Source organism: Carcharhinus amblyrhynchos, chromosome 26 (assembly GCF_965287045.1).
Source record: "Carcharhinus amblyrhynchos chromosome 26, sCarAmb.v2.hapA, whole genome shotgun sequence".
NCBI lineage: Eukaryota > Metazoa > Chordata > Chondrichthyes > Carcharhiniformes > Carcharhinidae > Carcharhinus > Carcharhinus amblyrhynchos.
This window is the reverse complement of record NC_137349.1, coordinates 16698715-16977162: the sequence shown is the minus strand read 5'-3', so window position 1 is coordinate 16977162 and position 278448 is coordinate 16698715. Positions and strand designations below refer to the sequence as shown.

Genomic DNA, 278448 nt, shown 5'->3' with positions numbered 1-278448 from the left:
ACCTTAGTGATTTAGCCTACCAACCTCTGAGAGGCCGAAGTGTATCCCGGATCCCTCACTTGCTCTGCCTGCTTAATCCTGTTGACCTGTTTTTTCAGGTGTTGTGAAAATCACGCCAGGAGTTCAAGCTGTTACAGGGTGTTGATATACTGTTGCCATTACAGTGCATTGTAACATGGCCCTACAGGTACTCCCCATTCTCAGAGTCTTGAGACAATGTGGATTTCTCAAAGCCATACCTGTTCTACCTTGAGGCTCCCACCTAACCACTGTATCAAGATTTCCTTTTATTATTGGGAGTATTGGCAGCTGTGAGTGGGAGTAATGTGATTCCACTGCACTGCTGCACATAAAGTCAACACCTGCCTGCCTCATCTCCTTTCCTGCTGCAAAGCAGACCATATTATTGCTTATTTCAAATTTGCTAAAACAATTGGCCCTCAGTTTAAAAGGATGGGGGGATTGTATGCAAGTCTCAGAGTAAGCGACACTCCCAGAGCTTTAAGGTGCCTGGATTTTATAGAACTGGACTAATTTATTTATTTATTAGTGTCACAAGTAGGTTGACATTAACACTGCAATTAAGTTAATGTGAAAATCCCCTAGTTGCCACACTCCGACACCTGTTCGGGTACAGTAAGGGAGAATTTAGCATGGCCAATCCACCCTAACCAGCACGTTCGGACTGTGGGAAGAAGCTGGAGCACGCAGAGGAAACCCGCATGGGCATGGGGAGAATGTGCAGACTCCACACAGACAGTAACCCAAGCCGGGAATCGAACTCAGGTCCTTGGTGCTGTGGGGCAACAGTGCTAACCACTGTGCCACCATGGTCCTCATTTTAAAGGGATGATGGCATTATGTTCAAATCTCAAGCAGCATTCCCAGAGCCTTAACGTGCCTGGATATTATACGACTGGATTCATTTGAAGGTTTCCATTCAGGCCTGTCTGAATCATCCCCTGCTGCTCTGACTAATTTGTGTGGACAATGGCATTCATCTCCAAAGAGAAAGGAAATGATAATAAATAGCTTCAGAGAAAATCGTGCCAAAAAATAAAAAAGGAAACCTGACCCCAACTGTCCACTTCCAATTTTAACAGAAGCCAGTGGAGAAACAATCTGCTCTCAGCAGGCGCCTCACTCATTAACACAGTTTTAAGATGTCTGCATGTCCCCATTTTAACTAAAACCATAAGACATAGAAGCAGAATTAGGCCACTTGGCCCATCGAGTCTGCTCCACTATTCAATCATGGCTGATTTTTCTCTCATCCCCATTCTCTTGCCTTTTCCCCATAATCTCTCATCACCTCCACAGCCTTCTGCGGCAAAGAGTTCCACAGGTTCACCACTCTCTGACTGAAGAATTTCCTCCTCATCTCTGTTTTAAAGTATCGTCCCTTTAGCCCGAGGTTGTGCCCTCTGGTTCTAGGTTTTCCTACGAGTGGAAACATCCTCTCCATATCCACTCTATCCAGGCCTCACAGTATCCTGGAAGTTTCAATAAGATCCCCCCTCATCCTTCTAAACTTCAGTGAGTACAGACCCAGAGTCCTCAACCGTTCCTCAAATGACAAGTTCTTCATTCCAAGAAACATTCTTGTGAAGCTCCTCTCGAACCTTTCCAAGACCAGCACATCCTTCCTTAGATATGGGGCCCAAAACTGCTCAATACTCCAAATGGGGTCTGACCAGAGTCTTATACAGCCTCAGAAGTACAGCCTTGCTCTTGTATTCTAGCCTCTCAACATTTATGTTAATATTGCATTTACCTTCCTAATTGCCGACTAAACCTGCACGTTAACCTTAAGAGAATTTGAACAATGACTCCTAAGTCCCTTTTTGATTTCCTAAGCATTTTCCCATTTAGAAAATAGTCTTTGCCTCCATTCCCCCTTCCAAAGTGCATAACCTCACATTTTTCCACATTGTATTCCATCTGCTATTTCTTTACCCACTCTCCTAACCTGTCCAAGTCCTTCCACAGCCTCCCTGCTTCCTCAATACAATCTGTTCATCTACATATCTTTGTATCACCTGCAAACTTAGCAACAGTTCCTTCCTCCGAATTATTAATATACATTGTGAAAAGTTGTGGCCTCAGCACTGACTCCTGAGGCACACCATTTGTCACCGACTGCCATTCTGAAAAAGACCCCTTTATCCCCATTCTCTTCCCTCTGCCAGTCAGCCAATCCTCTATCCATGCCAGGATCTTACTCTTAACACTATGGGCACTTAAATTATTTAACAGTCTCCTGTGCAGCACCTTGTCAAAGGCTTTCTGGAAATCTAAATAAATCATGTCCACTGGCTCTCCTTTATCTAACTTCCTTGTTACATCCTCAAAGAACTCTAACAGATAAACTAAGGTTTTATTTTGAACACCTGCAGACTTCACCAACCTTGGGAATCCCAGCAGCTCAAAGGAGATGAGAAGAGCTCGATCTGTGAAGTGTGTTTATTGTATTGATGGTGAGCCAGGACTGGCTGGAGTGCTTCTCCATCAGCCGACCAAGCCTAGTTATCAAACACCATGCAACCAGAATGCTGTGATCAACTAACATTGGCAGGACCTGCAGAGAATCTATTACTCCAGGTTCTCTGGGCGACATGGTGGCACAGCTCCAGGGACCATGGATTGATTCCCGGCTGGGTCTATACGTTCTCCCTGTGTCTGTGTGGGTTTCCTCTGGTTTCCTCCCACAGGCTCAAGGTGTGCTGGTTAGGTGCATTGGCCATGCTAAATTCTCCCTCAGTGTACCCAAACAGGTGCCAGAGTATGGCGGCTGGGGGATTGTCACAGTAACTTCATTGCAGTGTTGATGCAAACCTACTTGTGACACTAATAAATAAACTTTACTTTGATTTACTTTACTCTGTCCAGTTTGGAGTTATTATTGGATCATTTGTATTAAAAACTGTTGCAGTTTGATAAAGGGTTGGGTGATGGTCAAGGAACAAATGGATTTGTATTAATGAGTATTTCTCAGTTTTGATAAAGTTTGGATGTACAGTGTTCATGACTTATGCTGCCTTAGCTTCATCTTGATAGTCACCTTAACCAGGCAACTCTTGTTAACTCATCGCTGCCATCATAGGTGGAAATTTTGTAAGCACGCCAACCATTTTGTGTCATTCAAGCAGCTGTTCCAGGGTGATGGAAGATCCATCATCTTCAATTTTCCCTTGTGGACTTTCTGTTATTATAATTGTTTCAACCCTAACCCTGATGCAAAACCAACCAGACTGTATTATGCTCCAGCCCCATGCAGCTCTCCACAGTTGGGCATTTGGCTTGTTTCCCAACTTCTCCCTGTCACAGGCTGCTGGTCATTTCACATTTTGGCCATTGCCATGGTGTGAGTAAATGGAGCCAGAGCACAAGGGCAGAGCAGGAAGTGAGATGCAGTGGATGAAGATTCTTCTGTGCTGTTTGGAAATTTGTTGGTTGCACCAACCTTCTTGCAGTCAAGTTGCAGTAACATCAACGTGTCCAATGGAAACAGCGGGGACTTCAGTATATCGCAGAGATCAGTGCTGTCTGTACTTTTACTTTCAATGAATAGGTAATGTACTATAGAGATTTGTCAAGTGCAAAAACCTATTTGGAAGACTGTGGTGCACTGTAAATAATCTTCGAACGAAAACACCAGGTTAGTCGAATGTGTAGATATATAACATAGTAACAAAGAACAAAGAAAAGTACATCACAGGAACAGGCCCTTCGGCCCACCAAGACCATGCTGATCATGATGCTTAAACTAAATTAAATAAAAACATTTTGCCTTACTTGGTCTATATCCCTCCACTCCCCCTCTATTCACGTACCCATCCAGATACTTGTTAAATGTTGCTAATGTGCTTGTTTCCACTACCTCCCCCCTGGCAGCGCATTCTAGGTACCCACCACTCTCTGCATGAAGAACTTCTCTTGCATATCTCCTTTAAAATTTCCACCTCTTACCCCTTAAACCTGTGCCTCCTTGTAATTAATACTTCCACCCTCGAAAAAAGCCTCTGACTATCTACCCTGTCCATGCCTTTCTTAATTATGTAGACTCTTATCGGCCTCCATCTTTCCAATGAAAACAATCCTAGTTTGTTCAACCTCTTCTCGTAGTCAACACCCTTGAGACCAGGGCAACATTCTGGTGAAACTTCCTGCACTTTCTCCAAAGTTTCCACATCCTCCTGGTAGTGTGGTGACCAGAACTGCATGTAATACTCGAAATGCAGCCTAAACATACATAGCTGCAACATGATTTCCCAATCTTGTCCTCAGTGTCCTGGCATGCCTGGCTATCAGTGTTGCCAATTTCAGAGAACTATGGACTTACATGTTTACATCTCTGGAATTCTCTGCCCGTTGAAGTGGTGGAGGCTGCCTCGCTAAATATTTTTAAGACGCGGGTTGATGGGTTTTTGATAAGAGAGGGGATTAAGGGTTATGGGGAGAAAGCGGGAAAGTGGAACTGAGCAGCGACAGATCAGCCATGATCTTATTGAATGGCGGGGCAGGCTCGAGGGGCTGGATGGCCTACTCCTGCTCCTATTTCTTATGTTCTTATGTTTAGATTCCTTGTATGTTAATATAAGAACATAAGAACATAAGAAATAGGAGCAGGAGTAGGCCATCTAGCCCTTCGAGCCTGCCCCGCCATTCAATAAGATCATGGCTGATCTGTTGTGGCTCAGTTCCACTTTCCCGCCCTCTCCCCATAACCCTTAATCCCCTCTCTTATCAAGAACCCATCAACCCGCTTCTTAAAAATATTTAGCGAGGCAGCCTCCACCACTTCAACGGGCAGAGAATTCCAGAGATTCACCACCCTATGAGTGAAGAAGTTCCTCCTCAACTCCGTTCTAAACCGCCTCCCCTTTATCTTGAGGCTGTGCCCCCTAGTCCTACTGTCTTTTTTGAGCGGGAAGAGTCTCTCCACCTCTATCCTATCCATCCCATTCATCATCTTATACGTCTCAATGAGATCTCCCCTCATTCTTCTTCCTCAGGGTTCTGCCATTTACTGTGTAATTCACACCTAATATATGGAAAATTGTGAAATTATACATTTGGGAAGGAAAATATAAAATGTAAGTCCACATTCAATAGAAAGACACTGAAAGATGTGAAGGATCAGAGAGACTAAGAACCTTAAATACATGATTTCTTGAAACTGCGAGTAAAGGTGAATGAACCCACAAATAATACCAATAGCATTTGGAACTTTATAAATTTGAGAATGGAATACAAGAGCGAAGTGGTGTTGCTAAATTTGTGCATATTGATATTTATCCCATAGTTGGAGATCTGTGTACAGTTTTGGGGTGATCCATTAGAGAGAAAACTTCAAGAACATAGATCATTGACTCGCCTGGATGAAGCCAGGGATGGAGGTACGTAAGGTAGTGGCCCATTGGAGCCAAGAGGAGATTTAGTAGAAGATTATCCGTGATAAGGAGCCACCAATTTTAACTCTCATTCAGAAAATAAGGGGAGAGGTTAGTCAAATTTCTTTTAACATAACTATGTGAGTATGGGTTGCTTTTCTGCAGAGACTAGCTGAGGCAAAGAAAATTGCATCTTTTACAGAAGAAGTGTATAACACTTTAATTAGAGGTACTCAAGTCTAATGAAAGAAAGTGGGATTAGTTCTGAATTCTTTTGGTAAGGAGCTGGAATAGATATAGTGGGCCATTTGGCCTTCTTCATTTCAACACATTTCTATAATGCTACAATTGAACAAAAGTCAGATTATCTAATGTTATATTAATTAAAGGACATTATAAATGACACATTAACTAATGTTGGTATGTTGATTAAAGGAAATAGTGATTGCATTTTCTACTTGTATATTTGAACATAGAATTTATGAGTAACACCCACTCTGAAATAACATTCTGAAATTCAATTAAAATAAACAAACAAATTTGCATGTTGTGTAACATCTTACAGATGTCTCAAAGTGCTTCATAGGCAGTGAATTACATTTTGAAATATTTTGTCATTGTTGTTCTGTGGGCAAACACACCAATCAATTTGTGCACAAGATCTCAACACTTGAAAATGAGATTAATCTGTTTTGGTGTTGATTAAGGTCTGAATGCTGGCTAGGAGTAGATATATGGATATATCTATATCTAGATACATATTATAGACCTCTGCAGAGATTTCAAGAAGACAAAGATAGCAAAGAGACATAGACTGCCTTTACGGTAACCAGTGTAAGCAATAATTCAATTTAAAGTGATAATTCAATGTATTAGAGCACATGTTAATTGTTACAAAGCGATTTAGCCTAGATAAGTCAGCTGTTACCTTATTATCCCATTGGATATGTGAATTAACACATTTGTATAGCAACATAATGCATCTTTCATGATGTATCACAAAATAATTAAGTTAATTTATTAGTGTCACAATTAAGTTTACATGAACACCTGAATGAGGTTACTGTAAAAATCCCCTAGTCGCCACACTCTGATGCCTGTTCGGGTACACTGAAGGAGAATTTAGCATGCCTAATGCATTTAACCAGCATATCTTTCAGATTGTGGGACGAAATCGCAGCACCCAGAGGAAACCCACGCAGACATGGGGAGAATGTGCAGGCTCTGCATAGACAGTGACCCAAGCTGGGAATCAAACTCGGCTCCTTGGTAGCAGTGAGGCAGCAGTGCTAACCACTGTGCTACTGTGCCATTACAGAATGCTTTTCGAATCACTATTGCCACTTAGGCATTGGCAGCAGTTATTTTGCGTATAGAAAATGCCATGGGCGGCTGAGAGAGTAAAATTTAACAGTTAAAATTACGTATTATTATTAAGGATGGTCAATGTCTAAGATTTGCTAATATTGAAAGTTCTGGCTGGCCACGTTGGGTAAACCATGCATAACCTTTACCTGCAATCCAATTGATGCATTAAAATGAAAATGAATCATGAAGAACTGCAAGTAAATAATTAACAGAGGTGTCAGAGTGCACACAAGCAAAATTACTTTGTGAATGAGGAGGCTGTTAATATTTTACCACCATCAGTTTATAAGATAGTCATTCCAAAGACGTTTTCCTTTGTTCACCACAGGTACTGCTGATTGCTTAATTTGAATGTGGACACTGGCTGCATTTTGATAATGCATCATGGCTTTTAAATTGGCTTACTTGTTAAATGATTATAATGACTATTTATCTTTCTGCACTGGGGGTGGGATTGTCATGGCTCCAGAATTAAAACATTTACTTACTGAAGGTTCTATTATTTGCATCTTTTTTCAAAGTAAATTCATACTTTCTAACATCGTTTCCTATCAGGTCCCAAGTTCCTCTGCAGGCTTTGAGTGTATACTTAGGCAGACACACAGTAAAGGTTGTGTTATCTGAGACATTTAACACATATATGTGTTGTAAGATTATGAAGGGAATAGATAAGACAGAAGCAGGGAAGTTGTTTCCAGTGGCAGTGAAAGTAGAGCTAGGGGGCATGGCCTCAAAATAAGGGGGAGCAGATTTGGGACTAAGTTGAGGAGGAACTTCTTCACACAAAGGGTTGAGAATCTGTGGAATCCCCCTGCCCAGTGAAGCAGTTGAGGCTACCTCATTGAATGTTTTTAAGGCAAGGATAGATAAATTTTTGAACAGTAAAGCAATTAAGGGTTATGGTGAGCATGTGGGTAAGTGGAGCTGAGTCCACGAAAAGATCAGCCATGATCTTATTGAATGACGGAGCAGGCTCGAGGGGGTCAGATGGCCCACTCTTGCTTCATGTTCTTATGTTCTTTTCCAACTCAAGCCAATGAACTGTTGTAATGTAGGAATCTGTCACTGCCAGTTTTCTACAGCAACATCTCACAGGCATCAATGTGATTGTAACAGTTCAACTGTTCATTGAGAAATCAATGCTGGCCTGGACAGAATCTTTTGGATGAGGTATTTAACAGAAGCCCCTTTTGCTTGTTCAAGTGTAAAGTGTAAATTGAAGCATTGGAAGACCTGGGAATTCTCCTGTTGACCAGGATAACATTCATCCCTGAACTGCCATTGCCTAAACGATTGTCTTCTTGTGAAACCTCACCATGAACTATTGGTTACTCCCACCTCTGTCTATGTAACATCAGCAACTCCAGAAATAATGTAAGGGACAACTTTTTCATGCAGAGGATGGTGCGTATATGGAATGAGCTCCCAGAGCAGGTAGTGGAGACAGGTACAATTACAACATTTAAAAGATATTTAGACAGGTACATGGAGAGAGAAAAGATTTAGAGGGATATAGACCAAATGCAGGCAAATGGGTTTAGGAAACGGGACTAACAGGATAAATATGTGGGGTTACGGGAATAGGGCCTGGGTGGGATTGTGGTCAGTGCAGGCTCGATGGGCCAAATGGCCTCCTTTGCACTCTATTTGGATTCTATGAAGCCTGGTCAACATGTAAGAGTTGGGCCAAAGGGCCTGTTTCCCTGCTGTATATCTTTATGACTTTGACTGTAATTCATTGACTATGAAACATTCTAGACAACTCGAGATGAAAGATATGATATAACTGCAAGGTCCTTCTCTTTCTAATTATGTTATATTATGGTGAACTTTGGTACATTTTTCAATTGACATTCAGCTGTGCTAATTAACATCTGGGACTCGTAGCATGACATTAATTTTGTGGGATAGACAGAGGGCGTCTCGCCCACCGGCCAGAGAATAGGCAGAAATCACTCTCAGTTCTGTGGAAGAGGCCCAATGGAATCAAATGTCCTTCAGACGCTGTCAACCTGTGCCATAACCGAGGTCCTTTGTGGTGGAAGCCCCACCCAACCAGAGGCTGGCAGCAATTTATTGCCACCAGCATTGGCAGCTGGCTACATTGCACCCATCGGAGATGTAAGAATACCCCAGATCTCACATTTATCTACATTATACTGCATCTGCCGTGCACATGCCCACACACTCAGCCTGTCCAAATCATGCTAAGCATCTCTGCATCCTCCTCACAGCTCACCCTCCCTCCCAACTTTGTATCATCTGCAAATTTGGAGATAATACATTCAGTTCCTTCTTCCAAATCATTAATATTTAATGTGAACAGCTAGGGTCCTAACACAGATCCCTGTGAAGCCTCACTTGTCTGCCTGCCAATCAGAAAAGACCCATTTATGCCAACTCTTTGCTTCCTATCTGCTAACCAGCTTTCTATCCCTCTCAAGACATTAACTGCAATCATGCACTTTAACTTTATACAGTAGTATGTTACGTGAAATCTTATCAAACGCCTTTCGAAAGTCTAAATAAACCACATCCACTGGTTCTCCTCAGCCATCTCCATTAATTACATCCTCAAAAAATTCCAATAGATTCGTCAATCACGATTTCCCTTTTGTAAATCCATGCTGTCTTTGCCTGATTGTACCACTGCATTCCAAATGCTGAGTTATGAAAACCTTGATAATAGATTGTATCAAATTCCGCAGTACCAACATTAGGCTCACTGCCCTATAGTTCCCCTTTTCTCTCTACCTCCCTTTTTGAATAGCAGGCTTAGATTAGCTATCCTCCAATCTAAAGGAGCCATTTCAGAGTCCAAAGAATTTTGGAAGATAACCACCAATGGATCTACTATTTCCAGGGCCACTTCCTTAAGTACTTTGGGATGTAGGTTATCAGGACCTGAAGATTTATCCACCTTCAATCCCATCAATTTCCCCAAAACCATTTCTCCACTAATGCTGATTTCTTTTAGCTCCTTGTTAAAACATGTTTCTTTCTGCACTTCTGGTACATTATTCATGTCTTCCTTTGTGAAGGCTGACGCAAAGTACGAATTTAATTCCTCAGCCATTTCTTTATTCCCCATTATGAATTCTCCTGTAAGGAGCCTCCGTTCATTTTTGTCAATCTTTTTCTGTTTACATACTGTGGTCATTAGCAGAGAATTGAACATGATAAGGAAAAATAAGATACCTGGAGAGACCAGAGTGATGAGTTTAGAATAGATATTGATTGCGGCTAGCAATGTTGGAGGCACGATTTGCTGAATGACCTGCTTTGCTGAAATGTCTATCGCTCTATGGATGTAATTGAACTTGCATTTATATAACACCTTTCACACTCTCAGGGCAACTCAAAGTGCTTCACAGTCAATGGAATAATTGCAACACATCTTAGTACTCCAGAATAGTTAAAACATCCAATCCAATAGCACAGAAAACAGTGATGACAAAGGGATGGATTGACAAGCACAAAGGTCTTCTTGCATTCATTGAAGTAAATTAAAGGGCAAGTTTGATGGCTGTTAGAAAGAGAACTTAATAGACAAGAGAGATAAAGCAAGAGATGACATTTCTCAAACATTATGTTCATGCAGACTAATCATAATGGTTTATTGTTTTGCACATTCCTAAGTTCTTACATACATATTACACTTAAAAATATATGTGTTCAACTTCACACAAGACTTCTCAAAACTGTCCAACTACTAATACACCTAAGGTTTCAATACTCAATAATATGTAAAATATTAATAATTGATTATTTAGAAGATAGAAAATAATACTGATCCAAAGGTTTTACTGCTCAATGGAATGTAGATTCATAAAGAATTATAAATTATTGATTTAAATATTTACCAGAATGCAGCCAGACGAAAAAGTCTCCTGTGAATCATAGAATCGTACAGTGCAGAAGGAGGCCATTCAGCCTATCGAGTCTCAACTGACTACAATCTCACCCAGGCTCTATCCCCATAACCCCATGCATTTACCATAGCTAGTCCCCCTGACACTAAGGAGCAATTTAACATGGCTAATCCACCTAACCCAGCATGTCTTTGGACTGTGCGGGGAATCTGGAGTACACGAGGAAACCCATACAGACATGGGAGAGAATGAACAAATTCCACACAGACAGCAAGCCAAGCTGGGAATCGAATCCGGGTCCCTGGTGCTATGAAGCAACAGTGCTATCCGCTGTGTCACCTGTGACGAAGGTCATGGGTGAGGGCCAAACCCAAAGCGAAAACAGCAAAATCTCAGAAATCGGCGTCGGAAAGAAGTGAAACAACCCGAGCAAATTGCAAACCTCTGAACCCAAAGGTTCTTCTCAGGGCCATCCACATCTTGGAGGAAAGAGCCAATCCCTCAATCAATAAATTCCTGTTCTGGCGTTGGGAGCAGATTTCGGATAGAAATGATTGATGTGAAATTGAAAAATGCGGCAGGGTGGCACTGTGTTAATCACTGCTGCTTCACAGCGCCAGGGACCCAGGTTCAGCCTTGGGTCACTGTCTGTGTGGAGTCTGCACGTTCTCCTTGTGTCTATGTGAGTTTCCTCCTGCTGCTCTGGTTTCCTCCTAGAGTCCAAAGGTGTGACTGGGCATGCTAAATTACTCCTTAGTGCCCCAATATGTGTAGGTCAGGCTGGTTTCCAGGGTAAATACATGGGGTTATGGTGATTGCGGTGGGGGGCTTGGGTAAGTTACTCTTTCAGAGAGCCAATGTGGACTCAATGGGCTGAATGGCCTCCTTCAGCACTGGAGGGATTCTATGGTTCTATGTTGTACCCACATGATGAGCTTTCAATTTTACACAATACTGATTTCAATTGGATGATTTCTTACACATGCCATCATTTTAACACCTATTAAAAGTGTGTACACTCTGTTCCTTGTTTTGGTATTATTTGCAACATTCCGGTCAAACATTTTTGAGATTAAATGCCTTCACCATCTTTATTTTTCTCCTAAAGGAGTTCTAGGGCTCTTTAAAATGAAAACTATGGGCAGAATTTTCTGGCCCTTCCTGTTGGTGGGATTTTCCGGTCTCGCCAACGGTGACCCCCAATGGTGGAGGATGCAGGCCAAACCAAACCCCACAAGCATCGGCAGGACCGGAAGATCCCACATCCACCACTGGAAAACTGGAAGGGAGCTGGAAAATTCTGCCCTATATTTTCTCTGTTGGAAGACTGTGGATTTGGTCAGACTTATAATGATTCATTTCTATCAGGCAAAAAGGATGGCAAAAGCATTTAAAATGCCTTGAGTGTATTATCCAGTCACTTGTTTTCTGTTTCACACTGGTTCCCATTTTTACTTGACTGAGGAGGCAGTAAAGGCTTCTCTTATAAATACACAGTTAAGAGTCTGGTGACATCCAGTCCAATTGTATATTAGTTATGTTTAATTTGTTACATGTGTGAGATTTTGTAAGATGATTATGTTTTGAACTGTCTCTTTAATTTAAGGTAAAATGTTAGATTCATGATAGATTCATGATAGATGTTAGAAATGATAGATTCATGCTAAACAAAGGTGGTTGCATGTATGAGTGTTTTGGGTTTCACTTCAAACTGTGCCTCATTGTGATTAAAGTGTTTAAGGTGTAAAAACTGTTAAAGAAAGACTAGGCTTTTGCCTAGCAAGCAGGGCCACTTTAAGCTAGAAAGACATTTTGAGTTTAGTTTTAAAGTGGGACCCAGTAGCAATTGGAATGAGGTGGCTGGTTAGGAATATCTCACAGAGATTGGGAGAAGCAGAGATTAGAACAATGGAGTAAAATACAAAAAGCAAGTCCCAGAAATTAGAGAACAGATAGTCCCAGAAACCAAGGAATGAAAAGAGAAGTCCCAGGAAGACTGAAGTCAAAAGGACAAAAGGAATTAGAAATTGAATAAGGTACTGTTCACTGAAGTTAAAGGAAGAAGCAGAGAGAGAGAGGCTCCCAGTTAAAGATAGGGCTGAAAGGTTCAGACTTGGTAAAGTTGATTAGCAAGAAGCCAGACATCTGAAATAATTAAGGTTGGTGGCCTTAGTCCAGCTTGTGAAGCAGTAGTGTTTTGTTGGCCTGAGAGGCTGTGTAGAAGCTTGAATGAATGTGGTAATCCAGGGCAGATGAATATTGAAAGGATAGATTAAAATCCTGGAAGTGGATCCTTGGTGAAGAATCTGAAACAAAGCATTATATGGGAGAAGATTCTAAGACGTGTTTAGTTAAGAGGGGAGATTGGAATTAATCATGTGGAAGTGAGAGTTTCAATGAGGCCACTTGGCTCATAATGTGAGAAGCACCTGGAGTGGTGGTGGGGTGGGGGGGGGGGGCAGGGGATGGTGGGGGGAGTGGAATTTGATGAGAAATCCAATAAATTGTATTGAGTGGTGTCTGCCACTTGGTTTCAGAATGTGTCTGACCACATTTGGCCTGTTGGTTTACAGGGAGTGTGTACTTACCAAGACCATTATAACACAAGATATGCATTGTGATCTATGTTATCCTTAGAACTTGTGTATGTTTGTGAATATATAGGTGGAATGAATGAGTATTGTATTATCGTCAAATTTTTCATGCTCAATAAATGTGTTTATTCTTTTGTTAAAAGCTAACTTGCAGTCCTGGGACTCTGTTCACCCATGATTTTACAAAATGCAAACATTGTGGTCTTTTGCGCTAGGGTGCCATTGTGGGACCTTCCTGTCCAGTAGTAACATCAGCTGGGATCATAACAGCTCCTCCCTTCACCCTTTGTTCTAACACCTTCGTTGCCAACTCACTCAGTATCTAGCATGGGTAGACCCTTGGAGCTGGAATGAGATAAAATAAAGTTCTAAGTGTCCATTGCAAACTTCTTTATATTTAAAAGAAACACTCATTCAAGTATTTAATCAGTATATGAAAACAAACATTTTTATATTTGTAGCCACACATAAAAGACTTTATAACCACTTGGAGCTGTCAATCAAACTGTGAATTTCCAGTCTCCTGACTGTGATAAAGACAAGTTGTGGAATCAGACATGCAGCATTAATCCTATCAAAAAGTGACACAGTGGTTAGCACTGCTGCCTCACAGCACAGGAACCCAGATTCAATTTCTGGGTTTGGGTCTGTGTGAAGTCTGCACATTCTCCCTGTGTCTGCGAGGGTTTCCTCTGGGTGCTCCAGTTTCCTCCTGCAATCCGAAAGACATGCTGGTTAGGTGCATTGGCCATGCTAAATTCTTCCTCTGTGTACCCAAACAAGTGCTGGAGTGTGGCAAATAGAGGATTTTCACACTAACTTTATTGCAGTGTTAATGTAAGCTTACTTTTGACACTAATAAATGAACTTAAATTTAAACCCTCAGGCTAGTGTCAGCAGACAGCTAGTGAAATTGAAAGCAGCAACAACAGGCAATTTATTTATTTTAAAATGTCTCGGAGATTCAAGTGACTTGACAGCTTGACAGTTCCACTGAGCTTATCCACATTATTCAGACATTAACAATTCCAAAGGGCACCTTGCCTCTCCCAACAAACTTTATCTTGCCAAAAGAGGCACCTGATCTCTCCAAAAGGGCACCCTCTACCTCTCCAAATAATCTTGGCAGCTTTAGACATTTCCCCCCTAGATGCTTAGAGCCAATGAATTGTGCTTTGGATATCTCAGTTACAAAAATTGTATCTGTTTGAAAGCAGCTGCACTTTCTCTAACCTGCAGCCTTTCACTAACACCCCACAATGGGCTGGGCAAAAATAGTGTGTACTGACCAAGAGCATTATAGCACAAGCTTTATATTGTGATCGATGTCATCCTTAAAACTTGTGTACATTTGTGAATATATAGGTGGAGTGAATGAGTATTGTATTATCGTCAAATTTTTCATGCACAATAAATGTGTTTATTCTTTTGTTAAAAGCTAACTCGCAGTCCTGGGACTCTGTTCACCCATGATTTTACAAAATGTAAACATTGTGGTCTTTTGCGCTAGGGTACCATTGTGGGACCTTCCTGTCCAGTAGTAACATCAGCTGGGATCATAACAGCTCCTCCCAGCACCCTTTGTCCTAACACCATCCTTGCCAACTCACTCAGTATCTAGCATGGGCAGACCCTTGGAGCCAGGATGAGATAAAATAAAGTTCTAAGTGTCCAATGCAAACTTCTTTATATTTAAAAGAAACACTCATTCAAGTGTTTAAGCAATATATGAAAACAAACATTTTATATTTGTAGCCACACATAAAAGACTTTATAACCACTTGGAGCTGTCAATCAAACTGTGAATTTCCTTGAGACAGAACTTTCAGAATCAGGGCTCTTGCATGATTTCCCATAAATTGTGGAGCTCTTCCAGCTTTGCAAAAAATTCAGTCTGTCTCCAGGAAAATTATAAGTTTCTTCCTAGTTAGATTCACAATTTTGTGACACATGAATGCACAGGCTTCTAGTGACAGTGCAAGTGGTTAAGATGATCAAGACGTTTGAGTTATAAGGAGAGACTTGATAGACTGGGACTTTTTTCTCTGGAGCGTAGGAGGCTGAGAGGTGATCTTATAGAATAATGCTGGGCACAGCTGAGCTAGATAGTCAACATCTTTTCCCAATGGTAGGGGAGACTAGAACTAGAGGGCATAGATTTAATTTGAGAGGGGAGAGGTACAAAAGAGTCCAGCGGGGCAATTTTTTTTCACACAGAGAACATAAGAAAATAAGAAATAGGAACAGAAGTAGGCCATCTAGCCCCTCGAGCCTGCCCCGCCATTCAATAAGATCATGGCTGATCTGATAGTGGTTCAGTTCCACTTGCCCGCCTGCTCCCCATAACCCTTAATTCCCTTATTGGTCAGAAATCTATCTACCTGTGACTTAAACACATTTAATGAGGTAGCCTCCACTGCTTCAATGGGCAGAGAATTCCAAAGATTCACTACCCTCTGGGAGAAGAAGTTCCTCCTCAACTCTGTTCTAAATTGACTCCCCCTTACTTTGAGGTTGAGCCCTCTAGTCCTTGTTTCCTTTCTAAGTGGAAATAATCTCTCTGCTTCTACCCTGTCTAGCCCCTTCATTATCTTATATGACTCTATAAGATCTCCCCTCAGCCTTCTAAACTCCAACGAGAACAGGCCCAATCTACTCAATCTCTCCTCATAAGCTAACTCCCTCATCTCTGGAATCAATGTGGTGAACCTTCTCTGTACTCCCTCCAAAGCCAATATATCCTTTCGCAAATAAGGGGACCAAAATTGCACACAGTACTCTAGTTGCGGCCTCACCAGTACCTTGTACAATTGCAGCAAGACCTCCCTGCTTTTATACTCCATCCCCCTCGCGATAAAGGCCAACATTCCATTTGCAGAGGGAGGCGAGTGTCTGGAACAAGCTGCCAGAGATAATAGTAGAGGCAGGTACAATTCTGTTTTTTTAAAAGTGTTTAGACACTTACATGGATAAGATGGCGATAGAGGGATAAGGGCCAAATACAGCAATTGGGACCAACTTAGTAGTTAAAAAAAGGGGTGGCATGAACTAGTTGGACTGAAAGGCCTGTTTCCCTGCTGTAAACCTCTATGACTTTTTGACACTATAAAGGCACACAGCATGATTGCATTCATCAGGTGGGGCATCGAAAATAAAAGTAGACAAGTTATGTTACAGCTGCATATAACTTCAGTTAGGCTGCATTAGTTCTGGTCACCACACTACCAGGAGGATGTGGACGCTTTGGACAGGATGCAAAGAAGGTTTACCAGGATGTTGCCTGATCTGGAGGTTTCAGCTAGGAGGAGAGGTTGGATAAATCAAGATTGTTTTCACTGGAAAGAGGGAGGCCGAGGGGCAACCTGATAGAGGTCTACAAAATTATGAGAGGGATAGATAGGGTTGATAGATGCTTTTTCGCAGGGTGGAAAGGTTGACTACAAGAGGGCACAGGAGGTTCAAGGTGAGAGATGGTAAGTTTAAAGGAGACGTGCGGGGGAAGTTTTACACTTAGAGGGTGGTGAGTGCCTGGAATGCACTGCCAGTGGAGGTAGTGGAAGCAGGCATGTTAGCAACATTCAAGGTGTATCTAACTAGACACATGAACAGAAGATGTACAGAGGGATAGAAACCATGTATCGGTGCAGGCTTAGTGAGCCGATGGACCTGTTCTTGTACTGTATTGTTTGTTCTTTGACTTTTACATTTCAATTGGCTGGGTGTAAGACCTTGATGTTGGATGGTGGCAAACTGGTACGGATATGGGAGAGGGAAGAAATTTGATGATATGAAGATTACAACAATTTGCCTCCATTTGAGACCATGTAACTTCCTCGCAAAAAGGCTTTGTGCGTCAAACTGTCCTTTGCAATTACAAGAACTCTTTGTTGAAATGACTTTCAACTGTTAGAGATACACTTGCTAGTGCACGTCATGATTAACAATGTAAATATTTTAAAAGGTTTCCTACAGAAAGCTTTCAGAGGGCAATGGTTTTTAGGCAGATGCAGATCTGACCAGCATGAGTCAGCTTGTTATTATTTAATTGCGCACATAAAGGCCATCAAAAAATTAATCTTGACTGGTGCGATGAGTATTTCACCATCTTCAATAACATGTAAGTTTCTTCAGCAGAGTTTTGAAGATGTTCAGAAAGGAAATATACTTCATGCAGGCATAGCTGGCAAGGGACAGTGCTATCATCTCAACGTTTAATTGTATCTTCCCCTAACTGAACTTTCAGGAGCTGTTCAGCAGTGTAATTCATAGAAAGGGCTCAATGTAGAAATGACAACTAAACATTGTACTAAGTATGCAATATAAAGCAGTGCTTCAACCTGACCACCATCTAATATGACTCCACAAATCAGCTAATGCTCTGAAATATAATTGATCCAAATAAGGTGTTCCTATATTGAACTGGAATGAAAATCTAATTTGTATCCAGTCACTGCATATTGCCACTGAGATATTGGCCAGAATTTTACCGCCCCGCCCACCATAGGAATCAGAGCAGGCGAGGGACGAACCATGGAAAGGTTAATTGACCTTGAGTGGGATCTTGTGGTTTCTGGACAAGTGAGACTGTAAAATCCCACCCATGATACCTTGCATGAGGTGGCATGGCTCCACATTGGTTAACTCTGCTGTCTCACAGCGTCAGGGACAATGGTTTTATTTCAGGCTTGGATGGTTGTGTGGAGTCTGCATATTATTCCCAGGTCCGCATAGGTTTCCTCTGGGTGCTCTGGCTTCCTCCCACAGTCCAAAAGACATGCTGGTTAGGTATATTAGCCATGCTAAATTCTCCCTCAGTGTACCCAAACAGGATTACTTCACATGGTGTGTAGCACACATAACAGCAAAAAAATTCAAGGTCACAATGTCTGTTTGAATGTAAACAACTTCCCTTGTTTAGTCAACACAGGAAGCTTCAGACACAGCTCCCAGTCCTGATACCTGAGTCAGAGCAACTTTATAACCTGCATCTTGTTTTAATTATAAGTTGACCAAACTTATAATTTTATAACTTATGCTTTACTCTCAGCCAGAATAGCCATTTTAAAGCCACTATTGACATTATTGTTATTAAATCATTGTTATAGCCATTCTTTCTCCATCCACACCTCCAATAGTACAAAGATGTTCACATTAGGTGGCTTGATCATGCTAAATTGCCCTTTAGTGTCCTAAGATATGTAGGTTAGGTGGATTAGCCATAATAAATGCATAGGTTTACAGGGATAGGGTGGAGTGATGGCCCGAATGGAATGCTCTTTCAGAGAGACAGTGCAGACTTGATGGGCCAGATGATCTCTTTCCGCAGTGGGTCTCTACTCTATGGTTCTATGGTACTTGAATGAAGATAAATTTCAGGGCACAGGGGAGTGAATGTTACCTTGCCACATTTTTCCCTCTCATAAAGATGAAACTCAGGCCTGGGAATTATAGGTGACCATCTGCCTTCCCATTGAGAACACAATTAGAGCCAGTGGAAGAGAAGGTTCCTATTTATTCCTGCTGTAGCCTGGTTCTCCTTACTGCTCCTGACCGATGGATAGTCACCAGCTCCAGATTAGAAACATCCAACATTAAGGCTCCTTTTCTCTTAAAGCAAGATCTGTTTGCAATAAAAACCAAACATGCTGGGTAAAGCCAGCAGGCCTCGCAGCATCTGTGGAGAGAGATACAGAATTAACCTTTTGAGTCCGTAAACTTCTTCAGAGCTGACAGAGGGTAGAGATGGAATGGATTTTATTCTGTGAAAAAGGGGATGAAGCTACTGGAGAAGAATAGAAGGTCAGTGATTAGTGGGAGCTGGGGGAGATTGAAACAAAGATTTGTAGATCATGAGACAGAGGAAGGGTTAATGGCAGTGGGGACGACTATAGAAGGTATTAAGATAAGATGACAGAATGTGTTCATGGGAGAACAGGGTTCAGTGCTCAGCGAAAGCAAAACTTAAGAACGGATGACAGATGGATCATTTAGCACAAACATTTGGATTAAAAAAGGGTTAAAATGGAAGAAAAAGGTCACAGCCTAAAGTTGAGTCCCAAAAGCTGTAATCGGAAGATTAGGCACCTCTGCTCCTTCAGTCTGTATTTAGCTTCATTGCAGCATTACCACAAGCCAAGGACAGATATGTGGACATCAGAGCTAGATGTTGAGTTGAAAGGGCAAGTGACAGGAACGTTGGGATCATGCTTGCAGACTGAGCAAAGGTGTTCTGCAAAGCAGTCACCCGGCCTGTGTTGAGTGTCTCCGATATAGAAGAGACCGCATTGGGAGCAGTGAATACAATAGACCAAGTTGAAGGAAGTGTGTGTGAAATGCGGCTTCACTTGAAAGGAGTGTTTGGGGCTTGGGTAGTTAGGAGTTAAAGGGGCAGGTGTCGCACCTTCTGCGTGGGATGGTGCTGTGGGAAAGGGGAGGTGAGGATTTGAGCATGATGGAAGAGTGGACCAGAATGTCACAGAGAGAACAGTGCCTGCAGAATGCTTATGGTGTTTGCATTTGGAGCAAGAGAAATAATCTTTATTATATATGCTGTGCCACTCCTGACACAATTTAAGATGGCAATGCGGACGAGTGTAACACATTGGGGATTGCAATCACTATTTCCCCCTCACCTAATTATTTCAGATCAAGCTGGGGAAAGCCCAAACTGACAAAAATTGAATTGAAATACAGTTTGGATAAAGTATTTTCTTCAGGTAGATTGTTATTATTGTTGGCCTTTAACATTTAGTGTTTGTTCCTTGAATGTTACACGTGAAATCACTGCCTCCTATTGAACGACGCAACTGCAGCATATTAGTAGGAAAATTGATCTTGAGCTGTTAGCATTGTGGTGGTGTAATTGCACAGTAGATATTTTTTGCCTTTCATATCAAATTTGCAAAATGGCATTTCCCTTTTAATTCATCATTATTGATAAAGGGTTCACACAGAGAATTACAACATTGGTTCTTTTCTTCAAGGCTCGAGGTGTAGCGGCATACCGCCAATGATCCAAATGGACGAAAGAACACAATCCATATTGAGCCTTGATATTGGCACAGCTGGAAACAACACTGAAGTGGAATCTCATGTCAATGAAGTTTAAAGGTTCAGCATCATCAGGAGCTTGTTGTGCACAAAGATCTACACATTCTGCCCCAGATCTAAACCCCAAGTGAATTTACAGAACTTGCTTAATAATGCAATTCACAGAATAGACACAACTTGGGCCACTGTCTGTATGGAGCCTGCACATTTTTTCTCCCACAGTCCAAAGATGTGCGGGTTTGGTTGATTGACCATGATAAATTGATCATATTTTTAGGGGGATTAGCAGGGTAAAAATGTGGGGTTACAGGGATAGGGTGGGATTGTTGTCATTGCCAGCTCGAAGGGCTGAATGGCTTCCTTCTAGATAATAGGGGTTCTATGATTCTATTAACTTGGAAATGAGCTCTGCTCTCTTTACCAATTTCAGCCACTGTGCGGTAAATGGGTTCAGCCTTGCTCACTCACCCTCTCACCTTTTTCGCCTTTGCTTCCAGTGGGAAGTGCCACCTTTCTGCAAAGATGGCTCTTGTTTTCAAATACGCCTGAGGAGAACAATCATTTCTTGTGCATGGAACTTGGAACAGGAACAAATCCTTGCTGATTTGCTTTTTTTTTTGTTGTTTGCTAGGACTAGTAAATAAGAAAGCTATTGTCTTGCACTAACTGTCTTTTTGAACCAATGTGTCAGTATTAATCAAATGTATTAGCTACAAGTCAGCAATAATGATTGAATAATTAGTGAGCCTTTCTTGAGTTACTTTTAATGAATCAATAAGCCATCAGTAGTTACATTAGAAAGAATGAGATTTTGTTTGCTCTGAAGGGTAAAAGTTTAATTGCATTAGACCAATCTTCTTGACCAGATTTTCTGGTCATCGCTCCTCAGATCCTGGCTGCGATTCTCTCGGAAAGATTCTAAGTTCCCAATGCACTGGAAAATGGTAGTAAATCCCGCCTTTGTTTAGTGTGATTTCAAGAATGAATCTCCCACACCCTGTGCATCACAGAGCGTCCCTAGTGGGATTCACTCTGGAACTCAGGGGATGAAGCCTATTCCTGCCTGAGAAGCCAGCAACAAAGTGCTGAGTGGGCTGCTCTGCATCTGTCAGCACTGAGATTGGCACCTGAGCAATGTTGCTCCCCCCGCCCTCCGACTACCCCCCCCAAAATGCCAGCCTTCAGCTTGCTGGCCAGTCCAATCATAGACCTCGCGACCTCTACTGCTGGCCTTCCAAACCCTCCACCCCCCATAATGTTGGCCTCCCAGACCTCTGCGGGCCAGCCTCCATGTTCCCTGCCCCCCACCCCAACCAGTAGAGCATGTTGGGAGCCATGCACAACTATTCATTGGCTTATTGCCATAGAGAGAGAGAGGGACACAATTCTGGGTCAGTATTGAAAAGGACTTGGAAATCCAAAATTCTATCAATGATACTTAAAGGATTAAGTTAACACTGTCACCATCACCCTTCTCATGCAATCTGTTGGGCCCATACACATAACAGACCAACCAGATTCAGAAAATCAGGAACTGGATTCAATCTGTGCCAAATAAAGCTCTACTGAAGCACCATAAAACATAAAGGATGGGTTTTCCAACTGCGCTCGCCCCAAGGCCGGAAAATCCCACCCTAGGTCAGCGGCCCTTTGCATGGCTCATGAGCCGCCAGCTATGATTCCTGTGGTGGGCAGGAAGGGAAAATTCCACCCAAAAAGTTTGGGAAAGAAACTGAGTCTAATGATTCTTTTCTTACGAAGTGACTCTAGTAGAACTTCTAAAGCATTTAAACAGAGAGAATTCAGGTGAAACTACAGCCCTCTTGGGGGAAAAACATAGGCATGGCCTAGATTTTGTGACCTGTCGTATTATTGCAGCCATTAAAATAACAACAATCAAAATATCTAGGCCAAAGTTAGATATTTTTGCAGTTTTTGCTGAGTTGCTGTCTTTAGTTACTTTCTGTGCTACTTAGGAAATGAAGTAGAGGAAATTACTGGGAAAGGGGGGAGATGGACATTCTTCTGGGTAGAGGATGTGGACTCTGGCAGATCTTACTACATCTGTAAAAAATATTTTTTATTTTTCAGAGTGGTTTGCTTTTCTCTCCTCAATTCTGCCAGTCTGCAAAAGGAGCTTGGTGTTGCTGTGAGTATTGTACCTAAAGTAATGGAAAGTTTATTATTTGTATTAGTCACAAGTAAGGCTAGCATTCACACTGCAATGAAATTACTGTGAAAATACCCTAGTGGCCACACTCCAGCAGCTGTTCAAGTACACTGAGGGAGAATTTAGCATGGCAAATGCACCTAACCAACACATCTTTCAGATTGTGGGAGGAAACCAGAACATTCAAAGGAAACCCATACAGACACAGGGAGAATATGCAAACTCCAAACAGGCAGTGACCCAAGCCAGGAATCGAACCCAGGTCCCTGGCACTGTGAAGCAGCAGTGCTAACCACTGTGTCACCATGGCACCAAGCCTTTATGGATATCTTACCGGGAACAACAATTGCAATAGGAGTAGATACTTAGACCACTCAAAACCTGTTCTATTATCTCATTAGATCATCATTGACTTGTACTGTATCTCAACTCCATTTCATCCCTTTTGTTCTATAACATGCAAAGCTGGCATGTGGCACAGTGGTTAGCACTACTGCATCACAGTGCCAGGGACCCAGATTCGATTTTTGGCTTGGGTCACTGTTTGTGCGAATTCCTCCTCCCCGTATTTGCATGGGTTTCCGTCGGGTGCTCCGGCTTTCTCTCACAATCCAAAAGACATACTGGTTATGTGCATTGGCTGTGCTAAATTTTCCCTTCATGTACCCGAACAGGCGTCAGAGTGTGGCCACTAGGGGATTTTCACAGTAACTTCTTTGCAATGTTAATGTAAGCCTACTTGTGACACTAATAAATAAACTTTAAACTCATGTTGCAACTGTACACAACTCTGGTGCGGCCGCACTTGGAGTACTGTGTGCAGTTCTGGTCCCCACATTACAGGAAGGATGTGGAGGCTTTGGAGAGGGTGCAGAGGAGGTTTACCAGGATGTTGCCTGGTATGGAGGGGAGGTCCTATGAGGAGAGACTGAGGGATTTGGGGTTGTTTTCGCTGGAAAGAAGACGGCTAAGAGGGGATCTTATTGAAACATATAAGATGATTAGAGGTTTAGATAGGGTGGACAGTGATAGCCTTTTTCCTCGGATGGAGAAAGCTAGCACGAGGGGGCATGGCTTTAAATTAAGGGGGGGTAGTTATAGGACGGATGTCAGGGGTAGGTTCTTTACCCAGAGGGTGGTGAGGGATTGGAATGCCCTGCCTGCTGCGGTTGTAAATGCGCCTAGTTTGGGGGCATTTAAGAGATCCGTGGATAGGTTTATGGACGTAAAGGGGTTGGTTTAGGTTAGTGGGTCATTGTTTTTTAACTGGTCGGCGCAACATCGTGGGCCGAAGGGCCTGTTCTGCGCTGTAATGTTCTATGTTCTATGTTCTATGTTCTTGATATATTCGCCTACTGAACTCAATCTTGAAAATATTAATTAATCTGACCTTCCTAAACCTTATGGAGGAACAGGTTTCAAATTGTCACTACTTTTTGTGTGAACCAAAATGCTTCTTCTTTTCACTTTTAAATAGCCTAGATCTCATTTTAAGATATTGTCGAGATCTCATTTTAAGATCATGTCTTTTGGTTATGTACCTTCCCACCAGAGGAAATAATTTCCCCTTATCTCCCTTAATCATTTTAAATACCTTTATAAATCTCCTCTTTGTCTCTAGGGAATTAAAACCAAGTCTTATTTTACCCTTTATGGTGTGGTGACTCTGTCCTGATCTCCATCCAATGCAAGTATGGGCGGAATTCTATGGCCCTCATTGGGGCAGGACAGACCTGGAAAGTACGGTGGATTTTTCAAAATTGCATTGGCTTCGGCAGGACCGGAAGGTTCTGTCGGCGGAAGAGATCCACAAAATTCCACCTTTCCCTTAGTTCGGCGCCTAAAACCAAATGCAGCACCTTCTGATGGGGTATGACCCAGGTTCTGTATAACTGAGCATCACTTCTTAACTTTTCAATTGCGATCTTCACAAGATTAACTGCACAATTTAGGCCGTCACTGACATTTTTCGACAGAGAAGCTAAAAGTGAGGTTGACAGGAAGGGATTACGGGGTTAGTGGCACAGTGGTTAGCACTGCTGCTTCACAGAGTCGGGTTCAATTCCGGTCTTGGCTCACTGTCTGTGTGGAGTTTGCACCGTCTCCCCGTGTCTGTGTAGGTTTCCTCCACATGCTCTGGTTCCCTCCCACACTCCAAAGATGTACAGATTAAACTGATTAGGCTATATCAAATTGCCACTTAGTGTCAGGGGTACCAGCAGGGTAAACACATGAGGTTACGGGGTTAGGGCTTGGGTGGGATTGTGGTCAGTGCAACTTCTCACTGTAGGATTCTATGATTCTATGAAATCGACAATTTTCAGTTCCTCTGTCAGTTTCAAAATTGAGATAAAGTTCTGATGCAGGTTTTAATCCTTAACAATTGTCATATACTGTTTTCGTTCAGGCCATAAGTGTTTTAGTTGAAATAAATACTGCTTTATATCTGATGCTTTACACAGTATTTTAAAAACGCTACATTTTTCTCTTACTGAGAATCTGTTTTATTTTACCTTCTTTTTATTCATTCGTAGGACATGGGGGAGTAATGTGGTGTTTGCACATTCTTTTCGTGTCTCTGTGGGTTTCCTCCGGGTTCTCCAGTTTCCTCCCACAGTTTAAAGATGTGTAGGCCATACTAAATTCTCTCTCAGTGAACCCGAACAGGCACTGGAGTGTAACAATTTGAGGATTTTCACAATAACTTCATTGCAGTGTGAATGTAAGCCTACATGTGACTAATAAATGAATAAGCTTTTAATAAAAAACATTTTATAAAGTCCTGCAAAACAAACTCCAGATGGTGCACATCTGCACAATTGCAGCTTTAGAATTCACTTCTCAATTTTCCTTCTCTTCCTCTATCTCTTTAGATTTGTACACCTTCAAAGATTCAGGGGAAAGTGAATGTGGAAATTGCAGAGGCACTGGCCATAATTTTTCAGTCAGCCCCTGACTTAGGGTTGGTACCAGAAGACTGGAGGATTGCAAATGTCGCACCCTTGTTGTACCCAGAGTGCGCACCGAGTTATGTGGAGAAAAAGTAAAGCTTATTTATTAGTCACAAGTAGGTTTAAATTAACACTGCAATGAAGTTACTGTGAAAATCCCCAAGTTGCCACACTCTGGCACCTTTTGGGTCCACAGGTAGAATTTAGCCCAGCCAATTCACCTAACCTGCAAATATTTGGACTGTGGGAGGAAACCCGAGCACCCAGAGGAAACCCACATTGACACAGGGAAAATGTGCAAACTCTACTCAGACCATGACCTAAGCTGGGAATCGAACCCGGGTCCCTGGTGTTGTGAAGCAGCGGTGCTAATGACTGTGCCACCATGCCACCCTAGGCAAGGGAATAGTACTAGGTTAGCTGTTCATTCAGAGAGCTGGTGCAGACATGATGGGCCAAATGTCCTCCATCTGCTCTGTAACATTCTGTGACACAGCTGTGCTCAGAAATTTCACTGATGGGATTGTAACACTTCTTTAAAATCACATTTTCACTGTATCAGGTCCCTGTTGCTAACTGTCCAAAAAGCAAGGAGGAGTCATGTATTGCCCCAGAGAATGTCTGTCCCTTTAAAATCAATCCACACTGGGCTGATGCAGCTAACAGCTCGGTGATATCTAATTCCACCAAGCTCTCTGCAATCATAAAGATCTCCTGGCTTAGGTCGAGGGAAGTCACTTATTGAGGGTGAAAATTTCAAATATCATTTAAGATCGTGATTTTAAAACTCAACAGAGTCACACAATTTAATTGCCCTTAGCTTTGAAAAATAGTTAGCTTATCATCAGAGATCCTTGAGCTTGATTTCCTCAAAGTTGTCGCTATAAGTTCTCTTTGGCAGGCTCTCACTGGGCTTAAATCTTTCCTTGACTTGTCTGAGGAAGTAGGGATGCTGACTGGAGGGAAATCTCAGTCACAGACCCAGCCCTTACTTGGGGAATTGGAGAGTCTGCCCCAGGCAAACAGCATTGAAAGATCTGGGGAAAGTTTGGAATTTGGTTTTGTGAAGGGGAAATCATGTCTCAAGAATTTGATTGAGTTTTTTTGAGGAAGTAACAAAGATAATTGATGTATGTAGGGCAGTGGATGTTGTCTACATGGACTTCAGTAAGGCCTTTGACAAGGTCCCTCATGGCAGATTGGTGCAGATGACAAAGTCACATGGGATCAGAGGTGAGCTGGCAAGGTGGATACAAAACTGGCTGGGTCAAAGGGGACAAGGGGTAGCAGTGGAAGGGTGCATTTCTGACTAGAGGGCTGTGACAAGTGGTGTTCCTCAGAGTTTAGGGATCTTTGCTGTTTGTAATACATATAAATGATTTGGAGAGAAATGTAACTGGTTTGATTAGTGAGTTTGTGGATGGCGCAAAGGTTGGTGGATTTGTGGATAGCGATGAGGACCATCAGACGATACAGCAGGATATATAGATCAATTGGAGACTTGAGTAGAGAGATGGCAGATGGAGTTTAATCCAGACAAATGTGAGGTAATTCCATTTGGAAGGTCTAATACAGATAGGAAATATACAGTAAAATGGAAGAATACTTAAGAGTATTGATAGGCTGAGGGATCTGGGTGTAGAGGTACACAGGTCACAGAAAGTGGCAATGCAGATGGAGAAAGTAGTCAAGAAGGCATACGGCATGCCTGCCTTCATCGTTCAGGGTATTGAGGTTAAAAATTGGCAAGTCATGTTGCAGCTTTATAGAACCTTAGTTAGGCCGCAATTGGAATATAGTGTTCAATTCTGATCACCATACTACCAGAAGGATGTGGAGGCTTTGGAGAGGGTACAGAAAAGATTTACCAGAATGTTGCCTGGTTTGGAGGGCATTGGCTATGAGCAGAGGTTGGAGAAACTTGGTTTGTTCTAACTGGGGCGACCTAAACAAGTCTACAAGATTATGAGCGGCATGGACAGAGTGGATAGTCAGAAGCTTTTTCCCAGGGTGGAAGAGTCGATTACTAGGGGGCATAGGTTTAAAGTGTGAGGGGCAAGGTTTAAAGGAGATGTATGAGGCAAGTTTTTTACCCAGAGGGTGTTGGGTGACAGAACTTGCTGCCGAGGGAGGTAGTGGAACAGATATGATTGTGAATTTTAAGGGGCATCGGGACAAGTACATGAATAGGATGGGAGTTAAGGGTTTAGGTCCCCGGAAGGGTAGGAGATTTTAGTTCAGTCGGGCAGTCTTCCTTTTTTTTTCAGATCGCTTAGCAGTAAATAGTTAACAAACATACAAATAAGTTTATGTTATATTCATTGTCATAGCACCCAATCAAATCCAATAACAATGACTTCTGATGGAGTTGTCCCATATTAACTATGAAGTACTCACTGACTATTTCAAAAGTAGGTACAACAAAATTCCTGACTGTAGCTCCTGCTTAATTAGTTAAATATTCCTTACCATAAGACCATAAGACATAGGAGTAGAATTAGTCCACTCGGCCCATCGAGTCTGCTCCACCACTCAATCATGGCTGATACTTTTCTCATCCCCATTCTTCTGCCTTTTCCCCATAACACCTGATCCTCTTATTAATCAAGAACTTTTCTATCTCTGTCTTAAAGACACTCAATGACCTGGCCTCCACAGCCTTTTGCGGCAAAGAGTTCTACAGATTCACCACTCTCTGGCTGGATGCCATGCTTTGCGAATTTATAGACTTCCACATGAAGATTAATATTTCTTTACATATAAGGAATGCTAAAATGCTGCATAAAAATTAGTTCCATTTTTGCTTCAAGTCCTCTTCTTGTGCTTTTTGCAATATCACTAAAGAATCAAGCATTGAAATGTGCAAGAACAGAACAAGAACAAGAATAGTAAATAGCAGTGTCCTTCTAGATGATGGAGGTTGCAAGTTTGGAAGATGCTGTCAAAGGAGACTTGATGAGTTGCTGCACTGCATTCACTGTAGTTCTCTCACAACGTCATGAAGAGTGGGGTGGCATGGTGGCACAGTGGTTAGCACTGCTGTTTCACAGCACCAGGGATCCAGGTTCTATTCCTGGCTTGGGTCACCATCTGTGTGGAGTTTGCACGTTCTTTCTGTATCTGCGTGGGTTTCCTCCAGGCTACTCCGATTTCCTCCCACATTCTGAAAGACGTGCTGGTTAGGTGCATTGACCCAAACAGGGCACTGAAGTGTGGCAGCTAGGGGAATTTCACAGTAACTTCATCGCAGTGTTAATGTAAGCCTTACTTGTGACTAATGAATAAACTTTACATTATTTACCCAATCTGCCAATCAGAACCTCTCTGTCTTTATTCTATACCGTGCTTTGATCCATTCCAGATTTTGACAAAACAGCCTCGCTAATATTGCAGATGGGCAGCAAACATCTGTATCCGTGGTCAATGTTATAGAATGTTGTCTCAGCTGAAACCCACGTTATGAAATGCACAACAATTTCTCATTTCCAAACCGATCAGTGCAGTGTAAAGCTCCTTTCTTATTTCTAGTATGTCGCTGGTTCATTTAATGAATTGCTCTGACTCATATGCCAGAGAAGGCAAGAAAACGTTACTTTCCCCAGCCATCACAATCGGTACAGTCAATCCTTAGTTATGAGTCACCTTAAAGTTAGCAATAAAGGGAAAAGAAAAATGTGATTTCCTCCTGTTAGTTTAGTCACTCTAGGTAGATGGTCTGACTCATAGATGTGGAGGAACTTTATTCCCTCAATCATTATTTGCAGGTTACCTCCCAGAATGTCTTTCATGTAAAATTACTCACAAAGGAACTTGTGGGTTGAAGTGTGTAAGCTAAGATAACAAGTTTTCAATTTTAATTAGAATATAGTAGCTAATTTTCATAAAATTTGTATTGCATTCAGTGTACTAACATGAAATAAATAGAATGAATTCTAAGAACATGCTTTTTTGAAGGTCAAAATGGAATATGACCATTCTGAATAAGATATTTGCATTAATATAGAGCTGTTAATGTAATAATGTGGTGGCGTAGTGGTACTGTCACTGGACCAGTAATCCAAAGGCCCAGAGGACATAGGTTCAAATCCCACCAAGGCACTTGGTGGAATTTCAGTTCAATTAATAAATCTGGAATTGAAAGCAAGTCTAAATGAATCCGTTGCTTGATCTACATGTGACTCCAGACCCACAACAACATGGCTGCCTCTTAACTGCCCTCTGAAATGGCCTAGCAAACCACTCAATTGTATGAAATTGCTACAAAGTCAGTAAGGAATGAAACTGGATGGATCACCCGGCATCGACCCAGACACTGGAAATGTCAATGGCAAACCCAGACCAGACAATCCTGCAAAATCCTCCTTACCAACAACTGGGGCCGTGTGCCAAAACTGTGAGAGGTGTTTCACAAACCAGTCAGGCAACAGCCTGACGTAGTCATACTCACCAAAACATATCTTTCAGACTATGTCCCAGACATCCCATTACCTACCCTGGGTCTTCTGTGAACCACTCATAGGATTGACCCACTAGAAGGAACAATACAGTGGTGTACAATAAGGAATGAATTGCCTGGAAGCCCTAAACATCAACACTGGACCCCATGAAGTCTCATATGATTTCAGATCAAACATGAGCAAGGAAACCTCTTGTTGACTACCACCTACTGCACCCACCCAGGAATGTGCTGGACACAAAGTAGAACAAATTTAACCCAGCCAATTATGGCTCCATCTGTCTACTCTCAGTTATCAGTGAAGTGATGGAAGGTATTGTCGACAGTGCGATCGAGCAGCACTGACTCAGCAATGACCAGCTCACTGACATGCAGTTTGGGTTCCGTCAGGGCAGTTCAGGTCCTGATCTCATTACAGCTTTGACTCAAACATAGACAGAAAAGCTGAATGCCAGAGGTAAGGCGAGAGTGGATGCCCTTGACATTAAGGCTGCATTTGACAAAGTGTGCCATCTAACAGCCCTAGCAAAACAGGAGTCAATGGGGATCAGGGATAAAAGTATGCACTGTTTGGGTCATAACTCACACAAAGGAAGATGGTTGTGGTTGATGGAGGTCAGTAATCTCAGACTGAGGACATCACTACAAGTTCCTCAAAGTAGTATCTTAGGTCCAATCATCTCCAACTGATTCATGAATTACCTCCCTTCCATTGTAAGGTTAGAAGTGAGGATGTTCGCTGATGATTGCACAATGTTCAGCACCATTCACAACTCCTCAAATACTGAAGCTGTCCGTATCCATATGCAGCAAGAACTGGACAACTTAGACTGATAAGAGGTAAGTAACAACTGTGTCACACAAGTGCCAGGCAATGACCTCAACAAGAGAAATCTGACCATCTCAGCTTGACATTCGATAGCATTACCATTGCTGATTCGCCCACTATCCACACCCTGGGGATTACCATTGACCAGGAACTGAATTGGAATAGCCAAATAAATACTCTGGCTATGAGAGCAAGTCAAAGGTTATGAATCTTGCAGTAACTCATCTCCTGACTCCCCAAAGTCTGTCCACCATCAACAAGGCACAAGTCAGTGTGGTGGAAGATTGCCTTGCCTGGGTGAATGCAGCTCTAACAACACTCAAGAAACTTGACACCATCTAGGATAAAGCAGCCCGCTTAACTGAGCATCCCATGTACCCCTTTTAACATTCACTCCCTCCACCACCAACCCACAGTGGCAGCAGTGCATGCCAATCACAAAATGCAGTGCAGCAACTCATCAAGGTTCCTTTGACAGCATCTTCCAAACTTGCAACCACTTCCAGCTAGCAGGACAAGGGCATTAGATGTATGACAACACCACCCCTGCAAGTTCCCTTCCAGGCTACACACCGTTCTGACTTGGAAATATATTACCGCTCCTTCTTTGCTGCTGGCTCAAAATCATGGAACCACCTCCATAACAGCACTGTGGTTGTCTCTACACCACATGGCCTGCAGCAGTTCAAGAAGGCAGCCCATCACCACCTTCTCAAGAGCAATTATGGATGGGCAATATATACTGGCCTAGCCAGTAAAACCCATATTCCATGAATGAATAAATTTTAAAAAAACCCAAGGAAAGTAACAAAAATGTTGGTCATAAATGTGGGCTTTAATAGCATCTTAAGGAGGAGAAATAGGTGGAGAAGTTTGGAGAGGGAATTCCAGAGTTTACAGGCTAAGCTGAATGCATGATCACCAGTGGTGGGGCAACGAGAGTGCAAGAGGCCAAAACTGGACAATTTGAGAGATCTGAGGGGAATGCTGGAGGATGTCACAGAGGTAAGGAAGGATAAGGAAGGATGTGACCGTGGCAGAATTTGAAAACAAGTAGGAGATTTAAAACTGTGGCATTGCCAAACAGGGGTTAGAGCGCACAGGCAAACAGGAATTGGTACACATTAAGATATGAGTTTTGGATGAGCTCAACCTTATGAAGGGAGGAAGGTTGGAGGCTGATATTACTTTCAAAGTATTTACACTTGAGTACACTGTTACTGTGTAACTATTATTCTTCTAAATAAATTTTTTTTTACCTTTAACCTCTCCTGTTGATCTGGCGTTGTGTTTCTTTCCCCCTTAGAGGGGACACAGATACACTATCAACAGCTATTTTAGTCTCCAGTGCGGAATATCACACTGGTTCATCCACTCATGGTGTACATAAAATTGAAAGGTTCAGATCACATGGGTGGGATTTTCTAGCCCTGAAATCAGAAAATTCCGCCCGAGGTCAATGGACCTTCTTGTGGCCCACCCCTCATCCGCTACGATCCCTATGGCGGGCAGAAGGAGAAAATTCGACAGTTGTATTTCGCCAGAAAAAAGAACAAAGATAGGCAGAAGGGAATCTGAATTATAACAAGAAACATGGAATGGGAAAAGGCCGGTTAATCTACCTAGCTTATTCCTTCAAAAAATCATATGTACAATCGATCATACTATAGATTTCCACTCCAATTTAAGTTCCTATGGGTGAATATTTTAAAAGCACTGCATGAATCCTTAAAAGCAATTGTATTACAGTCTTTCTTACCACACAATTTTGTTTTGGTACAGAGTTCAATAACAATTTGTTTTAGTATTTTCTGTGCACAGATTCACTGAGCACTAGATCTCAAAATTACATCCATCGTTCCCTAAGTGGACTTCAAGGGAATGCTAGCGTCATTGATCATTTGATGCTGATGAATCTTTTTAGTGGTTACTATTCAATGTTCATTGCGTGTGCTAAATATTGTGTACAGATTTCAAGAACCCTAGAGTTTAGATAATGTGTACTAACCAAGTAATTTATTGACAGAATTTAGCAATTTTTACTCGTGAACTAAAGGCTTAAAATTTCTAATGAATTGTTTGGTGTGTAGCTATCTTGCAAGTACAGCAACTTCATGCCATGCCTTGTGTTTCGATGTGAGTCTGTCAGCCAGCTTATGCAATGTTAGCATTCATTTCGAGAATACAAGAGCGTGGATGTACTGCTGAGGCTTTATAAGGTTCTGGTCAGACCACATTTGGAATATTGTGAGCAATTTTGCATCCTGTATCTAAGGAAGGGTGTGATAGATAGAGTCCAGAGGAGGTTCACAAGACTGATTCCAGGACTGAAAGGCTTGATGTATAAGAAGCATTTGAGGTCTGTGGCTCAGTACTCAAAGGAATTTAGAAGGATGAGGGGGGATGTCATTGAAGCTTATAAGCTACTGAAAGACCATAGAGTGGATGTGGAGAAGATGTTTCCATTAGTTGGAAGTTTTGATTTGATTCAATTTGATTTATTATTGTCACATGTATTTATATACAGTTTAAAGTATTGTTTCTTGTGCACGATGCAGACAAAGCATACTGTTCATAGATAAGGAAAGGAGAGAATGCAGAATGTAGTGTTAGAGTCATGGCTGGGTGTAGAGAAAGATCAACTTAATGCGAGGTTGGCCCATTCAAAAGTCTAATGGCAGCAGGGAAGAAGCTGTCCTTGAGTTGGTCAGTATGTGTCTTTTTCCCGATGGAAGAAGGCGGAAGTGAGTATGATCGGGGTGGTTGGGATCCTTCATTATGCTGGCTGCTTTTCCGAGGCATCAGGAAGTATAGACAGTGTCAATGGGTGGGAGGCTGGTTTGAGTGATGGACTGGGCTTTTTCATGACCCTTTGTAGTTTCTTACAGTCTTGGACAGAGTGAGAGACATCCAAGCTGTGGTACAACCAGAAAGAATGCTTTCGATGGTGCATCTATAAAAGTTGTTTATATAAAAGTATAAAAGAGAGTCATAGTGGACATACTAGGATCTGAGGGCATAGCCTCAGATTGAAAGGATGGCCCTTTAGAATTGAGATGAGGAGGACTTTCTTTAGTCAGAGTTTGGTGAATCTATGGAATTCATTGCAAAGAAGGCTGTGGAGACCAAGTCATTGAGTGCAATTAAAACAAGGATTGATAGATTCTTGATTGGTAAGGAGATCAAAGGTTACAGGGAAAAGGCAGGAGAATGGGGTTGAGAAACGTATCAGCCAAGATCGAATGGCGAAGCAGACTCAATGGGCCGACTGGCGCAATTCTGCTCCTATATTTTATGGTCTTATAGTGGTATGTTGCAGCTCCTGGAGGAACAGAGGAATTTGGCCAACAACTTTCTGATTTTCATACTTAGTCACTCTGCACTGAGTGGAAGCGACTGCTCAGTTTAGCCTCACCATTATTTCTGCAACAAAATCTAGGCGATAGTGTGAATTCTCAGCCTCATTATTTCCCTCATGGTATATCTCTATGTTTATTTCACTCTCGTTTCTTCTTGTGCGTGGAGTATGTTAGAACTTTGCTCTGGAAGTTCTCATCAATACACACATTCTATCTGAACAACAAATAGCTACCATTGATCAATAGCCTTTCACTTGTTTCTGATTTTGCTGGCTTTTGATAAACAGTTTTGATTAAACACTAAACGTTAATGGACAGTCCTGATGCCAGGTGTTGTGGGAATTGGCTAGGAATCATTACCGAGACTGTCAGCCTGATGCACATTAATTAACAATGGAGTTGTAGTCATTAACCAGATGTACCTCAGCTTCAACATTGCCTGTTCAATTAGCTCTCACATAGGGGCAGGGAATGAACTGATTGTCTGACCCACACCCCCAAGCTGTGGATCGCTTGCTTGGTGTGATCCACAAGTGAATCACAGACCTTTAGGTGAACTACAAGATAAGTAGGATGTCTACAATGGCAGTAAATTATCAAATTGACAATTAAATATCTGATTTCCTGATCAGAATTTTTAAAAAGCCAAATTTTGTCTCAGAATACTAATTAACAGAGGTTGTAAAATAGCTGTGCTTCTCATAGAACCTTACAGTGCAGAAGGAGGCCTTTCAGCCCACCGAGTCTGCACCGACCACAATCCCACCCAGCCCTCTCCCCATAACCCCATGCATTTACCCGAGCTCATCCCCCTGATACTAAAGGTCAATTTAGCATGGCCAATCCACCAAACCTGAACATCTTTGGACTGCAGGAGGAAACTGGAGCATCCAGAGGAAACCCACACAGACACAGGGAGAATGTGCAAACTCCACACAGACAGTGACCCAAGCTGGGAATCAAACCTGGGTTCCTGGAGCTGTGAGGCAGCAGTGCTAACCACTGTGCCACCGTGCCATCCCTTTACAGAAAGATGACTTAGTTCCACAGATAGAAATTTAATCAGTTATTTCTTATCTTAAACCACAAGTCAGAGCACAAACAAGATGTCTAGGGTGATAAAAGGTATTATGGTTGGTTATAAGTTATTTTCATTGTCATCCCTCACCCTTCCACCCCCCCCAACAAACTTTTCCCAGGAGTTGCTTCACACAACTTCTCATTCCCAAATTCCATACCCTTTCACATTCACTCTCAATACGCTACTCCAAAATATCGCGATCACCAAATTTTCCAATAATCACATTCCCATAAATATTCTTTATTAGTTATCTTGAATATAAATGCTACCATAGCACAAAGGTCTGGCACATAATGGGTTAATAAGGAGCTGAGCATAGTACCATCCACATAGTGACGTAGGAGAACACATGACACACACAGAGGGGTCAGTGTAGTTTTGGATAGAGCCATGTGTAAAAACAAGCATGGAGACAACTCCAGCTTGGACCTTTACTGTACCCATGTACATAGCTTCTGGTAGTTAATAAAGACTTACTTTGGGACTACCTAAGACTAGGGATATCTTAATAAGACTCATCCATCTAGGATCAACACTGTACAGCAAGTGCACATTTCAAAACCTCTCAGAAACTGCAAAACAAAATTAAAATCCTGAAAAACTGAGGGAATAATCAAATAAAGTTTTAAAAATTTATTAGTTACAAATATGCTTACATTCACAAAGCAATAAAGTTTCTGTGAAAATCCCCTAGTCACCACATTCTAGCACCTGTTTGGCTACACTGAGAGTGAATTTACCATGGCCAATGAACCTAACCTGCGCATCTTAGACAATGGGAAGAAACCAGACCAAACCCACACAGACACAGGGAGAATGTGCAAACTCCACACAGACAGTGACCCAAGCTGGGAATTAAACCCAGGTCCCTGGCACTGTGAGGCAGCAGTGATAAAAACCATGCTCCCATGCCACCAGCATTCTGGCCTGATAAAAAGCTCAAGAAATGAAGGCACAGAAGGAACCTGGATCCCTCATGCTGTGAGGCAGCAGTGCGAACCACTCTGCTACCGTACTGCCCCAAATATTGAGGTACTCATTCATCCTTCTAGATTTCGATTCCTTCTAAACCGATGCAGGAATTGTAGATTCAGGTGTCAAGCAAGAAAATATGCCCAGGCAACTGAAAAATGCCTCTATTTAGTCTTAATCTCTGCCTGAGAGCAATGGCTTGGAATTGTTCAATGTGTAACCCATCCACTTTAACTATCTGAGGGCTCTTCCAATGCTGGACTTTTAACAACAATCATGCTTGCCCTTATCAAGGGAAACATCCCAGCTGCTAGCTAAATGGTTAAAATTTGAAATAAATTCTTAAAGATTAAAGATTAAAAAATTAAGATTAAAGATTAAAAAAATCAACATCCCTTCCAGGAATATTGCTACCATTTTCAGGAGCTCCTCACAGCACCAGGGACCCAGGTTCAATTCTGGCCTTGGATCACTGTCTGGTGGAGTTTGCACGTTCTCCCTGTGTCTGCATGGGTTTCCTTCGAGTGCTCTGGTTTCCTCTCGCATCAAAACCAGTTTACTCCCAAAAATATGTAATGTTGCTGGTTGGAGTGGGCCGCTGATGGCTTAGTGGCAGAAGGCAATGTGAATTTTCATGATGCACCTTTTGTCTGGGGCTGTTTCTTTTTGCAAATATATATATTTTTAAGATTCAGGGATGTGCTTGATAGCATGTATGACATGATTGCAAGTGATGCCCTGTCAGAACACACAATACAGTACGCACTTGGTTCTACTCATGAGGAAAAAGTACATGACTTATCCATTACCTCAGCACTCAAGCTATATTAGACTCTGTGCTATAAAAAAAATCCAGAAAGGGCCAAAAAATGCTTTTTGCAATGTGCCCTCCCATACCTCCAAACTTGGTAGTGCCAAGTATAAGGAGACAGATCCTGTTGTGAAGATAACAATGAGGATAGCTGCCCTCACCATTATGCATACAGGAACAGCAAGCAATAGGAAGGCAAATGGATGCTGGCCATTATTACAAAGGGACTGGAGTACAAGAATAAGGAAGTCTTGCCACAATTGTATAGGGCTTTGGTGAGATCATATCTGGTGTATTGTGCAGAGTTTTGGGCTCCGAATCTAGGGAAGAGAGGCTCACCAGAAAGTTTACTAGACTGGTTCCTATGATGAGAGGCTGAGTAAATTTGTCCCAGGCTCTCTGAAGTTTTGAAGAACGTGAGGTGATCTTATTGAAACATCCAAGACTTTGAAGGGATTTGACAGGCCGAGAGGTTATTTCCCCTGCCTGGGAATCTAAAACATGAGGATAGTCTCAGGATTAGGAATTCTACATGCAAGAACAAAGAACAAAAAAAGTTACAGCACAGGAACAGACCCTTCAGCCCTCTAAGCCTACATCAACTATGCTGCCCGACTGAACTAAAGCCCCCTACCCTTCCAGGGGCCTTATCATTCTATTCCATCCTATTCAGATATTTGTTCAGATGGTCCTTAAAACTCACTATCATATCTGCTTCCACTACCTCCCCCGGTAGCGAGTTCCAGGCACCCTTCACCCTCTGTGTAAAAAACTTGCCTCGTACATCTCCTTTAAACCTTACTCCTCACACCTTAAACCTGTGCCCCTAGTAATTGATTCTTCCACCCTGGGAAAAAGCTTCTAACTATCCACTCTGTCCATGCCCCTCATAATATTGTAAACTTCTATCAGGTCGCCTCTCAATCTCCGTCGTTCCAGTGAGAACAAACCAGGTTTCTCCAATCTTTCCGCGTAGCTAATGCCCTCCATACCAGGCAACATCCTGGTAAATCTTTTCTGTACCCTCTCCAAAGCCTCCACATCTTTTTGGCAGTGTGGCGACCAGAATTGAACACTATATTCCAAGTGGAGCCTAACTAAGGTTCTATAAAGCTGGAACTTTAGGACTGAGAGTCTTCACTCAGAGAATTGTGAAATTTTGCAAAGCTCCACCACAGAGGGCTGTTGGATATATTCAAGGCTGAGATGTTTGGTCTTCTGAGGAACATGGAGAGCAGGTGGCAACATAGAGTTGAGGCAGAAGGTCACGTTTAGAGTGGTGGAACAGGCTCAAGAGGCCAAATAGTCTACTCCTCCACCTATTTCCTATGTTCTATAAATAGCCCAGATCTTCAATTGTGGGAAAACATTTTAATACCACTGGTGTACATACTATTTTCTGGTTCTTCACCACCAGAAGCACAAACAGGTTGATTGAAGATAGTGTGAAAATCATAGAGTATGCTATGCTATTTATCATCAATCCTCATAGCTATTACCAGTTCCAATTTTAAATTTTGGAACAAATTTGTAACAGCTTTCTCATAAGAACTTAACCGTGTTGTGTGTAGGAGTGTACCACCAAATCCATGGTGTCAGCAATAATCAGATATAAGCTAGTCTAAGGTGACCAGATTTCCACATTGGGCGTTGGGACTCCTTGATGATGCATATGTTGGTTGACCAATGGCAAGAGTCTTGGGGGTTAGGGGGAAGGGGGGGGTGATGTGGTGGGAGATTATGCTAGGGAAACAGTTGAAGCTAGTAGGAAGTTGTGGGATGACATCTTCTGGAGTATGTCCAGCCAGAGTTAAAAGCATAGAATGTTACAGTGAAGAAGGAAGCCATTTGGCCCATTGAGTCTGCGCTGACCACAATCCCACCTAGGTCCTATCCCCACAACCCCATATATTTACCCTACCCAGTCCTGCTAACACAAAGGGGCAATTTAGCATGGCCAATCCACCTAACCCACACATCTTTGGACTGAGTTAGCAAACCAGTTAGGAGACCCAATCATTGAAAACAGAACAGACCAAAGATTTTTGTTTCCATGACATTTCTGCTTCACCTCTTAAAAAACTGAACCAAGTCTTCATTTGTCACACGATCCCTAGTAGAGACTTCTATTCCACACTAACTTTACGGAGTTATGCACATTGGTGAGACCAAACTCAATTTAAAAGCCTTTTTTATTTTCATTTGCAAACTGGGTTCGAACAACAGACGTTTTTCAGTCAGAAGCTGGATTCCAAATTGGCAAACATACTTCGGGTGTGGGAGATTCTGTTTGCACCCACTGCTATTCCCAGAAAAGCAACTGATCTATCAATTTGAAGTTTGGTTGAATGTGCCATGGCTCATCCAACCTTGATTTGATTTATTATTGTCACATGTATGGGGATAGAGGGTGAAGTAATGTTTCTTGCCCACTATACAGGCAAAAATATTTTGTTCATAAAGTATGTAAGGGAGAATAAAAGGAGAGGGTGCAGAATGTAGTGTTGCAGTTACAGATCGGGAGAAGAGAAAGATCAGCTTAATATATACAAAAGTCTGATGGCATCAGGGAAGAAGCTGTTCTTGAGTCGGTTGGTACATGTTCTCAGGTTTTTGTTTTTTTTCCCGACAGAAGAAGGTGGAAGAGAGTATACCCAGGGTGCGGGGAGTCCTTGATTATGCTGGCTGCTTTTCTGAGGATGGGAGGCTGGATTGTGTGATGGATTTACCCCGTCACCTTCCTCTTTGGTGGTTAACCAATGGGCACTGTCCTTCTTCAAATGCAGCTTATGGTTGGCAGACACCAGTGTCACTCTCCTTTATCAGCCAGAGACTGATTGTCTCAAGGCCCTGGATGTTGGGGAGAAAGATTTCTGTGCGTGCGAGAACATGTTGGTGAGTGGGCAGCATTCTGCTTCCCAGGTGCAGTGCAGCTCAGAGCAATAGGGTTTTTGTTTCGAGGGGGGGGGTGGTGGGGGTTTGCAGATAGAATCATAGAATCCCTACAGTGCAGAAGGAGGCCACTCGGCCCATTGAGCCTACACTGACAATAATCCCAACCAGGCCCTAGCCTTGTAACCCCATTTATTTACCCTGAGTGTCAGGGTAAATTTACCCTGACACTCAGGGGCGATTTATCAAAGCCAATTAACCTAACACCCACATCTTTAGGCTGTGGGAGGAAGCTGCAGCACCCGGAGGAAGCCCACGCAGACATGGGGAGAATGTGCAAACTCCACACAGCCGAAATTGAACCTGGGTCCCTGGCGCTGTGAGGCAGCAATGCTAACCATTGTGCCACTGGGTCATGGAATGCGAGGAGCAGGTTTAAGGGGAGGGGACTTAGGGGAGCTGAAAAACAGAACGTTTGAGATATTTGGAGAACTGTACACCAGAACATTTAATGAAAAACCAGGACAGTCCCAGCAAAACCAAGATATCTGATCAGCTAATTAATAAACATAAGAATAGTGGATGCTTAGGGTCTGATTTTAACTCTGTACAAGTGAATGTGTTTTGAATGAGTTTAAATCTTGGAGGTTTGGTCCATGGAAATTCTTTCATGATGGACAGCTTTGTTGTCTCTGTGGGGTGTAGAATATGATTTGCATATCTCATAAACATCCACTTCCGATGCCCAACTTGCTGTACCCTTAACAATCCGTCCTGTGTCACTTTCGATGTCTTTTTCTTTGCATTTATCTCAGAATGACAACTTTCCTTCATAACCATGTGGGTTCTACATTCATACTGCACACTCCGATTCACACTTTATTTTTGGTCTCCTTTTGAAGTAATGAAACATCTTCTTACTCTCTATTAGGCTCCCTGAGCCTCTGGAAACATGAACCCTATGATTTCCTGCCATAATTGCACTATTACGAGACATCCCTTTCCACCTGTAGCTGAGAAGCAATGATGTGCAGTGCCCCTAGAGTCTGAAAAAGGGACTTTTAAGCAGTCTTTGATTGATTTTGTCATGTTACATGGTGGTACAATGGTTAGCACTGCTGCCTCACAGCTCCAGGGTCTCAGGTTCAATTCTGACCATGGGTAACTGTCTGTGTGGAGTTTGCACATTCTCCCCGTGTCTGTGTGGGTTTCCTCTGAGTGCTCTGGTTTCCTCTCACAGTCCAAAGATGAGCATGTTAGGTAAATTGGCCATGTTAAATTGTTCCTTAGTGTCCCAGGATGTGCAGGTTAGATGAACTGGCCATGGTAACTTTCCCCTTAGTGTCCCAAGATGTGTAGGTTAGGTGAATTGGCCATGATAACTTGCCCATTGGTGTCCCAAGATTAGTGGGGTAAACACATGGGGTTACAGGAAAAGGGCCTTGACGAGATGCTGTTTTGAAGAGATAACGAGTGCGCGATGGGCTGAATGACCTCCTTCTTCACTATAGACATTTTATGATTTTGCACAATTAATGGCTGAAGAAATGATATTTTTGACATTCCTTCATATTAAATGTTGCTGTGGTTGCCTGGGAAATCTCAAAGCTTCATGAGAGTCTTTCAGAAAAAATACTTCCAACGTAATTATATCTTGATGAATGGCACATCCTGTAATTGTGTGATCTAATGATTCTGACTGCAAATCATACACTTTGATGAGATACAGATATTTCTCTTTATTGGGGAAGAATATAGCCTAAGGCCTTGTGTCCACTGTTTAAGTTTGAATTGTAGGTTGAATTTACTGAGACAATCGAAGAGATTTAATTTCTTGAGTTAATCAAAAGCTCTGTTGTTTTGGAGGTGAAAGAATGCTCATTGTATAAAGTCATACAATGGAACGCATCAGTGCAGATGTGGAAGGGACAATGTCTCTGTTATTTTAGTGACATTGGCCAGCCTGTGCTTCATCATGCTGGAAAATCTCGGCAGGTCTGACAGTATCCGTAGAGGGATGATTAGATCCAAAGGGCAGGATTTTCCAGCTGCACTCACCCCAAGGATAGAAATTCCCATCTGAGGTCAACAGCTCTTTGCATGGTCCACCCCCATGGCGGGTGGGATGGAAAAATTTCACCCTCTGTTTCAAGTCTGGATGAGTCGTTGTTAAAGCATGAATTGTGAATATGTAAGCACATTAAGTTTGTCGGAGAAACTCTTTATCAAAGGCTTAGACAACTGTATTGGCTTTCACATCTAAATGGTGGGGCCAACTAGGCAAAATTTTAAAGTAAAATAGGATGCAATAATCTATCTACTGGATTTAAAGCCATAGTGTTCCAAATAACTAGATTGTCTTTAAATGGCACAGACCAAGGTAACTTGAAGGTGAAAAGCCACATCCTTTATCCGATCTTCATAAGATTTGTAGAAGTGCAAAAGGAAAATTGTGAAATAGGACAACAAGCCAACCGCCTTTTATACTTACGTGTGTTGGCTTTGACATGAGTGGTTAAACGCAGGCTCTAAAAACAGCACTGTGATTCTTTCAAAAAGAAATTGCATCGACCATACCGGTAATCTTGGAGATAGACTGCGGAATTTTCCAGCAACAGAGGTACCTTGTCTTGGCCACTAGTAGGATCTTCCAGTCCCGCTGATGTCTGTAGCTGTTTGTGCAATTTGCCTGTCTGGCTGCTGGTGAAACCAATGTGAGCAGTCGTCTTCCAGTGGGAAGGACTGGAAAATTCAGCCTCTTATTTGAAGATTGGAGTGGCGATATAATGGAAGAGGTACAGTGAATATTTGTCAGAACTATACCAGGGCTTAAATGGTTAAATCAGAAAATTGCGTAAATCTGACTTGCATTTCTTTGAGTGTGTTTTTTTTGTTGGGGAGGGGGGTGGTGCAGGTGGAGGAGTAGTGGTGATCTAATTGAGACATTTAAAATGACTAAGGGATTTGAATAAAGAGAAACTATTTAGGCAGTTGGGGCAAAATCTTCAATTAACAGCTACGCATTTTTTAATGTTTTTTTAAGAATTATTTATCAGTCACAAGTAGGCTTACATTAACACTGCAATGAAGTTACTGTGAAAATCCCTGAGGTGCCTGTGCAGGTACACCGAGGGAGAATTTACCATGGCCAATCCACCTAACCAGCATGTCTTTCAGACTGTGGGAGGAAAAATGGGGCAGCTGGAGGAAACCCATGCAGATATGGGGAAAACATGCAGACTCCACACAGACCCAAGTCGTGAATCAAACCTGGATTGCTGGCACTGTGAGGCAGCAGTACCAACCACTGTGCCACCATGCTGCCAGTTTAGGAGTGACATCAGGAAGCAATGTTACCGCACAAAGGCAATAAATAATGCATAAATACTTCTTTAGCTTTAGGATGTTTTGAAGACTTGGAAGGGGATGTTTAGATCCTACTTCTATTTTGTGGATTTTCCTTTTGCACTAGAAGTGATGTTATGACAGTTGTTTGCAAGAAGGATTTCCATTTCCAAGTTACTTTTGGTCTGTGCCATTCAAAGGCAATTTGGCAATTGTAGAACGGTACTGCTTTGAATCCAATGAGTAGATTATTGTAACAGAGTTAATAGTGAATTTCTTTATTAATCACTTTGCAACATGCATATAAGCATAAGAATAGTGGGCCATTCAGCCCCTTTGCTCCTGTTTCGTTGTATAATTAGATCGCAGCTGATCTGAACCTCAACACCATTTTTGTACCTTTTATTCCATTTTGCTTTATACCTATACATAATCAAAATGAATTGGACTAAAGATATTGAGTGAACCAGAATTCACAACCTTTTTGAGGACTGAGTCCCAGATTCTCATTAACCTTTGTGAGGTAAAAGTGCTTCCCGAAAACTGCTTCCTAAATTGTCTAGCTCTTACTTGAAGGTTTTGCCATCATTTTCTGGGTTACCCCACTTGCGTGGATAGTTTCTCTACATCTATTAAACATTTAAAATCTCTCAATTAGTTCACCATTACATCTCCCTCACACCCCAAAAAAACTTCCTACTTTCCTATAAATACAAACCAGGTTTATTCAACTTTCTGATTTAACCACTGGTGTCATTCTGAATTCACTGTACCTCTTCCAGTATCTGTAGGAGAGGTTTACCAGGATGTTGCCTGGATTAGATGGTATGAGCTATAAGGAGAAGCTGGACAAACTACGGTTGCTTTTTCTTCAGTGCCAGAGGCTGAGGGGAGACCTGACAGAAGTCTATAAAATTATGAGTGGCATGGATAGGGTTGACAATCAAAATCTTTTTCCCAGAGTTGAAATGTCTAATACAATGGGACGGCACAGTGGCACAGTGGTTAGCACCGCTGCCTCACAACGCCAGGGACTTGGGTTCAATTCTGGCCTTAGATCATTGCCTGTGTAGAATTTGTACATTCTCCCTGCGTCTGCTTGTGTTTCCTTCGGGTACTCCGGTTTCCTCCCATGGTCCAAAGATGCGTGCGTTAGATTCTTTGGCCATGCTAAATTAACTTTAGTGTCAGGGAGATTAGTAGGATATATATGTGGGGTTATGGGAATAGGGCCTGAGTGGAATTGTGGTCAGTCCAGACTTGATGGGTCCTTCTGCACTGTCAGGATTCTATTACAAGAGGGCATGCACTTAAGATGAGAGGGGGAAAGTTCAAAGGAGATGTGAGGGGCAAGTTTTTACACAGAGAGTGGTAGATGTCTGGAACTTGCTGCCAGGGTAGTGGTGGAGGCAGATACGATAGGGGCGGTTAAGGAGCTTTTATGTTGCCCATGATTATGCAAGGAATAGAGAGATATGGGCCGAGGGCAGGCAGAAGGGATTAGTTTAATTTGGTATCATGTTTGGCACAACATTGTAGGCTAAAGGGCCTGTGTTACTATGCTGCAGTGTTCTATGTTCAATATGTCAGAGGCTAGTATATCTTTTGTGAAATTTAATGCCTAAAGCAGTGATCTTGTTGCAGCCTGCCAAAGCCTCAATACAACCGAGGCATCACTTCTTGACTTATGAATTTCAATCCCCTTAAGAAAAGCCACATAATTTACATTGTCAGTGACATGTTTTGACAGAACGACTGTGAGTAATATTGGCAGATATGGATGGTATGAATCTACATGGGTCAGTTTCTATCATCATTGTAATAGTTGGGATCAGGATTCACTGCATTCTTTAAACCGTAGAGATGAGCAGGTATTGGTTTGATGTCAGGATGTAGCTGAAATAAATGCTGTTTTGGATCAGATTTTACTTTTAAAAAGAATCTTCCGACTGCATCATTTCTCTTACTGAGAGATGAAGTCTTGCAATTACGATTGCGTCAATTGCAGCTCCCCTTAGATCCTTCCTTCCTTCCTATCCTGCCTTTGATCTGCACGCCAGCTGTGATCACCAACTCCACTTGCGGGATTATAGCAGTTATTGGAATTTTAATTTCTGTGCATCGGGACCGACTGTTACTGTCCACATTTTCTAACCTGTAATTGAAATTACAAGTTTAAAATTCTCACTCTTGTGTTCAAAAGCTTTCATAGTCTTCTCCCTCCCTATCTTATTTTTTATTTCTTTCTTTTGTGGCATGTGGGCATTGCTGGAAATGCCAGTATTTAATTGCCCATCCGTAATTGCTCCTGAACAGAGTGGCTTGCCAGGCTAGTTCAGAGGGTATTTTACGAGTCAACCACATTGCTGTGAGTCTGCTAGGCCAGACCAGGTGAGGAAGGCAGATTTCCTTCCTTAAGTGTTATTTGGATGGGTTTTTACAACAATTGTTTCACAGTCATCATTTTCAATTTCAGATTGTTTTTACTGAATTCCAATTTTGCCATCTGCTGTGGTAGGACTTAAACCTGAGTCCCCAGATTGTTCCCCTGGGTCTTTGGATTATTAGTCCAGTGACAATGTCACTATGCCAATGCATCCCCAATATTTTTTACTGTTCTCCAACCCTACAACTCTCAGTGAATGCAATGTTCTTTCAAATCTGGCCATTTGTGCACCTAGATTCCCTGCACTGTATCATTGATGGCCATACCTATAGCTTGTTAAAGCTTGCAGTTCTATTCACTTCCTAAGCCTTGCTGTCCCTCCCTCTCATTCTCCTTCTTCAAGAATCTCCTTAAAATCACCACTATGACTAAGGGGGGGATTTTCCAACCCTTCCTGCCAACAGGATCTTCCAGTCCTGCTGAAGATGACTTTCCAAGTTGGGCTCCATGATGGTGGGGGAGGCGAGCCATATAAAACACCATCAGTCTTGGGGGGACCAGAATACCCTGCTGGAAAACACGCCGCGGAAGGCCAGGAAAATTTTACTCGCCCATTCCAAAGTCTCCTCAGGATTGATTACTGTCTGTTTACATCCGTGCAAAGCACTTTTGGATGTTTTTTCCTGCACGGTGGTGCAGTGGTTAGTACTGCTGCCTCACAGCGCCAGGGACCTTGGTTCGATTCCCAGCTTGGGTCACTGCCTGTGTGGAGTCTGCACGTTCTCCCTGTGTCCAGGTGGATTTCCTCTGGGTCGTAGAGTAATAGAATCATAGAGGTTTACTGCATGGAAACAGGCCCTTCGGCCCAACTTGTCCATGATGTCCTTTTCTTCAAACCCCAAAGCTAGTCCCAATTGCCCTCATTTGGGCCCATATCCCTCTATACCCATCTTACCTATGTAATTGTTGAAATGCTTTTTAAAAGATAAAATTGTACCTGCCTCTACTACTACTTCTGGCAGCTTGTTCACCACCCTCTGTGTGAAAAAACTGCCCTTCATAGGGGTGTGCTGGTTTCCTCCCACAATCCAATGATGAGTGGGTTAGATTGATTGGCCATGCTAAATTGACCCTAGTGTCAGTGGGATTAGCAGGGCAAATGTGTGGTGTTACAGGAACAGGACCTGGGTGGGATTGTGGTCAGTACAGACTTGATGGACCGAATGGCCTCCTTCTGCACTGTAGGGATCCTATGATTCTATGTTTTTGTGCTCCTGAATTGATGTTGTTCCAACATCAGGGAGTGGGATAGCTTGATCTTGGGTTCGGACATAGCTCGGCACAATATCGAGGGCCGAAGGGCCTGTACTGTGCTGTTCTGTTCTATGTTCTACGTAACCAGTCTGTGAGGTTAAAGTATAGCCAAATGACACATAGAATGAAAACAGCATTTATTGATTTTCAAGATAAAAACAGTGGCTTTCTCGCCACCCCTCAACGCACAGCATGCCTGTATCTGAACAAAACAATTAGAAAGGGCTATAAGAATTGGAGACAAAAGGGACACACAGAGGATACTGTAATGCTCCAAACTGAAAGAGGAGCATCAGTTTGGAGGAAATCCAAAAGCACAACAATTTCTGACTGAAAAGAAAAACACAACAGCTTCAACCTGGAGCTACATTTATCAACAAGGAAACATCTGCTGAGCACAACTAGGCCAACCTCAACTTGTCATCGGTATGTGGGAGACGTTGTCCATGGTGGTTCAGTTCAATGACAAGCGTTGCCTTTGCTCATGCTTCGAATGACCATCAATGGACTAAATGCGGTTTGCAGGAAAGTTCTGACGATACCATCTACAATCTGAAACAATATGGCGGACAACACAACATTACACGATCCAGCATTTGCTTAATTTTGTTACATGGCGACCACGGGACAGCAGCAGCAGCCACAAACTCAAGTTTACAAATGCCACGATTATTGTACAATTACTGCCTGAAGGTAACGAGCAAGGCTACTGGCTTACGGTGGCTGGATGAGTCGAATCCCATTTTGATTGAAGAGAGATGAAGGATTCGCGGCAGTTTGGGAGTGGTGCTCTCCCCGGTTCAGTCAGTTTTCTCCTGAAAGTTGATATCCCAGTGACCTGGGTGATGAGGCACGCTGCACAACGTTGCTTGTGAGTTCCTCGTGCGATTCACACCTTTGAGCCTTTGCTTCCTCTTCTCCTGCAGAGACGCTAACCATTCAGATTGAGAAGGCTGTGTACGAACACTGAAAAAGCGCACATGTTTCACTGTGCAGGTCTTCAGAACTATTTCCATTCATTTCCTTCAAAACTCAGCTTAAACTCAGGGACCTGAAGGGAGGGGAAACAAGAGAATCAGATAACTGTCAGTTCTGCAGCAAAATACAATTGAAATTATTGCCATTTTCTGATTATTACAGATTTAATGGGTCAAACTCAAAGTATACAAAAATATCTGCCCAAATTTTGAAACCTTACCCCTATCACACATGTAGCAGTTTAAAACTATTTCATTTGAATGCATGTCACAATCAGCATCCTTAAAAGACTCCAAGAGTTGAGGTAAAAATAAATCATTTAATTCCAATGGAAATGTTTGCATTAAATAGCAGCTTATAATGTAATTGGGATGTCGCAAAATGCTTCTCCAATTAATTACTGAAAAAAGTAAAAAAGTTTATTTATTAGTCTTATATTAACACTGCAATGAAATTCTCCTAGTCACCACAGTCCAGTGCCTGTTCAGGTCAATGTACCTAACCAGCATGTCCTTCAGAATGTGGGAGGAAACAGGAGCAAACCCACACAGACATGGGAAGAATGTGCAAACTTCACACAATGACCCAAGCCAGGAATCAAACCTGGGTTCCTGGCGCTGTGAGACAGCAGTGTTAACCACTGTGCTACCATGCCGTCCAATTGAAGGAAATACTTTGTTATGAAGGCAAGGATATTGGGCAAAGAAGGGGGTTAAGTGATGGTTATGTTGCAGATTTAATACGAGCATTCATGTAATTGCGCAGACACCCTATGGCTATTCCTTTCCTATTCCTGTCTTTAGTTTTCTCCAGACAGAATATCATCCTGATCTGATGCTGTCAGATTCGTTACAAGGTGTTTTACAGTTTGCAGTTCCCACTGATACTCACATTGATATGCAAATTGACCATCTGGTCCCAACCAACAGTGTTTGCGACCAAAGAGTGAATAAAAATAACTATGTACGTGGTGGCATTTCAAAAATAATAATTCACTTCCGAACACGAGAATATTTTACTTTGAAGATGTGGTGAATGTAAAATTGAATCGTTTGAGGGTTTGCATGCAAATCTCCAGCTTGTCCATTTTCTCATTATAAAATACCTCAGGTTTTTAAGCTATTTTTTGATCAGCCCCCACTATCACTTTAAGAATGATTGCTCACTGCCCTATGATGCCAGTTGGAATCTTGCCTAATGTTTGTAGGTTGGGCCTCCGCATTTCTAAACTGGTCCTTGTTGCATCCATTTTTCATGCATGTAACAATCTCTGCGCCCTGTAGTCAACAAATCCCCGGATCATTAATCATATTCACCTTATCTTGAAATTAAGGGTGCAATCTTACCAGCCATTCATGCCAGGCTCCTGCTGCAGTGAAGTTGGAGAATTTGGTGGCCAGCCAAGTCCCCGTTCACTGTGGTGGGATGGGGGAAATCTCACCGGCATGAACAGTGGTAAGATTCCGGCCTAAGGGTGGGATTCTCTGGCTGCACTCGCCCCAAAGCTGCCTGGTCTGCATCCCGCAACCTGCCCCCCCTTACCCATCCCCCCCCCCGCCCCCCCAAACAAACCCGCTACAATTCCCATGGCGGGCGGGACAGGAAAATTCTCTCCTAAATCTTTCCATCGGCAGTGACCCAATTTCCAAACTTTGATTATCTATATAGGCCGAATATCCTTCATCCATAAATCTGAAACCAAAGACATTCAGAAGTTGTACTTTTTTATAAAACCTCATTGACCTCTAGTCTGTGGCCCAAGCCGACGCAAACCTCACCCAATGCACCCGGCCTTTGTTATTCAGCAGTACATGTTACTTTTCTGGCCATTTTGTTTGACTGTAAGCTACAGCTTTCCTAGGCTTCAACCATTGTAATGTAAACTTGCCTAGGCTTATATGCAGTATACAGAATTATCTGGAATCCAAAATGCAATTAAGCCCCGAGAATTTCGGATAAAGGATACTCGGCTTATATTAATGAAGACCTTTCCCTCTCCGCTGATAGATTATGAAAGTTGGCCTTCAAATCTTCCATCAATATGAATTGCGAGTGAACTATTTAGTTTAAGCATTCTGAAAGTATTAAACCGCTGGTTTCCAGATGTGAGACACACACCTGAAGCGAAAGGCCCGATACAGAATCAAGAACGCAAACAGTATGAGAATGATTAATTAAGATTCCACCATTGCAATTTATACCATTTTTTTCTCCCAAATCATTCTTTGTCTGCAAAGATTGGTGTCAATTACACTGATAATTTTTGTATATAAGTGTAAATATTAACAATGAGGAGTACAAAAGCAGAAACGTAAGTTTAGAAATGACTATTGACTGTATTCATTGGTCAACCTGAAACACATTCACACATTATTTTCCCTGTTTAGAAAGAACATAAGAACAACATAAGAACATAAGAAATAGGAGCAGGAGTAGGCCATCTAGCCCTTCGAGCCTGTCCCGCCATTCAATAAGATCATGGCTGATCTGTCGTGGCTCAGTTCCACTTTCCCGCCCTCTCCCCATAACCCTTAATCCCCTTGCTTATCAAAAACCCACTATTTATTTTAAATGGCTAATGTCTCTGTTTTATAAATGATACAAATTGATTGATATAAATTAAAAAGAAAGCAATTGGGATATGAAGTATTGGAAAGAAAAAAAAATTAGCGTGTTTAAATGACATCATTTTACAACAAAAGACAAAATAAATAGTGCCAGATAGGGTGGGATTTTACAGCCTCGCTGGTCCCGAAACGGTTAAAGCCTGCCTGAGGTTAATGGACTTTCCCTTGCTGTGCCCACCACCCACTCTGATTCTCGTGCTGGACGAGGCAGTAAAATTCTAGCCATAGTATCATTATAATCCTCCAATGCCAATGAATTTTACACCTCATTGGATGGACTGACACGACTCTTTGTTTTCTGAGTGTTTACTAATCATTCAAGCACCGGTTCTTAAAGTTAGAGTGAGATTTAATGAAGGATAGTAGTAGGAGTGTAGCTTGACCATTCTAATAGTGGGCCATGGTTGAGAGCCATGTAGCGCGGGATTAGCACTGGAAGAATCACATGGTAATTGCAGATGGGTGTACTTTCCAAGAGAGAGACCATCGTCTTCACTATGGTGATGAATCAATGAAAGGCCTCATAATAAAGTCCTGGTAAACAGTCTGCGTTGTGACAAAATCTGTTCGGTAATGAATGGCTGGTCGAAGAATGCTAGCTGATATCAATTGGACCAGAATATATCTTCTGATATTTTGGACTTTGAAATGGTGAATAAGATTGGATCAGGCTGTCTGGGAAATTATCGAGATTGCAAACACTGCAGGAAAGGGCACAATGCACAAATCCAGTGAGGTGACATTCTTGCCCAGCTAGTTACAGGGGGAGAGGGAGGGTCTTCTAGATTAAAAAGCGTTATGGCCAGACTGGCAGTACAAAATCTGACTCATCACATGCCATTGAATGACTTTTGTCAGGGTGTTTGTTACAGGGGTAGCCATTTCATTGGAACAACTGGAGTTAGATTCCCTGCATTACCCCAACTGTGCTTCTTCTGAAAGTGAGTTACAATCAAGTCACACCAAAAAAGTCTTTGTTTTGAATGAGAAAAGAATTTATTTATATTAACATGGAAAGCAGAAGAAACCCAATGGGACAGTTGTTCAGGGCTGTTTTTACAGTTCAGATACACAAAAATAAAAACAGGAAAAATGTCTTTGTAAGAAGTTCTTTGTGAGTCATATAATAACACATACATATTTTATAAAACTATTTTTATATAATTAGTAATTGTGAACATAGCCTAAAGACATAACATAGATACCTAGTTCCTGGCATATGTAGTAGCCACCTTGTTTGAATGTTGAGTGCAAAGTGATTGGTGTGAGCCAATCTAGTAAAAGCCTTTGGAAATAAGATTTCTATAAGAATTAAATTGAAATCAGAAACAAAAAAAGTTGTCAATTTATTGCGCCTAGCCCATAGTTAAATACAAAATAGCACTGTTTGTGTTCAAAGATAAAATTACAGCAGACACTTTTACATTTGAGGAAATGTGCACATCTTGTTTAATGCTTTTAGGAATTTGCTCTCTAATTCACAAACTAGGACACAGAACGATGATTACAGCTCAACTCCACTGAAATCCAAAGTCTAGGGGAGAAAATCATATTTTATAAAAAGTCTGAAAAGGCTTCAAAAAATCTAAGTTACTTGCACCGATAATGATATTGTAATATAGAACTGCAATTGTAGAGGCATCGTTTCTGTAACGCTATTCTTAAGAATGAAAAGTATGCATGCAGATCTAGCAATGCAGCCCACTCTCAGAACAGGAAGCTTCTGGTGTACAAGGCTATTCATCTAGGGTTGATTTGATTTTCTTTTCAAATACTAAAAACATTGAAGGGTATTTTCGGAAGTACAGAAACAAAATAACAGCCAAAACGATTCATGTCTAAAGCTTCCCCAAGTCATTCATTCATTCTTTAAAAGAAAGCAAGCTATTTTTTTCTCTAATAAAACATTTATATGTACTAGGGATTAAAGTTCCACAGACATCTAAAACATTCTTCGATGGAAAGAAACATGAAGCATGTCGTGTTTATAGCAGCAAACATTCTTTGTGTGGTTGTCCAGAGTGTCCCATAGTAAAGACTGGTGGGAATTTTACAAAATAAAAACACAAAAATTGTGAGTAACCCTTCTTCCATGTCAAAACAAAAGGCTAAACAGGGCTGTGGTCCGGTGAAGCATGTGTGACAGCTACTATATAATCAACATTTTCTTTTGATTTCTTAAGGTTGGTATACAGCCTGTCTTCAATGCTAGTAGTTAATTTGTCTATGGGGTCTGCCCCTATCATCTGAGGCCCATATGCAAAGTTTGTGGAGCTATGTGTCTCTGTGAAGCCACTGATTTGACCTAAGGACTGCGGGATGTCTGTTTGGTCTGGTTGTTCAGTTTGGTCAATGGCGTTTCCTTGCTCGGTCGCCTCTTCCTCGATTATTTGGATTCTTTCCTCAAGGCCGGTGTGTTCTGAGCCTGAGGGGTCTGCCTCTGAGTGTTTGGACGTTGGTGATTTGATGGGTTCCTGGCCACTCTCGCTTGGTTCTTCATCAGTGGCGCTGACAATGCGTGGCAGGGTGCTCTGGTATCGATGGTCAAGTGGATAGTTCACGCTGTCGCCTCTGCGAAGAGGCGTTCGGTGCCGTTCCAGTGCGGGGGGATAACGGATTCCTGGATCACTGTATTGCTTGGTTCTCTGCCATTGCTTGCGTAGATGGATACGAGACCGGTGCTTAGACTTCAGTGGCGAATCATCAAACTGAGGGTCATGCCGGAGAAATTCATTGAATAAGGCATCTGTTTTCTCATCAATACTGTAATCCCGTCTATGTAAATAGTCTCTGGTTACAAACATTTGGCCATATGGTGACCACCCAATGGGGCTGTCTAGTTCACCACCTACTGCTCCTTCCTCCTCTACCTCTTCACTCAAGGTTTTTGCATCATAACTTTCAAAGACAGTCCCTTTGCGCCCAGAGCTTGTGAAGAACCTTCTTTTCTCTGAAGCAGTTTTGTCCTTTGTTCCACTTTCGCTTCTTTCTTCAAGCGTTCTGCTGGGAGCCTCTATGGATGCATAGCCGCTGTCCATCTGGAGCAGCTTCCTCGTGTTGGCCTCGCTGTCGCTACCACGCTCCGACTCCACGCTATCCTGCTTGGCCCGCTTGCTTACGGATTTCTCTTCGAGATCCTCGGCTTCGTCGGCTGTGTCCTGGGAGAGGGTACTGGGCAGGCCGCCCGTCGAGCACACACTCTCCGCATCGCTTCTGACCGAATCCTTATCGTTGCTGCTCTGGTCCGATGATATGTAAAGCTCGAGGGAAGCTCGAAGGTTCCAGATATCCCGGTAGATCCTCTGTTGATCTGAACTCTCCCTCCTCTCAGCACTTTCACTCCCGTTTGGCAGATTCTCTGCCGCATCTAACCTGAAAAAAAACCAAGCTGATCTCAGGAAAATGTGGCACACAGCAGCACAGCATTTATAAAACTTAACTTCAACACAGCTTGGTTTTTCACAATACCACTGTTATCTTCCTACCCATAGGAGATAGATTGATTTGGCTGACATGCTGGCTCACCCTGCCAACTCAAACTCAGTTCTGAGCTGTCAAAAGTAATTAGTTCTTTCCTGCCTCCTAATTCCCAACCAGTGATTTGTAATAAAACCGTCTTCCCAAATGACGAGGTCTCTTTTCATAGCCCCGACACTCTGATGTCCGTCCGCGTATAAGAACACGCCAGCTTCGTTTGAGAGAGAAAAAAATGACAATAAGCCGGGGAAGATGGACTGTGACTCAACTCCGCTCCATCTTTCACTAATAGAAGGGTGTGTTCTGCAGTTGATGCAACGTCAGGTGAAATGATCCATTAGCAACAAGATGTCCAGCTGAGAACTGGAAAGAAAATCTTACAACGCTTGTCTGCTTGAATTAAAAGGATTTAAACCTTTGCCATGGGGATGGGAAGTGGTACCTAAACTGCCCTGCTGCCAGCCATCATATGTTTTAAACAATTGCTCTGGCTGTTTACACGTCCTTTTCTGATGATAATGTCACCCCTTTCCCCCCATCAAATCGATTCTGCTCTGCACTGGAATTGAGCAGCGAATTTGCACTGGCAACGAGGATAAAATTAACTAAATGTGCGCTGTCAGCAAAGAGCATCATGGGAATTGGTTTGCCCTACACGAACGAGTCAGTGGGGAGGGAAGTTAATTGTTTGTTTGTATTCTGCCGCCTGCACATGCTCAGTGGGAATTTGCACAAATCTCACCAGGAAAACTGTGGGAAGGCATTCGAGCTTGAGCACACCCATTCATAGAATCCCTACAGTGAAGAAGGAGGCCATTCAGCCCATCAACTCTGCACCGACAACAATCCCACCCAGGCTCTATGCGCCTAAGCCCAGGCTCGCCTCCACCGACACTAAGAGGCAATTTAGCATGGCCAATTCACCTAACCTGCACATCTTTGGAGTATGGGAGGAAACTGGAGGTCCTGGAGGAAACCCACACAGACACAGGGAGAACGTGCAAACTCCACACATGATGTGGAGATGCCGGTGTTGGGCTGGGTTAGGTGCAGTAAGAAGTCTCACAACACTGGGTTAAAGTCCAACAGGTACCAAATAAACCTGTTGGACTTTAACCTGGTGTTGAGACTTCTTACTGTGCAAACTTCACACAGACAGTGACCCGAGGCTGGAACTGAACCCGGGTCGCTGGAGCCGTGAGTCAGCAGTGCTAACTACTGTGCTGCCCTCATTCATTATTCACTATTTTCAGATCAGCAATAATCCATGCACATCATGCTAATGCAGCCCAGTTCTGGAAAGAGGCACTCAACGTATAATTTTACCTTTGAATGCCAAAACTCTTTAGCTTCAGGTGGCAATGGTTAGTTTTCAACTTAAAGTTAAAATCCGGACAAGCTACAGGTCAAGGTTTAGAAACACTGATGTCGGTCTGGATTTAATGGTTGTGGCAATGGGCCTGTCCACCAGCTGGAAAGCCTGTGGCAACCTCATGGTCATTGCTGGGATCCCCGGTGTGATTTAAATTGTAATCGGGCAGTTTGCTGTCCGCCATCAAGTTGCCGGGGCCTTCAAGAGGAGGATTCGAGTGCTGCCGGCCAATCAGATACTTTGCAGACTCAGACCTCACTGGGGAGGTGACAGGCTCTCTACCCTGTGCTGTCCCATCCATTAAGCCACTCCCCCCCCCCCCCCCCCCCCCACTACCTGCGATCCCACACTCTCCTTGGCATCCCAGGGGAAGCTTTAAATTCCACCCGCTTTCAAAACTGAATCAAGTTTCAGAGATTATGGTCAAGCTAACATAAAATTCCAGCTAAAATGTTTCCTCAAGTTTGGTTCCGAGCTGAGGTTAGGAGTGGCCAAGACAGTGAAACAATGGAATGTAAAGAGGTCGATGGATTAACGAAATGATGGCTCTTGGAATAGGAGGTTCAGTGTCAGTTTGGTTCAAACCGTGCTTTAAAGGTCAGAAAGCAGTGAGTCTTGGTAAATGGTTATTTTTCAGACTGGAGAATGGAAGCTAGTAGTGTTCTCCAAGTGTCAATTCTAGGATCGCGACTTTTTTCCTAAGTATAAATGATTTGAGGATTGGAATACGGAATAAAATTTCAAAATTTACCATCTTGAAGACAGTGACGATGATATTAACTAACAACAAGAAGAAGTTAGTAGAATGGGCTGATTCACGGCAAATGGAATTTAACGGACAGAAGTACAAGTTGATGTATTTTGGCAAGAAAGATAGAAAGGTGCAAGATAGACTGAATAGGACAGTTCTAAAGGGTGTGCAGGGATAGAGGGATTTGGGGCTACATGTGCATTGATCTTTCAAGGGAGCAGGACATATTGAGAGGGTGTTTAGCAAAGCATATGGGATCTTGGCTTTCACATGTCATTGAATAGAAAAGCGGAGAAATTATGCTGAATCTTTGTAAGGGTTTGGTTAGGCCATGGACAGAATTTTAATACAGGAGCGATCTGTGCCACTCCAATGGGCATGCACTGGACTGTAATACACCCATGCTCAGTCACTTTTTTTGATGGTGAGTTGCAGATTGGCACTGGAGGGAATGGGGCATAAACAGACAGTTGGCCAGCTGAATAGCACTCAAGCGCCATTTGCAAAGGAGCCCCAATTTCACCGTGCACTGGGAGACCCCTCCCTCCCTCACAGACTTCAGGGCCCCCCCCCGCTTCATTGGCAGCACGTTCCCCCACTTCCTCCCCAACCCGGCATTGGGGCACTTCCAAAGGATCCCCCTGCCTGACACCTGACGTGCTCTCCCAAGGTGACCCCTAACACACCCCCAATTATTACCCCCTTCATGCACGACCCTTGCATGACCCCCTCCATATAGCCTGCCCCCCTTTGCATAGCCTCCTCTGCGTATCACCCCCCCCACCACCCCAGGCATAGCTCCCATTCAGTCCCTACACCCCACTCAGGCCCACCCCTTTGACACTGCCTTGACACACTGGCAGTGCCCAACTGGAAATGCCAGGGTGCCTGGTGGGCACTACCAGGGTGCTAGGTGAGCATAGCCAGATAGTCACTGCCAAATGGGCACTGCCCAGTCATACTGCTGATTACCAGGTGGTTTCAAAGGCCTTTGAGCCAGCTGGCATGGCCATCGCCCTGGTCTCCACTAGTGGGGACCAGTCGTGATTGTTCCTGTTCTCGCACCATGCCCAAAGATCAGCTGATCCTGGAAGCTGGGAGAATTTGGTGTCAAACTGGCTATGCAAATTTAAACGCTACTTTAAATATGCTAATCGGCTTCACGCCCTTTCTGGTTTGTGCCATTAGAAAGGGACCGGGATGATTGCAAACTGCTTGGCAATGGGCGCAAAGCCAATTTTTAGGCTTGCATGCTATTGCTCGATCTGTGTCCCCCACAAGTAGAACGTTGCATCCAGTTCTGGTTGTCACGCTGGAAGAAAGATGTGAGGATGCCTGAAGGGATGCAGAGAAGTGTTTAGCCAGAACGTTAGGTTGGATTGATCTCCTTGGAACATTGGGGACCGTGGGGAGATTTGATAGAGGTGTACGAGTGTGAGTCGGGTTTGGATAAGGTAGAGAAGGAAAAGGCTGTTCCCATTAGCTAACGGTACAAGAACCAATTGAGATAGAGTTAAAGTTTTAGGAAGAAATGCAGAGGGGACGTGAGCGAGACATTTTCACACAGTGAGTGGTGAGTCCTCAGAGCTCACAGCTGGAAACTGAAATGATCAATGATTTTTGAAAGGAAATTGGATCGATACACGAAGGAAAACCCTGCAGAATAATGGGGATAGAGCACAAGGCTGACTGGTTTGCTCCACATAGAGCCACCATGGAAATGTTAGGTGGTCCAATGACTTCAAGAGTGCGATCTCACTGGCTGTTCACACCCTGCCAGTGCAGCAGCAAGGACAAGAGAATTTGGCGCCCAGCCAAATCTCCATCCATCGCAGTGGGACTGGATAATCCCGCCGGTGTGAATGGCCATAAGATTCCACCTTCAGACTTTGTGTAGTGAATGATTAAATTCCTTTTCTCTACTTATATTTGCTATTGAAGATCAGGTCACTGTTTGCGATATCATTCCTCACTTGTGTTACAGGTAGAACTAGTAGTTTGGTTTGGGGGGGGTGTCACAGACCACCTTGGAGTAAAGGAAAGTTATCTGTTATTCTACCTGCACATCACAACTGAGATTAGGCAACCCACATCTCACACATTTTAAGCCTTCATAAGGAACCTGTGCCAAATCCAATTTGAGTGTTGTAATAATTCTTAAAAAATAGCAGGTCTTGCAGTCAGCTCCTGGATGACTCTGCATACAAAAACCTATACTACATAAGAACATAAGAACATAAGAACATAAGAAATAGGAGCAGGAGTAGGCCATCTAGCCCTTCGAGCCTGCCCCGCCATTCAATAAGATCATGGCTGATCTGTTGTGGCTCAGTTCCACTTTCCCGCCCTCTCCCCATAACCCTTAATCCCCTCTCTTATCAAGAACCCATCAACCCGCGTCTTAAAAATATTTAGCGAGGCAGCCTCCACCACTTCAACGGGCAGAGAATTCCAGAGATTCACCACCCTTTGAGTGAAGAAGTTCCTCCTCAACTCCGTTCTAAACCGCCCCGTGGTAACCTCCTCATCCTGCTCCCGGATTGGTTCCCCATTTGACCCATACTCACCCGACTGATCCTTAAAGGGACAATCACCACAATTATAAAAGTTGCTTGAGGAACAGAGTGCCTATTTGGCAGTTTGCCTCAAAACTGGTTCTACTAGAATTGCTTCTCCACTGCCTGAGGCTCCCATGGGCCCTAAAATCTGCCCTGTTTGCATAGAATTGGCTTCAAAATTAAAAAAAAAGATCTTTTTGTGTGTAAGCTTGGACACATGTTATTCCTTGTTCAATTTTTTATTGGTTCATTCAGGTGAGAGTCCCCACAGATCAGCAAAGCTCGCCCCAAGCTGTGATCAAAATCACTGTGCAGCAATGTTCCACATAGCAAAGTGCGATTTTAGTGTACCTTTAAAATTATTTTATTAGTTCATGCGCACAACCTTAGGTGATGTCATTGTTGGGAGCAGAACAAACTTTGGGCAGCTCAGGTGAACAGCAATTTCATTTTTAATTTCAGTTTGGAGCTGCAGGTTTGAGTTTTTAGTTTTAGAAGAGACAGCACGTTAAGAAGAAATGTTTTCCCTCTCTCCCTCCTGTTCTGGAAATTGTGTTGCTTGGCTGAAAACAAATTCTTGTTTCCCTGAAGGGTGAAAATCTGCTGTTGTTGGGGGCCGGACCAGAATCTCTCTGGTGTTTTGGGAAAATGTCTTGTCTTCAAACTGCTTTGAGTCTCAGGACTGCAGAATTCGTCTAATGGTCTCGATCCCAGTATCACATGAACATTATTCTGTGCCGTGTTAAAGCTGTGAAAAAGGTATTATGTCTACGGGGGTTGGCTTTGATTGGAAAAGCTTATATATATTCATTAAGGAGTACACATTATCATGATTGTTTCTTGTTTGTAACTGATAAAAATTATTTCTTATTTTCTTACCATATATATTAACTATATTAATAAGTAAACATTGTTAGATAAAAGCTCCTGAGTGGGTCACTTGAATCATACCTGAAGTGAAACATCTCATACTTATCCTGGCCAAATTCAAAATGCAAAAATTATGATTCGGTGAGCTTCATAAAACACTTTGGAGTTTCTAACCTGAACCACAACAATAGGGAAAAGGCATCAACAAACCTGCATTATCTCACTCCCCGCCTCCTGCCCCCCCTTCCCTGCCATATGCTATCTTATATATTTTATAGACATCCTCCAATTCATTTTAAAACTGCACTTTCATCATCATCAGATCAATCTTTTCCTCATCCATGGTTTGTGGGCATCTGGGCCAGCATTTATTTCCCCTCCCCTTTAATGGCCCTTAAACTGAATGGTTTCATTGGCCATTAGGGAAGTAGTGGCACAGTGGTATTGTAACTGGACTAATAATCCTGAGGCCTAAGATAATGCCCTAGGAACCCCACATTTGAATCCCACCATGGCAGATGGTGAAATTTGAATGCAATAAAAACTTGGAATTAGAAAGTCTAATGAAGATCAGAAAACTATTGTCGATTGTCGTAAAAACCCCTCTGGATAACTAATGTCCTTTTGGAAAGGAAATCTGCTGCCCTTATCTGGGCTGGCCTACACGTGACTCCAAATCCACAGCAATATGGTTGACTCTGAACTGCCCTTGGAAATGGTCTAGCCACTGAGTTCAAGGGCAATTATGGATGGGCAACAAATGCTAGCCTTGCTGATGATGCCCACATCTCAAGAATGAATAAAATAAAATTGCTGTAGATCTGGAGTCTAGTCTTACCAGACCAGGTAACAATGGCAGATTTCCTTCCCTAAAGGACATTTTGTTTACTGGGTGCCACAATGGCTACATGGTTAGCCCTGCTGCCTCACAGCACCAGGGACACAGAGTCCGCACGTTTTTCCCTGTGTCTGCGTGGGTTTCCTCTGGGTGCTTCAGTTTCCTCCCACAGTCCGAAAGATGTGTTGGATAGGTACATTGGCCATGCTGAATTCTCCCTCGGTGTACCCAAACAGGTGCCAGGGTGTGACACCTAGAGGATTTTCACAGTAACTTCATTGCAGTGTTAATGTCAGCCTACTAATGTCAGCTGACACTAATAGATAAACTTAAAACATTACTGAACTTGACAGGTTTTTTAAAACAACGATCAGCAATGATCTCACGGTCATCAGTTGACTTTTTAAGTCCAGATTTTTAGAATCGAATTCAAATTTCAACATCTGCTATGTTGGGATTTGATCCCAGAACCCAAGCATTATCTTGGGTTTCTGGATGACTAGCCCAGGGACAATACCATTGTATCAGTGCCTCCCCAGTTATGGGGAAGTGAGTGCTCGATTAGAACCTACCCCCACAATTTCTAAGAGCAATTTGCCAACCAAAACATCAGCCTTAAGTGGAGCAGAGTGGACTGTGAAAGTGGAGAAGCTGAGTGTAAGAAGATTGAAGTAGAACTATTTTAAGTTGTGTAAGCTTTTACTTGTTCAAGCAACTCAAAAATTTAATGAAGAATTTACACAGAATCATGGCACAGGAATGGTTAATTTGGTCCCACTAATCAATATTGGCCAGAATTCTCCATTGTTCACGCCCCTCCATCGCTGTCAGAGAAGATGGAAAATTTGGCGCTCAGCCAAATTTCCATTCCCTGCAGGGGGACAGGAGAATACCGCAGGTGTAGACGGCTGGAGACTTCCGTCCGGTGTCTTTTCTGCTACAAATGTGTCTGTTCCCACTGTACTCATATGACTGTGTATTAGTTAAAGTTTATTTATTAGTGTCACAAGTAGACTTACATTAACACTGCAACAAAGTTACTGTGAAAATTGCCACACTCCGACGCCCATTTGGGTACACTGAGGGAGAATTTAGCATGGCCAATGCGCCTAAGCAGTGCATCCTTCGGACTGTGGGAGGAAACCAGAGCACCTGGAGGAAACCCACTCAGACATGGGGAGAATGTGCAGACGCTGCAGTCACCCAGGCTGGGAATTGAACCTGGGTCCCTGGCGCTGTGAGGCAGCAGTGCTAACCACTGTGCCATTGTGCCGCCCCATTACAATGTAAATTACAAAACAAAAGCCTGGAAAGTCTCCAGTGGCAGCTGAGAACTAATTCTAAATGGATGATCAGCACAACATAGCACACAATGATGGTGAGTCGGACAGCCTTAGTAGTAATCTGTAATATGCTACTATTATTCATGAATCGAGTTTAAGCCTGGACAATGTGACTGGAAATCAGAGAAAGAGTACAGGACAGTGGCAACGAAGTGTGAACAAGTTATAAGGGAAGAATGTGTGGAACTCAAATTGCATTGAGGCGAGACAGAAGAATTTGCAGGGACAATTCTCACTACAGCTCCAGTCCAACCCGCTAACATTGCTTTTTGCTGACAGGTTTCTCACTTCGTTTCCCCACTGGACTTTCATAGAAACAAAGAATCCCTACAGTGTAGATGCAGGCCATTTGGCCCATCATACCTGCACTAACAACAATCCCACACAGGCCCTATCCCCATAACCCCACACTTTATCCTGCTAATCCCCCTGACACTACATCCGGAATCTTACCGTCCTGCCCACCACAGGAATCAGAGTGGGTAAGGGGCAGAGCATGGAACGTTCCGTTGACCTCGAGTAGGATTTTATGGTTGCGAGACAAGCGAGTCCGTAAAATCCCAACCTAAAGGGGCAATTCAGCGTAGCCAGTCAACCCAACCTGCACATCTTTGGACTGTGGGAGGAAACCGGAACACCCGGAGGAAACCCACACAGACACGGGGAGTAGGTGCAAACTCCACACAGACTGCGACCAAAGCCGGGAATCAAACCTGGGTCTTCGGCGCTGTGAGGCAGCAATGCTAACCGTTGTGCCACCCGCAGCTACTTGCCATTAGGACGGTGGAAGGCTGGAATGTTATCGTTGTCATAACAATCAGCGGTATCATCGACAGAAAATGCTGGAAAATCTCAGCAGGTCTGACAGGATCTGTGGAGAGAGAATAGAGTCGGTGTGCCTTCCAGACTCGAAACGTTGGTTCTATTCTCTCTCCACAGATCCTGTCAGACCTGCTGAGATTTTCCAGCATTTTTTGTTTTTGTTTCACATTCCAGCATCTGCAGTATTTTGCCTGGTATCATCAATGCTGCTAACAAGAGGCACTTCCACAGCAAATCCAGTGCTGTTATATTTCTCTGCTTTGTAAGGTCATGGATTAGAATGTTATCGATCCAGCTAAGAATGAATGAAGTTTGCTCCAAATAGGAAGCTCATGCACCTGAACATCTGGTTGGAAAGCAGCCATTTCCATTGTCTGACATGTTGCGATATTTGCATTTTAATATATAATTTTAAAATATTTTACATTATATATACATTCACATATTCAGCTTGTATACACATGTTCAATTAACCTTATCGTCATTATGTAGAAAGCGCCTATTAAAAGTAAATGAAGAGCAGAATCCTTTGCAAATAGTCTAGTTATTAATTAAAGGAAAATGTTACAGTGCAAAAGTATTTTCAACTGTATGGCTGGAGTTTTCCATCTGTTCACACTCCGCCTCCATTGCAAGCAAGGATGGAGAATTTGGCACTCAGCCAAATCTTCATTCTCTGCAGCAGGACCAGAAAATCCCGCCGGTGTGAATGGCTGGAAAATTCCAATCTTTGTTTTTCCTTTGAATTGTGTTTACAGGAACAAATGTGGAGGAGATTTGCACGTATAATTTATGTTTTAAAATTTCAGTCCCCTTTTAGATTTTAATTATAACTCCCACTTGGTTCCAGTAGTTGATTAAAGAAAAACATAAATGAAGCCATAAAATTTTCAACAGTCTCCAGTGTCAGAATGCAAAAACATCTTGTCTGCTGTCTACTTGCCATAAGATTCCTCCCTATCTCGAGTTTTACATTCACAAAATCTGACAGGCGTTGAATGTGCATTTGCAGTACAGTGTGCTTACTCTTGCTTTTTTTTTAAGGACTTGGCTAATTTAACTCTTGGCCACGCAGACAGAATGGGATTTCTGTTCATTACTCCATAAAATAATTAATCCATACATTTTACCCCAAAATAAATAAACCCCAAAGCAATACTGACAGATGTTTCATCCTGGCAGTATGGTAAATTGGGAAAAATCACATGAGCTGCCACTTCCATTCCCCACAAACGTATTCACAGAATATCACAGAATCCCTACAGTGCAGAAAAAGGTCATTCGGCTCATTCAGCCTGCACCAACAATAATCGCACCCATACCCTATAACCCCATACATTTCCTCTGCTAATCTTCCTGACGCTAATAGATAACTTATCATGGTCAATCCACCTAATTTGCAAATCTTTAGACTATGAGAGGAAACCGGAGCACACCCACACAGACACGAGGAGAACGTGCAGACTCTGCAAAGAACCAAGTTGGGAACCGAACCTGGGTCCTGGGCACTGTGAGGCAGCAGTGCTAACCACTGTACCACCATGCCTATTTCAGTTGCATTGAAGCCAGATAGGACAGAGGGGCACTTCTACCCCAATATGTCCTTAGGAAGTTTTAATTAGTTACTTAAATAGTTGCTACATGAGATATATGCTACCTGTCTTTATCCAATTGCCATCTACCAAATTGGCACTTAGAATCATAGAATCCTACAATGCAGGAGAAGGCCATTCAGCCCACTGAGTCTGCACCAACTATAAACCCACCCAGGCCCTATCCCATAAACCCATCCATTTGCCCCAGCTAGTTCCCCTGATACAAAGGGGCAATTTAGCATGGCTAATCCACCTAACCCACACATCTTTGGACTGTGGGAGGAAACCAGAGCGCCCAGAGGAAACCCATGCAAAGAGCATACGAACTCCACACAGACAGTGACCCAAGCCGGGAATTGAACCTGTGTCCCTAGCAAGGTGAAGCAGCAGTGGCGACCACTATGCCACCGTGCCACCCTTTGGGAGTGCAATCAAGCAAGGAGATTTTAGCAACGTTCATTTGAGGCTACATTGGGTATAAAATAGAAAATGCTTCTCCTTTGCAACTGCATGTCATCACTCGTTCCTTTTAACAAGACATTCAGAAAGATGAGGGCGGTTCACTGATTGTGGTACACCTACTTCTGAACTCCATCGACCTTAAGGCATGCCATGCACTCATGTTTATGAAGTGATTACTTGAGCTCAGTCTGAGCGGTTACAAATTTTAGTGAGCCTCAGAGGACATGGTCAAAATGTGCCATTCAAAATATTTGATAATAGATTGAGGGGTAGTTAATATCTACCTTGTTCCTTGGACAATTTGTCATGTTGGAGAGGCAATATGGAAAAATGAGATGAAACTAAAGGGGATAGTTTAGATGTGTGCAGGGATTAAAGAGGAAAAATATGTACCCAGGTATTGGACACTCGATCTGCATCCTTTTACCTCTGGATTTCAATTGCAGGTGAGGGCAGGTTGGTCAGCAAATTAAATATGCAAAAATGCAATTGTTTGATGATTTAGTTCTGCATTTTGTCATTGCATGGGTTTGCTGGGCTGTCTGAAACTGGTCGTCATGATGTGGAGATGCTGGCGTTGGACTGGGGTAAAAACAGAAAGAAGTCTCACACCAGCTTAAAGATGATATTGTGAGACTTCTTTCCGTCTGAAACTGAGCAGGGTGAAGGTTGGAAAATGCGGCAACGTTTTGAGCAACATCTTCACTTCCATGTGCAACTTTCACCATCTTCTGTCTGATGGTTGACCTGCAGTTTCCTGCAAAATAAGCACTGGAGAGCACTGAATGGCTAATCTGAGACTTCCCTCCAAACTATTTAAACTGAGGACTGAGGGTGCAGGTCATTGGTGGGCGCCAACATGTACTCAGTTGCCTGCTGTGCCAGCTAGTCACTCTTTACAGGAAGGCGAGCATTAATGCAAAGACTCCAGACTTGGTCCATCCAGAAGCCCCTATCCTATCTGGCTTCAATGCAATTGAATAGGCATGGTGGCACTACTGCCTCACAACGCCTGGGACTCGGGTTCAATTCCCAACTTGGGTCACTGTCTTTGTGGAGTCTGCATGTTCTCCTCGTGTCTGCGTGAGTATGCTCTGATTTTTTCTTATAGTCCAAAGATTTGCGAATTAGGTGGATTGATCAAGATGCCAAGACCAGACTCCACTCAAGCTGGAGGCAAACTCCTCCCATCTTTCTCCATTCGTGCATAGATCCCTGGAAATGTTGCCAGAGTGTCACCAATTCTCCGCTGTGGCTCCAGTCGGGGGCATTCCGGACGCAAGCACCTGCCTCCAGTTGAGCAGAGCTCGGGAGGGGTGGGTGAACACTGCCCGATGTGTGTTCTCCACTGCTGTCCTTGTCTTCTACACCTGCTCCTGCTCACTTGTGGCTCACCATGTGAGAAACTGGCTACCTGCCTGAAAGGCATCACTGTGTTGTGTGTATCTGAGCTTGTGGAGAGTGGGCAGGAATGGTGTGACGGTGTTTCCTCAGAGTGTGCGACCTGGCCTGAGGACTCCTTGGCCTATTCCTGCACCATCTTCTGCGTTACCTGTGAAGGACCTGTGGGAGATGAAAGATGTGAATTAGAACTGACAGTAGGAAAGCGTACAAAGTAATCACTGTGCAGATGATCGTATTTCAGTTGCAGGTGACACTGCATCAATGCGAGTGAGTGTTTCATTTGGATGTGTGATATTTAATTGTGGTTGCCAGGTAGCTGTGAGACCATCATCTCTCCATCTCCGATGGCCATGTTCTCCGTCACTCCGCGAATATTTTAGTGTGTGGTTCTCCAGAGCGTAGGTCCCTGCCTCTCCCTGGAACTCTGTAAGAATACAAAGCAGAGTTGTGTGTGAGAGAGGTGGATTGTGATGAGAGGATGGAGGGACAGCATTTGTGGAGGGTGACAGGGAGACTGCAAGGGTTGGAAATAAGCTGGGGAGGAGTGGGAATGTCAGTGGTGGTTGTTCAGATGAGGATGTAAGGAAATGCCTCGATCATGAGGGGTGAAGAGTGTAGGAGCACCTTGTGTTGAGGAATGATGTGCTGGGCAAGCTTGATGTGGTCAGAGTGAGGGGAGAATGTAGCATGGCACTCACCTTTCCCGTCCTGATGCATCCATGAGTGAGGGACCCGCAGCCCCCTTCTTCAACCACTTCCAGCAATGCCCGCTTTGTTTCAGAGGCAGGGCACATCCTCCCATCCAGTGGGTGAAGTATCTTTATTCTGGCCCAATAAAGTCCACAGTGTGACCACCAGGAATGCCTCAGAGAATTGGGGTGCAGTGGCCAGGGTTATGGCGGTGAGGGAGGGGTGTAACCCTCCCACATTGTGGCTCCATCACTGCTGCCTGACAATTGTAACCCGCAGTCATCATCTGGCAGGATCTATTTACCCTACTAATCCCCCTGACACTAATCTTCAATTTAGTGGCCAATCCACCTAACCTGCATACCTTTGGATTGTGGGTGGAAACCAGAGTGCCCGGAGGAAACCCACACAGACACGGGGAGAATGTGCAAACTCTGCGCAGACAGTAACTCAAGCTGGAAATTGAACCCAGGTCCCTGGCACTGAGAGGCAGTAGTGCTAACCACTGTGCCTCTGTGCTACTCATATTTAAATAGTGAAGCTGGAAGACTCAGGAACAGGTAGTGATCACCTGCTCAGATTGGCTGAGAAGCTAGACAGTGGGATGCGAAAGCCATGACCAAGTTAAAAAGCTACAGCAAAGCTGGCGCCACTAACCTTTGCATCCCTTCCCCACAGGTGTCAGGTCCATCATAGAATCATAGAACCCTACAGTGCAGAAAAAGGCCATTCGGCCCATCGTGTCTGCACCGAACATAATCCCTCCCAGGCCCTACCCCCATATCATACCCACTAATCCCTCTAATTTACGCATCCCTGGACACTAAGGGGCAATTTCTTTGCATGGCCAATAAACCTAACCTGCACACCTTTGGACTGTGGGAGGAATCCGGACTACCCGGAGGAAACCCACGCAGACACGAGGAGAACATGCAAACTCCACACAGACAGTGACCCGAGCTGGGAATCGAACCCAGGACCCTGGAGCTGTGAAGCAGCAGTGCTAACCACTTTGCTACCATGCTGCCCACTGGGCAGCAGTGGAATCAGTTAAAATTTTGCCCAGAATTTCAAACAACACTTTCAATTGTACACGTTTCTTATATTTTTATATGAATGGCACGTGGATTGTTGCAGGATACAATTAGATGCGTTAATAAAGTAGGTGGCATGGTTAGCACTGCTGCTCACAGTGCTAGAGACACAGATTCAATTCCTGGCTTGGGTCATTGTCTGTGTGGAGTTTGCAGTTTCTCCCCGTGTCTGCGTGGGTTTCCTCCAGGTGCTCCTGGTTCCTCCCACAGTCTGAAAGACATGCTGGTTAGATGCATTGACCTGAACAGGTGCCAAAATTTGGCGACTAGGGGAATTTCACACTAAGTTTATTGCAGTACTAATGTAAGCCTTACTTGTGACATTTTTAAATAAACTTTAACTTTAAAGTTATCAATTTGGAATTATTCATTTCTGCTTTTTCCTGCGCGACAGTGAGGTGAGACAAAGCAGTGAGAAGAACTGCATCTTCAGTGGGTGTAATGATAAGTCTAAGAAACATCTACTTCCCACCACAGCAGCTGGTGAAATTTGAATTCAGTTCATAAATCTGGGATTATAAAGCTTGTCTCAGCCGTGGACAGGATTTTCTAGTCACGCCTGTCCCAGGACCAGAAGTTCCCGCCTGAGATCAATGAAAAGGGTCTGTCAGATTGTCTGTCCCGACCACAATGATTCCCGCAGCCGTCAGGATTGGAAAATCTACCCCCATGAAGCTATCACTGAGGGTCATAGAAGCCCAAGGATCACTAATAGGAAAGGAAGTTTGGCATCTTTTCTTAGCCTGGCCTGCATGTGACTCCAAACCCACAACAATGTGGTTGACTTTTAATTGCCCTCCGCAATGGCCGAGCAAGCCATTCAGTTCAAGGACAATTCAGGATCTGCAACAAACGCTGGCCCAGCCAGCGACACCCACATTCCATGAAAGAATAAAAAAAACTTCAATATGATATTTTAAATTCCTTTGTGTTTCTGAGAGCCGGATTTAAATATAAGGCTCACCAGCCAGGTTTCTCAGGAAACCCAACAGTTAAGTGGAGATGGGAACATCCCAGATCATCCCACAGTCCAAAAATGTCCAGATTAGTATCCCGGGATTTATAGGCTACGTAGGTTAGCCATGGTAAATATTTGGGGTTACAGAGATGGGGAGGGTCTAGATGGCATGCTCTTTCGACGAGTCAATGCAGACTCAATGGGCCAAATGGCCTCTTTCAGCACTGTAGGGATTCTATGATTCTATGCTTGTGGACCAGGAAGAACATTTATGTTCCCCTTTGACCCTCAAGCAAACCAACAAATGTAGTCTCTGCCATAATTGGTCAATTTACCCCACTGGCCCCATTGAACCCATGACATGTCTAGGAAACCTGATTGGATTTCTATTGCAGAGGGTGTTACTTATATGACAAAATTCACGTTATTGTGCCACAACCATCTTCCCGTAGATTGAGGCTTGCATCGTTGCCTGTAGATCTGGTCCATGCCAGGCACAAAGCTGATTTAAAAATGATAAGAAGGTCCTGCTATTAAATTTGTCAAGTTCTACCTGTTCCCAGAACTTTCAGGTTTTCAATCACAACTGTGCTCGCTAACTCCGTCCCTAAAAATATCAGGGCGAATGAGTCAGAGGAAGCGATTGTGTGATGGAGGAGGAAGAACTTATTGGATGACACACTTGGAGATTAATGAGGAATTGGAGGCTGAATGTGAGAAAAGATCAATAATCACCCAGATTTTTCCTTGTTTCAATGATGCAAGGGAAGCAATAAAAAAAAGCTTCCTGCAAACATGGAGAAATATAACAAAGTCTCAGTGAGATTTTTGTGCTCTAATGAGATTGGAGAGTTATTGTGGGTAAAAATATCTGGTATGAAAGAGGAAATTGGGTTTTTTGTAGTTATTTTTAGCAACGGAGGATATAAGTTTGTTCTATTCGAGTTCAGGTGCAATATGTGGAAAAGGAAAGGCTAAAGGTGAAGTCTTCAAAGACTAAAGTTAACTGCAGATGGACTTGCGAGACATGAATGAACTCTGGGCCAAATTTCTGTGGAGTTAGGGAGACTCTGCGGACTACTGAAAATGGTGGGCTTGATCCGGATGTGGAAGACTCCTCCCCATTTCCAAAATCCCAAATTTTCTTTGACAGAGGAAGGAGGCAAGGTGTGACTCATGCAAGAAAGAAACCCAAGCTCAAGGGGGCTGTTTGGACCTTTACTGAGTTCAAACAGACCACATTTTGACTGTTGTAAGGGCCTTGACTTGTAGTGTGGAAGGCACAAATTGATGGAGTTGACACAAATGCACTTGGAGAGTGGGTAAGGTCTGTGGAATTGTCATGATCTGAACGTTTTTAAATGCTTTACTTCTTTAAACTTAAAAAAAACAGACAGTAGCTGTCAGTGAGAATTAAAATAAATTATCTTATGATTGACAAGTATAGGTAGGACAAAATAGTCGCATCTGTGCAGTTTCAACAGATCTCATTTTCCAAAGGGCTATCATTGTGTCATTATGAATGCTTGGGTGCATTTGAAAAGCTTAAATTATCTCATTGGGAATAATGAATACTTCATAGCTTGATTGTTAGTTTAAACAGTCTATTCAAGGATTCGCTGTCTTTAATGTGGGTCTGAAGAGAAATGTGTTTGTTTTTGTAAGAAATTATTCACTTGAAGAGATTTAAGTGCTTTTATGGGAGGTTTTTTTCATTATCAAGTGTGTAGTATTAAATTATAGAACTGTATTAAATTGTAAGAAGTTTATTTTTTTCATCTCCACATGGCTCCTAAGATCTGCCCATAGTCAATGGGGAGGTAGCTCTGAATATGGTATTAAGGGTGTGAGGGGCAATGGGGATGGATGGGGAGCATGAGGTGGCATTCAGTGGGCATGGAGGATATGAGGGGCCACGGGGTTGGGGGTGAGGTGATGGGATGTCAGGGGTGAGGACAAGAGGGCCAGTGACTTTTGAAGCAACTGGGATGATGTCCCAGAGCACTGAAGTGGGCCTGCTACCCTGCCTGCCTTGGCACTCCACATGCTGTTTCTGGATCAACAAGTCCAACTCCACCCAGTACACTCACCCTTCCCCGGGGACAAAATCACGCGTTTCGGGGTTCTTTTTATCATGGCTGGTCCGGCGAGTCAGCTAATTTCCCAACTTGAGCAACCCACCCTGACAGCCAAAATCTGGCCCTCTGTCCCTGAGCTGCCAAAGGAGATTCTTCGATTCAATATTGTACCATTCAACATGGAGGAAACCTACGCCAATGTCAAGTGAGGTAGATTTAATTTAAAGGCCCCAACGATTGCTTTCAATTTGCTTCTCAGACAGTCCCATTCATGCTGATTTCATATCAGGACAAATCTTGTTTCGTATAAACTTTGGGAACTAAGTGGCAGTATATCCCTCCCTTATACTTGTCTCAGAATGGTACGGAAATCCACCCACCAGTCACAAGTGGTTTTAATAATAGGATGCTGTTAATTATGGCAGTTTAGGTGGGAGTTTAGCCTCGGGCTGTGTGGAGTTTTTGATCTAATTGTATCTCCAGTCAGGATATGACGCTGATATAGTGACACCCGACATTCTTGCCCAACTGAAAACTGGATAAGAAATGCCTAATTCTCTCTCCAAGCCTGGGTTGCTCTCTAGAAAGGATTTGTCATCACTCGAAGTGCAAATAAGTGCAAGGGCAGCATGGTGACAAAGTGATTAACACTGCTGCCTCACGACGCCAGGGACTCCGGTTCAATTCCTGGTTTGGGTTACTGTCTGTGCAGAATCTGCACATTCTCCCTGTGTCTGCATCGGTTTCTTCGAGATGCTCTGGTTTCCTCCCACAGTCTGAACAATGTGCTGGTTAGATGCACTGGCCATGCTAAAATTCTCCCTCAGTGTACCCAAAGAGGGGCCACAGTTTGGCGACCAGGGAATTTTCACAGTAACTTCATTACAGTGTTAATGCAAAGCCTACTTGTGACACTAATTGATAAACTTAAAATCGGAATTCAGGATTTGTCTGGTTAGAAAAGAGACATCGAGATCACTACTTCCTTTTCTGTTATGAACCAAGCCACCTTCCCTTAATACCTTAGAATGAATCAACCATTGTTGCTCCAGTTTGAGTTCAAGTGTGAATAAGCCACGTTGATACTGCCAAGTTACATCAAACTCAAAAGACTTCCGAGCATTTACATTCCTTTGTGCACCAAGTCATGTTTTCAGGAGGCTAGCACTAGATTACTCAACCTAACACACATATGGAGGCCAAACTTGAGACAGAACAATGCAAAGATGTCCTTCTTTGTGGTTTTATCCTACAGCACATCTCAAGAGAGGTATAACTGTGTACTCCACTTACCAATTGGAGTATGGACGCTACATCATTTACATTCAAATTATCCATTGAATTAGCTGCAAAATGTACAACAAAATCTAAGCAATAAGTGAACAATACAGAGTAACAGTAAAGTTTCCCAAGATGATTTGGGGAGAGGCAGTGGGTCAGATAATTTGCTCTTGTCATATATAGCAACGCCAAATGTATTCAACGCAAGTATTCAACAATGCCATGGCATGAAGTAACCAAAGACAGTCTGCTCGCCAACCCATCCCCCACAGCCACCCCTGTGGAATTACTGTTTGTCCACTTTGTGTGATACAGATCTCTGGAAGAATAAATGTCAAATAATGCACTGAATAATATACTGAACTCCTGTGCTCAGGGAAGAATCGAAAATTCCTAAATTTGCCATAAAGCATAAAAAGTGAATGGAAATAAATTAACAGCATCAGATGAACAGCAAGATTTAATTATGGACTTTAAAGCTCTTAGCGGTATCTGCTATATTCTATATTGTAGTCAGTTTTGAAAAATATCCACAAAGTCACTTGGGTAAAGTGTCACCTGCAGTGTAGCAAGTAAAACCTGGCAGGGAAGTTTGCCCTAACAGAGCCTCCAGGATTGAACTTCCATTTATATTTCAAGATGACCCTGTTACTGGCCTGTGATTCACTCCTCCAGATTTTCCTTTCCACACATCGGGCAGGTGTTGTGTAATTTTTTTTATTCCTTCGTGGGACATGGGTGTCACTGGCTGACCAGCATTTATTGCCCATTGCTTAGTTACCATTGAGAAGGTTGTGGTGAACATGCCCATCATAGTTTCAGTATTTAATTGTCTTTCCTGCAGTGCAGGAGAGATTATTTGATGGTTGCTCAGTCTTTGGTGTCAGTTCAGGATAATTCAGATTCCGCACCATTAAAAGTAAGCCCAACTTATTGCCTTTAATTTTGACTCTCTGAGGGAGTGAAAAATGGGCATGAGAGAGTCAGTGGCTCACTTTAATTTCCCTTGAAACCAATCAAAATTAAAGTCAAGGGATATTTAAAATAAGCTGCTGATCCACTGTTACCCATTGTACACTGCCGTGCAATGTCAAAATGACCCTCATTGTGACATGATCAGTGCAAGAGAACATTAACCCACACAGAAAATCAGTCAGTTACCATTCAGTACTTAGAAATATGTTATTCTTTTCTCAATAAGTTTGGCAAGGTTGTGAGTGTACGCACTCATGCATGTGCATGTTACACACACACACACACACACACACACACACACACACACACACACACACACACACACACACACACACACACACACACACACACTCTTGTATGTGCACACTCATACACATACATTTGTGTACACAGGATCATTTATTCTTGTAGTATACAGGTACACGTATATACATGCACACACACTTGTAACTGTACACGCACACTCCTATATGCATACATTTATGCACACAGAATCATACATATTTGTACCATATGAACCTGCCCACTCACACTTGTATATGCACTCTCATATGCATACACTTGTGCACACACAGAACGATTTACACTTCTACTGTACACAAACACACATAAATGCACATTCACATATTTATATATGTACACTGGTACTGTGCACGCAGAATCATACACACTTGTATCATACACACACACATATCTCTTATAATTAATGATTTACATTCACATTGCAAATGCAAGAGAAATTGTTCTGATTCATGAATCATAACAGATTGAACAATACCTGCCAGTTGACGGAGGTGGACTAGACGGAGGTTGTGCAAATGGAGTTGAAGGGGTGCAAAAGGTGACGTCATCTGTGTGGGCAATGTACTGGATGATATCAGTCTGGTGAGGATCCAGGTCTTCATGTTCCATGCTTTCACTGGCAGCACGCTGTCGATGGAACTGGTGCCTCTTTGGAGACCCTTACAAGTACAAATAATTCCAATAGTAAATGCAAAAGAATAAATGAACACTGAATGCCTTTCAGACTGCAGTTATACTGCTCGCGGATGGACATAAATAGGACACCCTGCTTCAAAAGAGACATTGAAAACTATTTGTCTTCACATTCTTCCTTGAGGTACATTTGCTTGCATTGCTATCTCCATTTAACCCATTGTAACCATAACGTGCAATTTATTGATATTATTATGCAGCAATATAATTTTTATCTTTTCACTTTCTCTCACTTGTGTCATCGGTAAGGATATTTCAAAATTCCTACGATGTAAGCTTGTAGTTATATACAGTCACCCAAGCGAGCTCTCTTATTCATGGATATTTGACCATGCTGTCACTGGAATTTGAATCCTCCTTCAATTCCCTAATTACTCAACATTGCCTGGCTTCATTTCAAAGAGTCTGAATTCCTCTGCACTAGTTTTAGCACACTAATTAACATAGTGCCAGATTTACAAAGCCATCTGTTTTAAACAGTTTCAAAATTTGGTTAAAACGGAGAATGTCTAACGCATGTCCATTAATCAGCACATTGGTAACATGGCTGAAGAATTTTACTGTAAAGACCATTCAAAGGAAATCTTTATCTCGATCCACCTATCTCTAGATTACATTCAGCACAATTCCCCTTATGAGACAAGACCATTGCCCATATATGGGGCGATTATCCACAGACTGGGCTATTTCCTGTTGAAAGGGATTACAGAAACCTCTAGGATTTTGAAGACTATTAAAACAAAGTAGACTAATTTAGAATAGGGATCACAGTGTGCCTTATATATACAAATAAGGAATCACAAAGTGTCTCATATTTTGTATATATATATATATAATATGAGGCGTTTTGTGATTCCTTATTGTGTGTGTATATATACATATGTATATATATATATACACATATATGTCATGTGAAGGTATAGGCTAGTGTTTTATGACCTCGCATGTGTGAGGCTCGTAAAATCCCATCCAAGGCCACAGAAGAATTCTTTTCTGTCAGCCTCGTCTGCCCTAGAAGGCGTGCCAGTAAAATTCTAGCCTTTGTCTACGTAATGATTGATAGAGAATTTTGAATAAATATTGTAGATTTAAAATGTACTTTCAAATGTCTTGTAAGCTTTAACCAAGATGGAGCCTGCCCCAAAGCATAATGGGAAACCAGCAGTATTTGTCAGCCTGCATTCAACACTAAGGTATAGAATATATTCAGTGTTATCAGTAAGAGACTCTGCAGCTGCAAACTACTAATGTTTTAAAATGAATAGAGGCATTTAGCTTCTGGTTGTAGTGAATAGACGTATTCAGCTTTTACTGATAAGAAGGTAGCTCGCAGACAGGATGAAATGACTCCCTCGCCATTCCCATGGTTTGCAGGTGGTGAGGGCGATCCCTAGAATCCACCAGATATGCACAGGTAAGGTTGCCAGGCAATGGGGGGGAAGAACTTCCGGGTCCAGCTGACCAATGAATTCCCAATTCTGTTAGAAGGTAGAATGTTATTGGCCAAGGTAAATAATATGCATTAATGTAATTGGACCATCCAGTTAGGATGACAGGTTGGGCAAGAGAAACAAACCGTTGAAAACGTATATCTGTTTTATACACGTACTGTAATATCACAGAGAAGTTGGAATCCTCTGGCTCTCTCCTAAAGCATATTGGTCAAATAAAGAATGTCTTTTAACTGTTTTTTGCGAGTCGTTGTATTAGCTGACTTCAGCTAAATACATAAAAGCAGTTGGAGGCCCTCTGGAAAACTCTCTAACATTTCCCACAGACAGAACCATTACCCACAGACAGGGCCGTTTCCCACAGACAGGGTGATTACCCACAGACAGAGCCATTACCCACAGACAGGGCCGTTTCCCACAGACAGGGTGATTACCCACAGACAGGGCCGTTTCCCACAGACAGGGTGATTACCCACAGACAGAGCCATTTCCCACAGACAGGGCCATTACCCACAGACAGAGCCATTTCCCACAGACAGGGCCATTACCCACAGACAGAGCCATTTCCCACAGACAGGGCCATTTCCCACAGACAGAGCCATTTCCCACAGACAGGGTCATTTCCCACAGACAGGGCCATTTCCCACAGACAGGGTCATTTCCCACAGACAGGGCCATTACCCACAGACAGGGCCATTACCCACAGACAGGGTGATTACCCACAGACAGAGCCATTACCCACAGACAGGGCCATTTCCCACAGACAGAGCCATTTCCCACAGACAGGGTCATTTCCCACAGACAGGGCCATTTCCCACAGACAGGGTCATTTCCCACAGACAGGGTGATTACCCACAGACAGGGCCATTTCCCACAGACAGGGCCATTACCCACAGACAGGGCCATTTCCCACAGACAGGGCCATTACCCACAGACAGGGCCATTTCCCACAGACAGGGCCATTTCCCACAGACAGAGCCATTACCCACAGACAGGGCCATTACTCACAGACAGGGCCATTACCGCCAGACAGGGCCGTTTCCCACAGACAGAGCCATTACCCACAGACAGGGCCATTACCCACAGACGGGGCCATTACCCACAGACGGGGCCATTACCCACAGACAGAGCCATTACCCACAGACGGGGCCATTACCCACAGATGGGGCCATTACCCACAGACAGAGCCATTACCCACAGACGGGTCCATTACCCACAGACGGGGCCATTACCCACAGACAGAGCCATTACCCACAGACAGGGCCATTTCCCACAGACAGGGCCATTACCCACAGACAGGGCCATTTCCCACAGACAGGGCCATTACCCACAGACGGGGCCATTTCCCACAGACAGAGCCATTACCCACAGACGGGGCCATTTCCCACAGACAGAGCCATTTCCCACAGACAGAGCCATTTCCCACAGACAGGGCCATTTCCCACAGACAGATTCATTTCCCACAGACAGAGTCATTACCCACAGACAGGGCCATTACCCACGGACTGAACCATTTCCCACAGACAGGGCCATTACCCACAGACAGAGCCATTACCCACGGACTGAACCATTTCCCACAGACAGGGCCATTACCCACAGACAGGGCCATTTCCCACAGACAGGGCCATTACTCACAGACAGGGCCATTACCCACGGACTGAACCATTTCCCACAGACAGGGCCATTACCCACAGACAGGGCCATTTCCCACAGACAGGGCCATTACCCACAGACAGGGCCATTTCCCACAGACAGAGCCATTTCCCACAGACAGATTCATTTCCCACAGACAGGGCCATTTCCCACAGACAGAGTCATTACCCACAGACAGGGCCATTTCCCACAGAGCCATTACCCACAGACAGGGCCATTACCCACAGACAGGGCCATTACCCACAGACAGAGCCATTTCCCACAGACAGAGCCATTTCCCACAGACAGATTCATTTCCCACAGACAGGGCCATTTCCCACAGACAGAGCCATTTCCCACAGACAGAGCCATTACCCACAGACAGAGCCATTACCCACGGACTGAACCATTTCCCACAGACAGGGCCATTACCCACAGACAGGGCCATTTCCCACAGACAGGGCCATTACCCACAGACAGGGCCATTTCCCACAGACAGAGTCATTACCCACAGACAGAACCCTTGGCGATAAACAGGAACATTTCCCATAGAACGTACCATTTCCTGTTATATATTAACGTTAACAAAGACACCAAACATTGAATTGAAACAGTCAAAGTTATATAGAAAAGCCATTGAGGTTGCAAATATAATGGAGGGAGAACATACTTTAATGTAAATAAGTAGACAGTGTTTGGGCCTTGCAGAGTCACCTGCCAATAGATTGAGAAGCTGGGTGTATGTGGTCAAATTCAGGCAAATGTAGACTTGATCAAAAAGGAATTTCAATTGAAGGTCAGAACCGATTTACTCCTATTATTCTGAATTCTACTGACTGTGAAGTGTTTTGGATGATTGGAGGCTGTGAAAGATGAAAGTATTGATGAAGATTTACAAATATAAACTTCCTAATATTTAAATCCAAATTCTTGCTGTTTAGATCTGTTTTAAGTGCTCAAGATTATTTGGAATTTAGTAAGTGCTCATTGGAAACTTATGATAACTTCTATCTATTTCCAGACTGTTTTGAGATATGGACCTCTGTGTTGGATGTCTAATCACTTTTATATTGTTTTTCTGTTGGCTTTTGTTGGGGTTTGCACTGAATCTCAAAACAAATGACCAATTGTTCTGTAGTTCAAAGGTTTTTATTTTGTGTCTTTCTCTGCAACTTTAAAGACAGACTCATTTATTATCTTGGTACAGGCAAAAGTGCTCAGCAAACTAATCATATACTTATCAGGTGGGTGGTGTGTATAAAAAGGAAGTTTAATAATTATTATGGAAATTGAAGGGCAGTTTAAGAAAAAGAGGCAGAAGCGAGAAATGGAAAAAGAAAAGTGGTTTCATGAGAAAAGAAAAGAAACTTTTGGGACAGAGTTTATTTTGTTCATTCAGAGAATGTGGGAATCACTGGGTGGCACACTGGTTAGCACTGCTGCCTCACAGCGCCAGGGATCTGGGTTCAATTCCTGATTTGGGTCACTGTCTATGTGGAGTTTGCATGTTCTCCATGTGTCTGTGTGGGTTTCCTCTGGGTGCTCTGGTTTCCTCCATAGTCCAAAGATGTGCAGGTTAGATGGATTGGCCATGCGTACTTGCCCCTTAGAGTCAGGGGGACTAGCAGGGTAAATGCATGGGGTTATGAGGATAGGGCCTGTGTGGGATTGTGGCCAGTACAGACTCAATGGGCCGAATGGCCTCCTTCTGCACTGTAGGGATTCTATGGATTTTATGAACCACAGGATTTATTGCCATTGAGTTCTGAAGAAGAGTCAAACTAGGTGGAATTTTCCAACAGCAATATGTTTCATTCCTGCCAAAGTCAATGGACTTTTGAATGGCTCGCCACATTTTCCATCCCCACCCTGTACATGATGGGGCCATAAAATTCAACCTGAGGACTTAAAACGTTAACTCTGGGCAGGATTATTCAGCCTCCCTCCTCCCACCTGTCCCCTCAACCCCACATTGTGGTATATTTTTCAGCAGCAAAGACTGCCCGCCATTGGCCTGTGGTGGAACCTTCCAGTCCTGCCGATTGCAATGGCCCACGCGCTCTGCCCACTGCGGGATGCACCACGGCAAAATCACACTGATGGGAAGAGCTAGAAAATTTCAGCCTCTGTTTTTCTCTCTCCACAGACACTGCCGGACCTGTAGAGTCTTTCCAGCACTTTCTGTTTTCATTTCAGATATCCAGCATTCACAGAATTTATTCATCAAATAACTTGCTAGATTATTTCCGAGGGCAGTTAAGGGTCATAGATTCATAGAATCGCTGCAGTGTAGAAGGAGGCCATTCCGCCATTGCATCTGCACCGACAATCCCATCCATGTCCTATCCTCATAACCCCATGTATTTGTCCTGCTAATCCCCCTGACTGGCATGGCCAATCTACCTGACCTGCACATCTTTGGATTGTTGGAGGAAACTGGAGCACCCGGGGGAAACTCGCGCAGACATGGGAAGAACATCCAAACTCCACGCAGACAGCGACCCGAGGTCGGAATTGAACCTAGGCCCCTGGAGCTGTAAGGCAGCAGTGTTAACCACTGTACCATCATGCTGCCCATCAATCACATTGCTGTGGGTCTCGAGTCATGATTAAGGCAGACCAAGTAAGGATGGCAGATTTCACATCCTAAAGGACACAAGTGAACAGATGGGAATTTACAACAGTCTGGTAGTTTTGTAATCATCATTACTGAGACAGGCTGTTTAATTTCAGATTTATTTAATTAACTAAATTTAAATTACCATGCCAGGATTTGAACTTGAGTCCCTGGATCATTAGTCTAAGCCTCTAGATTACATAACCACCTTTCTTGCCTATCCATATTTTAAAAGTATACAAAACCAGAGGTAAGTCAACTGAGGTAGAGTTGATTAACAAGTTTAATTTTTATTTCTTCCGTGCATTTTTTTTAATGCTCTGCTAATGTATTCAACTTAAACGCTGCACTAACTCCTCCATTAATATAGCAGAGAGATAAATCTAAGGGAAGGTGTCAGCTACTGTGATAAAAACAAAATTGCCGAGGTAGCTAATACACTGAAATGTTTTTCTTTCCTTCACTGACTCCATATTTCAAATCAGACCTTGAGTGGAAATCAGATCTTCCTGCCTGCCCTGATGTTTGAGGAGAATATGGCTGTTCCTGCTGGTGCCAGCCCACAACTCAGCATGTTTATTGAATTCAATTTCTCAATTTACCATAGTAGGCTTTTAACCTCTGTGTTACTGGCCAAATAACCCAATTGATTTGGTCATTAGGAAGGCAAATGCAATGTTGGCATTCATTTCGAGATGGCAAGAGTACAAAAACAAGGATGTACTGCTGAGGCTTTATAAGGCTCTGGTCACACCACATTTGAAGCATTGTGAGCAATTTTGGGCCCCTTATCTAAGGAAGGATGTGTTGGCCTTGGAGAGGGTCCAGAGAACATTCATGAGAATGATCCCAGGAACGAAAGGCTTGATGTATGAGGAGTGATGAGGACTCTAAATCTGCATTCGATGGAGTTTAGAAGGATAAGGGAGGGAATCTCATTGAAACACACAGAATACTGAAAGGTCTGGATAGAGTGGACAAGGGGAAGATGTTTCCATTAGTAGGAGAGAGTAGGATCTGAGGGCACAGCCTCCGAGTAAAGAGATGACCCTTTAGAATGGAGATGAGGGGGACTTTCTTCAGCCAGAGAGTGGTGAATCTATGGAATTCATTGCCGCAGAAGGCTGTGGAGGCCATGTCATTGAGTGCATTTAAGACAGAGATAAATAGGTTCTTGATTGGTAAGGGGATCAAAGGTTATGGGGAAAAGGCATGACAATGGGGTTGAGAAATTTATCAGCCATGACTGAACGGTGGAACAGACTCGAGGGGCCAAATGGCCTTATGCTGCTCCTATATCTTATGGTCTTATGGTCTAATTGTTAGACTACCACAGTCCATGTGGAGTTGTGAGACAATTATTTGTTAGATTTAACTTCTGCCTTTTCATAATCAAATTATACGATATTTTCTCTTTCAGCAAGTCTGTTTCCCGGTAATAAAGAAGCTGCAGAAAGTTGTCTTGACCAGCAAGGCAAAATAGATGGAATCGTACAAGGTTGCCTGTCAAATAGCCAGCCTGGTATAAATGGTGAGATATTGTTGTTTCCCACACCCAGGAAAATAATGCAATAGCATATCTTGTGGAAACAACAGCTTCTTTCAAGTCAGTGTCACAGTGACTGTGCTGATAGTCACTGTGCTGTAAACACAGCCTCCTATTACCAACAACTGCCAACATTACTGTCCTGTCTTACTTCGAGTCTAGCTGTCTCAATAGCTCTTACTTAGCCAAGAACCATACTCAATCGCTCCAGTAATGTCAATTGTAAGTAGACACCAGTCAATATTGAAAGATAGTGTGTGGCAGGGCTGTGACATAATGAAATTGCAATACATTTGTGCCACTTACACCTCCAGGGCTGACTTGAATCCAAGTTTGCTGAGACTCTGCACTAGATAAATTCCCCAGAACAGTCATGTAATCTGAAACACCTTCTGTCCAAACAAATCTCCATTCTTCTGATTTCTGTCCATGGCATGATGACACGGTGGCTAGCACTGCTGCCTCACAGTGTCAGGGAGCTGGGTTCGATTTCCAGCTTGGGTCTCTGTCTGTGTGGAGTCTGCACACTCTCCCCGTGTCTGTGTGGGTTTCCTCCGGGTGCTCCAATTTCTTCCCACAGTCAGAAAGACGTGCTAGTTAGATGTGTTGGTCGTGCTAAATTCTCCCTCGTGTACCCGAACATGCACTGAAGTGTGGCGACTAGGGTCCAAAGATCCACAGGGTTAGGTAAATTGGCACATTGTGCCCTTAGCGTCCCAAGATGTGTAGGTTGGTGGAGTAAATACTTGAGGTTACAGGGAACCAGTCTGGGTTGGATTTCCCCTTAGTGTCAGGGGGATTATGTTGGGTTACAAGGATGGGAACTGGGTGGGATTGTTGTTGGAGCAGACTCAATGGGCCAAATGGCCTTCTTCTGTACTATAGCGATTCTATGAAAAAGGATTTTCACAGTAACTTCTCTGCAGTGTTAATATAAGCCTACTTATGACAACAATAAATAAAATTTTAAACAAATGTCTGTTTTCTATTCCAACACGAAATCAACTTTTTCCTTCGTGCAAAGCGGGCACCCACACCTCATTTTCTTGCTCTAATCTTTCACCGGTGTTTGTAAGTTGGCAGTGCAGCACTAATATGGAGTGAGATACACAGGTCCTCAAAGGCTCTGAAAAGGGAAGGGATTCCTTGGTTTCTTCAATGGCAGGACCCATTGTGAGCGAACAGAGAGTTTGGCATTCCTGACCGAACTCCATTCAATCTTCCACCCTCGTTTGCGGCTGGGATTTTTCTGTCACCAGAAAAATCCCAGCCGCAAACGAGGGTGGAAGATTTTGGCAGAAGACTGAGCACTGCAAAGCATTGTGGGTGGGATTTTCCACTCCCGCCAGTAGTGGGCATCGTCATGGGTGGGCGGATATGAAATTCTGCTCTCCCAAACTTTCCTAGTCTCACCCGTAACAATGCCCCCTGTTGGCAGGATTAGAGAATCCCAACTTCTGGAAAGATGGAAAATGAAAAACAGGAAGGGATGCCGTGACAGCATTGAGGAAAAACATTAGAAAACACTGCTTTGTGATGATGTCATGAGGGTTCAAAGACAGAAACTATTTGGTTTACAAGTACGAAGCAGTAGAGGTGAATTATTAGTCAAGTTTGTTGAGATGGACTTTATCATCCTACTCTTGGAGAAGATTACATAGAATTATGGAGTCCTAACAGAAGGAGGCCATTCAGCCCATTGAGCCTACACCGAAAACAATCCCACCCAGACCCTATCCCTGTAACCCCAGGCATATACCTTACTAATCCCTCTAATTTACACATCTTGGGGGACTAAGGGGTAATTTAGCATGGCCAATCAACCTAACCTGCACATCTTTGAACTGTGGGAGGTAACCGCAGCACCTGGAGGAAACCCACGCAGACATGGGGAGAATGTGCAAACTCCACACACACTGACCTGAGGCCAGAACTGAACCTGAGGCAGCAGTGCTAGTCACTGTGCCACCCTAACATAATCCACCTATGTGAATGTTTCTGCGAGTTCTTCTTTGCAGCAGATGACATAAAGGCTGATAGGCTCTTCTGAATTTTCAGTGAAAGATATGCCCGTATTCACGTTGTGTGGGCTTCCTCCGAGTGCTCTGGTTTCCTCCCACAGTCTGAAAGACATGCTGGTTGGGTGCATTGGCTGTACTAAATTCTCCCTCAGTGTACTTGAACAGGCATCACAGTGTGATGCCATAAGTAATTTCATTGCAGTGTTAATGTAAGCCTATTTGTGACACAAATGAATAAAAATAATAGTGTTGCTGTTGCAATGGAGGATATTCTTGGCCTTCCCTTAAGATCAGTAAAGGGCAAGTAATGTACGGAGGTTCTCGTCTTGTCTGTACAATCTATAAAGATTTAATGCCAGAACTCTCCAGAGTCTGACCATCAAGTGCTAGTGATTGAATTGTAAAGGCTGCACTCTTCTTCAGTTTGGGAGGCTCAAAATGTTGAAGGTGTACTGGTGCTTTCTTGTCAGCCCATAGGTATCTGCAGAAGAGCAGATCAAGATTTGGGAAGTATTTGGGATGGGATTCTGCAAGTCAGTGTCTGAAAAAGTCAGAGAAGGTGACAAAGTACACAATCTTTAACTCTTTATCCCCCCAGGAGGGCTGTGGGCAAGGCTGTCCTATTAGCCATGTCACCAATGGGCTATCAGAATGGTGTTGTGAAGCCAGTCTGTTCAGGAGTTAGCATTTTACTGATGTATCAGAAGCCAGATCCTGACTATATCAGAGTGTTTGACCTGGGAATTGGTGTGGAGTTGTCTTGAGTGAAGGGCATTTCTCTGTTCGGAAACAGTTGAGAATTCATCAAATTCCTTAATGTTTTTTGATAGGTTCTGGAGTAGAAAAGTTAAAAGCACGTTACTGCGGATGCTGGAGTCAGAAACAAAAACAGAAGGCGCTAGAAAATCTCAGCAGGTCGGTCAGTATCTGTGGAGAGAAAACAGAGCCAACGTTTTGAGTCAGGATGACCCTTCGTCAGAGCTGAAGACAACAGAAAATGGGATGAGATTTATCCTGTTAGGGCAAGGGAGTAGGGTGAATTGACAAAGATGTCATAGACAAAAAGATAAAGGGAATGTAAATGGTGGGGATCATGGTTAAGAAGGGTGCTGATAGCGGCCATTAAGATATCAGAATGTGTAAATGGCAGAACAAAATAGAGTGTCAAAGGATAACCTGAAACATGTAACAAATGGCCCTAGTAGGGTGGGAGGAAGGGAGATCCTGGTAGGCAAAAAAAGATGGATAGTGAGATTTACAAAAAGGGGAGAAATGAAATGATGGAAGAAATAAAAATTTTTTAAAGTGAAATAAAATAAAATAAATGGAAATGGGATGAAGGTGGAGGAGAAGGTTCGTGCTCTGAAATTGTTGAACTCAATGTTCAGTCTAGAAGGCTGTAAAGTGCCTAACCGAAAAATGAGGTGCTGTTCCTCCAATTTGTATTGGGTTCCACTGGAATATTGCAATATAGTAGGCCAAGGACAGATGTGTGGACAGAAGAACAGGATGGTGTGTTGAAATGGCTAGCGATATGAAGATCTGAGTCCTGCTTGCAGATGGACTGGAGATGTTCCGCAAAGCGGTCACCCAGTCTGCGTTTGGTCTCTCTGAAGTAGACTAGATCATGTTGGGAGCAGCGAGTGCAGTAGACCAGATTAAAGGAGGCACATGTGAAGTGCTGCTTTACTTGAAAAGATTGTTTGGGCTCTGGGATGGTGAACAGGGAGGAGATAAGTGAGCAGTGTTGCCCCTGGAAAAGTTAGTTCCCTAAAGGAAGATGTCATTGGCATACATGTATATTTAAGTTCAGGTTTTCCTGTTGGTGTTCAATTTGACTCTAATGCATGCCGCTAGGGGCATTTTGCCAGGTGGTCTAGGACCTGGGAAAGGAAGAGTGACAACAGAGGACATCCTTAACATGTGAGGAAACAATCCATTGTTTTTTTTGAATTCAAGGTGGGGAACCTCACTTGGGTCTGATGTTAGTTTCTAAAGTAAAGTTACATTCCCAAAGCTTGCTAATAAAGAGGTGGGTGCTGGGTATTCAGCTCAGAATATTGTGCCTGCTAATCCTTCCTAACAATGGGTGAAATTTCCCAGGCAACCCGCAGTGTGTTTTGCAACAGTGAAGGTGCCCCCTTCCCCATTGCCTGATGGTGGGAATGGCTGGTCTCGCCATTGTCAATGGGGTGTTATGTTGAATGCCCCTGTCACCATTGAGAAAAGTGTGACAGGGTGTGCTATCGGCAGGACCAGAAGATCCTACCAGTGTCAACGGCTGGCAAATTATGGCCAATAATTTACCTTGCTTTATTGGAAGGAGCCTTTCTGTTCCTTTTGCTCTCTCAGGCTGTTTAGTTCACTTCTGACTCAAAGTAGAGCTAGTCATAGTGAGGGGAATTGAATATAAAAGTAGGGAGGTCTTGCTGCGGCTGTATAGGGCATTGGTGAGGCCGCAGCTGGAGTACTGTGTGCAGTTTTGGTCGCCGCACTTACGCAAGGATATTTTGGCCTTGGAGGGAGCGCAGAGGAGGTTTACTAGGCTGATACCGGAGTTGAGGGGGTTGAGCTATGAGGAGAGGCTGAATAAGCTAGGCTTGTACTCGTTGGAGTTTAGAAGAATGAGGGGAGATCTCATTGAGACGTATAAGATGATGAATGGGATGGATAGGATAGAGGTGGAGAGACTCTTTCCGCTCAGAAAGGACAGTAGGACTAGGGGGCACAGCCTCAAGATAAAGGGGGGGCAGTTTAGAACGGAGTTGAGGAGGAACTTCTTCACTCAAAGGGTGGTGAATCTCTGGAATTCTCTGCCCGTTGAGGTGGTGGAGGCTGCCTCGCTAAATATTTTTAAGACGCGGGTTGATGGGTTTTTGATAAGCGAGGGGATTAAGGGTTATGGGGAGAGGGCGGGAATGTGGAACTGAGCCACGACAGATCAGCCATGATCTTATTGAATGGCGGGGCAGGCTCGAAGGGCTGGATGGCCTACTCCTGCTCCTATTTCTTACGTTCTTATGTTCATTATCCTCCAATTGTTGTAATTTATTTGAGCTTTTTAGTTCAATAACCTTTGCTCCATATCTCTGGATTTCCAGTATTCTAAGCTTCTCAGTCGAAACAGGGTGATAATATTTCCTTCCAAACCCGTGACCTCTACCATCTAGAAGGACAAGGGCAACAGATACATGGGAACACCACCACCTGCATGTTTCCCTCCAAGACACACACTGATATGGAGCTATATCGCCGTTCCATCACTGTCAAAATCCTGGACCCCGCTTCCTAAAAGCACCATGGGGTGTACTGACACCACATGGAATGCAATGGTTCAAGGAATCAGCTCACCACCACCTTCTCAGGGGCAATTAGGGATGGGCAACAAATGCTGGCCTTACCAGTGATGCCTATATCCCATGAAAGATTAAACAGGGTAATATTGGGAGCTATCAAGTTTTTATATTCAGTGGATTAACAGCAAAGACAGAAATGCTGGGTTTGCCAACTCACATCCTTTCAATAATATGCCTTGCTATGGCTTCTTGAGGTTTCCAGAAAATATCTAATGTAATTTTGTGCTATCCTTACACAGTAAGGAGAACAAAACCGAACAGATATCTCCTGTCACCAGCAATATCAATGTTTTTTTCAGAATGTGGCATATTATTATCACACAAACTTGTGTGTAATGGACATCAATCAATAGCAGGAGTCTCTCGGTAATACACTGATCTCTAGCAATATAAACAGGATTACACGCAGCTGACACCCATCAACAGGGACAGTTTAATCTCAGTGATGATTGGGATGATTTTGAGCCCGCACTCTCCGTCTGCGGGGATGGTGATGCACTCTCAAAGTAAAGAGCCGCTCATTTAAAACTGAGGTGCGTAGAAGTTCCTTCTCATGGAGGGTGGTAAATCTTTAAAATTCTCTGCCCCAAAAGGTGGTGAAGGTAGAGGTTTTCGAAGTGGGGGGGGGGTGAATAAATATTTGGTATGTTGAGAAATAAAAGGTTATGGGGAAATGACACAGTATCGGAGTTGAGGCCGGCATAGATCAGCCATGATCATATTTTTTTTATTAATTTGTGGGACATGGGTATCGCTGGCTGGCCAGCATTTATTGCCCATCCCTAATTGCCCTTGTACAGAGGGCAGTTGAGAGTCAACCATATTGCTGTGGCTTTGGATTCACATACAGACTGGGTAAGGACTGCAAATTTACTTCCCTAAAGGACATTAGTGAACCGGATGGGTTTTTCCGACAATGGTTTCATGGTCATCGATAGATTCTTTATTCCAGATATTTTTCTATTTAATTCAAATTGCACCATCTGCCCTGGTGGGATTTGCACCTGGGTCCCCAGAACATTCACTGAGTTTCTGGATCAATAGTCTAGCAATAATACCACTAGGCTATTGCCTCCCCATTGAATGGCGGGACAGGCTATAACAGCAGACTCCTGCTTCTACTTCTCGTGTTATTGTGTTCTAAGCCAATGCAGCCCTCACTCAGTAATGCACTGATATGTACGCCAGCTAAAGTCTATTGGGACTTCAAAGTTTTAAGTTTATTTATTGGTGTCACGAGTAGGCTATGTTAACACTGCAATGAAGTTACTGTGAAAATCCTCTAGTTACCACACTCTGGCGCCTGTTTGGGTACACCAAGAGAGAAGTTTAGCATGGCCAATGCATCTATCCGGAACATCTTTGGAGTGTGGGAGGAAATCCACGCAGTCACAGGGAGGATGTGCAGTCTTCGCATGGACAGTGACCCAGGTCGCTGGTGCTGTAAGGCAGCAGTGCTAACCATTGTGCCACTGTGCCATCCAGGTTTTAATACTCAGTATCAAAAGTAAGTGTGCTACAAACTGACCCAAGGTGACACTGGTGGATCTATTAAAAAGCATTAGTTCCTAATAAGACTGGAAAATTCTGTTCACTGAATAAATTGGAAAATTATTAAACATGTTTGGGGAAACCAGAAAGCCAAGCAGCTTAAAGGCTTTTGAATTCCATCCATGTATTTATGCATTGAAGTTCTTTAGTGCTTCTTACTTTGTTTTGCTTTTTGCTGCATTTTGGCCCTCTGTGTTTTGGAGCTTTATCCTTTTGCCGACTCCTGGTCTATTTCATTCTATTTTCTTAATTTCTATGATTCATTTTCCTAAAAAACTGACAATACTTTTTAGAGAGTGAAAATTAAAGTGTGCAAGTTCGTAAAGCTTTGGAATTTTCAACACTTGGAATGATCAAATAAATCCTAGGTTTGACTGCAATTAATTCACTGTGAAACTGAAACAAATATTAATATTGTAGTAACTCTGAACAACCTAGTATTACAACATTAATCTTATAAAGCAGTTAAAGTCAACATTGTACCAGATATCATAGAAAGCACTCTTTCTGGTTGTATCACAGCTTGGTATGGCTCCTATTCTGCCCAAGACTGCAAGAAACTACAAAAGATCGTGACTGTAGCTCAATCCATCACACAAACCAGCCTCCCATCCATTGACTCTGTCTATACTTCTTGCTGCCTTGGAAAAGCAACCAGCATAATTAAGCACCCCACACACCCTGGACATTCTCTCTTCCACCTTCTTCCAGCGGAAAAAAGATACAAAAGTCTGAGATCAAGTACCAACCGACTCAAGAACAGCTTCTTTCCTACTGCTGTCAGACTGTTGAATGGATCTACCTCATATTAAGTTGATCTTTCTCTACACCCTAGCTATGAATGTAACACTACATTCGGCATGCTCTCCTTTTCTATGAATGGTATGCTTTGTCTGTATAGAAACAATACTTTTCACTGTATACTAATACAGTCTAAAGATGTGTGGGCTAGGTTGATTGGCCATTCTAAATTGTCCCTTAGCGCTCTGGGATGCATAGTTTAGAGGGATTAGTGGGTAAATATGTGGGGATATGAGGATAGGGCCTGTGTGGGATTGTGGTTGGTGCAGACTAGATGGGCTGAATGGCCCCTTTCTGTATTGTAGGATTCTATGTGACAATCATAAATCAGGTCAAATCAAATCAAAATGAAAGATGACCATAAGTTGCTCTCCCCTTTGAGGGGGGAGAGCTGACTGGTGGTGATTTAACCTGAGGATCACCACAGCTCAGGTTAGGGGCAAGGTTGAGAAGGCAGGGCCTTCATGAGTAACCATTATCCATGAAGGCTATTCATTAACTCTATACTGAAAAAATATCAATGCTCAGAAAGCTATTCTAACAGTGTATGGGGATGGAATTCTCCAATCTCCCAACCACATGTTACTCAGTGGTGGAAGGTGGTACACTGTTCACTGGCAGTGGGCTTCTCTGGCACTGCCATCAATGGAATTTCCCATTAATGTTAGCCCATGCCACCATGAAAGCTGCAGGAGGAGATGCGCTGCAGTGGGATCGAAGAACCCCCCTGGCATGAAGGGCTGGAGAATTCCCCCCCTCCCACATGTACCTACTCATTCCATCTTCCACATTTGCCCTCTTCCATTTCGATTACTTTAACTGACCTTTTTTTATCTATAAATTAAATATTATACACTGAAAAAATACAACACCTTCCATTAGTTTTTTTAACCTCTCTAGATCATATCATCCATGTCAAAAAAAAACCACAGAACTGCTTTTTCTTAACCTCAAGGTTTGGTTCAGTCATCCGGTTACAAACTTTTGAAATGCAGAAGATTTTGCTTGTTGCTTCATAGTTAGAACCAGGACAACCTCAGAAAGAATTTCTTGAAGTCAAACCTCCTAACTATGTCAGGGGTTTGTGGGTTTTAACAAAAAGGAAAGGCTGTGGTGTGCACACGTTGATTCAAAGTAACACCAATAGATTTATTGAGGAGCTGCTCGCTGTATAGAGTACAAACTGAAAATAAAACAGTGCTAACACCCTAATGACATCACTATCAAATTATGTGGCCATCTCTTAAAGCAACCATGCAACCATTTAAATATATAACAAAACAGAAGTTGACAACTGCTGGATGAGTTATTTTGTCAATGATACACAACTGGATCATACCTGAAGGGAACATCTCATCCATGGGATATGAAAACTTGATGTTTGCTCCCAAACTTAATTCCCTGATTTTGTGATTTGCAGTACATTGTAATACAGGGCATAGGAATTAATATTCAAGTACATAGTTAACATTCAAGTTCGAACAACTAACTTAATAAATAAAAATGATTTCTTGAAGCACACAGTTCCTTTGCTTGCTATTAGCAGGTTTTTCAGGGGCTTGACAGGGTAGATGTTGAGATGTTGTTTCCCCTTGTGGGAGAGCATAGGAACAGAGGACACAATCTCGGAGTAATGGGGAGGCCTGTTTAAAACAGAAAGAGGAGGAATTTCTTCTCTCAGAGGGCAATGAATCTGTGGAATTCTTGCCTGAAGAGGGCTGTAGAGGCTGGGTTGTTAAATATGTTCAAGGCTGAGATAGACAGATTTTTAATCAGCAAGAGAATCAAGGCTTACGGGGGCAAGGTGGGAAAGTGGAGTTAAGGATTATCATCTTGGGTCAGTCATGGTCTTATTGAATGGCAGAATATACTCTCAAAGGGCCAAATGGCCTAATTCTGCTCCTATGTCTTATGGTCCTTTTATACTTTAGTTTAGTATCTGAGCTCAATGTAGCCTCAGTAATTACACTAGCAATTAGATAAATACTGCCAAACAATACAGAATGTCAAAGGACTAATGGCCTTTGTCACGGAGCAAAGGGATCCAGATTTAATTCCTTAACTGAGTGATTTCCAAAGGTGGAATCACGCGCACTATGTGGCTCCCCATTATAGGAAGGATATACTAGCCAATGCAACAACAAAGATTCATTCAAAATTATTATACTGTGAATGTTAGAGATTTCGCAGTCAGCAAAACAGCCACTGGCCACCCATTGCATTTGAAAGGCCTGAAAAGTTGGAACTTTTGCACAGCAGCGGAAGAGATGTGGGCAGGGTGATCTCATCGTGTGGTCAGGATTGTGAAAGTGTCAAAAAATCCTGAAAGGGCAGTAAATGTGAAAAATGTGAAGACGTACCCTGGCCAGAGTAAATCACATTTTGCTCATTTGGATAAAGGAAAGTTGGTCAAGCATTTGAAGGAAAAGGAGTTTTAGCTGGCTCCGAAACACCAAGGTAAGCACTCAAAAATGTATTTTCCTGATTTTATTGATATATATTAAAACTTTTGACTCTAAAATAATGAAAAATATAAATTAACATACATTTAGGTACATTTCTTATGGAAAGTTGGTGTTATTAATGTGGTAACGTGGCCCCTTTAAGGGGTGACTCTTTGCAAGCCACATGATCAGGCCAGACTCCATGAGGCAGAGGCAGTGGAAGCTGGGCCAATTGGGAGTGAGTCCTGGGACTGGGAGGAGGCAGGGAGAAGAGCGCAGACCTGTGCATATGTTCTATCAGACCCTTATTGCCTAAGAAGGTATTGTAGTTTAATAAACCTTTTGTTTTGTTAGAATCACATTGAGTTGCCTCCGATCTTTTACAATGAAGATGAGGAAAAAATCTATGTCTTTGGGAGATTGCAGCACAGAGTTAGCAGGGGAGGAAAGTGATCATTGAAGCTAAGAAGAGAAAGGTACAGATGACCTTAAGATGCCTTTAATCGAGAAGATAGAGTCAACTGACCCATAATTTTGAGAGCTGGGGGTAATATATTGAAAGGTTGAGTTATTTCTTTGTAGCTAATGAAATCACTATGGAAGAAAAGCAAAAGGTGAATCTACTCATGGTCTGTGGCTCACAAACTTACAGCGAGGAGCCTATCATTACCTGATGCTCCAAACATGATGTCTTTCAATCAAATATTGGGACTGGTCTAAGACCATTTTAACTTCTGACCTTCGCTCATTTCATTTTGCTGTGAGGGAACCAGGGTAGATGGTTTCCGGGTTCAGGGCCAGACCTGCAATGTTTAGCAGAGCATTGCGAATTCAACCCAACTTTGGGGAGATGTTGAGTGACTGATTGGTCTGCGGGATCAACAGCCTCACAAAACAAATAAAAGCTGCTAGCTGAGATTAAACTTCTTTTGGAACAAGCCGTAGAGATGGCCCAGGTGACTGAATGTGTGAGCAAGGTGTGAGTACGTTACAAGGCATGCCCAGTGAGGTGAACAAGTTGTGGTAGGAAACAACCGCTGCGGGGAACAGCTCGAGTGAAGGTGCAGCTGAGCCTGAGACGGGTCGTCCAGCACCAGGAATGGAAACATACTTTTGGTGGGGGGAAAACACCCTCAGGAAACGTGCTGGTGCAAGTATATATGTTTTTGCTGCAAAAGGAGGGATCATTTGCAGGCTTGGTGCAGAGTACAGCAGGCAGGACAGAATGCACAAAATAGGGAGGCAGGGTGGCACAGTGGTTAGCACTGCTGCCTCACAGCTCCAGGTCTGAGTTTGATTCCTGGCTCAGGTCACTATCAGTGCGGTGTTTGCATATTCTCCCCATGTCCAGGTGCTCCAATTTCCTCTCACAGTTTGAAAGGCATGCTGGTTAGGTGCATTGACCCGAACAGGTGCCTGATTGTGGCAACTAGGGGAATTTCACAGTAACTTCGTCGCAGTGTTAATGTAGGCCGACTTGTGACTAATAAATAAACTTTAACTTTACAAAATGGGAACAACGGATAAGGCAACACTGTTAAACCAACTGAGCGAGCCAACAAGGGATCCAAAACCTGTACATTCAACCATCTCCAACTCAACAAGGTGCCCTACTTATCGAGATAGTCTTGATGGTTATTTGGTGACCTATAAAGGTAGACTGGGAGGACCTGAATTGGAGCCAGTGAGGGGAAGAGAGTTGACGTCTGCATGTATTCTGTCAAACCCTTAGTGCGTAACTAGTTATTATAGTTTAATAAACCTTTCTGGTTTATTAAACATCACATCAAGCCACCTCCAATTTTTTATAATTAACATGCTGCAAATGCCTGAAACCGTTGAAGAATATAACTAATATTTTGCTTTTGATGGAGGGCCTATCTGAAGCTATTTGGGATGGAGAGCAGAGTCATCAAGGTCCTCCCTTTTCTTCTCCTCTCAGATCAGCTCCCAAAAGGTGTCACTTAATATCCACTGCCAGAGCTTTATTCAATAAAGCTGCTTGGGCTGGTTTTGAAATGATTACTTCCAGCCTTTCAAAGCAGGACAAATAATCAATCCGTTGCCATCGCATTAACTCTATTACAGCTGGATTTTCTTTATCTATCCATTTCATTATTCTGCTTCCTTTTTCATCAGAGAATATAAAAAAAAAGCTTCTTTCCAAATCCTGTAAGGCTTGATAGCAGCGACATGTATTATAATCCCCAAGCATCGTTGGTTCAGTTCATGAAAATTTAATGACTGGGTAACGAGCATCATTCCATGTGCTGATACCAACACACACACATGTGTGGCTGGTGACCACTAAGTCTCTTTCATACTCTAGATTGTGACACCTAGCTTCAACAGTAACTCTTAAGGTTATCAAAAGTGCTGTCTCGTTGCTTTTTTTAAAAAAATTCTCTGCAGGTTTATCTTATTTTTGCAGAGCTTGTACAGATTGGTCCTGCAGAAAAAGTTGTCGGTTAGTTTACGTAAAAGTAAAAACTAAAGTTTATTTATTAGCCACAAGTAAGGCTTACATTAACAATGCAATAAGTTACTGTGAAATTCCCCGAGTGGCCACACTCCGGCGCCTGTTTGGGGCAATGCACTGTAACCAGTCTTTCAGAATGTGGGAGGAAACCCACGCACGGGGAGAATGTGCAAACTCTGCACAGACAGTGATTCAAGCCGGGAATCGAATCCGGGTCGCTGGCACTGTGAAGCATGGTGCTACTGTGCCCCCCCCGCCCCCGCAAAAGATAAATGAGAGAGAGAGATTAATGGTTAGCTGAGCGGCACACCACTTTGTGTCCTCTGGCTGTACAGTTGGGCCCGAGGAGTTTTTGTAGCCTTGATCCCACAAAGTGCTATAAACTAGATCAAAACCATTTTGCACCTCAACACCTTAACTCACCTATTACGGGTCGGTAACAGGTGAGTACTCCTGGCAGTTTGCATGTCAGAGAAATAAGCTAACTGGGAAAGGTGTACTGTTGAAACTGCCACACACATAACTTAAATCAAACCTGACCCCAGCCTTCTTAAAAATAATAAATGCAAACAGTAGGCAAAGAAGAATTGGCATTACGACAAACCCTGTAGAACTTATTAATTCTAAAGCAAAACAAATATGTAAGATACAGTAAAATTGTACAATATTTACAGAGTGACCTGCTATGGGACTGATCTTAAGAACTGTAACACTCTTTAAAGATTAATAGGATATCGATACCCACCTCTTCCTGTTAAGTGAGATTACTGGGGTCTGTAAATATCACAGAAAGTTGGTTTCACGTGAATTGCTGGTTTTGCAATGACCTTACCTCTGGTGTCAAGGCTCAGTGCTTTCTGGCTGCTTTCAAACTTCCACTTTTTGATCTTGAAGTAGGGGCTTGCTGATTCCAGGCTGGCGTGTCTCCGCAGCTTGGTGAAGAACTGCAGCACCGTGCCCTGGTTGGGAGCCGTCACCGCCTCGGCGGCACTGCTGCTGCCGCCTTTGGTGCTGCCGGCTAGACTTTCAATCTGGTCAAAAGGAAAAAAAATGCAAAAAAAAACCCGTTCACGATATTTGTCGAATTCACTCTGACAGTTTGCCCTCTGGTGGCTTCAGGCAAAAGAGAGATGAGGAAGCATTGAATGAACGAGCACAAGGCAAGTCTTATGTTCGGAATCAAGGCTGATGACACTCCAACCTATTTATACCTTCCTTAATTTATTTCAAGCAAGTCTGTAGCAAGGAAATGCCTGAAACTAATGGAAGAGGTGGATTTTATCCCCCAGTTTTTTGCCTGCACATAAGCTTGCAAACAAAAAAGTATTTACTTGTTTTCCATATAATTGAAAGCAACAAAGAAATGCAAAAAGAAATAGTGAGGGATACTTTAGGTATTTAAGCTACAAGTGATAGGGCCACTATGGAATGAGCAAGATAAACTCACATGAGATGAGGTCGAAATGGCAAGGATACAGAACAGGTCATCAAAGTGGAAATTATGACAGTGAAAGGAGTCAAAATGAATATTTCAACAGTGAAGATAGAAAGGCAATACTAGACAAATTGGACAAAGCCCAGGGTTCAAGTGGAGTGTGCATTTTCAAAGGTATTAGGAAAGACTGAGTAAAGATAGTAGCATATAAAAATAATACAGAAAGGAATGGGGCCACAGGGCTGGCAACCAAAAAATATAAACCCCAGTCTCGGAAATAGAGATCGCACTAAGCCAGGGAAATACAGGCCATTTAGCTTAATGTCAGCGATGGGAAAGATTGGAGAATGTTTCTTAAAAGATCAAATAAGGAAACACCTAGAGACAGAAAATATAAAAAATGATAGATTGGGAGATGAAAGAATGGGTCATATATAACCAACCTTAATGAATATTTTGAATAATGAAACAAAGGGAAGACAAGGGAAATGCCCTGGATGCGGAATGCATGGACTTCTAGAAAACCTTTGAAAAGTTGTTACATATGAGGCTTGGTAGAGCAGCAGGGTTTGTGGAGTCAGGGTCAGAAAGCAGAATGGATTAATAGATGGCCAAATAACTAAAAACAGGTGAGGAGTTAAGGAAGGTTTCACATGCTGATGGGCAATGGAAAATGTTTTCTCACAGTTATATATATTGAGACCATTGTTGTTCACTGTTTTATATATGTTTTGCACCGAATTGGGTGCCAAGGAAATGTGGAGGATCGTACCAAAATACGGGAAGACATAAATGGTCTTTCAGAGTTGGCAGATAACCTGCTAGAGAGAGTGTGTGGGGTCCTTTAAGTAGATAGAATAAGGAGGCAACTTGCAGTACAAAGTGATCTGGAAGTACAGGTACAAAAAGTACAGGTGCTGTCCTAAGGCAGCAACACAAGTTGAGAGGGCCTTGAAGAGTCCAGACAAAGTAGTGGGATTCACTTCTAGGAAAAACAGTAGGCCATTCAGCCCCCCTAGTCTGCATCATCTTTGAATTAGATCATGGCTGATGAGTACCTCAACTCCGTTTACTTGTTTTTGATGTCTTCACCAATGTCCTCACCAAATAAAATCTGTCAAACTTACTCCTGAACACTTCAATTGACCCTGCACCCACAGGCACTTGGGGAAAGATAATGGGTGGGATTTTAAGGCCTCGCTCGCCCTAGAACGATAAAATCCCACCCGGGGTCCATGGACCTTCCCACTGTCCCTCCTTGTCCGCTCCAATTCCTGTGGCAGGCAGGGTGGTAAAGTTTCAGCCAATGCCAGATTTCCACAATCCTTTCCTGATTTCAGTTAGTTCTAATCTGAAGTTTGTGTTCCCTTATTCTGGAAACCCTTAAGAGGAAGTAGCAACTATTTCACCGAACCCTCGGATCATTTCAAAAAACTCCAATTGGGACACCCCTTAAACCTTTCTAAACTCAATGAAATACAAGCCAGGTGAGAAGAGAATACAAAAGCAGGATGGTCACCTTAAATTTACATAGAACCTTGGTGAGACCGTACTGTTATCTTGTTTGCTCACAGGATATGAGCCAGCATTTATTGCCCATCTCTAGCTGCTACTGAGAGAGAAGGTGATACTGAGTGACCTTCCTGAACTGAGTGCTGAGGGTCCTTCCACGGCTCTTTCAGGTAGGGTGTTCCATAATTTTGACACAGTAACATTGCAGGAATGGCAACACTTTTCCAAATCAGGATGGTGTGTGCCTTGCAGGGTACCTGAAGGTGGTGGAATTCCCATGGGCCCTTCCGGGTAGAAGAGGTTTAGTCTGTGCCAAATGAAGAAGCCTTGGCGAGTTGCAGCCTTTGTCATATTCAGAGTAGTTGCGTAGTTCTGGTCTTATACAACAAAACGGCTCAGGGAAATAGAGCTCCAGACAAAGCATAACCAGAACTAAGTTATAAGAGAAGATTAAGTAAATGGGAGCTCTTCTCTCTGGAACGGAGAAAGCTTGATGGAAGTTCTTCAATATTAAGAATGGTTTGAGAGGGTGAATGTGAAAAAAAACTTCCTATTTGTGGGATAAATCCAGAACGATGGAGTATAAATATGAAATAGGCACTAGCAGATCAAACAAAGAAATGAGGAGTGATGAGACTGTGGAATTCACTGCAACATGGAGTGGTTGAAGTAGATAGCACTGATGAATTTAAGGAGAGGCTTGATGTGTATATGAGGGAGAAGGGAATAGAGGAATATAGGAGTAGGTTGGGAAGTGGTAAGTAATGTGTGAGACAGCCCATGTGGAGTATAAACACTGGCATAGACCAGTTGGGCCAACTGACCTATTTCTGTGCTGTAGGTTCTGTTTAATTCTATGCAATTTTACTTACCACGCTACTTTCTCCAGAATCAGCAGGTGTAGGAACATCTGCGTCAACAAAGGTAGTATTAACTGATGAATTGAATGTGTCCCCAGGCAAGGCTGAGCTGGGGTTAACTGAGTGGCTTGTCAGAGCGGTTTGTGGCAGTGGATTTATGATGGACTGCAAACAAAATTAGAAATAAGCTAAATTCACAGTAAAAAACAGTTAGCTCACAAAAAAATAGATCTAAAGAGGATGAGTCTAAATAGTTTTAATCTCTACTTCTCGAGTGGTTGAGCAGCCTTTGTGGATTGGAAAAATAAACAGGATGCCAACACACTGTGAAAACAACATGTTTTGATTCCGTGTGTTATTTTCGGTGGATTTAAAGGTGATAGCCACAGAACCAGATTTCTTTTCAAAACAGGAGTGAGTCAATTGGGGGGGAGTTTTCCCGTCCCGCCCACCACAGGAATCGTAGAGGGCGGGGGGGGTGTGGGCGGACCATGCAAAGGTCCATTGATCTCGGGTGTGATTTTCGGTTTTGGGGAGAGTGCAGTTGGAAATTCCTGCCCATCATGTATCTGTATGAGAATCTTGCATTGCTCCATACGTTTCAGTTTTGGATGTATTTTCTGCAGGGGTGGGGTTTTTGTTTGCCTTTCTACGTAACTTCCTTCCTCTGGAGCCTGAGCTGTCCTCCTCAGTTACGACAGGGCACTCCTGCCTGCGGTCAATGTCGATACTGCTTTGCAATTTACTCTCTTGATTGACACAAGCAGTCTTCCCTCTCTCCTCCAAGTGAAACATCTAAAATTGGAGAACTTACCCTCCGAGGGAAATTGGAGTGCGCACGTCTCTCAGGGACTGGGATCTCCGAGCGGAGTCCAATTCTCTTGGCATGAAGCTACCAGAGGGCCTCATATTTACATTACTGATGACCGCAGTCAATACTTAATCTCTTTGAGATGAAAAAAGACAGCTCTCATTTACACACATGACAGTCAAACTCAGATCTCTAGCAATTAGTTTCGTTGAAATAAAGGTGATATTTCTGTGAACGATTTTACAGCAAACACATTTTACCAAGACATGTTAGATCATAAAACATAAGGCCTCTTGGACAAAAACTGAATGGGTTTATATGCACGATGCTGATCTAACCTAGTGTGCTAGGTTACACTGAATGTGCAAGACATTTATTTTAAAATGAATGGAAATTAGCAATATAATAACAAACATGGAAAATATTTGACTACACTATCCTAACCACGGAACATTAAGATAAGTACGTCAACATTTTAATGCATGGTAACACAGTGCTTAACACAGACACTGTGGAGACCCAGAGGTCAACTGGAAGAGTATTGTCAATCTCTGATCAATTGATCAATGACTTTGACAAAGGGTCATCTGGACTTGAAACATCAGCTTTTTTCTCTCCTGACCTGAGATTTTCCAGCATTTTCTCTTGTGATCAATGACTTTAGTTGATTCTTTAATTATCTAACTGCATCACCAAGCTAACCTTGTGCTTCTGGGCAAGGCGTGGTGGCACAGTGGTTAGCATGTTGCCTCACAGCACCAGGGACCCAAATCCAATTCTGGCCTTGGGCGAATGTCTGTGTGGAGTTTGTACATTCTCCCTGTGTCTGCATGAGTCCCCCACCCCCCTCCTCCCCCCAACTCCCCTGGGTGCTCTGGTTTCCTCTCACAATCCAAAGATGTGCAGATTAGGTGGACTGGCCATGCTAAACAGATGGGATTACAGGGATAGGATGGGTGTTTGGCTCTGCAGAAGATGCTCCTTTGGAAAACTGGTGCAGACTCGATGGGCCAAATGGACTCCTTCTGCACCGTAGAGGTTCTGTGATTCTATACACTACTGGTTATTAATTATTGGGTTGTACTTTGGTTTACATAACGCTCCCTCACAAAATCTTTAACATTCCTCGAGGGAGAAATTTGTTTGTGTTGCACACTTTGCAAACCTGCATTGATTCTCTGGGGGCAAGCAGCAACGCAGACTGCTACCTGCTTGGCCAGAACATTGTTTGTCATTGATATCAATGAAGAACGCTGCATGGGCTGTGTGTGTTGTAGTCCATGGTGCTGGCTGCTCCTGGGAAATCTATGTAAGTCTGCAGAGCACTGCTTACATGAACACATTTCGATACCTTCCTCTCCTGGTTGCATCCAATATTTTGTTCGTCAGTCATAATAACATGTGAGATTTAGATATCTGCAAACTGACGGGTAGCCAAAGGCATCAGATGGGAATAAGAAGGAACCTGCAGAAAATAACTACCGAGCGTTGGTGATGGTTAAAAATACTCCCCCAAAGACAATAGATTGAATTTAATTCTTCAATATTTCATTAAGAGTATTGCTGATGCATCATGTCTTTCAGAACCTAGTTGTGCAACTATGCCATCGAATGAATATTCATGAGTCAGCTTTCCAACTATTTCCAACAATAACCTGCACCAGGCTGCTGATATTTCACTGAGAAGGGAATCATTTCAAGTAACACCTCAGTGAAGGAAAATTCATTTCCTCCACAAATAATTAACCCTCTGACTGCCATGTTAGATGGTGTGAAAAAGTTGCTTTGGATTCACAGCTTTAGGGTATTCACCTTGGAATATTCTATTGCAAATCAGTTACATCATTAACATTTAATCAGTCCCAAACATAAATGAAGGGCTACTTATTTCAATTGCTTTGACCTCCCACTTAATCATAACTTGTAGCAATCAAATTAATTTAATCTTGTCATAATCATTCTCATACACAGGTAGTTAATATGATATTCCTCTGCACAATTAGTGTATTAAATATGTTAAGCTGGTGTCCTTTTATTTATTTAATTTATTCATACTATATGTGACTCTATACTGTATGTGGCACAGTGGTTAGCACTGCTGACTCACAGCACCAGGAACCCGGATTTAATCTGGCCTTGGGTGACTGTATAAAGTTTGTACGTTCTCTCCGTGTCTGTGTGGGTTTCCTCCGGGTGCTCTGGGTTTCCTCCCACAGTCCAAAGAGGTGCGGGTCAAGTTGATTGGTCATGTTAAATTGCCCTTTACTGTCAGGGGGTTTAGCAGGGTAAATACATGGGGTTACGGGGATAGAGCCTGGATGGGATTGCTGTCAGTGTCCACCAACCCACCCCCACCGTCCACCACCCCACCACTGTTAGGAACGGAGCTGTCAGTAGCTTTGCCCTGCCTATAGGAAAGCCCTCAAGGGGGGAGTGGAACTCGTTGAATAGCTCTGCCAAAGAGCCAGCACAGGCACAATGGGCCGATTAGCCTCCTTCTACTCTGTACCATAAGATTCTGTGTCAACATTTTGCCTTCCCATTTCTCTGTCTTTCCTTTAAAGTCTCCTCAAAACCACTATAGCCTTCCAAACTCTTTCTCTTGGCTTGGAGTCTGTTCATCACAGGAACTATTCCTACTGAAGATGACTTGGGGCATCTTGTATGCTTGTGGCATCATTTAAATACAACTTGTTGCAGTTATTATAAGAACATAAGAACCAGGAGCAGGAGTAGGCCATCTGGCCCCTCGAGCCTGCTCCGCCATTCAATAAGATCATGGCTGATCTTTTCATGGACTCAGCTCCACTTAACCCCCCCCGCTCACCATAACCCTTAATTCCTTTACTGTTCAAAAATTTATCTATCCTTGCCTTAAAAACATTCAATGAGGTAGCTTTAACTGCTTCACTGGGCAGGGAATTCCACAGATTCACAACCCTTTGTGTGAAAAAATTCCTCCTCAACTTTTATATCCCTAATATATTTTAACAACCAATGTTGAAGTCAACATTAAGTGAGAGATCATAAGCAAATATATCTGACACTTAGCCCTCTTTTCTGTCTTATAGTTGTCATTGTAAAGACTCTTCACACACTACAAATTATCCTCTTAAATTTCTCCTTTGTATCTTCCTAAATCCTGATGTTTCATTGAAAAAGATGGAAGTTGCACCAGGATACAAGATATTATATCACAGAATCCCAAGTGCAGTAGGAGGCCATTCAGCCCATCAAGTCTGCACCGATCCACTGACACAGCATGCCACCCAGGCCCAATCCCCAACCCCATATATTTAATTGCCCTAACCTACACATCTTGGGACACCAATGGGCAATTTAGCATGGCCACTCTATCTAACTGGCACACCATTGGTGGTGTCCAATTCAGGCCCATCTTTTTACTCTTGTATTTTCCGTTGTTATTTCTGCTGACCAGGTGAAAACAAAACAAACTGCAGCAAGGCTGGTTTGTACATGAAAGGCTCCTCTGATTGATGTTGCATCGCTAGGGACCTAATCACCAGACAGGACTTGCATGGCATCAACAGATTTCCTTGGATTCCAATCCATTTCAGTTGTTTTTGTTGCTCCCGTATATTTGCCTGCAGTCAACATTGCTATATCAGCATGGTGGCACAGTAGTTAGCACTGCTGCCTCACAGCACCAGGGACCCGGATTCAATTCCTGGCTTGGGTTACGGCCTGTGTGGAGTTTGCACATTCTCCCTGCGTCTGCGTGGGTTTCCTCTGGGTGCTCCGGTTTCCTCCCACAGTCCAAAAATTAGAGTTAGGTGGATTGGCCATGCTAAATAATGTCAGGGGGGCTAGCTAGGGCAAATGCATGGGGTTATGAGTTTCGGGCCTAGGTGGGATTGTGGTTGGTGCAGATGGGCCGAATGGCCTCCTTCTGCACTGTAAAGATTCTCTGAAGGTAGTTATTTACTGTCATCTGTCCTTTCCCCCTTCCCTCAGCAATAATTTACCATCCTATTACCATTCTATTACCATCCTATTATCATGCTACTTACATAAATGCTATTCTGCTTAGGCAAACTTATCGACATTTCTCTGCCCATCCCATCCCCCACTCCTGAGAACACACAAACCTAAAGGGCTGATAAGGTTACAACTCAAATGTGTGAGAGACAGGTTGAGAAATCCGACCTGCTGCTGCATTAGCCACAGAACACCAACTTATGTGTGGGCTGTCAGCAAAGGCAAATTTCTTCATACATAAAAGAAGTCAGTAATTACAGTACTTTTAAAGACACTAACCATGTCTTTTGGAAAATGACCTTAAGGACATTTTTCACTCGCAACCTTTTCAGCTTAGCAATACGTGATCAGTCTTTGAAAAAGACAATTATCTGGTACTTGCCTGGAAAATGGAAAGGTTGGTTTTGGACGATGATGGAGCTTGGGTAGGCATTGCCAAGCTATTCTCACTGGATTCACACTCGTGAATTGTTACAATTTTCAGTGAAGGAGGTGAGATGTGCAAATGGGTTAATCGAGCATTCTTTAAATGGTGAAAATCCCCTTCCGTCAGAGTATACCTAAATGAAGAACGAAATAAAAGATAAATAGAAGTTTTCATTCCATTTTGTCCCATGTCATGGACGCCAGTGTAGCTTTTGTGAATTGTTGACAGGCCTGGTTACCACGTTGTGTTAAGCTTGACCAGCAGCACAAAGGTCATTGGGTAAGTTCTGCCCAATCGGATTCTTCTCCTTTAGGGCAAATACACTGACGGGAAGTCTGGGTGGGAGAGTTGAGCCACAGTGCTGCCATCCTCTCCCTGACCTGTGCCAAGTCAGGTGCTTCTGCTGGGAGTGTGGGACTGCGAAATTTCGCTCAATGAGATATTATACAACACCTTACTCTCTAGACTTGTACTGTGGAATGTGAAATAGCTGTAGACAAACACATGTTCACAAAGCATTCATTATTATAGTGATGCTATTAATCAATTTACTTCAAATGAGTTATTGCTTTGTTAAAGTGACAAACACGGGATATGACATGAAAGCATTAAGCATCCGAGTGTTGATATAGAAAGCAATCTTTTTTTAAATTCATTTGTGGGACATGGGTGTTGTTGGCTGGTTGCATTTGTTGCCCATTCCTAGTTGCCCAAGAGTAGTTGAGAGTCAACCACATTGCTGTGGCTCTGGAGTCACATGTAGGCCAGATGAGGTAAGGACGACTAATTTTCTTCCCTAAAGGACATCAATGAACCAGATGTTCTTTTTCCGACAATCAACAATGGTTTCATGGTCATCAGTAGACTCTTAATTCCAGATATTTTCACTGAATTCAAATTCCACTATTGCTGTGGCAGGATTCAAATTCAGCTCACTAAAACATTAGATGAGTTTCAGTCTAGCGATAATACCACTGGGCCATCGCCTCCCCGCATTTTAGGCTGTTGTTCCTGAAGTTCCGGAACTCGGGCAGTATTAGAGTTGAAAGGATGTATGTGTAATTCATAATTCTCTTCGTGCCATGGGACAAAAGTAAAATAACAGAGCTGCAGTGACTATGATTTTTGAACATCAAATTGTTTGATTTTGACATTCATTCAGCAATGTGCTGATCTCAACCTGGACAGAAAGCAGGATGTGGATATTTATCATGCAACCTGCCATTCCATTAACATTTTATGATTACCTTTTGTATCCACGCACTGGTTTTTAATGACATGTGGACACCAAAATCCATTTGATCCTCTACAGCCTTTCACCAATTGGAAATATTTTGTTTTTCTTGAATCCAAAGTGAATTACCCTAAACTTCCCCACATTGAGCAGCATCTTCCAACAGTTGCGCCCTATACAGTTCTTGAAGTCCATTGTTGGATCATTCCCCCTGTTGTCCCCCACAAGCTGCCACCTTGTCTCACCCTCCCGGCCCATGCCCCCCACTCCCACACCAAATCTCTCAGTTTCCATAAAACATATTCTAATCATCCTAAGTCTCTCTTCACAACCACACTTCTTCACCCTCAGTAACATCATAATGATTTAACACTTTACCTTTTCCACTGTTTTTGTAACCTTTCTATGTTGGGGTTCCTGACAATACACTATCTTTGAAAAGCAGCCCAATATAGTTTGATAAGTTCAATATAATGCCCTTTCTTTCGCATTCTTCCCTCTAGACATGAATCCAATATCTGCCATCCTTCCTTCCGGCTGTCCTGTGTACAAAATTCAATCACTCACACTCATTGCCACATTTTGCTGCATCCCTTAATTTGGTTTCATCAGGAATTTTGCTACTCCCAAATTCCTAATTTAAGTTTTTGTTTACAATAAATCCAACTCATCAGTCTATGGACATTCCTCGGCACAACTTTACAGTCTGATAAACTTCCTTTTGCCCTGAGGAACTTACAGTAAAGCTTTCATTAAGTGTTCCCCGACTGGTGTACTTAAATGTTGGAAGCTGAATTGTATGTGAATTAGGAGGTGTCAGTATACACTTACTATTTCCAGTGTTATCACACAAATATAGTTGGAAGAAACATCTGTCAGATGACCCCCTGTATAAATTTGATATTATAAACCTTCATTAGCTACGTGAATCAATTATGACAGTGTTTCCACTGTGATTGGATTGAGGCAGTTAGGATTGCTGTTAACATAAATGCAACTAATTGCTAGCTAGCGTTCTTTATTTTCTCTTAGATCAATAAATGAGGGTTCACTCTCCTCATTCTTTCACACGAATGATACTAATGTTCCTTTTAAAGCAGCTATTTGGAGTATCGCGTGCAATTCTGGTCACCACACTAGCAGAAGGACGTGGAAGATTTGGAGAGTGTGCAAACTAGGTTTACCAGAATGTTGCCTGGTCTCGAGGGTGTTGACTATGAGGAGAGGTTGAATAAACTAGGATTGTTTTCACTGGAAAAATGGAGGCTGGGGCTTGTTAGAGGTCTACAAAATTATGAGTGGCACAGACAGGATGGATAGTCAGAGGCTTTTTCCCAGGGTGGAAGTGTCAATTACAAGGGGCACAGGTTCAAGGTGAGAGGGAGAAACTTTAAGGGAGATGTGCAGGGGAAGTTTTTCATGCAGAGAGTGGTGGGTGCCTGGAATGCACTGCCAGAAGATGTGGTGGAAGCAGGCACATCAGCAACATTTAAGAGGCATCTGGATGGGTACATGAATAGGGAGGGAATAGAGAGATACGGATTGAGTAGGGCAGAAGGTTTTTTTTAGTTTAGTTAGGGCATTGTGATTGGCACAGGCTCGGAGGGCTGAAGGGCCTGTTCCTTCCCAGAGAAATACAGCGTCATTTTCCAAAAACCTCAAAGATGTTACCTGCAACAGTTGCACAAAATGATGGTGAGTACAATAAATTAATTTTTACATTTGGCCAGTTTTTAAGATCTATGAATAAAACATTTTAGAGCCCACATGTTTACTCAGATACAGAAACTGTTAGAAAGACTACATCAGGATGTAATCTCGACAGCTAGCTTTGATAGTGGGGCAATAATTACTCTTGGGTAACAAACAAACTTTACTTCAGAACTTTAACAGTGTTCTTACATGCAGTTCTGTGATGCTTCTGTTACCCATAAGACATATAAGCAAAAGCATATTTCACCTGCTATTTTGTTTCAGTGGGCAGAATTGAATGACCCTATCCCTGTAGCAAGTTTGGAAGTAGAGAGGGGCATTTAGTCATCTGGGAGGATGCAGGCTGGGGACTGTGCTGTCTTCCTGCATTTGCCCAATTAAGTCAGGTTGGTGGGGGTCTCATCTCACCACTGCTGACTTTCAATCAGTGTCTGGAGTCACCACACGGGAGCCTGAAGAGGAAACTCTGTCGGATTTGCTTGCAGGTTCCCAGGGAGGTTGGGGAGGGAGATCCCTCATTCAAAGGCACTCGGTTCCTTGTCATCAGGAATGGGGTCCATGTTGAGTGCCGCGCTTCCGTCTTTTTTACCAATGCCCTCCCTACCTTGCAGCAACCCCTCTCCCCCAACCCATCTGCACTCACTTGCAGCCTGGATCCCTTGTTGATCCTGCAACTCTGGTAGGTACGTGAATACAGTAAGAAGTCTCACAACACCAGGTTAAAGTCCAACAGGTTTTATTTTGGCCTTGGAGGGAGTGCAGAGGAGGCTGATACCGGAATTGAGGGGGTTGAGCTATGAGGAGAGGCTGAATAAACTAGGCTTGTACTCGTTGGAGGTTAGAAGAATGAGGGGAGATCTCATTGAGACGTATAAGATGATGAATAGGATGGATAGGATAGAGGTGGAGAGACTCTTTCCGCTCAGAAAGGACAGTAGGACTAGGGGGCACAGCCTCAAGATAAAGGGGGGGCGGTTTAGAACGGAGTTGAGGAGGAACTTCTTCACTCAAAGGGTGGTGAATCTCTGGAATTCTCTGCCCGTTGAAGTGGTGGAGCATGCCTCACTAAATATTTTTAAGACGTGGGTTGATAGGTTTTTGATAAGCGAGGGGATTAAGGGTTATGGGGAGAGGGCGGGAATGTGGAACTGAGCCACGACAGATCAGCCATGATCTTATTGAATGGCGGGGCAGGCTCGAAGGGCTAGATGGCCTACTCCTGCTCCTATTTCTTATGTTCTTATTATGTTCTTATGTTATTTGGTAGCACAAGCCACACACTTTCGGAGCACTGCCTACTGAGACTTCTTACTGTGCTTACCCCAGTCCAACGCCGGCTTCTCCACATCACGGGTACGTGAATGGCAACTGTCACTGCCCATGGTGACACTGACAGGAAATTGAGGGCTATCAGCCACCAGCAGCCCTGGAGGGGCCTCCTTCTGCGCTGTATGGATTCTATGGTTCTATGGAATCTGTTCCCCGCTCAATCCAGTGTGCAGTAAAATAACCAGCAATCAGGACAGTGGCCAGGAACTAGATGCACATCTTTTGGTTCTGGGAAACCCCAGGTTTAATAGCTTGGTTATAAATAACACACAAAGGAATTTCTTCCCCTTTTAACGTTATTTTTGCCTCCCACAGGATGATTGGTGAATTCCTGTTATTGGTAAGAAAAAGATTATCACTTTTGATTTGTGACTCACTTCACATTTCACCTTGTAAAATAATCGACGATTCTCAAACTTAAAAATAAACATTTATTTTTAATTGTGTCTAATTTATATATATTTTTCTATAGCATCTTTAATTAATAACAATAAAACTGAATTTGACAAAACGTAATTGCTTTTAATCCATTTTATTAATGGTATATATAAGGCCTTGATTGTTGCCAATGTTGGATTTACAGCCTTCTGGTTTTAATTTATTTTTCTGGCTAGTTGCGACGTTTGGGTTAAATTGATTCTGAGCTGTTTTATCTTTCTGCAGCTCCCTCTCAGGTATGTCAGCTTGGATCAGCTGCTAACCCTTCAGCCTGTGGGTCAGAAAATTGCAGAATCATAAATCTGAATTCATTATTTGAACTATTGCAGTTTCTCTTGGCTGGCCTCCCATTTTTCGCTCTCCTTAAACTCCCAGAACATTTCGAAGTGTGGTCTCCGACAGCAAACGCGATGCAATTTTCACCAGGTGGCCCAACTCGATTCCAATCGCAGTCCACCCACACTTGACAATGGTTTGGAGGCTGGGTGATTTGTGCTGTGAAGGAGATGTGCCAGACCTAAAAATGTCAGCGAGGCTGGCTCCTCAGAGATTGTGGCATCCAGCTTTCTAAGAAATGCGACAGACGCCCCCCCCTCCCCCCACTTACCATCCCAAATTCCACCCCCCCCCGCCCCTGAGTGAGCGACACCCCGCTATGGGGTTCCTAGGGCGCTCCCCTCAGGTTCTCCTCCAGGCTCCATTCCTTGGTGGCCCGACAGTGTCAATCATGTAGTACCAAATTGGCATTGTCAGGCTGGCACTGTCAGGTTGGCATCAGGTTGGCAGTGGTAGATTGACAGTGCTAGGTTGGCAGCGCCAGGGTGGCAGGTTGGCAGTGCTAGGTTAACAGTGCTGGGTTGCCAGTGTCAGGTTGGCAATGAGAGGCTGGCAATGATAAATTGGCAGTGCCAGTTGCCAGGAGTAGCGCCAGGGCATTGCACAGCCATTTCTCTGACCACCTGAGAGTTCCAATGGCCTCTAGGCTCCTGGGCATGATCATTAAGTGGTGCCTCTGTTTTGGAGACCAACAAGTGATTCCTGTTGGCTTCTCGTTGTGCTGGCAGGTGGATAAATTACAGGAGCTATGTGAGTCTGGCTTCAAACAATTTCTGCATATTTAAATGAAGGTTCATGCCTTCCCTGGGCATGAATTAGATTATGTCTCCAGCCAGAGACGGGGAGAATCTCAAAATGAGATCTCCACAATACAAATCACAGCATTGTCCCTGAGAATCTCTGGCCATCAGGGGGCTTTCATCTGAATTAGTGAGGTCCGGGAAGTGCTCCCTCAGCTTTTCCAGGAAGTCTGCTGCTAATATCCTAACTTGCACCAATTATTGTTCACACTTCACTCCCCTGATAAGCTTTCGGTCCAGCAAGTGCCTCAAATTTAAAATTTCTGTCTTTGTGTTCCAACCCTCCATGGTCCCTCCATATCCAGCTATAATCTCTTCCAGCTGTTCACCATCCGGGATCTTTGTGCTCTTCCACATTCCGCTCTCTTGTACAACTTCAATTTCTGTTGTCCCACTACCGTTAGCTGTGACTTCACCCGTCTCAGTCCCAAGTTCAAGAATTCCTTCCTGAACATCTAAACCTCTCACTGCTCCTCTCCTCCAACCTGACATCAAGCATTAGGTGACTGACTGCCCTCATATGGCCTATATGTTGCTCAGTGTCAAATCACATGTGGTACGGGGTAGGCCATTTAGGACTGAGATGAGAAGAAACGTCTTTACACAGTGCATGGTGAACATGTGGAATTCTCTACCACAGAAGGTCAGGGCGGTATTTTATGGCCTCGCTCATCCTGAAACTGTAAAATCCCACCTAAGGTCAACGGATCATCCCATTGTCTGGCCCTCATCCACTCTGATTCCCGTGGCGGGCAGGACGGTAGAATTTTGAGGTGTGTTTTTCTGTATAGTGCGCAAGAAAATATACTTATCAATGTATACTAACACATGTGACAATAATAAATCAAAGTCTGGGTGGGATGATTTTCGGAGAGTCAGTGCAGACTTGATGGGTCGATTGGCCTCTTTCTGCACTTTAGGGGACTCTATGGTTATCGTCGAACCCTACATATGTTATCTGCTAATCCCCCTAACCTAAGCATCTCAGGACACTAAGGGGCAATTTTAGCATGGTCAATCAACCTAACTCGCACATCAAACCAGAGCACCCGGAGGAAACCCACGCAGACATGAGGAGAATGTGCAAACTCCACACAGACAGTGACCCGTGCTGGGAATTGAACCCAGGTCCCTGGAGCTGTGAAGCAGCAGTGTTAACCACTGCGCTACCATGCCGGTTCTAAGGAACATCTTCAAGAAATGGGGATGGTGCGGAGGGAGAAGTTTGGCAAGAAGATCCCAGAGCTGTGAAGGCCAAATCACTGAATGTTTTAAAGAAAGAAATGGAGAGATTTTTAGACTCTTAATTCATCCAGGGGTATGGGGGTAGTACAGGAACATGGTGTTAAAATAGAGAATCAGACACAATCATGTTAAATGGTGGAGCAGGCTCGAAGGACAGAATGGTATATTCCTTCTCCTATTTTCTTTGTGTCTTTGTTTCTAACACTCCTATGAAACATCTTTGGGAATTTGCCACCATAAAGGGCACTTTGAAATGCAAGTTTTTCTATTATTATATAAGCTATATTGATGGAGATTTGCCTTTCAAGTCGAGTATTAATTGCAGTCCCATTTTCCTGTTTAGGCAGATAACTGAAACAGGAAAATGGTTACCCATTTTCCCCATGTGATGTTCAGAGAAGAGCTAGGATCTTGGTCAACAGTTCTTCCTAACCAACCCAATAAAAGACTTAATTTATTAATCTTAAAGGAACTTGCTGTGCATTTCAGAGCTGCCATGTTTGCCTTTTTTAAATTCAATCATGGGACATGGGCCTCGCTGGCTGGCCAGCATTTATTGCCCATCCCTAGTTACCCTGGTTAAGAGGGCAACTGAGAGTCAATCACATTGTTGTGGCTCTGGAGTCACATGTAGGCCAGACCAGGTAAGGACAGCAGATTTCCTCCCCTAAAGGACATTAGTGAGCCAGATGGGTTTTTCCAACAGTAGACAATGATTTCATTGCCATCAGTAGATTCTTAACTCCAGATATTTTTAATTGAATTCAAATTCCACCATTTGCCGCGGCAGGATTCGAACTCAGGTACCCAGAACATTAGCTGAGTGTCTGGATTAATAGACTAGTGATAATACCACTAGGCCATCACCTCCATAGTAACAATTCTTCCATTCCAAAAGATTGGAAGATGCATTTGAGCGACGTGATAGAAGGCTATATAAATGCAAGCTTTTTCATTTTTCTTCAAAATTACCTACCTGCCTCTATCTTCGGTTCATTTGATTTCTCTTTTATCTTTCTCATTTATTTACAAGTCAACTAAGAACTCTGCAGGCAGTCTTTAGAACAACTGTGTTTAACGAGCTCAGTGTGATATGTGGGGTAGAGTTTGTAAATTGCCAGGCTGAGCTTTGGCTACGTGAGTGTAATTGTTATTTTTAGCTTCCGGTTACATTTGATTCATGTCCTCAATCACAGAGAAGGCCAGGCTGATAACATGACATTACTGGTTGTCAAAATAGTCAATCTTCAGACCGAACTGTCAGATCAGCTATAGTTCTGCAGACAGGGATTATTGAAGTATTAGTGTATGGTTGAGCTGGATTTAAATTTGTTCAGTGATAACAGCTTGCATTTATATAATGCCTCGAATGTGGTCAAATACCCCAGGCATGTCATAGGAGTGTTACCTTTCAGAATTTGACATTTAGCCATGAAAGGAGGCATTAGGATAGATGATCAACCCTTGTTCAAAGAGGTAGTTTTTGAGGAACATTTTGAGAGCGGCACATTGGCAGAGTGGCTAATATTGCTGCCAGGGTCCTGGGTTTGATTCCAGCCTTGGGTGACTGCCTGCGTGGGTTTCCTCCGGATGCTCTGGTTTACTCCCACAGTCCAAAGATGTGCGAGTTAGATGGATTGGCCATGCTAAATTGCTCCTTATTGTTCAAAGATATGTAGGTTAGGATGATTAACCATGATAAATGTACAGGGATAGGCGGAGGGGAGGGACCCACACCTTTCCTTCTCCTCTATGAATGGTATGGGCTGTATTTTACACCCTCATTCATCCCATAACCGTAAAATCCACCTGAGGTTAATGGACCTTTCCATTGTCCGTCCTTTGCCCACTCTGATTTCTGTGGCAGGCGAGGTGGTAAAATTCCAAAGTATGTTTTTTTTTCTGTATAGAGCAAGAAACAATACTTTTCACTGTATACTTATACATGTGACAATAATAAATCAAATCAAATCAAAGTCTGGGTGGCATACTCTTCGGAGAGTCAGTACAGACTTGATGGGTCGAATGGTCTCTTCCTGCACTTTAAGGGATTCTATGGAACATCTTCCTGATAGAGGATGGTGCGGGGAGAAGTTTAGCAAGAGGATCCCAGAGTTTAGGATCTTGGCAGCTGAACACATGGTCACCAATAGTAGTGCAATTAAAACTACAGATGCTCAAGAGGCCAGAATTAGAGGAGTGCAGAAAACTCAGAGGGTTGTAAGGTTGGCGGAGATTACAACGGTTGACAGCGGTGAGGCCATGGAAGGAATTTGAAAACCAAAAATGAGAATTTGAAATTGAAGCATTCTCAAATCAGAAGCCAAGAGAGATCAGCAAGCACAAGGATGATAGGTGAATGACGCTTTGTGTAAGTCAGGACATGGATGTTAGATGGTTTCAAGTCTACAGAGATTTGATTTGATTTGACTTGACTTGACTTGACTTGACTTGACTTGATTTGATTTGATCTGTGGGGTGTGCAGAGCCAGGAGTCACAGTCTGGAGATACAGGGTAGACCATTTAGGACAGAGATGAGGAGACATTTCTTCACCCGACAAGTGGTGAGCCTGTGGAATTCATTACCATGGGAAGTATTGATGCCAAAACATTGAATGTATTCAAGAGGTGGCTGGATATAGCACTTGGGGCGAATAGGATCAAAGGTTATGGGGAGATTATGCTATTGAGTTGGATGATCACCCATGATCGGGTTGAATGATGGAGCAAGCTCAAATGGCCTCCTCCTGCTTCTATCTTCTATGTTTCTATATATTATTTGGCAGGCAACGAAATCTCTGTTCACTGCAGCGAGACAGGAGGATCCCACCAGTGTCAACAGCCGGAAAGTTCAAGTTGCTATTTTTCACCACTTCGCCGCCTCCTTCAGAATCACAGATTATTACAGTGCAGAAGAGGCCCTTTGGCCCTTCAAGTCCGTACCAATGCATGAAAGGCCCTGAACTGCCCACCACTTGACAGTATGTGGTCCCTAACCTTGAATGTTATGGTGTGCCAAGTACTCATCCAGGTATTTTTTAAAGGATATGACGCAACCCGCCTCCAGCACCCTCCCAGGCAGCACATTTCGTACCATTCCTTCTTGTCCCCTTATCTCTCTTGGAGGGTATCAACTTCTTGTTCCAGATGTTATCTCTGTTATTCATGTCCAAGCCTCAGAAGTGTGTGTTGGCAAGATGTCAACCCAACTGGGATATTACAGACAAAACCAATCATGTCCACAGCTGATGTTCATACAGCATCATGAGGAGTAAGCACCTGACTGATTTTCTGTTCATGTTTTTTGAAGGAGATGACTATAAAAAATATGTTTTGCTGCTGTTAATTTGAATCATTTGTAAAGACTTAAACCAGGAAATGTTTGCAAGGCTTCTTCTTGTCCTGTCTGAGAGCAGAGGAGCCCCATAGCAGATTTATGTAGCAGAAACTGTGATTTCAAGAAGAAATTAGATATTGCTCTTGGGGCTAAAGGGATCAAGGGATATGGGAGGAAGTCAGGATCAGGATAATGAGTAGGATGATCAGCCATAAACAAATGAATGGTGGAGCAGGCTTGAAGGGCCGAATGGCCTACTCCTGCTTCTAGATTCTACATTTCAGTAAAACATTGAATGTGTGAGCACTTTATCATAATACAATGCTAGCCCTAATATTCCCTCCAAAGAATTTAACTCCCTAATAGATGAAACCTACCTAGCTAGATGTGAGAGCAAGTCTTGGGGTAAAATAAACAGCACTATCATTTATACTATATTGTGTATAGGACAACGAGGTATGTCACTGTGAAAAATAACCTTAATCCACCCTTTTCACCAATTAAGAGTTTGATTTATGGTGTGCTATAGGTTTTATCACTCTGCTTGTGTCACCAGTTCACAGAATCTGCAGCAGCTGTAAGAACTGGGAAATGGTTGATAATTTATAGTTTCCAAGAATAAAATTTAAAGGAGTACATCTTTTAAACTCATTCGTAGTACATGGGTATTGTTGGCTGGCCAGAATTTATTGCTTGTCCCTAGTTGCCCAAGTGCAATTGAGAGTCAACCACATTGCTGTGGTTCTGGCGTCACACGCAGACCAGATCAGCAGATTTCCTTCTCTGAAGGACGTCAGTGAACCAGATGGGCTTTTCCCAACAACAGGCAATGATTTCATGGTCATCAGTAGATTCTTAATTCCAGATTTTTTTTAATTGAATTCAAATTCCACCATCTGCCAAGGTGGGATTTGAACTCGAGTCCCCAGAACATTAGGTAGGTTCCTCGGTTGACAGTCCAACGATAATACACTAGGCCAACGTTTGACTGTTGTGATCTATACCAGCTGAAGTTGAATACTCCTGATCCGAATAATATCACCTTCCACTTTACACAGCCAATCTGATTCAGGAAGAACAAATTTTAGGTAGAATTAGCAACGTGAATTGCCAGTACTGGCAAAGGAAGGTATTATTTCACAGAAGGGGAAGAAAAAGAGGCTCCAAGGAGTTGCCTTGGTGCTATTGTTAGAGATCATCCATCAGCCATATTGTAAGGGAAGACTGTAATTATCCATAATTAGACTGTAATTATGCGGTTAGCATTGCTACTTCATAGCATCAGTGACTCGGGTTCAATTCCTGGCCTTGGGTCATTGTCTGTAGAATTTGCACCTTCTCCCCCTGTCTGTGTGGGTTTCCTCCAAGTGCTCTGGTTTCCTCCCAATTGCCAAAGATGTGCAGGTTAGGTGGATTGGCCATACTAACTGTGTAGGGTTACAGAGATAAGACTGGGGGGAGGGCCTGGATGAGATGTTCTTTCAGGTGCAGACTTGATGGGCCGAACGGCCTCCTGCTGTAGTGTGTGTTTCTATCATGGGGAGAAAAGAAAGAGAAAGCCTTGGAAGGCAGGAGAAAAAAAATTGGAACAGAAGAAGGAGTTAGAAGACAAAACTCTAATTGCTGAAAGTCAGAAATAGAAGTAGAAAGACTAGCAAAACGCTCAGCACCTGAAAGTGACAAATAATGTTTGAGGTGGAGGAGATCCTGGAGTTCTGATGAAGGATCTCAGCAAAGATGTTCATTTAACTCTCAAACCCAGTGACTCTCTGGATGTGGACTGCCTCAATGGTATTTGAGGTGGAAATTCAGAGGCTGTGCTGTATCACATATTCCAAATACAGAAATAAGCTGCGGGAAAAGGATTAGAAACAGTAACGCAGGGGCAGAATTAAATGTCTACCCACCGAACCCAGGAGCGAGTGGGAAGCGGGGAAGCCCATACAATGCAGATGAAATGGCGGGCAGTGGAGTGACTGTTGCCTTCCTGAGTCCCCCCGATTAAGAGCAGGGGAGGTTGAGGTCGGCCCTGCCAAGTGAGACCTTGAAGTGTCCAATTCATGGCCAACTAATCCCTATCACCACTGGTAAAATACCAGCAACTATGTTGCAACGTTGGGCGGCAGGGGGAGAGGGATGCATGCAGCATGTGGGAAGGCTTCGCAGTACACTCTGCACAGTCCACTCACCCCTCTAAGCCTCCTGCAGTATCATCAGTGGCCACTGCTCACAGTGGCGCTGCTGGGAGTTAAATGCCAACTGCCTTCTGATTGACTGGCAGGCTTTGCCTGAAGGGTGTGGAAACCACAAAGGCAGAGCAGCAAACAGTCTGACGGGCATTTAATTCCATCAGTGCTCCTGAAAATGGGTTCAGTCAATGGATGAGGCCACAACCCATGATCTCAGGCTCAGGGCTAAGATACTAACACAGAGTATTGGTCCATAATCAATAATAGCATTATTAATAACAGCAATATCAAAATCTCTCACCACAGTAGATGAAGCAAAATTGGGAAAGATTTTCTCTGGCACTAGGAACAGTTTCTCCCTGTCCACTCTGACCTGACTGCTCATGATTTTGGATATCTCTGTCGCATCACCCCTCCATCATCTTTTCTCCAGAGAGAAAAGTCCCAAATTCCCCAATCCATCTGCATGACTGGAGTTCCTCATTCCTGGAATCATTCTTGTGAATCTTTTCTTGAATGCTTTCAAAACCGGCAGAAAGAATGGTGCCCAGAACTGGATGCAATACTCCAACTGAGGCCGAAGCAGTGTTCATTATGGGTTTAACATAACTTTTTCCTTTTTACAATTCTTCGTGGGACATGGGCAGGGCATGGCTGGCCAGCATTTGTTGCCCATCCCTAATTGCCCTTTGGGCAGTTAAGAGTCAGCCACATTGCTGTGGCTCTGGAGTCACATGTAGGCCAGACCAAATAAGGACGGCAGATTTCCTTCCCCAAAGGATATTAGTGAACCAGATGGGGCTTTCCAAATGATCTGCAATCGTTTCATTAGTTAAGAGTACATTCTTAATTCCAGATTTTATACTCTATGCTCCCATGGATAAAATCCAAGAGGCCATATATCCTGCATTCTCAATCTGTGCTGCCACCTTCAAGGATTTGTGCACATGTGCACTCAGGTCCCTCTGCTCTTGCACCTTTTTTAGAATTGTAGCCTTTATTTTAGATTGTCTCTCTGCATCCTTCTATCAAAATGAATTGCCTTACAATTACCTGAATTAAGTTTCATCTGCCACTTGTCCACCCATTCCACCAAATAGTTTATGCTCTCTGAGCTTCTATGCTGTCTTTTTTATGGTTCACAATGCATCCAGGTTTTGTGTCATCCACTAATTTTGAAATTGTGCCTTGTACACCAAGTTCTAGGTAATTAATATATATCAGGAAGAGCAGAGATCCTAACACTGATTCTTGGAGAGGGGAGGGGGGAAGGAATCCACGATAAACTTTACACGAGTCCAAAAAAAACACAACCGTTCACCCCAACTCTCACTGATACACATCTGTTGAACTGGGATTGATTCTATAACAACAATTGATAATTGATCAGTATAAACACTCTCACAAAGTAACTCCTGGTGCCTTCTTCCAGAATGAAGCAGCTTCTTCCCTGCTGCCATCAGACTTTTGAGTGGACCTACCTTGCATTAAGTTGATCTTTCTCTACACCCTGCAACACTACATTCTGCACTTTCTCCTTTTCTTCTCAATGAACGGTATGCTTTGTTTGTATAGCACGCAAGAAACAATACTTTTCACTGTATCCCAATAAATGTGACAATAATAAAGCAAATCAAATCAAATTGAATCGAATGTATAAAATATGAAACTAGCCTTGAAATGTAATTAAGCATTTCAACACATGAATTAGATTATGATAAAGGGGTACATGGGAGTGAATACAGAAAATTCATTTTAGGGTTTGCCATTTAGCCCACTCAGTTCATCCTCTCTTAGTACATGATGACACCTCACTTCCTCTATAAAATTGCTGTTTTTTATTCACTTCCAAAAATGAATTGTCCTATAAATAGATATTCCGCTTTAAATGAGCATTTGCTGAGCTGACTGATCCTTGTAGCCTAGTTTTATATTTTTGTTTTAGTCAGGAAAACTGCGCGTTCATCATTTCCGAATGATCAGGGTTAACCACCCTTTGAACCATTGCCCACTTTCCCCCACTGATGTGTCATGAAAGTCCAAATCACTGAAAGTAGGGACTGACCCCAAAATTGTTGCATCAAGTAAATGTTTAAAGAAAAAGTTCAGCTATCCAAATCACCAAGCCATTTCCAAACCTTTTCTGTAATCCATCCTATTACATTGCAAAAGAGACAGTTTAGTGCCACCCAATTTTTGGTGCTTCAGCCAGCTGCAACTAAGCTTAATTCGACAAGCAAGTGTGCCTGAACCTGGCCTCGGGTAACTGATTTAATAATGCTTTCCCGCTTACTTTATAACATTTCTTCCATGCTTCCTACTTTTTCAATTTATTTTCAGCTGCGATTGCATGGATCAATCCCAAATACTGATGTATTAAGTGGTCTATGGTTCACATTTGATCATGATGATAGAACATAGTACAGCACAGGGACAGGCCCTTCGGCCCACAATATTGTGCTGAACATGACGCCAAATGAAAATAATCCCTTCTGCTTGTCCTTGATCCATATCCCTCTATTTCTTGAATATTCATGTGCTTATCTAAAAAGCCTTTTAAATGTCCCCATCGTATCTACCTCCACCACTACCCCTGGCAGCGCATTCCAGATACCTACTGTCATGGATCTGGAGTCACATGAAGGCCAGACCAGGTAAGGACAGCAGATTTCCTTCCTTAAAGGGCATTAGTGAAACAGATGGGTTTTTACGACAACCACCAATGGTTTCATAGTCATCATAAGGCTTTTAATTCCAGAGTTTTGCTGAATTCAAATATCCTGGTGGGATTCAAACCTAGATCCCCAGATAATTACCCTGGGTCTCTGGTTCAGTAACAATGCCACTACGCCACTGTCTCCCCTAAGTGACAGTGAGAATTTGGAAAGAGCCTCCGTAAAGAGTTTGAACAGTCACCCTGTGAACTTCAGTGGAAAGGAGATCTGGCGTGATATAAAACTGTCTGCTGGCTCTGCTGCCACAGAGCTGTTCTTTGATAAGGACCTTGTTCACTTTGGTAGTCTTGGGGGTGGGTATATACCACTGAGGATATGTCTTAGTCTCTCTAAGCTGAACATCAAAACTTATGCCAATTAGCTTCTGTCTAATACTGGGGATAAGAAGTGCAGTACCTCCGTCCTTTTTCCTGTGTTTTCTTCTCGTGGTCAAATAGCGATGCTTCATTAAAAGAAACTCGGCGACCAGTTGAACAGGTGGAAAGAAATCGCTCTGTTTCCAGGTCATGATAGCTGCCAGAGGACAAACACTCGGAATCATCAACTTTGATGGTGATTTCTGAAACAACACGGAAACAAAAGTTAAAATCATCTCCAGTGTCACATTGCCAATGCTGATTGGTGGTGGCATGGCAACACCAATCAGCATGACTCAAGCTCCAAAACAATTACAACAAAAACAGAAAAATGCTGGAAAATCTCTGCAGGTCTGACAGCATCTGTGGAGAGAGAATAGAGCCAACGTTTCGAGTCTGGATGACCCTTCGTCACAGCCTCTAAAACTATTAGCAGTTTCAAATCGGCATCCAATGAAAACCTATGTTGAGATTCATATCTTTATTCATTCCATAGAATCAAAGAATCCATACAGTACAGAAGGAGGCCATTCGGCCCCATTGAGTCTGTACCGATCACAATCCCACACAGGCCCTATTCCCGTAACCGTCATTTACCCTGCTAATCCCCCGACACTAGGGGCAATTTAGCATAGCCAATCCGCCTAACCCGCTCATCTTTGGACTGTGGGAGGAAACTGGAGCACCCAGAGGGAACCCACGCAGACACGGGGGAACATGCAGAGAGTGACATGTGGTGGAGTTGAACCCGGGTCCCTAGCACTGTGAGGCAGCAATACTAACCACTGTGCCACCATGCCACCCAAAGGCTCTTCGTAAATAACTCTTACTGCATTCAGTGGAGCATATCTGATTGTTAGATAACAATGGTGCCTGAAACTGCTTTTGTGCTCTCAAAATTATTTAAAAGTTCGAATTATGAAATCTGGCCGACCCTGGTAAAACACATTGTCATGGTTTACCTATACCTGCCCCCCACAGTGTGGTTTCAGCGGAAGTTCATTTCTGCTTGTACGTTTCAGCGTAAGTACAGCTGATAGCACTGGAATCTGCCTGGTGCACTGCTCTCCCTGAGACTCAAGATGAAAATTGCACAGAATCTGCCAATCTATAGGGAAATCTGTTCAATCAATGTCGTTCAAGTTTGGTATTGAAAGGTATTATGTGATACTTCTCCGTCCCTTCCTCCCAGAACACAATATCATTCATACTATTCTCCCCACCCATGAGTCACTTCCTTGCTTGATAGTTACGTATAACTCTACAGGGCAGAAGGAGGCCATTCGGCCCACCAAGCCTGCATTGACAATAATCCCACCCAGATCCTATTGCCATAGCCCCACATAGTTACCCTGAAAGCAAGGGGCAATTTACCACAGCTAATCTACTTAACTTGCACACCTTTAGACTGCGGGAGGAAACTGGAGTGCTCAGAGGAAACGCATTCAGACACGGGGAGAATGTGCAAACTCCACCCAGTCAGTTAGCCAAGGCCAGAATTGAATCTGGGTCCCTGCAATGTGAGGCAGCAATGCTAATTAACCATTGTGTCACTGTGCCACCCACGGTGTATAACCTCATGCTATGAAAAAATCAAGCCATGGACAAACCACACGAGGATTTGGTTTTCGTTTTTACGAGAGAGTTGTGTGTGCTGATTTCGTTGAAGGCTGGCAGTGTTGGAAAGGAACATTTTTCTGTTTTATGTATTTAATGTCACTGTCAGAGCAGACACATAACATCCAGAAAAAGATTCCCCTTACACTATTCTGACAGCATATTTTCAAACAGAATTCCCTATTGCACCAATGTGACATATCCATTTCCCACAGCAGCTATTCTTCTGACTGCTCACGGTAAGATTGCTGTATTCATGTCAATTTGTGCTCTGATTTGGACAGTTCTTTACCGTGCAGTCATGCTCACTCAAGAACTGGATTGAGACCATCCAAACTCGGTTTACATATAACACATCCAAGTGTCAGTGGAGGAACTTTCATCCCAAGAGTTTGACAGAATTGTGTTCAGCATCAGAGGTGAACATACTCCATTTTAGCCCCGGCCCATCCACTTCACACAGTTAAAACATTGATGAATACTGTGCTTTTCTTTCACCGCATGCCGCATCGCTTAATTAATTTATTTATTAGTGTTAACACTGCAACGAAGTTACTGTGAAAATCGCCTAGTTACCGTACTCCGGCGCCTGTTTGGGTACACTGAGGGAGAATTTAGCACGGCCAATACACTTAACCAACGCATCTTTCATACTGTGGGAGGAAACCGGAACACCTGGAGGAAACCCACGCAGACACAGGGAGAACATGCAGATTCCACGCAGACAGTGACCCAAGCCGGGAATTGAACCCAGGACCGTGATAATGTGAGGCAGCAGTGCTAACCAGTGTACCACTGTGCCACCCATGGACATAAGAAATAGGAACAACAATGGCCATTTGATCCCCTGAGCCTATTCCACCAATAAGATCACAGCTGAGCTGCTTTAACTCCACTTTCCTGCCTGCCCCCCGCCCCAGTAATTACTCTTGATTTCCTTGAGGATCAAAAGTCTATCTAACTCAGCCTTAAATATATTCAACATCCCAGTTTCAATTGCTTTCCAGGATAGAGAATTATAAAGATTAATGACTCTCTGAGAATATAAATTCCTCCTCATCGGCATCTTTAATAGGACAGCCCTCATTCTGAAACTGAGCCTCTAATTCTATATTCTCCCATGAGGAAAGACATCCTCTGAGCATCTACTCTGTCATACCTCCTCGGAATCAATAAAACCACCTTTCATTCATCTAAACTCCATAAGATACAGGTCCAACCCGCTCAGCTTTTGCTCGCTCCCCCTGCCACCGCTAATGCACAGTGCAGCAAAGTGCATCATCTGTAAGTTGCACTGCACAAGCTCACCAAGGCTCCTTAGACAGCACCTTCGAAACCCGAGACTGTCACCATCAAGAATTATAAAATCATAGAAACCTTACAGTGCAGAAGGAGGCCGTTCGGTCCATCGAATCTGCTCCAACAACAATCCCACTTTATCCCCGTAATCCCACATATTTACCCCGCTAAGCCCTCTAACCTACATACCTCCCGGACACTAAAGAGCAATTTAGCATGGCCAATCCACCTAACCTGCACGTCTTTAGACTGTGGGAAGAAACTGGAGTACCCGGAGGAAACCCACACAGACACAGGGAGAACGTGCAAACTCCACACAGACAGTGGCCCAAGCTGGGAATCGATCCCAGGTCCCTGGAGCTGTGAGGCAGCTAACCACTGTGCCACCACGCCATGCCGACAAGGGCAGCAACACATGAGAACACCCCCACCTGGAAGTTCCCTCCCTCCCATGATCTTCCCGATTTGGAAATATATCACCGTTCCTTCACTGGGCCAGATTCCTGGAACTCCCTCCCTAACAGCACTGTGGGTGTGCATACACCACATGGACTGCAGCATTTCAAGAATGCAGCTCGACACCACTTTTTCAAGGACAATTAGGGATAAGTAATAAATATTGGCCTAACCGGTGAAGGTCACGTTCCATGAATGAATTTTTAAAAATCCATTTGTCACAGAAATGGATCCGGTGTATTTTCTCTGAACTGCCCCCTACATTAGTGGTTCCCAATCTTTTCAGGCACACCGTACACTTCAATGGGACTAACAATTTAATGGCATACCCACTTTTTTTCAGCGGATCAATTGCTTATAAACGTCGTACAATGTAGCAGCAAACCGACAATGGCCAATCATATACAAGGGCCGGGTCACCTGGTGTCCTGTCTCCATGGAGATGGAATGTTGGCTCTGGTTACATTTTTGGCGGGCTCTGCGCGGATACTTGTTTCAGGCCATTCAGAGAGAAGGATTTGGAAAGGTGATATCACAACCAACAACAAATCTCGAAATATATTTATTTATGTAGTTATTTTTAAAAATTGCCGGTCTTAAATTAAGAATAATTGGATTAGACAAGGCTACGGTCTGGGAGAAAGTGGAAATATTACAAACCAAGACTGCAAATCAAATGGACAAAATGGGTGGGATTTTTTGCTCATGCTCGCCCCAAAACCGTAAAATCCCACCCGAGGTCAACAGACCTTTGTGTGGTCCTGTCCCACCCACTGTGGTCCCTGTGGCGAGAAAGATGGGGAAAATACTACCCAATGTGTTGCAAAATAAGAGGGAGAAAAAGATTCAGATAGACCTGGAAATTGTTAAGTTAAATTTGTTAATTTTTTTTGAAAGTGCTGAAGTCCATGGTGGTCTTAGAGGGGGGAGCAAAGAGCAAGTGACTGCCAACAAACCTACTCCCCACAACCCTAAATATAACGTCTCATTAGAATTTGGAGGAACACTAATCCTTTCAGCTAAACCTTACAAGATTGCAATTTCATTTATTAGTTACAAACAGTGGCCTGTTTCAATCCATAAAGAAACACAAATGTCTCCAATCCTATGCACCACGCTTTGTTTTCTCTCTCTCGTTCACTCAGAGCCTGTGTGCCAGAAGAGCTTTGAGATATTCTTGCAACAGAATTTACACAGCGGGATGCCATGATGTGAGATGCCGTCATTGGATTGGGGTGGGCGCAGTAGGAAGTGTCACAACACCAGGTTAAAGTCCAACAGATTTATCTGGAATCACGAGCTTTTGGGGTACTGCTCCTTCATCAGGTGAGTGGAGAGATAGGTTCACAAACATGTTATAAGACACAATTAAGACAATTACAATTTTTAATATAATATATATTTTAATATAATTTTAAGACAAATAAGAAATTATGTCTTTGCCTCTATATGCAATGTTTGGAAACCACCTCTCTATTCACCTGATGAAGGAGCAGTGCTCCGAAAGCTCATGATTCCAAATAAACCTGTTGGGCTTTAACCTGGTGTTGTGAGACTTCTTACTGCACACACTTGGATGTCAGTGACCCTGCAGTTATATCCCCCAAACACGAATCATTATTAAGGTGCTTGATACTAAAAGTGATTTCATATATGACTTTAACCAAGGGAAAACCTTTGCGCAAATACGTAAAACAATGGTGGGTGGATGTAAATTATGTACACAGGAATTCACAAGAACACCAATAAAAACAAATTCAACATGAGTCCAACTAGATCGGTAATCCCGATGTGAAATAACCTAGCAGAGAGAGTTGGCAGCCTCCTACCTGAGACATGACTTTGGGTTTAGCACAGCCAAGGTGGCACAGTAGCAAAATAGTCAGTGCCAGGTGTCCCGGTTGGATCGTGGCCTAAGGTAACTGTCTGTGTGGAGTTTGCACGTTCTCCTCATGTCTGCGTGTGTTTCCTCTGGGTGTTGAGGTTTACTCCCCCAATCCAAAATCTGTACATGTTTGGTGCACTGGCATACTAAATTGCCCCTTAGTGTCAGGGGGATTAGCTGGGTAAATATGTGGGGTTATGGGGTTAGTGCCTGGATGGGATTGTTGTCAGTACAGGCTCGATGGGCTGAATGGCCTTCTTCTGTACTGTAGGGATTGTATGACTCTAAGCGAAAAGACACTGTGACTCCATCTCCATAAACCACCAGCCTCTATTTCTTCTATGGACCAAAAGATGTGTGTGTGTGTGTGTGTGTGTGTGTGTGTGTGTGTGTGTGTGTGTGTGTGTGTGTGTGTGTGTGTGTGTGTGTGTGTGCATGTGCAGGCTGAGTCATGAATAGTCGCCCTTTTCTTTTTAAAACTCATGAGGAAATGTATCACTTGTCAGTTCTGGGGAGTTACACAGATTGGGGAGAGGAGGCGTTGAACCACTTTTCTTTTAAAGCACATCTGTCTTTAGTCAATTGAGGGGGGGATGTTGCTGCAAACAAGGATCCACCAACATTGTCGTTTTAGGTCTTAATAAATGAACACCTTACAATGAACGTATTGGCAAACACTTGAGCAAAGTGACAAGTTATTAGTCTGCCAGGTTTAATTGCCATGCTAGTTTATGCAATTAAGTTACAGGAATGGGTTTGTTGAAACACAATATGCCTGTAACTAAGTTACTAATACATTAAAGACAGTCTCAGTAGAAATTTGCTCAGGAGTCTCAGGATACAGCAGATTGAATGTTTTGGATTATATTTTGAAAGGTGAGGGGGAAGAGGAGAGAGAAAACTTCCTGAGTATACCTGATTTCAGTAGAAATCTCCACACAGAACAAACACACACCAGGAAGATCTGCTGACCCAGCAGAGGAATTACAGGGTAGCCCAAGAGGTGAGGGAGAGAGGGCAGCGCTGTAGCTCATCACTACCAAAGAACTGTAGTTCCCAACTTGCTTTTGATCTATGACTTGAATTTGTGAGTGGAAGGGTGTGTTATTCCCCACATTTTACACTTCGGCTGTGGGGCACATAAGAAATTAAATGAGGTGGTGGTGACATAATTGTTTTCTTTACTTATTCGTCTAACAAGTAGGTTTACGTTAACACTGCAATGAAGTTACTGTGAAAATCCCCTAGTTGCCACACACTGGTGCCTGTTCGGGTACACTGAGGGAGACTTTACCATGGCCAATGCACCTAACCCACAGTGCTAACCACTGTGCCACCATGCTGCCAATTGTCCTTTCCCTGGTACAAGTAGCTGCCAAATTGGTTTGAGCCGACACCTCGTGCTCTGCGATGAGGAGATGCAGGTTCACCTCAAGAGTGAGCTGAATGTTAACAGGGGTGCTGGCGATTGGCACGGCTCTCTCTCTCAATGGACCACACAGCAGGAGAAGCACAAAACCACTCGGTTTACAAATCAAATTGGTTCCCATTTCACTCAGTGATGTAAACAATTAACAAGATGCATCCAGATAAAAGTTCAAACTGCTTTTTTGGCCACACAAAAGTCAGGTTGAAAACCACTGTCCTATGCATGCATAAACATCCTTAAATAAGGTGATCAAAACGATGAATATAGGTCCATTGATGCCATGTAGTCAATTTTGTATCAAGGCTTCCTTCCTTTTATATTCCATCAGCCATGCAATAAAGACCAACATTGCATTTGCTATCCATAAAGATGCTCATTCACAGGTTAGGGAAAATATAACTAATTTATTGACAGGTTAAAACTATACAGAGGCTTCCAGCCTAGTGGCTGCAGTCAGACCCTGAGATGACTTTGAATATAGAAACCTGCACTTACCAGGGTGCTCCTCCCTCCCCCCTGCTCTTTGATTGACTGCCTGTAGATTGATCCTTACGAGGACAATCACAACACCCCTCCCTCTCTAAGTCCTTTTGTACAAATGTGAATACTCAAAACAAAGTAGGTTTTCATGCTGCTTGTTCTATCCCCAAAGAATGGAATGTCCAAAGGGCTAGATTTTCCATAGCCCGCAGTCCAACACGGTGTGTTTCCCAGTGGCAAACGTGGCTCACAATGACCACTTTCGGGGTCTCCCAGTCCTGTCAATGTCCACAATGTTTTGTGTAATTCTCCCGTCCCACTACTAGGGGACCCGTTGCGGGAGGGATGCCTTTGGCAGGACCAGAAGGTCCTGCTGGTGGGAAGGGCTAGAAAATCCCACTCTAAATCTCCATTTTCCTCACTTGACAAATGCTCTGTTGCAATTCTATATTTCCTGCACAGTTTTGTAAGACATCAAGGAGTCCTTCTTAAATAGCACCTTCTGTAATGATAAATTTCAGTAGATGTTACTGTGTATGCAAAGATCATGCTAACTGGAACCAAATTGAAGGCTATTCATATATCCTGATTTGTTTGAGATATGTGAAGATTTCCATACCAAAGGTTTATCATTTAAATGCATTTGCACAATATCAGGAACACCTCAGCATTTTTCAGTTGAGACACTATTGGTAACATCTGAAGTCAGAGGCACTCCAGATTATTAGCACTGATTTGCATGCGTGCTAATATCTCTCATAGAAGAAAAAAACTCCACTTGTGGAATCTTATCAAAACGACTTCTTCATTTTTTGAAAGCTAGGACAGAAGCGGAGTAAGCATGTAGGCTGGATCAGGTAATGGCAGATTTCCTTCCCTAAAGGACATTAGTGAACCAGGTGGGTTTTTACGGCAATTGACAATGATTACACAATCATCAGTAGATTCTTAATTCCAGTTTTTTTTTATTGAATTCAAATCACACCATCTGCTGTGGGATTGGAACCTGGGTCCCTGGAACATTAGCTGAGATTCAGGATTAAGGATTTTAATCCAAGGACACTTTAGCGCTACATGTTAATTTAACTCCACAGGGTCAGCACTCTCTAAGAGTGGCCAATAGCATTCGGTAATGAAATGAAACATTCTGAAGAAATAACAGGATTAGAAAAGGATGTTAAACACTTGGATATTTCTAAAACATCTTAACTCAAGATTATTCTGATGGTGGTTCTTTAAAAATGCATATTGTATAAACAGAATGTCACTGGTCACTCGAGTTGCCAACCATGGTTGGGCTTGTTCTTTAAGGAGCCTTGTGGGGGAGTGCAGAACTAGGAAACACAATTTAAAAAAATTATGGGTCTCGCAATTATGACTGAGATAAGGAGAAACATTTTCTCATAGAGGGTGGTTCGACTGTGGGATTCCCTTCCTCAGGGAGCAATGGAGGCTGGATCATTGGAAGTACTCAAGGCTAAGTCTGATGGATATTAATTGGACAAGGGGCTCAAAGGTTGTGGAGAGGGTAATCAGGAAAATGGGGCTGAGACAACAATCAGATAGGCCATAATCTTACTGACAGCAGGTTCACGGGGCTGAAAGGCCTACTCCTGCCCCTAATCCTTGAGTGTTATAAACAAAACTGCTTAAAAGTAAGGGAAAAAAGGCTCTTTTTTTAAAAAAACAACCTTATGACTTTATTCCGGAGTTGCTTGGAATGAGGTCAAAGAGATTCATCTTTCATCCCTAGAGTGTCCAGTATAATCCTGAGGGGGAAACAGCCGTATTGTCCATTGTGACTCAACAAATAACTCGACTCATGAGCCTAAACAGAACTTTTTGTAATGACATTTCTCAAAGAACACTGTTTTGGCCACAGTTCAACCAGTTGGTAGTGCAATCCATTGTTACCTCTGGGACACTGGCCATGTAAAAGGACTGTGCACGCCATTAGAAACCTGGGCTTGTGTACAGACTAAACCATGAGTTAGAATTCAAGATGTTATGATTGACAAAAACTCTATCTGCAGCCTTCATTAAAATTAGCCCCAAAATGATGCACGCTGATTGAAAACAAGTCACAGATTATATTATGGGCGGGATTTTACAGCCTCGCTCAGGCGAGTCTGGAAATTCCCACCCGAGGTCAGTGGAGATTTCTGTCACCGGACCCTCGCCTGTGCCGATTCCCTGGCAGGCGAATGGTAGAGTTTCGGCGTTATCACAGAATCCCAACAGTGCAGAACGAAACCATTCGGCCCATCAAGCCTGCACTGACAACAATCCCACCCAGCCCCAATACCCGACACCTCACATATTTACCCTGCTAAGAGGTAAAAGACACTAAGGGGCAATTTAGCATGGCTAATCAACACATCCTGCACATCTTGTGGACTGAAGAAAAGTCCAGTTTTTTGGGATGAAAAAGTGGAGTACCAGGAGGAAATCCATGCAGACGCAGGGAGAATGTGCAAACTCTACACAGACAGTCACCCAGGACCAGAATTGAACCTGGGCCCCTGGTGCTATGAAGCAGCTTTGCTAACCACTGTGCCACTCAGAAGACTGCAGGTTTTACTCTATTAGTCAGATTTATTCCATTAGTCAAATTTTATTATATTTAATTTGACATAAGCAAGATTAAGTTACTAATTCTCTCTATAATTGTGCATTAAAATATTATCCATTATATCCTATCATCTATGCTTCATGACGATGTATAGCTGTTTCATAATGATCACAATCTTTTTTAAACTTCAGTTCACCAAAGTGAAGGATGGTGGTGGAACAAGTTCCATTCTGTATCGGGGGGGTCAATCTTAATGTTGAATTCTGGTGTAAAGTTGGCAGTATCAAAGTAGCAGCTCATTGTACACTTTGGCCGGAATTCTCCGGCCTCCGAGCCATTTGTTTCCCGCTGGCAGGAGGTGGCGTATTGTTGGCTAGCTGCGGGATTCTCTGGTCCCACTATTGTAATGGGAACTCCCACTGACGTCAACCCATGCGGCAGGAAACCTGTGGGCAGGGGTGGGTGCTGGTGGGGTGGAGAATCCCACCGGTGAGAATGGCCGGAGAATTTCGACCCTTGCCTGATTAAAGTCAATGGAAAGAAGTGCTTGGTGTGTGGGGACAGTTAATTTGAAATTACACATGTTACAGCATCACCCAAAATTAAAATTCGATCCTCCACCACCACCGTACCACCAATCCCTCGCCAGCGGCATCAACAAGAAACATTCCCATGTTAGATCCGGAATAAATCTGCTTCCATGTGGCCACCAACCTCAGAAAAACCTCACTGCATTAATGCAATGTGTTCCCAACTCTCACAGCACCTGAATTAGATTGTCAATGTAATGCTAAACACCATTAAATTAGAGAGAGCTTATCTTGGCCCAGAGTCCACTGAATTAACATTACTCAAAACCTTGCAGTCTTTTTATTCGAGGTTTTCCTGCTCCTGGCACTCTCCCAGCACACAGCACTGAAGTTCCCTTTAAACTGCGCAGACTGACCCAAAGTAGCCAAGAGTGCCTTTCATGAGGACTGACTCTGGGTTAGCCCGCCAGGCCAGCGAAAGGATGAGGAAATAAAAAGAGACTTGGACACATTTCAGGTCTCCAAGGCTGCGAGGATGGAGGTCATGACGTGGGGATGCCACTGTTGGACTGGGGTAAACACAGTAAGAAGTCTCACAACACCAGGTTAAACTCAATTTTAACTTTAATATGGTGTTGTGAGACTTCTTACTTAGGATGGAAATCACAGTTGAATAGTCGGGGGGTGAGAGGGATGTAGTTAAAAGATTACAAAGTCGCTGACCTTACTTTTTTCCGCCAAGTCCTGGAATCTCGTCAATGTTTCTATTAGTAGGAGAGACTAGAATCCAAGGGCACAGCCTTAGAATAAAGGGATGACTCTTTAGAACCGAGATGAGGAGAAATTTCTCCAGCCAGAGAGTGGTGAATCTGTGGAATTCATTGCCATAAAAGGCTGTGGAGATCAGGTTATTGACTATATTTAAGACAGAGATAGATATGTCCTTGATTGGTAAGGGGATCAAAAGTTGTGGGAAAAAAGTGGGAGCGTGGGCTTGAGAAACATATCAGCCATGATCAAATGGTGGAGCAGACTCGATGGGCTGAATGGTCTAATTCTCCTCCTATACCTTATGGTCTTCCTGTCAATCCTCTGCTGGGATCTCCAACTAGAGTCGTAGCACAGAGATTAGGTGGGAGGCCAAGAATGCCCAATGACCACAGCTACAGTGGACACTTGGCTGAAATTCTCCAGCCTCCCAGCCCCTTGTTTCCCGCTGGTGGGAGGTGGCACATTGTTTGCTAGTGGCGGGATTCTCTGATCCCGTCGCTGTCAATCGGAATTCCCACTGATGTCACCCCATGCAGTGGGAAACCAGCGGGTGGAGGTCCAAACCATTCATAGGCAGCAGTACTGCACATATCCCTGTTTTCCCAAGGAAAATACTGGGGCAATATAAGAGGATTTGAAGCTTGACTAAGGGTTTCAGGGTACCTTTTTCCTAATCAGGTTAGTCAAACATTAATCCAAATTCTCAAGCTGCTGTGCCGGGATCTGAACTGGTGCTCTCGGGATTGAGAGTCCTGGCATCTGAATTATTAGTTCAGTAATATAATCACTAATTAATTCTACTGAACTACAGCCTGGGGAAAACGCAGGGAAGAAAAACGAGAGGGAAGAAGGTGTGCTACTGATTCTTATTTCTAATGACAGATCTTGTACATTTATGCAGTCCTGGCCTCTCCCCTGTGAATCATATATTCACAGGAAACACTTAAAAAAGCGAAGAAAGTTAGTCAGATTCTCTTGTTGTAGTTGAATGATGTAAACAGATTAAAATAGCCAATGCAACGGCGAATAGCACTGGATAAAAGCAAATTAGTGCGGATGCTGGAATCCGAAACTAAAGGAAAAAGTGCTGGAACATCTCAGCAGGTCTGGCAGCATCCGTAAGGAGAGAAAAGAGCTGACGTTTCAAGCCCAGATGACCCTTTGAGGGATTTTCACAGTAACTTCATTGCAGTGTTAATGTAAACCTTACTTGTAACTAAAAAATAAATTTTAAACTTTATCAAAGCTGCTGACAAAGGGTCATTTGGACGCTCTTTTCTCTCCTTACAGATGCTGTCAGACCTGCAGAGATTTTCCAGCGTTTTCTCTCTTGGTTAGCAAATAATAGCATTGTCTCGATTGAAAGCTGCAAAGTCCTGTGACTGGTCCAACTTTTACAGTTAGCTTTTCTTCTTTATTCCACCACATCAGCATTCACCATACGTGTGCACAGCCAAAGGTATAGCTCCTGAAATCTGAGGCCCCAGATAAGCACACATGCCAATACAGTGGAGCCGATACTTGGCAGTACTGCCACTGCAAAACAGCTGTTATTTATTAGTATCACAACTAGGCTCTTTCAAAAATGTGGCGACAATCAGCCAGTAAGTGCTATAAGATTGGTGATTCTATGATCTTGTTTGTGGATGTCCTTTTAAATCCGGTGACAGAACCCAAGCAGTTTCATTTTATAAGATGACTGCAGCTCTGACCACCATGTCAAACTGATTTAGAAATAATAGTCCATGTTTAGAGATTTTTTTAAAGCCTTATCAGTGTCACATGTAGGTTTATATTAACACTGCAGTGAAGTTACTGAGAAAATCCCCTAGTCACTGCACTTTGGCGCCTGTTCGGGAACACTGAGGGAGAATTTAGCACGGCTAATGCACCCTAACCAGCACGTCTTTTGTATTGTGGGAGGAAACTGGAGCATCCAGAGGAAACTCACTCAGACATGAGAAGAACGTGCAGACTCCACACAGACAGTGACTCAAGCCGGGAATCGAACCCGGGTCCCTGGAGCCAAAAGGTAAAAGTGCTAACCATTGTGCCACCCAAGAGAATATTAATGAATGGGATTTCATTTAATAATGTCAACATGGATGTTTTAAATTTTTTTTTAATTATAAGGCTCAGATGCAAACATCTTTGATTCAATTTTCAGACATTGAAAAATGATTGTACTTCTTCCAGCAATCAGCTGAATTAGAAAACAAGGCTCAACCTGTGATGTAGAGAACAGAAGGGAGGCCAGACAGCTCATTGGCAATGAATACTTGCTGTCACCAGCACTAATGCGAGGTCCAATGCACACATTCCAAGCTATTATAAAACCCAAAATAGAAGCTTTGGCCAACCAGGCTAAAATGTCTGATGGCATTATTTTTCAGATTTATGAGAAACTTTGGTCTTGAAATTTCACTGAGGTTCTTCCACCATGATTTTTTTTTAAATCATTTATGGGACATGGGTGTCACTGGCTGGCCAGCATTTATTGGCCATCCCTAGTTGTCCTTGAAACTGAATGGCTTGCTAGACCATTTCAGAGGGCAATCAAGAGTCAACAACATGGCTGTGGCTCTGGAGTCACATGTAGGCCAGACCAGATAAGGACAGAAGATTTCCATCCCTAAAGGAACATATGAGTTTTTCTGACAATTGACAATGGTTTCGTTGTCATCAGTAGACTCTTAATTCCAGATATTTTTTATTAAATTCAAATTACACCAGTTGCTGTGGTAGGATTCGAACCCTGGTCCCCAGAACATTAGCTGAGTTTCTGGATTAGTAGGTTAGCAATAACACCCTTTTCAATCTATTCAGCTACTTGCATCATTTACTTTGTTGGATCTGCTGATCTCCCCACAAAATTTAGGCAGGGAGTCCCACACCCATCCCTATTGGATCTCAGGGCTTTTACATGTTAAGAGATCAAATAGCCTGATCAGTTCAGTTCTGAAACATTAATTTTGCTTCCAGTTGCAGTCAGACAGGTTCCACTCTTCCAGAATTTCACTCTGTCAACCTCACATTTAGCAGTTTTTTCTCATTATTATCACCATGATATGAATCACTGCACCACACCATCTTATATCCTCATAGAATCCCTATGTGCAGGAGGAGGCCATTCAGACTGCACCAACATCAAATCCACGCAGGCCCTATCCCCATTACTCCATGCATTTACCCAGCTAGACCCCCTGACACTTAAAGGCAATTTAGCATTCCAATCCACCTAACCAGCACATCTTTGGAGTGTGGGAGGAAACCAGTGCACCCAGAGGAAACCCATGCAGACACAGGGAGAATGTGTAGACTCCTCTCAGAGACCGATCTGGGCTGGAATTGAACCCAGGTCCCTGACACTGTGGAGCAGCAGTGCTAACCATAGTGCTACCCAAAGGTTGTTCTTACTACATTCAATGGACCATACCTGATTGTTAGATAACAGTGGCACCTGAAACCACTTTTGAGCTCTCAAAATTATTAAAAAGTTCAAATTATGAAATCTGGTCAACCGTGGTAAAACATGTTGTCATGGTTTACCTGTACCTGCCCCCCCCACATCCTGCGGTTTCAGTGGGAGTTTGTTTCTGCTTGTATGTTTCAGCGTAAGTACAGCTGATGGCACTAGAATCTGCCTGGTACACTGTTCTCCCTGACACTCAAGATGAAAATTGCACAGAATCTGCCAATCTATCGGAAAATTTCTTCTATCAATGTCGTTCAAGTTTGGTATTGAAAGGTATTTATTATGTGATACTTACTTCTCTGTCCCTTCCCCCCAGAACACAATATCATTCATACAATTCTCCCCACCCATGAGTCACTTCTGGAAACCAGAGATCCAAAGGAAACCCACTCAGAATGTGCAAACTCCACATAAACAGTCACCTGAGGCTGGAATTGAACCTGGGTCCCTGGTACTGTGAGGCAGCAGTGCTAACCACTGTGCCACCGTGCCGCCCCTGGGAGGTTACTCTTAGCATTCTCACCAACATTTGCTCTTAACTAAGACCACCAGAAACAGGTTCATCTCTCTTCACTGTCTGCAGGATCATGCAAAATGTGCAGCATGACTATTTGGTTCACTTGCACAACAGTCAGTGCACTTGGAGGTAAGTCTATGCATGAAAATTGCTTTGAGGTATCTCTGAGATGTGATAAGTTGTGATTTAAAGGCATGTTTTTCTTTTTTTTTCATTTCATCACTGCCTGACCAAGAGAAATGTTCTCCAAAATGAATGCATTTTTGGAATGGGCTGCAACAGTAACAAATTTATTGCGCAGTTACCCTGCTGCGCTAGCCTGCCGATTGTCAATACTTTGATAAAGTATGCTCTGACCTTTAACATCCACCACAACAGTCGCTGTCAACAGAACTATTGATCCAAAACAACGTGAAATGGATGTCACATCTCTAAAAATATTACACGAGGCACACAGTCCATAAACTTTATTGTCCCTGGTGACATTTTTGGACACATTTTGCATCGACGTTTACCACTGTAAATTGCTATGTTAACATTTTCCATTCAATTTCGCAAGATCGTATGTTGTGATGTGTGTGGAAAACACGGACACAAGCAGGTATTGGAACAAGTATCTGAAGTGTTCCTATGTTGTTGCCAACTTGTATATAAAAATAGAATCATGAACAACACCAAGGATAACTTACCAAAATAATCTCTGTTATTACTAGATATACTTGTTTTCTTCAGTTTTGTTGAATTTCATGTTTATGAATTATTACTTCAGACAATTATCATCTGACAATTACCATAAGGTATCCACTATTCTTGATGCAATGACACCAGAAGTTTACCTTTAATCAAATAAACAATATTGCCTTGAAACCTTATGGTTAGGAACGGCTGTTTTATCTCAAACATTGATTCCTCAATCCAATGTGCGGGGAGATTGCAGATGTGACTGCAGCAGAGGGGTTGGCATCACGGAAAAAGACTCCCAGAACCAACTTCCTTCAGGTTCGGAGCTCCATGACAATTTATGATATTGAGTTCAAAACCTGCCCGCGTTCATTTCACCTGCGAGTCTCATCATAGAATCCCTGCACTGCAGGAGGAGGCCACTGGCCCCTCAGGTATGCACAAACTCTCTGACAGAGTAGCTTATACAGGCCCTCCCACACAACCCCCTGCTCCTTATTCCACCCTGTGCCCCCAGGGGCGGCACGGGGGCTCAGTGGGTAGCACTGCTGCCTCCCAGCACCAGGGGCTCGGGTTTGATATCCGGATCGGATCACTGCCTGTGCGGAGTCTGCACGCTCTCCCGTGTCTGCGTGGGTTTCCTCCGGGTGCTCCAGTTTCCTCCAACAGTCCGAACGACGTGCTGGTTGGGTGCAATGGCCATGCCAAATTCTCCCTCAATGTACCCAAACAGGCGCCGGAGTATGGCGACTAGGGGATTTTCACAATAACTTCATTGCAGTGTTAGTGCAAGCCTACTTGTGACTGATAAACAAACTTCAACTTTACTTTTATCCCATAACCTTACACACTTGCTGTGGCCTACCCACCTAACCTGTGCACCTTTGGAGTGTGGGAGGAACCTGGAGCACCCGGAGGGAACCCACGCAAACGTGGGGAAAGCGCACAATCTCCACGCTGACAGTGACCAAAGCCAGGAATTGAACGTGGGTCCCTGGTGCTGTGAGGCAGCAGTGCTAACCACTGTGCCACCCATAGGGTCAGAAGTGCGATGCAAAAATATTTAAGTGAACATGATTCCCAGTCTGGTATACTTACACAAAATAACTCTAATTGATCAAGAAGGTAGCTCACCATCACTTTCTCAGGGGCAATTAGGAACGGACAATAAACCCAAGCCCCATGGACAATGTAAAAAGAAATTAGTTCCTCAAGATTTGTGCTAGATTTGCTATTTATTCTTTACAAGGAGCACTCAATTAGGCCTTGGAAGGGTTTGCAATTTTTACAATTTTTCTTTATTGCAGTGTTCTTGGTGAGATTTCGGCATTGTTATGAAAATACTAGTTTTGCAGAAAAGAATCTGACATAAGATGAGTGAAAGGAGGTCCGAAGGCCTTAGATCATTCTGCAGCTTCACGCACCTGTTAACTACACAGGATAACTGTGTCAGCTGGCTACAGGCTAACAGGGCAGAGATTTGTGACTTATGGTAAGGATACCAGAAGCAAACTTGCCAGCTTGAGACACCAGTACCAGTGGTTGGCAAGATCAGTACTTCCCTAATACCTATGGTTCTTCCAGCCTCATGACACATGAGGTACCAACTAGGCCATATATGCATCAAACAGGTGACTGCCCTTCTGGCCTGTTTTCTTTAAAGTTTTTAAAGTTTATTTATTGGCATCACAAGTAGGCTTACATTAACATTGTAATGAAGTTACTGTGAAAATCCCCTAGTCACCACAATGCAGTGCCTGTTCGGATATACTGACGGCCAATTTAGCACGGTCAATGTATCTAACCAGCATGTCTTTCAGACTGTGAGAGGAGCACCCAGAGGAAACACATACAGTCACGGGGAGAATGTGCAAACTCCACCCAAGCCGGGATTCAAACACGGGTCCCTGACGCTGTGAGACAGCTGTGCTAGCCACTGAGCTACCGTGTTGCCACTACTTTATTTCTTACTGAACTATTGAACACATGCGCAATGCTACCATTTGGTTCACTTCCCAAAGTGTCAGAGTCGATTGCTGTCCACATAGCGATGCTGATGGATGCAAGTGTGGCAAAGTTTGCATTCCATGTTGCATATTGTCAGTGCCCTTTGTAGAGTACTTCAAGGCTAAATGAAAGCTGGGCAAACGGTTAACAACATGTTATATGACACCAGTGGTGAGTTTCACCTGGGTAGATGTTAGAAACTGTTTTCAATAAACAATTTGAGCCAAATTTGCAGATTTGTTTTCAACAACCCAAGCAAGAATTCAAACACGAGTGATTTTTTTACCACTATTTCTCTTTCCCCTGCCCGCATTACTGTAAAATGCTGACTTGTCCACAGGGACCGTTCCAAGAAAACCCAATGCTACATTTACCAAGTGGTCATTCCTTGTGTGTGAACGCAGAGGTGAGTGCTGGAGGGTTACTGGAACACAGTGGCGTCGCAGTTGTATACAATGATTTTTACTAGGTATTTGCATACATGCTCATTCCAGTCAAAGTCTGCAGTAAGAACTAGGCATTTTCATCCAGTTTTGACCAATTTACAGGGAAGGGATGAGGGAGTGGGATTAATCAGATAGCTCTTTCAAAAACCTGGCAATGATCGGCCAGTAAGCACTGTAAAATTTGCGATTCTATGATTTTGTTTGTGGATGTCCTTTTAAATCCAGTGACAGAACCCAAGCAGTTTCATTTTATAAGATGACTGCAGTTCTGACCAGTATGTCAAACTAATTTAGATATGATGGAGCAGGTTTGGAGGTTTTGTTAAGTTTATTTATTCGTGTCGCAGGTAGGCTTACATTAACACTGCAATGAAGTTACTGTGAAAATCCCTCACTCCGGCGCCTGTTCAGGTACATTGAGGGAGAATTTAGCACGGCCAATTCACCTAACCAGCACGTCGTTTGGACTGCAGAAGGAAACTGGAGGAAACTCACACAGACATGGGGAGAACATGCAGACAGCAACCCAAGCCGGGAATTGAACCCAGGTCCCTGGCGCCATGAGGCAGCAGTGCTAACCACTGAGCCGCCGTGCCGTCTGGAGTTTATTCTTCAATTGAAGGTGCTGGAAAGTATTGTTGGGCAAGATGGAGAACCAGAATTCCACCCAATTGTATGGACTTCCTATCTGGTGACTTAGGATAAAATGATTCCCATCAATTTTAATGAAGTAATTAAATTGCTGAATTTGAATTCAGGCAAGGCCAATACAAAGATGGCTGAAGACAACATTGGGGCACTTGCACTTCTGATATTTTTTATACTTTCAAAAAACAAGAGATCGCGTCACAGTTGCAGCAGCAAAATCTCAGACATACTGGGTTACAAATCGCCCCAGCTCAGATTTCAGTTCTGAGCTAATGCTTTCATCCGTACAAACAGGGGTGTTATAAAGAGAACACAAGCAAAAGGCTGTTCCCTCACAACAAGAATTAAATGGATGAATCAAACTGAATTTTGTTAAAAAAACTACCCTCAAGCAATAGAGAGTGAAGTCAGATATCACAGTGAAAGGTTTGAAGCCGGAACACTCATTCATTCCTTTGTTACCTTTAGGCTTAATTATTCCGATGTGTTCCTGGCCGTTCTCCCACATTCTATCTTCCTCGAACTTGAGGCATCTCCAAACTCCGTTGCCCGTCTTAACTTTCAACAAGTCTCGTTCCCTTATCACCCCTGTGCCTGATGGCCTACGTGGGCTTTTGGTCAAACAACACCTTGGTTTTCAAATTCTCGTTCTTGTCTTCCGATCCCTCTCTCCTCCCCATCGCTCAAATCTCCTTCTGTGCCACAACCCTCCGAGGTATCTGTGTTTATCCAAATCTGGCCTCATGAGCATTCTGATTTAATTGCTCTATCACTGGTGGCCACACCTTCAGTTGCTAGAGCCCTAACCTCTCAAATTCCCTCCCTACACCTCTCTGCCTCTTTGCTTCACTTTCTCCCTGTAAGACAACCCTTATAACTTACATCTTTGACCAAACCTTTGGTTATCAGACCTCGTATCTCCTTATATGCTTCAAATCTTGGTTTATACTCTTGGGATCTTTCAGCACGTTAGCACTGCATAAGTATAAATTGTTATTATCCATATTGTCGGAATCCTTGTCCCATTGCCAACATTCTGACCTGCAGACCGTGAAATTTTTAAAATGTTTGTAACCCATTGTACTGCAGGTTAAATTACACTTAAACTCTGTTTTCAGTTCACTCAGGCACACGTACCCAATCGTTGACTTTATTGTTTGAGCTTCTGATTCACACATGACTGATCCCAGCTGCATTCCTCCCCAGTGTGTGTATCTATCTGCATACAGCTTCGTCATCTGATCCCACTTGCAACAAGACAATTGGTATTATTTCTGTCTGGTTGATATTTGGGATTATTAAAGCAGCAAATTCCAGTGCAGCACAGAATATGAGCCCATCACAGTGTCTGCTTCCATTTAATGCCCCCCTCGTGAGGCAGGTTTGCAGGGGGCGGGTGGATGTGGTTAGGTGGCAGGTGAGGACTCAGCTTGCACTCCGATTCAGTCTAGGGCAAGAAGGCTTGTGACTGGCCTTCCCACCCCAGTGCCAATCCCAATTAGGTAATTCATGCCCGCTTAAATTCCTCATCCCAACATCATTGGTATTCAACCAGTGGTGGGTGAGCAGGGCAGTTCCCCCATGGAAGCCCAAAAAGCGTGCTTGATCAGTACCTTATCGAGGGACCCATGGGGCCTTGAGCCCCCTCAGAGCCGCCATCCCTCACTATTGCCTCTCTCCCATGACCTTCACCCTTCCATCCCATCCTCACGCAGTTTTGCCCTGGGCCCCTCACTGATCCTGGGCCTCCGGTGAGTGCCCTGCCGACAGTGTCACCACTTTCCCAGTGACGCGGATGACAATGAAGGGCTGCCAGCCACTGACAAGTGGGCACCTCTCAGGGTACAGGATTTTCCCCTGGGGGTCCTTGATGACAATGAAGACAGGTTGCTGGCTACTTAAGTGCCTGACTGACACTTAGTATGGGCCTTCCCAATGGGATATCACCCACCAGTCACCTGGATTGCACCCTATGTTTTGTTTAGTCAGTGAACTATGAGGAGGGTGCAGAGATGCTTCAGCGTGATTTGGACAGGATGAGGGAGTGGGCATATGCATGGCAGACACAGTATAATGTAGATAAATGTGAGGTTATCCACTTTGGTAGCAAAAATAGGAAGGCAGATTATTAATTGACTGGGTGTAAATGGAAACAGGTCGACACTCAGTGAGATTATAACCCGGTTTTACCATTTTGATTCTAAGTTTGATTCCAGACTTGAAACTGGGGGTGTTTCAGATCCGACTTTTAGACCTGTTCTCAGGCACCCCCATGCACACTCTGCCTGAAAAAGTATCAGCGCTTCTGAATCACGCTGCAGAAGATTGTGGGTGGAGCTTATCACACCCAAAACCCTGCAGCTCCAACTGACGCCTGCAACTTGCGCAGAAAAAGATAGAATACCGCTCCGCTGCCACATCCCTCCCAGGCTGAATAATGCCTCCCCCTGGCCCCCACCCCCACTACATTACTGACCTCCTTATCCCCCCACCCCCCTGCCACACAGACAGACCACAGGCCCCTTCCCCCCAACTGATCTCAGGCAGAGTGGTAGCGGACCCCCCCCCCAACCTTTCCCTTCCCCACACCAATCTCAAGCAGAAAGCCACCTGACACTCGGCATCCACCTCCTCACTAACTGGAGCATCTGAATCGGACTTCTTTGGAGCATATGTTCTGTGCCGATTCTGGGTGGGCGAGCGCGGTGGTAAAGGGGGAAACGCTGGTAAAAATGGGCGTGCAGCCCATTAAGTCCATTTAAATGCATGCAAATACATTTAAATAGCCGTCATGCCCGTTTCAGGTCTGGTCCTGATCACAGCCATTTTCGGGCCCTGGTAAAGGGGGACCCGGTGCGGAAGTGGCCGCAGATCACGCTACTCGCCTCTCGCCTGACTTTACCAAGTTTTTACGCCTGAAAACGGACGCAACTTGATGATAAAATCAGGCCCTTGTGCATCAGTTGCTGATAGTAAGCGCATAGATGCAGCAGGTGGGAAAAAACACAAGTGATATGCTGGCCTTCACAGCGAGAGGATTTGAATATAGGAATAGGGATGTATTACTGCAATTGTGTCGGGCATTGGTGAAGCCACACCTGGAGTATTGTGTGCAGTTTTGGTATCCTTATCTGAGGAAAGATGTCCTTGCTAAAGAGGGAGTGCAGCGAAGGTTTACCAGGCTGATTCCTGGGATGGCAGGACTGTCATATGAAGGGAGACTAAATCGGTTCGGATTATATTCATTGGAGTTTAGAAGAGTGAGAGGGGATCTCATTGAAACTTATGAAATTCTACCAGGATTAGACAGGGTAGATTCAGAAAGAATGTTCCTTAATGTGGGGGAATCCAGAACTAGGGGTCGTAGTTTGAGGATAAGTGAAAACCTTTTTCGACTGAGGTGAGGAGAAATTTCTTCACCCAGAGAGTGGTGAATCTATGGAGTTCACTACCACAGAAAGTAGCTTAGGCCAAAACGTTGTGTGATTTCAAGAAAGAACTAGATATGGCTCTTGGAGCTAAAGGGATCAAGGGATTATGGGGGAAAAGGAGAATCAGGATATTGAATTCAATGATCAGCTGTGATCAAAATGAATGGCGGATCAGGCTCGAAGGGCAGAATGGCCTACTCCTGCTTCTATTTTCTATGTATGTTTCAAAGAACAAGCACAAGTAATGTCTGCCTTGTCATTCAGGAATGTTTCCTACAGATCAACGCCAACTCAAGTGAGTAAAAATAGCAGCAGGCACGTTAGCTCACTGTAAAATTTACGACAACTGACTTAAACAGTTTGGAAATGCTGTTTAAATAACACAAGGGACAAAGCCTAATTGAAGAAGAAAGACATAACAGAATCCTGCTTACCTTGTGTAGGCTGAGAGTCTTCCAGGTACGTTGTGTTTGTTTTTTCAGGATCATCATTAGCCCTGGAAAACATGATTTCAAAGATATGAGAACGATTGGAGAAGTACACTAGCTGTTAGATTTATATGTAGCAAGGATCATAGAAAGCATTACTTTCAGCCTCAATGACAATGGCAGTGGAAACAATGAGTGACAGAATGGAGCCACGGAGCATTGCTGACCCATGCTGTAAAGCTGGACCATTCTGTTCACACAAGGTGTTCCAGTACTTACTGGATAAAAGCAAATCACTGCGGATGCTGGAATCTGAAACCAAAAGAAAATATGCTGGAAAATCTCAGCAGGTCTGACAGCATCTCCAAGGAGAGAAAAGAGCTCATGTTTTGAGTCCAGATGACCCTTTGTCAAAGCTGGATCAGCTCTTTTCTCTCCTTACAGATGCTGCCAGACCTGCTGAGATTTTCCAGCATTTTTTTTGTGTTCCAGTACATCATTGGAATGAGAACTGCAATCTGTTTCTACCAGTGCTGAGCTAATCTAACCTTACACAAGGCACAGTGCTCAACAGCAGAGATGTTTCTGGTGATGATTTGTCTCCCTTGGTGGTTTGACGGTGAGCTCTACACTTCATAAACACTTAATAAGTGTTCATGCTGTTTACAGGGCCTGTCCCATCGTTGTGAATGGTTCTGCATGTCACTTTGCATCGTTTTGAATGACATTGCTTTGTTGTTGATGCTTTTTATTCTCATTCTTGTTTTCAAATTCGTCCTTGGCTTAACCGCTCTCTTTCTCTGTAACCTCCTCTAGGTCACAACCCTCCAACATAATTGTGTTCCACTGATTCCGCCCTTTAAAGCTGTGGTTTATAGCTGCTCCTGCAGCTGAACTACTGTCTTGATTTGCCACATGTATCTTTCCACACTTCCACTGTGGCCATCGTTCTGTGACATCCATGTCCAATTACGTCTAGGTTGACCACTGTTTCTGCTGTCCTCCACTTTTCCTTTCAGCAGAGATCTTTATAGCTTTTCAGTTCCGATCAAAGGGCTGAAATGCTAATACCTTCATTTCTGAATATCATTCTTTAGTGTTCTCTTTGCTCTTACAATTTCAAACACCTCTTCATCGTATGTGAACATTTTTAGCATACATCTGAGTATTCGCATTTCAAAAGTCTCTATCTTCTTCCACTGATCCTTTTATTTGTTGTCCAGGCGTCTGAGACAAAGAGGAAAATAGATAGAATGTGGCATCTTATGATGGTTTCCCTCGGTGCAAGCTTTAGTTTTCTTGTTGTTGACTATCCTTCATCTTCACAAAATTACTTATGGCTCTCTCTATCCTTCTAATTTTTGCATCACATCTGCCATCTTCTTGGGTGGCACTGTGGTAAGCTGTTCCATTCCAGCAGAGTTTGCAAGTTTTCCTTAAGTCTGCATGGATTTCCTCCAGGTGCTCTGGTTTCCTCCCTGAGTCGTGCTAGTTAGGTTCATTGGTCATGCTAAATTCTCCCTCAGTATACCCAAACAGGCACCAGAGTGTTGCGACTAGGGGATTTTCACGGTAACATCAGTGTGGACATCGCAGTGGCCCAGTGGTTAGTACTGCTGCCACATAGCACCTGGGAACACTGGCTTGGGTCACTGTCTGTGCAGAGTCTGCACATTCTCCCCATGTCATGTCCAAAGATGTGCAGGTTAGAAGGACTGGCCAAGCAATTTGCACCCCCCCCCCCACCCCCATGTCAACTGATGTATCGGTTAGGTGGATTAGCCCTGGTAAATGCACAGGGTTACAGGTATATGGTTGGCCTTGGTAAAGTGCTCCTTTGAAGATCTGGTGTGAACTCAATAGGCTGAATGGCCTCCATTCACATATCTTTCAACTGTGGGAGGAAACCGGGGGCCCTGGAGGAAATCCATACAGACACAAGGAGAATATGCAAACTCCACAGAGTTACCCAAGCCGGGAATAGAACCTGGGTTCCTGGCAGCAATGCTAACCACTGTGCCACCACGCTATTTCTAACTACTATCATCTTTGTCTTTAGGTGTTCATATTCAATCCATATTCTAAACTTTTAGATTTTACATGATTTAAAATATTTTGTAAGGCCTCTTCTCATTCTGCAAGAGATGCTGTATCGTCAACATACATTAAATTTGCTATGTTCTGTGTCCAATTTTTACTTTGTGTAAAGTTTTAATAATTTTGGTGACAATACACAGCCTTGTCATACTCCTCTCTTCACTTGAAAACATATCTGATTGCCCCAATATCAGCTCTGGATAAATCTCATATCTTTACTGTCAATGTCACATCTATTAGCTATTGGTGATAAACATGTTTGAATGCTTTTTCATAGTCTATTGAGCATATGTACATGTTCTTGTTTACTTCTAGATATTTAACGAACATTGTTCTTAAGTTAACTATTCCACTCTTGTTCCTACTCAAGGTCTAACCTCTACTTTCTCAGAAGGCTAAGAAAATTCAGCATGTCCACTACAATTCCACCAATTTTTACAGATGCACCATTGAAAGCATCCTTTCCAGATGTATCACAGCTTGGTATGGCTCCTGCTCTGATCAAGACGGCAAGTAACTATAATGGATTGTGAATGTAGTAAGAAATCTCACAACACCACGTTAAAGTTATTTGGTAACACAAACCACAAGCTTTCGGAGCACTGCACCTTCATCAAGTGAGTGGGAGTTCTGTTCACAAATAGGGTATATATAGATACAAACTCAGTTTACAAGATAATGGTTGGAATGCGAGTCTTTACAGGTAATCAAGTCTTAAAGATAATGTGAGTGGGGAGGGTTAAGCACAGGTTAAAGTGATGTGTATTGTCTCCAGCCAGGAAAGTCAGTGAGATTTTGCAACCGAGGCAAGTCACAGGGGTTACAGATAGTGTGACATGAACCCAAAATCCCGGTTGAGGCTGACCTCATGTGTGCAGAGCTTGGCTATCAGTTTTTGCTCAGCGATTCTGCACGCTCGTGTGTTGTGAAGGCCGCCTAGAAGAACGCTTATCTGAAGATTAGAGACTGAATGCCCATGACTATTAAAGTGTTCCCCAACAGGAAACGAACACTCCTCCCGGTGAATGTTGAGCGGTGTTCTTTCATCCATTGTTATAGCATCTGCATAGTCTCTCCAATGTACCATGCCTCCGGATATCCTTTCCTGCAACGTATCAGGTAGACGACATTGGCCGAGTTGCAAGAGTATGTATCGTGTTCCTGGTGGATGGTATTCTCACGTGAGATGATAGTATCTGTGTCGATGATCTAGCTCGTCTTGCAGAGGTTGCTGTGACAGGGTTGTGTAGTGCCATGGTCACTGTTTTCCTGAAGGCTGGATAGTTTACTGTGGACAACACATGACAGTGCAGAATTGCTGAGCAGAGACTGATAGCCAAGTTCCGCACATGAGGATGGTCTCAACCAGGATCTTGGATTCATGTCACACTACCTGTAACCCCCACGACTTGTCTGGTCTTGCAAAATCTCACTAACTGTCCTGGCTGGAGACAATACATATCCCTTTATCCTGTGCTTAACTCTCTCTCCACTCACACTGTCTGCACCTTTAAGGCTTGATTACCTGTAAAGACTCACATTCCAATCATTATCTTGAAAATTGTGTTTGTATGTATATATTCCCTATTTGTGAACAAATCTCCCACTCACCTGATGAAGGGGCAGTGTTCCAAAAGCTAGTGGCTTGTGCTATCAAATAAACCTGTTGGACTTTAACTTGGTGTTGTAAGACCTCTTAATATGTTTATCCCAGTCCAACGCCGGCATCTCCACATCATTATGAATAAGCCATCACGCAAATCATCCTTCTGTCCATTGGCTCTGTCTATACTTCCCACTGCCTCAGAAAAACACCCAGCATAATCAAGAACCTCACAAATCCTAGACATTCTCTTTTCCACCTTTTCCCATCAGAAAAAAAATCAGGAAAACACATACCAATCGACTCAAGAAAAGCTTCTTCCCTGCTGCCATCAGACTTTTGAATGGCCCTATCGTTTATTAAGCTGACCTTTCTCTACCCTATCGGTAACTGCAACACTATATCCTGCACCCTAGCCTTTCCTTCTCCCCTGTGTATCCTATGAATGGTAAGCTTTGTCTGTATAGCGCAAGAAACAATACTTTTCACTGTATGCCAATACATATGACAATAATAAGTCAAATCAATTCAACTCAGGACTGTGTTTCCCCAATTGATGCATGAAATGTGTTACTACTTTTCTATTATAACTTTAAAGATCACTTAAATGAGATGACTCATTAAGCTTATAGTTCTAAAATGATTGCATGCTATTGTTCTAGGTTTCTGAGGTAATCTGATGAATAATGAATGTCTCGAATCACTTGGAATGTATCCTTTGCTGCCCATTTGATCTGATGTCATTTAGAATTCTGTTTCTGCAAGGGCTTGTAGATGATCTGTTGTTACTTTATATATGGCTCAAACTTTTCCTGCGTTCGTGTTATTCCATTTTCTTCCTATTTCAGAGTTCTGAGAACTCTGCTTGTTCTGACTTGTCAATCCTGAGACATTCATACTTGTTCTTTTACTTTAAGACTGAGTGCTGCTCTGATCCTTCACCATGTGAAGGTCTAAATGATCTCACATCTTTTTCACTTTTGGTATTTTCAACCTTTTGCAACAAGGAGAGAATGATCTGAATTGTTATTCAGGCTCAAATATATATGAATGTGCTTTGTACTGTTTCTACCATCACAATATCCATTCGATTTCCAGAAACGTCGTCTGGACTTCTCCATTATTTTGGTTGCATATAAAAGATGTTTGTTACAATCAGATCATTTTCTTGACAAAATTGTATCGCATTTTCATTTCCTGATCCAAGGCCAGGTTGACTGAATGTATTCAGGTGTTCCTTCACTGACTTTAACTTATAAGTCACTCATTACAATTACCACAAGTAGGTTTAACTTGATGCCAGGGTATCACCATTACAGTCTCCATTTTTTGCTCATTGTGACCTTGTGTTGGGACATAAACTTATATGACAGCCAGTTCAAAAATTTAATCTTAATCAAGACCACCTTTTCTGAAATTGGTCAGTTACTGATCTCTTAGATCTTGTGTTCCCAAAGATTCCTATTCCATTCCCATGTTTCTCACATGATACTTCTTGTCCATCTGACCAAATTCTAACCATTTTACTTCTGCAAGTCCCAGTAGGTCACTATGTTGTCTACCCATTACCTATATACTGTCATCAAGCTTTCCCACTTGATACAAAGTCCTTACATTGTAATGGCCGTATGAGGAAGGGGGAAATGACTGCCCTGTTCTCCCACTCCAGGTTTGACCATTTCAGGGTTTTTGGAGAGTTTAGAGAGGGTGTGCTTTGCCAATTTGGCAAGAGTCCCACTGTTTACATTTTGAGGCTGTAAAGGATTGCTCAGACAGGTTTTCTTAGGTTAAACAAGGAACAAGATGAGTTGATTGAAACTATTCATTTGGTCAAACACACATGCATGCACGCACACACACACACACGCACAAACACAGAGTATACAGGGATAAGCTGACAGGATATTTTGCAGTTCTTAAAACAAAGAACCATATGGTTAGATGTTCCTTGACAGATCTCAAGGTGGTGTTGCACATTGTGACCAATGTGTTCAGCTGTATTCCTGGGTGTGATTATATGGAGCAGAGTTCCAAAAAGACTTTTTTTCTCTGTAAAAGGAGTTTCTCCACTCAGGATGGTTACTTTGCTAACGAGGCACAGCACATTTGAGAGAGACACGCACACGCAGAGAAAGAGAAGCACAGAGAGAGACAGACAGACAGAGACAGAGAGAGAAAGACAGACAGAGAAAGAGACAGAGAGAGACACACACACATAGAGGGAGAGAGAGAGGCAGAGCAAGAGATAGAGAGACAAAGAGAGATCACACAGTTTCAAGAGCCTTTGTTCAGTACTTCATTGTCTTTTCTCATCTCTCCTGCTTGATGAGAGGATCCTTGAAGTACTTCACTTTGTGTATATTAATTCACGTTTGCTACAGTTATTGTTTCAGAATTGATTTGGTGTCTCATCTCAGAAATATTTGAAAGGGATGGTGTGGATCAGCAGGAGCTGGGGCTTTTCATGTTCCCCAGGTGGTTGAATGTCTGTTTTCATCCCACTTGGCAGAATGTGACACTGTATGTATGGCAGCAGTCTGGGCAGTTTTCCATTGTCTGTGGAGTGATCCCAGTTTTTCTTGAAATCCAACCAGAAGGGAAAAATTAGAAACTGCATCTTTGAAAAGCACACCCTCACAACATTATTCCATATTGATCCTTTCAAGAAGTGGCTTCACTGTGTGTTACAGGCTCAGACATCCCCCTTATGAGTTTAGATCAACTTCATCGTAAATGTGTTGGTTACTTCATTGAGCAAGAGCTCCACCTTAGTTGTCACCATCTACAACAGAATCAGTTGTAGGAGGACTAACCTCTTTCAGCATCCCCAATTCTTTGACTACGGCTTCCCATGACTATCTCTGGGGATTATACTGTGTGAGGTCCCAGGCTGACTGCATTGCCTTTCCAAGAGTCATGACTGTGCCCTTGGGTGTGACACATACCTTTGCCTTCTGAGCCATTGCTCAGCGACTGTTACTTGCCCCTTCTGCCTTTCCCAGACTTTGTGTATATCAAAAGAGGTGATACCCCCACACCACACCAGCTGAAGTTCATGAACTCTCACTTAGTTTTGCATTGGTGTTGAGTCACGATTCTGGAGCCTGACTGCTGGTACACACAACCAACTATTTGGACTCGTAAGTGCGAGTTGAAGGATTGAAAGATACCAGCCTCCCCCACCCACATCTCTTTAACATGGATGTGCGGTACCTTAACCTCCTCCAACACACAATCTTCTCAACCCAACCCTTTTGACCATCCCGAATTTCAATCCACCACTCGTGGGTGTGTCTTCAGCTGCCCGAGCCCTTAGCTTTGATATTCCCTCCTTAAACCTTTCCACCTCTTTGTATCCCTTTCCTTCTTTGAAGACAATCTATCTTTTTGACTAAACTTTTGTTTATCTGCCCCGACACCTTCTTATATGGCTTGGTATAATGTATTGTTTTATAATGCCACTACAAAGCTCTCTAGGATGCTTTATTACACTGAAGGCTCGATATGAATACATGCATATACAAATGCACTGCAAAAATTCACCAAAGATTCTTAGACTTCACCTTCCAAACCCATGACCACTTCCATCTAGAGGGATAAGGGCAGCAGATACATAGGAACACCAACACTGCAATTTCCTCTCCAAACCACTTACCATCCTGACTTGAAACTGTATTGCCATTCCTTTGCAGTCGCTGGGTCAAAATTCTGGAATTCCCTCCCTAACAGCGTTGTGCGTCAATCCACAGCACGTAGACTGCAGCATTCCAAGAGAGCAGCTCACCACCACCTTCCCAAGGGCTTCTGTACTGTGGGGATTTTATGATTCTATGATCTAGGGATGGGCAATAAATGCTGGCCAGCCAGCGATGTGCATGCCCCATGAATGAATAAAAAAAACGTATTGTTGTTAATAGCATGGAGTTAGATCACAGAACAGAAACCCCTGAAAGTTGTCAGTGGTCTCGGGGTTAAGTTTGATGACATAGTGATGTGTGAGATCAGTAGCTTAACATTAGATGTGCTTCCAAACTAAATATAGAAAATTATAGGGGACCCAGTGTAACATTAAGTATCTCTTTCTTTTTATTTCTCAGCTGGTGACTATTTCACACTGAAAGCTAACCACGATTTTTGAGCAGACACATTAATGGTTACTAAGCCCTACCCCACAGAGAATTGTCAAGTCTTCCAATTCATGACGCACGGCCTGTAAGGGTGATGCACAAGGTCTATGGTAAATTATTGCTTTGTAGAGCAATCCACTGCTCATTTATATCCATCGCTCTTATCTGGTGCACAAACACACTCCTATTCAATAGCATAGATGTTGAAACTTCTAAAGCTTACTTAAAATAGCAATGATCCAACAATGTTTTCTCTTGAGTTTGAACAATTTGTCCGGTAAAGCTTTTTCCAGTAATCAGCTTAGACTTTATTGTCCATAATCCAATTTAATGCCAAATAAAAAGCTGCTTATATACTGTTTTGGACCCGTGGGTATGCTGTCTGGTCTTGGCATCTTGGTACTGCATAGCTGACTGCAGATTGGCAGTAGATTTGCCAACTGTGGTGAATCTCAACAGGTTTAAATTTGACTTTCACCTGGCTGTGCAGGAACGCCACACTGGCTGTTAACATCAGTCCTTAACAATGTTAGTGGTGGCACAGTGGCTAGCACTGCTGCTTTACAGCCACAGGGACCTGGGTTCAAGTCCCGCCTTGGGTGACTGTCTGTGCAGAGTTTGCACATTCTCCCTGTGTCTGCATGGGTTTCCTCCGGGTGCTCCAGTTTCCTCCCACAGTCCAAAGATGTGCAGGTGAGGTTGACTGGCCATGCTAAATTGCCTCTTAGTGTCAGGGAGACTAGCTGGATAGATGCGTGGGGTTATGGGGATATGGCCTGCAGCTGTTCTGACATTATTGTGCCACAGACAAATTAAAGCTAAAGTTTATTTATCATCATAAGTCGGCTTACACGAACACTGCAATGAAGTTACTGTGAAAATCCCCTGGTCACCACACTCCAGTACCTGTTCGGGTACACTGAGGGAAAATTTAGCGTGGCCAATGCACCCTAACCAGCACGTCTTCCGGACGTGGGAGAAAATTGAAGCACCCGGAGGAAACCCATACGGACATGAGGAGAACGTGCAGACTCCACACAGACAGTGACCCAAGCCAGGAATTGAACCCGGGTCCCGGGGACTGTGAGGCAGTAATGCTAACTGTGCCACTGTGCCTCCTAAATGTTCCAGCTATGTTGATGCTTTTGCTGTATGTATCATCCTCTTTCTCCTATTTTTGATTGCATAATGGGCATTTTCTTTTGTGTACTGATCTATGTGAACTGAACAGTTCCAGTAGATGTTACATTTACATATGGAGAAAAGGAAGATATCTTAACTATGTTATGTGACCACATGAACACAGAACCATACAGAACAATGAATAAGTTTCACAGTGCCATGGCTGTTTCCATGAAAAATGAGTGAGTGAATACAAGTTTAACCAACTGCAAATCATTCTTAATCTTAAATTGCTATTATTCACAAATTACAGGTACTATATAGATAGTAACAAACATTCATAATAAGCTTTATGTTCTGGAATATGAATGTCTTTGGCTATTTTGTATTATGCATTTATTTTTGGATGCACTCTCAGTTAATTACGAACCACTTGTTATGGAAACATTTTCAGTGTATAGTGCACTTCAAAACTGGCAGTCAACTGAGTAGTTATATTAGTTATATAATATCACCACATGAAGAAACACCTCTGGAGAAGGTGACACTGTTGGATTTGAACCCGTGATCTCAGAAAAGCCTCATTAAGCAGGTTGGCTTCTAAAAATACCTGTTCATTTGGGGAAGCAAGCCCATCCATCGCTGACAAATAATGATTAGTGTAACTCAGTTTCACAACTCCATGTAAACACCCCTCAGGGTATAGCTAGCAGCTCTCATCTCTGTGAAGAGTCGTGGACTTGTTTCATTTTTCCCTTGATTGGCCACAGCCAAGCCCCAAGCTGTCAATTACAGAGAGATCTTACAAGTGAGATCTTCAGTCGAGATCCTCGGGCATTATTATGCACCAGAAAATACACAAACGTGGTTAGAATAAGTAAACTGTGTCAGTCATGTGTTCTATGGGGGATTAGCAAGAAGCATTTGTGTAGTCTTCTCTCTCGCACCTTCATTTCCTTATCCTTGACCATTTTCCAGTCGTACTTTCTTCAGTTTGCCTCATTATTTCCTCCGTCTTGGATTCTCCCAACGTACAGGGTTGATGGAGGTAGTCAGCCTGGGTGTTGCGGGAAAACACCGACAATCTTTCAAAGCTTTTCATCCTGCACTCATCAGGACAGATCACAAGATGACCAACAGCGAAGGGAACAACAATCTATACTACATGAGAAGAGGATGCTGAATGGTTGGCAAGTAGACTCTGATTGGTAGAGGTGTTGCCATGGAGAATGAACTGGGGACTGTCTGTCACCCACCCATTCCAAGTGTTTGTTTCATTGGCATACTTCTGCAAAACTATGAGGGGGAGATAGCGTGGGCAGGATAAAATTGTCCCCCTTGGTGGAGAATTCTAGAACCTGGAGAGATAGATCCAAGATAAGTGGCCGTATGTGTGGAGGGAACACGAGGTTTTTTACGCTGAAGATGGTGGATGTCTGGAATTCACTACCTGAGTTGGTGATAGATGCAGAGACCCTTAACTCTTTTAAAAAGTAGCACGATCTACAGCTTACGTGCTATGAGCTACAGGGTTATGGGCCAGGTACAGGAAAGTGGGACTGGAAAGGGCACCTGGGCACAGATGGGTTGAATGGCTTCCTTCTGTGCTGTAACTTTTCTATGGTTCCAAGGCTCTGTCTGCAAATGACAGGGTCCCAAGGGAGACAATTTTATCCTGCCCACTCTATCTCTTCCCCTTATAGTTTTGCAGGAACATGTCAGTGAAACAAACACTTGGAATGGGTGGCTGGCAGACATTCCCCAGCTCATTCTCCATGGCAATGCCTCTACCAATCAGAGTCTACTTGCCAACCATTCAGCACCCTCTTCTGATGTAGTATAGATTGTTGTTCCCTTCGCTGTTGGTCGTCTTGTGATCTGTCCTGATGAGTGCAGGATGAAAAGCTTCAAAAGATTGCCGGTGTTTTCCCGCAATACCCAGGTTGACTACCTCTATCAACGTGTATATATGTGGCTTCTAGCGTGTGTAAGTGCCGCAAGTCCAACTGATAGTCGAAATTGGTTTCCAGTGTAATTCTTGATGCAATCAGGATCTGATGTTGAACACTATGCTAGAATTTCCAAGCCACTCTGCAAGGTGTTTTCCCATGGCGGAAGCAGCTCATCACTGGCGATAAGCAGGATCTCCTAGCTACTCCAAGGTCTGTGGTGTTTTCTATGGTTTGCCTGCTCCTGGTCAGGGAACACAAGGTGGGGGCTTGCTTAGGTGGGACCTGAAGATCCCACTGGTGGGAAGAGCCAGAAGATTCTGCCATTGGTTTTGAGTTTTGCAAACATGAGCTGGTTGGGTGCAGTCAACACTTTGACTGTTGCAAACAGCCTAAAAGATGTGCTGTTTGATACGAGCTGCCAGTTGTTGGGATGTGCAGCCTACCTACCCAGCGTCACACTGGCACTGAAATTCATATACCTGACGAAGGGGCAGTGCTCCGAAAGCTTGTGATTCCAAATAAGCCTGTTGGACTTTAACCTGGATTTGTGAGACTTCTTACTATGGAAGGTGAATAGTGTCATCAAAATTGCAGACTAGATGGAAGCTGTATCATGGCTGATGATTTACCAATAGGTCCCACACAATGCAAACATGACATTGGATAGAATTCTAAATTCAATGATGCCAGCGTCCAGACAGATGGGTGCACAGTTGGCCAACATAACTTTTAATTATAAAATACCAAATATACTCTGACAGTCCTCAGAGGCTGCTGATGATTTCAGTATCTAATAGCCCAAAAAAACTTGGAGAAGATATTCATCCAGACTTTCCATTAATTCAACTCTGAACTCCTCGATGTGTACATATACTACAAGCACAAAGGAAGGTACAGTGGGTTTAGCTAAAACAGTGGTTAGCACTGCTGCCTCACAATGCCAGGGACCCGGGTTCAATTCCAGCCTCGGGTGACTGTCTGTATGGAGTATGCGCATTTCCCCTGCATCCGCTCGAAAGATGTGCAGGTTAGGTTAGATGGTCATGCTAAATTGCCCCCTCGTGTCAGGGGAACTAACAGGATTATGGGGATAGGGCCTGGGTGGAATTGTTGTTGGTACAGGAGCAATGGATGAATGACCACCTTCTGTACTGTAAAGATTCTATGATTCTAACACACTGCAATGCCCTTGATCCAAATGGTCGTACTTGGACTAAACAATGAGATAGGCCCAAGCTGTGGCTTTGATAAGTCGCACATATATATTTATGTGTATATATGTATATATATATATATACATATATACGTATATTTATTTTTTTAAATGTCAGTATAGGAATGGAGGAGTAGGAGTTGGCCATTCAGCCCCTCGCATTGGTTCTCCATTTCAGACTCAAATAGAAGGATTAAAATTACTTATTGCAATACTGAAGTAAACGTACAGGACTCTAAAGCTTTATTATTAATGCCACAAGTGGGTTACATTAACACCGCAGTGAAGTTACTGTGAAAATCTCCTAGTCCCTACACTTTGGTGCCTGTTTGGGTACTGAGGGAGAATTTAGCATGGTCAATGCACCAGTCTTTCGGACAGTGGGTTGAAATTGGAGCACCTGGAGGAAACCCACGCAGACACGAGGAGTACGCACAGGCTCTGCATTGACAGTGACCCAAGCCAGGAATCGAACCCGGGTGCCTAGTGCTGTGTGCTGCCTGGTGCAGGAACGGGCTTTGCGAATGAGGAGCGGTTTAACAGGTCAGAAAGTGTGCCTTCCTACATAGGAAGAAGTGCCATCTGTTAATACAATATGAGCTATTCACCAAACAAGTGAAAAATCAGTACAGCTCATCAACGGAAGAAAACATTAACCATCGCAATGAGGCTGCTTCGCTGATGAAGGATGCTGGCATCCTTGCTGGCTCTAGTTCCAATGAACCTGGATGGGTTGAGTGTTGAAGTACTGATGGGTCTTCTAAAACCTGTCAATGTCAGCTGGGTGAGTTTCACAGAAGGCATAAATCAGCTCATCTCCAAGCCAACCCTGAGCAGTGACTCACATCCTGCAACTAACAGCGCGTCCCCCAGAAAACACATTTCTGCTCGTCACATTTCACATGACGTCACTACATCGCACATAACCATGTCAACGACTGACGTACAGACCGGGGGATGGGAATAAATCTCCTGAAAACAATTGTTACCTTAGCATAATGAGACTTCCAGAATGGAAATGCGTGGAGCATCAGCCCGGGTGCCAGTAAATTAATGGGAAATAAACCAGTTGCAAATTCGGCCAACAACATTCACCCCACGGTAGCACAGTGGTTAGCACTGTTACCACACAGTGCCGGGACCCAGACTGAATTCCCAACTTGGGTCACTACCTGCATGGAGTCTGCACGTTCTCCCTGTGTCTGTGTGGGTTTCCTCCGAGTGCTCCCATTTCCTCCCACAGTCCAAAAGGCGTGCCAGTTAGGTGCACTGGCCATGCTAAGGTCTCCCTCAGTGTACCCGAACAGGCGGAATGTGGTGATCAGGGGATTTTCACAGTAACTTCATTGCAGTGTTATTGTAGGCCTACTTGTGACACTAATCAACAACGTTAGCTGCATGCATGTCAGCAGGTGCTGGATGGTTAATTTAAGTGTGCGTTCCTGTAATAAGTCCTTGGAGGCAGAAGTCCTTTCACCAGAATTCCTTTATTTACAAGTTCCAACAGCACAATAGAGAATGTTCTCAGTATGAAGCCTTTACTCCTGTTTAAATACAGAGCATGGGGCTCCCTGACTGAACCATCCATTAGGCCCCTAATCGGGGAGTTCATATTTAAGCAGGCCAACCACAATTGCCTGATTAAAGTCACGACAGTTCCTCTTAAAAATTATTTTGCATGACTACGGCAACTGATTTATTGCCGAAATCTGCTCAGTAAATGTCACTCTCACTACCTCTGCAGCTTCTTGTTCATAAAAATGGGGTCTGAACATCAAATCTTCTGAAGTGTGCTAAATTTTGAAATTTACGGGGTATATAACAAGAGCCTGCTGCACTGTCAGTGTGAGCGCGTCCGTAAGCCACCACTTTCTGCCGTGCCACCTGTATGTACTCCTTACAGAACAGTCCAAACATGCCAGGAGAACGGGGGCAACAAAACAGTTCTAAGGCTGCGATGGAAAGCTGTGAACAAAGCTTCTCCCCGGGAAGTATGTTGATTTATTCTTAGCTTTTGAGCTTCGCATTGAAGATATAGGGCAGATAGAAACAATTTTCTCTGCTGAGGGACTAGGGGACACAGGTTTAAAACTAAAGCTGGACTATTTAGGGGTGATGTCAAGAAGCACTTCTTCACATCCCTGTGAAGGGTGGTGGAAATCTGGAATTCTCTATCCAGAACGCTGTTGAGACTGGGTCAGTTTAAAACTACAAAACTGAGATTAATATATTTTGATTAGGCAAGGAAATTAATGGATACAGGAACAAGGCAGGTAAACAGAGTTAGATAAGAATCTATCATGCGTTATTTTAATGGTAGAACCAGCACGAAGGGTTGAATGGCAGAACTCCAGTTCCTATGATCCTATACTGCTATTAAAGAGTAAGAAGTCTCACAACACCAGGTTAAAGTCCAATAGGTTTATTTAGTATCATGAGCTTTCAAAGCGTTGCTCCTTCATCAGGTGAGTGAAGGGGCAGTGCTCCAAAAACTCGTGATACCAAAAAAACTTTTGGACTTTAACCTGCTGTTGTGGGATTTCTTACTGTGCCCAACCCAGTCCAATGCTGGCATCTCCACACCATGGCTATTAAAAAGAACTACAAAGGGTTATGAACGTAGCCCAGTCCATCACACAAACTAGCCCCCCATCTATTGTCTACGCTTCTTGCTGTCTCGGAAAAGCAGCCAATAAAATTAAGGACCCACGCACCCCAGGCATGCTCCCTTCCACCTTCTTCCATTGATAAAAAGATACAAATGTCTGAGGTTACGTATCGACTGATTCAAGAACAGCTTCTTCCCTGCTGCCATCAGACTTTTGAATGAATCTACATTTTTCTACTTCCTCACTATGACAGTAATACTACATTTTGCTGTCTCTCCCTTCCTTCTCTATGAACAGTATGCTTTGTATAGCGCAAATGAAACACTATTTTTCATGGTATACCAATGCATGTGACAATAACAAATCAAATCAAATATACAAATAGTTGTATTTGTGAGGTATTAAATCCACAGTTTGGACTGACATGGTTGATTAATGCTCATGTGACTAGTTGGGTCATGGATTTTGCAGTGTGGTAGCTAAGCACATTGATCTTTCATTTTTATAATCAAATCCAAACTTTTATCTTCTTCTGTTGATGATAAGGATCCCATGTGTTGCATTTGAAACAATCTCAAACCATTCTGAGTCCATAGTATAGTATTCACCATAATCTGGTGCGCTCACTCAATTTAGCTGAATAACAGGCATGGGAAATGGAAAATGCAGATTAATGCAATATGGGTGCTCTTCCAAACTTGGGTGGAAGGCTCCCAATACAAGAATGGAATGGTCTCTGCATTTATGATTAAACCAGGTAAATCTATTCCATCCACAAATGCCCGTGGAGAAATGTTAGCACTTTGATGCAACGATACGCTGGGAAATCATTAAATCAGCTCAACAGACATGCAAACGTTACAATGAATAAAAAGTGAATGATGTACTGGAAATTCTATCAACATCACAGTAAATCCCTGCCCTACTCACAATCCAACTTTGCAAGCAAGCTGTTCTTGGAAAGAATAAAATTGATTGCAAATGATATTATTGCTTCACTTTGTACAAAGTCTCACAACATAATGTTTATTTGGAATCATGAGCTTTTGGAGCGCTGCTCCTTCATCAAGTGAATCCCCTGATGAAGGAGTATTGTTTCAAAAGCTCGTGATACCAAATAAACCTGTTGGACTTTAACCTGGTGTTCTGAGGCTTCTTACTGTGCCCACCGCAGTCCGACGCTGGCATCTCCACCTCATGCTCACCATCTTTGAAATAAAGCAATTGCAAGCACCCCAAGATCAATAGTTTTTCATTAACATCATATTCACCTCCATATTTATACTGACCCTGGTCCCACAGCATTGCTGCAATGGGTTGGAATTGGAGTGTGATGCTTGCTGTATTATGCTGCTGATTTGTACTAGTACCTCAATAGGGAAAAAAAACAGTTCTGCCCGGTATCCTTATTCCAAGTGTTTTGTTTTTTTGCCTTCTGAAGGTTGCTACAGTGATAAGGTAACTGGGTGGCATTGCAGCAGTGGTATCTTAGGTTCTGTCTTTTGCATGTCGAAGGTTACAGTACTGAATATCAGGGATTGTTATGTTGACTGGCTCATGTTTAAATCAAATATTTTGTCCCTGAGGCAAAATGCATGGAATCTGCTACAGTGGTTTGTTAGGGTCTCTTTTGTGTTATCAATGCCTGGCACAAGGTTACTAACAGAAGCCGGTGAACCACTAACTGGTAATCTCTCTCATGTGAGCCCTGGTAGATAAAGTTTGTAAGTGACTGACAAGTCACATATCAAAATTGGCCACAGTGATATTTAAAAGGAGACTTGATCTGAGGTGGCACAGTGGTTAGCACTGCTGCCTCACAGCGCCTGGGACCCAGGTCCGATTCCCGGCCTGGGTACCTGTCTGTGTGGAGTTTGCACATTCTCCCCGTGTCTGCTTAGGTTTCTTCCGGGTACTCCGATTTCCTCCTACAGTCTGAAAGGCATGCTTGTTAGGTGCATTAACACTAAACAGGCGCTGGAATGTTGTGACTTGGGGAATTTCACAGTAACTTCACTGCAGTGTTAATGTAAGCCTTACTTGTAACATTGATAAATAGACTTTACTGGCTGTAAGCAAAAAAAAGGAACCAAATAAAAAATGATGACTTCACAACTTCTGAGAAATGATGAGAAGGTGACAAGTGAAGAACATGTATCTGAACTGATTGGGAAAATTATACATAACATACACACACAACATATACACTACACATGCAAACACAAGCACACATATACACCACACATGCAAACACCAGCACACACAACACCAGACACACAAATATTTACACCATACAGGCAAACACCACACACATACACACACATAACATGACACACACACACACACACAAACACAGACCATACATGCACGCAAACATCATACGTACACACACAGTATGACTGGCAGTATTAATCTTCTAGTGACAAAACAAATCTAGAAATCAATTAAACAGAGACTGACAGAAAGCATGTAATGTGTTACAAAGTCACCCCAGAGGTTCAGCCGACAGGATAGACCACAAGTTGAAGTAGCCTGTAACCAATACTTGAATTCCAGGAGCTGAATTACATCATTGTACTCGCTTCGAGCGAGGTTTCAATTGTGTAAATCCATAATTCCCAGTGCTCGGAGGTCAGAGGGGCAAACCTTGGGGAAGGGTCCTTGAGGCACTTCTCTACCAAGGCATTCACTGTGCAAACTGAGAGGAGGCTTGAAGTGAGAGGCCAGAAACAACATCTTCTGCCACTTTCTACACCCACCGTATACACACACACACACACACACATCCATCCTGCCTGCCTGCCTGCCAGTTTAACAGCAATGATGGGCTTACCTCTATTACAGAGCAAAAGCAAAATAGAACACACCAAGAGACTTGGCGTCATCCCTGTCTGTGAATCCAAGTAATTTCTGCTAATTGGGACAATGGGGATCTGGACCACTCCACTCAATTTATCACCCAACAAGATGACATTCCTCTACCTACTGCCCATTATTTCCCCTCTTTTGCCTAGCTCCTTTTCCACCTCAAGAAATTTACTGAGGATATTCACTGTCCTAAGCTTGTGGCACTTGATCAAGGGTTTTCTGCAGTTTAATCTCATCATTGGACTTTGCAGCGTCTGCTTACTCAAAACACAAGTCAATGATTTTGGTGAGGGTTGTCTGTCCCTTCTGAAGGACATCCCCTGTGGCTCTCAGTTAATTGAGGGCCATGAGCTAAGTTCACAGCGAATAGAAAAGTGCATCACCCTAACTTGTTATTCAATCTTGAATCTTACTCCGGTGATTTGAAGTGTAAAGAACCCAGTGTATGAGAGCAAGTAGGAAAAAACAGCATCGTAACATGAATCCCAGAATAAAATTTGCATTAAAAATGAAAATAAAAGCAAAATACTGCGGATGCTGGAAATCTGAAATAAAGGCAAAAAGAAATTGCTGGAAAGCCTCAGCAGGTTTGGCAGGATCTGTGGAGAGGGAAAAACAGAGGGTGCAAGTTTCTCATTTTTTTTAACTGAGTAATGTGCTGCCCGCTGGCTTCTCCCAACGCTGATTCCAAAATAGAAGCCGAAGAAACCGGAGCCAATGGGCTTTACGGCGCTCCCTTCGGAAACAAAGATCTCCAATCCAGTTCACACTCCCTGATCCAGTCCCGTCAATCCCAGGCCGCTCTTTAAGCAACGGAAAAGGCTCTCCCATGGCTGGGGTGCGGGGGAAGAAGCTGGAATGTTATGATGGCCACTGGGGATTCATCAATAAATCTCACCATGGAGCCTTGCAGAATATGAGCTCCCCCACTAAGTGAGCAGAGACTGACCCAACAGAGGAGAAGCAATTGGGGGCAAGGGGGGTGCGGCGGGGATGGTTTAAAACCAGCTGTTCCACTCAGACCGGCAATCGAAAGACTTTGGGGCTAACCCGTACACTGCAGCCGCTGAGCAGCACTTTGAACATGTTGTAAATGGAGGTTGATGATGACGGGAGACTGGCCACAGAAGAATTATTACAGTATCCATTTCCTTTTCTCATTCTGTACATTCTAATGTTCATGCTGTACTGCTCATTCTTTTACTAAAAAATTAATGTATCAATAGATCCATATTTACTTTAAAAGTTGTGAAGTAAAATTCTTATCAATAAGTATCTGATATAATAGTGCTCAGCTTATCTTTAGTTCAGATTCCTGTCCAGGGGCTAATAAATACCGACAACATAAGTACAGAATCCCTGCAATGCAGAAGGAGGCCATTCAGCCCATCAAATCTGAACCGACCACAGTCACATGCAGGCCCTATTCCTGTAACCCCACATATTTCCCCTGCTAACTCCCTGGCACCAGGGCCAATCGACCTAACCTACACATCTTTGGACTGTGGGAGAAAACCCACGCAGACATGGGGGGAACATACAAACATCACACTGAAGCCAGAATTAAAGCTGGGTCCCTGGTGTTGTGAGGCAGCAGTGCTAACCACTGTGCCAGCATGCCTTGAGGGTGCTTATCTGCTGGTGTCTTCAGCATTTAAGTACTTGTGAAGTTTGACTTAGATCAGGGTTACCAAGTATAAAGAGGAAGGTTTGGCTGAGCCCAGTGATTTCTGTTGCAGGCAAGAGTATGTTTAGACCAGGAACCAGTTAAACATCGAGAGAAATGTTCACTGTATCTAGTCCAGAACAGATACAGATCACTGTTATATATTTTGATGTACGTGAGGTTAGATGCTCACAAAAAAAGATACTGAGGGAAGTTACCAGGCACAAAATGAAAATGCAAATCACAAATCACAAAATCATAGTTATGCTTAGCTGCTAAAACTTCCCATCTGCTCGCTTCACAGAGAATGCAAAAGCTGGTGATGTTCAAGGTATAGGGACAATGGAACAGCCAGAGCACAATTATACCGCCACTCCCAGTGTCGGTAATCCAGGCAGATCCAAACTCTTGTGGTCAGAATATCCACTCGGAGCCTAAGTCCTGGGGACGGCGGGACTGATGCACGAGGAGAGATTGAATAGGTTAGGATTGTTTTCGCTGGAGTTCAGATGAATGAGGGGGGAACTCATAGAGGTTATGGGGAGAAAGCAGGATTAGGCTATTGAGTTGGACGAACAGCCATGATCGTGATGAATGGCAGAACAGCCTTGAAAGGCCAAATACCCATCTTCCTGCTCCTATCTTCTATGTTTCTATGAAGCGCAGAGTAGAGACATTGAGTTCATTCAGATGTTGACTATATTCTGAAAATCCGACCTTTAAGCATAAAAATCTAAGCTGACACTCCGGTGCAGTACTGAGGGAATGCTGCACTGTCAGAGGTTTCACCCGTCTTCTAGCTTTATATGTTTTTATGCCCTGTGGCGGGGGTGGGAAGACTGAGGGATTCCCACCTGGCAGGAAAGTCCATCGTGTAATGCTGAGCTGATCAATTTTGCAACCAAGAGTATCCTGATGATCTGTGCAGCAGGGTGAGTGGGCAGGCGGGCAGCAAGTCCCTCACCCTGCCATCATATCAGGGGGCCATATTCAAAAGATATTTAGGCAACTATTCATTCATTGTGCATTGGACTTTGGGGCAGGACATGGCGGACCATGTTAACCAGCACTGGCCCAAAGATTCAGCGATGGCTCACTGGACACACTTTTGAGGGTAGTGAAGGATAGGAAAGATGTCCTTTACCTGAGGGATGGGAGGAGGAGGAGGGCCACCCATCTCACAATCCCTAAATGCCATGGTCGTGAAGGTAGGACTACCCTTCAGTGTGTGAAAAGGATGAATGATCTCATCCACACTGCCAAGGGAAGTGGACATAGAGAGCAACTACAGGGACTGATCCTACCATGCCTCTATTATCCTTGCCCTTTAGTTGCTGGAGCTTGCAGTTCTGGAGAGTGGCTCAGTGACACAGTGGTTAGCACTGCTGCCTCACAGATTCCCTTCCCTAAAGGACACTAGTGAACCAAGTGGGTTTTTCCGACAATCGACAATGGCTCTATGGTCATCAGTAGATTCTTAATTCCAAATATTTTACACAGAATTCAAATTCCATCATGCACCCCGATCCCCAGAGCATTATCTGAGTTTCTGGATTAATAGTCTAGTGATAATACCACTAGGCCATTGCCTCCCCATCTTTGCCTTGTCAGGATTCCCCTTCAGTTGTTGAGTTGAGCTGACCTACAACTTCACCCATCCCAAAAGCCTGCTGCCCCAACCAGCATCTCTTAAGCTGGACATTGAAGGAGTGGACAATATGTCAACAACAGAATGGTGCGCACTTCCATTCACGTAGTCTCTAACACTGCCTACCCTCCACCTGTAACCCATGCCTCACCCCCATCACCTTTGAACCCCTTGGGTAACCTTTACCCTCCCGTCCATCACCCTTGAACTCACCCCATAACTAAGCAACCCACTGTCGCTAATCACCTGCCCTCCCTCCCCCAAAAATCCCACCCAACCACAGTCCCCATGTCCACTCTTATCCTGCCCACCCCTTGGATCCGCGTCCACCTCTGAACCCCCTCAAACATGGCTTTAAGAGGCTTATTTACTCTCAATCCCTGCCAAGACAAACTTTTTGTTGATTTGGAGCTAATAAATTTAGAGTTTAGGTGACGGGATGAGTCATTGCGCTTTCGTGAAATTCAAAACTATTCAAGCAATGAATATTAATGTATACGTTCAAAAGGAACAAGGGCATCGTGACAGACTACAGAAGAAGCAAATCTCAGGAAGATCAAAGGAGTGTGGGCTGAAAAGAGTGCAGGAAATCCCTGAATGTGGGAATTGATTTAAAACTCCTTTAACACAGAAAACAAAGGATAAACACCACTGCTCAAAGGCACTGACTCCTGTCACAACTTAGTCTTACCCTTGCCTGCATAATAGATATTCCCAACCATAACCATAGCATTTAATAAGAGCCCATGTATCTCATTTGGTTTATAAGTTTGTAATAAGATTTATTACTATTAATACTCTTTACAAATGTATATATTACAAGTTTTGAATTGCAGCAAACAGTTTTTTTTACATTAAATAAATGTATCAGGTCGGGCAGCATCTGTGGAGAGAGAATAGAGCCAACGTTTTGAGTCAGGGTGAGCCTTCATCAGAGCAGGGTGAAAAAGATCATCTAGGTTTGAAATGTTGGCCCTATTCTCTCTCCACAGATGCTGTCAGACCTGTTGACTTTCTCTGGCATTTTCAGATTCCAGCATCCACAATATTTTGCCTTATCTCAATATATCAGGTGTTAGCTATAAAAGTATTTTGAGTGGGATGCTGAATTTTGCTTTGTGCGTTTCTGGAGTTTTTTTTAATTCAGACTGTCTGGGCGACAACGATTTAATTTATTTTTCTTTACGGAGTTCATTTTTTTAAATAAATATGTTACTGAGGCTGGGACATCTTACATAATTTGAACAGGCAGATCACTTTGCAGCTTCTGCCTAAACGTAAGCTCCTCAAGCAATCAGAATATGGTGGAAAGCTCTGTGAAGCAAAGCTTTCCTAATTATCTGTTACCATATTGATAGCACCAGAGACCTGGACTTGCAGAGAATTCGCAACCTGTATTGAAACCATAAAAGACATGGCCAGTGCAGCTTTCTCTTTTATTTCTTTGATTTGACACGTGCCTGTTCTGTCGAAAAATGTTACGACACCCCCACTGGGACAGGAGGCTGAGGAAAGGGCATCTTTGGGTGAGAGGTGGAAACTCTACCGAGAACGCATCCTTTTTGGATGTATCACAGATTGGTATGGTTCCTGCTCTGACCAAGATTGCAAGAAAGGGTTGTGAACGAAGCCCAGTCCATCACTTAAACCAGACTCCCATCCACTGACTCCATCTACACTTCCCGTTGCCTCAGCAAAGCAGCCAGAATAATTAAGGACCCTACGCATCCCGAACATACCCTCTTCCACTTTCTTCTGTCGGAAAATAGATACAAAAGTCTGAGACCAACCGACTCAAGAACAGCTTCTTCCCTACTGTCATCAGACTTTTCAATGGACCTACCTCATATTAAGATAAAAGCAAAATACTATGGATGCTGGGGTCTGAAACAAAAACAGAAAATGCTGGAAAATCTCAGCAGGTCTGACAGCATCTGTGGAGAGGAAATCGAACCAATGTTTCGAGTCTGGATGACCCATTGTCAGAGCTGGTGCCAACACCTCAACTGCCCTAGAATTACCCTCTTCATCATCTAGACTCAGTATCTCCGTCCAGCTTCTCAGATCTTCGCTCCCCCTGCACCCTTTGGTAAGATCTCTTTTTGCTGTCCCTCTCTCTGCCACCTGCTCTTGGTCACTTGTGTGTGTGAGAACCAACCCCATCATGGTGTGTATATGAGTTGGTGTGTGAGTCCTGTAACAGTGCATCCTCATCGTGAGTGCCTCCTCTGAAGAGTCTTTTTCCTCCTCCAATGCCACCTCCTTCAGGAGATTGGCCAGATTGGCTTATGAAGAGAAACTGACTAGACTGGGGCTAAACTCATTGGAATTCAGAAGAATGAGGGGAGATCTTACAGAAGCACATAAGATTATGAAGGGAATAGATAAGATAGAAGCAGGGAAGTTGTTTCCACTGGCGGGTGAAACTAGAACTAGGGGGCATAGCCTCAAAATAAGGGGAAGCAGATTTAGGACTGAGTTGAGGAGGAACTTCTTCACACAAAGGGTTGTGAATCTGTGGAATTCCCTGCCCAGTAAAGCAATCGAGGCTACCTCGTTGAATGTTTTTAAGGCAAGGATAGGTCATTTTTTGAACAGTAAAGAAATTAAGGGTTATGGTGAGTGGGCGGGTAAGTGGAGCTGAGTCCACGAAAAGATCAGCCATGATCTTATTGCATGGCAGAGTAAGCCCAAGGGGCCTGATGCCTACTCCTACTCCTAGTTCTTACGTTCTTATGCGTCCTGGGCCTGTGGGAGATGAAAGTCTTAGTTTAGAGTTGTCCGAGTCTGAAGTTATTATTGTGCAATTAATCATTTTCCTTGGCTGTGGAGTGTTGTACGCTATTTGTTTGCGATATTTAATTCTGTCACTGTGTAGTTGGGAGACTGAGCGCTCCATCCCCTAGAGGCAGCCTTGTCAAGATGAGGCAGTGTGCCCTTCTCTGTGACTGCTAATGGTTGCCTTGTGCCTTTTCCTACTTTATTTTTATTCATTCATTAGACATGGATGTCACTGGCTGACCAGCATTTATTGCCCATCCCTAATTGCCCTTGGAGGAAAGTTCAGAGACAACCACACTGCTGTGTCTCTGAAGTCACATGTAGGCCAGATCAAGTAAGGGTGGCAGATTTCCTTCCCTAAAGAACATTTGTGAACCAGATGGGTTTTTCGAAGAATTGACAATTGTTTCAGGGTCATCAGTAAATTCTTAATTCCAGATACTTTTTTATGGAATTCGAATTCCACCACCGAACCCAGGTTACCAGAATATTAGTTGACTTTCTGGATTAATAGTATAGTGAAAATGCCATTAGACCATTGTCTCCACATACCTGGGGGTCACATTTCTGAAGCATCATTCTCCAGAAAGTTCATCTGTTTTCAGGAAACTATTGTCAAAGCAACTTTTAAAGTCTGCTCTACACCCATAGATTTTGCCTCATTTTAGAAATTTGCTCAATACAGATATTTATCATCTTGCAGAGACATTTATATTTCGTGAGGCACCTGAAACTGGGAGGGTGGTGTGTTCGGATCACGACTGTAACAAAACCCTTGTCAAAACCCCTGACACTGAAATAAGTATATCATTAGCAATCAGAATCTGCAGATGAGAACACAGTTTGGGTGGTTCAATGGTATAGTTGAATTTGCTACTTAAATTGCTACATTTTGATTTTAGCAATTTGTTAGAGTTTTATTGATTTGAGGGTACTTAAAGGATTTATCAATGATCCACATTTGGAAGAACCTAATAGAAAATAAATTGCCCCTCGGTTTCCAAAAATGTGTAGGTTAGGTGAATTAGCCATAGTAAATGCACAGGGTTAAGGGGATAGGGTGGGGGAGTTTGAGCCTAGGCATGATGCTCTTTCAGTCAGTGTAGGCTTGATGGGTTGAATGGTCTCCTTCTGCGCTGTAAGGATTCTATGGTTCTATGAGATATAGATCTGAACTTTAATCTTTTGTTGAACTCTGAAGGTAAAGTATTTAACACAGACCCTGTTTTATACCATGTGTTGTACATGTACCATACAGATGTGGTTTTAAGCCACCCTGAATGGCTCAGTGTGTTCATTCAGTGGGGAGCTGAGACATATGGTCAATAAAGTCCGAGCGTCATCCTTGTACACGATTCAGTCCAGTTACGGGCAGGGGTGCTGCATGGTCAAACCTGCCAACCTCAGGTTACAATGGAAAGAAAAATTGAGCATTTGTCCCATTTGTGAAGACTACATGGTGATTTATTGTGGAACTGGTGGAAAATTTTCAGTTGACCACCAGGGGAGAAGAGGGCAATGGCATCCTGAACATGATAGAGTATTACTTACTGATTTGTTTGATGACAAGGCCAGTGTTATCATTCCAGGAGCCTATCGTTGGATGGTTGGAGCATCAGATTGAATAAGGTGGTAGGCACCTTAAACAGAGAATTTAGATCCACTGGAGTACATGAAACTCATCCAGCCATTATACACCTGATACAAAGGTACGGTATGGTGGCACAGTGGTTAGCACTGCTGCCTCATAGCGTCAGGGACCTAATTTCAATTCTGGCTTTGGATCATTATCTGTGTGGAGTTTGCACGTCATCCCCATGTCTGCATGGGTTTCCTTCAGATGCTCTGGTTTCCTTACAAGGTCCGAAGATGTGAAGGTTAGATAGATTGACCATGCTGAATTGCCCCTTGCGGACTTTTCTCATCCCACCCACTGTGGGAATCATGGCGGGTGGGACACGGACCATGTCATTGACTCTGGGTGGGATTTTACAGTCTTGGCGTGAGTGAGGCTGGAAAATCCCATCCTTAGTGTCCCAAGATGTATAGGTTAGATGAATTAACCATGGTAAATGGGGATCGGGTGGGGGGAAGGGCCTGGGTAAGATATTCCGTCATAGAGTTGGTGCGGATGGGCCGAATGGTCTCCTTCTGCACTGCGGGGATTCTATGATCTCAAGCGGTCAGTCTACATTTTCATTCTTTGACTAAACTTGAAATTACTGTTAGGATCACAGCTGTGACAGCAGGAAGCGATCACCGTTCAGAACATTGCGTGTGTAGGTTCCTGACAAGTTGTTTATGAGAAGTCAGTGCTGACTTAATGAGGAAAGGGATGAAAAGTCTTGGTGTGATGACATGCAATAATTGAAAAAGATAGTTTATTGATAATATATTAATTTGAGTTTTTGATTACTTCACGTCTTGAAGCATTGTTGCAAAACTAGCGTTGCAACACTGTCCCCGGGCTAGATAATCAGTTTGCAAAATTAATTGTGTTTATTTCTGACAGATTATGTGGCATGCTGATGCCTAAAAATGAATTTCTGAATAGGGCCAATTTACTTTGTAATTTGCAGTTGGAAATGTGATTGATGTGTAAGTTCAGCGAGATAACAGGGCTGCGGTTATAATTAGTGTAATCAGCACGAAAATGTGTCTGACACTCCTCATTACCGAGTGGTGTTATATTCCTTTTATAGAGCAGCCTGTTCTTATGCACCTCGCCACGCTAAGAGCCTATTCCAAGCGACAGGATTCAGTAATCGTGGAAACTGATCAGGTTTGGTAAAATTTTCTGCTCCCTGGGAAAATTCTGGAGAAGAAGGGAAGTCTTGGAAATGTATCAAATGTACAACTTTGGCCTTTGACAACCAGTTAATCTTAACAAAAAAGGGTTTTATCACTGTAAAGAAAGAGAAGAAAGATTTTGCATTGATATAACACTGTCAGTATCAATTACTGACTGAAGTGTGGCTCCTGTTGTAATACAGGGCGTACTGATATTGGGAGTACAAGTTTATCACAGCACTGCTGCCTCACAGCGCCAGGGACCCAGGTTCAATTCCCGGCTTGGGTCACTGGCTGCATGGAGTCACCACGTTCTCCCCGTGTCTGAGTAAATTTCCTCCGAGTTCTCCTGTTTCCTTCCACAGTCTGAAAGACGTGCTGGTTAGGTGCAATGACCCGAACAGGCACCGAAGTGTGGCAACTAGGGAAATTTCAAAGTAACTTCTTTGCGGTGTTAATGTAAGCCTTACTTGCAACACTAATAAATAAACTTTAATTTCCTCTCCATGCTGAGGTTGAATTAACAGGACGTTGGTATGTCAATGAGAGTTAGCAATGATCAGTGGGTGGGGGGAGATGGGTGGGTGGGTGGTCCTCAAAGGAAAGTAAAGTTTATTTATTAGTCACAAGTCAGCTTATATTAACACTGCAATGAAATCTCCTAGTCACCACACGCCAGCACCTGTTTGGGTACACCGAGGGAGAATTTAGCATGGCCAATTCACCCAAACAGCACATCTTTGGACTGAGGGAGGAAACTCAGAGCACCCGGAGGAAACCCATGCAGACTCGGGGAGAATGTGCAAACTCCACACAGACAGCAACCCAAGCCAGGGAATCGAACCTAGGTCCCTGGCGCTGTGAGGCAGCAGTGCTAACCACTGTGCCACTGTGCCATTCTGAAGAGAATTTCTGTGAAGGTAAGCAAGCCAATATTAAATAATGGAGCTATACATGGAGATTTCTAAAATCACATGGGATTCAGAGTGGACTGGCTAGATGGATACAGAACTGGCTTGGTTATAGAAGACAGAGAGAAGTGGTTGAAGGGTCTTTTTCAGAATGCAGATCTGTAGCCAGTGGTGTTCCACAGGGACCAGTTCTGGGACCTCAGTTGTTTGTAGTATATATAAGTGATTTGGAGGAAAATGTGGGTGGTCTGATTAGTGAGTTTGTGATGACATGAAGATTGGTGGAGTTGCTGATAGTGCCAGGGATTGTTAGAGGATACAACAGGATATAGATAGATTGGAGACTTGGGAACAGAAATGAAAGATGGAGTTTAATCCGGACAAATGCAAGGTGATGCATTTTAGAAAATCAAATTTTGGTGTGAAATATACGGATAATAGCAGAACCTTTAGGAGCGTTAACATACAGAGGGGTCTGGGCATGCAGGTTCATAATTCCCTAAAAGTGGCAACATAGTGGCCAAGGTGATTAACAAGGCATTCAGCATGCTTGCCTTCATCAGCCAAGGCACTGAATATTATGGGGGTGATTCTCCCAAAAGTGCTGAATTGGTGGGAAAGCTGGTCTAGATCATGACTGTTTTCTAAGTGCAACTTTAGACCTGAATCTCTGCACTCTGTGCAATGCAGAAGGGACAATTGTGAATCTCATTAAAAACCCACAGGGGTGGGGCTTATTCGGGCCAGAGTTTGACAGTTCTGGAACTCTGCACATGTACAGTGGTCCTGATCTGTCAGTCTCCCCATTTGTTGGCCAACACAATTGCCGGCCAGCCTGGGACCCCCACATTGCTGCCCCTCCAGCACATCCCTCCCCCTCCCCCCCACGGCCCGATCGTGGCCCCCACAACATTCCCGGGCCAGCCCCAATCCCTCCCCACCCCCCAACCCGGGGCGCCCCAATGTCCAACCCATCACCCCCAGCAGTGGTGATCACTCCACCTCCCTCCCCCTCCAGGGTCAGACCCCTGCTTCCCCTGGGAAGCAGACCCCCCGCAATCCCGGCAAAGCAACACCCCCAGCTCACCCCAATCCTGGCCTCCCTCCAGCCCAGACCGATTGCCATTAGAGTGGCAGTGGGACCCTCCGCCCCCACCAATCGCTCTTAGGCCCCACCCACAATAGGCCCCACCTCTTCGCACTGCCCAATGCCTGCTGGGCAGTGCCAAGATGCCCCCTGGGCCTGGGCACTTTGCCCCTTGGGCAGTGCCTAGGGGACACCAGCCCCCCCCCCCCCTTCATTCCGGCTGGGTCTCCCGCTAGTTCCTTGAATGTGGGGTGCTAGTCTGAACCCTGCCGGAATGAAATACTCCTGGTAGGGTTGGAGATGCTAGTGGGCCCAGTAAGTTCCATGCTGGGCCCAATAATGACATGTAAACTACATTCAAAATATATTAAAAACAGATTTAAATTACTTACCTCTCTTCCAGCGTGGTCTCGACCACGCCTGTTCTCCAGCTCTGGGAAACGCGCGTGCATATTCCTGCAAAATTCTCCCGACTGGACCCACCAGAAAATTAGAGGGTCGCAATGGGAGAATCATCCCCCCCATGTTGCAGCTATTTAAACCTTGGTTAGGCTGCATTGGAGTAGTGCAGTTCTGATCACTACACTACCAGAAGGACGTAGAAGTTTTGGAGAGAGTGCAAAGAAGGTTCACTAGGATGTTCCCTGGTCTCAAGGGTGTTGGCTATGAGGAGAGGTTGAATAAACTAGGATTGTTTTCACTGGAAAGACAGAGGCTGAGGGGAGGACTTATAGGAGTCTACAAAATTATGAGAGGCATAGACAGGGCGGGTAATCAGAGGCTTTTTCCCATGGTGAAAGTGTCAATTACAAGGGGGCACAGGTTCAAGGTGAGAGGGGGAAAGTTTAAGGGAGTTGTGCGAGGAAAGATTGTCATACAGAGTGGAGGGTGCCTGGAATGCATTGCCAGAGGAAGTGGTGGAAGCAGGCACATTAGCAACATTCAATACGTATCTGGATTGGTACATGAATAAGGAGGAAATGGTGGGGGGGATAGGGACAAAGTAAGAGCAGAAGGTTCTTTTCTGTTTAGTTAGGGCATCTTGATTGACACAGGCCTGGAGGGCCAAAGGGCCTGTTCCTGTGCTGTACTTTTCTTTGTTCCTTGTTCTAGAGGATTTTCACAGTAACTTCACTGCCGTGTTAATGTAAGCCTACTTGTGACGAATAAATAAACTTTAATTGGTGGAATTTTCACAAGATTGCTTATGGTCTTTTGTGTGGCAGCTGGACAGGAAGCTGCGAGGGAGGAGACAGCCCTGAAGTGGAAAGGAAGAAGTAGTGCGAGTGATAGATTGACACGAGACTCAGGGCTAAGAGGACAGTGGAGTACGATGGCAAATTGGAATTTTCTTCTATTCGTTTATGGGATTTGGGTAAGCACTGGGGAGCTCCATATAAACGGCTCCCCGGGACTTATTCCACGATGTTTGCAGGAGATGGCAATTGAGAAGGCAGCACTGTGTTTTGCAGAGGGGTCCCTCACCAGGAGGCTCGATGAGTTGAAACAGAGGCAGGACACCCTCTACCTCCGTTCCAGGAGACAGCCTTCCAGCATGGTCACCACCCCCGCCTGGGACGCAGCCCTGCTCAGTGTAAGCACACTCCAGAAGAGGAAGGGGCAGCAGTGTCAGAAGAGGTAATCCTCTTTGCTCAGCCAGAGTAAGTGAATCACCCCCAGTCTCCCACTGGAATCCCCCCTCACATCCCCAACCCTTTTTCTCACTCAGCCATCTCGGTCTTTGCCAATACCAGGCACCAGGTTCCCCCCTCCCTCCCATGTTCCCCTAATGGCTGCTACACTCCTTACACTCCAGCTCCCACTCACATCCCATGCCTGACACACTTCATCACCATCTTAAATGTCAACACTCCCACCCACATCTTCCCCTCTGTGTCATTGCAGAACAAACTGAACCACAGCAGGTGTGTGTGGGTGCAGCCAGCTGGAGTCACACATTTTGAGGAGCGAGTCCTCAACCTAGCTAGGGAGGATGAAGACCGTGTCTGAAGTGGGGGGCTGCAGAGAAATGTGAGAATCCTCAATACATATGCTGTCATTCCTCAAGTCTCAAGTGAGTAATCAATGCTCCCTCTTGTTTCCTCTGTAATGCACTGATGCCATGTCCCTTCTCTTGCAGGCCAGCTGCAGAACAGGCTGGACCACCCTTATGGCCCCTGGACCCACCGGACTCCAGCAACTTAGAGGGAGACTTCTCTGACCCCACCATTGGAGGGGCACCACCTGCACTCGAAACCAGCAGAGGTACTCATACCTTGGTGGGATCAGTAAGCAGACAGGGTTCTGGGTCACTCACTGGTGAGGGCCTCACGGCTGAAGATCTGAACAGGTGGAGGTTGGGACATTCCAGGGAGCCGGCACTCATTGGGATGCCGGACCCCAGGATTCAGCTGAGCACCTTGCCGATGATGTGCCCTTGGGCCCGGTCATCCCAAAGCTGTTAGTGCTGCAAAAGCAGAGTCGCGAGTGTCAGGGTGGGATGACAGCAGCCCTCCTCTGTCCTGCAAGGGCGGCTGGAAGAGTCCCATCACCCTCTATCTGAGGAGATGCTGCAACACACCCAGGCCAACACTGTGAGGTTGGCGTCCGCAGTGGAGACCTTGTTGCAGGGTGTACACTCCACGGCAGGAGATGTCCACGGGGGAGTAACTGCACAAAACCAGCCCAGAGTCTTTTTTCTCTACGTCATAATTGGTGCTAGAGTAATCACGCGTGACAATAACACACCAATCACAAACAAGGAAAACACTGAACCAATCAGATAAATCAGAAAGACCCAGCCTGTAACCTTGGACAGGCAAATGAATATTATGTAACAACCAGTTAGCGAGCTTTTACAATGTTCAGCAAACCGCGGCGTAACGCAGTTATAACCTTGATCTAGATACAAGTGTTCATGTCATTGTGTAGCGATAATAGCAGTTGTGAGGACTGCTGGAAAAATTAAGGCATACAAATTGAAGGAGTCAAGGTTTGAAATAACATCTCACCATCTAGGACAAAGCCCCCGCATTGTTCCAGATCCGGCAAGAAAATAATGGGGAGACTCTTATTAACGAAAAAGAAATCAACAGAAACTTCTGGTGTCCACATTGCTAAACAGTGAAAACCTTGAAGAACATGGAAAGACAATATAAAATAAAAGGTAAAAGTCTTAAAAAGGATACAAGAGCATTAAACATCATTGAACATGGCATGACAGGTGGAGAGAGCAGTTAATAAAGCATATAGTATCCTGGGCTTTATCAATAGGGACATAGGGTATGAAGCATATAGTATCCTGGGCTTTATTAATAGGGACATAGGGTACAAGAGCAAGGAGGTTATGCTGAATTTACATAGGACGCTAGTTAAACCTCAGCTGGAGTATTGTGTATTGTTCTCAGCACTGCACAATTGCAAGGATGTGAATGATTGGAGAAAGTACAGAGGAGGCTTACAAGAATGGTTCCAGGGATGAGAAACCTCAGCTCTGAGGATTGATTGGAGAGGTTGAGACTATTCTCCTTGGAGGGAAGAAGGCTAAGAGGAGATTTGATAGAGATGTTCAAAATCATGAGGAGTAGATAGGGAGAAACTGTTCCCACTCGTAAAAGGACTACTGAGGGCACAGATGTAAAGTGATTTGCAAAAGAGACAAATGTGATGTGAGAAAAGATTTTTTCACACAACCAGTGGTGCGAGACTAGAATACACTGCCTGGAAGTGTGGTGAAGGCAAGCTTCATCGAGCCATTCAAAAGGGCATTAGGTGATTATTCCAATGTGCAGGGGTACAGCGAAAAGGCAAGAGTATGACCCTAAGTCACGATGCTCATTTGGAGAACTGGTCAAACAAGGTGGGCCAAATGGCCTCTTTCTGTGCCGTAACAATTCTGTGATTCTGTAGGTTGCTGTCTGAGTTGTCTTTTGGTGCACCAGTGAACTGCTGGTATCTCACCTGAGAGACTCATCATTGAAACACAAGGAATATGTGAAATTCTGCTAAAAGGTTGTCCAGACTTGAAACATTGGCTATATTTTTTCTCCACAGATGCTGTGAGACCTGCTCAGATTTTCCAGCATTTTCTTGTTTTTGTTTCAGATCCCCACTTTTATCCTTTATCAAATATGTGAGATTATTTTGCTTATATAGATACTCATGAAACTCAAGAGGAGAAATCAAGGATTGTTCATTCCAGTATAGGTGGAATTTTAATGCCATGGCAAGTTTTAATTACCAATAAAAAGTAATTTTCTACCACTGAAACTTACATTTTACAAGTTTAGAATCTCATTCCTGTATATTTGAACAACTGACAGAAATTTTCAAAAATTAAAAAGTTAATTTCTGTGGGACTTCCTTGAATAGTTACACAGGAAATGTTAGATTGAAAATCCTCGTCTAACTCCTGGATGACTAAAGAACTGACCTGGCAAACACACCCCTCCACTCCTCCTTCCCTCCTTCCCCTACACATCCCCATCCTCTAACAACTGTTCAGGGGCAGGTGATGGCATGGTGGTATTGTCAATAGACTAGCAATCCAGAGACCCAGGGTAATGCTCTGGGGCCCCAGGTTCAAATCTCACCATGACAGATGATGAAATTTGAATTCAATAAAAATCTAGATTTAAAAGTCTAATGACAACCATGAAATCATCGTCGAGAGTTGTAAATAGCTGTCTCGTTCACTAATGTCCTTTAGGGATGGAAATCTGCCTATATGTGACTCCTATACCTGATTCTTAAATGCCCCTTCAAACACAATTAGGGATGGGCTGGCTACTCCTGACCCAGACTGACTAGCCCTCTGATCTGACCTGAGTACCCTTCAATTCACCTGCTAACATGCCCACCTGCTATCCTTACCACCTCATTTGATTTATTATTGTCACATGTATTAGCATAAAATGAAAAGTATTGTTTCTTGTACACTATACAGGCAGAGCATACCGTTCATAGAGAAGGAAACGAAAGAGTGCAGAATGTAGTGTTACAGTCGTGGCAAGGGTGTAGAGAAAGATCAACTTAATGCAATGTAGGTACATTCAAAAGTCTGAAGGCAGGAGGGAAGAAGCTGTTCTTGAGTCAATTGGTACGTGAACTCAGACTTTTGTATCTTTTTCCCCTTGGAAGAAGGCAGAAGAGAGAATGTCCAGCATGCATGGGGGTCCTTAATTATGCTGGCTGCTTTGCCAAGACAGCCAGAAGAGTAGATATAGTCAATGGATGGGACGCTGGTTTGCTTGATGGATTGGGCTACATTCACAACATTTTGTAATATCTTGCAGAGTAGGAGCCATACTAAACAGTGATACAGCCAGAAAGAATGTTTTCTATGGTCATAACTGACATGCCAAATTTCCTTAGTCTCCTAAGAAAGTAGAGGCATTGGTGGGCTTTCTTAAGTATAGTGTCGGCATGGGGGGGGACCAGGACAGGTTGTTGGTGATCTGGACACCTAAAAACTTGAAGCTCTCGACCCTTTCCACTTCATCCCCATTGATGTAGACAGGGGCATGTTCTCCTCAATGCTTCCTGAAGTCGATGACAATCTCTTTCATTTTGATGACACTGAGGGAGAGATTATTGTCGCCGCACCAGTTCACCAGATTCTCATTCCTGTACTTTGTCTCATTATTGTTTGAGATCTGACCCACTATAGCGGTGTCATCAGCGAACTTGAAAATCGAGTTGGAGGGGAATGTGGCCACACAGTCATGGATATATAAATATAGTAGGAGCTGAGAATACAGCTTTGTGGGACACCGATATTGAGGATGATCATGGAGGAGGTGTTGTTGCCTGTCCTTACTGATTGTGGTCTGTGAGTTAGGAAGTTCAGGATCCACTCGCAGAGGGAGGAGCTGAGCCCAGGCCACGGAGTTTGGAGATAAGTTTCATCTACCTACTACCCCACCCACCTAGGACCGGAGCTACTTATCACTCTATCCATGTACCACCTCAAACACCTATCATCTCACTCACATTCTACTCTATCCACCTGCCATCTTACTCACTGCTAACCCACTGCTGTGCTGGTCAGGATGTCTAATCATTACAAAGTCAAGGGCAAAAGTCCACTGAGAGTCGATTGGCAAACATAAATATAATAAACTGTTGTTCAGCAGTCTAAACTTACCTGGCTTAGCATTTGAAAAAACATGTATCTAGCTTCTCAGCATGAAATTGCTTAATAGAGGATGAAGCTACAAACCAAACCTTGAACTCAGCCACAAATTGCCACAAATGTTTTCACTTCTACTCCTAAACAATGATGTGCAAGATTATTTTTATGGGCTGTCAGAAATGTGGAATCATCTCCATTTCTCTGCAGTCAGCTGAGTTAAAAACAGTCAAAAGGGCACTTGAGGTGGGATTTTCCAGGTCCTTCCGAGTCGGGGGATCTTCCAGTCCTGCCCAAAGTAACTTCCCCTTCCCCGTGGCGAGATCCCCCGTGTTGGGACAGACAAGCCATGCAAAACCCTGTAGACTTTGGTGGGACTGGAAGACCTCACTGGTGGCCAACGCAAACCACCTCTGTTGTCTGAAAACACAGTGGGAGGTCTGGAAAATGTGCTAAATCTGTGCTGTATAGACTTTATAGGCTCTTTAGTCATTGTGACTAGATGTTTTCCTGCAAAGTTTGCTATTTTGCCAGAATCTAATACTGTACAGCAGTCAGTTTTTAAAATTTTTTTGTGGAACATGGAACCAGCATTTATTGCCCATCGCTAGTTGCCTTTGGAGGGCAGTTAAGAATCAACCACATTGCTATAGCTCTGGAGTCACATGTACGCCAGACCAGCTAAGGATGACAGATTTCCTTCCCTAAAGGACATGAGTAAACCAGATGGATTTCCCCAACAATGGTTTCATGGTCATCAGTAGATTCTGAATTCCAGATCTTTTGTACCAAATTCAAATTTCACCATCTGCCATGACAGGGTTTGAACCCGATCCCCAGAATGTTAGCTGAGTTTCTGGATTAATAGCCCAGTGATAATGCCACTAGGCCATCATCTCCCACTTTGAATCTGGAGCTGGTAATATCAGGAAAATGTTAGGATTGACAGTTGCGATCAGTAAGAGTGACACAGAGACTTGAAACCTACTTAAAAAACAAACATACCCAAGAGCAGTGTGCTTTAAAGTAACTGTTGTGAAGCAAAATAAACGATTATCACTCCACATGAGTGACACTTTGGTATAAATGATAACCTAATCCTGTTTGTTCATTTATGTCTTTTAAAGAGCTGACGATATGACTCAGCTATGTTGCAGTCTAAACGGGAGCAGTCAGCTGGATAAAGTGTAGGCCCTCAGTGGTAGAGGGGTCCATCTTTGTGAGCAGGACGAGCTGCATTAGCAACTGAGGAGATAGTGTTGTGTGGTCAACATCTCACATAGCACAGCAGCCGCAGTCAGTTTTGCAAATAGAACGCTGCTTTCGTATAAAAGCAAAATGCTGCGGACGCTGGAATCTGAAACAAAAATACAAAATGCTGGAAAATCTCAACAGGTCTGACAGCATCTGTGAAGAGGGAATAGAGCCAACATTTCAAGTCTGAATGACCCTTTGTCAGAGCCCAGGGAGCATCCAGACTTGGCTCTATTCTCTCTCCACAGAATCTGCCAGAAATTTTCCTGTTTTAGCTGCTCCTGTAGGATTAGCCTCAAATTGTGTGTATTTCTTCCTGTAATGGTTCTTTCTCATATATCCCATTGGTCCATCAATCTCAAAGCCCCTTCATGAATAAAGTGCTTATGAGGGAGATCAGCAAAATCCAATTTCCTTTCCTCCTAATGTGCATGACTGCCTTCCAGTGGTAGAGTGGTTGGGTCAAAATGAATCATTACCATGGACGATGGATTTGTTCCACAGCTAAAAGAGGAAGAGTTTAAAGTTTATTTATTAGTGTCACAAGTCAGCTTACATTGACACTGCAATGAAGATCCCCTCGTTGCCATACTCCTGCACCTGTTCGGATACACTGAAGGGGAATTTAGCATGGCCAATGCATCCAACCAGCATGTCTTTTGGACTGGAGGAAACCAGAACACCCAGAATAAACCCATGCAGACACAAAGGGAACATGCAGACTCTGCACAGACAGTGACCCAAATCAGAAATTGAACCCAAGTCCCTGGTACTGTGAAGCAGCAGTGCTAACCACTGTGCCACTGCACTGCCTCTGGAAGAACAACCAATTAAGAATTCTTAATTTGTCAAGTTAACAATTTATTGCAACAATGCTTTGCAGCTGGTGATTAATTCCTAGAACTATGATGCAATTTCTATTGCATGGGCGACATGGTGGCAAGGTGGTTAGCACTGCTGCCTCATAGCACTAGGGATCCAGGCTCGATTCCCAGCTTGGATCACTGTCTGTGTGGAGCTTGCACGTTCTCCCTGTGTCTGCGTGGGTTTCCTCCGGGTGCTCCGGTTTCCTCCCACAGTCGAAAGGTGTGCCAGTGAAGTTGATTGGTTGTGTTAAATTGCCCCTTAATGTCCCAAGATGTATAGATTGGGGGGGATTATTGGGTAAATACGTATATCCCCAGGTAAGCCTGGTTAAGAGTCGGTACAGATTTAATAGGCTGAATGGCCTCCTTCTGCACTGTAAGGATCCTATGATTGTTTTTCTGTTGACGCTGGATTCAAACAGTATTAAGTGGTAATTTTAATAACCCTTATAAGAACATAAGAACATAAGAAATAGGAGCAGGAGTAGGCCATCTAGCCCTTCGAGCCTGCCCCGCCATTCAATAAGATCATGGCTGATCTGTCGTGGCTCAGTTCCACTTTCCCGCCCTCTCCCCATAACCCTTAATCCCCTCTCTTATCAAGAACCCATCAACCCGCTTCTTAAAAATATTTAGCGAGGCAGCCTCCACCACTTCAACGGGCAGAGAATTCCAGAGATTCACCACCCTTTGAGTGAAGAAGTTCCTCCTCAACTCCGTTCTAAACCGCCTCCCCTTTATCTTGAGGCTGTGCCCCCTAGTCCTACTGTCTTTTTTGAGCGGGAAGAGTCTCTCCACCTCTATCCTATCCATCCCATTCATCATCTTATACGTCTCAATGAGATCTCCCCTCATTCTTCTAAACTCTAACGAGTACAAGCCTAGTTTATTCAGCCTCTCCTCATAGCTCAATCCCCTCAACTCCGGTATCAGCCTAGTAAACCTCCTCTGCACTCCCTCCAGGGCCAAAATATCCTTGCGCAGGTGCGGCGCCCAAAACTGCACACAGTACTCCAGCTGCGGCCTCACCAATGCCCTATACAGCTGCAGCAAGACCTCCCTACTTTTATATTCAATCCCCCTCGCTATGAAGGCCAGCATCCCATTCGCCTTCCTGACCACCTGCTGCACCTGCAAGCTGGGTTTTTGCGACTCATGCACAAGGACCCCGAGGTCCCTCTGCACCGTCGCCTGCTGCAGTTTTTCGCCACGTAAGTAATAGTCCTTCCTACCATTCTTCCTACCAAAGTGGACCACCTCACACTTGCCAACATTAAATTCCATTTGCCATTTCCTGGCCCATTCGCCCAGCCTATCTAGATCCTTCTGCAGACTCTCCACACCCTCCGCACAATTTGCCTTTCCCCCAATCTTGGTGTCATCAGCAAATTTCGACACCCTGCACTCGGTTCCCTCCTCCAGATCATCTATATAAATGGTAAATAGCTGAGGCCCCAGCACCGACCCCTGGGGCACCCCACTAGTCACCAACCGCCAATCCGAATAGCACCCATTGACCCCCACTCTCTGCCTCCTATTTGACAACCAATCCTCTATCCACGCTAACACCCTACCCCCAACTCCATGTCCCCTGACCTTCTGCAATAACCTCTTGTGAGGTACCTTGTCAAACGCCTTCTGAAAATCCAGAAAGACCACATCCACCGGCTCTCCTCTATCCACTGCCCTAGACACATCCTCATAGAACTCCAGTAAATTTGTCAGACACGACTTCCCTTTAATGAAACCGTGTTGCGTCCGCCCTATCAAGCAATTCCCTTCAAGATGCCTCGCAATTTCCTCCTTAATGACGGATTCTAACATTTTACATTTATCATTTATCATTTTTTACATTTAACATTCATCAGCTTAGAATTTCCAGAATTTCCATTATTTTCAATAAGACGTGTCTGAACATCACTTTATTTGTTGGTAAATTGATCCTTTTTATTCGTACTAGATTATATTGAGCATCGACAATATTAAGTAATGCACTTGTTTTCTTTCTACGACAGAACATCCTGTCTGGGACAGAGGGCAGAATTTCAGGGCCCAACTGAGATCAGGACTGGAGGTGGATGGGACCCAATCATACTGGCACCGGTCAGTAACTCTGTATCCAGCATCAACTGTTTTTGCAGTGGTAGGTGTGTGACTTTCAGGGCTGTCTGATTCCATGGCTATCTGACCCCCATGGCTACTGACCTCATGGTTATCTGACCCCCATGGCTTTCTGAGCCCCATGTCTACCTGAGCCCCATGGCTAGCTGAGCCCCATGGCTAGCTGAGCCCCATGGCTACCTGACCCCAGGGCTACCTGACCCCATGGCTACTTAACCCCATGGTCATCTGATCCCATGGCTACCTGACGCTATGGCTATCTGACCCCAGGGCTACTCACTTCATGGTTATCTGACCCCATGGCTACCTGACCCCATGAGATTTGTAGCCAACTGGGAACAAAAAGGAGGCCAAGTGGGATTTCCCACTCATCTTCATGCCACAGGAGATAGGTGCCCAGCAGCAGACTGGGGAGGACTGGGGCTGGGGGAAGGAGGATCCATATTATAGGCTGGCCTGAGGCTAAAGGCTGCCTTCTCGAGCGATCCCTACTCACCCATTCCCCCAACTCTGCAGTGTGCCATGATTACTTTTCAGCTTTTTATTTAAACGTTTTAAAAATTGGTGAGAAGGCACCTCCATGTTGAAGCACCCCCTCTATTATTTGCTCTTTACCACAACTCACAGCTCATTTCAAGCTACAAGTCTTTTAACTGGACCTCCAGTTTCAAAAACTTTAGGGTTGGATCAAGGAAAACCCCAAGGTTTTTTACTCTTATGTGAGAGATAAAAGAATGACCAGGGTGAGGTTAGGGCTGGTCAAGGATAGTAGTGGGAAATTGTGCATGGAGTCAGAAGAGATAGGAGAGGCGATGAATGAATAGTTGTCTTCAGTCTTCACCAAGGAAAGGGGCCATGTTTTTGAGGATGAGAGTGTGATACAGGCTGGTAGGTTGGAGGAGGTAGATGTTCTGAGGGAAGATTAGCAACTTTGAAAAACCTGAGGGTTGATAGTCCCCTGGCCCAGATGGGATACATCCTAGGATTCTTTGGGAGGCAAAGGAGGAGATTGCAGAGCTTTTGGCTTTGATCTTTGGGTCCTCACTGTCCATGGGGATAGTGCCAGAGGATTGGAGAGTGGCGAATGTTATTCCTCTGTTCAAAAAAGAAAATAGGAATGACCCTGGTAATTATAGACCGGTCAGTCTTACTTCAGTAGTCCGTAAGTTAATGGAAAAGGTCCTAAGGGATAGGATTTACGACCATTTGGAAAGATGCAGCTTAATCTGGGATAGTCAACACAGATTCGTGAAGGTAAGTCTTGCCTCACAAATTTGATTGAATTCTTTGAGGAGGTGGCTAAGTGTGTAGACAAAGGTAGAGCAGTCGATGTCGTTTGCATGGATTTTAGTAAGTCATTTGATAAGGTTCCCCATGGTAGGCTCATGAAGAAAGTAAGGAGGTGTGGGATAGAGGGAAATTTAGGTGATTGGATAAGTAACTAGCAATCTCATATAAGACAGAGGGTGGTGGTTGATGGAAAATTTTCAGACTGGAGACCAATTACCAGCAGTGTACCACAGTGATCAGTGCTGGGCCCTCTGCTATTTGTGATTTTTATTAATGACTTGGAGGAGGGGATTGAAGGGTGGGTCAGTAAATTCGCTGATGACACCAAAATTGGTGGAGTAGTGGATGAGGTGGAGGGCTGTTGTCGGCTGCAAAGAGACATTGATAGGATGCAGAGCTGGGCTGAAAAATGCAGATGGGGTTTAACCCTGGTAAGTGCGAGGTGATTCATTTTGGTAGGACAAATTCGAATGCGGATTACAGGGTCGGTGGCAGGGTTCTGGGAAATGTGGCGGAACAGAGAGATCTTGGGGTTCACATTCACAGATCTCTGAAGGTTGCCACTCAAGAGGATAGAGCCGTGAAGAAGGCCTATAGCGTGTTAGCGTTTATTAACAGGCGGTTAGAGTTTAAGAGCCGTGGGGTTATACTGCAACTGTACAGGGTCTTGGTGAAGCCACATTTGGAATATTGTGTGCAGTTCTGGTCACCTCGCTATAAGAAGGATGTGGAAGCATTGGAGAGAGTGCAGAGGAGAGGTGGTAAGTTTAGGGAAGACATGCAGTGAAAGTTTTCACACAGAGGATGGTGGGTGACTGGAATGCACTGCCAATGGTGGAAGGTGCTGGAATCAGGCATGTTACCACCATTCAAGGTGTATCTTAATAGACACAGAGGGATAGATACTGCATATTGGCACAGGCTTGGTGGAGTGAAGAGCCTGTTCCTGTGCTGTTTTGTTCTTTGTTCTATTATGGACTGACTCCACTGGGAGAGGTTCTCCAAAATATAGTTGAGCTTAAATTGGAAGGAGGTTTTTTGAGGAGTTTCATTGTAAAAAATGGAATTGAAATTCTAAAACCCTATACATTGTGTCCTTGAAATCATTGCAGATTACATAGACTTTGTGTGAGGAGACAGAAATATTGATGGGTTATAGGGTTAATATTGGCGTTGGGTCATCTGACACATTGTTCATTTGAAAACACTTACCCAAGTCGACAATATATCCTGGTTCCCGTTCTAAATCAGTACTGGAAGATCTGGTCATTTTCTGTTTATGAAAATGATGGAAAATTGACAGATAAATCCTTGTCTTCAGAAAGATAGGCATCTGATCAGTTGATGTGAGTTCTTGAAGCTGGAGGCCCAATCAAAAGATTTGTAGCTTGAAATGAGCTGTGGGTTGTGGTGAAGGGTAAATGGGCCAAATGGACTCCTCCTGCACCATAGGCATTCAATGATTATCTTTTAGCGCTCTATGCTGTTTATTGTTTTGAACTTTACTTACTATTTAAAGATCATTCTATTCTTACTCAACTGATATATTCCCGCCAGAGCAATTAGACCAGTTACACTGTCTTATTGATGTCTCATTTCAGATCAACTAATAGAGCACAAGATTGATTCCGGGATCCTCCTGTTCTTTACTTCCAGAAGATGGAACTAATTCATCTTGTCAGTGTTCAGCACTCTAGGGGGACATGGCCTGCCAAAGCAGTGCAATGTAGGTATGTCTGAAACTCTTCTTCAGTTGGATGGCATGGTGGCACAATGGTTAGCACGGCTGCCTCACAGCACCAGGGACACAGGTTCAATTCCTCGCTTGGGTAACAGTCTGTGTGGAGTCTGCACGTTCTTCCCATTTCTGCATGGATTTCCTCCGGGTGCTCTGGTTTTCTTCCACAGTGCAAAGATGTGCAGGTCATGCATGGTTAAATTGCCCCTTAGGGTTCCTAAATGTCTAGCTTAGATGTATTAGACATGGTAAACGTTTGAGGCTATGGGAAAAGGATGGGGCAAGAGGGTCTGAGTAAAATACTCTGGCAGAGAGAGAGAGAGTCAGTGCAGACTCAATGGGTTGAATGGCCTCTTCTGCATTGTAGAGATTCTATATTAAATGGTCTATGATATTCTGTCACATCACAATTATCAATTCATTAAGACAATTTGAGTCAACACTCCCAATTGTTCACTGAACACAAGAACCAGAAACTCAATACAAATGAAATGCATTAGTCTTTCAGTTCAGAACACTGTTCAATATCCCGATTTTAAAACTCTTCATTGTTTTATATAAAGTGACAGTAGCGACACCCAACCTAGTATAGTGAGTAAATGCTGAAAAGTTTTGTATTTTGGGTTGGGACACATCCTGCAATATCTACTGAACAAATAGTTAATGTGGCACACCAAATGCAAGAGTTTCTGTCCGCGCTCATCCCCAAGACTGGACAATACCCCCCAAGGTCAATGGACCTTTGCGTGGTCCTGTTTGGCCCGTCTGACTCTCATGACGGGCGGGACGGGAAAATTTCGCCCTCAGTATACAAGAATACAATTATATTTTGACGGAATATACAATGCGGTGGTAAATTTTGGTTTGGGCATAGGAAACTTTACAACAAAGCTAAACTTTTAATGGGAACAAACAAGATCAGGCAATATAGATATTCATATCAGAAGCTGTCTAGACTTCCCTGTGCTAAATGTCAGTAGATTCTCTTTTCTTAAAAAACACAAACATTTGCCATGTTATTTGTACACAAGCCTTGATTATGAACTGTGTTAGACAAAGCAGAGCTTTGGGAGCAGGGGGGACATTTCACTTTGCTGTAATAAATGACAGAAGGAACAATGGCTACAAAGTCCCTTACATGATGAATTAACTCAATGGGGTATACAGATTGATTATCCATGCAGTGGGTACTTAGTTTTGTGCCTAACTAGATGACAAACTAGGTCAGTATCAAATATAAAGTTTATTTATTGGTGACGCAAGTAGGCCTACATTAACACTACAATGAAGTTACTGTGAAAATGCCCTAGTCATCACCTCGTCACCACACTCAGGTACCCTGAGAGAGAATTTTGCATGGACAATGCACCTAACCAGCATGTCTATCGGACTGTGGGAGGGAACTGGAGCACCCGGAGGAAAACCATGTCGACATAGGGAGAACATACAAACTCAACACAGACAGTGACCCAAGCCGGGAATTGAACCAAGGTCCCTGGTGCTAGGAGGTAGCAGTGCTAATCACTGTGTCACCATGCCACCCCAAGGCAGGGAAATGAAAAATCTATAAGGGGGAGCCTAATATTGAAATGCAAATTCTGCTGATGCATACTTAAATTGAAAGATAGCTGGTGTCATTTTCTGCTTATTATTTGGCAAATATTTGGCTTTTTAATGTATATCTATTTTCTCCTCTCCCTTTGCAAAAGTAAAAATGAAATGTGAAAAGACTTAGGGCATCATAATTCCAATTGCTTAACGATCTGAAAGCTAGAGGCATTACTTGGTGCAGCGCTGAACAATATAAACCAGGAGGATCCCGGAATCAATCTTGTGCTCTATTAGTTGATCTGAAATGAGACATCAAAAAGACAGTGTAACTGGTCTAATTGCTCTGGCGGGAATATATCAGTTGAGTAAGAATAGAATGGCCTTTAAATAGTAAGTAAAGTTCAAAACAATAAACCGCATATAGTGCTAAAAGATAATCATAGCATCCCTACAGTGCAGAAGGAGTCCATTTAGCCCATTGAGTCTGCACCAATAAAAGTCCCCCCAGGCCCCTATCCCCGTAATCCCATGCATTCTCCCTGCTAATCATCCCGACACTAAGGAGCAATTTAGCACAGCCAATCCACTTCACCTTTTGGGTGACCGTCCAGGTGGAGTTTGCACGATTTTCCCCATGTGTGCGTGGGTTTCCTCCAGTTTTCTCCCACAGTCAGAAAGACGAGCAGGTTAGATGCATTGGCCATGCTAAATTCTCCCTCAGCGTACTTGAACAGGCACTGAAGTGTGCCAACTAGGGGATTTTCACAGCACTTCATTACGGTGTTAATGTAAGCCTGCTTGTGACACTAATAAATAAACTACATACATCACCACTAAGTGATATCTCTTACCCTCCAGCTATATCGCACAGGGTGCATACATTGCATTAGGGTTTATGAAAGGTGACCGTGAACAGAGCTCTGGATTGAAGTTCCTTGGGAATGAAATATTCAGCAACCTCAATCCCTAAATGGTCAATACAGGCAGGAAGGGCCAAATGGCCTACTCCTGCTGCTATGTTTCTATGTCTCCTGGTAGAATATTGGATGCAGAAATTAGCTGATACTCTAACTGGGGAAAATGCTATCTTCAACATAGCTTTTTTTCTATGCTGGGTTGCCAGGCAACACAATGAAGTAAAACGTCTATCATTATCCTAGTCAGGAAATTCACCAACATTGTGCTTCTGTTCTTATATCTGTCTAGCCAAAAACAATTGATCTGAGGCTTTAACAGCTGCAAAATAATATAAAACAGCCCGCCACAACAGGCATGTATTGTTCCTGGTGGGGGAGGGACATCAAGGTATCCACTATATTTGCATGAGTATCCTCTGGCTTTCTCCCACAGTCTGAAAGACGTGCTGGTTAGATGCATTGGCCATGCAAAATTCTCCCTCAGTGTACTCGAACAGTCGCCGGAGTGTGGCAACTAGAGGATTTGCACACCAAGTTCATTGCAGTGTTAACGTAAGCCTACTTGTGACACTGATAAATGAACTTAAACTAGATACATCACCACGAACTGATATCACATACCTCCAGCTATATCGCATAGGGAGGAGGAGGAAGAAGTTGAACACTTAATTAAAACTCCCACAGTGCAGCTCAGAGCCGGATTTAGAAGTTGGATTTGGTGCATGTGTTTTCCAGGGTTCAGCATTTAAAAGACAGCAAACTTTGATTCCCTTCCACAAGTGTCTTTCACTGCACTCCTCGTGGGCTAGAGTCAGTCGGAGTGCTTCCAGGGGCACTCAAAAAAAACCAAGACCACCTTCCTGCTGCGACTGCCTTCTTCTTCTCCCACTTGCCCTTCTCCAGGATGGTGGTGGGGGACCTTCAGAGGCAACACTCCAAACCAAATTTAAGTATTGCGTAGAAAAACATGGGTTGATAAATAGCAACGGGCATTAATTTATTCCAGGCAAGTTATGTTAGATTGAATTGAGCTACTTTTCAAAGCATTGGAGAGGAAGGATGAAGTCAGTTTGATTGATTTTGTGTAAAAAAGACTTTCAGAAAGAGTCTAATAAGGCCACATAATAAAAATGGTAGCAAAATGGAACCCCATGGGATTACATACACTTAAGAACCGGAGATGAGATGAGGGGATTTTCTTTTACTCAAATTGTTATAATCTGGAACACAATGCCTGAAGGTCACATGGGAGCAGATTCAACAGTAACTTTGAAAAGTGAATTAGATTATATTTTAAGGAGGATATTTTGCATGACTATGGGTGAAGATGAGGGGAGTGAGACTAATTGGAAAGCTCTTTAAAAAAGAGCAAGCACAGGTACACTAGGGCAAATTGCATCCTTCAGGGCTGTATCATTCTAATATTTTGTGGGTGGCACTGTGGCACAGTGGTAGCACTGCTGCCTCACAGCACCAGGGGCCCAGGTTCAATTCTGGCTTTGGATCACTGTCTGTGTGGAGTTTGCACATTCTCCCTGTGTCTGTGTGGGTTTCCTCTGGGTGCTCTGGTTTCCTCCTGCAGTCCAAAGATGTGTAGGTTAGGTTGATACACCGTGCTAAATTAACCCTAGTGTCAGGTGGATTAGCAGGGTAAATATGTGGAGTTACGGGATTAAGGCCTGGGTGGGATTGTGATCGGTGCAGACTCGATGGGCTGAATGGCCTCCTTCTGCACTGCGGGAATTCTATGATTTTATGCTTCTGTTATAGCATGGTTTAGGAATCAAACTGTGGACTACAGGCTCATGGCAGCTAAAGATTCACCGCTGACAGTGTGATGGCAATGGATAATGCAGATTAAACTAGAGCTTATAGCTGGAACAAAGGCTTTAAGGTAAAATGAAGTAAGGCAGGAGAGGGATTAGAAAATAAAAGATAGGGATTTTGAGGTCAATTCACTCAGGGCAAGGAGCCAACGGAGGACAGCAAAAGCAAGGGAGATGGACGCTTAAGACTCACCAAGGACAGCATGTAAGTAGCAGAGTTCCAGATACATTTTGAGTTATGAAGGGAAGAGTCCAGGATGCCAATGAAGAGAACCTTCAGGTGATGAAAAGATGGATTTTGGAAAACAATTTGGATGAGGCAGAGATGTTGATTGGGAATATTACATATAAACATAGAGAATAGGCACAGGAGGAGCCCACTCAGCATTTCAAGCCTGCTCTGCCATTCATTATCATCATAGCTGATCATCCAACTCAACAATCTGACCCCACCTTCCTCCATATCCTTTGAACCCCTACATCTCAAGTGCTATATCCAACTGCTTCTCGAGAACAATCAAAGTTTTGCCCGCTGGCACAGTGGTTAGGGACCCGGGTTCGATTCTTGCCTTGGGTCACTGTCTATGCAGAATCTGCACGTTCTCCCTGTGTCTGCGTCGGTTTCCTCTGGGTGCTCCGGTTTTTTCCCACAGTCCGAAAGACATGCTGGTGAGGTGCATTGGTTGTGCAAAATTCTCCCTCAGTGTACCCAAACCAGCGCCAAGTGTGGCGACTAGGGGATTTTCACAGTAACTTCATTGCAGTGTTAATGTAAGCTTACTTGCAACACTAATAAATAAACTTAAAAACAACTACTTTCTGTGGTAGTGAATTCCATAGACTCACCACTTTCTGGGTGAAGAAATTTCTCCTCATCTTTGACCTAAACTGTCCACCCTGTATTCTCAGGCTGTAACCCCTGGTTCTGGACACCCCTGCCATTGGGAACATTCTTCTTGCATCTACCCTGTCTAGTCCTGTTGGAATGTTATAGGTTTCTATGAGATCCTCCCTTATTCTTCTGAGCTCCAGCAAATACAATCCCAACTGATTCAATCCCTCCTCATATGTTAGTCCCGCCATCCAAGGAATCATTCTGGTAAACCTTCTCTGCATTCCCTCGGGAGGTAGAATATCATTCCTCAGATAAGGAGGCCAAAACTACACAAAACTTTCCAGGTGTGGCCTCACCAAAGCCCTGTATAATTGTTACTCGGTGGAAATAGGCAGTCATGATAAATGGTCCAGATGTGGCATTTGAAGCTCAGCTCAATATCGGCTAATTAGAATACTAAAGACATTATACAGCCAGGCTTGGTCTGAACAAGCAACCTGAATAATGAATGGGACTGGTGCCAAGTTTGTGATGGGAGCCAAGCAGAATGGGTTCAGCCTTTGCCAGTGTCAAACCAGAGAAAGCTCTGACATAATATATTGTGCTTTGATATTGGACAGGCAGCAAGACAGCAAGTGCAATTGAAGGTGGAAACAAGGGAAGAAAGTTAGCTGTCAGCTATTTCTAATTTGGTCTTGTTAACTGGAACAAGGTGGGGTCTTGATCCAATCCACCTTGAAAATAGATATTCGTACTTGTGAAGCTTTCCTTTCGCCATCATTATACAGTACTCTTAATAGCCAATTCATCTTAAATTCTACTTCCGAGACAGCGCAAGGAGTCCCTCAGGTCTATCAAATTAGCAGTTAGTGAAGATAAATTGGTGTGTCCTACTGCGAAAAAATGTGATGTAAACTGTCAAATGCAGCACTGGACAAAATAAACATGTGTACAAGGATACTGACCATATACTTTTCCCATTATAGCTATTTTATAGTTATTAATTAACCACCCAAAGTGTACATCACCACCGCCATCAAATTGATCAGTTGCAATATTCCAGGATAAAATACTTCCTTCTGAGAATAGACACTTCTGTTTAATTAGAATTAAAATTATTTAACAATTCTTGCACTGAAATCTGATGAACATTTGGGCTTTGGAACGAAAGAGTCAACAAATGATCGGACTGGGGCGAAACATAGACAGATTTTAAAATCCTTAACATTTTTAAATTGGTTCTGAAGCTATGGCTGGCTTGCCGCATATCACTTCTGGGCACTATTGTCCCTCAGGATCATTAATTATATCATGCATCTTCAATTAAGACTAAGGTTAAGTTTTGAGTTTATATTATAATTAAATGGATTGAAATTAGGAAGACACTTTGTTCTTCGAAAATTTGGGGGTTTGTTTTATTCATAGAAATCCAGATTTGAATACTGCATGAGGTAGTGGAGTCAGTACAGTGTCGACTCGTTTAAAGTTAACTACAGGTCCCCTGTTTTGAAAAATCTATTCTGAAATCCCCACTTATATAGTGAAGTGCTTAATGGAATAAGGGCATTGAATCCCAACAGAAGAAATCCCTTAAGTGAAGCTCTAAATCAATTCCTTTGATGCCCTTAAGATTAATTGAGGAAAATGATTTTTTCAGCATTTAATGTAATTAATGTATTTTCTCATTTTATATGGCATGATTGCCAGTCACAGATAGCTAGCATCATTGCTAATGATCTTCGTAAGTGGCAAAAACACATTCTTGATACAGCACCACTACTGATATTTCACAGAAGTACCAAAAGCACACCAAATAAAGTAGCGATTAGCAGGGTTGACCAAGAACGGCAATTATAACTCGTTTTTCTATTACTTTTGGTGTAAATTATTTTTTAACGTAGGATTTGTTATTACGAAGAACCAAGCATATTCTCCTTTTGCTCTTAATATAGTAGCTGCTTAACTCAGTTGTACGAGCCAAAAAATTGTGGGGTCCAAGTCCCATTGCAAATTATCTAAATTGACAGCCTGCATATGCAACACTGACGGAGTGCGGTACTGTTGCAGATGCTACCTATTCAGGTGGATGTAACTGTTTGAAAAGCAAACAGGTCTGCTTGTGACTTAGGCAACATTGCTCTTTCAGCCAATACATCAAAAACTGCTTGGTCTGGGCATTCATTTCTTTATCGTTTGTGGGGTCTTGCTGTGCATTATTTGCTCTTTGTTGTTACCTTCCTATTCACATGGATGACAGTCCAGAAAATATTCTACCGGTAACAAACTAATTTTGGGATATTCTAAAGTATGATAAGGTGCTAAATAACACTTTCTTTCTGTGCTACCAGGTGGCACAGTAGCACAATGGTTAGCACTGCTGCTTCACAGCGCCAGGGACCTAGATTTCTAGGTTCGATTCTCGGCTTGGGTTACTGTCTGTGTGGAGTCTGCATGTTCCCCCCATGTCTGCATGGGTTTCCTCCGGGTGCTCCAGTTTCCTCCCATTCTGAAAGATGTGCTGGTTAGGTGCATTGACCCAAACAGGCACCAGACTGTGACGACTAGGGGAATTTCACAGTAACTTCATTGCAGTGTTAATGTATCCTTACTTGTGACTAATAAATAAATATTTTCTGAGGTCATAGCTAACATGGTCTGTGGAGCTTTGCGCAAACGGCCCCAACAATTGAAGTGAAAAGTAGACGACTGTCCCCTATCGCAGCAGTGACATTTCTGTCTTCCACAATGCCTATCATTATGGCTTCTGTTAATGAGATTGCACAATTGATGCTGAATTATGAACAGTTTATGCAGTAAACCTGTTTTCACTGGGAGCCAGATTGTTACTGTCAAGACTCATTTGGATTAAAATATAGAACAGCTGTCATTGATAGGGGACTTTCATTCCAACTGTTGGGTTGAATCTGAGACTAGTAGTGTTAAAACACAATACAGCTTCTAATCAGGACAATTATATCAACTTGGATGTACAGTACTGTACAATACAATCACAGCCAGCGACTATTGCCTGCCATCTGGACATTACTTTGTTACATTAACAACAATTTTACATGCAAACATACGAACAAACCAAGACACGAAATATGTACACATTGATACAAGTGCTAAATATTTGGAAATCCAGTGCAAGGAAATGCATATTTTTATCCATTGTCTGCATTCGAAACAATGTCATTGGCTAGATAAGCAACAAGTCACTTCCCATCAGTTAAAGAAATTGAGTTTTGCCACGTGACCTACCTTGAATACCTTCGGTCAGTTTCACAGCATCTTCTGCAGATAATCAAGATGCCAGAAAGTAGGACCAAAGTCCCACCAATGAAGACAGATACAAGGACAAGCAGCAGGACATAACCATCCTGGACACTCGGATCTTTGGGAATAGCCTGTCACAAAGCAAAACGCTGCGATCAATTAAAAAGCCAAATCTTTGCCAATCGAAAAATGATTGATTATTTTTAAACAGTGAGGAGGCGTGAGGGGTGGTGGGAAAGGGGGGAGGTGGTGGTGGTGATTGGTAGCAAGATAAATGTACACATGACCCGACACAAATGCTTGAATGCTGGGGAATTAGAAATGGGAAAATTCAGAAGTATTGTGTTAATTAGAACAAAGCCAAATACTGCGGATGCTGGAATCTGAAACAAAAACCAAAAATGCTGGAAAACTTCAGCAGATCTGAGAGCATCTGTGGAGGGAGAATTGAGCCAACATTTCAAGTTTGGATATCAAAACGTTAGCTCTATTTTTGTTCCACAAATGCTGTCAGACCTGCTGAGATTTTCCAGCAGTTTCTGATTTTGTCAAGTAGAACATTACCTGGAGTACAGAAGGAATTAGTTAGGAGTACTGTCTAACATCCAATCTCTCTCATGCTGAATGCTTCTAATAATTCAAAGTTACTTGTTGAGCAGGCATGGTGGCACAGTGGTTAGCACTGCTGCCTCACAGCATCGGGGACCTGGGTTCGATTCCTGGCTTGGGTCACTGTCTGTGTGGAGTTTGCATGTTCTCCCTGTGCCTGCATGGGTTTCTTCTGGGTGCTCTTGTTTCCTCCCACAGTCCAAAGATGTGCAAGTTAGGTTGATTGGCCATGCTAAATTGCCCCTTTGGGTCAGAGGGTCTAGCTAGGATAAATGCGTGGGGTTATGGGGATAGGGCCTGGGTGGGCTTGTGGTTGGTGCAGACCTGATGGGCTGAATGGCCTCCTTCTGCACTGTACGGATTCTATGATTCATAAATTTGAATGATCAAATCATTTGAATTAAACTGTGTACATAACATATCAAAGTGGGAACTTGGGACTTAAAAGAAACTGAGTCATCAAAAACTTGAATTAAGAAGAGACTGTTGGATCTAGACTATCATTGGCATTATGATCAAACTCCAGGGTTTGGTTACTTGAGTTATTTCATATTTATCAGTGCCATTGAAAATGTAGTTGATTTTATCCTACAGTACAAATACTATTCTTAGCTTGCCTGATACTACTAAAAAATGTGTCACTGTAGCTGGTGGGGAAAAAACATTTAAATGTCACAATTACAGCCTTGTTGAGTTTAACATACTTTCAGAATCAGAGTATAAATAGTGGTGTGACATTTAGCTAACACTCTTGTTCCTGATGTTACGCAGTGGGATATTTGTGAATGTACGCTGAAGTGTTTGTCTGAAATCCTGTTCAAGTAACGCATTTAATGCCTCCACTAAAAGAACAAGAGGAGTTTCAGGTAAGTATGTCTTGTACAGGCCTTTCCACCATGGGAGTAACACCAGAAGCCATGTGTTGAAAAGGATAGCCCAGAATAGCTAAACTTCAGAACCAGTGCTAAAATAACTCTGCTGAACCGACACCTTATTTTGCCCTTGGGGTGTGATCTGATGCAAGACTTTCTTGTAACGTGTTACACTGTGGAATTATCACTACTTTATTAATACGATCGCATGCAAAGTTAATGAATAAATTAATCATGTGATTGTAGAAATTTATCCCGCAGCTGGAGGATGCAAACAGCACAATTGGGTTAATGCATCAGCAGCGCAAAGCAGAAAGGAAATAACTTTATTGAGTTATGTAGACCAAATTTCAAACTAAATAATTAGGCAACTGAACTGCTATATTAAAGTTTGTGAAATTATAATGTACTGAGTCAACCATAATTGGTGCTGACAATATGCTTATCATCAGCATTAATACTTGAATTTATCCACTCTTCTTGTTCTTGAGAAGGGAAATTAGTGTATTTCCTGTAAGTAGAATTGAAACGGATTCAGCATCTGGTGTGATGGAACATTTGCAATCATTCACTGAAGTGTATTTTTGGAAAAATATGTTTGTGCAGTATATGGTCTTCATGAAGGCATGAAAGTCCAATTTTCCGGCAAAGATCACATGAGAAAATGTACCAAGAAACTAAGAAGCAGCGTTCTCAGACGGTGTCAGTGGCAAGTGCTGATACCAGTGGAATAGTAATGACCCCAACCAGGCCCATGAGGTGGGTCTCTTAGAGTACGAGCTCCCTGATTGATTTCCTGCCCAATCAGGGAGTCTCACCTGTGTAGATAATGAGGGGTGTCACATCTACTCACACTCCATATTCTGAATTTGTACCTGAAACACTCTTAGTTGTGGAGATAAGTTTGTAAATAAAAGGAATCTGGTGAAGAGACAATGGCCTCTTGAGGAATACACTCTGGTCCTGGCCACAGAACAGACTAAAGTTACACAAATAATCATTGGCCTGATGCCCAAAACCACCCAGCAGGAGAACTTCAAACATCTACCCAATTAGGACAGTGTCAGTAACAAACTATAATTGGTTTGTCCAAATTAAAATTCTAAAGATGTTTTTAAAGCTTGTGTTGATAAAGATGCACACTGGTGGAAGAAGCTTCTAACAAACTGTTGTTCCACACAGCAAACCCAAACATGAACAAGCAGTCCAGTGCGTCCCTGGTGATTTTGTGTAATCTGAATTATGCAGGACAAGTTTCTCATCTGTGTAAGTAAATTCATCCAAGGACCTCAATGCTGTTAAAAGCCAAATAATATAAAAGCAAAATACTGCAGATACTGGAATCTGAAACAAAAACAGAAAATGCTGGAAAATCTCGAGCAAGTCTGACAGCATCTGTGGAGTGAGAATAGAGCCAATGTTTTGAGTCTAGGTGGCCTTTTGACAGTGTCTTAATCTAAGACTAAGTCAGAGACTAAAGCTCTGACAAAGGGTCATCTAGACTTGAAACATTGGCTCTATTCTCTCCCCACAGATGCTGTCAGACCTGCTGAGATTTTCCAGTTTTTGCTTTAAAAGCCAAATAATATCAGGTAGAAAATGAGGAATAGCCTCTTTAACTATTTTTCAAATTATTATAAAGTTAATTTTAGCTAACAACAAAATCTAGTAAAATGTCTTATTATTTTATATACTTGGATTATTGGGATCATTGCTGAATTCTGTATTTCTGTTAAAGCATAAGCAAACCTACAAAGCACTCCTTAACATCTTTTAATCCTTCCGTCCACATTTTAACACAGAAATCATTGATAAGTTCATATTTCTGCACCAATTAAGTGTTCTACCATTACAGTAAGGAAAACTTAAACATTATAATTAGTGATTAAGCAAACTACAGGGAGACCCAGAACTTCAGACACATGATAAGTTGAACACCTCCTCAAATTCCTTCAGGCTTTTAACCTATTTGAGAACTGGAAGAAGAGACTGTCATGCAAAGACACACAAGTTGTGAGGTCGGCCTCCTATTATGTCCTGGATTATGTCCTGAAGGGGGCACTGTTTTGCACATTTTCCAGCAGTAGCTCAAATGTCTTGCAGAAATTTTTGTTAGCGGGCATTAACATTCTTAGGCTTGACAGTTCGACAACAAAACTAAACATTGAGCCTTATACAAGCTCAGCAGTTCAGGAGATCGTTATTAACACTGCATAAATTACTTCCCCAATAGGGAAAGGTGGCACAGTGCTTAGCACTGCCTCCTCCACAGCGCCAGGGATACGGGTTCAATTCTGGCCTCGGGTCACTGTCTGCGCAGACTCTGCATGTTCTCCCTGTGTCAGTGTGGTTTTCCTCTGGGTGCTCCTGTTTCCTCCCACAGACTGAAAGACATGCTGGTTAGGTGCATTGGCCATGCTAAATTCTCCCTCAGTGTAACCAATCAGGTGCCAGAGTGTGGCAAGTAGGGGATTTTCACAGTAACTTCCTTGCAGTGTTAATGTAAGCCTTCTGTGACACAAATAAATAAATTTTAAAACTCTAAAGTCAAGCTGTCTTTGTCTCCAGATGTGCATCACCCATTTTTTTCAGAAAGCTTGTGTGTCCCATTCACTTTCTACATACATATATTTGGCCATTTGTGAGCTGGCACAAGAATAAAATCACCTTTAAATGCTGGATCGACCTAAAAGCCCAACTAGTGATGATTTAGGGGCAGCATGGTTGTGCAGTGGTTAGCACTTCTGCCTCACAGTGCCAGGGACACGAGTTCAACTCCAGCCTTGGGTTATTGTCTGTGTGCAGTCTGTACGTTCTCCTCATGTCTGCTTGGGTTTCCTCTGGATGCTCTGGTTTCTTCCCACAGTCCAAAGGTGTGCAGGTTAGGTGGATTAACCATGCTAAATTGCCCCTTAGTGGGGTACATATGTGGGACCTGGGTGGGATGCTTTGTTGGAGAGACGGTGCAGACTCAATAAGACCATAAGACATAGGAGCAGAATGGGCCATTTGGCCCATCGAGTCTGCTCCACCATTCAATCATGGCTGATATTTTTCTTGTCCCCATTCTTCTGCCTTTTCCCCATAACTCCTGACCCCCTTATTAATCAAGAACGTATCTATCTCTGTCTCAAAGACACTCAACGACCTGGCCTCCACAGCCTTCTGTGGCAAAGAGTTCCACAGATTGACCATTCTCTCTGGCTGAAGAAATTACTCCTCATCTGTTTTAAAGGATCATCCCTTTAGCCTGAGGTTGTGCCCTCTGGCTCTAGTTTTCCCTACTAGTGGAAGCAGCCTCTCCATGTCCACTCTATCCAAACCTCGCAGTATCGTGTAAATTTCAATAAGATCCCCCCCCATCCTCCTAAACTCCAAAGAGTACAGGTCCAGAGTCCTCAACGTTCCTCATATGACAAGCTCTTCATTCCAGGGGTCATTCTTGTGAATCTCCTCTGGACCCTTTCCAAGGCCAGCACATCCTTCCTTAGATATGAGGCCCAAAACTGCTCACAATTCTTCAAATGGGGTCTGACCAGACCCTTATACAGCCTCAGAAGTACATTCCTGCTATTGTATTCGCGCTCTCTCAACACGAATGCTAACAATGCATTTGCCTTCCTAACTGCTGACTGAACCTGCACGTTAACCTTAAGAGAATCTTGAGCAATGACTCCCAAGTCCCTTTGTTTTTCTGATTTCCTAAGCATTTTCCCATTTAGAAAATAGTCTTTGCCTCTATTCCTCCTTCCAAAGTGCATAACTTCACATTTTTCCACATTGTATTCAATCTGCCACTTCTTTGCTCACTCTCCTAACCTGTCCAAGTTCGACTGTGGTCCCCCTGCTTCTTCAAAACTACTTATCCCTCTATATACCTTTGTATCATCTGCAAACTTAGCAATAGTGCCTTCAGTTCGTTCCTTCAAATTGTTAATGTATATTGTGAAAAGTTGTGGTCCCAGCACTGACCCGAGGCACACCACTAGTCACCGGCTTTATCCCCACTCTCTGCCTTCTGCCAGTCAGCCAATCCATGTCAGGATCTTACTCCTAACACCATGGGTCCTTAACTTATTTGTCTCCAATGTGGCACCTTGTCAAAGGCCTTCTGGAAATCTAAGTAAATCACATTCACTGGTTCTCCTTTATCTAGCTTCCTTGTTATCTCCTCAAAAAACCCTAACAGATTTGTCAGACATGTCCTCCCCTTTACAAAGCCATGCTGTTTTGGTCCTACTTTATCACGCACTTCCTCTCTGTGATCTCATCTTTAATAATGGACTCTAAAATATTGCCAATGACGGAAGTCAGGCTAACCGGCCTATAATTTCCCATCTGCTGCCTCCCTCCCTTCTTAAACAGCGGTGTTACATTAGCTACTTTCCAGTCCTCTGGTATCCTCCCTGCCTCCAGTGATTCCTGAAAGACCATCAATGCCTCCACAATTTCCTCAGCTATGAGCCATGTGGTCTCCTTCTGCACTGTAGAAAACCAACCATCTTTACCCAATGCAATAAGTTTCCTAGCCCAGCTCAGAGAAATTAAAACTAAAAAGAAACCTAGAAGGTAGACCTATGACAAAGTAGGGCTTGAGGAATATACACAGCTGGGACCTAAGATAGAAGATTAAGATAGCTAAAGAGACCTTTGGAAAAAGATAATTTATTATGAAATAATATTTCTAAAAGCATAAAGAATAATTAAAGCAAGGTAGATAAAGCTATGAAAGAAGTGAATAGCTTTTTGAATTTTATTTAGAAAGGGGTACAGGAAGGAATGAAAAATTTGACAAAGGCAATAGCTAAATCACAAGTTACTTTAATGTGGTTGCATAGTAGTTATGTTACCGGGCTGGTAATCCAGAAGTCTGGGTTAATAATTTCAGAAAATTTGAGTTCAAATCTCATTATAGCCATTTGAGAAATTGATTTTTCATTGAAATTGAAAAGCTGAAATGAGCAAAAGCAATCATGAAGCTCTCAGGTTCATGTCCAAAAAAATGAATAAATGGCTCACTAAAATCCTTCAAGGGAAATAGAGGCCTGGTCTGGCCTCTATGTGGGCCTAAATTTTTCACCGATCAGGCTCATGCACTCGAGGACCAGAATTGGGCTAGACAGGATAGATTCAGAAAGAATATTCCTGATGGTGGGGGAGTGCAGAACTAGGGATCATAGTTTAAGGATAAGGGATAAACTTTTTAGAACAGAGATGAGGAGAAATTTCTTCACTTGGGAAGGAATGAATGTGTGGAATTGTGAAATGGTATTAATAAATTATGAACCAGCTAAGTAGTTGAGACCAAAGTGTTGTGTGATTTTAAGAAGGAACTAGATATCGCTCGAGGGGCTAAAGGGGTCGACAGATATGAGGAGGGGGAGGGATCAAGATATTGAATTTGATGATCAGCCATGATCAAAATGAATGGTGGAGCAGGCTCAAAGGGCTGAATGGCCTACTCCAGCTTCGAGTTTCTATGAAATAAACTTCTGTCTTTGGTTGGCCCCAGGGTGCAATTTCATACTGGCTGGTCAACTTACGGCCAGTCAATGTGAAACGCGCGCTTTGAAAAGCTGAGTACTGGTAAGGAAGAGGACAGGCGCCAAGAGAGGTGATGGTGCTGGCAGGCATTTTCAATGTGCTCCAGCAGCGCAGTAGTTAGCACTGCCACCTCACAGCACCAGATACCCAGGTTCAATTCCCAGCTTTGCTGCACATTCACCCTGCGCCTGCGTGGGTTTCCTCCATGTGCTTTGGTTCTTCTCCCACACTCTGAAAGACATGTTAGTTGGGTGTATTGTAAGAAGTCTCACAACACCAGGTTCGAGTCCAACCGGTTTATTTGATAGAAATCCCACAAGCTTTCGGAAACAGTGTCCCTTCATCAGGTGTGTGCACCACCGTTTCCGAAAGCTTGTGGGTTTACTATCAAATAAACTGGTTGGACTCGAACCTGGTGTTGTGAGACTTTTTATTGTGTTTACCCCAATCCAATGCTGGCATCTCTACATCATGGGTGCATTGGCCATGCTAAATTCTCCCTCAGTGTATCTGAACAGGGGCCGGAGTGTGGGATTTTCACAATGACTTCATTGCAGTGTTAATGTAAGACTACCTTCGACACCAATAAATAAACTTTAAACTGAATAGCTTACAGCAACCTCAGGGAGCTGCAGTATTGTTCCAGTGACATCAGCACCAAAAGGAAAATGCCGCACACTCTCTCTGTCATGCAGAATCAGGCAAATAGCAGTTTAAGTCATAAAACTTCAATCCACAAACATTTTCTTTTATTTGATTTCATCCCAAGCATTTTACCCTGCCCTGGATCGGGGATGATGAGGAAACATGAATGTCGCCTGGCCTCTTGGCCACTGAGCCAAGGTTGAAGCCCATGGGCCACGTAAACTTGGAGCTAAATGTATGCTTCATAGGCATAATTGCCTGTTCAATTGTGGATGGGCGCGCTTTTGACTCTTGCATGCGCCCACTGACCTGAATATTGCATGAGTGCGCCATGAAATTGGGACACGCACACGGCGTCTTTCTCCGCAATTTCACAGCCACCTGCTCGCTCAAGCTCCATAAGATCCTGGCCATCATTTTACTCCCAGACCTAGCAAGCCCTTCAATTATATCAGGTTACTTTGGGCAGCATGGTGGCACCGTGGTTAGCACTGCTGCCTCACAGCGCCATGGACCCGGGTTCAATTCCAACTTTGGGTCACTGTCTGTGCAGAGTCTGTACATCCTCCCCGTGTCTGCGTGGGTTTTCTCCGGTTTCCTCCCACAGTCCAAAGATGTGCAGGTTAGGTTAACTAGCTATGATAAATTGTCCCTTAGTATCAGAGGGACCAGCAGAGTAAATACGTGGAGTTACAGGGATAGGGCCTGGGTGGGACTGTAGTTGGTGCAGGCTCGATGGGCCAAATGGTCTCCTTCTTCACTGTAGGGGTTCTATGATCATCAGCACTTGAAGTGAAGACTTACCACTACCTTCTTGGGGTAACTAAGGATGGTTACTGAGCACTGGTCATGCCAGTGATGGCCACATGGCAGACTGATTCTTTTTCGAACCATCCTTAGTTACCCCAAGAAGGTAGTGGTAAGTCTTCACTTCAAGTGCTGATGATCATAGAACCCCTACAGTGAAGAAGGAGACCATTTGGCCCATCGAGCCTGCACCAACTACAGCTTCGGATACCCGGTTATAGAAAAGATATTGAAGTTATGGAAACCTTAATATTATTATTGACTAGCATTGCATTATTGCAAAAATGGAAATAGGAAACTATTATTATGAGGAGAAACTTGATTTACTGGGACTTTTTCTGTTGAAATAAAGAAAGGTGAAAGAAGATTATTAAGATTGTAAGAATTTTGATAGGGTGTAAACAATTCTGCCTGATTTGGGAGTCAGTGACAAGTGACTTCAATTAAAATTCTCTCGAAATGGTGAAGAACAGTTTGGAGAAATGTCTTTATAGTGGCGGGACCATAGTATGTTTTACCTCCAGGATTCACTGAGGGAAATCCCTGTGTGTTCCAGGGGAACATACAATGATCAGAATCCTTACAGTGCAGAAGGAGGCCATTTGGCACATTGAGTCTGCACCAACTCTCCATCAGATCATCACTTTCAGGTCCTATCCCCGTAATCCTATGTATTTCCCCTCTTAATCCCCCAATCTACACACCTCGAGACACTAAGGAGCAATTTACCATGACTAATCCACCTAAACTGCAAATCTTTGGATTGGGAAGAAACTGGAGCATCTGGAGATAACTCATGCTGACAGTGCAAGATCATAAACGATACCAGGGTAAAAATAAACAAAACCCCATTTAAGTAATTGAAGTAGCAATAAGAGGACTCCTCCAGAAAGCCCGGCAACGATGAAAAAGGCTGAGGCTGTGAGAGCTGCTGAGATGATTTTTTTTAAAAAACTGTAAAGTTACACTAACACCACATCCTGCTAATCCCTCTGACACTAAGGAACAATTTAGCATGGCCAACCAACAGAACCCACACATCTTTGTGGGAGGAAACTGGAGCAACCGGAGGAAACCCACGCAGATTTGGGGAGAAAGTGCAAACTCCACACAGACAGTCATCCAAGGCCATAATTGAACCCAGGTCCCTGGTGCTGAGGCAGCAGTGCTAACCTCTGTGCCACCGTGCTGCCCAGTGCAGAAATGTGGAAAAATATTTAGAAGAAAGGCATATACGAGTTAACAGGAAAGAACAAAGCAGTGTAATCAGTTTTCCATCACTTTAGCAAAGATCTAGCACAGTTATGAAGAGTTGAATGGCGTCCATCTCACTAAATCTTCTGTGGGTCTATATGATTGCATTGTGTGAAAGGCAATATGAATGTAATGACCTTTAATTGATGGACAGACAGTACTCCTTTTGTTGACCTCTGAACATCATGTAAAGTACATAGAATCCCTTCATATAGTTCTAGCCCTTTCATAAAGCTCCTCTTTCTTCAGACATAGAATGAAATATGTACAGTGGAAAGATCAGTCATCTGTTTTTGGCAATCCATGAAGACATACTTTGTTAAAAAGAGAACTAAACTGTTCACAAAAGAAATTCCAGTAACATGTGTGAAAAGTTTTAGAAAGCGGAAGATTGAGATTCCTAAAACAAGCAACTTTTAACCTTTAAACCAGATACTGTCTTACATAAGTGGTATTGCAGGCAGTGACACTGGTCGATGGCAAAACCACAAGCGGTAAAAATTTGACTGCCCTCGAGGGAAACTATCCTGTAAACTGTAACACAGGGATTCATTCAGGGTTAGTACTTTCATGTTTAACTCATTATAATGCAAGTTTAAGGGTAATTATTTCGATTCATCTGTTGGTCCCCGTTTGTTTTTGTTCCTTTAATTCAGCTCCTCGAGACCTCTGGTTCTAATCTCTCGTGCAATTTGCTCTCACCTCCTCAACTTCAGTTTTTAACCTTGGACATAATTATTAACAGCGATCAGGAAGCGATGGATTTGCCCAAAGGCTTCCTCGTTTAAAGCTGCTTGCTACTGTTGATGTGCCTGCCGCTGTAAGCTAGTGGTCTCTTTGACTCCTGATGTTTCCACTTGACTCTACCTAAAGTGCTGCTTCAGGCTCCTCAAAAACCAGCTGGGCTGGCCAGCCCCCCACACTGACACGGCCTTTAAGGGTGCACTTCACACTGCCAACCCATTAGATTAATATCACATAGGGTGGCCCCACATTAAATCAATTGCTTCAGCGTATCACACTTCCTGACAATTGCTTGCCCAATTTATGCTGCAATCAATAATTGCCCTGTACTTTTTTTTTGGTCTAAAAGTGAAGCTTGAGTGTTAGTTGGTGTATCAATAGGAGAAAAAAAATCATTTTAACCCATATTACACAATATTTGTTCATTTACTCTAAATCTCAATTTAAAATAACCAATAAAGACATAGGCCGGAATATTACTGTCGATCACGCTGGCATGATTTTCCCATCCTGTCGCACTGAACGAAGCTTTGGCTGGGTGCCAAATTCTCCGAGCTCGCTGCAGCAGGAGTGTGGCGTGAATAGCAGGTAAGATCACGCCTATGACGGGATCTTCCGGCACTTCCCGCCGGCAGGATATGCCAGTCCTGCCAAAGGCCACAACACCAGTGTTTACCCGCTCCCCCCCCCCCCCCCCCCCGCCAACACACTTCTCATACCCCCCCCCAACCATGGCAGCTTTCCCAGAATCGAGAGGGGCAAGCCACACAAAATACCGCAGACGTCGGCGGGACTGGAAAAACCAACTGATGGCCAATAGCCGGCCATTGCCAGAAAACACACCGTAGGGGCAGGAGGGCTGGAAAATCCCATTCTTAGCATTAGGAAATGAAACGCACCACATTATTTGGAAAGAGAAAACATGAACCAGGGCCTTTAAGCTCAGACAGTCATTAATAAATCCAATCATGTATTCAGGAGAAATCACTTTATTCAAAGAATGGCACTCACCACCACACGGGGCAATCAAGGTGAATACAATAGATCCATTGAAAGGGAAACTCAGCAAACATATGAGGGAGTATGGAATAGAAGGTTATAGTAACAAGAGATAGATAAGAGAAATGGGAGGGGACTCACATGGAGCATAAACTGAAATAACTCCTCCGAGGCTGGTGTCCCTTCACTAAATTTAGATTTATTTACATAATCAGCAATATTCAGACAGGTACTTCCTTCTACAGAGCATAAAAGTGGAGTGCCAGTAACCCTAATGCTCCACATTATTTACACAGGCAGAGCTTCCTGATGGGACAAGCCATTACTGCCTTAATCTGAGAAGCGGCACGGTAGCACAGTGGTTAGCACTGCTGCTTTACAGCTCCAGGGTCCTGGGTTTGATTCCCGGCTTGGGTCATTGTCTGTGCGGAGTTATTCTCCTCATGTCTGCGTGCGTTTCCTCCCACACTCCAAAGATGTGTGGGTTAGGTTGATTGGCCATGCTAAGAAATTGCCCCTTGGTGTCTAGGGATGCGTAAATTACAGGGATTAGTGGGTATAATATGTAGGGATATGGGGGTAGGGCCTGGGTGGGATTGTGTTCAGTGCAGACTTGATGGGCCGAAGGGCCTCTTTCTGCACTGTAGGGTTCTATGATTCTATGAAGCCTGTATTCTAAGAGGTCCACAGTGTGGGCCTTGTTAAAGTCATTACATAAACTATTAAAATCTATGTATTAATAATCTGCACAACCATAGTGTGTTTTAAAAGACAAGAACCTCTTAACTTTTCAAGGTAACCTTTATTGAATGATATAAAGGTATAAGAATGTGGTAAGCAGTTATACAATGACTTTCATGTCAACACAAAGTAATTAGGTCCCATAACTCAGGTTTCAATCTGAGAACAAAGAACAAAGAAAGTTACAGCACAGGAACAGGCCTTTCAGCCCTCCAAGCCTGCACTGACCATGCTGCCCAGCTGGCTTCCAAGTGGATTCAAGCAATGAGAGATCCTTCCAATCAGTCACCTTGCACTGCTTCACATTTTGCATCAGTTGTGGTTTGATGACAGCCCAATGCTATGTGATCCATGTGGTCCATTGATTTAACCGGGTACTTTTAAGTTTTCAGTGGAACCTATTTACCGTGAGGATAAAACAGATAGATATGCCTACTATTTACAAAAAAAATCTTTCATGGGATGTGAATGGCACTGGCCAAGTCAATATTTATTGCCCATCCCCAACTGCCCTTGAGAAACAACAGTTCCTGTGGTATAGGGACATGCGTAGTGCTGTTAGTGAGACAGTTCCAAGATTTTTAGCCAGTAATGATGAAGGAATCGTAGAACTCAAGAGTGCAGAAGGGGGCCATCCAGCCCATCAAGTTTACCCCAACTCTTTTGAAAAACAATTTATACAGGCCCTATCCCTGTAATCCCACATATTTTCCCAAACTAATCCCCCTAATCTACATATCTTGATACACTAAGGCAATTTAGCATGGCCAATCCACTTAATCTGCACATCTTTAGACTCTGGGAAGAAACCAGAGCACTTGGAGGAAACCCACACAGATATGGGGAGAACATGCAAACTCAACACAGGCAGACACCCAAAACCGGCTCTCTGGCACTGTGAAACAGCAGTGTTAACCACCTGGCGATATAGTTCCACGTCAAAGTGGTCTGTGGCTTGGAGGGGAACTTATAAGTGGCAGTGTTTCCATGAACCTTGTCCATTTAGGTGGTGGAGGCCACGGATTTGGAAGGTGCTATCGAAGGATCCTTGCTCAGTTGCTGCCAGGCATCAGGAGTTGGGAGAATGCGGTTCATGCATCTTTGTGCCAGTCAGTCTGAGACCATGGCAACGGTCTACTTTTTGGAATCATAGGCATGAAAAACCAGTTTCAGGTCATTGCAGAAGAACCAATGGACTAAAATCTTATTTTACCCATCAGATGTAGCATCTCCATCATTTTGCTGAACAATTGCCATTAATTATTTCACCCCCAACTTCCAAAACTGATTTTCTGTGGGCTTCTCTATTTTAATCAAATAATGAATAAAGCTTATTTTATTACTGTCACAAGTAGGCTTACATTAACACTGTAGTGAAGCTACTGTGAAAGTGGGGTGGTAAACTGAATTCAGCCAAGAGATTGAAGGTAAATTGGAAAAGGCTTATAGGCAATGGAATGGAGGTGGGTATGTTCTGTAAAGAAGCTAAATTGGATAATTCATCTTTGCAACTGGTAATTAAAATAATTCCTTTTCATAGATTCCTATTGTGCAGAAGGAGACCATTCAGCCCATTGAGTCTGCACCCACTCTACAACATGGGATCTTACTCAGGTCCTATCCCCATGACCCACATATTTACCCCTTTTATCCCCCCAAACCTACATGTCTTGGGACACTAAGGTATAATTTAGCCTGGCCAATCAACCAACCTATTCTTTGGACTTTGGGGGGGAAACTGGAGCATCTGGAGGAAGCCCATGCAGACATGGGGAGAACGTGCAAACTCCGCACATACAGTGACCTGGGGCCGGAACTGAACCTTAGCCCCCGGCGCTGTGAGGCAACAGTGCTAACCACTGTGTCACAACACTGCCCTTTTGTTAACAAATATTTACTTATTCCATGCAAGCAAGTGTTAATTTATTGGATTTGTGGCAAAATGTTGAGGTAAGTTTTCATTTTAACTCAGTGGGGAGTATTCAGTGGACAATTTGTCTTTTATAACACCCATCTGATTTTCATTCAATGGGGTGAAAATTGGATAGATTCACTACTCAGGTGACATGGTGTCAGAGTGGTCAGCACTGCTGCTTCACAGTGCCAGGGACCCAACAAAGCACAAAGAACAAGGAACAACACAGCACGGGAAACAGGCCCTTCGGCCCAACGAGCCTGCGCCGCCATCTTAACAAACTGTTTTACCTCCTCCACCCTTGACCCATGTCTATGCTTACGGTACCCCCATTGGAAACCAGATTAAGGGGAGAATAATTTAGGGACAATTTGTTACACCAAATCAGCCTAAGAGCACATCTTTGGGGTGTGGGAGGAAACCGGAGCACCTGGAGGAAACCCACGCAACCACAGGGAGAATGTGCAAACTCCCGCAGACACTGGCCCAAATCCATGCATCTGCACAGCAAACAGTGATAGTCACTGAGCTGTCGTGGTGCCCAGTTTGATTCCTGGCTTGGGTCTGTCTGGAGTTTGTACGTTCTCCCTGGGCCTTTGCAGGTTTCCTCTGGGTGCTCCAGTTTCCTCTCACAGTCCAAAAGATGTGCTGGTTACGTGCATTGGCCATGCCAATTTCTCTCTCTGTGCACCCAAACAAGTGGCATTTGCTACCAAATAAACTGTTGGACTTTAACCTGGTGTTGTAAGACTTCTTACTGTGTTTATTCCAGTCCAACGCCAGCATTTCCACATCATGATACCCTAACAGCTGCCAGGGTGTGGTGGATAGGGGATTTTCACAGTAACTTCATAAGAACATAAGAACATAATGCAGTGTTAATGTAAGCCTACTTGTGACACTGATAAATAAACTTTAAAAAATGATCGTCTCCACCAGATACCCAATATTGTTTAATTTTATTAATTTAGAGTTTTGTCAATTGGTTTTTTTGCATGAATGCATTGTACTTTTCACTGTTGCATTCATATGCATGCAAAGCCATAATGCAACAGAATACAAATTCAAACTCAATCAAATCAGTTACCAGTCTTGATCTGTAGAATCCATTGAATCCCATCAAATCCCTACAGTGCAAAAGGATGCCATTCAGCCCATCGAGTTTGCACCAACTCTCTGAAAGTGCATTTTACCCAGAGGTAGAAGAGCAAAGCCAGGTTCAAACAAAATCATGAGTCATGTTCAATTACTGATCTGACTAGCATTAACTTTTGAATTCCACTGATGGTTATGGTGATCACATTGATCAATTATTTAGGACAATTCACTGTAAGTAGTCTCACAACAATAGGTTAAAATCCAACAGATTTGTTTAATATAGTGCTACCAAATAAACCTGTTGGACTTTAACCTGGTATTATTGTGAGATTACTTACTGTGCCTACCTCAGTCCAACACCAGCAACTCCACATCATTGGGACAATTCAAATCATTGAGTGACTTTCAAACTTTCACAAGGATGGCTCAGGCCATTAACTCTCACAGTTGAGAAGGCTGTAAAAACAAGTAACAGCTGTGTCTGCAAAGGTTATACAGTGGTCCCCAGCTTTTTATATGGCATGGCACGCTGCTATAAAATATATTTTTTTAAAAATTATACCTCTGTCTTCTTCCCTTACAGGGAACTTAATTTTTAATTGCTCTCGCCTGTTTTTTTCTTAACCTCTCCCTGTCTCTCTCGTTTCTCCCAGGCTTTTTGCGCTCCAATTTTTACTTATTGTGCTTGTGCATGGGGTCCTTTGTTTCCTGTTTCAAGTCCCATTGGTCAAGCTTACGGGCCTGACCAACATAAAAAGTCTAAACTGCCCAAGTGTGGCTGTTTCCCTGTCAGTGCACGCATAGGAGGCCTGAGATTCACCGGGTCTTGGAGATGGAGACAAAGGTTAGTTTTAATTTAGTTACATGAATTTTGAATAATTTTTGCATGGCACACTTGGGAAGGGGGAAGTCTTCATGGCATACCAGTATGCCATGGCACACTTTGGGAGGGAACCACCAACCTCTAGCACAGTTGCTTTGTATAAAAGGCAGTAAATATCATCGATAGGGCAGAGCTTCTGTCTTGGGCACAACTGGCAACAAGTTATGCTCAAAATTGTGTAGGTATTGCAAAGTATATTTTTTAATTCAAATTTTTGCTCAAACTCATTGGCATTTCATTTGCAAGAACTTCAATGAACCAATGCACTTTTGGAATGTAACTGTTTCTCTTCCTGAACTAACAGATATCCAATGGTGTAAGGGCAGGACACACACTGGAGCAGTTTCATTAACAAGGCAGGTCAAAATAAGCATTTTTAATAAGAGGGACATCTCCTGTGAATTATATGATTTTAAGTAACTAAAATAACTTTAAAAAAACTTATTTCATTGGTATCCAGAGATTATCTTATTAATAAATTGAATACATTTTAATATTTAGACATTTTTGAAAGTGTGTCTAGTGTATCATTGCATCTAACAAATCCATGCTAACTTTAAGAGCCTCCTGGAAGACATACTTGTTGGAAACTTGCCATGATGATTAATCCAGTATTGGGGAGGGACCAGTGTCGTGCGCAGGAATGACTCCCGGCCCAATGTTTACCACTCAGTCCAAACGTTTGCAGAAACTCGATTTTACACTGGGCTTAATTTGCGTTTGAAATTTCACCATCTTTTGCAATGAGTTGCAAAATTTTGCGTGAACTGCGCTGAAGAAAACCAACAAAATCTAACGGGAAATACAGGGCAATGTCTTGTGTAAATTAATGTGTGGCATTGCTTAATTGATTGTTCAATCTTTGACCAAAAAATTGACTTAACAGCTGGATCCTGAAAGTGAGGTCTGAAAATGCAGCTCCGCTACTTTTCAAACCATAGAACTCTACAACACAGAAACAGGCCCTTTGGCCCCTCTTGGCTGTGCCAAACCATTTTTCTGCCTAGTCCCACTGAGCTGCATCTGGACCATATCCCTCCACACCCCTCTCATCCATGTACCTGTCCAACTTTTTCTTACATGTCAAAAGTGAGCCCGCATTTACCACTTCATCAGGCAGCTCATTCCACACTCCCACCACTCTGTGTGAAGAACCACCCCCCACAATATTTCCTTTAAACTTTTCCTCCTTCATCCTTAACCTGTGTCCTCTAGAATTTTTCTCCCCTAACCTCAGTGGTAAAAGCCTGCTTGCATTCACTCTATCTATACCCATCATAATTTTATACACCTCTATCAAATCTCCCGTCATTCTTCTACGCTCCAGGGAATAAAGTCCTAGCCTATTCAACCTTTCTCTGTAACTCAGTTTCTCAAGTCCCAGCAACATCTTTGTAAACCTTCTCTGCACTCTTTCAAAGACATGAGAAAGATGCATTTGCCAAAAAGTTGGGAGGTAATAGAATGCTGGCATTGTTGCTGGGCTAGCAATTTAGAGATCCAGGGTAATACTTAGAGACCTGGGTTCAAATCCCACCACGACAGATGGTGAAATTTGAATTCAATAAAAATCTGGGATCAAAAGGTATAATAATGACCTGGGAATTGATTGTTGCAAAAGCCCTTTATTGGGGTGTGGGCATCGCTGGCTGGCCATCATTTTTGCCCACTCCTGAGGAACGTTTAAAAGTCAACCACATTGCTGTCGATCTGTAGACACACGTAGGCCAGACCAGATAAGGACTGCAGATTTCATTCCCAAAAGGACATTAATGAACTTTTTTACAACAATTGACAATGATTTTAATTTTTTTATTGAATTCTGATTACACCATTTGCCATGGGATTCAAACCCAGGTCCCCAGAACATAAGCCTGGGTCTCTAGATTACTAGTCCAGCAACAAGACCACAATGCCACCTCGTCCCCGATCCACTAATGCCCTTTAGGGAAGAAAATCTGCCATCTCTACCTGATCTGGCCATGTGACTCTTAAATGACCTAGCAAATCATTCATTCCGTTTAAGGAGCGAGCACAGTAAGAAGTCTCACAACACCAGATTAAAGTCCAACAGGTTTATTTGGAATCACTAGCTTTTGGGGCGCTGCTCATTCATCAGGAAATCAATTTAAGGAGAATGTGGGATGGGCAACAAATACTGGCCCAGCCAGCGCCACACACATCTCATGAGTGATTTTGTTTTTAAAGTTCATAATCCAGGGCACATCACAAAATCTTACCTAACATCAGAGTTCATGTTTTGAAGACATGAAAAGCAAAGAATTCAACCCACAAAAATGATATAAAATAGAGCTGGCCAAGTATCTGGGATAAGAAGGGCAGGAACTTTCCTAGAGGTAACATTCACATCTCATCATTACGCAGTGATGAAAATCAAGAATTGTGTTTTTGTCCTTCTCAACCTGGGCACAAGGTTGATTGTTGAACCTCTATATCAATCATTTAAACTTCAAATCAACAGATTATTTCTGACACATCAAGGCACTAGCAGACAATTTTAAACCATGGTAAACAGTTCAATCTAACCCCAGTGCTCATGGTTCAATGTCACCTCAAATTCACAAGTTAAATATCTGCGTCAACGATATACCATTGTTCTTAGCTATTTGAAGACATTCATATTTAACTTCCAAATAGGCTAATGGCTACATTAGAACATAATAACATAAGAACTAGGAGCAGGAGTATGCAATACAGCCCCTCTAGCCTGCTCCACCATTCAATAGAGTCATGGTTGATCTTATCTCAGCCTCACCTTCACTTTCCTGCCCGTTCTAAAGTACAACATTTGCTCAAATTAAAATAAAAACAGAAGATACTGGAAGTACTCAGCAGATTAGGCAGCATCTGTGGAGAGAGAAACAGGATTTTCAATCCACAGCTTTTCACCCTCCTTCTTTGTCTCCTTAATCTGGATAATCCTCACCTATTCTTATAGGATTAGAATCCCTCCAGTGCAGAAGGAGACCATTCAGCCCATTGAGTCTGCACCGACCACAATCCCACTCAGGCTGTATCCTGTAACCCCACATATTTACTCTGCTAATCCCCTAACACTGGAATCAATTTAGCATGGCCAATCTAACCCACACATCTTTGGACTGTGAGAGGAAACCCATGCAGACACGAAGAGAATGTGCAAACTCCACACAGACAAAGACCCAAGGCCAGAATTGAACCCAGGTTCCTAGCACTGTGAGGCAGCACTGCTAACCACTGTGCCACCGTGCTGCCCCCTTAGCTTGGCCCCTTCTTTCCTGCAGTTTAATCCCAGCAATAGCGGACACAGAAAGGGAAAAGTGTTCATGAGGAGGAGGAGGAGCTTGGAATTACTCCCATCCCCCTAACGTCCAAACGTCGGAATATTCCATGCAGATGCTTAATCCTCTGCTAACTCATTATTTGCAACAATTCCTAAGTATCAGTCCTATGTATCAGCTCAGATTCTTTCACAATGGCACTGAGAACATGACACTGGACAATTCCCAGATAATGATAAACCACAGCTAGCTTCCTAGCGGATAATCCCAGTGGAGATTAAGGAGAAGGTAGCAGGTCATTCTGGAGACCGGGAATACAAGGGTACACACATGAAAAGAAGGATGATTTGTGGAAATCCTACCTATGTGTTTGCTCTGAAAAGTGTGACGCACAAGTGTACAAAATGTTATTCAAGGGAGCAACACAGAACTATTTCTCCCTTGCAGGCAACAATGCAGCAAGTGGCAGCTGCATTGCAATCTGCAACAGAGCCCCGGTTAGGAAGTGGTGGTCCTTCAACTTTCAGGGAACAAACAGTTTGCAACTCCTGAGGTAACGGAATTTATTGGATTGCAGAATAAATTGTTGTGACTGCTCGAGGCTTTCAGGATCTGACAGCTGCCATTAGACCAGACATGGTCCACAAGATTAGAGGTGGTAACCATGGTCCCCCATGATCCTTCTGTATGGCATAATGAGTCACTAACCTCCGATGTCAGCTATAAAACATGTACATATAAACATCTATGGAGATGTCCAGTGCTGGGAAAGAGTAGACTGATTGTTTTCACTTGGCAATTATTGTATCAAAATAGACTGAGCACTGGCATGGTACTTTATTATTCATAGAGGTTACAGTCCTTCAGGAAAAAGCACATTCATTTGCAGCTGACATTCATTCAGGTGATGGCTATTGATACAGTCATGTCAGAGCACAGAGTGCTAATGTGTTATCATACAGTAGGATGGATTGTGGATTTGCAAGTGGGGAAAAAAAGGAAATCAGGTTGAATTGTCAAAGGCAATCTGAGTTAGATATGTGAGAGGTCTTCTGATGCCTGTGAGGATACCTCCTAAGTGTCCTTCATCTAGATTGTCTCCTTCATATAGTTCCTAATTATCTGGTAAAATTTCCTCCACAGTAAAGTCCAGCCATTCTTCAACGATCACATTGTGCAAGTCATAGCAGAATATGTTCTAGACATCCCATCTGAAGCATATTGCTGCGCTCCTCTTCATTTGTCCAGATGTTGGATGTGGACTTTCAAAACCGTGAAGTTCTTTCAATCACCTGCTTGGTAGCAGTTCCTCTGCTGTTGTTTGGGGCATTCTAATTTAGATCATCAGCCCTGGAAGCTGTAGGCATGCTTTATCAGCCAGAATCTATTTGTGGATCACCATCTCTTCTCTGACAGATTCAGGGGGAGCTCAATGTTAAATGGTGCAGGACGAATCCATCATGGAAACTTATTGTGCATCAGGCATTTGATGGAGCACTCCCAGATTGCTGGGCTTTGAGGGAATGGAATCCCTTCCTGTTGAGAGGTGTTCTTAGGTATCATCAATTACATTCTGGGTCTTGGACTAACAACCTCATAAACCTATTAGTCCATATCTTCCCTTTCTATTGCTATGATGCCAAAGCTTACAATTTGAACAACTCTGCTGTCAGGGGCATCTGTGACCTGATGAATCAATGTCCGCACTGCACCCTGACTGATTTTATGAATGTCACCCTTTGTTGCCAGAATGATCCTGTGCTGTGGAAGCTGAGAAAGGTGATTATCTTCATGGTCTCTGAGAAAACGTTGTGAGCACTTGATTTTGGCTCCAATTCTTTGCTCTTTAGTGAAGTATATTTTTATACCAAGATCCTCAGAGAGGTCCTAATATAATGACTGCTACCTGTGGAGTTATTGAAAGGATTGTATAGAATACTGCATCATGTGATGACTTCTAGGCTTTGTTGTAACACAGCATTTGATCAGTATCAGACATTTTGTGGTTTACAGAATGAATGACATGCCTTGCTGAATGTATACATTACACAACATAGTTACATGAAAAATTAGAAATAAAATTTGAGAGCCTAATAATTGTAAGCTTTATGTTGAAGATGTTACGCACTTTCATGTCACATATTAGTTGTTTTCACAAATGCTTTCACTTTCCATTTTCTACTATCTTACCAACATTGTTCTGATATACAGTACCACCAATGCAAACTACCTTCTGGCACCTCCCTAATAAAGTCATGTGACAACAAATGTCAATGAGCTAATGAAACATGGAGGAAGGACAAGCATGACGGGCAATGTTAAAATCTGTTCTTATCCACCGCACATGCACAGACACACGCACTTTGAAAATCTCCAACAACAATTGATACTTCAAGGAATGAGATGGCACACTTTTAATTCTTCCCTTTCGGTGTCAGAGAGGTTGGCAGTAATTAACAATTATCAAATCGCTCAGAGGGTTAAAAAGTACTGATGCTAATTATTCCTAACCCAAAATATCAAGTTTAGATCATACCCATTGCACAATACAGCAATTTCACTCCATTCCAATGAATGTCAATCGTGAGTCAGACAATGAGATGCCAATTTCACAGAAGTAGCGACAGAGAGGCACAAGTTAGGTAGCAACTTTTGGATATTTAAGTTTGACCAGTTAACCATACTGTCTAAATACGTGATATGTTGAGCGTCCTTCACCTTCCTGCTATTCGGATTGGCTATCAATTGGTGTAAGGATTTATTTAACCAATGCAGAATATGCAATGTAATCTTTTTTTATATAAAAGGACATATAGCCTGTTGTCACATCCGACCCTATTTTATCCATCCTGCATATTTATAATGGCTTTCCGAGATTAATTTTACAGTATTCAATGCAGCCAGTACGGTTTCTTCTACAATTTAATTTAATTTCAGACGTCCATCTGTGACAAGCAAGTTAAGGACTTTGAGATTATGGGTTTTAATTACCGGGTCGCTCTGAGTCCGATGGGGGGGTGGAATTTTCAAAGGCTGCCAGGAATTGTAGCTGAAATCTAGCATCTTTCAACACGTGTTCACTCCCGAAGGAATATACATTCACCAAGGCAACGGGACAGCGAAAAATGGAGCAGCTGCCTGGTCTGCACTTGGCTAAGAACCACGGGCTGGTAATTAAATCAAAAAAAATCTAAAAGCCACGCTTTCCTGTGCATTCACGTGAAAAATTACAGCATTTTTTTCTCGATAATAAGGGAAAGTCGCAAATGTGTTTGAAGCCATTGTGGCAAAGTAAGACAAGGGGAATGAAAATAAATTAAACCACTGAAACCTAAAATGGCAAGAAGGCACCAGGTAACGTGCAGAGGAGGACGTGGAATGGATAAAAAGGGGTCAATCCTAAAGGTTTGCCAGCAATAATGTCCAGACATTCAGGGCTGCGATATCACAGCAGCCTGGTCCCCTTCTCCCTTCCACTGGGAGACGCAATTACCTGGAGGCTCGCTGCCGAATGTATATATATATATAAAAAGGCCCCATTCTTAACCTCCCTTACTAAGGCTGTATATTTCTGGGACTGTGGCTTAACACATTTTCACTGTGAATCCGGACAAGACCACATCCGTAAATACCTGCACCGAAGATTACCTTTTTATAACGGCTGGGATTAGTTGTGCTGCTATGTCTACAAGTTGGTACCTATAGCGGTCACTGGCGCACAACTGGCATTTATTACACTACATTGCCAAATCTTTTTTATTTTTAAAAAAAATGAAGACAAGAATATGATCCTTGCTTCCGGCACAACGAGAAACAGGCCGCCCCTCTGTGCCATCCCTCAGACACACTGGACACTTCCAGTTTTTTTTTGCTACACATATTATTATTCGGCGTTTTCTAATTATGGAAAAATAATAATTAAAAAAAAACACTTACCGTTGCGTTCTCAGTTATGTATTTCCATGAAGGCACATCATTGCTCATGGTCCACTTCGTCGAAGGCAGGCTATTTTATCTCCCTACAACACAAACAAAAGGGGAGAAAAAATAGCATCTTACGCTGGGATGTGCAGATTGCAAACTGTTTGTGGCAACCAGAAAATAATTATCTTTGTGTGTCCGGATGATTTGCGTGTGGGGTTCGGGGGGGGGGGGGGTGGTGGAAGGAGGGACTAACCGAGGGCGTTAATGCAGAATTTAAAAAGTTCCTTAGTTGAAAAGGGAGAGTAAATGAAACAGATAATGGGGGGAAAAAAATGCATCACTTTTCCTACCCCCCCCCCCAACCCCGGTGTACTCACTTGTTGTATAAGAGAATATTACAGCGCCTCTTTCCGGATTTATACATGCTATATGGCTTGCGGTGAGAGATTCGCCTCTCCTGACATCCTCCGAAGAGGAATCTGGACAGGAGTGAGGGAGTGAAGCAGCACCCCCCCACCCCCCAAGCCCAGCCCAGCAAAAGACCACCAGGTAGACCCAGGGTGAGTCCTGCTTTGTTACCCACGCATGTAGACAGAGCACCGCCTCCCCCTTGATCCTGCCCCAAACCTGCCCACACTGGGCGCTGGCCACCACCCTCCCCACTCTCTCTTGCTCAATGCCCGATGGCTTTTTTTTCAACAAAAAAAGAGAAAGAAGTTCATTCTTAACCTCTGGAAGGGGCATGGCCACATCACTGCAGCTCAGTTGTTCACCTTTCCGGATACTTGCTTCCTCCTGCTGTTGCCACCTCCACCCAACTCCCACCCAAGCTGCTATGGGGAGGGGAGGGGAGACAGGGGAGGGTGTAGAATTGGTTGTGGTTCCATTCTCCCCCAGTGTGTATGGTGATTGAGCCAGCTGGAAGGCAGTGAGGTGGCCAGTGGTGTGTGTGTGTGTGCCAGCAATTCCCTGGCACTCTCCTGCCTACATTGTGCCGCTTTTGCACGGGGTTAGGTTCAGTCCATCGCTCAAAGCGCCATTTATCCCCAGCACAGCGTACAACAACGGCAGATGGAGCTCCCGTTCCTCCAGCCTGATCGTCCCCCCCCCCCTCTCACATATATATGTATTTCAAACGAATCATTCTACCTTCTTCCTTGCAATAATCCTGATGGAAAAAAAATTGAGGGGTGGGAGGGGAGAGAAAGGGGCGATATTCCCACTTACCAAGTGGCATTGCGCCGATTTTTGACTGCTCTTCCGAGAAATGATGGTAAAACAGTCTGGAAATGCAGGGTAGGCACATCAGAACTCGACAAGGAAGAAGATAGATCAACATTTCAGGTGTGGATCATTTTTCCTTTACAGCTAGTGACAGTACTCCGAGGACCAGGGGAAATTAAAGCATAGACCTGTTTGAAAGAGCAATTCTTTCTCATTCTTCCACATTATCTTTTTGTCCCCATCGACCTACCCCTCTTGTCTGTTTTCTTTTCAATCTCCAACCTTTGCAGATCTATTTTTTTTGCTTTCTCACAAGTTCCCGGGCATTGACAAAAGCCTATTTGTTAGCACATGGGTTGGGTTTGATTTTCAGAATGTCCCTTTTTTCATTCATTTGTGAGTCTTGGCTAGTTTGGCCGTGGAAATTGGAAAACGGAAGAAGGGATTATGCAGTTCTCTCTCTCTCTCTCAGCCTCTTTCCGCACCGCCCCGGGTGCACTGCCAGCTCTGTACCGGAATGAATCAGTTTCATTGTGCACGGGGAACAAACACAGTGGGATTTGCACATTTCCACTGACACACACATCCATATTTCATGCCTGAATATAGGCTTGGTTGTGTCATGTGACCCAATCTTAAACTGGAATATCTATCCGGAGGTACACCATGTCTTGGAGAGCTCCCAGACAAGATTCCACCCATCCCCAGACCAAACAGACAGTCACCACTTGTGCTGTCTGTGGATTAAACAATTAGGTCCGATTTCATGACTCGCTGATTTTGTTTTGCTTAGGACTACACACCTGCCACCCTCTGTCCTCAGGTATGGTTCCCCATTTATCAGCTTTCCATTGCTTTCTTGATTTAAAAAATGAAATGTTTTATGTTAATGATAAATATATGATAACGTGCAAATAATTTGGTGATTCTTCATTAGAAAGGCATTAATTGAGCATATATTTACATCTGAAGGAACCAAGGACACTTGGAAAGGGAGATGATTGAGAAATATTCCACTAGCTGCCTGTTTTTAACATATATTCCTTAACAAAATTTAGGTTAGGTGCATTGACCCGAACAGGTGCCAGAGTGCGGCGACTAGGGAAATTTCACAGTAACTTCATTGCGGTATTAATGTAAGCCTTACTTGTGTCTAATAAATAATCTTTACTTTTTAAAATTGTTTTGGTTATTTTTCTCACATTTCCACCTGTATCATCATAGATATCCCTGCAGTGCAGACGGAGGCCATTTGGCCCATCAAGTCTGCACCAACAACAATCCCACCCAGGCCCTATCCCCGTAACACCACGTTGTTACCCTGCTAATCCCTGTGATGCTAAGGAGCAAATTAGCATGGCCAATCCATATACCCAGCACATCTTTGTGCTGGGAAGGAAACAGAAGCACTTGGAGGAAATCCATGCAGACATGGGGGGATGTGCAAACTCCACACAGTCACTCAAGGCTGTAATTGAACCCAGGTTCCTGGCATGGTGAGGCAGCAGTGCTAACCACTGTGCCACCGTGCCACCCCGCAGTTTACTTGATTATTTAAAGTATTGGCATTGGAATCAGTCACCTGAGAAACACACTCGCTAATAGATTATATATAAGGGGTTATATAAATTTGTATATATTATGTAAATGTTCCATAAACAATACTAAGCAAATAAACTAAAAAAAATAAAGTTTTGCAGCAGGCTGAAAGATTTTGAAGGTTGAATGTTATCCCCTCCTTTCATTCACCTCACTACCCCATTGTGCACACATCTTTTAATGTCCAGAGCAAATCCAGCTCCTATCCATTCACACACTTCTCCTCTTTACCAATTTTATATGCCTTTGTCACAACCACATCTACCCCAAGAGCCTATTCATTCTGATTCTCCAGTCATCTGGCCAATCAACATTAACCTTCACAGAGTGGCGCAGTGCCTCACAGCTCCAAGGATCTGGGTTCGATTCCCAGCTTGGGTCTCTGCCTGTGTGGAGTCTGCACATTTCTCTCCGTGGGTGCGTGAGGTTCCTCTGGGTGCTCCGGTTTCTTCCCGCAGTCTGAAAAACATGCTGGTTAGGTGCATTGGCCATGCTCAATTCTCCCTCAGTATATCCGAACAGATGCCTGAGTGTGGTGACTAGAGGATTTTCACAATTACTTCATTGTAATGTTAATGTAAGCCTATTTGTGAACTAATAAAAAAAATTCTTTATCATTACCATCACCACAAAACCCAGCATCGTCCATAGCTTGGCTCTTCCTCTTTACTGCATACTGTTTATCTTTTTTAAAAATTCATTCATGGGATATGGGTCTAGACCAGCATTTATTGCCCATCCCTAATGGCCTTTGAAAAGATGATGGGTGAGCTGCCTTCTTAAACTGCTGCTATCCATGTGATGTAGATGTACCCACAGTGCTGTTAGGGAGGAGTTCCAGGATTTTGACCCAGCGATAGTGAAGGAACAGCAATATAGTTCCTGATTCTTGATGGTGTGTGGCAAGGAGGGAATTTGCAGGTGGTGGTGTCTCTATGCGTCTGCTGTCTTTATCCTCCTGTGTGTTTGACGTCGTGGGTTTGGATCTTGCTGCCACCCTGGAGCCTGGGTGAGTTCTGCAGTGCATCTTGTAGATGGTACACACTGCTGCCATTATGCCTCGGTGGTAGAGGGACTGGATGTTTGTAGGTGGGGTGCCAATCAAGTGGGCTGCTTTGTCCTGGATGGTGTTGAGCTTTTTGAGTGTTGTTGGAGCTGCACTCATCCAAGGAAGTGGACAGTATTCAATCACATTCCTGACTTGTTCTCTGTGGATGATGGACATGCTTTGGGGAGTCAAGAGGTGAGTTACTTAACACAGAATTCCTAGCCTCTGACCTGTTCTTATAGTCACAGTATTTACATGGTGGTCCAGTTCAGTTATTGATCAATGGTAATCACCAGGTGGTTGATCAGTACCATTGAACAAAACTAGTAGCTGTCAATACTTTGCTTGTTGCATAATCACATCCTGTATATCATTTTCTCTGTAACAATTTACTTCAATCCCTATACACACATCCTGTATCCTCATAACAAAATTCGGAATTTGATTGACAGATTTTTTTTGTTGGTTGTGCTCCTGAACATTGAGATAAACAAATGCTTTTAAGCATATGACTAGCATTTAGTCTAATTCAAGTTGGTCATTTATGAAAGACAGTAAAAAGTCTGACAACACCAGGAAAGACACAGTCATTACATATTATTCTGTAATTGGTGTCCACCTTAGCTCAGCTATATAACATTCCTCTTTGAGTTATAAGGGTGTGGGTTGAAATCCCAATCCATGGACACATCATTTAGGCTTAAACCCAGTGCAATACTGATGATGTATTGCACTGTCAGTAGTAGCTGAGATGTTAAACTGAGACCATGTCTGCCCTCAGGTAAGTGGGCAGAAAGTTCTCACCAGGTCCCTAACCAACATTCCTTCCAAAATCAACAACAATAAAACAGATTGTTTTCTTGCCATATATGGACCTTGCTTTGCACAAACTGACAATCATTTTTTTCTACATTGCACGAGTGATAAATTTTGATGAGTATTTCATTGTCTGTAATGCACTTTGGGACATTGGGAGATCACAAAAGATGCTATGTAAACGCAAGCTCTTTCTTTACATGCTCTAGGTATTGCTCCAATCATTGTATATTCTTCCTAACTAATGAAGAAAGATGTATTTTGTCAATAAGCATCAAAATAATTATTGCAGTCAGAATAAATATTAAATAAGTGGTTTTCTTCTTTTATTTAACATCATAAATGTTATCTTTATTCCAAAAGTTCACTGAATCCAATGCAAATTTCTGACAAAATCCAATACCAGCTTTACATAAGAGTTTGAACTGTTTATTGGCTCTGGGAATATAATTCCTCATTATAATCCTGCTGGGTATGACTGCTGGTGCACTTTGATCATGGTTTAGCCTTGATAGCCTTAGCTGGCCAGTCACTGCTGGATGTGAGTAGAAGCCATAGATTGGCTGGCCCACCATTCCGCAAGACCAGAAGTCCCATCTTTTTGATTCAGATTAGGAAGATCCTGTGTTGATGCTTGAATGTGCTATGCCACTGCCTTGTTTACACCCAGGATTTCCCTAATCAAACACAGTATGCAATAAAGCAATGACTATGTCATTCCTACATTTAGTATGGCTACAGTACTTACTATTCTTAAATCTATTGAACTAATCCCATACAAACCCCAACAAAAATGCCAGCAATCTTGTCTCTTCCTCAGTACATCATGATGCATTCTTGTTTGTGCATGTGGAGTTCCTTCCAGTACTTTCCTGATTCACCGAAAACATATTGACTCCATTATGCTGGGGGGAGAAGGCTCTGGTTTAAGTTTTGGGTCACCATTGGCCCTTCCGACTTTGGAAGTGCTATAATTAACGTAACCCTTTTAATCCTAATTGTATGGTTCTTGTTTGCTCATCTCATCCTGACCATTTTGTGATCTTAATATGCATCTTAACATCTATGGAAAAAGACTGCTGGATGGAAATTTAATACTCTCAGTCTCTTTCATTCATTGATCTGACCTATCTCTATGCTTACTCGTCTTTAGTTTCTTTCCATTTTATGTTTTGTTTTATTGCTTTCTTTCTCAATAGTAAAATGTCAGTACTAAAAGTGCATCCATTTTGCACTTGAAAGTGCCGTTTATGTTAGGTTTGCGAATCTCTTTGGGATTACAGAAGGTCAAAATTTAACCTCTGTTGCTGGAATATTTTCTGGAATAACATGTCTTCTTTTGGGTTTCTGTACAATTGGTGAAATGATCCTTAATTGCTGCAGCAATCATAAACCAGCATTGTTATTCTTGCTTCAATATTTTGAAAGTAGTAGGAAAATAAGTTGTAGGGTGTCATCTTGTGACACCTGGGGCATAGACTGAGTTTAAAAGAGACGTGATAAAACTCTAAATAATTTAAAGGAGGGTGAAGCAAAAAAATGCTGGCACTATTCAAGGGGTACTTAGATGTTGTGATGGGGAGAACATTGGTTTCTCCAGGAGAATGAATTAGATGAACTCAATGTTCTCCCTCAGCTGTAATTGCCTCTGTTGTGACTAATGTGAGCAGAACATTGTATCCTGTTCCGTACATTAACTGGCCGTAACCCTGATGACTACACCAACCTCTACTGTACACAGGACTTGTCTTCCTTTGTTTATTGTTCCCATTTTAACTTGGCGTTTGAACTCACCTTTAACTTCTTCTTAAGATAAAAGCAAAATACTGCGGATGCTGGAATCAAACAGAAACAGAAAATGCTGGAAAATCTTAGCAGGTCTGACAGTCTCTGTGGAGAGAGAATAGAGCCAATGTTTTGAGTCTGGATCCTGACTCAAAACATTGGCTCTATTCTCTCTCCACAGATGCTGTCAGACTCGCTGAGATTTTCCAGCATTTTCTGTTTTTGTTTAATTTCTTCCATTTGTTCTCAATTACTTTTTACTGGTCATTACCAATGATCTTTCCCTTCAACCAGGATCAGTCCATGTGCACTAGATGGACAGTGGTCATTTTTGTCCAACAATTCTTATTATTCTTTGGTGATATTCTTAAACACAAACAGTAAAGCAGCCCAAGAAGAAATTGAAAGTCTTCATTTAGTGAATTCAGTATGCACAAGAAGCTAAACCTTTGTTGAAAGAAAATCAATTTCAGATAAGTTTCAGTAATTGTTCTGTTACATTTAGAAAGCATCCTTTCTGGATGTATCACAGTTTGGTATGGCTCTTGCTCTGACCAAGACTGCAAGAAGCTACGAAGGGTTGTGAACCTAGCCCAGCCCATCATGCAAACCAGCCTCCCATCCACTGACTCCATTTGCACTTCCTGCCTCAGCATAATCAAGGATCCCGTCCATCCAACCAACTCGAGAACACCTTCTGCCTTGCTGCCATCAAACTTTTGAATGGACCTACCATATGCCAAGCTGACCTTTCTCTACACCCTATTTGTGACTGCAACACTACATTCTGCACCCTATCCTTTCCTTCTCCCTTATGTGTCTGTATAGCATGCAAGACACAATACTTTTCACTGTATCTCCATATATGTGACAATATTAATCAATTCAAACCTGTCTTCACTATTCATTGTTATATTTTGTGAAAAGTTATATGAAGTTGTACAGACATATTGGTTATGATAAAAATACTTAAATAGTGGGCAGGAGTAGACCTAGTGGGTCTGCCCTTTGCCAATAGATTATCCAAAGGATGTATCAGTGTTTACCTCCATATAAGACCTTTAAGCATCTTTTCATCATGTTTGTATAATGTCAGGGAAAACCTAATTTAAAAATGGAAAGGTCTATTCCCAGACCAATTATTCAGTCCAGTCAAGCAAGTTTCAAAGGACTTGACTTTAGATATCATAGATTGAATAATTTGAAAGTTGACACATCTGTGCTGCTGAGGAAAGGGATGTCAGCTGGGGAATGCCACTAATTGGAGCTAAACTGTGTGGGCTGTAATATGAAAGAGTATAACATGATTCCATTTAAGGCTATAGGCAGAAATTTCTGCTTATAGATTCTGTAGACATTACAGGTGTTTGATCAACTCTTGGGTTTTGAGTGGGTTAAGCAAATTCCATGCCAAACTAAATGGCTTTTGCTCTCTTACTGTTTCTTTCGGTCTTAGATACTTTTCTGAATGCCTCCGTGTGTTACAATTCAGGACGCTTTGCTCAATTCCTGCAGAACATTAAAAAAAACTATTTGACTAATGGTAAAGTCTTAATCTGAGACTTTTCACACTGCGATATTTAGCAATGACTCCATTAAGGTATCTGGATGATATCATGTAGACTTCAACAAAACGCTCTGCAACTATCACCGTTTACAAGCCCAAGGCTTTGACAGTAACACTTTCAAATCAGTATTAGTCTATCAGTTTCACGGATCTGCCTTTCCATCCAAGGAACTGATTTTGCAGATGTTCCACTTTCCAGAAGTTTTAATCATATTTGGCAGACTTTATGTTCATCTTAAATGGAGTGTCAGAATGATTAAATTCACTGTGGACTTTTATTCAACATTCATGGAATCACAGAGTCCCTACAGTGCAGAAGGAGACCATTTGGCCCATTGAGTGTGCACCGACTCTCTGACAGAGAGTCCAACACCACCCCCCATCCCTGTAACCCCACGTATTTACCCCTCTAATCCCCCTAACCTACATATTTTGACACACTAATTGGCAAATTAGTTTGTCCAACCCACCTAACCTGCACATCTTTGGACTGTGGGTGGAAATTGGAGCACCTGGAGGAAACCCACGCAGACATGTGGAGAACGTGCAAATTCCACACCAACAGTCACCCAAGGCCAGAACTGAATCTGGGTCCTCGGCCCTGTGAGACAACAGTGTTAATCACTGCGCCACTGCTGATATCCTTTTCATTGGTCTCCTTTTGTTACTAGACACTTTTTAAACTTGAAATTGCTTCCAGTTGGAGTGAGATGTACTTTTTAAATATATTCTCAGTTGAAGTTACTGATCAAGTCACTAATTTTCCAACACAGAATTATTCTTCATTCATTTCCATCAAGCTGGACAGAAGAAAAAAGTGTTTCAGACCCATGATCTTCCTCGCAATGATGGTCAGTTCATTAGTTCTGATGGAAAGTTATCAGCTTGAAGGTTTGGGGGGGTGGAATTCGAACCTAGAATAACAGGCAGATCTGGGCTGCTAAAGTCTGAGAAACCTGATGCCTCCTCATGTGTGTTTCTTCTTATGAGAGAATCTAAAACTAGAAGTCACTGTTTAAAGATAAGGGGTCATCCATTTAAATAGAGACAAGGTGAAATTCTTTCACTCAAAGCCTCATGCGTCTCTGGAAGGGCAGTGGAAGCAGAATCTTGAATATTTTAAAGGCGGAGGTGGATAGATTCTTGGTAAGCGAGGGGCTGATATGTTACTGGGGCTAGGCAGAATGCAGATTTGAGACGACTATCTGACCAGCTATGATCTTATTAAGTGGCAGGGCAGGCTTAAGGGGCTGAATGGCCCACTCCTGCTCTTTGTATGACTCAAATCCAAGTCCAACCTGCCCCCATTTTCAAATGTAACTAAACCAGGAAGGCAGGTAGGCAGCCAACCCACTCCAAGGAGGCTGGTTGGACTTTCAGCAAACCTCAACAGCATTCAGCTCTGTGACTTGATCTATGGTCAATTGGGTTTCCCAAGCTCCAGGGAACCCAGAAGCTTCACTGAGGTGAGAACTTAGTGGATATAGGGGGTGAATGCCTCAGGTCTACCTCCTGGATTCAAGTGCCTGTCTGAAGATCCTCTGTATTTGGGCAAATCACCCTGACCCACTAATCTTCCACTCTGTGGTCTCCAATTCCCCCACAAAACCTCTGATTTTCTCCCTCCATTTCCACCAGGCCTCTGATACCACTTCCGTTCCTCCACACCCCCCGCCACTGATGCATCTGACCACAGCCCTGTCTTCCCCCAACCAGGCCTTTGATGTCCCTCTTTATCTATTCTGGTGAATAGAAATCACCGGTAAGGTCAGAATTTGTTGTCCACCCCTGCTTGCCCTAATTCTTCCTCCCTCCCCACCAACCTCCTTGACCTGTGATTGCAACCACCACAACCTGTGGACTAATTTCCCCTTCAAGTCCATAATTCTTCCCCCATCAGAGGGTCATCAGTTCCTCCCTCTCCAATCAACTCATCTTGGAGACTCACCCCTTCTGATCAACCCCCACCTTTCCTCGACCCTCAGCCTGAATTTACCTTCTGCTGCAGTCTTAATTGTCCAGCTTCCTGCCAGACTGGAAGCCAAGCCAGCCTACCAGAAACTCATCAAGGTTCCTTAGGCAGCACCTTCCAAAGCCATGACCACTATCATCTAGAAGGACAAGGGCTGCAGATTCCTAGAACACTACCCTTAGAGGTTTACCTCCAAGCCACTCACCATCCTGACTTGAACTATCACTGCTGCTTCATTGTGACTGGGTCAAAAACTTGGAACTCCCTCCCTAACAGCACTGTGGGTGGACCTACACTTCAGGGACTGCAGCAGTTCATCAAGGTGATTCACCACCACCTTCTCAAGGGCAACTAGGGATGGGCAATAAATACTGGTCTAGCCAGTGACACCCAAATCCCATTTAAAAAAACAGGCTGGGCCTCCGACAGAAGAACCAAACCATGAAATCACCAGTGTGCTAGAAGTTAAAATTCCAAAACGTGTGGGCACATGGTTGATCTCCACATGACTTTCTGACCAACCTACTCCCTGACAGTTGGGTAAATAAAAATTCCCCCTGTCTCTCTCCAGAGATGCTGCCTGACTTGTTGAATATTTCCAGTTTGTTCTCGATTTCACTTCAAGTTTCCAGCATTTGTCAGGATTTTGCGTTTGTATTCCTGCCTGTATGATGGTTGATTTAATCAATAGAGTACCAGTTCTGAAGCAGAATAATTCACACCCAGAAGGTCCAAGATTGTGGGAAGATTGTCAGGTCCAGCAGGTGGTGAGCTCACGCCGCAGGTTCCTAAGCAGGCGGAAGGTGAGAGCAACGCGAAACCCAGTTGACAGTGACAGGACCAGAAGTTCCCACCACCGACTAATGGCAAATCACCTTCGCCACCACAACACACACTGCGGAGGCAGTGGGAAATCCCACCTTCTGTCTTCAGTGTGTTTGAATAAGCCGATCCAAGCTACGTTGCCCATAACAACTGTTGACATGACAATCATGCTCATCAACGCTGGCTCAGGGAGAGCAGCAACAAGAAACACTTACATTTAGAAGGCATTATGAGACAAAAACTGACAGAAAGCCAAGGGAAGAGATATTTTAGGATGAATGGCTGAAAGATTTTCCAAGTGTTGTGTTTTAAGGAAGGTCTTAAAGGCAGGAAAGCAGAATGATTTGGGAAGGGAATTCCCCAATCACGGGGCTCAATGTTTGATGGTCAATTATGATGCGAAAAGAGCGGAAGAAATATAAGATGCTGGAATTGGAGGAACATCAGTATCTCAGATAGTGATAGAGCTGACAGATATAAGCAATGAGGCCATGAGCGGATTTGAATACAAGGTTAAGAATTTAAAATGTAAGGCATTGGGGACTGGGCTGCAATGTGGATCAGTTAGCACATGTGTAAATGGTGAACAAGAATCAGTTAGATTAGAACAGATGAGCTTTGAGTTTCTGAAGAATGGAAGGTAGGCTGGAAGAGCATTCAGATGGTTGAAACTGGGAGATGACAAATACATGGATGAGGGTTTCAGCGACATTTGGTCTGAGCCACCAGTGGGGATAAGCAAAAAAACTCATCAAGAACTGCTGAACCAAAACACTACCCAATGGCAGTGCATCAATTAGGTTAGGACGGGATTGACATCATTCAAGATGTGTGTCAACAGCAGTGGTGATAGAATTGTGGCAAGAAAGATTCCACCACAATATTAGAGAAAGTTATCAAAGAAGAGAGCGTCAATTCCTGTTAAAAAATTCTGGCTGTGTTTCCTCTAACTTGCACTGTTTTTCTTCATCACAATGCACCCCTAATGGACCAAACAGTGCGGACGATCACAAGAATTGCAAATTGTGTCCATACAAATTGGCAAGAAAAAACAATAGACCTGAGGATTAGGAGCAGTTTAAAATTAAGCAATGGCAGACCAAGGGATTGATTAAGAAGGGAAAAATAAAGTACGAAAGTAAGCTAGCAGGGAACATAAAAACTGACTCTAAAAGTTTCTACAGGTACGTAAGGAGAAAAGGATTGACAAAAACTAATGTAGGCCCTGTATAGTTAGAAAGAGAAGAATTCATAATGGGGAACAAAGAAATGGCTGAGGAACTAAATTCGTACTTTGCTGAATAATATACCAGAAGCGCTGAGAGAAACAAGTTTTAGTGAGGAGCTGAAGGAAATCAGTATTAGGGGAGAAATGGTTTTGAGGAAATTGATGAGATTGAAGGTGGGTAAATCTCCAGGTCCTGATAATCTTCATCCCAGAGTATTTAAGGAAGTGGTCCCAGAAATAGTAGATCCATTGCTGGTCATTATGAAAATTCTTTGGACTCTGAACTATAGATTGGAAGATAGCTAATGTAAGTCCACTATTCAAAAAGGGAGGTAGAGAGAAAACAGGGTATTAAAGACCAGTGAGCCTAATGTCAGTAATGGAGAAGTTGCTAAAATCCATTATTAAGGATTGCATAGCTCAGCATTTGGAAGGCAGTGGTGTAATCAAAGTCAACATGGATTTACAAAGGGGAAATCATGCTTGACAAATCTATTGGAATGTAACTAGTAGAATTGACTGAACAGAACCAGTGGATGTGGTTTATTTAGACTTCCAGAAAGCTTTTGATAAGGTCTCACATAGCAAATTACTTTGTAAAGTTAAAGCACATGGGGTTGTGGGTCTTGAGATGGATCGAAAGCTGGTTAGCAGATGGAAACAAAGAATTGGCATATATGGGTCTTTTACTGATTGGCAAGCAATGACTAGTGGGGTTATGCAGGGATCCGTGCTAACTGCTCACATTATATGTTAATGATTTGGAAGAGGGAACTAAATGTATTATCTCCAAATTTGCAGATGATACAAACTTGGGTGGGAGGGTGAGCTATGAAAAGGTTGCAGAAATGCTTCAGCAAGATTTGAACAGGCTGAGTGTGTGGTCATAGGTATGGTGGATGCAGTATAATGTGGATAAATGTGAGGTTATTCGTTTTGGTAGCAAAAATAGGAAGACAGATTATTACTTGGATGGGTGTAAATTGAGAGAGGTGGTTACTCAGCAAGACCTTAGTGTCTTCATGCATCAGTTGCTGAAAGTGAGCGCACAGGTACAGTAAAGAAGACAAATGGCCTGTTGGCCTTCATAGCCAAGAGGATTTGAGTATACAAATAAGGATGTTTTGCTGCAATTGTGTCGGGCATTGGTGAGAACACACCTGGAGCATCGTCTGCAGTTTTGGTGTCCTTATCTGAGGAAAGATGTCCTTGCTACAGAGGAAGTGCAGCAAAAGTTTACCAGGTTGATTCCTGGAATGGCAGGTCTGTCACATGTGGAGACCACAAGTCAGTTAGGATTATATTCACTGAAGTTTAGAAGCGTGAGAGGACATTTTATAGAAAATAATAAAATTCCAATAGGGTTAGACAGGGTAGATTCAGAAAGAATGTTCCCGATGATAGGGGAGTCCAGAACTAGGGGCCGTAGTTTGAGGATAAAGGGTAAATCTTTTATAACTGGAGATGAGGAGAAATTTCTTCGCCCAGAGAATGGTGTATCTTGGAATGCACTACCGCAGAATGTAGTTAAGACCAAAACATTGTGTGATTTCAGGAAGAAATTAGATATAGCTCTCGGTGCAAAAGGGATAAGGGGCTATGGGGGGAATTCAGGATCAGGATATTGAGTTTGATGATTAGCCATGATCAAAGTGAATGGTGGACCAGGCTCAAAGGCCTAATGGCCTACTTCTGCTTCCACTTTCTATGTTTCTATGTTTCAGGCACATGTGAGTTACCATTGTTTTTAAAACTAGCACAAAAGCCATTGTGCTACAAATTGACCCTGCCCCAAATGTTAGCCTTGCTCCAGATCAATTTGGCAAGATTCTGCTAATTGCAGCCCTTTGCAACTTTCAAGGGGACTCTTTAAATCAAGCAGAAGCAGAACACTGCAGATGCGGGAAATCTGGAATAAAAACAGAAAATGCTGGAAAAACTCAGCAGATCTGGCAGCGTCTGTGAAGGAGGAAACAGAATTAATGTTTTGAGTCCGTATGACTCTTAGTCACATTGGTCGCAAAGCGTACACTTTGTCTGAACCATTAACTTCTCTCTCCATGGATGCTGCCAGACCTGCTGAGTTTTCCCAGCATTTTCTGTCTTTTAATTAGGCATCTTTTCGGGAACAAGGAGATGTTCAAAAATATTTAATTTTTGTTTCAACTTGCCAAGAAGCTGACCAGTTAAAACCAATGTAACCAGCAAGTCAATCCATACAATCTTTTTAAAAATTATTTCAGTTATTTGAAACCGGATTTCTTGCCAGGGAAATAGGGAAGTCAATTAGCTCAGTTGGCTGGGCAGTTGGCTTGTGATACAGAGCGATGCCCAATAGTTCTGTGAACTATAATACTCAGATAATTGCTCACCACTTTACAAAGCTCCTTACTATAAATAGTGTATCTACTGGCGTACAGTGAAAAGAAGAAAGACAACAACTCAAATTGCCAATCTTGTTGGCATTTCATGTCATCAGTTGCAAGTGCTTTTGAGCCACTAAGGGAATTTTAAACCACTCTAAACATGGACAGAACACTGACTGCAATATTGCAATATTGCTGTCAATCTGAATTAAGGACTTCAAAATATACACATACAGCAAGCCTGAGGAGTTCCATTCTGCACTGACAACTTTATTGCACCAAATGACTGGTGTAACTTATTGTGTTCTTATTGTGTAATTGTGTTCAATTCTTTTACCATTTGAATTTATGCATGAAGGTCCTGCCTTCTCCCTCACCTGATGTATGGTGATCTTCAGATTGAATCACCACTCAGCTCTCCCCATCAAAGGAGACAGCAGCCCCGTCATCTGGGAATATGATGACTTTATCTTGCAAGTAACAGATTAAAAATACTTAATTTTTGTGATAAACCATTTCAAGCTTTACTAACTATACTGTACCAGATTAACATTATTGAATATTTCAAGGAAATGTTTTTGAAAGGTTAATGGGGTTTTGTTTAATGATCTATAATACTGCCTGATTCCACCTATACATGACCGATTTTACCATTCAGTGATGTAAGAATGAGTTTAAGTGGGAGCTAATGCAACGTTGGGTACAATTTGTGGCCAGCTTGCTGTTGCACCCAAACTCTACTCCATTCCCCATTGAAGGAAATTGTGTTCAGGTTTCACAATGTAGACAATATATGTTTCCATGAGTCCATAACAAATTAATTTGCAGTGGATTTTCAGTCCTGAATAAGGATAATGTATTTGGGCTAGCTATGCAACAGAAAAAAATGTTTGCTTTGGCATTTCAAAAGCTCCAGGGTTATTTCTCTGCAAGCCAGTTACCTTCAAACCCTTTTTTGACCACAATTCAAAGAACACAATAAGTTACACCAGTCATTTGGTGCAATAAAGTTGTCAGTGCAGAATGGAACTCCTCAGGTTTGCTGTATGTGTATATTTTGAAGTCCTTAATTCAGATTGACAGCGATATTGCAATATTGCAGTCAGTGTTCTGTCCATGTTTAGAGTGGTCTAAAATTCCCTTAGTGGCTCGAAAGCACTTGCAACTGATGACATGAAATGCCAACAAGATTGGCAATTTGAGTTGTTGTCTTTCTTCCTTTCACCATACACCAATGGATATACTATTTATAATAAGAAGCTTTGTAAAGTGGTGAGCAATTATTTGAATATTATAGTTCACAAAACTGCTGGTTGTTTATCAAACTTGGCGTTCTCATATTATCTGTGCATATAACAATAATGGAAGATTGCACATGAATAAAATGACGCTGATATTATGACCATTATGGGTGGCATGGTAGCAAGCACTGCTGCCTCACAGCGCCAAGATCCCAGGTTCGATTCCGGCCTTGGATCACTGTCTGTGTGGAGTCTGCATGTTCTCCCAGTGTCTGAATGGGTTTCCTCTGGGTTCTCCGGTTTCCTACCGCAGTCCAAAGATGTGTGGGTTAGGTTGATTGGCAATGCTAAATTCACCCTAATGTCAGTAGATTAGCAGGGTAAATGTTATGGGAATAGGGCCTGGATGGGATTATGGCCAGTACAGACTGGATGGGCTGAATGGCCTCCTTCTGTACTGTAGGGATTCTACTGACTGAATAATGCTCATTTCAAAGGACATCTGAAGGAAGCTTTTGATTGGCTTTTAGCTATATTAGTGTTTGTCCAACTTACTAACTCTCCTATTACATGGACTTTAATGGGAATGGTTCTTTGTCTAGGGCAGCTTGATGGCGAAATGGTTAGTACTGCTGCCTCACAGCGCCAGGGACCTGGATTCAGTTCTCGGTTTGGGTCACTGTCTGTGTGGAATCTGTACATTCTCCCTGCCCCGAAATCCACCTGAGGTCAATGGAACTTCCCATATTCTATACCTCGCCTGCTCCAATTCCTGTGGCGGGTAGGCTGGTAAATTTCCAGCCCCTGTGTCTGTATGGGTTTCCTCCAGGTGCTCTGGATTCCTCCCACGGTCTGAAACATGTGCTGGATAGGTGCTTTGGCCATGCTAAATTCCCCTTCAGTGTATCCGAACCGGAGTGTGGCGACTAGATTTTTGTAGTAATTTCATTGCAGTGTTAATGTAAGCCTACTTGTGACAGTAATAAGATAAATGTTTCTTTTATTGCAATATTGTGGAATTAGGTTTTCACCATCCACAGTGGAATCGATTTGGATGTTTACGGCTGGATTTTATGGCACAGAGATGGGTGTGCATCTGGGTCAGAAAACTGCCTATGGTGGAAAACTGATAAAAGTTATGGTTTTCATGTAAGGATGCCCTTCATGAGTATAGACACAGGTTTCCTGTCTATTCAGAGCCAGTGGGGGTGGGAACGGAAGCTGATCAGATCAAGAGTCCCACGACAGTTTTCACTGTGGCCTCTGGTTGCTCTGTGGAAGAGATTTGTGATCTGTGCCAAAGCCTTCCACTACACCAGAAAAAGCAGGATGTGGAAAGGGAGCCAAAAGCTGGGTACCAATGCCATCCTGGATCTTCTTCTGCAAACCGTGAGGAAGAGAAAGAAGGTCCTTTTCCTAAAGGGTGGCAAACGAGACAAACCCGTCACACAGCAGGGACACCTCTCTGCTCAATATCATCATCCTCTGCCTTCTCTTTCACCTCCTGTTCCTGCTCTTTCCCGAATGAACTCTCTCTTTCTAGGGGTGTGGAGGGTTGGGGGAGGGAGCAACTCAGCAGACCACCAGGGGGCCATTGCAGGATGCTACTCACCTGTTCAGCACTGGAATCGCATCTTCAGAAGCCTGTAGATCTGGGCAATGGCTGCGCTACAGGTAAGTGGCATTGGTTGTATATATTTATTGCCTCTGTCTGAGAATCCCACAGAAGGATGAGTAGCCATCCCTTTGTGGATGTCCTGATGCATGTAAGTAGCTTCCAGGGATAGAGGGAGGGTGCAGTGCCAAGAAGGGGTGAGGTAGAACTGACAGTGACCTACAGCATTTGCACGGAGTCAAGAATAGAATTCCTGCTCCCTCTAGCTCCACATAAAGTACATTTAAAACTCATTTCTTGAGTACTCAATGTTATAGCATACACATCACAAGCTCTGTCCATATTTCCCTTAAATTTACAATTTGGGGTCCCTAACGGTGTCATTCAGACTCCAAGCTTCATGGATAAGAGAACAACTATTTGTTTTATTCAGCTGCTTCTTTCTTTTTGAAAATTTGATTCCTTTCTCAGTGTGTTAGAAAGCCAACGTGCAGATTAGGCAAGGCCATCCCTTAATCCATCTCCTTGCTTCCTCCAAAAACAAATCCTAATTCAAATTGAATCCAATTCAAGGCCCCATAAAATGGTGCTTCTGCTACACAGTGGCAGGGCTCTGTGAAATTTTCACTGTGCCAGTTGTCAGTTTTAACGGGACAATAAGGCGACTGACTTCAGCTTATAAATCAATCATTCCAAAATGGGCTACAACAACGTTTTGAAATGTGACTGCCATTAATGTTCATTTATCCAGTAACATTCATTTGTCCATTCACATGCCCATTACAACTTGGCTGAAGATATACAGGATGTTAAAGAATTGCATTTTTCCCACATGGCATTTCCAGACGCACTGAAATTTAACCAAGGAAACAAACCCAATATTTAACTTGCCCTCTGTTATTGAAAACAAAAAGTACAATAATTACCTTCAGCAGGGAAAAAAACCAAAGCAATCAAGCAAGAACAAATCGTCAAACCTTATCACATTTGAAGTGTATCATGTAAAAGGATGACTTGGAAGTTCTATCACTGTTTTTACATAGGCAAACACATTCGCCATCTCCCATCTCACCATGAAACACCACCCTCCACTCCCTTGGTTACCAAAAGAAGATACACATACAGTAGAAGACTTTTTGAAATTCAATGTCTGGTTACCTTTCAGATTCTACACTGACAGTCTCACAATACCTCATCTGTTCAGTGCCTTGCATTAGAGTTGGACTTTAATGATACTACAGTTATAAACCTGAGGTACATCTCCTGAATCATTTGAGATGCTGCCATGACCATTTTGCTGAGGAAACACTAATGTTTATTCATTGAAAGCAACAGGGTAGCACCAAAAAAACTGGATGATAACAAGACAAAGCACAACCAACCTGACTGTTCATCTCAATTTTCAGGTTCTTGATTTCAAATAATGTCTTCTCATTTATGTGAAATGTTGCCCAGAATCTTGTAACTTGCTTTTATTCTTTCATGGGACATGATGTCGTTGCTGGCCAGCATTTATTGCCCATCCCTATTTACCCTTGAAAAGGTGGTGAGGATTGATATAACTTTCACAGTAACTTCATTGCAGTGTTAATGTTAGCCTACTTGTGACACTAATAAATAAACTTTTGAACTGAGCAGCTTGCTAGTCATTTCAGAGGGCAGTTGAGAGTCAACCACATTGCTGTGGCTCTGGGATCACACGTAGGCCAGAGCAGATAAGGATGGCAGATTTGCTCCCCTAAAGGACATTAGTGAACCATATGGGAATTTTCCTGACAATTGACAATGGTTTCATGGTCATCGGTAGGTTCTTAATTACAGATGCTTTTATTGGATTCCTGCCCCAGACAGCATTCAAACCCAGAACATGAGCTGAGTTTCTGGATTGATAGTCTAGCGATAATACCACTAGGCCATCACCTTCCCCGACTGAATGCTCTTGAATTCTTTCGTTCTGATATTATCACTGTCTGCTCCAATGCCTAAAGAAACGCAGTCTGAAGACAGTTGCATTTTATTCAAGAACAAAGAAGGCTGTTATTTGCAAAGAAAGGAACCTCTAACAAATGTTAAAGCTCTTTAAGGACTTTATAAGTCGAACCCATTCTTTTTAACCCCTCTACAGACAATGTAACTCTGTGTCTTAACTTCCTTAAAGTTTTGCCATGGAAGTCATTACATTTTAGGCTTTGATTCAAATTTGAATACTCCTGATTGAATCTTCACCTGTCCTCCATCTGATCATTAGTGGTTTTTTTATTCGAACATTCCATTTGCCCTAACCCTGTGGAGTTTCCTCTAGCCTTTTATCTATCCATTAGATATTGGGAAGCTAGGATATTCTTCTCAGCCTCAGGACTTCATTCTGTCCCTCTGTTTTTTTAATATGATTTCATTCTAAGTTTATATTCTTTATTGTATCACATGGAGGACGATCATAAGTGACAGATGTTTCCAGGTTGCTTATACGAATAGTTCCTGTTAAACTGAATTTCAGATAAACCTTTAATGTCATAAAACACAATCATCAAAATGGACTTTATACCTGTCAACCGCAAATTGGTTCCTTGTTGTGCACATATTTCCTGTTTTGATCTGACTTTTATGGGTCCCGTCATTCAACAAGGCTTAGCTACTGAGCTTTTAACATTCTATTTTATTAGCAATTGTTTGGTAACCCGAATGAAAACTTCGCTCCATTAGGAATTAGGAAAACAGCATAATGCGACATTCTAAAAGCTTGAAGTAATGATCATATAATAATGTATTTTAAATTGAGAAATATAGCAAAGGTCTAAGCCCCATACTCTGGAGCACTACCACCTGGTTTATCCATTCGAGCAACATAATCGGAAAGTCGGATAAGGATTCAGTTAAGAGGAACGTTAAAGTTGGAATCAAAGCACAAAATGTGGGTTTTAAGAGTGGATTTTGGGATTTGGTAATGGAGTTCATGAGGTGGCAGGAATGGGATCCTTTACAATTGAGTTGAAGCAGACAAGCAAAGATTAGGAGATGCTGCCACAGTGTGTAGAAGATGTATATCGCTCTTGCATTTGAGTGGTCATGAGAATGCATCCCGTGTTAGACTGGCATGCATGCGCCTCAGAGCTGGTCATTGGTTCATTCACTTACACTTGAGGCTGCAGTTGTTCCTCTGGCTGAACTCTCCTGCCTGAGCTGCTTTCCACCTGCGAAGCTCCTGTGGCAAGATGTTTTGCAAGACGCTGGCATGCAGCACAAAATTCCAGATTTCACCTGGACAATATTGACAGCACATCTGTAGACTAACCCAGGCGCACCTACAGAATTCCAATTAGTTACTCAATGATCACAGTTGACTGATAGATAACACAGTGGCACTGTGGTTAGCACTGCTGCCTCACTGCACCAGGGACCCAGGTTCGATTCCCATCTCGGTTCACCATCTGTGTGGAGTTTGCACGTTCTCTCTCTGTCTGCATGGGTTTCCTTCAAGTGCTCTGGTTTCCTCCCACAGTCTGAAAGATGTGCTGGTCGCTGCATTGGCCAAGTTAATTTCTTCCTCAGTGTGCCCAAACAGGAGCCAGAATTTGGCAACTAGAGGATTTTCACAGTAACTTCATTGCGGTGTTAATGCAAGCCTACTTGTAACACTAATAAGTAAACCTTAAAAAAAAACTTCAGTGATAGCGGTGTTCAGTTGGTGCCCTGGGAAAGCACACAGGTAGAATCATAGAATCCCTACAGTGCAGAAGGAGGCCCATTGAGGCTGCACCGACCACAATCACACCCAGGCTCTATTCCCGTAGCCTCACATATTTACCCTGCTAATCCCCTAACACTAGGGTCAATTTAGCATGGCCAGTCAACCTAGTCCACATACCTTTGGACTGTGTGAGGAAACCAGAGCACCCAGAGGAAACCCACACAGTTATGGGGAGAATGTGCAGACTCCACACAGACAGTGACCTGAGGCTGGAATTGAACTGGGTCCCGGGCGCTATGAGACAGCAGTGCTAACTGTGCCATGTTGCTGCCCATTTGGTATCATCTGGCATTGCCACAGAGGGGAGTCTTGATTTCTCAGGATCCAGCCTGCACCTTGCCTTTCTAGGTACAAGAAGGCTGATATTGCAGACTGCTTTAAAATGATGGCAGCTTCCTTCAAATGGGGAATTGAATTTTTTGATGATCTGTAGCTGATTACAGATGAGCTGAGGGTTGGGAGAGTGGAATTCTTTGCTTCTGATGTAAGTGATGCCATTGATCAAGGGAATTTGTATGGCTGTGTGAGTGAAAGCTATGATTTCTTGCTCCTTGGGGAAGCCTGTCACTGTAAAATTGAATGTTCTGTCATACCGCTGCCAGTTGCTTTATCTGAAGCAATCATTACATCTGTGACTTCCTTTAAATAAGAAAGAACAAAAAACTTGCAGTTACACTGCACTCTTTCAGACCACAGAATTTTACAGCCAATTGACTACTCTTGATGTGCAGTCACTGGGCAGAATCTTATGAGTATTTGGCAGAATGTCTGTTCTGGTAAGAAAACTGGAGTGGAACTCTGCGGATCCACTGGCCAATATTTTTTCTGGATCTTGTCCCTGCCAAAAAAATAGAGTGGGTGTAGTTTGCGTCATTAGTCTGGTGAAGTGGGGACTGAAGGGCAGCCCGATCACAGAAACAAAATCATTTCCTCCATCACACCACCCCCACCCCACTCCCCCTCCTCAGCAACTCCGACACAGAGGTATCCGAGGCCTTTCCCCGCCACCCCCCCCCAATCATCCCATCATCCCCCACCACCCTCCCCCCAATTATGGCTGATATCATGCCCCTCCCCCACTCCCTCCACCGATTGTTGCCAGTCTCATCCTCCCCCCACCCAATCATCGTCGGCACCCCCATTGTTCTCTTGTGTCCATTCACAAGCCCCCTCCCCACAACACAAACAGATGAGTCCCTGCAAGTGAGGCCTTTTCTAGGGCCTGCCACTAGCACTGCCCCTTGGGACAGGTTGACACTGCCAAACAGTACCAGGGACAGTGCCAGAGGGGACAGCTTGGCCATGTTCCTCTCCCCTGGGCTATAAAGACCTTTGCGTCCTTGACAGGTTCAGGTCTGAGTTGTAAGCAGCAAGGTATGAAAATCTGGTAAGGGGGGCGTGGCGGGGGAGGTCCAGTGAGGGGGATCTTTAATGTGATTCAAATTTCTTGAGATGTCTGGAAGTCAGTCCTTGCCCATTATGAGCTTGAGCCTGATTATGTTGCAGCGAAAATCAGAGTGTGATCTCCCTGATAAGATCCACAATTTCTGGGTTTCGTCAGATCACAAGCCCCACTGGTGATCCTGCAGATACAGAGTGCAGGATCAAGATGCATGCCCACTGTAGGAAACACAACAGCCAATATGCACAGAGCAAGTTCTCACAACTCCCCTGATCGTCATCAAATCTTGGATCTTTTGCATTCACTATTTTTATTCCTTTCAAAGCCAATGTGCAGAGTGGACCATGGGCGGCACGGTGGCACAATGGTTAGCATTGCTGCCTCACAGGATTCCAGGTTCAATTCTGGCCTCGGATCACTGTCTGTGCAGAGTCTGCACATACTCCCCGTGTCTGCTTGGGTTTCCTCCAGGTGCTCCGGTTTCCTCCCACAGTCCAGAGATGTGCAGGTTAGGTTGATTGGCTATGCTAAATTGACCCTACTGTCAGGGGGATTAGCAGGGTAAATGCTTGGGCTTGCAAGAATAGGGTCTGGATGGGATTGTGGTCAGTGCAGATTCGATTGCCCGAATGGTCTCCTTCTGTACAGAATCCCTTCTGTACTGTAAGGATTCTAAGACCAAACAAGCCCCTGAATCCATCTCCTTGCTTGCTCCAAAAGTCAGTTCAAGTTGTATCTAATTCATGGGGGCTGGATTTTCCAGCACATATTAGCTCCAAGAAACCTGCAGCTACAGAGCTGATTTCTTAATGTCACTGATGGAGTCCTCTGCAATGGAACTGTGGCCTTTAAAGCCAGGTGAAAAGGGTTGTAGACTGCACTGAAGCATGAATCAAAACTTCACAAGAGGTTTCTTTATGAAGTGCAGCATCCACAAACACTATAGTCACAGTTTCATAGCCCCATTTGGTGGGATTTTAACTGGAGCAATGGGGCAGTGAAACCGAAGGAATGGGATTCTCTTTGGGTTACTGCCTGCTCTGATCATGTAATAAGTTTACACTGGGGTAGACAAGACATCAGATGGGAAGCTGGCTCTTGCCCCAACTGAGGCCCCTAAGTGGCCAACTTCTGTCCATCCTCAATTTTTAGCCTGGCTGGAAGATTGACCTGACAAAGAGGAAGCCCAAAAAGAAATGTGCCTAGATCTCCAGTGGGAAGTGGGGGAGACTGTGAATGCCTCATCCTGAAGGTCCATTGGCTGCTGAACTGTCCCCCCTGCCCGTTTTTACCCTGACTGCCCCCTTAGCACTCCCCACGACCTTCCATAACATTTCCGCCCTGGGTCCTCCTAAACTTATCTTGTCCACTGGCACTGACACTTAGACTTAAGCATGTTGGGTACACTTCCTCTTCAGTCCACTGCAGGTCTTGTCACTGTAGGGACAAGAGAATTGCGGAATCCATCAGATTGGCTAACAGCACTCTAAGACAGGGCTTGCTCATGAGGGAGTGACAGAAATTTCGCCTGGAGACTCTTAAATGCTCATTTGAGTGCAAAATGGCTGCGGGGCACTCAGAGTCACTAACATTTTGGATGGCAGGAAGGAAAACCTTATCACCCAAAATATTCAGACCTGTGACATGTGGAGGTTGGAGTTCCTCAGACTGAATATTGCACTGTAGGTGTACTGAGGAGTCAATGGGATTCATGTTTTCACTGAAGCATTGACATTACTGAACAGCACGGTGGCACAGTGGTTAGTCTTGTTGCCTCATACTGTCGGGGATCCGGGTTCGATTCCAGTCTCAGGTGACTGTCTGCACATTCTCCCTGTGCCTGCGTGGGTTTCCTCCGAGTGCTGCGGTTTCTTCCCACAGTCCAAAAGACATGCTGGTTAGGTGCATTGGCCATGCTAAATTCTCCCTCAGTGTACCCGAACAGGCGCCAGAGACTAGGGGATTTTCACGGTAACTTCATTGCAGAATTAATGTGAGCCTAATTATCACTCTAAAAAAATAAATTTTAAACAGAGCAGGAAGTCATTCAGCATCTCTTTCTGTGCTCCCAGACCTTGAGGCCAGATGTGTCAATCTTATTCCAACTTTGCTTTTTCCAAAAGGAAATATGCAGGGAAAATCCCAATAGGAAACACATTATTCCAATTGGGTGGTTTGAGAGAATGGGAGCCCAGTAGCAGAAGATAAACGGTAAAACAATTCACAACAAGAAAGTCCAATAATGCACTTTAACTGAAAAGTAAGCTTTGTGTAAGCATGTTTAAAATACCTACAAGACCTTTCAAATTAACTTCCATTTTGGTGTCACAACCTAGCAATGCTGGATGATAACTTTAAGTTCAGTTATTAGAGTCACAAGTAGGTTTACATTAACATTGTCATGAAGTTACTGTGAAAATCCATACCCCGGCACCTGTTGAGGTACACTGAGGGACAATTTAGCATGGCCAATGTACCTAACCAGCACGTCTTTCAGTCTACGAGAGGAAACTGAAGCACCTGGAGGAAATCCACGCTGACACGGGGAGAACGTGCAGACTCCACACAGGCAGTGATCCAAGCCGTGAATTGAACCTGGGTCCCTGGCACTGTGAGGCAGCAGTGCTAACCAGTGTGTCACCATACAGTTAGAAACGAGACAAAAGGTCATCTGGACTCGAAACATCAGCTTTTTTCTCTCCTTACAAATGCTGCCAGCCCTGCTGAGATTTTCCAGCATTTTCTCTTTTGGTCATCATAAGACAGCTTCTCTTTCTCCTGTTGTGCTAGGCTAACCTGGGTGGGACGGTGACACAGTGGTTAACACTGCTGCTTTACAGTGCCAGGAAACCAGGTTCAATTCCCAGCTTGGGTCACTGTCTGTGTGGAGTTTGCACATTCTCCCTGTGTCTGTGTGGGCTTCCTCCGGGTGCTCTGGTTTCCTCCCACAGTCCAAAGATGCGCAGGTTAGATGGATTGGCCATGCTAAATTGCCCCTCAGTGTCAAGGAGACTAGCTAGAATAAATGCATGGGGTCATGGAGATAGGGCCTGGGTAGGATTGTGGTCGGTGCAGATATGATGGGCCGAATAGTCTCCTTTTGCACTGTAGGATTCTATGTATCTATGACTATTAATCCAGATAAATGAATTGATGTTCTGGGAACCTGAGTTTGAATCCAAGGCAGATGGTGGAATTTGAATTCAACAAAAAAAAAATCTGGAATTAAGAATCTACTGATGACCATGAAATTATTGTCCATTGTTAGATAAACTCATCTGGTTCCTTTAGGGAAGGAAATCCTTCCTGGTCTGGCCTACATGTGACTCCAGAGCCAGAGCAATGTGCTCCCAACTGCCTTTTGGGCAACTAAGGATGGGCAATAAATGCTGGCCAACCAACGAAGCCCAGGACTCATGAATGCATTTATATTTTCTGTATATAGAGTGGACCAGTGAGCATGTTGACAATACAGAAAATTAGAGTATCCAACATAGATTAAGCATAAGATAACTTGCCATTAAATTCACACTCAATTCTTAGCTGTGGCTGTCGTTTGATACAAGCTTTCAAAATCCTGAAAAGAGGGTCAAATGCTTCACAGTGTCCTATCGGTTGTTGCATTGCATAATAGCAAACAACCTCAATAAATCCCTCAAGGATTCAATAACTTCTGCTGGCTTCAGTTCCATTTCTTTTTCCACACTTGCTCCAATTTCAAAAATAACCCTTTAAAATCTTTAATCAAATAAAACCTCGAGCACCAAATGGATCCACTGTCTCAGCAGTATTAAGAAGATAATGATTAGCATGGGAATTTCTGACCTCGTTTCAGTCAATAAAAGATTGTTTGACTCATGTGTGCACATCAATTCCCTTAAGCAATGCTCCCATTCTTTTAGAATTTCTTAAGTATGCAGCCCCATAATATGATTAATTATTTACTGGGATGCATGGCTCCACATTCTCTATTAGTTAGGATGAGGTTACCCTACTGCCGCCAGAAGCTAATTCCATGAACAAAGTGGCTAATGGCAACATTCTCCCAAAATAAAATTCCTGTAAGTGCTTCTATTATTAACTTCAGGCCCTGAAATTTATAGAAGCGATTGATGCCAGTGAAGGAGAATCGAACTTTTGCTCTCATTAATAAAAACAAACGGAGAAAGGCCAGGGACTATTTGGTTTACTATTAACTCTGGAGTTTGCTTACCATGCCTTGATAATGCACTTTGATTTATTTCTCAAACAATATGGTTCTCAATTGCTTATCCCTGAGGGGAAGGTCAGACACTAAGATCGTGACATTAGCAGAAAAGCTGGGACAACACTGCTGACTCACAGCTCCAGGGATCGAGGTTCAATTCCAGCCTTGGGTGACTATGTGTGTGGATGTTCTCCTAGTGACCGTGTGGTCTTCCTCCGGGTGCACCGGTTTCCTCCCACACTCCAAAAGGTGTGCAATTAGGTTGATGGGCCGTGCCTAATTGCCCTTTAGTATCAGGGGATTAGCAGGGTAAATGCATGGCATTAGGGGGCATGGCCTGGGTGGGATTGTTGTCGGTATAGGCTGGATGGGCCGAATGACCTCCTCCTGCACTGTAGGGATTCTATAATAAGTTTGAACTATTAGGTCTCTAGAATAAAATACATATATAATTTGTGCACACAAATTATAAAAGTATTTTTTGAACCTAAATAAGATAGCTCAGCTGGTAAATGCCTTATATGGTAACTGAATAACAGAAAACAGAAAGATCCTGAGACCAAAAGAGAAAATGCTGGAAAATCTCAGTGGGTCTGTCGGCATCTGTAAGGAGAGAAAAGAGCTGATGTTTCAAGCCCAGATGACCCAAAGCTAAAAGGTATAGCAAGGTCCTAATCTTTTACTGAGTTAATGATAGTTAGTGGTACTGAGTTAATAGTGGGATTTATTATATTTGTTGGAAAATTTTCTACTGCCAGTTTGGTTCAGTTGGAAACACATTCATCTACAGCTCCTCCACCCGCCTTTCTCCAACTCAGAAGATTCGAGCCTCCCTACATCAGCCAGGCACATTGGTTAAGTTTACATATTACAGTAATTCTGTATGAATATGTTGCTATTTCCTTTTGAAGCATTTATCCTAATTGTTTCTCTTAAATTCAGCATCACATCTCTTACAAGTGGGCCCTTGTTCCCCATGACCAGCCTTTATTTGCCCAAGCCTTTGTCGAAATTAATCTTCACAATTGCATTTCAGCTTTCGGGCTATATTGCGTGCCACTGAATGACTTCCTCAACTTTGAAAATGTAAGGTGGTAAAAACACTATCAAACAATGGTTTAGGCAATTCTCTAAATCAGGCTTAACCATGGAAGGCAGTGACGGTGTCATCGACGTACCGGTAAAGGAGTTGTGGGAGGGGACCCGGCTAGGCCTGGAACAAGGAATGTTACACATACCCCATAAAAAGACAAGCGTAGCCAGGACCCATGCTTGGCAGGCAGCCCGCAAAACCCATCTATATCCCAGAACTGTCATCAAAATTCTGGTCAAACAGGTAATTTTCAAAGGAAGATTCTACAAGGAGCTGTTCTTCCAATCACAGGCTGTTTCCCTCCTCCATTTGGTGTTAGGCACCTTTCAGCACTCAGTGAGGGTGCGAAACAGTCTCTAATTGGAGGAGCAGCAAACACCAGCATTGCTCAGCATGCTGAGGACAGTATGAGGGAAGTAAAGGGGCTGGTACCCGGGTATACACAGTTTTGGCAGCTCAGAGAGGGTGAGATTGCGGGACTGGCAGAGTCTGGGAACGTGGGGGGATGTGTAAGACGGAGTGAGGGGGAACAGGCAACTGATTGGCTGGGTTTCTTTTTAATTCGTTGGCATTGCTGAACCAGCATTTATTGAGTCAACCATATGTAAGGATGGCAGGCTTCCCTCGCTAATGTGCATTAGTGAACCAGATGGGTTTTTATGACAATCAGCATAGTTTCATGGTCATTATTAGATTATTTCAAATTTCACCATCTGCCATAATGGAATTCGAACTCTGGTCTCCAAGGAATTACCCTGGGTTGCTGGATTCTAGTCCAGTTGATAATACCACTGTGCCAAACCTCCTGTGGGAGCAGCTGAGTGAGTGGGTGGGGGTGAGTACAACTGAGTAAGTGCAGACATGGTGGTGAGTGGGAATCTACCCTACACCCAGTCTCTGGTTACTCACTCAGTCTCACCACCACACAGTAGCACATACATACACTCACACTCTGGTCATTTTTATTACTTAACTTTTTTTAAAACTTAAACAATTTATTGCTATGCAATTGCTGTACTTCTGCTAGCAATTGTTTTGAAATTTAGTTTATTGTTGTGCCAAATGTTGCCTTGCCAAAATTCACCCCTTGAGTGAGAAAAATATGCAGTGTCCCCCTGAGTGAAAAGGTTAGAGAAGCCAGTTTTAAATAAGATTTATTGAACAATAGATTAATGATTGAATGATAACAGAAATAAACAATATATTTCCAGTAATTATATACTCACCTTTCCTCTTTATGATATAAGAAACACCAAAGTTGCTTTTCCTGTGAACATATGGTCACCAAATAGTCTTGGGAGTTGGTTAGCTCAGTTATCTGGATGGCTGGCTCTTGATGCAGAGCGATACCAACAGCATGGGTTCAATTCCTGTACCAGCCCCGGTTATTCATGTGAGCCCCCACCTTCTCACCCTCGCTTGAGGTGTGGTGATCCTCAGATTAAATCGCTACCCGTCAGCTCTTCCCCTCAAAGGGGAGAGAAGCCTATTATCCTCTGGGACTGTGGTGACTTTGAGTTGGGATGGTTCACGATTGACAGGTGATGGAGTCTCTGGCCTGCCCCGATCCTTGATGGTTTCAAACTGACTACTGGTTGACGGAAGTCCTTTTTACACACCTCAACAAAGTACGTCTTCAAAAAAGATCTCTCCTAAACTTTACTAAGGCTGCCAGCTTCAAAAGATGTTTGTATTTAAATTGAGTACCTTGGCCCACTGCCCAAGAGCATATTAACCTGTCCAACCTGATTGCCATTAGAATAATCTGTCAGCCACTTGTCAGCACAGCATTTGCGCACAATGAATCAAACTAGCAACTACAGAGCAACACAAATAGATTGATTGGTAATCAGCTCTATTGCTGGTCATGGGAATTTGTTCTGTAAAAAATAGCTACCGCATTCATGTGAAGAGTAAAGAGGATGGATGCCCTTCAAAAATAATTGATCATACTTGTGAAATACTCTAAGAGACATGACAGATGCAACAGAATACAGTATATTTATTTTTCAGGCGACAACATCATAAGAAAACACTCCTCATAAGCAACGTGGAATTCAGATCTAAGCCCAATGGCACAGTAGTGAGCATTGCTGCCACAAAGTGCCCGGGACCCGGGTTCAATTCCGGCCTTGCATAACTGTGTGGAGTCTGCATATTCTCCCCATGTCTGCGTGGGTTCCCTGCGGGTGCTCCGGTTTCCTCCCCACAGTCCTGGTTAGGTGCATTGGCCATGCTAAACCTTCCCTCAGTTTACCCAAACAGGTGCCCAGTTGTGGTGACTAGGGGATTTTCATAGCAACTTCATTGCAGTGTTAATGTAAGCCTACTTGTGACAAATAAATAAACTTAAGTGCGTGGAGTTAGAGGGATAGGTCGGAGGGGAGGACCTGGATAAGATGTTCTTTCAGAGAGTCGGTGTAAACTGAATGGGCCGAACTTCTTCCTTCTGCACTGCATGATTCTATATCATTTAAGGTCATTTGCAAAAACTAGTTGACTTCTCAGGGTGTTTCTCACAGTCTAGGCTCACTTTGTCCCAGCACAGGTATCTATGTCTTCAGCTGTTTAAGCAGCATGCTCTGAAATTCCTTCACTAACCACCTTTAGCCCCTGTCCCCTTCACTTTAAAGTGTACTCCTTTGACTAATATTTTTGGTCATCTTTGGTTCGATGTCCATTTTAGACTGACTAACTTCTGTGATGTGCTGGGACATTATTGAAAGTTGCAATACAAGTGCAAGTTAAGATGATCGATTTCCATCGCTGTCACAGGTACACTCTATTAGAATGCGGTCTGAGTAGGTTTGAGGTCTATTGAAGGCTAATTGCTGCTGTTGGAAGTTTTTCTGACTTGGCAGCTGCTTGTGAGGGTGTCACACTACCTCAAAGTCAATACTCAAGGGGAAAATAATTGGGCTTTCTTCCTTCATCATTTTTAAAAAGATTATTCAGTTGCAATCTGTTGGTGTTTTGCACGAACTTTGAGTGATAGACGTTACATTGATAAGACGACATTATATATAGGATACAGAAACAGATTAAATATCTAACCAGTGCATGCTGGTATATATGCTCCCCTCAAGAGTCCTCCTTTCTTTACTCATCAAAATTTACCATGGTAACCCTTAATTCCCTTCTCCCTCTTATGTTTATCTTGTTTCTCCTTAAATACATCTATACCATTCACTTCAACCACTTCCTGTGGTAGTGAATTCCAAATTCTTACATCCATTTGAATAAAGAAGTTTCTTCTTTAAGTTGCCATCCTTACCTGGTCTGGTCTACATGCAACTCCAGAACCACAGCAAAGTGGTTGACTCTTAAATGCCCTCTTAAAAGACCTAGCAAGACAATCAGTTCAAGAGGCAATTAGGGATGGGCAATAAATGCTGGCCTAGCCAGCAATGCCCACATCCCTTATACAAATTTTAAGAAGTGAAACATCCACTCACCTTCAAAATGGTTTGTTCCTCCCCTTCTTTCCTCACATTTTGCTTCCAAGATTCAACCAACAAGTTTTTTTCCCTTCAAGAAATCAAGTTAGAATGAGGAAAGGTGTTGGGCTGGATTTTAACTTTGACATACTGGCAGTGAGGGCACCGGTAGCATGTAGGGAACCCAGATATTTTCGCAATGCACTTGTGAGTGGCTTTTTAAATGCAGCTAATGCATCAGCATCGGACCTCTGATACTTTCTATTCTTTCCTGGGTGTCGCTGGCTGGGTCAGCATTTGTTAACCATCCCTAATCGCCCTTGAATTGAGTGGATTTCTGGGTCATTTCATTAGGCCAATTAGGAAACAACCATATCGGTAAGGGTCTGGAGTCATTGTCAACCAGATCAGGGAAGGGTAGTAGGTTGTCTTCCCTAAAGGACATTCATGAACCAGATGGGTTTTTCTGACAATTAATGATAGTTTCATGGATGCAAATACTGAAATGAGCTTCACATTCCAGATTTATCAACTGAGTTTTTAAAATTCCACCAGCTGCCATGGTGGGATTTGAACCCATGTATCCAGAGCAACACACTAGGTCTCTGGGTTACTAGTCCAGTGATATTAACACTGCACCACCATCTCCCCAGTTTCTTGACCAATTATCATGAGTGGGTGTGCTGACAAGCCGCACGAGTTTATTTCAGATGAAGTATTTAAGGGGACTCTGCTCGGATGAAATGCAAAGGTTGGCTAGGTGTTTCACCAGAGCAAGACACTACAACAGACTCGCGATATTGCAAGGCTGCACCAGACTTCACTATTTTCTGGAGCTGATCCCTAGGGAAATTCAGTTCCATGTGGACATGAGGATAAAGCCTGTCACAGAGAACAAACGGGCATGGTTGGAAATTGCTGAGATGAGCAACAGGATTGTGATCCAGTTTACAGAATCGGAAGTGTTTAATAATCTAATTGATAGCCTGGAGTGGTGAGTAACACATTCAAATATATCCTGATATGACTAACTCCAAACCCAGCAGCCCCCAGTCTGCCTTCCCAAACCTACACAAAGTTTATTTATTAGTATCACAAGTAGGCTTACATTACACTGCAAGCTGCACTGCTGTATCCTGGGTGGCATGGTGGTACAGTGGTTAGCACTGCTGCCTCATAATGCCAGGGACCCAGGTTCGATTCCCAGCTTGGGTCACTGTCTATGTGGAATCTGTACATTCTCGCTGTGTCTGTGTGGGTTTCCTCTGGATGCTCAAGTTTCCTCCCACAGTCTGAAAAACATGCTGGTTAGGTGCATTGGCTATGCTAAATTCTCTCTCAGTGTACACAAACTGATGCCGGAATGGGGTGACTGGGTGATTTTCACAGCAACTTTATTGCAGTGTTAATATAAGCCTACTTGTGACACTAATAAATAAACTTAAACTTAAGTCTCATGAGCAAAAGTCTTTCACTAGGCAAGGAAGCAGGTACGAGGTCTCAGCACTCAAAGGATTTTCTGCCATTTATTCAGCCACCTCAAATTCGATTGTCTTCTCACATTGCTTTCACTGGTGAGATCCAGGAAACCCACACAATCAGAGTTAAAGTACAAACTCACAGTTTAATAACAGCTATTGAACATCTCATTAAATTGTATAATTAGCAACCTGTTATTCCCACAAGGCTTGCCTGTACATAGCCAAACCTCCTGAAGTTAAAGTCAAAAGTCAGCAGATTGCTGCTGGATTCCCAAAACACTGTCATTTTCATCCCTTTTAACCAGTTACCCCCTCCCCAATCCTTTGACTTTTTCACATTAACATTCATTCTATCCTGCCTGTCTCTCGCTCATTCTCTTTCTCTCTCTGTCTCATATGTGCTGGAGAAATTAAAATCACTGAAGCAATTCGAGCACTCATCTTTCCTCACTTTCAGAAACACAAGGAAGATAATCGATTGATTTCAAAGTTCAACAAGGAATTTTGTCTTGAAAGTTGAACTGGCTTTCAAATGAGGAAGAAGATGTTACCTTGGCTTAATCCACATTCTGAACTATGCAAGCAACAAGAGTTCCCCTTGTGCTTCACAGGACTGTTATTGGGCAAATTTAATTCCAAGCCACATGAAGAGATAGGCTACCAAAAGCTTCGTCAAAGACATTGAAAAACATCCTGATGGAAGAGGAGGAGGAGAAGAGGCAAAGGCAGAAGTTTAGGAAGGTTATTCCAGAGTTTGCATTCTAGGTTTGGGGGTTTAGGCAGTCAATGGTGGAAGGCAAGGATGGCCAAGAATTAGAATAATGCAGAATCTGAAATGATTGTAGATGTTACAGCAATTGGGAAGGCAGGGGGCAGCCATAGAGAGATTTGACATTGGGGTCAAAAATTTACTAAATTCGAGGCTGGATCAGAAGCCATCAGAACTGTCATATGTTTACCTGATTCTCACTCTCTAACATAAATACAGTTTCTTTTAAAAAATCTCAGCTTAAAGTTTATTTATTAGTCACAAGTAGACTTATATTAACACTGCAATGAAGTTACTGTGAAAATCCCCTGGTCAAACTCTGGTGCCTGTTCGGGTACGCTGAGGGAGAATTTAGCATGGTCAGTGCACCTCACCTGCACATCTTTTGGACTGTGGGAGGAAATCAGAGCACCTGGAGGAAACCCATGCAGGCACAGGGAGAATGTGCAGACTCTGCACAGATAGCACCAAATTAGGGTCCCAGGCACTGTGAGGCAGCAGTGCCAACCACTGTGCCACCATGTCACCCAGCCAGGAATCAAATCCTGGTCCCTGGTTCTGTGAGGCAGCAGTGCTAACTTACCATTGACATGAATTAAGCTTTTCAAGTTTGCTCTCTATAAATTACTTTTGAAAAATGACTGAACAGAATCCACAGGAAGATGTTTGCCCAGCAGAGCTGACTGAAATGCACTTACACATCCAGGGAAATGAGGTACATGGGTCAGAGGTCACAATCCAAATTCATTCACAATTTCAGCTCTGGTCCAATATATCAATAAAAGCCGGGACCTTGAGAAAGGCTTGAAGTAAAAAGTTTAATAACGGTAAAAAAAAGAGCAATTCAATTAAATAGTCAAATGTTGATTAAATTCTTTTTGCACACCAGTCAGTCAGACAGTAATTAAGAATATCAAAATGCTCCCATCGATTGGCATGGTGGCACAGTGGTTAGTGCTGCTGCCACACAGCGCCAGGAACCCGGGTTCAGTTCCAGTCGCGGGTCACTGTGTGTAGTTTGCACATTCTCCCCGTGTCTGCGTGGGGTTCTTCTGGTAGCTCCAGTTTTCTCCCCCAGTCCAAAGATGTGAAGGTTAGAAGGATTGGCCGTTCTTACCCCTTTAATCCCCCTAACGTCTTGTCAAGATATATAGGTTAGGGGGATTAGAAGGGGAAATACGTGGGGCTAAGGGGATAGAGCATGGGTGGGAGAGTTGGTGCAGACTCGATGGGCCGAACGGCCTCCTTCTGCACTGGAATGATTCTATGTTTTATTTTTAAGAAGACTATTTTGAGGAGGAGACCGTGCAGCGTCACCCAGTGGGCGGGACAGGAATTGTAAGCTGATGAGTCCCTTTCCCCAATCAATCAATGGGAAGGAGAGATTTCTGATGAAAATAGTTGGTAGAGAAAAAAAACTCAGAATTAAGGTTTCAGCTTTGTAAGACTTTTAATGACATCCTGTCCCATTCATTAAAAAATAATATGCAATTACCGGATTTAATTTTTATGAGCATCTAATAACTTACAAATGAATGAATGAATGAATCACAATTTTCAATCATTATCGATGTTTATGCTGGAAAAAGTGGTCACATGTAAACCCTATTTATGTTTTTAAAACACCGGGTCCTATTTTTCAGCGTGAAAATTGTTGAAAAATCACAAATTTGAATTCAACCGGCTGCATGTTTTCATTAAAATTGCTAGGTCCAGCTGTTGCTTATTTCTTTCTGAAACAGACGGACAAATTAGCTTTGAAACATCTGTAGCGGATGTGTGCGATGGCCGAAGATAGATTCCCGTGCGGTAATGCACCGTTTCGATGGACGTGATGAGATAGTGTGAGCTCCCGTCGCTGTCGTTCAGATTAGAATGGCTGAGGTTTTTTCCTACTGAGAACACCACTGACCTGGAGCACCCCCTACCTTGACAAACTGTTGACCGCGATTATTTCTCCACTGAAGTATAGAATGCACTCTCAATTAACTACCAGCAAGATATCTGGAACATTGTGGCTATTACACGAAGGTTTTTAACCCTTCGACGCCGCGTTATTACATACATATATACAATATATGTATATATATATATTAATTCATTCATGGGATGTGGGTATCGCTGGCTGGGCCAATATTTATTGTCCAGCCCTAGTTACCCTTTAACCAAGTGACTTGCTCGACCACATCAAGAGGACAGTTAAAAGTCAATGGCTAAATCACCATTCACATTTTCCAACCGGTCTAGCTCGAGGATGCTATAATTTAAGAATTGTCCCGAAAGGGTGTGTATGTCCTAACATTAACCTTCAGACGGTACACGGGAGCAAGAAACCCCCTTCCCGCCCTCCCCCCGCGGTCTGGCACACGTTAGTCCGAATATTCTGCATGACTTTCATTCTCCAGAGCTAAAATGAGTTAAACACTATTCATTTCAGCACGGGAACAAAATGCTGCCTGGAAATAGAAGGCAGGACAGATTGTAAACAGCTGAGGCAGAGAGAGATACGGTTAATGTTTGAGGTTCTGGTGAAGGGTTGCTTTCTCTCTACAGATACAAATAAAAGCTTTTCCTGCTTTTATTTTGGTCCATTTCCAACACCCACCCCCTCCACCACCAGCCCACTGGATGCAAGTAGGCGAATTGACCAACAGGGATATCCCCCTGCTAGCGACTGGGAAAATCTACAATGATGTAAGAAGAGCAAATATCACAGAGGGAGAGGTGGCCTTTGGGATGGCAATTGATACAAACGACGGGGGCGAACGGGGGGGGGGGGAGAGGGAACTGCGCTAAATTCAATCTCTTCCTATACTTGGGGAAACATCATTCCATGATGCCTTTAGGCTTGTTTTATTCTTACTATCGCTTCCCTTCAAGAGTAGGGCATGCACTTTTATTAAAAGAAACACAGAGCAAACTAGAAAAAGACAAAATTAGCCATTTAAATTGTAACCAATTCGGCTGTTAAATGGTTAAACCAGTATTGTAATTTTTTCTACTAAGAGCAAAGTGACCAGAAAAATGATAAAATTGGCCATTTAAATTGTATCCAATTCGGCTGTTAAATGGTTAATCTAACATGTTTTGTGTGTGTGTGTGTGTGTGGTGGGGAGATATATAACAGGGAGGTGTTACATCTGTAATAGGCAGGCAGACACATCGAAGCAAGCTCGCTACTAAAGTAACAGGCTTCTAATATAAGTCACAGTTGGATTGACTTTGCAAGCACAGTAAAGAGAAATCTCGGAGGGCTTTCTTTTACGCACGACCGGAGCTGATAGCGCATAGACGTCAGTGTACCACCACCCCCCGCCCTCCCCACTCCCCATTCATCCTAATAAACCATTCAGTAAAAACAGTCGCTAGACGAGGTGACAGGTTGAGATCGACAGTTGCAATTCGGACAAACCAAAACAAGACTGCTTAAAGGCTTTGCGAAGAAACGAGTAGCAAACGCGAGGGAGAGAGAGAGAGAGATCAGTTCCCATTGCCCGCGATCTCCAGCCTCAACTTATATATAAATCTTAATTTTTCTCCAATATTGCAAAATGTAACACAAAGAGGCAATGTGGTCGATTTGGAAACATGCGCATGTTTAAAAAAATCTTAAGAATTGATAATTTTTTAAACATCTTTACTCCTTAACTAATAATTATTGATTCTGTTAACACCTCAAAGCTTTTCTGATTTCAGTGAATTCACACACACACGCCAACCTGCACATTTCTGCTACTCACACCCGTCGCTACAATTTCACTCTACTCGTCACATACATCCTTTTTGTAAATAATTTGTTTTCCAAAAAAGATCTTTTTCAGAGATTTTGACCGAGTGAGTTTTAATGCACCCGCCGCCAATCCACCGACTTACCTAATGGCAACTCATGGGGTCCATACGGGATACAAATAGGCAACTCAATGGCAACTCCTTAATTTTGATTTAAACCCCAGCAATTTATGAATGAAACTCGCCTGGTTCCACCCACGCAAGGGTAACGTGGTGTTTTGGGACGGTCACATGATGGCTTCGGCGGCTGCAGTGATGACGGGGGTTGGCGGGGGCGGAGGTGGGGGAGAGACCAGGAATGATGCTGGGAAGAAAAAAAGTCATGAATTATGTAGAGGGGGAATGCAAGCTTCGTTTGATTCATTGCTGCGCCTTACAGAGATCCCCCGGTCTGTCTGCAGCAAGTGTCATGTATATCGGAGTCCCAAATGGACACACACACACAGCCCAGTCTCAGCAATAGCCACGCTGCCACGTCTGAATCTGTCCTAGTTTTCTCTCTCCCTCACCTCCAGAGCGCAACATGACCCTATTTTGTATATAGAACTACATTCCCTACTGTGAAAACATCGAAATGTATACAATGTTCTTATTTACTGTACCGAAGCGCCCCGGAATCTAGAGAAAGTGTGAATATCATTGCACGTTATTGTTACAATAAATGTCAAATGTTTCCTAATGTGTCTTTCAGATTTTATATGGATATTTTTTGCCCCCCAAAAAAATCTCCTCTTTCTATCTAAGATTGTCAATCACACGTTCATGCAGAATGTTTGCCAGCTAATCGATCCCCACTTGGGTAAATAGAAAGCAGAGAACTCGCTTCTTGGTGTTTTGAATCACATCTGCTTGTTTATATTTTTGAGTCCGAATGGATATTTTGGCTAGTGTTTCGCCTGGTGTTCATTCTGATTTGTTGAAAAAAAAAGAGTAATAGCCGCAGATTGTTATTTTAAAAATCCAGGCAGAATAAGATCACACGCTGTCTTAAATGTTATAAATAAAAAATAATACCATGACGGTATCCCCTCCTTTGACAAAAACACAGCAGTGAGCTCTGGATTGTGGCGGGGGAGGATGGAGACAGGAACGGAATCGGGTGATGTTTAAAATTGAAACCAACCTATATATCATCTCAGGATGATTTCCAGGGTGAGCTGGAAGCAATTCAGCGGGTTTTTTTCTGTGAGATCTATTCGCCAAGGCAGGCAGTGGGTGTCACCAACGCATCAGAGAATGAAACAACCCCTCTCTCCTCGTGTCTTTCAATGTGGAGTTATGTAACTGATGGCATCAGAGGAATGGCTTTTTTTTCAATGAAATCTTTCTGTTTTCGAAATTTCGCACTATGGGGGCTGTGTGCGGAGGAACGGGTCTTTCAGCTGAAATCGCCCGAGGGTTTTTTTTCACCCCCCGCCCCCAAAACGGTTTCCTATCACAAATTGTTTTAGAAGATAATAATGTTTGTGTCGATGTTCACTCACAATCAGTTCTCTTTTTTTGCAAAGTCAGTCGACGTTGTAATTGCCACATTTACGCCGCTGCGGAGAACTCACAATGTTTACCTTCTTTTTATAAAAATGAATTACATTCACGGATGGATCAAATACCTGCCCAACGCATCAGGATAGCTGGATCAAATATTCCAGCTATCCAGACATTCTCCCCTTTCCAAAACGGAATAAAAGAGAAGCCCAATGCGCGAGTGTGAGTGACTCTGCATTCCAACTTTAGTTTAGACCCAGGCAGGATTGACAATTTCGGTGGCCAATGACTTGTTTCTGATTTCGGTGGCCAATGGCCAGTTACCCGAAGCTGCAGGTTCGTCTGAGGTTGCAGGGGCACAATGGCCTTTTGACTAAGAACAAGCGTCAGCTCAAACCCAAGATGGGCTGCAATGTCTTATCTCGTCAGCGTGGATCTTGTCTGTCTTGTGGGGTAAACACAGTAAGAAGTCTCACAACACCAGGTTAAAGTCCAACGGGCTTATTTGGTAGCAAACGCCACTAGCTTTTGGGACTCTGCCCCTTTGACTCACCTGATGAAGGGGCAGAGGCTGGAAAGCTAGTGGCGTTTCCTACCAAATTAACCTGTTGGACTTTAACCTGGTGTTGTGAGACTTCTTACTGTGTTTACCCCAGTCCAATGCATGGCAGCTCCACATTATGACTCTTGTGGGGATCATGAATTGGATTCAGTTGGATTTTGAATTTGGTGTTTGGAGCAAGCAAGGAATAGATTTGGGTTTCAAAAACAGACAATGCTGGGAAATCTCAGCAGGTCTGACAATGTCTGTGGAGAGAGAATAAAGCCAACCCTTTGAGACTGGATGACACACCAGGCATACGCCAGAATTTTACTGATATGCCTGCCCAGAAATCGGGGCATGTGACGCTCACAGAATGGCATTCTCCATTGGCCTCGGCTGGAATCTTATGAGCCTTGGGCAGGCGAAGCAGTAAAATTCCGGCAATACCCTCTTGCATCTTCTTCCATCAGAAAAAAGGTACAAAAGTCTGAGATCGCATACCAACCAACTTAAAAACAGTTTCTTCCCTGCTGCCATCAGAGTTTTGAATGGGCCTACCTTATATTAAGGTGATCTTTCTTCACACCCTCGCTATGACTACATTCTGTACCCTCTCCTTTCTTCCTCCCCCATGTTCTCTATGAATGGCATGCTGTGTCTGTATAGCGCGCAAGAAACAATACTTTTCACTGCATCGCAATACACGTGACAATAATAAATCAAATCAAATCTAACCCTTCGTCAGATTTGGATTTGTCCAATCTATTCTGAGCATTGGCTTTGTGACTTCAAGGGATGGAGTAAAAAACTTTAGAAAATGGTTGCAGACAGGTCTGAACCCTTGAGATTGATTATGTAAGGCACATGGATTCTCTGACCTCATCCGCAGATTCTCTTGTCCTGCTGCTGGGAATGAGGATTTGTCTGAGCATCAAATTCTCCATTCTCACTGGCAGTGCTAGCAAGGTGTGAAAGGCTGGGGAATTCCCCAGCTTTGCTAGCCCCTCTCAGCAATGCATGGACTCCCTCAGGTACATATATCAGACTTGAGAAACCAAAACCATCCAATTAGCCTGCATATCATAATATAAAGGGTCATCAGGACTTAAAATATCAGCTCTTTTCTCTCCTTACAGATGCTTGCCAGACCTGCTGAGATTTTCCAGCATTTTCTCTTTTGGTAGCCTGCACATCAGTTTCCTGCCTCTTATAACATCCCAAATAACCTTGAATCCATCCACATGTCAGAAGACAGAAATCTCCAAAATGTTTTCTGTTGACAGCTCTAATTGACATGTTTGCTCCATAGATTGACCACCTCCCCAACCGGATATCAATCCCATGGAACTATTCAAAGAGCCGAGGAGTTCTTCCTGGTGCCTGGGTCAATATTTATCCCTGCTCTAACATCAATAAAACAACATCTGGTCATTTACCTCATTGCCTTTTGTTGAATTTGTATGGGGTTTCCTATATTACAAAAGCTACTTACACCTATGCTTCAAAAGTACTTCATTATTTGTGGCTCCCTAAGTGAAAGTCTTGTTTCTTTGTCTGAATTCTCTTTGCATTTATGTCCTTTAGTAATGTGAGGAAATGTGAACTTGTTCACTTTGGCAGGGAGAATAGCAATATTGCATATCATTTAAATGTAGAGCGATTAAAGAACTCCAAGGTGCAGAGGGATTTGGGTGTCCTGGTACATGAATCACTAAATGTTAATCTGCAGGTACAGTGAGTGCTTATGACTGCAAATGGAATGTTGCTGTTAATTGCAAGGGACATGGAATATCGAAGCATGGAAGCTTTCAATGGTTGTCAAAGCTGTCCTTCTGCCCCTTGCCACTCATCTCCAGAGTCCATGCTTACAGTGAATGTTCAGGAAAGGGAGTTTGTGAGCATGAGCATTTAAAAATAAAACATGGATTGTAACAGCTCCAGATTGGCACTTCTGCACCAGTGGAACTTGGCACTTCCACGACTCCTGGAGATCCAGCTATAAATCGGATCAGGACATTGAACAGGCATGCTGATTTAGGAGACTGAAAAGAAACAAGTAGGAGAGTTGGGGAGTGGAAGATTTGGCAAGAGCAAAGATTGGTAAGAGGATGAGCCAGGGAGCAGGAGATGCTGCAAGTCAAATGCTTAGGCAACAAAAAAGGCCACAAATTGGAGGATTAGCAAAAGGAAGGATCTGCAGCAACCAGGAGGGTCAGAGAGCAGGACATTGGGGTGAGTGGAAGATTTAAAAAGTGGGAATGACAGCAAACAGGAGCTACTGTGAACAGAAAGTTACCATATGCTATGATAATGGAGAAAAGAAACCCTGGAAAATTATACACGGAAATATTGGGTTTTAAAAGGACCCAAGTTTTATATTTTAAAAATGGACACAGAGACCGAAGGTGGCTGAGAATGTACAAGCAGGCACTGACAGGAATGGCTGCAGGGTATTTCTCAAAGATGCAATGGAGCTTTTCCCTGTGGTACCAGAACAAGGTAATTCTAAAGTAATCCAAAGACTGATTACCATCTCTGGGAAAGACAAAAGAACATAATCACTATCTCATCCAAACCCCCTGGGTATAATTACCTAGACTGACTAGTGGATTCCAGCTGGGATACACAAACACCGGGCTTAAAAACTAAACAAGAGAGCTGCCCAGTGACTGTCTGACTGTCGGTCTGTGTGGTGAGAAAATAAACTGGAAGTTTGCAATGTTGAAGGTGATACTTAACTGAGTTTTAAAGTTTATTTATTTGAGTTACAAGTAGGCTTATTGCAATGAAGTTACTGTGAAAATCCCCTCGTCACTACATTTCAATGCTTTTTTGGGTACACTGAGGGGAAATTTAGCATGGCCAATAATCTAACCAGTATGTCTTTCAGACTGTAGAAGGAAACCAGAACACCCAGAGGAAACCCACACAGACATGGAGAGAATGTGCAGACTTCTCACAGACAGTCAGCCAAGCCAGGATTCAAATCCGGGTCCGTGGCACTGTGAGGCAGCAGTGCTAACCATTGTACCACCACACCACCCTACAGGGAACTTTGCAGGCATTTTGCAGGGCTCCTGCAAAATAGCCATCTTTTGCAAGATCATTTAAAACTCTCTCTCTGACTGTGAAAGTCAATAAGCCAGCAGAAAGATTGCAACCGGAAAATGCTTTGAAATCTCCCTTACAAACCAAAGAACACCTGACCTGGATAACCAACTGTTCACCAGCAGAAGTCAACTACTGGAATCAACCTGTATCAGCTGTAATGCTCATCATAAGAACATAAGAACATAAGAAATAGGAGCAGGAGTAGGCCATCTAGCCCTTCGAGCCTGCCCCGCCATTCAATAAGATCATGGCTGATCTGTCGTGGCTCAGTTCCACATTCCTGCCCTCTCCCCATAACCCTTAATCCTCTCACTTATCAAAAACCCATCAACCCGCGTCTTAAAAATATTTAGCGAGGCAGCCTCCACCACTTCAACAGGCAGAGAATTCCAGAGATTCACCACCCTTTGAGTGAAGAAGTTCCTCCTCAACTCCGTTCTAAACCTCACCCCCTTTATCTTGAGGCTGTGCCCCCTAGTCCCACTGTCCTTTCTGAGTGGGAAGAGTCTCTCCACCTCTATCCTATCCATCCCATTCATCATCTTATATGTCTCAATGAGATCTCCCCTCATTCTTCTAAACTCTAACGAGTACAAGCCTAGTTTATTCAGCCTCTCCTCATAGCTCAACCCCCTCAACTCCGGTATCAGCCTAATAAACCTCCTCTGCACTCCCTCCAAGGCCAAATATCCTTGCGTAAGTGCAGCGACCAAAACTGCACACAGTACTCCAGCTGCGGCCTCACCAATGCCCTATACAGCCACAGCAAGACCTCCCTACTTTTATATTCAATCCCCCTCGCTATGAAGGCCAGCATCCCATTAGTCTTCCTGACCACCTGCTGCACCTGCAGGCTGGGTGTTTGCGACTCATGCACAAGGACCCCGAGGTCCCTCTGCACCGTCGCATGCTGCAGTTTTTCGCCACGTAAGTAATAATCCTTCCTACCATTATTCCTACCAAAGTGGACCACCTCGCATTGCCAACATTAAATTCCATTTGCCATTTCCTGGCCCATTTGCCCAGCCTATCTAGATCCTTCTGCAGGCTCTCCACACCCTCCGCGCAATTTGCCGTTCCACCAATCTTGGTGTCATCAGCAAATTTCGACACCATACACTCGGTTCCCTCCTCCAGATCATCTATATAAATGGTAAATAGCTGAGGCCCCAGCACCGACCCCTGGGGCACTCCACTAGTCACCAACCGCCAATCCGAATAGTACCCATCGACCCCGACTCTCTGCCTCCTATTTGACAACCAATCCTCTATCCACGCTAACACCCTACCCCCAACTCCATGCCCCCTTACCTTCTGCAATAACCTCTTGTGAGGTACCTTGTCAAACGCCTTCTGAAAATCAAGAAAGACCACATCCATCGGCTCTCCTCTATCCACCGCCCTAAACACATCCTCATAGAACTCCAGTAAATTTGTCAGGCACGACTTCCCCTTAACGAAACCGTGCTGTGTCTGCTCTATCAAGCAATTCCCCTCAAGATGCCTCGTTATTTCCTCCTTGATGACGGATTCTAACATTTTACCTACAACAGATGTTAAACTAACCGGCCTATAATTCCCTGCCTTTTGCCTGCCACCCTTCTTAAACAATGGCGTAACATTAGTCGCTTTCCAATCTTCCGGCACTTCCCCGGAATCCAGCTACATTTGGAAAATAACCACCAAGGCATCCACTATCATCTCTGCCATTTCTTTCAGAACCCTCGGATGCATTCCATCCGGTCCTGGGGACTTGTCCACAATCAGTCCCTCCAGTCTGTCGAGCACCGCCTCTCTAGTAACAATAATGTCATTGAGACCCTCCAGTCCTACCACCTTTCCATCGCTAACATCCGGCAAATTATTCACATCCTCCTCCGTGAAGACCGCAACAAAAAAGTTATTCAAGACCTCAGCCATTTCCCCATCCCCTACCACTAAGTCCCCCCTCTCATCCTCTAAGGGTCCAACGTTCACCCTAGCCAGCCTCTTCCTTTTTATATATTTATAAAAACTCTGGCTATGCTTTTTTATATTAAGCGTGAGTCCAGCTTCATAGTTTCTCCTACCCTTCCTTATCAACTTTTTTGTCAATCTTTATTGACATTTAAACCTCTCCCAATCCTCTTCTCGCCCACTACTCTTAGCTACTCTAAACGCCTCCGCTTTTAATTTAACACTTTCCTTCACCTCCTTCGTTATCCACGGCTTATTACCTCTCCTCCTACGGTCCTTTTTAACCATCGGAATAAATTTCTGCTGAGCACCAAGGAAGATCTCCTTAAAGATCCTCCACTGCTCCTCAGCAGACCTACCTTCCAACGCGCTCCCCCAGTCAACATTCGCCAATTCTTCTCTCATCCTACCGTACTCCCCTCTGTTCAAACAAAGGACGCGTGTCCGGGAACCCACTTTCTCCTCCTCCATCTGCACCAGAAACTCCACCATACAATGATCACTCTCCCCAAGAGGATCCTTCACCGCAAGGTCCCTAATTCTACCCGCCTCATTACATAACACCAGATCCAAGATAGCTTGCTCCCTCGTCGGCTCCAACACACACTGTTCAAGGAAACTATCCCAGCAGCATTCCAAGAACTCCTCCTTGAGCCCACCGCGTCCAACATGGGTCGACCAATCAATATGTAGATTGAAATTCTCCCATAATTATCGCCGTTCCATTCCTGCACGCCGCACTTATTTGCGCGTTAACAGCCCGCCCCACCTCCAGATCATTATTCGGGGGCCTATAGATGACACCCACCAGCGTCTTCCTCCCTTTGCTGTTCCTAATCTCCACCCACAATGATTCCACTTTCTGCTCTTTGGTTCCTATATCATCCCTTGCTACCACCCTGATGCTATCCTTAATCAGCAGAGCTACGCCCCCCCCTTTTTCCTCCCGCCTATCCTTCCTAAACACTTGATACCCTTGGACATTCAGCTCCCAGTCCCTGTCACCTTGCAGCCACGTCTCTGTAATGGCCACCAGATCATATCTATTTGTGCTGATCTGTGCCACCAGCTCATCCACTTTATTCCGAATGCTTCGTGCATTCAGATAAAGTGCCTTCATCCCAGCCTTCTACCCATAACCCAAGCACTGCTCTGTACACCTTTTTAAAAACATTCACTTGCCATTGGACTCAATTCTGACTTCTAATCTATAAAACTGTAGATGTATGTGTTTGAGTATTTTCCCCTATACTATTAGTTAATAAGCTTATTCTATCTTAACTCAAAAAAAACCTGGTTAGGTTGCCGCCTTTTTAAACATAACTATTGTGTCTGGACGAAAGTATCCAAGGGAATGGGAACCTTGTTAGATTAAACCTTTGTTGCTACCAGCAGCGGGTGGGCTGAATAAAGACAGGGAGCCCGTCATCCTGCCTCACCCAGATTAATAGCAAATTTGGGGTATCCTGGTCAGATAGTGACAAATTGATAGTATCACCTGCGGCTAGACATATGATATATAATTTTTTTGTTTTTAGATTTATTTTATTTGCAAGTTATTTCATTAGGAATTTAGCAGTGCAAAATGTTTCAACTTAAAAACTGTTTTAATGCTTTTTTTTAACTGATGAGAAAGGTCCTGCATAACCTAACCATACCGTTTACATCAGTTTTAATAGGAAAATGTGATTTGTTTAAAGTTGTTTTACTTAAGTTGTTGTTTTTAGGAACACAACAGCCTCTTTAAGTGAGGTCTTATTGTAATTTCTCTGTATGGGGCTGAAGTGTCAGGAAGAATTATTGTATAATCAAATCCATAACAACCTGTAGGCCCAAATCGACTGATCAGTGTGGGAACCATTGTGTCCAATGTTGATCAGATGGAACCCACTCATCTGGACACAATTAAAATACCAAACTTCCAATCACAATGTAGAAAACAAATCTCCAGCACAGGAATACACACAGAGAGCAGCAAAGATAATCAGCAAAGAAGGCACTGCCTCTTTTCTGCCTCTAACTGCTATAGAATCATAGGATGGAATTTTATGAGATTGATTCTAAGTGTCCAGCCAGCATGAAAATGGAAGAGTTCCTGGTCCATTTCTTGGGCAAGTTTGCACACCCAATCAGCATTTCTGGCTGAAGGTTTTGTTGCAAATATTTCAGCCTTATCTTTTGCAAAGAGATGCTACTCTTCTCCATCATTGAGGATGGGGATATTTGTGGAGCCTCTTCCTCCAGTGAATCATAGAATCCCTACAGTGCAGAAAGAGGCCATTCAGCCCATCATGTCTGCACTGACAACAATCCCTGCCAGGTCCCCTTCCTGTAACCCCATGTCTTTACCCTGACAGTAAGGGGCAGTTTAGCATAGCCAATTAACCTAATCTGCACATCTTTTGATTGTACCAAGGTGAGTTGTTTAATTGTCCACCACCATTCATGGCTGGATGTGGCAGGACTCTAGAGCTTGAATGTGATCCGTTTGTCGTGGAATCACTTAGCTCTGTCTATTACTCGCTGCTTATGCTATTTGGTATGCAAGCAGTTCTGTTTTGTATCTTCACCAGGCTGATGCCTCACTTTTAGGTATGCCTAGTGCTGCTCCTGGCATGCTTGCTGTACTCTTCATTGAACCAAGGTTGATCCCTTGGCTTGATGGTAATGATAGAGTCAAGCCATGAGGTTATTGGTTGTGGTTGAATGCAATTCTGCTGCTGATGGCCCACATGGGTGCCCAGTGTTGAGTTGCTAAATTTGTTCGAAGTCTATTCCATTTAGCATGCTGGTAGTGCCACCCAATACGATGGAGGGTATATCTTTGAAGATGAGATTTTGTCTCCCCAAGGATTGTGTGCTGGTCATTCCTTCCAATATTGCATGGACAGATACATTTGTGGCGGGAAGGTTGGTGAGGGTGAGGTTGGTTTCCTCACCACCTGCCACATTCTTATACTAGCAGTTATGTCCTTTAGGGCCCAGCCAGCTCAGTCTGTGATGATACTACTGAACCATTCCTGATGGTGGACCTTGTGATTTCACCACCCAGAGTACATTTTGTGCCTTGCCTACGTGGAGGAGTACTGATTCACCAGCTGAGGGGGAACGGTACATGGTAATCAGCAGGAGGTTTCCTTGTCCATGTCCATGAGACTTTATGGGGATGAGAGTCAATGTTCAAGACTCCCAGGGCAACTCCCTCCCGACTGCATACCACTCTGCTGCCACCTCTGGTGGATCTATCCTGCCCATGGGACAGGACATACCCAGGAATGGTGATGGTGGTATCTGGGACATTATCTATAAGGTATGGTTCTCTGAGTATGACTATGACAGGATGTTGGTTGACTAGTCTGTGAGGCAGCTTTCCCAATTTTGGCATGAGCTCCCAGATGTTAATGAGGAAGAATTTGCAGGGTTGACAGGACTGGATTTGCCATTGTCATTTCTGGTGCTGAGGTCAATGCTGGGCGGTCTGGCTGGTTTCATTCCTTTTTGCTCCATTTAAAGAGGTTGAATGCAACTGAGTGGCTTGCTGGGCCATTTCAGAGGGCAGTTAAGAATCAACCACAAGCTTTTAATAAAGGGGTAAGTGTAATACCAACTAAGCCAAGCTGGTGCTTGAACATTGTATCATAGTCTTTTGATTCGCAATGGATGCCTTCAATTGATCAATGTTTCCAATATTGATTGTTTTTTTTATATGGTGATCACCTTATAAGAACATAAGAACATAAGAACATAAGAACATAAGAAATAGGAGCAGGAGTAGGCCATCTGGCCCTTCGAGCCTGCCCCGCCATTCAATAAGATCATGGCTGATCTGTCGTGGCTCAGTTCCACTTTCCCGCCCTCTCCCCATAACCCTTAATCCCCTCTCTTATCAAAAACCCATCAACCCGCTTCTTAAAAATATTTAGCGAGGCAGCCTCCACCACTTCAACGGGCAGAGAATTCCAGAGATTCACCACCCTTTGAGTGAAGAAGTTCCTCCTCAACTCCGTTCTAAACCGCCCCCCCTTTATCTTGAGGCTGTGCCCCCTAGTCCTACTGTCTTTTTTGAGCGGGAAGAGTCTCTCCACCTCTATCCTATCCATCCCATTCATCATCTTATACGTCTCAATGAGATCTCCCCTCATTCTTCTAAACTCTAACGAGTACAAGCCTAGTTTATTCAGCCTCTCCTCATAGCTCAACCCCCTCAACTCCGGTATCAGCCTAGTAAACCTCCTCTGCACTCCCTCCAAGGCCAAAATATCCTTGCGCAGGTGCGGCGCCCAAAACTGCACACAGTACTCCAGCTGCGGCCTCACCAATGCCCTATACAGCTGCAGCAAGACCTCCCTACTTTTATATTCAATCCCCCTTGCTATGAAGGCCAGCATCCCATTCGCCTTCCTGACCACCTGCTGCACCTGCAGGCTGGGTTTTTGCGACTCATGCACAAGGACCCCGAGGTTCCTCTGCACCGTCGCCTGCTGCAGTTTTTCGCCACGTAAGTATTTCAACCAATCTCCCTACAATCAATTATTAATGGGTTTAATAGTAGAGTGATTTTCTTATTGGACTAGCAACCCAGAAGCCTGGACTAAGAATCCTAAAGCACATATTCAAATCCCACCAATAGTTAATTAAAATAAAATTGGAATTAAGAGTTAATACCAATTAAGGTGTCCATAAAAATAACAGATTATCTTAAAAACACATCATGTTTCCAATCCTATGGGAAGCCAGCCTGCTACCAGTCTGGGCCATGCGTGACTGTAGATTCAGAGCAGTATGGGTGACTCATTAAATGCCTTCTGAAATGGCTTAGCAACTACTCAATTGTACTGAAACTGCAATGATGGACTCTAATGCTTCAAGAGGGTGATTCAGCATCACCTTCTCAAGTGCAGTTAGGAATGCTGGTGACACTGATTCCCATGAATGAATTAAAAAATAATGTGGCTTGCGTAGGTTTATAGATTTCTATGACGAAGGCAAAATACTGCGGGTGCTGGAATCTGAAACAAAAACAGAAAATTTTAGCAAAACTCAACAGGTCTGATAACATCTATGGAGGGAGAATAGAGCGAACATTTTGAGGCCAAACATTGGTTGCATTCTCTCTCCACAGATGCTGTCAGACCTGCTGAGATTTTCTGTTTTTGGTGTTTTGAAGTAATTTAGTGAATTTAGTTAGTGAATCTAATGGGCACTGGAAAATGTCCATATTTGACTATATAGTTGTGGGTCTGAACTCCTATGTTAGAGATAGCCAAGACCACAGGTAACTTCATTAGCTGTAATCTAAATATTTGTACTTTTCAATTACAAATTGAAATACCTATTCACTCCAAAAATATGTCCCCTCTTCTGCTATTTAGCTCCTCAATTAGTAGCAAACGTTTGTTGCAAAATAGTTGTCAAATGGTTTGAACATCAAGTACAATTCCTACCTTCGTCCCCTAATACTCTATAGTTCCTCTTTTGTCTATGTCTAATACATTAGAAAACTGGACAGTTTATCCTTATATTCACTGTAATATTTACTTTCTGTGCCCTTGTTGGAGTCCATGTTAGTTTTTTTTGGTCTATCTTTATGAACTTCTTTATCTTCATAGAAACCCTACAGTACAGAAGGAGGCCATTCAGCCCATTAAGTCTGTACCAGCCACAATCCCACCCAGCCTCTATTCTCATAAACCACGTTTACCCTAACACTAGGATCAATTTAGCATGGCCAATCAACCTAACCCACACATCTTTGGACTGTGGGAGGAAACCGGAGCACCTGGAGGAAACCCATGCAGACACGGGAAGAATGTGCAAACTTCGCACAGATAGAGACCCAAGCTGGGAATCAAACCCAGGTCCCTGGTACTGTGAAGCAGCAGTGCTAACCACTGTGCTACCGTGCCACCCCTTTAACTTTTGAAAATTGTAAACTTTCATTTTCTTAACATTTGTAGTCAGCTGAACTGATTTTTGCATCCGTCTATTTTGTTCTCTTCCAATTTGAAGAATAAATTGCTTCCAGGTATTAAAAATACCTTTTCTACATCTTCTATTTTTATATTATAGAATCAGAATCAGAAAATTGTTACAGCACAGGAGGAAGCCATTTGGCCCATTGCGTCTGCACTGGCTCTCCAAATGAGCATCATGAAACATTCCCCTGGCCTTTCTCCCATAGTAAAAAGTCTGACAACACCAGGTTTTAGTCCAACCTATTTATTTGATAATATTCTCACAAGCTTTCGAGGGGTTACCCTCTTCGTCAGGTGAATGGAGAGTTCTGGCCTCAGACAGAGCATATAAAGCACAGACAGTTTAGAGATTACTGATTAAAATGCGAATCCTTACACCTAACCTGCTGTTCAAGACCTGAAGTGGCTGATAATGTGAGTGGTAGGAGCACTGATCACAGTTTAAAGAGATGTGTATTGTCTCCAGACAGTACAGTAAGTGAGGTTTTGCAAACCCAGGCAAGTCACGGGGGTTACAGATAGTGCGACATGAACCCAAGATCCCTGTTGAGACCGTCCTCATGTGTGCGGAACTTGGCTATCAGTCTCTGTTCAGCGACTCTGCGCTGTCGAGCAGAGACTGATAGCCAAATTCCGCACACATGAGGACGGTCTCAACAGGGATCTTGGGTTCATGTCGCACTATCTGTAACCCCCGTGACTTGCCTGGGTTTGCAAAACCTCACTTACTGTACTGTCTGGAGACAATACACATCTCTTTAAACTGTGATCAGTGCTCCTACCACTCACATTATCAGCCACTTCAGGTCTTGAACAGCAGGTTAGGTGTAAGGATTCGCATTTTAATCAGTAATCTCTAAACTGTCTGTGCTTTATATGCTCTGTCTGAGGCCAGAACTCTCCATTCACCTGACGAAGAGGGTAACCCCTCGAAAGCTTGTGAGAATATTATCAAATAAATAGGTTGGACTAAAACCTGGTGTTGTCAGACTTTTTACTGTGTTTACACCAGTCCAACGCCGGCATACCCACATCATGACTTTCTCCCATAGCCCAACATACTGTCTCAATTCAAGTAACCATCTAATGCCCTCTTGAATGCCTCAATTGAACCTGCACCCACCACACTTCCAGGCAGTACATTCCAGGCCAGAACCACTCGCTATGTGACAAAGTGTTTCTTCCACATTTGTTTCTTTTGCAATTTGCTTTAAAGCTTTGCCCTCTCATTCTTGATCCTTTTATGAGCAAGAACAGTTTCTCCCACTCTATTCTGTCCAGCCCCCTTATGATTTTCAACATTACTATCAAATCTCCCATTAGTTACCTTATCTTCAAGAAGAACAGTCCCAACCTCTCCACGTACCCTCCTTTAAAGAACCCATGCATTATTCGAAGAAGAGCAGGGTAGTTATCCACAGTGCTTTGACCCAATATTTATTCTTGAACCACCATCACTAAAAATAGATTATCTGGCCATTATCACAGTGCCAGTTGTGGACCATATTATGTGTACATTGGCTGTTGCATTTTCTACATTACCACAGTGCCTGTCTGAAAATTTCCCCTCTCACCTGCCACAGGAATCATAGCAGGAAAGATAGAGAATCTGACTGACCATATAAAGGTCCATTGATCTTTAGTTGGGACATCAAGCTGAGAAGAAGTGTTTCTCTCTCTCTCTGGTTTTGGAAATTCTTCTGGTTGGTTGAAAACAAGGCTTCTTTCCTTCCTTGAGTAAAAAATCTGCTGTGGGTAGCTTAACCAGAGAGTCTTCTGGGAAGCTGTTCTGACATCAAACTATTCTAGATGTAGCCAGAGGGCTGCTAGAAGTTACAAAGCTAAGAAGTCAGGGTTTCAATTCTCCAACCAAAGGACTCAGTTCCAGTATCGCATGATCATTAGTCATTGTTGTGTTAAATCTGTGGAAAGGGTTTTGTCTATGGAAAGTTTTGTTTGATTGGGACATTTTAAATATATTTATTAAAGGTTATGCATTATCATTCTTATCTTGTTTGCAACTGATAAAAGTTCTTGCTAATTTTATTTCTATACATGTTAACTATATTCTTAAATAAACTTTGTTTGATAAAAGTTCCCTAGTGGGTCATTTGAATCATACCCAAAGTGAGATATCTCATGCTTACCCTAGCCTAAACCTATGATCCAGGTGGGTTCCATGAAACACTTTGGAGTTTCTGACCTGAATTATAAACATATTCACCTATGCTGGCATAACCTCCTCAGCAGTAAGCCAAGGGTTGAAAAATGGGACTAATGTAGTCACATCTGGATGTAGTCACAAGGGAGGCATGGACAAGTTGGGCCAAAGGGCCTGTTTCCATGCTGTAAACCTCTATGACTCTATGACTCTATCTTTGTTGGCTGGTGTGGATATAATGGGCCAAAAGGCCCCCTCTTGCACTGTAAATGTCTATAAATCTGTAAATTCTTTCTCTTTCTACCATTTTGTGATTTCTCAAACTGTTAGGATCAATTTATTAAGATCAAATTTTTTTTACCATCTCCTGTCTATTTTCACAATTTATTTTTATCTTAAAAAGTGGTCTGGGGCTTAAGATGGTCCCTTATTAACACATCAGTCATGCTTCTCCATTAGTTAAAATCAGATCTAAAATTTGCTCGGACTTGTAAGTTGCCGCACGTGCTGCTTTCAAAATAAATTCCGCATTAGATCAATAAATTCACATTCATAGTAGAAGTTCCAACACGATGCAGTCTAATAAATATTCGGGAGATAACAATAGCGGAATGCATCCCAATCAATATTAAGGAGCTTATAATAAAGGACTGCATGTAATCAATATTCGGAAGGTTAAAATTATAGGGGTACATTCCAATCAATATCAAATGAAAATTCACCATCATCGCTGTTCAGGATCTATTCTAATCTGCATTATTCCTCCTAAAACATTTTGTTTGTCTTCTATTGACTATTTGGAGTGTTTGGCATATTCACTGTAATCTTTCCTTTTCTTGTTCTTTTGTTTCAATCCAGAAAGATTCAGCACCATTTGGCAATTGCATTCAATCCCTCCCTGTGACACATGGCACTCATCTCCTACTCTGTTTTTATCAAATGTCAAAATGCAACACATCATAATCTTTAACAAAGTTTCTGTTACTCCATTGATATTGTTTTTTTCCCTAATCATCAATGCTTCCATGCCCTTCCTTTTGTTCTGTAATCTGCTGGTTTTAATATAAACCTGATTAGGTTAATCCCTCAAATCCTTTTATTATAATCCCTCTTCCTTTTCACTCTCTTACTTAAATAATTTCTGTCATCATCTTATTTTTACTTGGCCTATGTCTGCTCCGGTTGCACAGCCCCTAACCCATCATTTTAAATGTTTATTTACTAGCCAGCTCTCTCGCAAATTCAATTCGTCCTTTTGTGTGGCACACTTTCTCTAATGGCGCAAAGCTCAATCCTCATCTACACACACTGGATGTATTCAACTTCTTGTATTTTTATCCTTCTCTTCATTGTCTCCTGAATACCATGCAAGCTTTGAATCTGAAGTGCTCTGTATCATTTCATTACCACGTCTTTACATCCCATCCCCCATTGCACACCACCTCTAATCTCATACAACACTACAGTTGCAGATACGTTTGCTGAATAGATCAGGAGTTTCCTTTCTTACTTCAATAATGGGGTGGCATGGTGGCACAGGGGGTGGCATGGTGGCACAGTGGTTAGCACTGATGCCTCACAGCTCCAGGGACCTGGGTTCGATTCCCAGCTTGGGTCATTGTCATTGAGGCGTTTGCACATTCTCCCCATGTCTGTGTGGATTTCCTCTGGGTGCTCCAATTTCCTCCCATAGTCCAAAGATGCGCAGGTTAGGTTGATTGGCCATGCTAAATTGCCCCTCAGTGTCCCAGGATGCGTAGGTTAGAGAGATTAGCAGGATAAATATGTGGGGTTATGTGGATAGGGCCTGGGTGGGATTGTTGTTGATGCAGATTTGATGGGCTGAATGGTCTCTTTCTGCACTGCAGGATTTCTGTGATTAAATGATTCTGAATTTTGACCTGCATTCCAAGAAAACAATCTTACTTCACCTGTAGTTTCGACCAAACCTTCAATCTCCACTTGTTTTAATGGAAGATTTACAAAGATGTTGCTGGGACTAGTGGGTCTGAGCTATCAGGAGAGGTTGACCAGGCTAGGACTTTATTCCTTGGAGCGTAGGAAAATGAGGGATGACCTAATTGAGGCTATCATGAGGGGCATAGATAGGATGATCTACACCCACACGATCCCCCTGCATGACCCCCATCATGACGTTCCCATCATAGCCCCCCGTCATGGCCCCAACTCAGGCCTCATTCCCATTCAGACCCCATCCCCTTGGCACTTCCCCTGGCACACTGGAAGTGCTCAACTGGCATTGCTAGGGTGTGCAGTGCGCACAGCCAACGTGCCTGGTAGACACCAGATGGGTTTTTACACCATTGGCTCCAGCTTTCTTTGTTTTTAAATTCAAATTCCACTATCTGCCATGGTGGGATTTGAACCCAGCTCCCCACAGCATGGGTCTCTGGATTACTAGATAATGATAATGCCTCCAAGCCACCACCTGCTCATAAAGCAAATAGCTTGGACTTTTAAAAGGAAAACAGATAAGCATATGGAAGAGAATAACTTTTTACAGATGCACCATAGAAAGTACCCTTTCTGGATGTATCACAGCTTGGTATGGTTCCTGCTCTGACCAAGACTGCAAGAAACTGCAAAGGGTTATGAATGAAGCCCAGTCCATCGTGCAAACCAGCCTCCCATCCATTGACTCCGTCTATGCTTCCTGCTACCTCTGAAAAGCAGCCAGCATAATCAAGGACCCCACGTACCCTGGACATACTCTCTTCCACCTTCTTCCTTCTATAAAAATCTGGGATCACACACTAACCAACTCAAGAACAGCTTCTTTGCTGCTGCTATCAGACTTTTGAATGGACCTACCTGATTAAGGCAATCTTTCTCTACGCTTTAGCTACGACTGTAACATTATGTTCTGCACCTTCTCCTTTCTTTGTCTCCAATGTACTCTATGAACAATATGCTTTGTCTCTATAGTGCACAAGAAACAATACTTTTCACTGTTTGCCAATACATGTAACAATAATAAATCAAATCAAATTAAACAAAGATATACTGAAATATGAGGTAAATGGAATGGGTGAAAATTTGTGTGAAGTCTGGAAGTGTTTCTGTGCTGTATACTTTTTGTAAATTTCCTTACACATCTGATTGGCTTGGTTGATTCATCTGGGACATTCTTAGCTCAAAGTCGTGGGTTCAAGCCCCCAGAAACACATAATCAAAGCAACCACTTCCTGGAGAGTGCTGCATTGTTGGAGGTGCCATCTTTCAGGTGGAACATTAGATTGGGTGGTGAGTTCTGGTTTAAATTAATTTCTCAATCAACACCATAAAAAACAGATTAGTTGTCATTTATCTGTCAGCAGAATGTGCACAAATTGACTGATGTGTTTTCCTGCAACTGAGGTTATGTTTCCAAATTAATTAATTAACAAGGAAGCACTTTGAGAATAATTGTGGGTATTAAAAGTGCTACATAAATATATATTTTGCTTGAACTTCCCAGAACTCTATTCCTCTTGGTCTTGTTTCAGTATTTTATGACTACTCTGCCTACTGGATTTCCATTTATCCTTTTCTCACTGTCTTCCCTCAATGTTCTTTTTACTCTCGGGTATCGTGGTCATTGTACGTCAATGCACACCTGAGACTCTACGTCAAAAGTAACAGAAGAATGGTAGCTTTATGTAATATCCAGTTATTCATTTGTAATTTGCTCAGTGTGTTATATGATATGTTTCATTTAATTATCTGAAATGGGTGCACAGTGGTTAGCACCGCTGCCTCACAGTGTCAGAGACCAGGGTTCAATTCCAGCCTACGGTGACAGTCTGTCTGGAGTTTGCACATTCTCCCCATGCTTATGTGGGTTTCCTCCGAGTGCTCCAGTTTCCTCCCACATTCCAAACATGCGCAAGTTAGATTGATTGGCCATGGTAAATTGCCCCATAGTGTCAGGGGGAACAGCAGGGTAAACATGCAGTGTTAAGAGGATGGGGCCTGGGTGGGATTGTGCTAGGTGCAGACTTGATGGGCCAAATGGCCTCCTTCTGTACTGTGTAGGGATTCTATGAGTAGTGCCATCACACACATAAGTTCCTTTCCTCACGTATGCAGAGAAATAAGCATTCTGTTATATGGAGTTACAAATCCACCCAGTGATTCAGACTTATGTGAGCCTGGAAAATTTACAGTATTTTAGAAAATGGCAACAGAATATATAGTCTTGATACATTCTTATCTAATTTAAGTTTGTTTATTAGTGTCACAAGTAAGGCTTACATTAACTGCAATGAAGTTACTGTGAAAATCCCCTAGTCTCCGCACTCTGCCACCTATTCAGATATACTGAGGGAGAATTTAGCATGGCCAATGCACCTAACCCGCATGTCTTTCAGACTGTGAGAGGAAACCAGAGCACTTGGAGGAAACCCACACAGATGTCAGGCCAGCATGCAGACTCCGTACAGACAATGACCCAAACCGGGAACTGAACCCAGGTCCTTGGTGCTGTGAGGCAGTGGTGCTAACCACTGTGCCACCATGCATCCAAGAGAAAGCCCTGTCCCTGACAGCTATGTCAACTGCCCCTGTTGAGCTGAACAAGAGTCATAAGATTTTGAATTTTATGCTTCATATATATGCTTGGAATGGGATATGATCCTGCTACAATTTGGAGGTGTGTATTCAAATGAAACGCAGATAAAGGCACACTTTGGGTTGTACAGAACGAGGCTAGGTGCTTATCTACTTGAGTGAGTTGAGTTACTGGGGGTGAAATGCAACGTCATGGGGTGCATCAACCATCCATTAGAGACTCCTCATGTGATGTTATCCTCCTACCAAACTCATCAAGCAGACGATATGGCAGCGGCCAATCCATTACTGACCATTTTACAACCCTACCCGAGTTGAATTTTATCTGATTTCACGTGAATGTTTTGAGTGAATATCCCAAATTGTGCAGGCATGGCAAATTTGATAGCCACAAAATGTTTCACTCCAGAGAACGCAAGCAAGGAAAATATGGAACATTAGAATGCTGCACTGATACACGCTGGGCAAAAGGAGCTCTTTTGAGACCAGGGCTGATGCATATTGTCAAGAATCAAGGGGTTGGGGGTGCAGTTGCCACATGCTGCACCAAGGAGTTCCTAACGCTGTCCCAGTTGCTCAATGAATGAATGGATTCATCCCACACTGAGTTGGCAGCAGAAATACAAGGTAGAGGAGTGCATGACTCATCCTGCCTCATCTGTGAGCCACCCCCTCCTCAATTAGACAGAGGTCCCAGGAGTGTGCTCAATGTGAAAAACCTAATGTAAAATTTAGCAGCCCTGTGCCTTGTGAATCTTCTCCCCGGTTGAGGAGCACGGTAATCATTAACTCTGATCTCTAACAGCAACCATATCAAATAGTTTGGAATAATCAGAAATACATCGGCACAAAGGTTGTTCCCTCCGCCTCCAGGACAAAATCAAATGAAACTGCATTCTATTCTGATTTTCTGAAAGAACATAATTGGATCATGTTCCAATTATTAAGAAAAATCAATGCACACATTGGTAGTCTTTTCAACATACCCTGCAGTTTTAGCTGAACTTTAACTTTGATGATATTTTGTTTAAAGAAAACAATCTTTGCACTGTGACCTTAAAGCTGTCAGTTGTGTACACCTTCACAAAATTTAACACCAACCGTGGGATGTTTTGAGAGGGGAGGCAGTTCAGCAGCATTGCATAACGTGCATATGTCCTCAAACACAGCGCAGGGTGGCCTCGCTCATCCTGAAACCATGAAATCCCTCCCAAGGTCAATGGACCTTCCATGGTCTGTGCTGCATCTGCTCCGATTTCTGTGGTGGGCGGGGTGGTAGAATTCTGGCTGCGGTGTCTGTGTAATGCTGTCAGCTCTCCCCTTACACTTGTGTCAAAAATACAAACAAGACAAATTGGATCATTGGTGAGACATGGAATGGTGGATCAGTAGGCAATCATGAGCTTCATACTGGTCATTGCCAGCTCTGACAATGGTTCAAAGCAAAAATGGTGTGATGCCAGTTGACGGAACAGTGGAAGTTGTACGATCAAACGCACAAGGTTGTCCATCAGGCCAGTTGCACGCCTGATTTTTTTGAGCTGTGGTTTAAGTCATGGGTAGATAGATTTCTGATCAATAAGGGAATTAAGGATTATGGGGAGCAGGCTGGTAAGTGGAACTGATCCACTTCAGATCAGCCATGAACTTATTGAATGGTGGGGTAGGCTCGAGGGGCTAGATGGCCTACTCCTGCTCCTATTTCTCATGTTCTTTAAAATGGATATGTGGAACAGGAGATCAAGCAAGTATGAGGTGTGCACTTTTCAGGAGAGGCAGTTGTGGCAGTGATTGAGATTCCTTCAATCTCAGGACTCAGGACACAGTTGCAATGCAAAAATAAGTATAACTTCAGCAAAGCAACAAAGGTAAGTTAACTGCTCTGCCCCGCACTTTTCTCTCAGTGCCAGGTTGAAGTCCAACAGGTTTATCTGGAATTACAAGCTTTCGGGGTGCTGCTCCTTCATCAGGTGAATGCACCCACCTGACGAAGCCAGTTCCGAAAGCTAGTGGCGTTTGCTACAAATAAGCCTGTTGGAATTTAACCTGGTGTTGTGAGACTTCTTACTGTGTTTACTCCTATCCAACGCCGGCATCTCCACGTCAGTATAGATGCACTTAGGGAACTTGGTAAAACACACGAGGAAGTAAAAGCTGAAGGTCACTCTGATCATGTGATCAGGAAGGGTGGGAGGAGGCTTGTGAGAAACATAAACACCAACACAGATGGGATGGGCCAAATGGCCTGGATGTAAATTCCACGTAAAACTGCCAACAGGGAGCACAAGCATTATACTGTGTTTCACAGCCTCAGGCCACAACATCCAATATGAATCACTCTCTCTGTCCAAACCCCTTCCACTCCAACCACCCCCCCACCAACTCCCCCTCCCCCCGCCCCCCCCCCCCCACACACACACACACATACACACATACTCTCTCTCCCCCACAATCTAACTCTTCCACACCCTCTCCCACATTCTCTCTCAGTCTGTCCCACACTCTTTCCCTCTCCCATGTTCTCTCCCTCTCCCTCGACACTCTGTCTGCCCTCGCTCTCACTCTTTCTCCCTCCCACTGCTCTCTCCCCCATCCCCCTAAAATTCTGTATCACTCATGGCATCAGACTGCCCCTCCCTCACCGCTCCAGTCTCCAGTTGCTCACTTAGTAGACACCATTGAGCCCTGCCACTCCAGTTGCCTCAGGCTCCACTTGGACTCTCCTGAACCCTGGTGTTCCAGCTACCTCAGGCCCCTCTCGAGCTCCCCTGGGCACTGGCATTACAGTTGCCTCGGGCCCCACTCGGGTTCCCCTGGGCCCTGCCACTCTAGTTGCCTTGGGCCCCACTCGGGCGCCCCTGGGCCCTGGTGCTCCAGCTGCCTCAGCCGCCACTCGGGCTCCCCTGGGCCCTGGTGCTCCAGCTGCCTTGGGCCCCACTCGGGCACCCCTGGGCTCTGGTGCTCCAGTTGCCTCGGGCCCCACTCGGGCACCCCTGGGCCCTGGTGCTCCAGTTGCCTCGGGCCCCACTCGAGCTCCCCTGGGCCCTGGTGCTCCAGCTGCCTCAGGCGCCACTCGAGCTCCCCTGGGCCCTGGTGCTCCAGTTGCCCCAGGCCCTGGTGCTCCAGCTGCCTTGGGCCCCACTCAGGCTCCCCTGGGCCCTGGTGCTCCAGTTGCCTTGGGCCCCACTCAAGCTCCCCTAAGCCCTAGTGCTCGAGCTGTCTCAGCCGCCACTCGAGCTCCCCTGGGCCCTGGTGCTCCAGCTGCCTCGGGCCCCACTTGGGCTCCCCTGGTTCCTGCCACTCCAGCTGCCTTGGGTCCCACTCGGGCTCCCCTGGTCCCTGTCACTCCAGCTGCCTTGGGCCTCACTCGGGCCCCCCGGGCCCTGGTGCTCCAGCTGCCTTGGGTCCCACTCGGGCTCCCCTGGTCCCTGCCACTCCAGCTGCCTCGGGCCTCACTCGGGCTCCCCTGATGCCTGTCACTCCAGCTGCCTCAGGCCTCACTCGGGCTCCTTTGGTCCCTGTCACTCCAGCTGCCTCGGGCCTCACTCGGGCTCCCCTGGTCCCTGCCACTCCAGCTGCCTCGGGCCTCACTCAGGCTCCCCTGGGCCCTGGTGCTCCAGCTGCCTCGGGCCTCACTCGGGCTCCCCTGGTTCCTGTCACTCCAGCTGCCTTGGGTCCCACTCAGGCTCCCCTGGTCCCTGCCACTCCAGCTGCCTCAGCCGCCACTCGGGCTCCCCTGGGCCCTGGTGCTCCAGTTGCCTCGGGCCTCACTCGGGCTCCCCTGGTCTCTGCCACTCCAGCTGCCTTGGGTCCCACTCAGGCCCCCTGGTCCCTGCCACTCCAGCTGCCTCAGCCGCCACTCGGGCTCCCCTGGGCCCCGGTGCTCCAGCTGCCTTGGGCCTCTCTCGGGCTCCCCTGGTCTCTGCCACTCCAGCTGCCTCGGGCCTCACTCGGGCCCCCCTGGTCCCTGTCACTCCAGTTGCCTCGGGCCTCACTCGGGCTCCCCTGGTCTCTGCCACTCCAGCTGCCTCAGGCCTCACTCAGGCCCCCCGGTCCCTGCCACTCCAGCTGCCTCAGCCGCCACTCGGGCTCCCCTGGGCCCCGGTGCTCCAGCTGCCTTGGGCCTCTCTTGGGCTCCCCTGGTCTCTGCCACTCCAGCTGCCTCGGGCCTCACTCGGGCCCCCCTGGTCCCTGTCACTCCAGCTGCCTCGGGCCTCACTCGGGCTCCCCTAGTCTCTGCCACTCCAGCTGCCTCTCGTTCCGGATCCTGGAACTCACCTTCAAAACTTGCCTTCCCACTCTTTACTGCTCGTCCAATCACAGGTTACCTGGAACTAGTGAGCCTATCAGCCGCAAATGGGGGGAGGAATCAGCCTGTGATTGGATGAACATCTTTACAGCATTTTTCAACGATGAGTCAGATATCCAGCTTATCTGGCGGGTCAAATTGTGTGGGTTCGCTTCAGATTGAAGGTGCCAGTGCAGAACTCTGCCCCCATTTTTAATTATGCTTTTCCCAATGAGGGGAAACATTCTTTCTAAATCCACTCAACAAAACCTTTTACAATTTTTAAGACCTCTATTAGGTTACCCCTCAGCCTTCTTTTTTTTCAAAAGAAGTTTTAAGTTTATTTATTGGTGTCACAAGTATGCTTGCATTAACATTGCAATGAAGTTACTGTGTACCTGTTCGGGTACACTTAGGGAGAATTTAGCATAGCCAATGCACCTAACCAGCACATTCTTTGGATTGTGGGAGGAAGCCGGAGCACCTGGAGGAAACCCACGCAGACATGGAGAGAATGTGCAAACTCCACATAGACAGTGACCCAAGCTGGGAATTGAACCGGGTCCCTAGCGCCGTACTAACCACTGTGCCACCGCCAACCCGAGAGACTCAGACAGTCAATCCTTCCCATTGTGTTTACCCCACATTTCAGGTATCATCCTTGTAAATGAGCCCTGCACCTTATGCAGTGAATGCTTATCAATAATCCCAGCCACCCTTCTGCAACCTGAGATATTCTTCAAGCTCACAAATTCACCCATCTCCTCCCTGCAGCAAGCTCCACAGAAAACAACATCATGTGAGGTTAGCCCTCAAGGCAAAATGCATATGGTATTTGACCACACAGATCTGGTCTGATCCCAGAATGAAAATCCAGCCTTATACTTAATCTTGTTCCATTGCCCCTTTGAAGCAGAAATCGAGATAAATGCCTGTTTTGCATGATTTACAGTAATTTCCTTTCTGTTATGACTTTGAAATTGTTCTGCTTTAACATAAGCACTGCAAGCAAGGAAGTTTCTGAATTGCTTAAGTCTCATACAATACAAAGTGAAACCATCCTCTCAATAAAGAGAGATTTAATAAACACCCACTCTATTTATTGAACAGCCCTTCCAACTTCCAAATAAATTAAGTACGATATATACATAATTTCATTTCCGAATAGGATTCATATGTATGTATTTAAGGAACTGCATTTGTCTATAACTGCCCTTTTATATCTATTTATATGTCTTCTATTAATAACTCATGGTGCCACAGTGGTTAGCATTGCTGCCTCACAGTGTGACACAATAGCATAATGGTTAGCACCGTTACCTTACAGTGCCAGGAACTCGGGTTTGATTCCCGGCTTGGGTCACTGTCTGTACGGAGTCTACATGTTCGCCCCGTGTCTGCGTGGGTTTCCTCTGAATGCTCCAGTTTCCTCCCACGGTCTGAAAGACATGCTGGTTAGGTGCATTGGCCATGCTAAATTCTCCCTCAGTGTACCTGAACAGGCGCTGTTTGTGGCAACTAAAGGATTTTCACAGTAATTTCATTGTAGTGTTAATGTTATCCTACCTGTGACATTAACAAATTAAATTTCAAAACTCTAATGCTTTTGTTTTTTACCTATTCAGAGGCATCGAAGTCTAGCATTAATTGTGGCAAATTAAAATGCTGTTATTTGGTTTAGTTACAGTTTTGACTTTGTCATTGAAACATCAGCTAATGTTATTAATACCTTCACGTGAGGAAGGGTTAAGGTTTTGCCAGCTGCAGTCACAGACCACTGATGCAAGCCAAGGTGACGTCACCACTTGATGATATCACTGCTCCCACACAAACCAATTTAAACTTCTCCACCTCTGCAGATCTTAACAGTGTCACAATAAACAAATTGTTGCAAAGGCCATATAAGTCATGCAGTGAAGCCGAGAATTGCTGCAACTTTCCAAAAGCCAAATTCACCCGGAGTCCCTTCTTATCAACTGATGGCAAGGTTGTTCCTGAGAAGCATTGAGATTGTTTTTTAAGAGGAGGTTTAAGGCAATGAGAGTTCCAGATTTTACTGGAAGGATTCTTGCATGTTAAGCAGCAGAGGCAGGCACAACTTCAACGGTTATCAAAAATCATAGTTTCAAAACGCTTAAAATTGAAAGAGAGGTGGTTACGGTCCTGCATTGTCAAAGTTCAAAGTGTGAACTTCATTTAGGGGGGAAGGGGTAA

General features: G+C 43.4%; 1 protein-coding gene across 6 annotated transcripts; it reads right to left on the bottom strand.

Annotated features, from left to right (window-relative positions):
* Positions 1–51467: 51467 nt before the first annotated feature.
* Positions 51468–253328, bottom strand: cbarpb (CACN subunit beta associated regulatory protein b). Of its 6 annotated transcripts, XM_080212986.1 has the most exons (12): positions 252230–252279; positions 246125–246197; positions 216161–216216; positions 214946–215028; positions 191603–191748; positions 141346–141407; positions 118708–118870; positions 102910–103087; positions 97730–97882; positions 94743–94941; positions 73795–73978; positions 51468–53820 (listed from the first exon to the last, which is right to left on the bottom strand). In XM_080212986.1, exons 4-12 carry the CDS (start codon positions 214991–214993, stop codon positions 52557–52559), a joined length of 2397 nt encoding a protein of 798 aa, XP_080069112.1. In that variant the 5' UTR covers positions 214994–215028; positions 216161–216216; positions 246125–246197; positions 252230–252279; the 3' UTR covers positions 51468–52556. The 6 variants fall into 6 exon arrangements, with proteins under 6 accessions (XP_080069112.1, XP_080069114.1, XP_080069111.1 ...); XM_080212988.1 differs by lacking the exons at positions 216161–216216; positions 246125–246197; positions 252230–252279 and adding an exon at positions 253269–253328; XM_080212985.1 differs by lacking the exons at positions 216161–216216; positions 246125–246197 and having other exon boundaries at positions 252230–252307.
* Positions 253329–278448: the final 25120 nt, after the last annotated feature.

Excerpts from the sequence above, each read along its gene's own strand:
- cbarpb (XM_080212988.1), bottom strand. The coding sequence starts at position 214,993 with ATGAGCAATGATGTGCCTTCATGGAAATACATAACTGAGAACGCAACG. Across the intron at positions 97,883-102,909 it reads CCAACCTTTCCATTTTCCAG|TCCATCATAAATCCACTGCC; the intron begins GCAAGTACCAGA and ends TTTTGTTTGCAG. Across the intron at positions 73,979-94,742 it reads ACTGAGCCTTGACACCAGAG|GGTCTCCAAAGAGGCACCAG; the intron begins GTAAGGTCATTG and ends TGTACTTGTAAG.